The sequence below is a fragment of the Mustela lutreola genome, chromosome 13 (genome assembly GCF_030435805.1).
Source record: "Mustela lutreola isolate mMusLut2 chromosome 13, mMusLut2.pri, whole genome shotgun sequence".
In the NCBI taxonomy this organism is placed as follows: Eukaryota; Metazoa; Chordata; class Mammalia; order Carnivora; family Mustelidae; genus Mustela; species Mustela lutreola.
This window is the reverse complement of record NC_081302.1, coordinates 63,607,722-63,851,514: the sequence shown is the minus strand read 5'-3', so window position 1 is coordinate 63,851,514 and position 243,793 is coordinate 63,607,722. Positions and strand designations below refer to the sequence as shown.

Sequence of the window (243,793 nt, the reverse complement as noted above, 5' to 3'; positions counted from 1 at the left end):
CTGGAAAGGCCATTCTATCACACAAGACCAAGGGTAGCTGACAAACAAAGCAATTCACTCTGTAGACATTCTGAGGGAAAGAGTAGAAAAACTTCCCAGGTGGGTTCTGTGCAGGGGGAGGAAATGGACCTAAATGCTCTCCATGCCCGGTACTTGACTGTGGTTCCCACCTCTGTCTCCCTCACTGTTCCAGCCACTTGGGTCCTCTTTTTGATCTTCACAAACACAACACAGCTTTGCTCTAGGACTTTCAGCTTTGGCATGGCATCTCCTCTTTCCCGGACTATTCTCAAAGACTGTCCCATGGTTGCCTCCCTCACCTCTTTCTAACTTAGCTCATCAGCCATCTTCTCAGCTGCACCACAACTGGTGAAGCCAACCTTCCCACTCCGTCATGTAGCCCAGTTGCGTTGCCCTTGCTCGCACTCAACACCCTCTGAAGCAAGGTCCTTTCATCCCCTCAATACACTCAATGAGCACCTCCAGTAGGGGCTAATTCGCATGCCCTTGGGCTATAACAAGGTACAGTTAAGCTCCCTGCCTCTTGGAGCTTACAGATCTTGTCAAACCTTTGTTTACTTATTTAGTGTCAGCCTCCCTCACTAGAATATAAGCTGTCTGAGAGCAGGGACCTTGGTCATCCTTGTTCCCTTCTTTATTCTCAGTGTCTAAAACTGCCTAGCACTGAACATCATTCATGGTCAATTTTCATTAAATGAATAAAATGTTTATATTTTTATTAGGGTACATAGATAACATTTTAAATTCCATTCACTGTGATGAAGTCAATTCATTCAATTAGGATTTACTATAAAAATAAGGCAAACAAAAAAAAAACCTGAATTGCTAATTATTCCAATGATCTATAATAATAATAGTTACCACTGATTGACCACTTATCATGAGTCAGGGACTATAATAAGTTATTTATATATGTTACCTCATCTTACCTTCACCAAATTCCATGACACGGGTAGAATTATTCTTCCCTTTCTAAGATGAGGAATTTGGAGCTTAAAGAAGTTGTCCACCATCATAAAGCCATCAAATGGGAGAGCTGGTCTTCAAGGACAGGAAGTTGGGCTCCAGAGTCTGTGCTTTCAACCTCCCTTCCATGTTACCTATCCACCTGTCCACATTCATATCACAAAGTAAGTCTACTCATCAACTCCCTACCACCTTCTGAACAAACTCAACACTTTTAGCAGGGTCTGCGGGACCCGTGGAGGCCAGCCCTGCTCCTTGCTAACTTCTTCTCCTATTATCCTCACCTTTGATCCCGCACTGAACCACTGGGGCTTCTAGACCGTCAAGCTTCTTTCTCCTTTCTTCTCATGCAGTTTCACAGTTTGTTTCCTCCTTTCAAACTCCTACTCACAATTGCTTCTCATACTTCAAGACTCAGCCATTACCTCCTCCACGTGTGCTTCCTGGCTCCTTGGGCTTGGTCCTGTGCCCTTTCCCTGTTGCTCCCCAGCATCCCAGACATGCCTCTGCAATACTCAGTGAACTCCTTTCCTTGATGCAGTCCCTGCAATTTGGAAACAAGGCTTTGCATTTCATCTCCAAATCTCCAGTGTTTAGCGCAAAGCTTGGGATGGAGATGTCGACTACTGCTTTGAATGACGGATATTCATTTGGGGATTAGTTGAATGCCATGTTCTAGTATTTTGCACACAGAGTGTGAAGAATCCTATTATAAAGAGAAGGTTAGAATGTGGCACGTGGAAGTCTTCATTGGTGAGATCACCGAGGCACTGGGGATAGTGGGGATGGGGATAGTACACAGAGCATCAGTTGGTAGAACCATATCTTTCCCTCATTCTCATCCCCAGAAGACTTATTCTAACCACCCAGCTGGAAAAATAGGTGCTGGGCTTTCCCCCTCAAGCCATCTGACTCCAGACCTGCAATCCTCTCTAGGCTGTGTTGCCTCAAATATACGGGACCTTCCAAAGAATGGATGTATCCCTTTATTCATAGACCCTTTCAGTGATTGTATCTGTGTTTCTCCAAAATACTCAATTTTCTAAAAGCACTTTTTAAGTGTTAAGAAATAGCTAAGTGTCTTGTGATGGGTGCGCAGAAAGATCAAGGCATTTACCCAAGTTCTCGCACTACTACTAATAGAGCAATTTGCTTCTGGCCCATGTTCTCTTAACTGATAGACTATCTTGTCTTCAGAACAAATCAGTCACTCAATTACTCATTCTACAAATATTTATTGAGTACCACAGAACACCAGCTATTGTTCTAGATCAGCAATGTTTGATAAAACTTTTAGTGATGGGTGCCTGGGTAGTTAACTGCCACAGTCTGTTAACCATTGGACTCCTGATCTCAGCTCAGGTCTTGATCTCATGGTTGTGAATTCAAGGCCCGAGTTGGGCTCCATGGAGCCTACTTAAAACAAATGAACAGACAAAAAAATAAACAAAAACTTTCAGTGATACTGAAATTTTCCATACCTGTCCTGCCCCATATGGGAGCCACTAGCCATATGTGGGTATTAAGTATTTAAATGTGTCGAGGGCAACTGAAGCAATGAATTTACTTTATCTTCTTGTAAGTTCAAGTTAAGCAGCCATATGTAGTGATGGGCTACCCAAATGTATCATTCCAGAGGCCAGGGAAACAGTTAAAAGCAAAGATCCTCGATCTTGCCAGTTTACATTTTGCGATGAAGAATGAGGTGAGAGGAAAAGAGAAAGACAGTAAATAAGAGACATAATATTTAAGTGGATTATATGGCATGTGATATGTTGCAGAAAATTAAAAAGTACAGCACAGTCAACAGAGGCTAGTTTGCATTTTGAAATAGAGTGATCACACCAATCATAAAACTTCCTCATCCTTTGGTTAGGATAATTTGGTCCGATTCAATTCCTACTCCAATTTCTCTCCTTCTCTCTTCCCTTTCCTCTTGTGAGTTCAGCTCCTCCAAGATGGGGCAGGAAGGGGACAGGAAAGTCAGGCTTGCCTTTTGCATGGGCCTTGCTCTGGGTCCATCTGATGCTGGTGGTCTCTGCCCAGATGAGGCTCTTCAGAGACTATGCTGTGGGGTTCTCTAGGGCAGAGTGTGCAGGTTTGCCCTGGCTCCCTCCATGCTGGAGCACTCCTCTCAGACAAGGGCAGTGGCTTCTGCTGCGGTTAGCCTACTCCCAAACCCTCTTCAGGCAATAGATCATCTCCTTTGGCTCCTTGAGCAGCCCCCCGGCTCCTCCCTTCCTGTCACGTGGGGCCATGGGACCGGCTGAGAGCCCTGATGTCCTTCACCAGACCACTAGACCTTCAAACCAGTAGGGTAAGCCTTTCCACCTTCAGAAATCTCTGAGAAACAGGCATCAGTCCTTAGGTCCATGAGACCTTTGCACTCAGGCTGCCCCAATAAACACACCAAGCCCTCTCGAGACCCCCTTATCGTGCTTGACTCTGCTTGGATAGTTAACTGCACCATGGAGGACATGGACTTGGCAGCTCACAGTCTGCCGGCTAGGAAGAGAGCCAATCATATTCTTCTCAATGTAAAAAAAGTATATTTTTGAAGTGTAGTTGACATACAATGTTATATTATTTCTAGGCAAACAACATAGAGATTTGACAATGTTGTACATCACACAACACTCACGATGTTTAAGTGTGGTCACCATCTGTCACGATACGTTATCACCACCTTATTGACTATAGTTCTTGTGCTATACTTTTCATCTCCGTGATTTATTTATTTTATGAAACTGGAAGGTTTTTTTTTTTTTTAAAGATTTTTATTTATTTATTTGACAGTCAGAGATCAAAAGTAGGGAGAAAAGCAGGCAGAGAGAGAGAGGAACGCAGGCTCCCTGATGAGCAGACGGCTCAATTCAGGACTCTATCCCAGGACCCTGGGATCATGACCCGTGCTGAAGGCAGAGGCTTTAACCCACTGAGCCACCCAGGCGACCCCAAACTGGAAGTTTTTAACCTCTCAATCCCTTCACCTATTTCTCTCACCTCCCCCCACCCTCACCTCTTCAATTTTTTGGTGGCCTAAATGATTTTGTGAATGGGGGGGATAGGCATCTCAACAAGAGCCCTGCACTCTCTCTGACCCTCACAGTTCGCCTATGTCTAATGACAAACATATCCCTGCCACCTAGTCAGTTTCTCTCCCACTGCAGACTGTGACGGTGGAGCCTGGACGAGGAGGGCTGGGCTGATGGAGGAGAAGGCAGCAGGTTGTGCTGCCTCTGTTTAACCCTACAAGGAGGTGTGGTTATCCACTCCCGGCAGCTCTTTCTGGAATGTATGGGACTTACCGCCTCTTTCCTTTGAGTCTTAGCACCAGTTTAGGATGAGAGGAATCAACCTCCTCTTATGATTTCTGGTATTAAATCCTAATGGTAATTGTTAACAGCGGCATCTGGGTGACTCAGTTGATTAAGGGTCCAACCCTTGGTCTCAGCTCAGATCTTGATCTCAGGGTTGTGAGTTCAAGCCCTGTGTTGGCCTCCATGCTAGGTGTGGAGCCTACTTTATTTATTTTTTTTAAAGATTTTTATTTATTTATTTGACAGAAAGAGACACAGTGAGAGAGGGAACACAAGCAGGGAGTGCGGGAGAGAGAGAAGCAGGCTTCCAGGTGAGCAGAGAGCCCAGTGTGGGGCTCTATCCCAGGACCCTGGGATCAGGACCTGAGCCGAAGGCAGATGCTTAACAACTGAGCCACCCCGGCACCCCTGGAGCCTGCTTTTTAGAAAAGCTTAAAAAGATAAAAATAAGTGCAATTTTTAACCATATATTAAATGATCCATCTATGTAACATCCCTAAATATAAAAACTTCCTTTTTTGGTTGTCTTGTTTGGTTCACAAAAGAGATTCTTCCCAAGAGGATAGACTTCAAATCTTCCATTGACCACAGTGACCAAAATATATATGAGAAGAAGAAAGATGCAATAACTGTAGGGCTGAGGTAGTCTAGCATCATCGTTGCCAAGACAACTGTTTTGTAGTGACCAAAGGAGGAACTGTTCCTCATGATATTATGGAGAAGCTATACATTAAGTTCTGCCTCCTTCAAATGGCAACTGTTTAAGCTGAATTAAGTGCTTATTGACTCTGAAAATTTGAAGGGATATATCTGACTGGTGTCAGATGTGAACATAAGAGATGAAAAGAACCTAAACAAGAAAATTTATTCATATATTTCTTTTTTATTTAATTTTTATTTATTTATTTTTTAAAATTTTTTAAAAAATTTTATTTATTTCACAGAGAACACAAGTAGGCAGAGAGAGAGAGAAAGAAAGAGAGAGAGAGAGAGAGAGAGAGAGAGACAGGAGGAAACAGGTTCTCTGCTGAGCAGAGAGCCTGACGTGGGACTTGATCCCACGTAGTGGGATCATGACCTGAGCTGAGGCAGAGGCTTAACCACTGAGCCACCCAGGCGCCCCAATGATTCATTTTTTAAAAATATTTATTTATTTGAGAGAGAGAGTACACAAGCAGGGGGGAGGGGGGGAGGGAGAGGGAGAGGAAGACTCCATGCTGAGCAGGGAGCACGACATGGGGCTCAATCCCAGGACCCCACAATCATGACCTGAGCCAAAGGCAGATGATTTACCAATTGAACCATCCAATCACCCTCAATGATTCATTTTTTTAAAAGAGTTTATTTATTTATTTTAGAGAGAGTGTGCAACCATGACAGTGGTGGGCGGGGGCAGAGCGAGGGAAGAGAGTCTCAGGCAGACAGTTATGGGAGAGAAGACCACAGGTACCTACAAAGGCCATACTGATAAATTGTAAGACAATGGTGCAATCCAACAAATTTATTGCGATGACTCATTCTTTTTTAAGGTTTTATTTATTTATTTAAGAGAGAGAGAGAGAGCATGTGTGCACCATAGTGGTGCGGGATGGGGGTGGGTGGGTGAGGGGTAGTAGATGAGGGAAAGATCCTCAAGCAGAGTCCGTACTGAGCACAGAGCCTGAAGTAGGGCTCCACCTCATGATCCTGAGATCATGACCTGAGCTGAAATTAAGAGCTGGACACTTATCTGACTGAGCTGCCCAGGCGTCTCTCACAAGGATTCCTTTTGACAGCACCTAAAACCCACTGTGGGCAAAGCTGGGGCCAGAGGAGGAATAAGTCAGAGTTCTTGCGCCTCAGCAAGGGACACAGAGTAGATTCTACTATAGGGGCCCTGAGGGCTCAGCGGGTGGCTCCTCCCACCCATCTAGTGGAATTTTCCAGCACTCTCAGCTTTATACCCCCACCTCCACTGCACAGAGCCAGACTTCTATGGTTCCCCAAATGAGTTGTACCTTTGTACATGCAATCTTCTCTGTTAAAAAAAAAAAAAAAAAAAACAATTAGAATCATTTGCCAACACCCACCCCCACCCCCGCCCCAAGAAACCCTGATTTAATTACAGTTTCAATGTATCCCAGGAATACGATGTTTTAACAGTCAATATGAAATTTCCTGATCAGCCCTAGTGAGGTTATTTCCATGATAAATCCTGCCATTCTCTTTCCCCATAAAGAAGCTGACCTGGCCTGAAACAATCCTTTCTTTTCTTTGAAATAACTTCTAGCTCCATCTTCCTTCCTCTGAAAACCATCCATTTTGCACAGCTCCTTTCAGCTTCTCTCTGCTTGCTGGATGGTATGCTGCCCGATTCATGAATTACTTAATAAAACCAATTAGGTCTTCAAATTCACTTGGCCGAATTTTGTTTTGTAATACCCCTAATGGGAATTCTCAGCCTGTCTCCAGGGGACATGTGTCGTGTTTTCTGGCTGCTTGGCATTGTCTTACAGCCCTGCCTACATTTGGGGAGTTCTACCAAGGAAACTTGTCTTGTCTTTTAAGACAAGCCAGAAATCTCACGTTCGCAGCCCCCTTTGCAGATCAGGGTCCAGGCGCCTGACTCACGCTCCTTCCATCAGCTGCCTCTGTGTGATTTATTGATTTGGAAAGGAACGATACAAGGCAGTGGCCATGGTGTGGCAGTGACTTCTCTGGCCAGTCTGGTAACGAAGTTGCCCGGCTTGGAAGAGCAGCAGATAGGATGCAGAGGCCCTGGTACGAAAGCGACAGTAGTACAGACTAGAACATCTAGAAGCTCTGAAGGAGTTGCAGCATGGTTTCCATGGCTCAACAGTTCTAGTTTCCATGGCTCAAGCAGTGGGCTTGGAGACCCTTGCAAGAAGTTCTTTGGGGAGCTCCATCGGCTCATTCAGCAAACGCGGAAGTCACCCAGCATCCTTGTAATCTTTTGCTTTTGTGCTCCAGAGTTGGCTTCTGTTGATTGCAAGTAAGAGTTCTGAGTGGTACATCAACAGGCTTTCCTCCCTTAAGAAAGGGCCACTTGTCTTTCAAACCCCACCCCAGCATGGGGGTCCGCTGGGGACTTCCCCTACAACTCACTTTTCTGTCCCTTATTCGTTCCCTTCTCTGGGATGCCACACTCCCCGCCCCCCTCTGCAGCAAGCCCTCACCAAATTTTAATTATTTGTTTCTTCCTCCTTTACCTGGACTGAAGTTTCTCTGAGGCTAGCCATGGTGTCTTTCATTTCTGTATTTTCAGCACTCAGACTATATCCTTTCATTGACCCATCAGTGGTCAATGAAAGTTCCTTATTGATAGGAAGCAATAAACAGATGTGTTTGGGAGAACAACAGATCATGAAAGGGCTTTTGAGGCGCCTGTGTCTAATACAGGCCTTGGTAAATTGTAGGAGGATTTCGACAGGCACAAATGGTTGGGACTGTCCAGTTGCCGTCCATATTGACATGCAATCTCTTTTCCTGTGCTAGCGTGTGCTTTGAACAATCCGTCTACGATCATTAACTCTAGGAGTTGATGAAGTGCTTTCATTCCAACACGTAAGAATTTGTCCTGAATAGAACTTTCACTTGGGGACTTCAATCACTCCTCACTTGTAGCAAATTTCCCAATGACCCACGACTGTTAAGCGTGTTGGGCTTCTTGCTGTTTCAGTCGATGTTTGGAGGCCATGGCTCCTCTGCTCCTCGTTACCACATCCAGCAGCGGGAGTTTTCTGTTTTGATTCATCAGGCAGTTCTGTTCAGCAATGGCTTCTGAGCCTTTACTAGATATGTCCGCTGGTTGTGAGGGACTCATGGCCAAAGCAAGCAGTCTCAATATGGTACGGAAGTCTCTCGTAGGCTAGGAATTCTAGCACGGACTGCATGTCTGCTGTCCATGCAAGAAACATGGAAGGAGAGCCTGGAAGGCTTTCCATCTTCCGCGGGTTGGAAAGCTTGCTCAACTAACCAGCCGCCGCCCCCTCATGTGTCTGCGTGAGCCTGTGGGGTTGGACTGACCACAGCAGCTTGAGTTCCAGATGTCAGAGGAATAGCCCTTTCTTTTCACTTCTGGGATGAGCTCTCTGTGCTTATTTGTTGCTGAAATGCTCCAGCTTTAAAATGTAGACATTAAGGTGAAACCCTCTTTAGTTTTAAGCATATGCTGCCTGTGGCTAGAGCACAGGGATGGACTCACTGCAGAGCTCTCTGTGGGGGTGGGGCGCCCTGGGCTTCCCTTGTCTTCTGTAGGGTTCCCTTCTCAGCAGTCTGGATGAGCCCTGGTCTGGTTTTGACCGTGCTGGGCCTCAGAGGCAGGGAATTCATCATCACACGTTTCCTCTGTGTTCCCTCTATCTGTTTTGAAAGTGTAAAATAAAATCTGAATTAGACAGGTGGGGGCAGGCAGTGAGGACAGGGGTTCAGAGGTCAGCAAGAAGAGCCTTAGGTGGTTGGAGTTATTTGAGCTGTAAGCCTATGTGTTCCCAGTTCTAAGTGTCTACTTCATAGGATGTTGTGAGTACAAAATGGGAAAGTGCACAATGCTTGGTCATAAGCACTCCATAAGTGGAATTTGTCTAGTACCTATTTTAGACAGTAAGGGCTCCACTCAAATGCATCCCCTTCTCTGAAGACTCTCCTGACCACACAACTAGGATACATTTGCTCTCTGAGCTGCCATAGCATATTGCCTGTGTGTCTTTCATGAAGTTGTCTTGCAAATATGCTTTTTAAAAGTGATTATATCCTTAAGAAACTTACCCTATGCTTAATATGCTGTGGGGGACATTCCTGATTACCTAACAAAACCCTGCTTCCCCCTGAGTCCCCTCCAGGTCTGCCGTGGTGATGTCTCAGGAAAGGTAGGCATCTCCTACAGTCCCAAGGAGGTAAGTCATCATTGGTTAAAACCAGGTGTCAGCAAATCACAACCTGCTAGCCAGATCTGACCTGCCGTTTTTCTCTTTTCTTTTTTCTTTCCCTTTTCTTCCCTTCCCCTTCCTTCCTTCCTTTTCATTCTTTCAAAAGATTTTTTATTCATTTCTTTGAGAGAGAGACAAAGAAGCATGCACAAGTGGCAGGGAATGGCAGAGGGAGAGGGATCCCAGGACTCTGGGATCATGACCTGAGCTGAAGGCAGATGTTTACCCGGCTGAGCCACCCAAGCACCCCATGGCCTGCCATTTCTTTTTGTAGGGTCATGAGCCATATCAAAAAAAAAAAAAAAAAATTAAGTTGTAAAAGTCTGAAAAAATAAAAATCAAATAATATTTTGTAACGGGTAAGAATTACATGAAATTCAAATTTCAATGCTCATAGATAAAAGTTTTATTGGAACACAACCATACTTACCTCTTTACCATGTCTATGGCTGTTTTTATTTAGAACAGCAGAGCTGAGTAGGTGTGACAAAGATTGCATGCCCTGCAAAATATTTACTAAGATATTTACTAGCTGGTTGGTCCTTTTCAGAAGTTTGCTGACCCCTATCTAAACCAAATATGATAACTACATTCTTTTCCCAGTGTTTATGTTTGGGCAAGCCTAAGACTCAAGTTCTGGGCTAGTGGAATACAAGGAGAAGCGTGCCAGGGGACTTCTGGGAAATATTTTTTTGTGTGTGATAAAAAAGATATGGAGAATTCTTCCTTCCTGGCCTTAGATGTTACATGTGTGGATGTGATAGAGCTGTGGCAGCCACTTTGTGATCATGAGGGAAAAGTCAAGAGAATCATAGAGAAGTTGACCCAGATACTTTTGGGCTGTTGAATTAACCAACCCTGGAAATTCCTATTTCTAGATTTCTCTTTATATTCAAAATAAGTATATAAAGAGTTGTGCATCCTGTTATTTGCAGCCAAACAACCCTAAAGTATATGATTTAAGAAAATGATTTTAAAAATTATGTCATAGTATTTCCTTTTATTGATGATCCATTAAATTTTATCCATTTGCGGGCATTTCTCCTAAGTCTTTGCTACTATAAATGATGTCTTTAAAAATATATGTATATTACAAATTCAAATCTAAGGCTTATGAAATATACAGCTCAGCTCAATTTTTTTTTTCTTGCTCGTACCATTAAAAAGCAGTCAAAGAAAGGACAAAAGAAAATGACCCCCTTTATTTTTATTTTTTTTAAGGATTTTATTTATTTTATTGACAGAGAGAGAGACAGCTTGAGAGGTAATACAAGCAGGGGAAGGGGCAGAGGGAGAAGTAGGCCTCCTGCTAAGCAGGGAGCCTGATGTGGGGCTCAATCCCAGGACCCTGGGATCATGACCCTAGCCAAAGGCATATGCTTTTTTTTTTTTTTTTTTTTTTTTTAGATTTTTATTTATTTGACAGAGATCACAAGTAGGCAGAGAGGCAGGCATAGAGAGAGGGAGAAGCAGGCGCCCCGCTGAGCAGAGAGCCTGATGCAGGGCTCAATGCAAGGCTTGATCCCAGGACCCTGGGGCCATGACCTGAGCTGAAGGCAGAGGCTTAAACCCACTGAGCCACCCAGGTGCCCCCCAAAGGCAGATGCTTAACAACTAAGCCAACCAAGTGCCCCAAGCAACCCCCTTTAAAACATTGTCTTAACAACTCTTTAATGGGATACAAAAAGTCCCTTACCCACACTGGTGACAAAAATCGAAATCCATGCTTCTTTCAAATACAAACTCTACCTCATTCCAAAAAAGATTTGAGAGAATTTCCAATAAAGGTTACATCAACAGTCAACAATATTCCATGGGAGTTGTGTGATCAAAGCATTTTTTTCTTCTTTCTCATTAATTAAAAGTATTGAATCAGAGATGATTTAAGTTTTTGAATTATTTACAACTCCAATTAACACTTTGTTAAGACACATCCACATGGTATTAGGGCCAAAATGCTCCAAGTGATGAAATTATATCCCCATTTTTGTATCATTAACTAGTGCATTGTGAAATACTGTTGAAGCAGCAAAGGCTCACTTTTTCATGTTAGCAACTCTGTCCCCCACCCTTGACCTACATCACATCTGCCCCTTCATCACATAGTCGGCTGTACTAATGTCCCTGGATTGCGTAGTCCCAAGTGTAGCAAACAACTTCCTGGAGCACAGGAGTCAGTGCATTGACTCGCCTGCTGTTTGGAACCCAGATCTGAAATGCCATTGGGTTAACCTACCTATACTGACGGCAGTAATGCAGGACTCTGTAAAGTCCTGTTCTCGAGGCCATCAGATGCCTGGGGAATTACCCTTAGAACAAAGTTTGAGTGGACACCAAGAAGGTGATTTTGCAATTAGTTCTCTGAGCTTCTGTGAGATGTTAAGCTTTTCAACATCTTATATTTCTCTATTCCTAATGCAGCAAAAACAGAAAGAGCCACTCCTGTGAGGGAGTTTAAGCTGCCAAGGTGAATTTATAAAATGTGAAGGGAGGTCTATTTCAGGAGAAAGAACTGGTTCCTGCAACTCTCTTGCTTTTAAAAGGAAGCTTCTGGGAAGTTAGGGCCATGAACTTCAGACTTGAACAGAACTCTGCGGAGTTCCAGCTCTTTCATTAGTACTTATATAACTTTGGGCAAGTGACTTGGCCTCTGAGTCTCCCATCCTTCACCAACATCATTGGTGCCAGGCAGGGTGTGAAGCACCAGGATACAGCAAGCAAGACAACAGGACAGAGGCAAATGGATTAGGGTTTTTGCAAAAAAGGTAACTTTGCTAATTGGGGATTAAAAATATGCACAAATGTTTCCTGGTTATTTGTGAGTTTACACATAAACTGAGGCTAAGGTTGTTGAGGAAATGTGAGGGGAAAAAAGAAACGTAGCAGGAGTGGTGAGTCTGGAGCAGCTTTTGTGAGAGTAGGAGAGGGGACTCAAGGGAGACAACACAAAGAACAAGGTTGGCTGGCTGCCCTGTGAGGGCGCGACAGTGACCTGGAGTAGCGCCTACCCTCACGATGGTAGTGGATGGCGCCAGCTGGCTCCCAGAGCAGCAGTGGCCCGCGTGGTGCATTGCCCCAGCAGGATCACGGAGATCAGAGGCCGTGATGCAGTTGCGTGAAGGCTGGGGTTTGAAAAGGTTAAATGGTTCACTAAAGGTCACCCAGATTTTTACACAAGCATCCTGGCTCCAACTCCTGTTGCTCTTTCCAGTCTGTACCCACAGACTGGCTCTGTCCTTAATAAGGTTTCCTTTGAGTCTCAAGTTTCTAGCTTGCTAAAACCACTGACCAGGGGATACTGAAAGTCCTTGAGTCCTCTAGAATGTTGTAATAGTAGATTTTGCTCCTGAGTCTGCTTCCCACCAGTTAGGTCACAAGTGACCTTGGGCAAGTATTTCAAACTCCCTGGCTTGTTTCTGTAATTGAGTTTCAGAAATTTGACTTCTAAAGTGCTGATTTTGGGAACCTGGGTGGCTCAGTGGGTTAAGCTTCTGCCTTTGGCTCAGGTCATGGTCTCAGGGTCCTGGGATAGAGTCCCACATCCAGCTCTCCGCTCAGCAGGGAGCCTGTTCCCCCCACCCCCACCCCGCGCCTCTCTGCCTACTTGTGATCTCTCTCGCTGTGTCAAATAAATAAATAAAATCTTTAAAAAAAATAAAGTGCTGGTTTTGTGAAAAGTCAGTTTGTGCTGTTTTTCTGAGTGCCCCCATTTATCAGGAGCTCTGATGCCTTCATAGCGCCTCCTACCTCTGCAAAGTCTGTTCAGTTGTAACTTCAAGTTAAGCACTTGCACTAACACAAGTCAGGGGGGATATTTAAGTCTCCCCTACCCCCATCACTTAAGTGATATTGTCAGTCATCCAACACCGCAACCAAACAGGGCAAAAACAAATTGTAAATGGAAAAGATAGCACAGTTTAAGGAAGAAAATGAAGCATAGAAAATGAAAATAAATGCATGAAGACTGAGCCAAAGAAATCCGAAGGCCACGACTGATTTGTATGGAGCAGCTAGCTGTCAGTAACAGACTCAGAGCTTTCCAGTTGAGTGGAAAGCTCTCTGTCTTAGCGAACTGGAGAAAATTCCTTTACTGTCCCTATACAAGATTCTTTGAATAGTGCTTTTAAATAAAATGCCAGAGAGCCACAGAGGTAGCCTATAACTCATTAGGAACTGAAAGATCAGAGAAGCCCGATTTAGAGCCAGTTTTCATCGGTGGGTGGGACCTTCTCCAATGTCCTAGGCGAGGATGGATTTCCTTGAGGTAGGCAAAATAGGGAACGTTTGTTTTGTGGGTTTTTTTCCCTGGCAATAAGCGAATATATTTTTCATCACCACGCCTCCCGTACTTCTGTAGCCAAATATAAAATAGAGACCTTGAGTCCCAGCACGGTTCACCAGCCAAAGACTTCAGCAGGTCCTTCCAACACCCTCAACCCCCGCCCTGAGTTCCAGCTGGGGTCGAGCCTCTCCGGAGTCCTCCGGGAACCTGGACGAAGGGAAGCAACTCCGGGGGCCCGGGCTCCCCGTCCTCCAGGTCCTCCAGCTCCCGGGCGCGCGGGCCGGGGGTCCCGTGACCTGCGCGGGGCCGAGTGCGCCGCCTAAGCCGCGGACTTCCGCTTCCCCGCGCCGGCCCCGCGCTGCCAGCCCCCAGCCGCAGGGGAGCTCCGGGCCCCGGGGGCCGCCGCCCTTTGCGCTCCCCCGCGGGTGGGCGGGGCGGAGGGCCGGCCCGCGGCGGACGTGGGTGTTAAGCGGCTGCCCGGGCGGCGGAGGCAGAGCGGCGAGCCGGCGGCGGAGCCCGAGCAGCACGCGCGGCCAACTGTCCCGGCGGTGAGCGCAGCCCCACAACCGCCGCTCCGGGGGCGGCGGGAGGGAGCGGGGCGCGAGCGGGCCTATGCGGGGGGGCGGCGCGACCTTCCCGGGCAGCCGGCGGGCTTCTGGGGTCCGCGGCCCGCGCGCCGTCCCCGCTCCCAGGTCGTTACGGGCGCCGAGGGCCGGGGCTCGCAGGACACTACGGGGCTCCGCGGCCTCCTTTCCGTAGAGTCACCTGCCGGGAAGGGTGTCCTCTTTGCCCCGCGGAGAGTCATCAGGCCTCTGGGCACCGCGCCGCCTGTGCCTGGGCCCGAGTGGGGGCGGTTATGAATGGGAGACTCGTGCAGGTTGTTGGGCTGGAGTCCGAGGACGAGAAAGCGGGAAGCAGTCTCCCTCGCGGGTCCTGTGCCCCCGGGATCCGGAGCCTCGGAGCGCGATTGCCTGGCCGGCGTGTTAGCGGGCAGACGGGCCGGCATCGCAGCGCCTTGGGTCCGGCTCTAGTCTTGGGCGGGAGGGAAGCCGGGTCGGCTTGAGCTCCACCAACCCTACCTGGTGGAGCAGGCGGACTCAGAGCGTTCTCCCAGGCGAGAGACTCATTTCTCCTGGGAACTTCAGAAGGCTGTGCAGCTGGCGATGATGTTTGTCTCTCCTGGAGTCGGACCCACCTGTGCTTGCAGGAGAGGTAAAGGGGCGCTAAAAGGATTCAGCTTTTCAACTGGCTCAAGACTGAGTTTTAACTTCTGCTGACCAGTCTTGCCTCCCCAAGCCGAACGTATTTTTCCAGACTTCTTGAAGCCGCCTTCTTAAACCACACAATAATGTGAGTTAGTTGCTGACTTAATCTTGTTAGTTCCCATCACTGTTTATTTAGTATTTTAGTAATTCTCTTGAGTCCTTACTTGTGGGATTTAATGCGTTTAAGTTTAACTTACCGGAGGGGTTTAAATTCACAGCGATGACACATAGTGGGATCTGTGCCTTTCTTATAAACTAAGAAATATTGGCACCCCAAGAATTCAACCGACGGAGAAGCCACATGGGTTAGGCCCTGTGTGACTCTCCCCACTTGCCTCCATTTTTCCTTGAAAATGCAGGGTTCGGTGCTTGTTTTTTGCTTTTCTTTTTGGTCAGGTTGGAATACTCTGGAATTAAGTATTGCTCGATAGGCACAGACCCAAAAGGCAAGACTTGAGTCCTCTGACTACTTGTATGACCTTGGAAAAGCTCTTGCTTTGTGGCCTCAGTTTTCCATCTGGAAAAGGAAGAGATTGGATTAGGACCCTCATAGCATTCTCTAGGTACAGGATGGCCACAACCTCGTCAACTGTAGTTACTGATACTGCCTCTCCTGTCCTATCAATAACATAAAATGCATGTCTTGTCTGTTTCACTTAGTTGCTTTTTCAAGTCCAGTACTATGCTTTTGTGGTTGCTGGTTTTACAATTTTTTTTTTTTTTTTTTTTTTTTTTTTGCAAAGAAGCAAGATTCTTGGTGTCTGATCATTCACAGCAGGCGTCAAGTGGTTAAAAAAGACTTCTCAGTGGATAAAATGATTTTCCACTGACGTTTAGGTCCACGTTGGCACTCATTAATAACCCAGCTGGCCCACCACCCTCCCAAGAGGTGGCCTGGTGGGAGTACAGAGGTCTTTAGTGTGATAAATAAAAATTGTTCTTTGGTATTGACGGATAAGTCATTTACTTAAAAAACCACACAGAATAGGTTGCTGAATTGGTTATCTTGATATTATGTGTTAATGAGCCACCTTTCCTTTTTATAAAAATCTGTATTTTTAAAGTCCATTTCTCTGTGATAGTTGATTTTTGTCTTGACAGTTGAGGAGTAGACTCTAGTTTTCCCAAACTTTTTAAGCTCTAGCCCAAACATGCTGAAACTAGGAGAGAGGCCTGGTTATCTGAATATTTTACTGGTGCCCCAGTGATTCTTATCAAACAAATTTAGGACACAGTGTTGCTTCTCAAAATGTGATTGGTGGCCAGTCATTATCAGCCTCATCTGGGAGTTTGTAGTGACTGGCAAGGTTTCTGGTCCCACCTGAGGCCTAGCACATCAGAATCTGTATTTTAACAAGGTTCCCAGGTGTTCTGTGTACATGGTTATGGTTGAGAAGGTCTGAAGAGGCCTTTGATGACCATGACTAATGCTTGGTGCTGTACTCCGTAGTTCTAAGAACAGCTGTCCCTTGTGGCTATTTTGATTGCCTTTATATTATAATAATTCTATTATTCACCTTTGCTATGGGGGGACCTCCAGCTTAAGGGACCCGGGGGCTCATCCTGCTCGTGGATGATCAGGAATTGATACCCATGCATATGTCACTTAGCAGAACGCCTAAGCCATTACTTTCCAGACCTACTGATGTGTGACTACTGAGAGGGACTCAACTCAGGCTGCTGTCTGAATTTAGAACTGAGCTTAGTTTCCTGACAGTTCTACTTAGGCCTCTGAAAAACTAGTTTGTTATGGCTTGGGTGTCTGTGGTATTTGGCATTCACTTGTAAGATTTTCAGAAGGGTTGGTTGAAATGCTCCCTATGAGCATTTCATAGGGAGTGGCTATGAGCTAGAGTGGCTAGAGCTCTGATAACGCACGGAAGGGTTTTGACTTGCGAGTTTTTCATGGGGAGATGGTGGGCGAGTAGAAGGCAGGCCAATTGCTAAGCTGCACTGATACCCTCACTGCCTTTTTCTTTCTTCCTTCCTTCCTTTCTTTCTTTCTTTCTTTTCTTTTCTTTTCTTTTTTCTTTCTTTTTTTTTCTTTTTTCTTTTTTTGCAAAAGGGAGAACTGATCTCACAGCTCCCAAAGGTTGATGTCCCAGTAACCAGGCAGCAGTTCTAGAGAAAGGCTGCAGAGGCTTCACTGATGATGAGCTCTGGTCTCCTTTCAGGGATATGAGACACCCGTCATAAGCTCCGGAGAGTTGCCTTCCACAGAGACCAGCAGAGGAGTGGGCCAACATGAAGTCCAGTCCTGCCATCCAAGCTGCCATTGACCTCACAGCGGGGGCTGCAGGTAATTCCAGGGGAAACACCTCCTCTAGTCTTGGAGTACCTGCTACAAGTGGGATCCAATGAAGGCGTGGTGAAAATATTGCTTTCATCACTCCCAGAAGGAACATGCTTTCTCCTTGGAGGGAATCCATGTAATGGAGGGAATCCATCTAATTGAAGAGTAATATCGTCTTTTAAGAACGGCAGAAGGCAGAGCAGTTCCCTTACAATAAAACTCTGAGTGTGGGTGCAGGGTGGGAATGTCCTCAGTTCACAGCTGGAAAGCCTCACAGCTCAGAGTTGAAGTCCTTTGTCCATTGTCACACAGCTGGCATGTGCAGGGGACGTGGGATTTCACTCTAAGCCTGGCAGTCTTCAGAGCCCTTGTAGTCCAGAATCCTACTATGCCGTCTGTCCAGGGAAGTCCTACTTACTGTCCTTATTGCTGCCAAGGCAAGAAAGGAGGACACTCTTTGGAAATGTCTTTGGTAACTGAGACTGATTTTTGATGATTTCTAAAGCCCTAAAAGGAGAAGACAGGCCCTAGGATTTGCCAGGTTGAGTGGGCTGGGCAGGGGCTGAGCGCCAGGGCAGACTGAGGCCTCAAAAGGCACAGGTAAATACTCCTGGGCAGCGTTTGCAACCCACAGGCCAGTCTTTAGATATATCACCTTTACTCAACCTGAGGGCAGTAATTGGAAGTGTGTCCCTGGTGACTTGGTTCTCTAGGTTCCTGTGTTATTTTAGCGCCAGTGGAGTGCTGGGATGTTCCTATTTCCCAGATGAAAACCCTGGTTTACCCTTGCCCCTTACACTGATTCCCTCTTTTTTTTTAAAAGGTTTTATTTTTATTTATTTGACAGAGAGAAATCACAAGTAGATGGAGAGGCAGGTAGAGAAAGAGAGAGAGGGAAGCAGGCTCCCTGCTGAGCAGACAGCCCGATGCGGTACTCGATCCCAGGACCCTAATATCATGACCTGAGCCGAAGGCAGCGGCTTAACCTACTGAGCCACCCAGGCACCCTCACTGATTCCCTCTTTTAAGAAGAAAAAAATTTTTTTAAATTAACATATAATGCATTATCAGTGCCAGGGGTACAGGTCTGTGAACTGCCAGGTTCTTACACTGACTCTTATAAGGGCCTCAGCTCCTGGGAGTGGAGAGGCCAGAGGGGTGAGTCGCCTGTTGTCCTCTTATCCAGTGGTACCTCCCAGGTCAACAGATCAGGTGCAGCCAAGGGCCACCCTCGTCATCCCATCATTCCCTTAACTGAGAAAAAGAACTTAGAGTTCAGAGAATAAAGTATTTTCTCCTGAACCAAAGGTCAATGGAGGTAGGCTAATTGAGAAAGGCTATAGACAGTGCATTACAGACTGATAAGAATTACAGGCACCAGCTCCCAGTTTAGAGACCACAGGAGTGTCCTGGCCCAGGAGGAGGGGAAACTAAGGGTGGCCTAGGTGTCCATTGGCTTCTTGCCTGCTGAAGGCCTTGGGTCAGTCCCATACCAGCTGCAGCTGGTAACCCCTGGCCCAACCAGTGGCCCCATGCACCGCTCCCACCCCCATGCCAACCCCCAGGCCACATTGGGATGACCCTGACCATGGGAATGGTGGACCCATTTGCCTGCCTCTGGCACCCTCTTAACGGTCCTGCGAATGCTCTGGGCTCAGTTTTTGTCTTTACCGTAGGGTTGTATTTAACCACAGGAGAGATTCTCAGCTTTTGGAATTAAATGTCTGTCTGTCAGTCAGTCTGCCAAAGACGGAGAATCTGTTGTGATCGAATTTTCTTTTTCCTAGAAAGGCATTTCTGTGTGGACAGGTATTTGGGTGCGACTTATGTGCTTTACAGTAAATTATAAAGATACAGATAGCAGTTGTATTGTTGGGAGTCTGGTGTGTAAGGCATTGGGGCATGTTTTTTTAAAATATTACTATGTTTTGGGCCCATCTACATATGGCCTTTAATTCTCCTGATAACTATTTGGGATTTCTTCCTGCCCTGGTCTCAGGGGGTCACCCGTCACTGATGTAGCATGGCCCTGCAGCATCTGACTTTGGGGGACAACAGGCTCCTTGGCAGGGGTCCATGCCAGGTGGACCTGGCAGGTGCGGGGTGAGAGGTGAGGGACTCTGGCTGGCAGGGGAGGCTTGTGTTAGTGACCTGAGAACTTCTACTGGGACGCGCTTGGCATGCAAATGGGAAGCCATAGCCCAACTTTGGATGGTGGCAGTCCCCCAGTGTGGAGCTTAGAGGGCCTGCAGAGACCTTTTTGGCTCTGATGCTCACTGTATAGTGTAAAGGACACCCTGAGAGGCCGAGTGCGTTTGCCCATGATTGTGCCTCTAGATGGTGTCCAGACAGGGCTAGGACGTTGGTTCCTTGGTTCCTTGACTGGTGCTGTTGTTTTCTTTGTTTTAAAACTCCATAATGGTGGCTCCATACTCAGGGGTTAGAGCACTGGTCTCGTAAAACTCCATAATGGGCAACAGCCCTCCTGGGGGTGGAGGTTAATCTCAAGCCTCTGCTGCCAGCTGTCTGGTTGGGACATTGGGCCATCGTGGACTGAGGTGATCTGGGTGTAGAATACACATGTTCTTTTCCGTGTCCCTCCTTTTCTTTGAAATAGACCTCCCCCGTCCAGCAGGTTTTTGGTCCAGTTCATCTGCTGTAAAATGCTGGGAAGCTGGCACTGCCTGCCTGCTAGTGTAGGAGAAATTCCAGAAATTCTAAGCAGCTAGGATGGGGGAGGATTTGAGGAAGATAGGTCACTGTATAATGTTGAAATGAGACAGTGTGTAGCTCAAAAGTTAAATTCCTTCATGAGAAACCTTGGTCTCCCTTTAAAATACAATGGGATCTATCTATCTATCTATCTTTCTTTCTTTTTCTTTTTTTAAAGAAAAATACACTCGTTTTTTGACAACTATAACCCACTCCCTGCTTTGACTTGGTTGCTGTATGCCTTAACTAGCCTAGCTTCTCACTGTGACCTAGACCAGTGACGTTTATCCTCTCATGCCAAAATTCATGATTCTCTTGGCCCTTTGGATGTCTTCTTTGGAAAAGTGTCTATTCAGGTCATCTTCCCATTTTTAAATCAGAATGTTTAGGTATTTGTTGTTATTGTTGTTGTTTGGTGTTGACTTACAGAAGTTCCTTATATATTTTGAATATTAACCCCTGGTCAGATGCATCATCTGCAAATATCGTCTCCTGATGCATCATTTGGAAATATCCCCTCCCATTCAGTAGGTTGTCTTTTTGTTTTGTTCATGGTTTCATTCACTCTGCAGAAGCATTTTATTTTAGTGTAGTCCCAATAGTTTGCTTTTGTTTCCTTCACTTCAGGAGACCTATCTAGAAAAACGTTGCTAGGCCCGTGTCAGAAGTCTTACTGCCTATGTTTTCTTCAGTTTTATATTTGTTTTATGTTCAGTTTTATGCAGTTTTATGGTTTCAGATCTCACATTTAGGACTTCAATCCATTCTGAGTTTATTTTTGTGGATGGTGGAAAGAATTTCCTTCTTTTGCATGTAACTGTCCAGTTTTCACATTACCATTTATAGAAGAGACTGTCTTTTCCACCATTGCATATGGCTGCTGCTTCTGTTGTGGATTAATTGACCCTGTAACTGTGGGTTTATTTCTGTATTTTTTATTTATTTATTTTTAAAGCTTTTATTTATTTATTTGACAGAGATCAGAAATAGGCAGGCAGGCAGAGAGAGAGTGAAGCAGACTCCCTGCTGAGCAGAGAGCCCAATGTGGGGCTTGGTCCCAGGATCCTGGGATCATGACCTGAGCCAAAGGCAGAGGCTTAACCCACTGAGCAACCCAGGCACCCTTGAAACTTTTTTTTTTTTTTTAAGATTTTATTTATTTGACAGAGAGAGAGACCACAAGCAGGGGGCAGTGGCAGGCAGATGGAGACGGAGAGGCAGGCTCCCACAGAACAGAGGAAGCCTGATATGGGACTCTCTCCCAGGACCCCGGGACCATAATCTGAGTTGACGTCAATCACCCAACAAACTGAGACACTCAGGTGCTTAGTGTGAGTTTATTTCTGGGCCTCTATTCTGTTCTTTTGATCTATGTATCTTTCTGTGGCAGTACTGTACTGTTTTGATTACTACTGCTTTGTAGTGTGTGTGTGTGTGTGTGTGTGTGTGTGTGTTTTGGAAGGAAAAGGTTTAAAGATTCAAGATTCACATCAATATTAATGATAAAGTTACCTTTCTCTTGATAAGAGCTCAAATTTTGCCTTTCTCGTTTTAACATTTCTTGCCATATTTTTTCTGTGTTTTTCTGTTACTTTCACCCCATCTCCTCCTGTCTATTGATGGATTCCCTTTCTCTCCCCAGTAGTTTACACTCGATCTTTGGCAAAAGCCCAAGAGATGATCCCCAGCAGTTTAGAAACTATACTTCTACATAAGCTACGACGATTAAATTCATTTTAACACACTCTTTAACTTTACCAACATCTAGTTAGTATCCGTAACCTTCTTTTCCAATATTCCCCAAGAGCACTGTTAGCTGTTCATCTTCCTGAGTAGAAATGTGGCATTTTATTTTCCTGTTTTCCTTTTTTGATGTGGGAGAAAGATAATCTACATTGTGTGTATGTGTTTATAGTCACCCTAGATTGCTAAAGTATATCCTCCAGTGATTCTTTCAAAGAGGGTATGCAAGAAACAAACTGTCAATTCTTTCATATCAAAAAATGTCTTTGTTTTACCTTCAAAATAAAATGCCACTTTGGCTGGATGTAGGATTCTAGGTTTAAACTTTTTTCCCTGTAGAAAAATTATGTTACTTCCCCATTTACTTTTAGCATCCATAGTGTCCAATAAGTCTGCTGTCAGTCTGATTCTTGTTCCTTTGTAGGTTCACGCTCCTCTTTCTGGAAGACTTTATGATTTTTTTTAATCCTTCGAATTCCCAGATTTCTAGGAGTCTTTATTCATCAATCTTACTAAGCATTTGGTAAGCACTGATAGTCTCAAGACTTGAATTTTTCTTGGCACCTGGGTGGCTCAGTTGGTTAAGCAACTGCCTTTGGCTCAAGTCATGATCCTGGAGTCCTGGGATCCATTCCCACACCCAGCTCCCTGCTCAGAGCGTGGTCTGCTTCTCCCTCTGACCCTCCCCCCTCTCATGCATTCTCTCTCTCTCTCATAAATAAATAAAATCTTATAAAAAAAGACTTGAATATTTCTTTAGCTCTGGGAAGTTTTCTTCCATTCTTAATTATTTCCTCTACTCCATTCCCTTTATTATCTTTTCCGGGAATTCCTGTCAAATGATATTGGAGCTTCTGGATCTCTCCTCTATATCTGGATCTTTCTTCATTATCTCTTTGGCCATTTGCATTGTAACCTTAGAACATTCTTCAAGTCCATCTTCTAGATCATTCCTTGTCTCTTCAAGTATGTCTCTTCGGCTATTCAGAGCATCTATGGAGTTTTTTACTTCCAAGACATCTGGATGATAATTTTTAATATTTCTAATCTCCTCTTTTATCTCTTTGAACTTATTAATACACTTCTTCTAAAATTTTCTTCTCTTATATTATCTGTTTCTTTAGGTGTTGGCACCTTTGTTTGCAGAATTTTGTGTCTGTTTTCCTTCAAACTATGGTGATTCCTGATGGGAGTTAGGTGATTCCTGATGGGAGTACTCAAATTTGTACATAAATGCCTATTCTGCTTACCAGAACTTATCTCTAGTGACTTTGAGGGAGAGGCCAAACACAAGGTTTGACAGACTGTCCCAATTCCTTGATTTATGAGCATATCTGTTTCCTCTTTATTCTGGAGTTTTTGTTCCATTCAGGGTTTCACCAATTTTCATCTGAGTCCCAAGCCACATAATTTTTGTAATTTAAGTCCATTGGAGGCGTCTCTTTTCTCAGTCAGGAAGGCAAGTCTTTACATGTTCTACTTCAGAGTCCTCTCCTTTGTCCCCCGATAAACCTACTTCCATTTCCGACCCTGAACTTTCTTCCTCCTCTGGCTCAGAATCTTCTACTTCTTTAGTTACAATAATCTCCAAGGCATCTTTGGTCATTTCCTCAACTCCATGCTTCATATTTACCACAGTATGGCATTGGAAGATGGAATCCTTTCCTCACATTATTCCAAAGCCACCTCTTCTCCCTTCTTCCGTGCCTTCAAGCCTCCTTCCTCCCTCCTCTTCTAACTCTGAGCCGTCTTCCTGTCGAGGGTTTGTTTTTCCTTCCAACTGAAGATCCTTCCTCCCGAGTCTCTAAGTTCTTCACCTCCTCTGGCTCAGCAACCTTTACCTCTTTAACAAATACCTCAAGCCATCACCAGTTTCGTCCCCAGTTTCATGCTTTGAGTTTACTAGTTTTATCTACTTTTTCTTGAATTTGTATCTTTCTTCTTTCTTTTTTCATTTTGTGGGAGTGTATCTTTCAGTAATTCTTTCATAAATGATTTCTGGCTGGTAAATTTGATGCGGCTTTACATATCTGAAAAGGTCCTTCACCACCCTTAAGGCCTAAATGCTCATTTAACTGGATATAGAATTTAAATTCAAAATCACTTTCCCTTAGAATGTTGAAGACATTAACTCCATTGCTTACTAATATTCAGTGTTGCTGATGAAAAGTCTGCTGTCAATGCAAGTCTTGCTCCTTCATCTTCTCTGGAGTTTTGTAGAATATTTGCTTTATTCTTTAAACTGAGAGGGATTTTTTTCTCATCTTTGCTTTGACCAGTTCGTCCTCTGCAATGTCTCTCTTCTCTCCTGTTTCTTCTGTAGGATGCTCTGTCTCTGCGTCCATCAACTGTATTGCTTATGGCTTCTTCCCCACTTCCCATGAATTTGTGTTTTTGTGATCCATCATGGGGCAATTCCTTGCCTTGGTTTGTCTTATATGCTTTAGCTTCATCTAATTTGCTAGTTACTTCTTTTCTTCTTAAAATGAAATTTTCAATATCCTCAACTATTTTAGATTGTGCTGCTTCTGTTTTCTTAATCCTGTTTTTTATGTGACTATATCTTTTATTTGTTACTACTCCTTTTTGGTACGAGAATTCTTTGGATTTTTCATTCTAAAATTTCCTTCAGGTCCTATTTTAAAAAGGATTTTAAGTTATTTACTTGAAAAAGAGAGTGAGCACAAGTGTGAGTGCAAACAGTGGGGGGAGAGGCAAGAGGGGCAGAGAGACAGAGAGAGAAGCAGGCTCTCTGCTGAGCAGGGAGTCCGATGTGGGCTTGGATACCAGGACTCTGAGGTCATGACCTGAGCTGAAGGCAGATGCTTAACTGAGTCACCCAGGCCTCCCTCCTTCAGGTCATTTTTAAGAAATTGTCTTATCTTTTCAACCACTAAGTCCAGGTTTTCCATCAAGTCTTTAAACTTCCTCATGATCTACTGACCTGTCTCTGCATTTTCAGTCTAATACTTGCGCCATCTTCTGGTCATTTTCTGTCAACCGAATTCTTTCCCCATGGTGATATTTTCCTATTTCTTTGTGAAAGTCTAGTCCTTCCTTCCTTCCTTTCTTTCTCTCAAGATTTTACTTTTAAGTAATCTTTTTTCCCAATATAGGGCTCGAACTCACAACCCTGGGATCCAGAGCTGCATGCACTTCTGATAGCCAACCAGGCATGCCCAGTCTGGCAATTACTGACTGTACACAAGACATTGTTGATATGTTCAAAACAAGTATTTTATTTTTCTGAAGGGTAATATTTGTTTTTTCACGCCCACTAAACCCTCCCAAACTAAAAAATCTTAAAAAAATATATATGTATCTATATACATCTATATATACATATCAGCCAGTGAGGGTCTTCAACTACAAGGAATTTGTCTGCAGAGCAGTATTTGGTCTTCAGCACAGCTGTGTTTCAGTGCCTCAAAAAGGGATCCAGCCTGAGGACACATGCACCCACGCACGCATGTGCACGTGCGCACCAAAGACTTTGTAGTATATCTACAAATCTGGGATTGCAATACCTCTATCTTTGCTGTTCTTTCTCGAGATTGCTTTGGCTACTCAAGAACATTTGTGCTTCCATACAAATTTTAGGATTATTTGTCCTTTGAAAAATGCTGGTGGTATTTTGGTAGGGATTGCATTGAATGTATTGATTTGCTTTGGGAACATGGACATTTTAACAATGTTTGTTCTTCCAATTCATAATCATGGTACAATGTTCCATTTGTGCTGTCTTCAGTCTATTTCTCATTGCTGTATAAGATTGCAGAGAACAGGTTTTTTACCTCCTTGGTTAAGTTTATTCATAAGTCTTTTTTTTGTTGTTGTTGCAATTATAAGTGGGATTGTCTTCTTAATTTTGTTCTCTGCTACTTTGTAATTAGTGTAAAAGAAATGCAGCAGATTTTTGTATATTTTTGTATCCTACAAATTAACTTCATTTATCAGTATTTATTTATTTGACAGAGAGAGACGTGGCAAGAAAGGGAACACAGCAGGGGAATGGGAGGGGAGGAAGCAGGCTTCCCTGCAGAGCAGAGAGCTTGATATGGGTCTGGATCCCAGGACCCTGGGGTCATGACCTGAGCCGAAGGCAGATGCTTAATGACTGAGGCACCCAGGCACCCTCTTCATTTATCAGTTCTAATAGTTTTTGTTGTTGTTTGTGAAGTCTTCTTTTTGTGAAGTTCTTTTTTGTGAAGTTTTCTTTATTTAAAGTAGACTTCATGTCTACTGTGGTACACAATGAGGTGCTTGAATTCATGACCATGAGAGTTAAGACCTGAGCTGATATCAAGAGTTTGATGCTTAACCAGCTGAGCCACCCAAGTGCCCCTAAGGTTTTCTGTATGTACTATCATGTCCTGTGCAGATAGTGACAGCATAACTTCTTCCTTACCAATTTGAATGCCTTGTATTTCTCATGTGATTGCTGTGGCTAGGACTTCTAGTACCATGTTAAATAAGTGGTGAATATGGACATCTCTGTCTTGTCTCTAATCATAGAAGGAGAACTGTCAGCTTTTCTCCATTGAGTGCGATGTTAGCTGTGGGTTTATTATGCTGAGGTGTGTTCCCTCTAAACCTGCTCTGCTGAAATCTATCCATTTCATGGTGTACTTTGTCAAATGGTTCTCTGTATTTGAGATGTTTATGGCTTTTGTCCTATTGCTAATTGGTGCATTCCACTGATCAATTTCAGAATATTGAAACCACCCTTGCATCCCTGAAATAAAGCCTGCTTGATCTTGCTGAAGGATTTTTTTTTTCCTGTACTGTTGAATGCCATTCGCTGTTATTTTATTGAGGGGGATTTTTGCAACTGTGTTCATCAGAGATGTTAGCTTGTAATTTTTTTTTGTACTATCTTCGCTTTTGAGGTCAGAATAGTGCTGGCCTCCTAGAATGAATTTGCAAGTTTTCTATTTTTTTTTTGGAATGGTGTTTGAAGGATAGGTATTAATTTTCCTTTGTGTTTGATAGAATTCACCTGTGAATCCATCTAGTCCAATTTTGTTTGTTGGGAGGTTTTTGTTTTGTTTGTTTTCTGATTACTGATTCAGTGTCATTACTAGTAATTGGTCTGTTCAAATTTTTCCTTTTCCTTTTTTTTTTTCCTTTAGATTTTATCTATTTACTGAGCATAAGCAGGGGTGTCAGCAGACAGAGGGAGAGGGAGAAGCAGTCTCCCCACTGAGCAGGGAGCCCAATGAGGGGCTCGACCCAAGACCCTGGGATCATGACCTGAGCTATCCGGCTGCCTCTCTGTTAACATTTTCTACTTGTGATTTCCTCTGCTCCATTCCCTTTATTATCTTTTCCTGGAATTCCTGTCAAATGGATATTGGAGCTTCTGGATCTCTCCTCTATCTCTGGATCTTTCTTTATTATCTCTTTTGATGTGGGAGAAAGATAATCTACATTGTGTGTATGTGTTTATAGTCACCCTAGATTGCTAAGTTATATCCTCCAGCAGGAGAAGGATATACTTTGGACTTTTGTGATGTCTGTTTTCTGTTATTTTTAAAAATCTTTTATGGTTTTTTGTCTTTCGTATGTCTGTTCTGATCTTATATCCTTCTATTTTTGGACTTTGCTTGTTCTTCTACCTCTTTTCAGTATATGTAATTGAGATTTTTCTCATTTCTTAAGTTAGGCCTATATTGCTATAAATTTTCCTTCTAGAACTACTTTTGCTACATCTCCAATACTTTGGGCCATTGTGTTTTCATTTTCATTTGTCTCCATGCATTTTTTTCATTTCCCCTTTGATTTCTTGGTTTACCCATTCCGTGTTTAGTACCATCTTATTTAAATTCCATGTATTTATGTTCTTTATGGCTTTTTTTTTTTAATCTTGTGATTGATTTCTACTTTCATACTTTGTGGTAAAAAAAGAAGCTTGATATGATTTCAGTCTTCTTATATCAAATGAGATTTATTTTGTGGCCTAACATGTGATATATTCTGGAGAACGTTCCATGTGCATTTGACATGAATGTGTATTCTGTTTCTGGATGGAATGTTCTATATGTATCTGTTATGTTCATCTGGTCTAAAGTGTTGTTCAAAGCCACTGTTTTCCTTGTTAATTTTCTGTCTGGGTGACCTACTAATGTATACAGGGTATTAAAGTCCCCTACTGTAATTACTGTCAATTTATCCCTTTGTGTCTGTTAATCTATTTGTAACATCCTCTTGTTTTCTGGTTGGATTGATCCCTTTATCATTATGTAGTGCTCTTCTTTGTCTCCTGTTACAGTGTTCTACAGTCTGTGTTATGTAAGTATTGCCAGTGCAGCTTCTTTTTTTTTCCCTTTGCATGTTAAATGTTTTTCCAGCCCTTCATTTTCAGTGTATCTGAGTTTAGGTCTGAAGGGAGTCTCTTGTAGGCAGCATATAGATAGGTTTTGCTTTTTCTTTCTTTCTTTTTTCTTTCTTTTTTAACCCAGTCACTCTGACCTTTCTTTTTCCCTTTCCTTTCCTTCCTTCCCTCCTTTCTCTTTCTCTCTCTCTCTCTTTTTTCTTTCTCTTTCTTACTTTCTCTTTCTCTTCTTTCTATCTGTCTTGTAAATGCCATGTTCAATGTGGGGCTTGAACTCATGAGCCCTATATCAAGGGTTGCATTTTCTACTGACGGAGCCCCCCATCCCTTTATCTTTTGATTGGAGCATTTCATCCATCTTGGGCCTTTTACGATTGGAACATTTTGAAAATGATATGCCTCCCTGTGCAGTTAAACAGAACACTTATCAAGTGCCTCCTTTGAGTTTGAGGTCCTCCATTTTTGCATGGGTGGACAAGGTGGTCCTGGAGCTTCTGGAGAAGGGTCTGCTGCTTGCTCATCCCCATTTTCACCACCGACGCCATCCCTGCCAGCTTAGATTTCCTTACCACCTTGTTATTTGCTGACTCAACTATTTCAAGCATAGAAAACCCACAACACTGGCCCTGGTAAAGTATAGAGTGCACCATGGTCTGAACCCCTCTCCTGCAGGGCCTTTTGGGACACCAAGGAAAGAATGCAGAACTATTTCTATTTTTCAGTCAAGGAGAATGAGATGATCAGAGGTCTATGCTTTGAGCAAGTGGAGAAATCCTCCTCTAAGTTATTCATAGCTTCTGGGATACTTGGTGGGTATCTGAGGACCTGCTAGGGCTCAGTGGCTGGTGCAGGTGTTCCAAATCGTCATCACGCACTTAAGGGGGGCCTGGACAGTATCGTTTGTGGTAAATTACATGGGAGTCTGTTACCTCCATAGATGAGAGGAGGGAATTGTAGTTAGCGTTTGAGAGTGCACTAGCCTCCTACCTTCTCACTGTTGGAAATGTAACTGTTACAGATATGCAGCAAGTCTGTGTATTAGCAGCCTGTGATGTCGGAACTGTTGAAGAGGATTGAGTTAAACTATGGAAAGGTTCCAGTTAATATTGCAGCACTCTGAATGAAGTGGTTTATTCAGTTTATCTGCGTCTAGGTTACCTAAATTATGTACCCTCTTTAAGAATGCTGACATTCACCTCTTCTTTTGGAATAATTATTTTTATACAATTAGGGTCCTATTTTATTCCTAGAAGTACCTGAGAGAGAATAACTACAATTGTAGTAGCATCTTATTGAATAATGTTCTACTAATTCAGAACTGAAGATAATTTGGCAAGACAGAGTGGAAATGGATCATTACTCTCCTAGAAAAATGTAGGGATAGGATCCCAGATATACTTGCAATTGCTTAAAAGAAGAGCTCGCAGTTTTCAGACTCCTTGAACATGTTTATCTGCCAGTAATTCGTGGGAGTTATTCAAAACAGCCCCTCTCCTGTCTCTACTTTGCACAATTCAGTCAGAGTAATTATGTAATGTCAGTTATAAAATCGCATAAAATTACATGAAGTATTTATGTAAGCCTTCTCTTCAATTTTTTTAAAAAAGGTCTTGTGGTGGGGGAAGGTCTGTAGGCAGACCCCATGCGGAGCACTGAGCCCAACACTGGGCTTAGTCTTACAACCCGGAGATCAGGACCTGAGCCCAAATCAAGAGTCTGATACTTGACCAACTGAGCCATCCAGGGGCCCCAGCCTTCTTTTCAATTTTGATGACGCTTTAAAAACCTAATCCAGGGGCGCCTGAGTGGCTCAGTGGGTTAAGCCTCTGCCTTCAGCTCAGGTCATGGTCTCAGGGTCCTGGGATCGAGTCCCGCATCGGGCTCTCTGCTCTCTGCTCAGCGGGGAACCTGCTTCTCCCGGGGTGGGAAGAGAGGTTGGAGTGAACTGTGACAGAAGAAAGCCCTGGGGTAGGGTGCTTATCTCTCTCTAAATTTCTGTGGGTGTTTGCGGCTGCATTCCAAAACAAGACGGGTGCTGGAGGAGACTTTTGTCCTGGTTTTAGGGGGCACAGCCTGTGTACTGACCGGGCAGCCCTTTGACACCTTGAAAGTGAAGATGCAGACGTTCCCTGACCTGTACCGGGGCCTCACCGACTGCTGCCTGAAGACTTACTCCCAGGTGGGCTTCCGCGGCTTCTACAAGGGGACCAGCCCAGCGCTGATCGCCAACATCGCCGAGAACTCGGTCCTCTTCATGTGCTACGGCTTCTGCCAACAGGTGGTGCGGAAGGTGGTTGGATTGGAGAAGCAAGCCAGGCTGAGGTGAGTTGTGGGCACTAACACATTCTTCCTTTGTTTAGAAAGACAATGTTGTTGCCCAGTCAAAATTTTTATGATACCTTATGGGAAGAGTGTTTCTTTTTTTAAAATAACCACATTGTTTCTGATTGTGAAGTTGTCATGTAAAACTTGCAGAAGACTGGTCAGTAGTGCACCGTGAATAAGGAGGTGCCCTTACATTCTGCTGTTCTTCAGGAAGATGCTTTTCAGATGCCCTGGTGGTACTGCTTCTCTTGTGGGCACCAGGGCTGGACGGGAGCCACAGGTGCAACTTGTGAGCCGAGCTTTGGGTTCCCCTTCATCAGAGTGCAGAGGACTGGAAGAAGCTGCCTGAGCCAGACAGGCTGGAGAGCAACTTGGAATTTTAGGAGGAGCTGGAAGCATCTGTGAAGATGCGGATGGACTGACTCTTTGGCCAAGTCGGCCCAAACATCAGACTTCGGCTTATGCCGCGTCCTCCCTTGCATATTTATTTACACAGAGACCATAGAGGATTCAGGAACCACCAGGATGTATAGTCTTCCCTTTTTTGAACATTGATTTATTTTAAATCATTGAAACTTATATCAGGTTCATGGTTGGGCAGATAGCCGTATGGGTTGTTTCGGTAGGAACTGGAAACCCATTTGCAACTCCGGTCCCACCCGACTGTAGGCCCCTTCTGTACAGAAGTGTTCTCTGGAGACGCCTAGTGATCTCAAAGTTGTGCCCTTTTGTTCACAGGAGTTTTGTCTTCATGGATGGAACGTGTTTTCTAAAAGCTTGGGACTGGGTGGAATCACCCAGGGAGATAGCATCTATAGAGGGCTGCACATGGATTCCAGGACCTTCCAGCACAGCAGGGGTGATGAAGGGAGGAGGAAGTAAATAAATAAGCAGGAGAGAAACCAGGAGAGTGTGGGATCTCATGCTAGAGACTGACAGAAAGAACACTGTAGCGACTGTCACTCTTCCTGCTAGAGGGGGACACTTTCTGTGGGACAAGATGGGATGTTTAGGTCCCCTGCGACATTCCCAGAGGAGGATGCCTTATGGAGAGGATGGAGGTAGGAAGCAGCCACATGAGGTCCTGGAGGAAGTCCTACAGCCAAGAAGCCATTCTGTTTCATGTGGTCTCACCCCGTACCCTCCTCTCCGGTCCTGGTGAGGCAGGAGGGAGCTGCGTCTTCATCCTACACAACAGTGTTTGCTTATTACCTGGCAGGGAATGGCCACCTTAGAGTTGATGGAGCTGGGGTACCCACACCTGTCCTGTTTTGTTCATCCCTCCTCATGATGTGTGAGAGCAGCAGAGCTCTCCCTGCTGTTCTGTTTTAAACTGGGGACTCCAGACTTGCAGATACTGGCTTAGGATCCTATTACTTGAGCTCATAACTGAGCACAGGACCCAGAGCTTTGTCTTCCGAGTCCCCGTCCAGAACTCTTGCCGTAAGACCAGAGTCGGGACTCTAGACTGTGGTAGGGGTCAGGTCTAGAGGAAGGCGTGGTCAGTAGAGGCAATGAAAGGAAAGCACTGCTTGGAAAAGCCTGCCGTGAATTTCAGCAATGATACCGTAAATATTTGCATGTCCTTGGCTTGAATGCCACCCCGAGTAGAGTTCTCCTTTGACCTTTGTCCACATGGGGTCCTAACACAGCAGGAGGGTTCAGGTACATGTTTGTTGAATGGGAGATAAGCAGCCGATTCTTACCAAATTCCATCCTGTGCCTGCTGTGGTTTCAGTTCTGGGTCTAACGCCTCTCCTGCAGGTGCAGCCTGGGGCTCCGCGTGCCTCACTGGGCGCCCAGGTGTAGGGGAGAGGCCTCAAAGTCCACTGCAGGTGTGCTTTGGCCTTGCTGTTGCACTAGAACAGTGTGCTCATACTCAGGCCCCCGACTCTTAGGCTGAAGGGCTTCCACACTGATCGATGCCATCTTTGTTCCCGCAAACCTGGCCGTTCTGGCTGCTGGTCAGCAAATTGATGAAGGGTGCTCGAGGGAAATGAAGCCTGGATCTGCCTGCTGGCTGAAAGACTGCAGAAGCCACCTGAAGCTTTGGTCTTGACAGTCCACAGAGTACGTGTGAACCATGTTGGACAGTTTCCATTCGCTAGAAGCTGAGCACCAGCAGAGTTGCATGTCGCCTCATACCCGATTCTCTGAAATGAGAAGCAAGTCTGGAACACAAGCAGGGTCTCCATCCTGGAAGAAAGCCTCGCTCCCCACCAACTCTTCTGGAAGCAGACAGGCTTGGGCCCTGCCCTCCGTCTGCCCATGGCCCCGATGCCAGGTCACCCGGGAACAGAAAGTTGGGGCTGAGATTGGAGGCGGCCCTTGATTTTCTCTTCCTGTCTGACGTCCCTTTGTGTGACTGTTTAACGGAACCCCGGACAGTCGCATGTGCTCGGTCTGTTAGGCTTTTGCTCACGGTTTGGGGAAAGCTTGGGAGGGGATCTCCGTAGCCAGGAAGGGGTTCGCCTCGCGGGGGTGTGGCGTCCCGGTGGTTAGGTGATGCAGGCTGCCGGCTTGACAGGTGAGAGTCAGGGAGCCAGTCGTCCTGTGAGCAGCTCACTCTTCCTGCCCAGTCCCGGGTGCCAGCAGAGCTCTTGTGACCGAACACTCCCGGGCTGGAAGGGATCTTATTTTCTGAACCTTGGGAACGCTCAAGAGAATTCCTGACAGTTAATTTCTCAGACTTTTCCCCGTACTTTTGAACTCTGATGGGACCTCGCTTTCACAGCCCTGTGGTGACTGTGGCTGGTGGTACCAGACCCTCCTGTGGTGAAATGAATGCTTGTGTTCCGTGCATTTGCTTCTCCGTTTAGATTCCCGGTGTAGCCATTTTACCTCCAGCCCTGGAGCTTGCTGACCCCTCCTTCACCCCCTCCTCCCCCGTCCTCGCTCCTGCTGCCCTCTGGGGCTGAGGTCAGGGGGTCGTCAGCGGAACTGGGAAATCTTTTTTGCAATGAGCAGCTTTTTGGTTAAAGATTTATTCTGGGCTTTCATCTGCAACAGTAACGTTGTACATGGGGTTGTTCCAGGTTGGATTTGGGGCATGCAGGGATGGCCCCAGAACCTCGCTTTATGGAGCTTAGTGGCAGATACGCCGAAGTATCGTGATGGTGTGTCTTTGGGGTAGTGGGAGTTTGGGTAATTTTTTTACTCCCTCTTTTTTTTTGGGGGGGGGGGTTTGTTTGTTTTATATATCCCTGTGTCTTAGTTGTGGCTGCTGTAACAAAATACCGCCAACTGGATGGCTTAAACAAACATTTGTTTCTCAGAGTTTTGAAAACTGGAAAGCCCAAGATCATGGTGCTGGGTGATTGGGTGTCTGGTGAGGGCCTATTTCCTGGATTACAGAGGGACACCTTCTTGCTGTGTCCTCAAAGGGTGGATAGAGAGAGCGGTGGCCTCTTATAAGGACACTGATTGCATCATGGAGGGTTCTACCCTCACGACCTCACTAAACCTAAGCACCTCCCAGAGGCCACCTCCGAATACGTCACCTTGGGGGATTACGACTTCTGCATAGAGCCTTAGGGGTGGGGGATATATTCCGTGCGTGTCACCAGGACTAGGACTAATAAAAGGAGCTGGATCTTGCAGTCAGGCAGACCCAGGTCTGAATCCTAGCATTGCCACGTGGTAGTGGTGTGACTTCAGGTACATTAGGTATTGTATGCACAGTTTTTCCACATGAAATTTGGGGTGTCGGTATCGGTGTTGGCCTCCCAGGGCTGGGGTCCTTAGATGAATCCGCATGTGCGAGTTCCCAGTGGGCACTCGGCAAAGGGTTCCTCTCCTTTGATCCTTGCTCTCCCTTACAGCCGAATGCTTTGGGGAGTGCTGAATGAATGAATGACCGGACTCCCGTGCTGGTTTCCTTCCAGTGATCTGCAGAACGCAGCCGCGGGTTCCTTCGCCTCTGCCTTTGCGGCCCTGGTGCTCTGTCCCACTGAGCTCGTCAAGTGCCGGCTGCAGACCATGTATGAGATGGAGTCGTCAGGGAAGATCGCCAGAAGCCACAAGTAAGCGCTGTTCGGGCACAAACGCTGGGTCTCTCGTTGCCTTGGTGCATTGAGTATATGTCAGTTTTATATTCTACTAAAACTCAGTGGCAGAGAAAGAGATTTATCTACTCTAAAATACTGTGTTTTTAGAACTCTTTCCCCTACCAGTCAGAGGGGGACTTCCTAAATGAACTTTCAGAGGGCCGGACCCACTCCTGCTCCCACAACGGACCACTGTCTGCAGAAGTTTCTCACCTGGGACGTGGAGAGGCCGAGAGCTCCTCTCACTCTTGGCTCATTGAGTGCATGAGGCAACGTCCCCGGCTGTGTTGGAGGCACTCAGCAGACAGCTTTGAAACCGTGTCTGAGAGCTGAGCCTTCAGAAATGCCAACTTGGGTTCCAAGATGAATATTTGGTGCCCGTTCCCAGGTTTCACGTGAGCGGATCAGCCCAGATCCCAGGGTCACTCTCTTACCTACATCCCCCTTCTCGTGTACCCACAGAGAGCCTGGCTTCTGAACACTCCTCAGAGCTCTGGGGAGCTACTCTGCAGCCATCAGAATGCTCTCCCCTCAGTCCTGCAAACAGATTCTAGTTACATGAGTATGTGTCATACACAGTGTGACTTATTGTCTTTATTAATCTCAACATTTGCTTATTTATCTTGACATCTGGCTGACTAAAGCTCTTTGTCACTGTGGTTGACTCAGTGTGTAAATCTGACCGGAAAAATCAGAGTAATTGACCATTTACACAAGTAGTCTCCTCCCAGGGTGGGTGGGGTTTCTGATCGAGTTCTATATCCTGCACCCTGGGGATTCTTTATAACCAGTTTGAAGCTACTATTTCTAGCCTAGAGGTCCAAAAGCATAAGTCTTTGAAACTTTTTATTGAAATCTGGTGTAGACCCAGAAATCATAAGTGGGGGTTCTCATAGTCACTAAACAAACACTTTCAAAACCAATGCCCAGATTCAGAGGTAGAACAGGAACAGAACCCAGAAAGTTGCTCTCATGTCCCTTAGGAGTAGTTTAAGGTTTTTTTTTTTTCATTTAAATTTTTTTATTAAATTCAGTTTAGTTAACATATAATGTATTATTAGTTCCAGGGTAGGATTTAGTGATTCATCACTTAAATACAACACCCAGTGCTCGTGACATCAAGCATCCTCCTTAATGCCCGTCACCAATTACCCCACCCCCCAGCTCTCCTCCAGCAACCTTCAGTTGGTTTCCTAAGGGTTTTTTTTTTTTTTTTTAAGATTTTATTTATTTATTTGACAGACAGCATAAGTAGGCAGCAAGGCAGGCAGAGACAGAGAGGGGCTCAATCCCAGGACCCTGGGATCATGACCTGAGCCGAAGGCAGAGGCTTTAACCCACTGAGCCACCCAGGCACCCCTTCCTGAGGTAGTTTTAAGGAAAGTAATTGTTGGCTCCAAAAACTTAAGCGAATGGACACCTTGCACAAAGGTAAGTATCGGTTGACAATATTTTAGGTGTGGCTATATACTCCTGGCCTACACAGGGTATATGGTACCTTGGCGTTAAGACTTGGTTCAGAAAGCAGGCCAGTCACGTTGAGTTGGGTCACTGTGTTACATTCCCATTATAGAATGCGAGATGAGTTGTAGGAAGGACCTAGATAATGAGTGATGCCTGATGAAGCCTTCTGAAATGCTTTCGATCACCAGGGGGTTTGATTCTTCACTGGTCCAAGTGAGGTCACCTGCTGAGAGCACTGTGGAGAGCAAGGGGTTCCCTAAAACACACCAAAGATGTGGTTTCTGCTGCTGTTTTCCTGACAGATAAGGCCTGCCATGGTGCACACCGTCAGGAAGAGGGGTCTAGACAGAAAGGATCCTGCATTACTGCTGCTCCAGGGCTCTGATCAGCCTGAAAGAGAAGTTTATGCCTACTTACTTTCTAAGAACTAAATCCTCAGTGCTTCTTGCCCTGTAGAGTTTCTAAGAATTTCCGTTGTCTTGCCTCCAAGTAACATCTACTCCCTTACTCCTTCACTGCACTAACACAAAGCGAAAAGACCGTAAGCACTTGAACAGATTCCTTCTATACCCACCCGTTCGAAAGAAAGGTAGAGGAGGGTAGGCACAGAAGGAGGTAGAGGAGTGGGTGAATACGAGGGCATTTTATTCTTGCTGAGCTGTACAGCTCCTTATTGTAATTTCTCTTACTCATTGTTGGACAAAAGTGGGTATTGGCTCTTTTACATCTTGGATAATATCCAAAATGTATGAATGCAGTTGTTTTTTTTTTTTTTCAATGAACTAAAAAATGAATTTGTTTATTGAGGGCAAGAGGATGCAAGCAATATAAAAACCAGAACTTGTCTGGCTTTCCCTGACTTTTCTTTCTCCACCTGTCAAATGGGGGTTGGATTTTATTTGTACGTGTTCTGAGTGTCCCGATCTGCTCCTGGAATCCTTTATACAGGGGGAAGCTGTGGGGCAGATTCCTGAAGACCACCTCCCCCGACCACCCTTGGGGAGAACAGTCATCAGGCAGGAGTGTTGGCTCGGTAGCACCTACTTCTTTTCCCTTGTTTCTTGTGTACCATGAAATAGACCTTGCCTGCGATGGTGAGCCTTGCAACTAGCAAAAAGCAGCTCTAGGAACCTGCCCTGCCATGGTGGCACTGGTCCAGGTCCTTCATTGTTTTGTCCACAACAGAGGAGGTCTTTCTGATTTTCCAGAAGTCCAGTGTACTCCTTCTCCAGGAGTGTTCTCAGGGCTTCCTTTGCTGAGTGGCACACTTGGAAAATGTGAACATGGTTCCATTTGAGACGGGTTTCTGGCATGGTCTGCTGAAGTCTTGGCCGGAGGCACAGTGGCCACACACAGCTCTCTATGAATACACATTTAATGATATTTCCTAGCTCTTGGGTAGTTCAAGTGAGAACCACTGTCCTAAAATAAAAGGATCTGTGCTTCTCTGAGATTTCCTCCCTGCAGAAGCCTCATTTTCAGAATTTGGGTCCCTGGGTTTCTAGAATCAGCCATTCCCTGCCTGCTCAGGGTTGAGCCAGGCCTGCCACTGGATGGAAGTGCCAGCCTCATCCCCAGCCCCTCATTTCCCCGGCCCTAAGCACAGCTCCCTGTCTCCCTGCAGCACAGTCTGGTCCGTGGTGAAGAGCGTCCTCAGGAAGGACGGCCCCTTGGGCTTCTACCACGGCCTCTCCAGCACCTTACTCCGAGAGGTGCCCGGCTATTTCCTCTTCTTTGGCGGCTACGAGCTGAGCAGGTCGTTTTTTGCATCAGGGAGATCGAAGGATGAGCTAGGTAAGCATTTGGCTGGGCTGGGCCGGGCCGCGCCCCACAGTGGCCTGCTTGTTGCAGAGGCTGTGGGGGTCTGCTAGGCACGGAGGTTTCTGGAGGCTTGGAAAGGACCTTGGCACCTTCCTCTGGGTGCACTCCTGTCCTTGCCACGGGGGTGAAGTTGTGCATCCCAGACTTCTTTAATGGAGTAACATTTTAGGGGAGAATATAGAAATTACTTTCCTGTGGGAAATCACCTGTAAAGCATTTTGCAATAAGCATAAAACTTGGTAATAAATCTTGAGTGTGTTTCCAGAGGACTGAAAAGTGTCATTCTTTCTAGCTTGTCCTGTATACCTGCTTGTCGCAATCACATCAATGTTGGCTTGCAGGAATGATTACTTGTTTCTTCTCAAACACATCCCTTCAGTGTTTCAGGCTTATTCTGGGGTTAGGCATGCTCCGAGGCTTAACTATCGTGTTTAATAAGACAACTTTGGCTTTCATGGTAAAGGAAGAATCATGGCTGTGGGGCATTAACATAATGAAATACTGCAGACTGAGAGGGTTGGAAAAAACGTGACCTGTGTTTCAGTGGCCACTGTTCTCATTCCCATGGGGTGGGGGGTGGGTTACCCTGTTGCTGGGGGCCTGTTGGTTCTGTGTGGGCCAGTCCTTCGGAGGGCAGGCCAGGAGGGCCACAGTGCCACAGTGACCAGCACTGATATGGTCCTGTGATGAGGGGCAGACCCAGAGTGCCACATGGGACCTTGTGTCCTCTGAGCAGAGAGCCCAAAGGGGACTCGATCCCTGAGATCAGGACCTGAGCTGAAGGCAGATGCCTTACTGACTGAGCCACAGGTGCCCGAAGTATCAGCATTTTTATTTGCATCTACCTGCACCCACTACCACCTTGACCTCTGGAAATGCTGTCCTTGAGACAAAAATGCTGTTGGCTGCTTTCCTCCTCCAGGCCCTGTCCCTTTGATGTTAAGCGGTGGAGTTGGTGGGATCTGCCTCTGGCTTGCTGTATACCCAGTGGATTGTGTCAAATCCAGAATTCAAGTTCTTTCCATGTCTGGAAAACAGGCAGGATTTATCGGAACCTTTATAAGCATTGTGAAAAATGAAGGTGAGTCTGCTCATTGCAGAAATGGAGTGGGTATGTCTAGACCGGTCCTTTCGCTGTAACCCTCGGGGAGGTTGATCACGTGTGTGTGGTTGCTCTCTTCCCCTGCCCCCTGTCCTTCTTCTAGCGCCCCTGCCTTAGCTTGCTTCCATTCTCAAGAACGTTTGCTGTCCTTGTTCCTCGCTTCTGGGCCAGGATTCTTTGTTCTAAATAGCCCGGAGGGAACTTTAAAACTCCAGATTGTGCCTAAGGGGACAAATGCTTGGAAGTCAGCACCCCTTGTTCTATAGAGTATAGACAGTATCAGAAAAGGATCTCTAACAGAACCACTAAAGGATTTAAAAGAACGTGCTGCAAGTCCCTAATGCTCAGACTTCCTGATGGTGATTGTCTCTGAATTTTGAGAGTTAACGTAGGAGTATCAAGATTTTCTAGGAGATGTTTGTGTAACGCCCGGATCGTGCCTCTGGTGAGTAGAGACCTGTCCTTTCAGCATCTGCTCTACATCTTCCACCTCAGGATGTGAACTTCTCGGGCTTGATTTTGTGAGAGAGCAGTCACAGGGTGTGGAAACGGTTCAGTTCATACTCCAGAGTTGCATAAAGCCTCATAGTTGCGCAGAGCCCTACGCCTCCCTCATCCACTTGGATCTTCATAACAGTCTGGGCAGTGCCAGCTGTGGACACGGGACTGTGCTTTTGGCCCAGTGTCTTGCGGTTCTTGTCCTCCCAAGTGACTCTGTGAGGCTGCTGCCCTCCTGTGTTCTGGGGCTGCTTCTCTCTGCCCAGGTGAGGCCTCGCTCTGCCTGGTCCATATACCAGGAGCGAGTCCAGGACTCGTGTGTGGTACCTGAGCGTCGCCAAGATTTGCTGGAACACTGGATGCCTGGCCTCGTTGCCGTGAGCCTCCATCCTTCCCGTTCGTCCAGGGACACCTGGACAGAAGCCCTTCCGTCCCTTGTCGGCATTCAGTGAGTTGTCTGGATCTGTCGGTGTCCAGCCCTGGGCTCTGCGGCTTTACAGGGTCTCTCTGAGAAGGGGCGTCTCAGTCTTTGATCACTTCTTGTCTTCTAGGAATAACGGCCTTATATTCTGGACTGAAACCCACAATGATCCGAGCGTTCCCTGCCAATGGGGCGCTCTTTCTGGCCTACGAATACAGCAGGAAGCTGATGATGAGCCAGTTCGAAGCCTACTGAAGTGTCCTGGCAAAACGAGGTCCACGTCTAGGCACGTGACCACGACAGTTCATCTCAGGGTTTCAGGGAGTACAAGACCAATGGGGAATTATTTTGGTTTCATAGGCATTCTGTTTTGGTCTTCCCTTATACTCTAAATCTTAAACTTTGTGAAAAGGGACTCCATTTTATCCTATTAATTTCTGCCCATAATCGTACTGAAATTAAACTCAGTTGCTGCTCTTGTGCTTGGTGGGACATTTAGGGTGAGCCGCCGGCCCTGCACAGGATCTGAAAGGCTAAATATAGTTCTTTCGGGATTTTGCATGAACCTGTATGTGTCCGTGCAGCTTGGATGGTTACATGTTAGAAGGCGTCATTTGGTTCCATGTTTAATTCTCAGATCTCACCAGAAAAACTCTGAGGTAACCATGTTTCATGAAGATGACTATGAGTGATTCCTTACTCTAGATGTAGGCTTTTAGAACCTTAGTACATGCACTATCCTAAGTTCAGTTTTTCTGTGGTGCTTGACAACTGAACTATCTGTGTAGATTTTGTAGAGGAGAACATATCTGCAAACTGGTGTGGCTTCCATGTAAGAGTAAGCCTCTTGGATTTTCCCAAGATGTACTGTTAAAATAGTGCCATTCACTTCGTAGGTGGGATCATCTTGTGCCCCTGACACATTGTGAGGTGTGGTGAGAGCAGCACGCCCCTCACCTGAGCCAGCTCCCCTTCTCTCCCAAAGAACTCCCCCTCTGCTGGGCCTTAGGTTGAGGGAGGTGCTGAGGGGAGGGGGCCCTGCTGCTGTGCTTTGTGAAGGCCCATGACCGCCAGCAGGCCTGCTCTTCCGTCTCTGGGTCCTGGCCTGGGTAGAATTGCAGATTATTTCTTTGGACGTTCTTTCGCCTGCTGATGCACTTTGGCTCACTCACTCACTCACTGCCTCCACCGACCAGAAACCCTTCCCGGGAGCAGAGTGCCAAAGCCAAGAGAAGCCCTTGTTCCCTGTCTGGTGCCTGAAGGACAGTGCTCGCGGGCAAGGTCCTCTTTCAGATTGAACTGGACAGAACCGAGGCCTTGTCCTCCACAGTGAGTGATGTTGGGCTGACCCCTTTGTTTACATTTATCTCAGGATCGCTAACTGACATGTTTCTTATTGGGTTGGAGCCTTTTACATTTGGTACTGGCAGTCCGTGGATTTTCAGGATTGTATATAGGGGGTGACTTTACAAAGCAATGAAACAAGCCAAGTAATTTTATTTAGCTATGCCATACGAATGCACTAACCACCAGCACAAACTCCAGGTCACCTGGTGGAAGAGGGTCCCTTCTTGTCCCCACTTAGGCAAGCCTCATCATACCGTGCTGCTCCAAGACCAGCAAGGGCTCTCTCCGAAACCAGTGTTCTTAAGCAGGCTGACGCTGCTAACATCTGTCCCGTGTGTGTCTGTCCTTGTTGGCACAGTGTCCCCCTCGAGTGAAACCTCTGGTTTCCTGAAGCTTTTTGTTCTCTGCAGAGGCTCTGTGCTAACTCTAGCCCACGCGCCAGAAGCCAGAGGGTCGGGGCAGTGAGCAGCTGCTCTTTCTGTATACTGCAGCTGTGCAAGTTGGCCCAGCAGCAGCATTCTTCTTCTGCCTGGTTGTGTGGATGGGGTTGATGTAGCAGGAAACTGTTCTATTTTTTAAAAATAGCTATATTTCCTATTATGTTTTGGATAACTCTATTCCAGGGTAGTCCGATCTATTTGAAAAAAAAAACAAAAAAACAGTATCATTCTGATGTACCATGATGTAAGATTCTCGAGTTCTTCAAGGAAGTATTTATGTCAGGTTGTAAGGAGGCAAGCCTGTAAATTCTCTTTATGTGAGCAGAAGCACAAGAGTGTAGCAACTCAGTGGCCAGGAATTTGGATGCATCTTGGAGGGTTAGGGAAGAGGAAGCCTAACTGTAATCTTTCAAAACGCAAGTCTTGAGTATTGGGGTTTTCTTCCTTAGTGCCAGCTAAGTACCCCCAACCCCTGCCCCCTCTGCATAAGTCTGCCACCTGATCTGCCCCTCTGGCTTATAGCTGCATACATGTTCAAGGGAACAGTACAAACTGTTTAGCGGCAACATGTGTTTCTGTAACACGAATTACAGCAAGTAATGTAGTCAGAGCTTTTCCTAAAGAGCCTTTAGATGGGCTGTTGCACTGGTAGCTGAGACCCTTTGAGGGCTATTTGGAGGGAAACAGAGCACCTGCATCCAGGCATGTTCATAAATAAGGACATTTTATTTATATAATATATAAATATATAAACATATACATAATGACGTTAAGGTACTTAGAATAAAACAACATCCAGCAATGAAGAGAATAGGATTCCCTGTGGACACTGGACTAACCAGTGTTTATAGTGAAAAGATGACCTTCACAGAGTTCCCTACATTTAAATGAAGTTGGCTGGAAGCAGAGTCTGTGTCAGGGGCTGTACTTTAAAATCATCTAGATTTCTCTAGGCAGACATTTCCTTTGACTTTACGGTGATGTTACAAAGAGAAAGAATCTACTGTAACGTCTGCTTATGTTTACCCAGATTCTCTTGTCCTCCAAGGACTGCCTGTGTAATTGAACCTTGTGTCAGAAGCTCAGCGGGGACTGTTTATAGGAACGGTCCTATGGGCTCAAGCCTCGTACTGGTGCCAGTCGGAGGTTTGTTAAATAGCTTAGAAATGACCTCTTTAATCTGACATTACACATGTGAAAGCAGGGACTACTTACCCAAAAATACATAATAAACCTCACGCAAAATTGTGAGGAATCATTCTGATATGAAAGTTCTTTTAAACTCTTAACTTTGGCACACAGTCCCCAGGAACAGTAGTTCTCTCAACTCTGGCATACCTCCTTCAGGAAAGAAAAGGGACCACTAACCTTTTATAATGCATATACTTAAGGTGTCAAAAATGTGTATGTAAATGTACTGTAAGTATACATGCAAGGAAGGAGGGTTAGGAGACCTAAATGTGTGGCAGGGATTGTGGGGAAAACGATCCTTCTATCCCACGTCTTCAAAATATAGCTCCACTGCAAAGTCCTCACGGTAGATATGCCAGGTTTTTTTTTTATGTGGATTATCCAGTTGGTTCCGTGGAAGGTAAAGCCTAGGAAAGAAGAAACATGTTTCAAGCACAGAAGGCCAACCAGGGTTAGTCTTAGTCCCTCTCCTGTGCCTCAGTTGGCACATACAAGTGGAAGGGCTTGGTAACATCTGGGATGGCCAGTGTTGGGGCAGTCAGTAAGGCTGTTTGTAATTCCCCAAATGCTCCTTCTGCCTCAGCTGTCCACTCTACCATAGTGAGTCCTCCCTTAGCCAGTTCACAGAGAGGTCGCACCATCTCCACGCACCGCGGTATCCACAGCTTGCAGCAGCCCAGCGTCCCAAGGAACTCCCTCATGGAGACCGAAGCCTAAGTAAGTGGCGTGGCTCCGACAGAGCTGTGTTTGTATTGCTGACCCCCGATACCCTTTTCCCTGCAGAGTCTGCAAGAGAGCTCTTGTCCCCCACAAGCAAGACCCATAGTCCTCAGCGGCTATTTCTACTATTCCCACTAACTCAGTCCTCCTTCAAGTACTAGAGAACTAGAATTCTAGAGAACTTCCAGACTCAGGAACGAATTTCCAGAGAGGGAAGAAGTTTCCCTGGAATAATCTTCAGTTAATTTATAAAAAAAGATTTCCCAGTTTAGTCACTAGAAAGTCATTTCTAAAATAGAGACTATTGATTTTTTTTTTAAGCTGTCTTCACGGATGTTTACTGTGTCCTCTAACTTCTGCCCTAGATCCAGGTGTGTCAGTCACCTTTAAACTAGCTAAAGCCTTCCTCGAGGATGCTTTCCTTTCTGGCCTAGAATATGGTAGGTGGTCGGTCATCAGAAGATGAACACACATGCTGGACCTGCCCTAGTCGTGGTAATTGAGCAGACTCCTGCTACACTTGCAAGGGGAGGGATTTATCACCACACCTAGATCTGATTAGAATACGTCTCAGCTCCTCTGACACAGTCCTATGGCATGGACTTTGAGGTTAAGGCCACAGTGGTTCTCAACGCTAACCCTATATTTTACATAATGAAGAATGGGGGACTTGAGGATTTCTTGGTTTCTATAAATTGAGGGCAGGAGTACCATTCTGCCTTACACAGATCTTGGAGATTAAGCCATTTCTACTGGATTATATCAGAGCCATACCTTTTGTTTTGTAAAAATGATGTATGGAACCAGAAAAAAAATGGACACTGGTCGTAATACTTGGGTAGGTCCTAAAATTAAAGGAAAAAAAGTTAATTTTCATAGTAAAAATGATACTAAAAACTAATTCCAAAGGGATTAAAATTCCTCCTTTTCCCTCCTTTCTATATATGTTGAACAATTAGAGCCGTTAGACACACAGCACTTAACCTCTATAACCCTCCACTCATGACACAAAGGAGACTTTAAGAAATGGCTTTTTCTTGCCATTCCTATCAAAATTTAAGGAAATGTGTTTTTTTCTATATAAATTAGACAATAGTCCTCCAACCTAGTTTACATCGTGCTGACCAGAGACTGATGCCACTTTATGTCCAAAGACCTCATCCATTTCTACAAGCAGCAGCTGTACTGATAATTGACTGTCAGTATTAATGATAAGAATACCCACACATGAGAGAGTTTTCATCTCATGGCCCTTGAAAATCACAAAATTAAGCAACACTGCCCAGGCCAGTACTTCTTGTAGTGGAGCTCCTGCTTCGGACCACTGACTGAGCGAGTGTTCAGACCGGCTTCAGGGATCAAAGGGGAGCCATCTGATATGGGAACCACCAAGGTCACTTGCTTCCACACAAGTACCATTTCACTACTGAATAGATTTTCCCATAACGGGGAGCAAGCAGGGGATGGAGGAGGGCACAAACTTTAACTTGATCAACACTGTTAGTTGTTGGCAGTTCTGCTTGATGATTTCAATAGGAAAACAAAACCACTGAGGCTTAGAAATTCATGTAAAGAGTAACACTTGTACACTTTGTGACTTCTCAACAGAAGTTACACACTCATGTTCAGAGCAATGACAATGGCAAACATTCTCATTTTTCATAAGGTAAATGTTAGATTAAAAATCCTATTTAAGGGGCACCTGGGTGGCTCAGTGGGTTAAAGCCTCTGCCTTCAGCTCGGGTCATGATCTCAGGGTCCTGGGATGGAGCCCCATATCAGGCTCTCTGCTCAGCAGGGAGCCTGCTTCCCCCCCTCCCTCTCTGCCTACCTCTCTGCCCACTTGTGATCTCTGTCTGTCAAATAAAATTTAAAAAAATACTATTTAACATGAATTATGTATCGGTTCAAAGGAAAGTCAGATCTCCCTCATTTTAAAGTACTTTATAAACTATGGGGAACACTGTGTTTTAAAGATACAAAACAAAAGTGTGATCACCACTCTGCAATAAACATACCTTTGTTTTTTCCTTATTTGAAAATATATGCAAGTTGTATAGAACTTAGAAAAAATGAGCAAGGGGCGCCTGGGTGGCTCAGTTGGTTAAGCCTCTGCCTTCGGCTCAGGTCACGATCCCAGGGTCCTGGGATTGAGCCCCACATAGGGCTCTCTGCTCAGCGGGGTGCCTGCTTCCCCCACTCTCTGTCTACTTGTGATCTCTGTCAAATAAAATCTTTTTTTAAAAATGAGCAAAAATCTCTTATGTTCTTTTTAAAAATTTTGATATAGACCGGCCTTGTTTTTCTCCCCCTCTCTGGCGAAGGGTTGACATCTCCTATCCTGTTCCTTGCCAGGAATTGTAGTAAAGGAAAGCCTAAATCAGAATCACTCAAAAGGCCAGACAAGAATACTGGCATAGGTTGGTTCTGGATGACTCACGGAAGAAGAGAAAAACTGCACTTTGATGTCATCATACAGTGGTGGGCAGTTGGACAGATGGATTGTCACGCTGTCTGTTTCTGCATCATGAAGGATCTGTGAATGATCACACAGAACTCAGAACCATAACCCTAGCTAATGGGTGGATAAATGGTGAAGTCCAGTTGCTTATCGCAGCTTCCTGGATTTATCAAGTACACTTGGTCTCAGAGTGCAGCCATTACACATATAAATAAATGTGAATCATTATTTCTATTAAGTTGCAATGCTGTTTACATTTTTAAAAGGCCAACATGTTTGGAGGGTATGGTACTGCACTGCTGAAAAGTGAAATACTCCCTTTTCCATCAGAATTTAAATGTCACTGTTGAACGTGTGTCATTTGATTTGCAGGTGCCGGGACACACTAAGAAGATCAGTTTCAAACTTGGCATTCACATTCAAAAACATGTGATTGGTCATGTTTATTAAAGAGGCGCTCGCTGATGGTATCATAGGCCTTGTCCATAGCCAACTACTGGATGGAGTGACCAAAGATTGGTCACGTTTCTGGAATGAAGGACTTTGGGGCTATACTGAGTATTTCTTTGTTACTGATTGGCCCTTGCACAATAGTGGTACCCACACTAAGGAGAGTCTGTGCGAAATACCAAAGAAGGTGCAGACTCAGGGGATGCTTCAGGGAGCTACAGACATAAGAAACAATGGTAGAGTGGCATGAATTACATGTCAAGCTGGATAATGAAGACTGTGTGGTTGTGTGTTCTGGGGAGCTTAATGAGAAGCAGAGAGTAAGAAAGTTTCACAGAGGAGCAGAAAAAGAGTTCTGTGTGGTGGATTTGTACACACGAGGAGCTCTGAAAGAGAACGCTGTGCAGACTGGGTGGTGTGGGGGAGGGAGGGGAAAGACATGGAACACATGAAACAGAAATGAGAGTGTTGAGTCCCAAGGGCCAGAAGGCACCCCGTCTACTTGGAATGGAGTCTGTAGGTCAAGTTACTGAAGGAAATAAGCTCAGGTTTCAGGTAGGATAGGGAAATATTTTAAAGCTTCAAGAGCCAGGAAATAAGAAAAATTGTGGAAGCATGGGGGCGGGGCAATTCCTATGTGACAAAGTGGCCTGACAGTTATCACTTATAACAGTGATTATAGCTCACAAAGCAACTTCACATACATTATCTAACCTAATCCTCACAACCCGGGAGATGTGGTCTTTATTTTGCAGATATACTGAGCCAAAGATACTGACTGGCTTTGACTAGAGGCACAGAGTGCATTGTTCTTCTGCTCCACTTACTGCTTTTCAAGTAGGAGCAGAGAAAGACCTGCATATTGCCGGTCTCTCGACACTGTATAGCATGAAGAGAAGGGACAGGTAGGGAGACCACTGTAGAAATCCAGGCAAGAGCAAATGAGGTGCCGGACTGGGCGGTGACAATGGGAACAGAAAGGAATGTAGAGAGTGAGGAGAGATTCCCAAGGTAAAATCAATAGGAAGTGCTGACTGGATGTGGGGGCACGGCCAGGAGAGACTCCAGGATTCTACATCGTGAGGCCTCAGTGAGAGAATTCTGGTGTCACTTGCAGAAGCAGAGGGAAAGCTCATCTGACAAATCTGGATTGACATACACAGTTCCGTCGTTGGGGCAGAAGCTGTCTAGGTAGGTGTCCTGCACCTACCACGTGGGGGCTGCTCATAAGTCTGTGCGAGCGGATGGAAGAAAAAATAATAGTTTGCGGCAGGAGAATGGATGAGCAGAGCCAAGAGTAGAGTATGTGCAGAGATAAGAACAGAAGTCAAGGATCGGGTCTGGGTGTGCGCCTTCCGTGGGACAAAGGGCAAGGAGTGGTGGTGGGGAAGTAATAGGAGAAGAGACACAAACCTGGAGAGAGAATTTGGACGGTTTATATTTCTTAAGAGCTGGTAAATCTTCTTATTGCTTTAGGATAGTCCAAGGTAATTCAACATTTAAAAAAACAGACTACCAGGTCCCATCGCTTAGGGGAAAGAGGTATATATGTCCCCTTCCGGCCACTCTTGAGTTACTTCTCTCAGTGCAGTCCCATAGGATATCGGAGGCAGAGTCACTTGGGACACTAAACATGCTGGTTTGACATTGAGATTTGAAACAAACACCAGAATTTCCAGTTTGCATGCTATCTCTTACCTGACAGTTTTTGGAAGCAGAGCCGAAAAAGATGATCTGCCTCTGCATTACTATTTGTACTTTGAGATCAGTGCCATTGCCTTTTCCTACACCTGAAGGAAATAAAGTTAGGCTCATTAGAACAAAGAGCAAAATGTCTCATCGATTAACATTATGGATTAAAGAGAAAATTATGACAGCTAACAGTGTGTCAGTAGTGAATCATCTGGGTCTTGCTTGGATTCCGTCTTTAAAAGACAAATCTTTAAGCCCAACTTTGTCTCCTAAAGTTCAATTTATAAGGCTGGAGGTGTGTGTGTGGGGGAAGACATATACTTTAGCTTCTAAGACAGAACTTCATTTCTTCACCTTTCTAGAAAAAAATCAGGTAGGTAACTTGCCACCTTTCCTGCTAGTGTGTTGCTTGCTTCAGACATCCGACAATGGGTCTTAAACTGTCTAATTTCCTCTTACCCTCATCTGGAGTTAGATATTAGACTGCTGCATCCAAATATTCTGGTGGCACTCATGATACATCTATAGACAAATGGTTTCTTGCTCTCTATTCGATTCAGACGAACCCTTTTTTTAGGAGTTCTTAAAGGCTGGTTTCTCAAGCTTTCAATTAATTCTAACTGCTTTTCTTTTCATGAGGAATGTCACAAATATGCATAGAAGTAAAGGTTCAGAACTAAAAAAATATTCTAACAGAGTCATATGTTAATCATTCTTGATGTTCAGATTCTATTTGCATCGTAGGACCACATTATGAATTTGCATTAAGCATCATCATGTCTGAGCCTTACTTCCTCCACCCCATGCCATCCTATCCCATTGCAGTTGCAGAACTCCTTTGCAGAACTGATGTTGACCAGAGATTAGTGAAAATGTAGAACTAAATTAATACAAACCCTTACCACATGACAGGAAAGGGCACTGATTTACAAGCTTAATTCCCACACATTTAAACCTCTTAAAGCATATTTCTATAATATAAAAGGTAAAAAAGACATGAGGTGAAGAGTCTGGCTCACCTACTCCCACCTGTTTATTTGTCCAGCTCCAAATGGAGAATATTTTTGTGCACATATAATCAAAAAGGAATACTCTCCCTGAGTATTTTTATATATGTACATAGCACAAATATGAATACATATTATTCCCCACTTCTGTGTTACAGGAATTGTTGCATACCACAGCACTGTTCTGTGCCTTTCATTTTTTAAAAATGTTTTTAATTTTTTATTTTTTATAAACATATATTTTTATCCTCAGGGGTACAGGTCTGTGAATCACCAGGTTTACACACTTCACAGCACTCACCAAAGCACATACCCTCCCCAATGTCCATAATCCCACCCCCTTCTCCCAAACCCCTCCCCCCAGCAACCCTCAGTTTGTTTTGTGAGATTAAGAGTCACTTATGGTTTGTCTCCCTCCCAATCCCATCTTGTTTCATTTATTCTTGCATTTTTAAAATACATGTCAAAAATCTTATTTGACTCATCAATTAATCAAAAACCAGTAAAATGTTACAGCTGATGCAAAATTAACTACAAGCCACTGTGCAAAACAGTAGGGAGTTTCCTCACTAAATTAGAAAGAGAATTAGTGTATAGTCCAGTAATTTTGCTACTAGGTATTTACCTAAAGAATATTAAGCACCAATTTGAAGAGATATATACACCCTTATGTTTATTGCAGCATTATTTACAATAGCCAATACATGGAGGCAATCCAAGTGTGTACTGAGAGACGAATAGGTAAGGAAAATGTAGTGAAGATGTATTTATACAGGTATACACATACACAACGGAACATTGTTCAGCTGTCATTAAAAAAAAAAAATCTTGCCATTTGCAACAGTGTGGATGGACCTGTAGGGATGCTAAGTGAAACAGAGAAACAAATATATTTCAATCATGTGGGATTTAAAAATAAAAATGAAAGAAGAAAAGAAGACAAAAAATCAGACCCTTCAATACAGAGAACAAACTGATGGCTGCCATAAGGGAGGTGGGTAGGGGATGGGTGCAATAAAGAGGAATAAAGAGTACGCTTATCATTTTAAAAATTAACATATATGTATTATTTGTTTCAGGGGCACAGGTATGTGAATTATCAGTCTTACACGATTCACAGCACTCGCCATAGCACATACCCTCCTCAATGTCCATAAATGTTTTTTTAAAGATTTTATCTGTTGATTTGAGAGAGACAGAGAAAAAAAGCATGAGTAAGGGAGAGGCAGAGGAAGAAGGAGGCTCCCCGCTGAGCAGGGAACCTGACACAGGGCTCTATCCCAGGACTCTGGGATCAGGACCTGAGCCAAAGGCAGACACTTAACAGACTGAGTCACCCAGGTGACCCATGAGAGTTTACTTATCTTGATGATAATATACTTATCTTGGTGAACACTGAGTAATGTATAAAATTACTGAATCATTATATTGTACACCTGGAGCTAATATAAACGAACGTATGTTATACTTCAATTAAAAAAAATACTGCGCATCTATTGGGAAATAAAGATTGATGACATGAGTTTATAAACAGATATAAAATGGCTTAATCAGTCGCCTGGGTGGCTCAGTTGGTTAAGTGACTGCCTTTGGTTCAGGCCATGATCCCGGAGTCCAGGGACTGAGTACTGCTTTAGGCTCCCTGCTCAGCGGGGAGTCTGCTTCTCCCTCTGACCTTCCCCCCCTCATGCTCTCTCTCTCTCTCTCATTCTCTCTCTCCGAAATAAATACATAAAATCTTTAAAAATGGTTTAATAATCAGTTTCTTTCCACTAGATACAACTAACTTGTATTTTTTATGTACAAAAATTATTTACAGTATTATTACTTTTCTACAACTTATAGAGTTATAAAGAGCTTAAAGACCATGAGAGGTAGAGATAATCCCACAAGGGTGCACAAGTCAAAACACTGCTCACTGCAAATTCTTTCACCCTTTTTTCTGACAGTCTCCCTATCCCCATTCTGTTTTGATCTTAACAACCTCAAAGGAAGATTATTCTTACTCCAAAAGAAGGCTGGTGTCTCTAACACTGAGTCACAAAGAAATAGGAAATCTTAACAGACCAATTACTAGTAATGAAACTGAATCAGTCATCAAATAACTCCCGACAAACTAAAGCTCAGGACCAGATAGAATCACAGGTGAAGTCGGCTACACATTAAAGAAGAGTTAATACCTATTCTCCCGCAACTATCCCAAAAATTAGAAGGTGAAGGAAAACTTCCAAATATATTCTATAAGGTCAGCATTACCCATACCAAGACCAGACTAAAGTCACAATTAATGAAACAACAAACAAATAAATAAAACTACAGGCCAATATTCCCCCATGAACTTAGATAGATATAAAAATCCTCAACAAAATATTAGCAAAGTACATTCAACAATAAAAAGATCATTTGCCACGATCAGTGGGATTTATTTTGGGAATGCAAGCATGGTTCAATATTTTCAAATCAGCCAACATGGTACACCGCATTAGCAAGAGGAGGATAAAAATTATATGATGGTTGTTTTTTTTGTTGTTGCTGCTGGGAAGATGGCAGAGTAGGAGGATCCTGTGCTAACCTTGTCCCCTACACACACACCAAGATAACCGCCACATCAAGTGCAACAAACTCTGAAAAGGACCCAAAGACTGGCAGAACAGACTTTCCACAGTAGAGAGGAGGCCACATCGAAAAGGTAGGTGAGGTGAAGACACAGTTGAGAACCAACCCCCCTGTAAGACTGTCCATGAAGAGGAGGGACCCCCAAGCATGGAGAAGCAAGAGGCTCAGACCACAGAGCAGGCACAGGAGACCTGCACTGAGAAGACAAGTCCCTATAACATTTGGCTTTTGAAAACTAGTTGGGCTTAATAGGTTTTGAGGACCAGCAGGGCTCAACTCTGGGCACTTTATTTATTTACTTGAGTATAATTAACATAAGTGTTGTTTATTAGTTTTAGTTTCAAGGGTATTTATTAGTATTAGTTCCAGGTATACAGTATAAGGATTCAACAATTCTATACAATCAAGGTCAGTGTACTATTCATCATCTTTATCTATTTCACCAATCCCCTACCCTACTTAACTTCTGGCAACTCATTTCTTCTCTGTATTTAAGACTCTTGTTTGTCTTTTTCTTTGTTGTTTCTTAAATTACTTATGTGCATGGAATCATATGGTACTTGTCTTTCTATGATTGACTTATGCATTTAACAATATACCCACTAGATTCATTCATGTTGTTCAAAAAACAAGATTTCATTCCTTTTTTACGACTGAGTAATATTCCATTATACTTATGTGGATATGCACCTTCTCTTTATGCATTTATCCATCAGTGGACACTTGAGTTGCTTCCATATACTGGCTATTGTAAATAATGGTGCAATAAACATAGGGGATATATATAGCTTTTGAAATTAGTGTTTCCATATTCTTTGGGTAAATACCCAGTAATGGAATTACTGGGTCATATGGTAATTCTACTTTTTTTTTTTTTTTTTTTTTTTTTTACTTTTCTTTTTTTTTTTTTTTTTTTTTTAATTATTAATTTTTTTATTTTTTATAAACATATATTTTTTATATACATATATTTTTATCCCCAGGTCTGTGAATCACCAGGTTTACACACTTCACAGCACTCACCAAATCACATACCCTCCCCAATGTCCATAATCCCACCCCCTTCTCCCCAACCCCCTCCCCCCGGCAACCCTCAGTTTGTTTTGTGAGATTAAGAGTCACTTATGGTTTGTCTCCCTCCCAATCCCATCTTGTTTCATTTATTCTTCTACCCACTTAATTCTACTTTTATCTTCGTAAGGAAACTCCATAGTATTGCCCACAGTGCTTTCACCTCTATGTCTACTGCAGCATTACCTACAATAGCCAAGACGTGGAAGTACTCAAGTGTCCATCGATAGATGAATAAAGAGGTGGTGTGTACATAGAATGGAATATTATTCACCCTAAAAAAGAATGAGATTTTTGCCACTTGTGACAACATGGATGGACCTACAGGGTATTATGCTAAGTGAAATAAGCCAGACCAGAAAAGGACAAATACAAAAAGTCGTTTTCCTTATATGTGGAATCTAAAAAATAAAACAAACAAAAATGAACAAACAAAAAGTAGAACCTGATCTGTAAACACAGAGAACAAACTGATGATTGCCAGAGGGGAGGAAAGTGGGGAGAGGCACAAAACAGATGAAGGAGAGTGGGAGATATAGGCTTCCAGTCATAGAATGAGTACAGTAAGTCTTGGGGGATAAAAGGTACAGGAAACATAGTGAGTGACATAGTGAGTGTCACTCAAATAGTGTTGTATGGTAAGGGATGGTAGCTACACTTGTGAGCATAACATAATGTATATACTTGTCAAATCACTAGTTTATGTATCTAAAATGAATGTAACATTTTAAAAAAAGATTTTATTTATTTGACAGAGATCACAAGTAGGCAGAGAGGCAGGCAGAGAGAGAGGGGGAAGCAGGCTCCCTGCTAAACCAAAAGCCAGATGCTGGGCTCAATCCCAGGACACTGAGATCATGACCTGACCCGAAGACAGAGGCTTAACCAACTGAGCCACCCAGCCACCCCTAAAATGAATGCAACATTTTCTGTCAAGTATATTTCAATAGAGAAAATGTTTATAAAAGTAAGGGGGAGAAAACGTCTAGAAGTCCAAGAATCGTTACTATAAAAGAATGACAACAAAAGCGGAAGAAAGCCACTGCTGCTAGAGCTGATTTATGGAGAGAGAGGTGGGGAATAAAATTGGAGAAGTGGATGAGGGGGGCTGGACAGGTGTGATGAGACATGCCAGATACATTTTTGTTCAAGTCAACTTCACAGAGATCTACTGAGCTCCAACTGTGTGTCAGGATCTGGGGGATTCAAAGACGAATGAATAATGGTCTCTGTCCTCTTGCAATTTGCAACACAGTAAATCACCTGACAGAGACCAAGGAGATACAGTGTTATAAATATGACACCTCAGTATAAGGAAATGCATGATCACAGGTTGAGTTCTCCCGGAAGTGGACCCTAAACCAACACTCCGGGTACTAGTGATTTATGAAGGAAGTGCTCCTAGGAGGAATTTCTTCATAAGAGCCAATGAAGGGTGGGATTCAGCAGATTCAGCTTGATCTATGGGGAATTCTTTGGTGTAAATTATACTGCAGAGTTTGCCACACTTGGAAGCAAAGGAGTTGAGTTTTTGTACAGCTGCTAGTCATTACATATGGGCTGCCCAACAGGGTGGTGACACTCTCAGGGATTTGGGGCTCTAAATAAATGAGTTGGCTCCAGTAGTAATTCTCCAAGGATTATAGTAAAGGGGGTGGAGATTGGGTGGAGAATCACAGAGCTGGTTGAAGGGGTCCAGTGGGATCGTGATGGGGCACCAAGAGTGTCCAACCCCAAAGGCTAACAGAACTTCTTAGCCTAGAGGGTTCAGTTTTTCTTGGGCAAGCTAACAATGCGATAAGAGGATAATAAGTAAAATATATATATATAAAAAGAAAAATGCTGGTGTCATTAGCTTTGGCCTGATTATTTACATGGGTGCAGAAAGACTGGTAACTTACCATGTAGTCCTTCTGAAGTTGGCTCTGAAGTCTGGACACACAAATGTACTGAACAGCTGCTAAGATTACAACTTTGTCTGGAAGTCTCCATGAGACTTCCATCTCAACCTGGACTTTTAGAATCTATTTGTTAGCCTGAGACTAGCAAACCAAACCCATGAAACCCTCTCCCAGTTTTCCTCTGCAGTACTTATACATTTGGGTTAGCTCCTCTGTTCTGTATCTCTGCACCTTCCAGTTTTAACTAAACAATGTTTCTGCAGTTTATATGAAACATAAAATATTAGCAGAGAAGTCACAGTCTTAGGGTATAACATCAGACTGAGAAACATATGAAATTCCAGAACTTATTAAAAATATTTTTAAGCTTAGAATTTTGAGAAACAATTCCCATTCTCACTATTCATGTTAGGAAAATACATTAAAATTCCACTGGACCAAATGCCTATTTGTCTGTCTGGAATGGTTAATACTCATGGGGGTCTGTATAGATACCGTTGGTCCCATTGTTAACAAAGAAGAAACTGAAGCAGAGCATACACTCAACGCAATTCTGGCTCTCCTACCACTGAGTTGGTTTTATGGTTGCATTTATATTTCTCGGTGTGAGAAATTGCTCCAGTGGCTAACCATGTTGTTCTTCTTGGTCTAGAATAAAGTGGCCAACTCTTTTTGCAGGACCCCACTGAATGTGGGAAGGGAACAGAGCAAAACTGCTGTCCCCTACCTTCTGACACCTGTTGGACAAGCCTGGCTCTGCCTGAGGAGGTGTGGCAACACCTGGAATTCTGAGTGAGGTCAGCCATTAGGACCACGACAACTCTCTCCCTCCTAATTCACACACAGTGAAGGAAACGGTCATCATGGACTCTCTAGAGGACTTTGCAGTCTGCAAAGCCTTTTCACCAACAGTTGCTAATTTGTATACACAAGCAGCCTTTTGCCCGAATGGGCCGTGTTTCAAGGGTCTGCCTGCACAATGCTTGTTTGGAAACCTAGACAAAATTTCCCACAGAAACAATCCTCCTGGGTTGACATTGGTTTTCACAAGCCGGAAACCGATGCAATCCAACTGTGGTAATCCACTGAAATTCCTCACCACCACCTCTGTGTGTGTGGTGGGGAGGAAGGGATATAGAAACAATTTGAAAAAAAGCATTTTATACTTTAACTGTAATTTTTTTTACTATGCCCGATACACACACACACACACACACACACACACACACACACACACACACACACATATATTTAAATGATTCTTTTATTTCTAAATAATTAGGCGAAATGTTAAAAAAATATCTATATCTAGCTCTTATTTTTTGGAACTCCCCAGAAGGCTAAAAATACAAGCCTGTTGGGATGCATACCAGTGCTCCAGCACCATACTACTCATGAGGGACCCGGCATCTCCGCACGGGCCATGGTTTAACTTTGGGGAGCCAGAGCATCGCTCCCTACTGCACCTCAGGCAGTGAGAGTGAAGCCCCAGCCCACCCCCACTGAGGTGGCCCTGTTCTGCTGCCTCCCCTGTGAGCTGTGCAGGAAGCGGGGTGGTTGATGGAGAATTAAAGACTTGAGGATGGTTCTCCCCCTCCCCTTCTCCTTCATTTCTTAAGTCCCAGAGATGGAAGATCTAATTTTCCTGCCTCCCTGCATGATGATAGATCCCAGTCCCTCTCCTGACATTCTAGAAGCATGAGAACAGTCAGCTCTTTTAAAAATTGATCAGGATTTTTACTCCTGGTAATAAGTAATAGAAGCTAGGAGGCTGAAAGATGCCCCCCTCCCCCCACCACCCTGAGTCCAGGTTTCTCCCAACCCCCTTTCTGTGTTTACATAGATTCTAGTAAGGAAGACCTGGGTGGTGCTCCTTAGGAAGCTATCCTTGACCTTGACCCTCAGCTGGCAGGGTCCAGTCTGTGTGTGCCCCAACACTGTGGTCAGCTCTTTATATCCATGCGCACTCATTCCTCTCCTTCCTGAGGGCAGAGAAACACTGGCAGGGGGCTTGCCCAAAGCAGGCACTTGGTAGTTATTTCTAAAAGAAAATTTGTGGCAACAAATTTCATTTGTTGTTTGGGTATTGAAGACAACTTTATGTATTTAAGACATATCAAGACCTCTCGAGTTGCTGGGGATGAGGGGACTAACAGTGCAGGAGGGAGGGGAGAGGGAGAGACCAGGATGATGAGAGGGAAAAGAAGGTTTCTGAAAGGCTCATGTGAGCAAATGGTAAAGGGCTGCCAGATGAACCCTGAACTAGAGGTGGACATGAGGAAGAGGTGGTCTCCAGGGCTCATGAGCCCTTCCTCTCTTCTCCATCAGGGTCCAATTCTTAAAAGCTCACCCTGCGCTGAAGCCAAGGCAGCAGTGAGAATAGAAGACAAAAGGGGATGAAGCCCCCACAAACTGGTGAATAGAGGGCATCTAAGGACTTCTGGGCTCTTCCACCAGGAGGGGTTACATGTGAGAATGCATAAAAGGACAGCCATGGGTTGGGATTGTTGGTACACACATGGGAGCAACCATCCCACGCCTCAAGAGTCAGAACATTTCCCCACTGGACAACTCATCAATGACACATAAATCACTTACCATGAATTGAATGAATAACAATTTTTTCAATCTTGACTGTTTTTCTTGGAGGGAGAGTCATGTTGTAGATATTTTTCACATCTGCAAAATATCCAACGTATCTACTCTGCAAAACAACAGAAGACTCAATTTAAGTGGAGGCGAAAAGTCTATCCTCAGCATTCCTGATTTTGTTCTTGTTTTTATTTTTACATAGAATTTAGGGAGAATCATTAATTAAAGAAACATTTTTTGAATGCCATGATATGACTAGGCATGCTTATGTTTGCTGCCTCATGAGTGAATATCTCCCTTAGAAGAAAAATTCTGAACTTTGTGCTGTGGGGAAGGAACAAGAAGGGAGGCACATGTGGCTCCTATAGGCCACTTTCGACTGCAAGGACACCTAACCAGACCCAGGGAAAGCGCTACAACCTTTCAACAAGACGTAGTTAATACGACTGTGGAAAATCTCACTCTGGGTGTGAAGGCTTAACTGTGACTAAGTTCAAGGAAGGTCTGTGCTCTGGCAGAGAGTAGCCTCCTCATCACGAAAGGATTTGAGCTCCACACACTGCTAACGAAGATACATATGCTCTTGTCCCTGCGGCCAGCTTGAGTGTATTTTTTAAAGATTTACTTATATGAGAGAGTGTGTGTGCATTAGAGAGACCAAGAGCATGGAGAGGAGCAGAAGGAGAGGGAGAAGCAGACTCCCCAGTGAGCAGGGAGCCCCAGGGTCATGACCCAAGCTGAAGGCAAACACTCAACTGACTGAGCCACCCACATGCCCCAGAAATTGGATATTATTAAGGTATCATTAAGGTATATACTTTTAAAAGATTTTATTTATTCATTTGACAGACAGAGATCACAAGGAGGCAGAGAGGCAGGCAGAGAGAGAGAGAGGAAGCGAAGCAGGTTTCCTGCAGGTTTCCTGCAGAGGCCTTAACACACTGAGCCACCCAGGTGCCCCAAGGTATGATATTTTTGTTTTTACTTTTTAAAGATTTATTTATTTGTTTTAGAGGGGCAGAGGGGTGGAAGTAGAGGGAGAGAGAGAATCTCAAGCAGACTTCCCCATTGAATGTAGAGCCCATTGCAGGGCTTGATCTCATGACCCAAGATTATGACCTTGAACTGAAATTAAGAGTTAGATTCTTAACCCACTGAGACACCCAGGTGCCCCTTAATATATAATGTTTTTAGATATGATCAATGGTGTTATGGTATTTTTACCCTCGAGAGTCTATGTGAATGTCACACTAAAATACTTGTGAGATAAAATGACCTGATGACTGGGATTTCCTCCACAGCCATCTGGGTTCTGTGGAGAAGGGGTGTGTGTGTGTGTGCATGTGAGAAGAGTGGGGAGGGAATGAATGCAACGTGATAAAATGATGGTTGAAGTGGTGCGAGGACTATATGGGGATTTATTATAGGATTGTCTCAGCTTTTTATGTTTGAAATTATTCACCATAAAATATTTGTTAAAGGATAAAACGGTAACTGCATATATTTCACATGGATTTTCTGAGTATTAAATGAGATAATATATGTCAAAGTATAATAGTGTCTGGAATAGGTTTGGTAAGATGTTAATTTCCCCTTTTTCTTTCAAAATACGGGAGCCCCCTCTTGTCTCTTTCTTTGATTCTCTCTCTCTCTCTCTCTCTCACACACACACACACACACACACACACGAGATGTTCTGCAAGAGGTGAATGGCCCAAGTAGGGGTTTGTGAAAGACTCATTTCCTCTCAGAGAAATCAAAGACTAGTGGTTTTTTTATAATCTTCGAGTCTGGAATCTTAGAAATTAGACCTTTCTACTTTGGGAAGGAATCAACTCTTGAACTCCGTAAGCAGTGACCAATGTTAAATGGAGAGCAGGATTCCCCAGGCCAGGGTGTGTGTGTGGGGGGGGTGGTACTCATAGACATGGCTCTCTGGCCCTGGGAGGGATCCAGGCCTGTTACAGGCACCGGAGTGGAGCGGCCCGATCACGCGAGGAAAAGAGTGCACAGTGAAACCAAATAATGGGTGCTGAACTCCCCCAAAGGTCCCCCCTTTTAAGAATAACAACTTACCTGAGAAGGGGTTTCAACTCCCTGAAATTTACTACTGGTGCTTTTATCTGTTCGCCGTTCTCCAAAATAAAAAAGGCTCTCCTACGGAAAAGGGGGCAAGACAGTCATGGCTCATATGCCCTTTCTTTTCCTGTGGAAGGCATTCTTAAAGGTTCTAATGGCACATTATTTCCTTAAGTCTGAAGCCTTTAGGCAGAGTTTACTCAAACTAAATTTAACAACAACAAAAAGTCGTATCAAGGCTTTTTGCACAAACACGTACTCGCATACAACTGAAAACATAGTTTCACAAAACAATACTTACCTTTTGATATTTTCTATTCGAATCTAGTCCATTTTATTTTTAAAAACGCTAGTCACAACCCAACAAGTTGACTTTACAATTCACTGAAAGATTGGACCCACTTTGGAAAACACTGGGGAAGAGCCTCCATTTTCCTAACCTGTGTGTCTCAAATTAGGAATAAAGCAGATGGTGGCACCAGAGGGTGGGACACTGGAGACAACCCGAAGTTTCTCCTCTCAGACTGCTGGCCAAGTGGGGAGCAGAGCTGCTGGCCATGCCCATTCAGTGGGAACATCTCAGCACAATCATGGCAGTAATAAGACTGAGAACCCCACTTTAAGAACAGGAAATAGCTCACCCTGTCTCTGCAGAAATTTTCAGAGGGCCCAGCCTCCAATAGATCCCATAGATATTGACTATGAAAGGTTAATAACATCAAGGAGAGATTTTGTTCTGCGTTGGAAAATGTACCTTTCACCTACCTGGTGCTTCTAGGTATGTTGGACATCCTTTGGAGAACCTACCAAACCAATCTTGATATTATTCTTGTGAGGAAGGAGACCGTCCCCTAACTGGGGGCATAAGAATGGGGCTGGGAGCAACTGAGCTGTAGGAAGCATTATGACTGTGGAGTTGTTTTACACTTGGACAGCTTGACTTTACAACCCCCCCCCCTTTAATCCTGTCCCTAATAGACCCTACCTTTATTTAAAATGTTGGTATTATTGTAGACATCATGGATTTTTTTCATTAATCTTAATTTTAAACATACTGCATTCGATTATTTCTCTTAATTACTGAAAATGTTGGCATTCCCTTAAATTTTGTGCCTGACCTCACCCTAGCCCTGGCCCAGACTAAGAGGCACCTAAGAGGTCAGTTACTAACCAGTGAAAATTAAACTAGGAAATATGGTATATTAACTAACTAGAATGTAAAGAAAATTTTGGGAAAAAAAATAAACAAGGACAAATCAAAACGAGGCTTTCTAATAAGTGGATCTCTAATCACAACTTCATTAAGTACCACGACTCAAAGAACCATCTTAACATCCTACCAGTGAGGTTTCAGAACTATCAGATTCAATCAGCACAAGATCATCTGTGGTAACAGCTTTCCTACCTCTGCAGTTGTAAATATTCCACTGGCAATAAGGTAGGCACAAATCATCGTTCCAGTTCGTCCTGCAAAAGAAAAGAAGTTAGTCCATGAACAACCTGTTCATGGCAGTATTTGGTATAAAGATGCTGTCCGAAATATTCAAAGAGCTCATTTGGGATCGATTTTCTTTCCCTCTGAAAGGGCTTATTCAAAAGATTTCAATTCAGGAATAGCCAAAGCTGTTTCATTGCTCTGAGGTTGTATCTAGAATTCTGTCCTGTGTGCCCAAAGGCACGTGCGCACGTGTATGCTGTTCTCGAATCCCTGCTGCTGGGGACTGCAGTAACGGGCAGAGCCATTGAGGTCTCCTCTAGGACCCTAGAGCTAAAGAGCTACTTACCAGTTAAGAACTAATTACACACCCTGTTTTTCCAACTAACATAAATAAAAATACCTATAAAAGATAAAACATGATCAGAACCCAAAACATGACATAGCATTTATAACACCCATTTTTTCCTTCTATTTTTGAGTCTTTAAGTGTGTTATGAAACATACATGAAAGTAAACAGAAGAGTATAACAAACCCTATAATATCTGTTTCCCAGAGTATATTATATTGTTGTCCTCGTTTCACTCCTCTTCCTTCCTTCCATGTTTTTCTTCCTCTCTTCTTCCACAGAATTTCATTTTTTAAACTTTTTTAAGTATGATCCACACCCAGAACAGAGCCCAGTGGAGGGCTTGAACTCATGACCCTGAACCAACTGAGTGACCCAGGCACTCCCTATAGCATTTTAAAGCAAACCCTTGATTTCATGTTATTTCATCCTCAAAACTTTTGTTTTACTCTAAATTATATTTTTGCCCTGCTATACAAAATTTGATTTAAAAAATACAGTGTGTCTTTTATTTCTACACTTATCTGTAGCTTTTGTCTTAGCCAGTGTATGCTGAACTTACTTTGTGTAATTTCAAGCTTACCCTTTTAACTTTAGATATATATTACTTCCTATTCTTTTTTTTTTTTTTCAATGAACATCCAAACTTATTTTACAACCCATAGTTTGGAAAACATTCTAAGCCAAGCACTTCCAAAACAGACTTTTTACCACCTCATGCTGTGATATAAAGGCTTCTTACTAAAGGAATTCCTGACTATTACCAACCCTGCTCTTAGTGGTAAAGACTGTTAACATTTCAGTTCTGTCTGGAGGCCATCACTGGGTCTCTATAACTGGTATTTTCCCATCTGAAAAACACTTTTGCAGATTCCATGTTCTTGTGGCTGTGTACAGTCACAGACACAGTACATATCCTATCATGCAATCAAGTGAAGTCAAGGCAGGGAAGCATAAAAAGATACATACTTACCTTCAGTCATTGATCTTAATTTACAACATAAGCATTTGCAAAACAGTGTGGAGATTCCTTAAGAAATCAAAAATAGAGCTACCCTATGACCTGCAATTGCACTACGGGGTATTTACCCCAAAGATACAGATGGAGAGAAAAGAAGGGCCATCTGTACCCCAATGTTCATAGCAGCAATGGTCACAGTTGCCAAACTGTGGAGAGAACCAAGATGCCCTTCAATGGACTAATGGATAAAGAGGATATGGTTTATATATATAAAGGAATATTATGCCTCATCAGAAAGGATGAATACCCAACTTTTCTAGATGCTGAAAAAGCATTTGACAAAGTATAGCATCATTTCTTGAACAAAACTCTTCACAGTGTAGGCATAGAGGGTACATAACTCAATATCATCAAAGCCATCTATGAAAAACCCACCGCAAATATCATTCTCAATGGAGAAAAACTGAGAGCTTTTCTGCCAAGGTCAGGAACACGGAAGGGATGTCCATTATCACCACTGCTATTCAACATAGCACTAGAAGTCCTAGCCTTAGCAATGAGACAATAAAAAGAAATTAAAGGCATCCAAACTGGCAAAGAAGAAGTCAAACTGTCACTCTTTGCAGATAGTATGATACTTTATGTGGAAACCCCCAAAAGACTCTACTCCAAATCTGCTACTATTTGTACAGTAATTCAGCAAAATATCAGGACATAAAATCAATGTGTAGAAATCAGTTGCATTTCTATACACCAACAGCAAGACAGAAGAAAGAGAAATTAAGGGGTTAATCTTATTTACAACTGCACCCAAAACTGTAAGATACCTAGGAATAAACCCATCCGAAGAGGCAAAGAATCTATACTCAGAAAACTATGAAGTACTCATGAAAAAAATTGAGGAAGACACAAAGAAATGGAAAAATGTTCCATGCTCATGGATTGGAAGAACAAATATTGTGAAAATGTCTATGCTACCTAAAGCAATCTACACATATAATGCAATCCTGTCCATTTTTTTCAAAGAAATAGAACAAATAATCTTAAAATTTATATGTAACCAGAAAAGACCTCAAATAGCCAAAGGAATACTGAAAAAGAAAGCCAAAGTTGGTGGCATCACAATTCCGGACTTCAAGCTCTGTTACAAAGCTGACATCATCAAGACAGTACGGTACTAGCACAAAAACAGATACATAGGTCAATGGAATAGAACAGAGAGCCCAGAAATAGACCCTCAACTCTATGGTCAACTAATCTCCGACAAAGCAGGAAAGAATGTCCAATGGATAAAAGACAGCCTCTTCAACAAATGGTGCTGGGAAAATTGGACAGCCATATGCAGAAAAATGAAATTGGACCTCTTCCTTACACCATACACGAAAATAGACTCCAAATGGATGAAGGACCTCCATGTGAGAAAGGAATCCATCCAAATCCTTGAGGAGAACACAGGCAGCAACCTCTTTGACCTCAGCCGCAGCAACTTCTTCCTAGGAACATTGCCAAAGGCAAGGGAAGCAAAGGTTAAAATGAACTACTGGGATTTCATCAAGATCAAAAGCTTTTGCACAGCAAAGGAAACAGTTAACCAAACCAAAAGACAAGTGACAGAATGGGAGAAGATATTTGCAAATGACATATCAGATAAAGGGCTGGTATCCACAATCTATAAAGAGCTTAGCAAACCTAACACCCAAAGAACAAATACTCCAATCAAGAAATGGGCAGAGGACATGAACAGGCATTTCTGCAAAGATGACATCCAGATGGCCAACAGACACATGAAAAAATGCTCCACATCTCTCGGCATCAGGGAAATACAAATCAAACCCACAATGAGATACCACCTCACACCAGTCAGAATGGCTAAAATTAACAAGTCAGAAAATGACAGATGCTGGCGAGGATGTGGAGAAAGGGGAACCCTCCTACACTGCTGGTGGGAATGCAAGCTGGTGCAGCCACTCTGGAAAACAGTGTGGAGGTTCCTCAAAAAACTGAACATAGAGCTACCCTATGACCCAGCGATTGCACTGCTGGGTATGTATCCTAAAGATACATACGTGGTGCTCCGAAGGGGCACGTGCACCCGAATGTTTATGGCAGCAATGTCCATAATAGCCAAACTATGGAAAGAACCTAGATGTCTACCAACAGATGAATGGATAAAGAAGATGTGGTATATATATATACAATGGAATACTATGCAGCCATCAAAAGAAATGAAATCTTGCTATTTGTGATGACATGGATGGAGCTAGAGGGTATTATGCTTAGCGAAGTGAGTCAGTCGGAGAAAGACAACTCTCATATGATCTCCCTGATATGAGGAAGTGGAGATGCAACATGGGGAGTTTGGGGGGATAGGAAAAGAAAAAATGAAAGAATATGGGATCGGGAAGGAGACAAACCTTAAAAGACTCAATCTCAAAAAACAGACTGAGGGTTTCTGAGGGAAGTGGGAATGGGATAGGGTGGTGGGGTTATGGACATTGGGGAGGGTATGTGCTATGGTGAGTGCTGTGAAATGTGTAAACCTGGTGAGTCACAGACCTGTACCCCCAGGGATAAAAACACATTATATATTTCTTAAAATTTTTTTTAAATGTGCTCTGACAGTTTTAAAAATTAAACATTTTTACTTTCATACATATTTTTGCAAATCAAAAATGAAGAAACTCAAGTAGTCAATAAATAAGAAAAAATATGCTCAATCTTTCTTAGTTTTGTTATTCCTATTTTCTTCCCTTTAGTAGTCACCTTCCACCCCCCACTTCCTTTCCTTCTCTTCCTTTAGTTTTGAAGCAAACATCAAAAAATGTTCACTATTTTTTTAAAAAATGTATTCATTTATTTGAGAGATTTGAGAGAAAGAGAGAGAGCAGGGTGGGGAGCACAAGGGCAGGGGAAGAGAGAAACTTAAGCAGACTCTGTGCTGAGTGCAGAGCCTGGTGAAGGACTGGATCTCCCCACCCTGAGATCAGGACCTTAACTGAAACCAGGAGTCAGTGCTTAACCATTGCGCCACCTAGGCGACACCCCTTCCAAAATTTTAACAACTATTAATACTAATAACAGTATGTACCTTCTTCTTGTACTTTAATGTATTAATATTTATTTAGAAAAAGAAAAATTAAAAAATATTTTTACCTTTGCCTCCCTTACAGTGAATCACTACGATGTTTTTGTCATCTTGAGACATCCACTCATTCACTTCCTTGGCGAATGCCACCATCTCACTGATTTCAAATGTAAAATTTTTAGTTGAATTAAAATTCATCCAAAAAATCAAGTCCAATATATTTAGATTTCTTTTGACAGCCATCTTGGCATGAAATTTACCTTAGACTGGGGACATTGTGATCATCAATCTTGATTCGCTGGACCCTGTCATGGAAGTACTTAGGATTATAAGCTCTTTCACCTAAAATAAATAATACATAGGTCAGATACATATGCATAATAAACACAGTAAATGATCAAGTTATGAAGAAGTTCTACTTTTTATTATAAATGCCTTATCCACCTTAACTTTTGTTTAAAGGTTTTATTTATTTATTTGTCAGAGAGAGAGAGAGAGAGAGAGAGCAAGCGCACAAGCAGGGGGAGTAGCAGAGGGAGAGAGAGAAACAGGCTCCTCATTGAGCAGGGAGCCAGATTTGGGACTCGATCCCAGGACTCTGGGATCATGACCTGAGCAAAAGGCAGATGCTTAACCAACTGAGCCACCCAGGCGTCCCCCTTATCCAGCATTAAAAGGAGCTTTCTTACTGGCTCTTGTTGCTTTTAAGAATATTAAGGGTCTGAAAAACAGAGATAGCAGTGGTTTGTCCATCTTGAGTAACCCAACTTATTTGGACTTAACAGGCCTTACTTTTAATTTTATAGTAGGTTACTCATCATATTACCACATATTACCACAGAGCAGAAGTAAATGTGGCCAACCAGAATGCTTGCCTCCTGAAAATGTCTGTTTAATATACAGGAAGAGGAAAAAACAAGACAGAATACTAGGTGGGATATAATCTCTTTTCTACAGGTTTTGTTTTTGAGCATATTTTCCCTTGTTTATTGACTATTTGGATTTTTTTCATATTTGGGTTTTGCTCTCCTCACACCCCACTCCTAGTGAATTAGGAAATGTATTTTTTGAATTGTCTGTCTTCAAAACACAAGCCAGCAGGGAAAACAGAAGTATTTCCCTAAACCTAACACCACTAGAGCAGATTCTACCCAAAATGGCTCTGCCTCAACTTAAGCTTCCTGTCTCCCCGACAGGGCATTTATACTATTGAGATATTTTTTCCCCTACAAAACAGAACCAATGCGAGATGGAGATTTTTAAACTCACTTCCCATCACCCACCAAATACTTATGGTTAAATGAAATGTGAAGACTGAATCATCTTATATGTAGTGATCTGTTTCATATCAATAGTAGCAAAATATCTGGCCATGTACATACTGCATAGATTGTAGATTTGATAGTGTTCTCGATGTTTGGTATCTAAGAACCGCACAACTTCCTAGAAAAAATAGACACATATCATACATAAATCCATATGGCATCAATATAAGCTATTCCTTAGGAGCAAGCCAGAATGGTCATTACCTTTTATTTACTTGTCCTTCACTTAGCACCTTTTAGGGGAGATTTAGGGAATAGAGTACCTACATTCCAAGTCCTAGCTTATCCACTGATGGTTTTCAAATAGTCCACAATGTTGTGCATGACTACCTGAATAACATCTACTACAAATACACATTGCTTAAAGCTACCAGAGACATTTATCTAGCCTTACATAAGTAGGTGAAAATTATGATTTCGTAGTAATATATGATTCTTATCTAGATCTATTTTTGAATAGATAGGTTATTTTTTAAAATTTTTTAAAAAGATTGATTTATTTTAGAAAAAAGAGAGAGAGAACATGAGTAAGAGGAAGGGGGGGGGAGAGAGAATCTTTAGCAGACTCCCCACTTAGCATGGAGCCTGATGTGGGCCTCCATCTCACAACCCTGAGATCATGACCTGAGCCAGAACCAAGAATCACAGGCTAAACTAACTGAGCTACCCAGGTGCCCAAATAGATAGTTTTCTTAGATCATGATCTGGATATTACCATCAACCTATGCACTATTTAAATGAATAAATAATGCAAAAATGTGTGGTATGATTGTGTGTCTATACATGCATGATAAAAAAAAACACATTATATTAAATTTTAATTAAGTGGTGGCAATATGGAGACTTTGGATCACCTTTGCATACTTTCTAAAATGAATACATATGCGTGTATGTGCATATATATACACACACACACGCACACACACAAATATGCATATATGCATAACTTTTCAAATAAGAAATAGTGACCTAAAGTACAGTTACTATCATATACAAATACAGTATTTCTACCAAATTTATCCATTTGAAACACACACAGACCATGTGTCTCTGTACAACAAAATGACTGTAAAAAGGCTTAAAAATTGATGAGTATACTACCCTGACCAATGTTTACTAGCTTCATATTGAGAAAAAGAAAAAACATCAAAATGATCAAGTGGTTAAATTGTCAGTAGGAAATAGTAAATAAAAAAGATAAATACTCTGAGTCTGTAAAATGCTGGAATGGGGGAATAGACTCATATGCATCAAGATTTCATGAGATCCTTTACACTAAAATGAAATCCAGATGGAGTAAAGAATCAGAGATTTTTAAAAACCCACAAATATCTCTAGGAAGTTCAAGTGCATATTAATCAATTCTTTAGATCAAGAAAAACAAAATATTGAATCAATGGAATATCAACAGATTTAGGTTCGACTTTAAAAATTGGAGATTTCCATAAAAAAAATGCCACAGTGCAATAAACAAGATTCATTTTCAGTAAAATGGAGTGAATGGGAACTATGTCTAATATTAACTATAAACTAGTTATACTAGTATAAACTAGTAACCCAAAACAATTTAAATAATACTCCCTCAACTTATAGATAAATGGGCCTAGGACATAAATAAATTCATTAAAGAGAAAATTTAACTGCATAACAAACTATATAGATAAGTGTTCACCTCACCAACAGAGAAGTCTAAACAACAATAAAACAATGGAATACTATGCAGCCATCAAAAGAAATGAAATCTTGCCATTTGCAACAACATGGATGGAACTAGAGCGTATCATGCTTAGCGAAATAAGTCAAGCAGAGAAAGACAACTATCATATGATCTCCCTGATATGAGGAAGTGGTGATGCAACATGGAGGCTTAAGTGGGTAGAAGAAGAATAAATGAAACAAGATGGGATTGGGAGGGAGACAAACCATAAGTGACTCTTAATCTCACAAAACAAACTGAGGGTTGCCGGGGGGAGGGGGTTTGGGAGAAGGGGGTGGGATTATGGACATTGGGGAGGGTATGTGATTTGGTGAGTGCTGTGAAGTGTGTAAACCTGGTGATTCACAGACCTGTACCCCTGGGGATAAAAATATATGTTTATAAAAAATAAAAAATTAAAAAAAAAAACATAGCTATTAAAAAAAAAAAATCCCATTTTCACCCATGAAATTAGCCCTTTCCTTTTCAAATGAGAAAATCCAATGTTCGCAAAGATGGCGTGAAAATAAAGATTTTGATTTATTGCTAACATAATCCCTTGGATTTGGTAATATATATTGAGAATCCCCAAAATACTCATACTCCATTACCAGGGTATTTAATTCCTAGGAACATATGAGAAAAGGCTTTATGCCTTTAAACCTTTGTGCCTCTGATGCTGCATTATTAATGTTTTTTTAAAATTTCTTTTCAGTGTTCCAGAATTCATTGTTTATGCACCACACCCAGTGCTCCATGCACTACATGCCCTCCATAATACACACCACCAGTCGCATTATTAATGTTAATGACACCTAACTATCCAACATTCAAGCATGATTATAGCACTAATGAAATACCACACAAGCATTAGAATACCGTTTTGCCCTTCATTCTCTCAATAAGCAAACATTTCACAGTATTTAATTTCTGTGCAGTCTTCCTTAGTATACCACACTTATGGACATTCAGCATTTGCTTTTTTAATAAAAAAAAAAAAAGAAAATGAAAAACCTGGGGGGCGTCTGGGTGGCTCAGTGGGTTAAGCCTCTGCCTTCAGCTCAGGTCATGATTTCAGGGTCCTGGGATCGAGCCCCGCATCAGGCTCCCTGCTCAGCAGGGAACCTGCATCTCCCTCCCCCTCTGCCTGCCTTTCTGCCTACTTGTGATATCTCTCTCTCTGTCAAATACATAAATAAAAATCTTTAAAAAAATACTTGGATGGCTAAGTTTTAGGAATTTTTTAAAAATCACCTCATATTTCTCTATACGTTTTTAAAAAATGATCTCAAGTTCTGAATTTTCTCCAAGAGTCCATCCTTGACTCAATACAAAGATAACTTGCTGCTATGTTTTCTGATCTAAATACTATAGATTTAGTATAGTAAATCTTCTGATCTGAAGACTATAAATCTTCTTCTGATCTGAAGACTATAAATACCTCTTAAACTAACTAGCTCAACAGAGACAAAAAGCATCTAAAAGACAGTTCAACTCTGCCAAGAAATCACATTTTGGGGGACTAGATGTATAGTTTTTGTCCTCAACCAGAATAAAGAATATATAATTGTACCAAGGTCAAAAACTAAAAGATAACTAAGAAGATTTTTAGCAATGTAGGTAATGTAGATCTCCTTTTTCTCAATAGCCTTAAGTTTACAATTCCAGAAACTCTTGGGAAAGTGAAAAATGCTGTCTACTCTTTGAAACCCTTTTTGCAATAACCTCCAACTTTGTCCTAAATAGGCCAACCCTTTCTCTGTGTTCACAAAATATTAACTAACCAGAAGAGTTTACACTGGAAGCGGCTGTCTATCTTAGCACATTCCATGATCTGGAGATGAAAGTGCAACCTCTTTGCCTGCATGCCATGGCAGCACTGGCCACACTTGACACTTCCACCATAGTGCTTGCTTCCTTATTCCCACATATGTCCAATCTTGCTACTTCTCAGAAACACTTGACATTTATATTAGCAAATTTACTGCATATGAAATCTTACTGTTTGCTCTACATGTTACTGTCCATTGCTCTACATATTACTATCCATTGTTCAAAGTCTAATCCTGCACATTTATTCCCTCTTAAGAGTGAAGGGGAACTACATGACCATTTTGCATTCTCTCAGAAATTAATCATGCCAATATCTGAATTTCACACCCTCTAGTCCAACTTGTTAGTTTGTAGATGGCTTTCATCCTAAAAACAACAAAGACATGCTCTGTCCATTACACGTTGTTATCATTGAACGTGTAAGCACCAGCATAGCTCCACTGCCTCATTCTCAGTCAGCCCATGTACCTGAACTAATAGCTCAGACATAAGCCTACACTCAGCAAAAGAGGAAGGTAAATATTCATATGGACAGTAGATATGATTTGGGGGGTGGTTCATGATTCATGAGTTTTATGAAAACTGATGATTTATCACCTCTTCTATTATGTCTATTAAAAATGGTAAAAAGATCATGGTTTATTAGAACTTTGTCAATAACCCAAGGAGATAAGTGTTAAGAACTGAAAAAAAAAAAATCTCAATGGTCTAGAGAAAACTCTAGAAGCCAAGAGTAATGTCTTTGCTTTGACTTTACATACTTAATGAAGTTTGTGGCTTTTTAATACCCTAGCCAATATTAAGTGTTGCTAAATTTATATTTATCACCACTAAATCTACAAAGAAAAATGAATCCATTTAAACAAGTTGTAATTAACTCACAGCTCTCAGCCCAACCTACTGAAAAGTAATATTGGCAAAGGATGCTCTATCCCTAGAGATGGATTCTGGCAATTTGAAGATGGCTACCCTAAAGTGCCATAATCCATCCAATGGTTCTGGTCAAATTACTTCAAACTATTCCCATTATGGAATGAATAAAGAAATTTCCACATTAAATAGCAGTTTGGAAAATTTTTCAAAATTGGTCAAGGGAGTAGTAGAATCATGTCTTACAAATAACATAACCTAGATAAGATGTGGTTCACACTCTCCTTAAGACCTTTTTGAACATTTGTAAATTGATTTTGACTGCCCAAGTCCCAAGACTATGACTATGGACTAGTTATTGTTTTTAATTTTTTGCATGTATAGAAAAGCTTCCCTGCCTTAAGTGATTTCATGAAAGATTCAAATACTTAATCCTCCCCTATTGGACTATATCATATGAATTTAGTTGGTCAACGGAATGACATAAAGCAAGTAACTTCAAAAACCTTTATAAGATACCACTCTGGCTCTTGCCTTTTTGCTGTTACATAAGAACATACCCAGGCTAGCCTAATAAAGGATGAAAACATATGGAGCAGATAGGAGTTACCCCACATACCCCAGGTATATGGTGGGATGGCCATATGATCATTAGAGAGCAGTCAGGTAAGGTCATTATAGAGCAGCTGATAAGGAAAACTGAGATTCCATTCCACAGTGGTGATGTAGGAAGACCCTGACTTCACCTTCTCCATGGCCACACCAAATCTACAAATATTAACAGAATAGTTCCTCCTGAAGAACTGAAGGATGACTGAACAGCTTCTGCATAACATAAGATAAAGAAGCTACATAGAGAACTGCAAGAGAGAGGGAGGCAAAGCAATGAAGGGAAGCCCCACCTCTGACACTGTGAACCATAGAGGGGAGGGACAATACTGAGGGTTCAGTTAGAGATTCATCTGCCTTAGGGCAAGAAAATAAGCCATGGTTGAAAAGGGCAACTAGGATTTAAAAAAAAAAACTGTAGCCCTAGAACTCCACCAAATGCTAGGGAAGCTCCTAGAAATCTCTCGAGATTGGACAGGTTGTTGAGTGTCACAGTTCATGCTCCCCTTCTACCTAGATAGTGTAGATAGAAGCACGGTTTACACATCCAAGCTGGTATAGAGCCCCAGTGAGCCCTGGGCCCCTAGCCCAAATGAATCCCAGCCATTCTATCAAAATGGCCCTAGTATGACACACACTGGGACACTCCTGCTAGGCACCCACTACACCTCCAGCCATTGTATCAAAGTCATATGCATGCAAAGCACCCTGAAACATTGTAGGCCCCCACTGCATTGGCTTCAGATAGCTTGCTAGGGCACTTGCTGCAGAGAATGTGCTGGGACCACCTGGTTCACAGTTGCATTGGCTCCAGCTAACTTGCCAAGGAGCCCTTTGCAGTAAGCACCTTGAGACACCCTGGCCTACACCCACCTCAGCTTCAATAGTTCTGCCAGGGAGTAGTTGTGTGTGGAGAGCCTGAGGCACCATCACTGACACCTACTTCAACAGCTGTTCTGCTGAGGTGCCACTTGTGCAGGGTGCACCAGGACCTCCCTAAGCTTGTGCTCCACCTCAGCAGTATCTGCATGGAGAGCCATGGGACACATAGCTTTCACCCACTTCAACCAATTTGTAAGGGTCCTCTCAGTGTGTAGAGCCCTAGGACCCTCTGCTTATAGCCACTTCACCTTCAGCTGTGCTACCAGGGTGCTCTCTCTATGTAGACAGCTCCAGGAATGACCTGACTCAGACACACTTCAGTTATGGCCATCCCACCAGGGCAGCCTTCCCATGGAGCGCCCCAGTACCCACAGATCACACAAGCCACAATTCTAGCCAGCCCCTCAAAGTTACTAGGAACACAAGTGTACACAAGGGACAACTATACACACAACCATTCCTTCAAGTTTTGGGTAAGAAGCTTTTCTAATCATAGTAGCAAATACAGAAAATCAAGAAAAATTGGGAGGCAAAGGAATATGCTTCAAATAATAAAACAAAACAAAACAGAGCTAATCAATTTGCCTGGTAAAAAGTTTAAAGTTATGATCATAAAGGTGCTCACTGGTCTAGAGAAAAAAGTGAAATACTCAGGGATAACTTCCACAAAGAGATAGAAAACAAAAAGAACAAATCAGAGTTGAAGAATGTAATAACTGAAATGAAAAACTACTAGATGGCATCAACAATAAGTTAGCAAATGCAGAACACATAAGTGATCTAGAAGATAGCTGAATATCAAAAACAAAAAAAGAATTTTTAAAAATTAGCATAGGTTAAGGGATCTCTTGGACAACATCAAATAAGTAAGCATTTGCATTATTGGGGCCCCAGAAGGAGAAGAGAAAGGAGTAGAAAATATATTTGAAGAAATAATAGCTGAAAACGCCCCTAACCTGGGGAAGGAAGTAACATCCTGGTTCAGGACCCATAGAATTCCAAGCAAGATGAACCCAATGAGGGCCACACCATAGCACAGAATAATTAAAATGTCAAATGTTAATGATAAAGAGAATTTTAAAGGCAGTCAGAGCGAAGCAAAAAGTTACAAAAAGGGAAACCCCATAAGGCTATCAGGTGAATTTTCAGCAGGAACTTTGCAGCCCAGAGGAGATAGGCATGACATATTCAAAGTGCTGAAAGGAAAAAACCTGCAACCAAGTAAACTACCCAGCAAGGTTTTTATTTAGAATTGAGAGAGAGAGATGGAGTTCCCTAGACAAGCAAAAGCTAAAGGAGTTCATCACCACCCAACCAGGCTTAAAAGAAATGTTAAAGGAACCTTTTAAAGTGGAAGAGAAAAGGCCTTAATTAGAAGTAAGAAAATTATAAAAAGATGTAAAATATGACAACATAAACACAAAACCGGAGGAAGGATTTAAAAAGTTTTTTATAATGTGCTTGAACTTAAATGACCATCAACTTAATATAGAATGATGTATACATAGAATGTCGCATATAAACCTCATGGTAAACACCAACACAAAACTTATAAAAGATACACAAAAAAGAGAAGGAAAGTCAAGAATAACACTACAGAAATTTATAATCTTAAGTAAAGAGAACAAGAAGTAACAGAGAAGAACCACAAAAACAACCAGAAAATAATCAAAATGACAGTAAGTACACACTGAAAATAATTACTTAAATATAAGTGCTCTCAACACTCCAATCAAAAGGCATAGGGTGGCCCAGTGGACAAAAAACAAAACACAACTACACATTGCCTACAAGATACTCATTTCAGATATAAGGACACACTCAGGCTGAAAGTGAATGGATGGAAAAGATATTTCATGCGAAAGGGAGTGGAAAAAAACCCCAAGGTGACAATATTTATATCACAAAAAGCAGAACTTTAAGACTTACAAGAGAGTAAGTAGGGCACTGCATAATGATAAAGAATCAATTGAACAAGATGATACAACAATTATAAATATCTATGTACCCAACAATGGCACACCTAAATATTTAAAGTAAATATTAATACCCATAAAGGGAGAAAGAGTAATACAATAAGAGTAGGGGAATTTAACACACTTTTTTTTTTAGATTTATTTATTTATTTATTTGACAGACAGAGATCACAACTAGGCAGAGAGGCAGGCAGAGAGAGAGGAGGAAGCAGGCTCCCTGCTTAGCAGAGAGCCCGACGCGGGGCTGGATCCCAGGACCCTGGGACCATGACCCGAGTCGAAGGCAGAGGCTTTAACCCACTGAGCCACCCAGGCGCCCCAACACAGCACTTTTTAAATAGATATATCATACAGGCAGAATATCAATAAGGAAAGTGTGTCTTTGAACAATACAGTAGGTCAGATGGAACTAACAGATAAATATTCTGTTGTTTTGCCACACAAAAACAACAGAATACAAATTCTTTTTATATGCACACAGAATGTTTTCCAGGATATATCACATGGTAGGCCAAAGAACAAGTCTCAATACATTTAAAAAGATTGAATCATATCGTGTATATTTTCTAATCACAATGGGGTGAAATAGAAACCAATTACAGAAAAAAAATTGGAAAACCAAACAGGTGGAAATTAAACAACATGCTACCAAGCAACAAATGAGTCAACAAAGAAAATGAAGAGCAAATTAAAAAATATATGGAGACAAATGAAAATGAAAACACAATAGTCTAAATCTTTGAGACCCAGAGAAAACAGTCCTAAAAGGGATATTTATAGAGATACCAGCCAACCCAAAGATAGAAGAAAAACCTCCATCTAAAAACCTAAAAAAACTAGAAAAAAAAGTAAAGCCCAAAATTAGTAGATGGAAAGATTTAATAAAAATCGAGCATAAATGAATGAAATAGAGTCTTTAAGAATAGAAAAGACCAATGAGGGGCGCCTGGGTGGCTCAGTGGGTTAAGCCGCTGCCTTCGGCTCAGGTCATGATCTCGGGGTCCTGGGATCGAGTCCCGCGTCGGGCTCTCTGCTCCGTGGGGAGCCTGCTTCCCTCTCTCTCTCTCTCTCTCTCTCTCTGCCTGCCTCTCCATCTACTTGTGATTTCTCTCTGTCAAATAAATAAAATCTTTAAAAAAAAAAAAAGAAAAAAGAAAAGACCAATGAAATAAAGAACCAATTCTTTCAAGACATAAAAAATTCAATAAATCTTTAGCAGACTGATAAGGAGAAGAAAACAAAAGGAACTGAATGAAACCAGAGGCAGAAAAGTTAACAAAGAACACCATAGAGGTACGAAAGAGTATAAGAGTGTACCAGAAACAAATTATATGTCAAAAAATCAGATAACCTAGAAAAAAATAGATGAACTGCTTGAAACATACAGTCATCCTAAACTGAATCAGGAAGACATACAAATTTGAAAACCAAATTATTGCTGACAGAATTGAATTCCTAATCAAAAAACTCCCAACAAATTCCAGGATCAGACAGATCATAGGTGAATTTACCAAATATTTAAAAAAGAGTTAATACCTATTGTCTTCAATCTATTCCAAAACAATAGCAAAGAAAGTATAGCTTTGAAGTACAGCCTAATGAGGCCAGCATTACCCTGATACCAAAACAGACAAACACACTACAAAAAAACAAACAAAACTATAAAACATTATCACTTAAGAACACAGAAGCAAAAATTCTCAACAAAATATTAGCAAACCATATTTAACAATATATTAAAAGGAACATTCACCATGATCAAGTGGGATTTATTCCAGGTTCATAAGAAAGGCTCAATATTTGCAAATCAATCCCCCGAGTCAACAAAATGAAGTATAAAAACCATGCAATCATCTCAACAGATGCAGAAAAGCATGTGACAAAATTCAACATCCATTTATGATAAAACTCTCCAAAAAATGGGTTTAGAAATAACATACCTCAACACAGTGAAGGTCATATATGACAAACTCACAGCTGATGTCATACTCAATGGTGAAAAATTGAGAGTTTTCCCTCTAAGATCAGAAACAAGACAAGGATGCCCACTCTTAACCACTTTTATTCAGCATACCCCCGGAAGCTCTAACCACAGCAATCAGAAAAGAAAAAAAAAAAAAAAAAGCATCCAATTAGGTAAGGAAGAAGTTACTGTCACTATTTGCAGATAACATGATATTATACAGAGAAAACCCTAAAACCCTAATAAAAAACAATTAGAATACATGAATTCAGTAAAGTTTCAGGACACAAAATTAATGCACAGAAATTGGTTTTTTTGTACATTAATAATGAAGTAGCATAAAGAGAAAACAATTTGATTTACAATTGCACCAAAAAGAATAAAATAACCTAGAAATAAACTTAACAAAAGAGGTGGAAGATCTGTGCTCTGAAAACTATAAAATGCTGATGAAAGAATTTGAAGACAAACCAGATTATGAGATATATTATAAAGCTATAGTAATCAAAATGGTATGGTACTGGTACAAAAATGGACATACTGAACAGATTAGAGAGCCCAGAAATAAATCCACACTAATAGGGAAAATTAATCTAGGACAAAGGAGACAAGACTGTATGTACACTAGGGGAAAAGATAGTCTCTTCAATAAGTGGTGGTGAGAAAACTGGACAGCTAAAAGAATGCAAAAGAATGATCATTTTGTTCCTTTTTGCTACAAAAATAAATACACTGGATTAAAGACCTAAATGTGAGAGCTGAAACTATAAAACTTCTTGAAGAAAATATAGGCAGTAAACTGTTTGACATCAGCCATTGCAACATCTTTCTAGATATGTGTCCTCAGTCAACGGAAACAAAAGTAAATATAAACTATTAGGACTATTCCAGATAAGTTTTTGTATGGTGAAGGAAACCACCAACAAAACTAAAAATCCACCTTCCGAATGGAAGAAGATATTTGCAAATGATATATCTGATAAGGAGTTAATACTCAAAATATATAAAGGACGTATACAAGTCAACACCCCCCAAAATATGATTCCATTAAGAATGGGCAGAAAACCTGAATAGACTTTTTCCTCTGAATTGACATTTTTTTCAAAGAAGATATAGAGATGGCCAACACAGACATGAAAAGAGGAAAAGGAAATGCAAATCAAAATCACAATCAGCTATCACTTTATACCTGTCAGAATGGCTAAAATCAAAGATAAGAAATAAGTGTTGGTGAGGGTATGGAGAGAAAGAAACCCTGTGCACTGGTGGTAGGAATGCAAACTGGTACACCCACTGTGGAAAACAGTACAGAGGTTCTTGAAAAAAAAATAAAAATAGAATTACCATATGATCCAGTAATTTCACTATTGGGTTACCTAAAGAAAACAGAAATACTCATTCACAACGGTATCTGTACCTCTATGGTACACCATTACTGCATCAATATTTACAAAAGCCAAGATATGGAAACAACCCAAGTGTCCATCAAAATGGATGGCTAAAGAAGAGGTGGTATATATACACAAAGAACATTATTGAGCCATAAAAAAGATGAGATCCTGCCGTTTGCAACAACATGGATGAACCTAGATGTATCATTTTGAATTAGTGTCTTTTGTTTTCTTTGGGTAAATACCTGGGTCACAGAGTATGTCTATTTTTTGTTTTGGAGAAACTTCCACACTCTTTTCAACAGTGGTTGCAACCAGTTTGCATTCCCACCAGCAGTGCACAGGGTTCCTTTTTGCAACATCTTCACGAACACCTGTTGTTTCTTGTGTTGTTGATTTTAGCCATTCTGAGAGGTGTGAGGTATTATTGTGGTTTTGATTTGCATTTTCCTTGGTCATGGATGATGTTGAGTATCTTCTCATGTGTCTGCTGAATGTATGAATTTATGAAGTGTACTGGATATCTATATCTATATAGATATATATAGAAATGTAGATATATAGATATAGATTTATAGATATATAGATATTACAGCAGCCAATAAGAAAACAAAACTTTAAAATACCATTTAAAATAATATCAAAGACTCCTGGGGAAGATGGTAGAATAGGAGGACTTTCAGCTCATCGCCTCACACAGATAAAACTAAATAAATGCATCAGTGTAAATAACCCAAAAAATGACACGGAGACTGACAGAACAAACTCCACAGCTAAATGTAGAGAAGGGGCCACTGAAAGAGGGTAGTAAGGACAGAGACATGGTCTGGAGCTAAAGAGAACCATACAACTGTCTGCAAGAGGGAGGGGTGCTGCAGGCATGGTGAGAGGCGAAAAACAAACCTCCACATCAGGGACCCCATGTAGGGAAGATGAATCCCCATTACATTTGGCTTTGAAAACCAGAAGGGCCTAATTTTGTGAGTTCTTACAACCAGTGGGGCTTAAAACATGGAATTTCAAAAATCAGCAGGAGTAAGAAAAGTGGGAAGCACAAAAGCAGTTAAAGTAAGTATAACTATAAAAACAGTGAGCATACTTAGAAAGTAAAAGTAAAGTATGACACCACATACCTAAATTGTGGAGAGGAAAGGAGTAAAGAATGAATTCAAACGTAAGTGACCATTGACTCAATATGGTCTATTATATGCAGAAGATGTTACATCTTCTGCAGGAAAGAAAGAGAGAACTACCAAAACAACTATGAAACAAGTAACAATGACAAATACATATCCATCGATAATTGCTTTGAATGTAAATGGACTAAATGCTCCTATCAAAAGACATAAAGAGATGGAATGGGAAAAAATAACCAAGACCCAGCTATATGCTGCCTCATTGCAAACCTAAAGACACATGCACATTGAAAGTGAAGAGATGGAGAATGCATGCAAATGGATGTGAAAAGAAAGTCGGGATAGCAATACTTATGTCAATCAAAATAGAGTTTAAAACAGACTGTAACAAGAGACAAAGAGAACACTATATAATCATAAATCAAACAATACAACAGGAAGATATAACAATTGTAAATATTTATGTACCTAAATACATAAAGCATGTAATAACAAACATAAAAGAAGTAACTGAGAGTTATACAATAGTACTAGAGGACTTTAACACCTCACTTACATCAATAGACTGGTCATCCAAACAGAAAATCATCAAGGAAACAATGGCTTTGAATAACACATGGGACCGTATTGAATTAACAGATACATTCAGAACATTCCATCCTGAAGCAGCAGAATATACATTCTGGACACATGGAATGTTGTCCAGAACAGAGAACAAATTAGACCACAAAACACGTCTCAACAAATTCACGAAGATCCAAGTCATAGCAGGCATCTTTTCTGACTACAACTATGAAACTAAGAATCAACAACAAGAAGAAATCTGGAAAGATCACCAATACATGGAGATTAAATAACATGCTACTAAACAATGAACAGGTCAATCAAGAAATTAAAGAGGAAATCAAAAGATAAAAAGGAAAAGACAAAGGGACAAAAACAAAGACAAAAGACAAAGAGGAAATCAAGTGAAAATGAAACACAATGGTTCAAAATCTTTGGGGTGCACCAAAAGCTATTCTAAGAGGGAAGTTTAGAGCAATACAGGCCCACCTCAAGTAGAAGTCTCAGATACACAATCTAAACTTATATCTAAAGGAGCTAGAAAAAGAAGATCAAACAGATAAAGGAAATAAAGATCATATTCAATGTTGACTGGGAAAATTTAACTATGAATGAAGAGATGAAACTTCTGAGGAAAAATAATCAAATGGATGAACCTCATCTGTTTCAAGCTGAGAAAGATTTATTTCCTGAAGGCAGTGAAAATACAGGCCTTGGAAGCAGTAGTTCTAACTGCCAGGAGACAAAGAATGAGTAAGGTCCAATACCAGTAAAATGAGACAATCTCAGAATCATCTACAGAAAAAAATGATGATGTTACAGAAGTTCTAGATGGATTATTTACGTACAGTTCTACTTTTACACTGTATGAAATTTTAATGAAATAAAGTCGGCAAAATTAGTTTTACAAGATAAGCAGATTTTAAAATAAAGTACGTTATTGGATAAGTCCTAAGAGAGTTGTTCATGCAGAACTGTAAATTATGAACTGTTCTGGGTCTTGCTTAGTACTGATTTTTTTTTTTTTTTTGGAGGGGGCTGGGGCCACCGGTTAAATTTTGGTTTGTATATAGTTTTTTTTTAAATTTAGAATTAAATTTTTTATTTTATTTTTAGAAAAGCTTTTATCTGAGACAGGGAGAGAGTGCAAGAGTGTGCACATGCATGAGTGGTGGAAGGGGCAGAGGGAGATGGAAAGAACCCTCAAGCCAGCTCCTCCATGAGCCCAGAGTTTGACCCAGGGTTCAGTCCCAGGACCCTGAGATCATGACCTGGGCCAAAACCAAGAATAAGACACTTAACCAACTGAGTCACCCAGATACCCCTATAATTCAAATTTTTAAATGGAAGTAGCAATAACAATTTTTAAACCTTTGGAGAGTGTCACCTTTAGTTTATAGATATACACGAAAGCTTTTTGTCTTGTCTTTTTCTGACAGCTTTAGCAGTTTTCATATTTTGGTCAGTTTCAACATTTTACCATATGAACTATATGTCTTTGTGTTAGTTCCATACTACTTATAAATACATATTACCTATATTTATCTCTTACAGGAAAATATAAAATTTATCCCTTTAGAATAATATGTGTTTATATGTAATATAGTATATGCCATGTAATATATAATATACATAATATACCATTCAATATAATATGTTTTATGTAAAATATATAATATGTTATATGATTATATAAAAACTATTATATATAATATACAACTCAATGATATATTATAAATTATCTAGTTTATAAATTTATAGAATTTATCATATAATTACATAATGTATAAACTAAAAATATGTACTTATATAAAATATATACTGTGTATATTAAATTTGATTATAGGAACATGTTAATATATATATGTTTTATTTTTATATATAAATATAAAAATATAGTTAGATATAACTATATCTAAATATACATCTATTTTTCTAGGTTTTGTTTTCCTGCTTCTATAAAAGATTAATTTATATATGTCCATAAACGAAATTTATATTTATATAACTTATACTAAATGTATTGTATATAACTCCATATTTTATATATCCTATATTGTGTAGTTTAACATATATTACATATAAATACACGTATATTATCCTAAGGGGAAAATGTTATTTTTGTGTTTTTAGGAGATGAGTATATACATAAATATATATGCAATATGTATTTATAAATAGAATATACTACATATAATTTACATGTAATTGTAAATTACATATAAATTACATACTACATAATATAAGATACATATTTAAACACGTACTACTCTAAGAGGGAAATGTATTATCCTATTATAGTAATATCAAATTATATATTTATGACTATTATTTAATATATAATATATATTATTGTACACTGTATATTTATGTATAATATACATTTATATCATTATAAATTATAAAATTATGTATAATATACATTTATATCATTATATACATGTTATTCCATGGGGGAAAATGTTTTATTTTTCTGTTTGTCTAAGAGATGAATAAAATCGATACTTTTTTTTCAATTGATAATCACTGAGTTCATCTCTCTCAAGGCAGTTTCTTTCTGACTACATATATTCCTTGACTTGTGATGGGGTTAGTTCCCAATAAACCCTTTTTGATTGAAGATATTAAAAGTAAAAAATACATTTAATACATGAAACCTACCCAACATCATAACTTAGCCTAGCCTACCTTTTCTTTTTTATGTTATGTTAGTCACCATACAGTACATCATTATTTTTTGATGTAGTGTTCTGTGGTTCATTGTTTGTGTATAACGCAGTGCTCCGTGCAATACATTCCCTCCTTAATACCCATCACCAGTCTAAGCCATTCCCCCACCCGCCCTCCCCTCTGAAACCCTCAGTTTGTTTCCTGGAGTCTATAGCCTCTCATGGTTCATCTCCCCCTCTGATTTCCCCCACTTCATTTTTCCCTTCCTTCTCCTAATGTCCTCCACACTATTCCTTATGTTCCATATATAAGTGAAACCATATGATAATTGTCTTTCTCTGCTTGACTTATTTCACTTAGTGTAATCCCCTCCAGTTCCAACCATGTTGATGCAAATGATGGGTATTCATCCTTTTTGATGGCCGAGTAATTTTACATTGTATATTTGAGCCACATCTTCTTTATCCACTCATCTGTTGAAGGGCATCTCAGCTCCTTATAGGTTGGCTATTGTGGACATTGCTGCTATGAACACTGGGGTGCATGTACCCATTCTTTTCACTACATCAGTATTTTTGGAGTAAATGCCCAGTAGTACAACTGCTGGGTCATAGGGTAGCTCTATTTTTAATAAAGGAACCTCCATACTGTTTTCCAATGTGGCTGTACCAACTTACATTCCGACCAACAGTGTTAGAGGGTTCCCCTTTCTCTGTTGTTGTTTCCTGCCTTGTCAATTTTTGCCATTCTATCTGGTGTAAGGAGGTATCTCAATGTGGTTTTAAGTTGAATTTCCTTGATGGCTAATGATATTGAACTTTTTTTCATGTGTCTGTTAGACATTCGTATGTCTTCTATGGAGAAGCATCTGTTCATGTCTTCTGCCCATTTTTTGACTTAATTGGTTTTTTGGGGGTTGAGGTTAAGAAGTTCTTCATACATCTTGGATACCAGTCCTTTATCTATAATGTCATTTACAAATATCTTCTAACGTCAAACTCTCTCTCTTCATAGATGACATGATACTTTATGTAAAAACCCAGAAGTCTCTACTCCAAAATTACTAGAATTCATACAGAAATTCAGTAATATGGCAGGATACAAAATCAATGTGCAGAAATCCATTGCTTTCTTCTACACTAACAATGAAAATATAGAAAGGGAAATTAGAGAATCAATTCCATTTACTATAGCACCAACAACCATATGATACCTGCGAATAAACCTAACCAAAGAGGTAAAGGATCTGTACTCAAGGAACTACAGAACACTCATGAAAGAAATTGAAGAAGACACAAAAGATGGAAAAACATTCCATGCTCATGGATTTTAAGAATAAACATTGTTAAACTATCTAGGCTGCCCAGAACAATCTATACCTCCAATGCCAAAATGCCAAAGGTATTTTTCAAAGTACTGGGACAAACAATCCTAAAATTTGTATGGAATCAGAGAAGATCTCGAACCACCAAGGAAATGTTGAAAAAGAAAAATGAAGCTAGGGGCATCACATAGCCTGATTTCAAGCTTTATTACAAAGCTGTGATCACCAACACAGCATGGGACTGGCACAAAAACAGACACATAGAACAACGGAACAGAGTAGAGAGCCCAGATATGGACCCTCAAATCTATGGTCAACTAATCTTCAACAAAGCAGGAAAAAATATCCGTGGAAAAAAAGACAGTCTCTTCAATAAATGGTGCTGGGAAACTTGGACAGCTATGTACAGAAGAATGAAACTTAACCATTGTCTTATACCATACACAAAGATAAACTCTAAATGGATGAAAGACTTCAACATGGGCAGGGATCCATCAAAATCCTAGAGAAGAATACAGGCAGTGTAACCCTCTTCGACATCATCCATAGCAACTTCTTCCAAGACACATCTCCAAAGTCAAGGGAAACAAAAGCAAAAATGAACTTTTGGGACTTCATCAAGATAAAAGTCTCCTGCACAGCAAAGGAAACCGTCAACAAAACAAAGCAGCCTAGTCTACCTTAATTGTGCTCAAAAACACATTATCCTATAGTTGGACAAAATCATCTGATAGGAAGTCTATTTTGTAGTAAAGTGTTGAATGTCTCATGTAATATATTGAATACTGCACTGAGTAGAAAAAACAAACATGGCTATACAGACACACAATTGTTGTCAGGGTATCAACTGTACACGCTCATGATCACATAGCTGCTGGGAACTGCAGCTGATGAAAATAATTGCACAGCAGATCACTAGCCTGGGAAAAGATCAAACTTCAAACTTCAAAGTGTGAGGTCTACTGAATGCTTATCACTTTCACACTGTTGTAAAGTTGAGCATTTTTTATTTTTATTTTTCATTTAAATTCAAGTTAGTTAACATATAGTGTAGTACTGGTTTCAGGAGTAGAATTCAGTGATTCATCACTTTTATTTATTTATTTAATTATTTATTTATTTAAGATTTTATTTATTTGACAGGCGGAGATCACAAGTAGGCAAAGAAACAGGCAGAGAGGGAGGAGGAAGCAGGCTCCCTGCTGAGCAGAGAGCCTGATGCAGGGCTCGATCCCAGGACCCTGGGATCATGACCTGAGTTGAAGGCAGAGACTTTAACCCACTGAGCCACCCAGGCACTCCTATTACTTATATTTAACACCCCGTTCTTATCCCCACAAGCGCCTTTTTTAATGCCCATCACCCATTTAACCCATCCCCTACTCCACATCCCCTCCAGCAACCCTGAGTTTGTTCTTTGAACTACAGAGTCTCTCATAGTTTACCTCCCCATTTTTTAAAAGATTTTATTAATTTATTTGACAGAGCAAGATCACAAGTAGGCAGAGAGAGAGACGAGGAAACAGGCTCCCTGACAAGCAGAGAGTCCAACACAGGACTTGATCCCAGGACCCTGAGATCATGACCTGAGCTGAAAGCAGAGGCTTAACCCACTGAGCCACCCAGGCACCCCTGTTTTTTTTAATCTTATTTTTCCTCCATTTCCCCTATGTTCATGCTTTGTTTCTTAAATTCCACACAAAATTGAAATCATATATTTGTCTTTCTCTAACATTTCATTTAGCTTAATACACTCTGTTTCCATCCACATTGTTGTAAATGGCAAGATTTCATCATTTTTGATGGCTGAGTAATATTCCATTATATATCTATTGCACACATCTTCTTTATCCATCATCAGTCAATGGTCAACAGCCAAATCATGGAAAGAGCCCAACAGCCAAAACTTTTTGATTGGAGTCTGTCTGTAATTCAAGATCTGGTCCTTCTGAAATCTTGGAAACTAAGCTAAAGTTCCAGGTTAAGCACAGTCCAAGAGATCTGTTCAAACTAAAATTCTTCTATCTCCTTTTGTGGTGCTTGATAAAAAGACTTCATGATTTTTGAGAAAATATTTTTTGTCTTGGCAATTATTCAAACATTAGCTTATTATTTTATAGAATGAATACTTATTAAGCTGACATGAGACCATCTCAGAAGCACTAGGCAGGTTCACTGCACTGCTTGTTTTTCAGAATATTTGTGAATATTACACATTTTTTTCTAAAATATTCTAGAGTATGCAATGGTCAATAGAATGAAATATGCCATTGTACTGGAAGAATTAATGTATCACTTTAGTGATATACTTGAACTAGATGACTAAAGGTTTAGGGGTGCATAGAAACCACAATAATTTGTACAACATTTTGAAGTGCATTAAATATTTTTTAACATGATTCTTTAACAGCCAGTGTTCTTTTTTTATTTCAACACAAAGCATAATGACTACCCCAAATGCATGATTTTTAATTCACATATTTAAGTCATGTGACTTGTACAACTTCCCTATCAAAATTACTAGCCCCCAAATTTATACCTGTTTCTTCAGCTGTATCTTTTGATTTTTTAAAAATTTCTGTAAAGTAGATGTTATAGAATGTAACACCTTCACTGTCTTCATGAAGTGGTGTATAATTGTATGATCCCTGTATGTAAATAGAATGCTTGTTTGTAAACAGGGCTTTTTAAAAAATAATAATAAATATTTTATTTACCTATTTGAGAGAGACAGAGAGAGAGGGAGAGCATGTAAGCATGAGCAGGGGTATGGCCAGAGGGAGAAGAAGGCTCCCTACTGAACATGGAGCACAACACAGTGCTTGATCCCAGGACTCCAAGATCTTGACCTGAGCTGATAGCAGCTGCTTAACCAACAGAACCATCCAGGTACCCCTAAATACTAGGGCTTTTAATATAGAATTTTAGATAGCAGTAAATACTAAAGTTATCACAAGTAATAAATATGTAAATGTTGTAAGAACTATACAACAATATTGAAGGAATCTCAGATTTGGAGAATTAAAATGTCAGTCAAAAAAGATGTATTATATGATTCCACTTATGTGAAATTCAAGAAAAAGTAAAACTAATTTTCACTTTTTACTAATTTTAATTTTTACTTTTACTAATAATTACCTCCAGTGTGTTGGGATATTGACTAAGAAAGAGCAAGAAATGTTCTATATATTGATAGGGATGTTGGTTAAATGCATATATAACCTATATATAATTTCATCAAGAGCCACTTAAGATTAGAGCAATTTATAGTATTTGTTATGCCCCAACAAAAGCATAATAATATATGCATGTTTATGTGTAGACTTATATGCAGACATATACATAATTATATCATATTGATATAATAATATAAATTATACTAATATATAGCATATGCAAACTTCTTAAATGATGGTTTTTAACTGGAATTTCATATTAAACATCATTTTATGTTTGAATTAATAATTTATTAGTTATGGTAAAAGAAATTAGATTTAGCCAGCGGGACTCAGTTTAGATGATCTCAATTTTGTTGGCAACATCCAAAGTATCACAGTCAGGAGCCCATGAAATACATGCCTTCTTCTATCAGGCTTGATCAGGGTGTTGACCTTGGCCACATCAATGTCCTAGAGCTTCTTCACAGCCTGTTTGATCTCGTGCTTGTTGGCTTTGACTCCACAGTGAACACAAGTGTGTTATTGTTTTCTATTTTCTTCATGGCTGACTCCATAATCAGGGGAAATTGATGATGGCATAGTGGTCAAGTTGGTTTCTCCTTGGGGGGGTGTTCTTTTTTTTTTTAATTTTTTATTTTATATTTTTATCCCCAGGGGTACAAGTCTGTGAATCGTCAGGTTTACACACTTCACAGCTCTCACCATAACACATACCCTCCCCAATGTCCATAACCCCACCTTCTGGGGGTGTTCTTTTGAGGATATTTGGGCTGCCTTCAGATATACAACATCAGAATGTAGGTGATCTGCCGATTGTTTTTGATGACGGTGGATGACTTTCAAGAAAACAGCACTTTCTTGATCTTCTAAGACTTTGACTTGGCTTTGGGCTTAAAAGGGGCAGTGGCTTCCTTGTCTTTGTTGTCATCTTCATGGAAGGGTGATATAACTTAATCCACAGAATCTAAGGCAGTATGCTTCCACTATAACTTAAAACCTAAGAACATTTATTTTATTTAAAGAATTCTCATCCTTTTCTCTTATGATAAGACTATAAAAATGACCATAATTTATTGCAATTCCTGCCATCAAGAGATGCAGTCTGTTCTACTCCTTGAATCTGGATTGAATTGTAAATTTTCTTTGTACCACAGAATGACATAGAAGCCACATTATACTAGTTTGAACCTGGGCTGTCAAGGCCTCTGTATTCTTTTGCTTGCTGTTTGTGGGACCTTTGCCACTGCTACCACATGAACAAGCCTGAACTAGTCTGTTGGAGCATGAGACATCACATGGAGACATCCAACCATCCCATTTATTTATTTATTTATTGGTTTGTTTGTTTTTAAGATTTTACTTATTTATTTAAAGTACATGAGTGTGAGTGAGCAGGGAGAGGGGCAAAGGAAGAGGGAAAATAACCTCAAGCAGAATTTGTGCTGAGCGTGTGGAGCCCAACACTGGGCTCAATCTCATGACCCTAAGATCATGACTTGAACCAAAATCAAGAGTTGGATCCTTAAGTAACTGTGCCACCCAGGTACTTCTCCAACCACACCATTTTAGAATAGCCAATCCTCAGATGCCAAGTAGCTACCTGCAGATGTATGCATCAGCCTGGCTGTGATTAGTCAAATTTGTCCCTGATCAGCAGAACCACCCAGTCAAGCCCAACCTAAATTCAAAAGCCACATTATCATAAATGAAGTAAATGGTTGGTGTTATAAGTCCCTAATTTTTTGGGTGGTCCATTACACAGCAAAAACTAATTGTTCTCAGTCCATTATAATTCTTTACCGGAAAGAGTAAATTTTTGGAACACTGCCATCTCTGGGCCAATATTAAACTTATGACTCCACAGTCTATGTTTACTGAGAATTATGAGCACTTGTTAAATACACTTACCTCAATGGGATTCCTATAGAAAGACTCCTTTCCTGAAGATGGGAATGACATGCCAATGATACGCTCTGTAAGCCAAAATAGTCACTACTATGAATGTCATTATAAAGTGAAACAATATATGAGAACTTAACTTATATACAATTGGACTCCTTTTACATAAAAAAGAACTTTCTGGATTAAGAATGATGGAGAAAAAAGCTACTTCTCAGTATAATCAAGAAAACATATTAAATTATCTGCTATAATGACCGTTAAACTCACACAGTGTTCTTAAGACTCAACTGGTTCCCACCATATGGGACAGATTTGTGTTGACCAGTGGTGAGAATTTATTTCCTAAGTAGATAACAAAAAAAAAAAAAAAAAAAGAGAAATCTGGGTTCTAGCAATGGTGGGAACTCTCAGGGTGCCTTCCAGAGTTCCTGACTCAGAAAACTGAGATCTCTTATTCTCCACAGTTTCTGGAATGGAACAGGTCTTTCTGAAATCCTTGTACCCCAGAAAAACACTAGAACTCAAATTCCAAACCAAACAAAGGGAGCTAACTTGAAATCCATTCAATTTCCTGGAAGGTAACCAAGCAGCCCTGATTTGAGAGGACAATGCAGATTTTCCATTGTCAGGGATAAACTACAAATATGTTGTGCCACCATAGTGGCTCATGTCTTCATGAATAAAGAATGCTTTGAAAGAACATGGCTCAGACAAAGCAAGAACAAGATGAACATATTTACTCACACACCAGAAATATTTGATGTTAATACAAGTAAATCAACAGTTAAACTTTACAAACCGGTAATATAAGTGAGGTCTAGGTCAAATCCATCCTTCCTGTACCGCCGTTTGTTTCCTGAAACCTGAGAGTTGAAAACAAATCATTAACTTATTAGATGAAAAATCATCATAAAAATAAAGATTATTATATAGTTATCTAAAACTCTTGTCATTATTTCCTGAAGCAAACATATTCTGAATCATAAACATATTTTGCCTGCTTACCATCCTTCTGGCCAGCTGTTCAAGATGTCTCTTTTGATGAGCCAGATGAAAAAGTCTTACAAGAATGACAAGTCGTAGAGGTCGAAAGAAAATAGTCAATCTAACGGTAAAGAGATTCATTTTTGCTTTAGAAATAGGATTTTGTCAATATGGATCAAGCCTAGAGCTGTAGTTCTTAACCAGGGGTGATTTTGCACACACACCCCCCTAACCAAGTCTCCTAACCACCCCCCTATAGGATACTTGGCCATGTCTGGGGATATTTTTGGTTGTCACACTGTATGAGGGCATGCTACTTGTAGGTAGTGGGTAGAAGCCAGGAATGCTACTAAACACCAATGCACAGGACAGCCCTTATAACAAAAGAACTCTGGTCCAAAGTACCCATAGTGCAGAGGTTGAGAAACTCTGGGGGAGAAAAATAGTTATATGATAGACTTAGAATTTGCGGATTGAACTTTTGTGATTTAAGATGAGCATTTCCCCATCATTTTCACATCAAAACTTTCTTCTGTCAAAATGGTTCTTGTTCACCTGTGTATTTCCCATCAGTAATGAGGCTCACTACAGCTGCTAACCCATTATCAGGCAGGCAGCAGATCAAGATATTTCCCAAGTGTGCTAGCTGGTAGCTCTCCTACCACCAGAAAAAAACATGATGGCAGAGAACTGGATGGTTTGAATATGTGCTTCTTTAACTTGAGTGTGCATATGATTCAGTAGGTCTGGAGTAGGACCTGAGGTGGTTGGTTTTCCTCTTGCATTTATAGCAAGTTCTTTGGTGATACTGAGGTTGCCAGTCAGAGGACCATACTGGATCTAGTTATTTTAAAACAACTCCAAAAGCCTATGATAGACATCACATTTTATTGGGACATGAATTGAATCCTAAGCTGTTGGGCTACAGAAAGGATCAAGATGTTGGGACTAATGAGTGAGCCACCCTACATCTATATCTCAATATACATGTTCTTTTTCTTCATTTCTACTGTAGCAAGAGGAAAAGCAGGGGAGAGGGGGACATTTTCAGTCTCTCATACACATTTTAGTTCCCTGATACCTAAACAGTTCTAATGTTGCCTCGGCTTTCTTCATTTTAGCTTTACTGCAAAATTCCACTACCATGATTTTACCTATGTCACCTTGCTTTCTGTTCCATTTGTTCTTTCTGAGAGAAATCTTGGGAGTCACCCAAATTTTGGATATGTTCAAACTAGTGCTCTCTTGGTTACAGGAAAAACCCAGGGATTTCATGTGTAAGGAACTTGTAATTGAAGCTCAATGGGAATTCAGTGGGAATTTCTTTTTTAAATTTAAGTTCAACTAGCCAAGATATAATACATCATTAGTTTTTGATGCAATGTTCAAGGATTCATTAGTTGCCTAAAATACCCAGTGCTCATCACATCACATGCCCTCCTTAATGCCCATTGGGAGTATCACAATGCCTGGCTTCAAGCTGTATTACAAAGTTGTGATCATCAAGACAGCATGGTACTAACACAAAAATAGACACATAGATCAATGGAATAGAAAGCCCAAAAATGGACCCTTAAGGGCACCTGTGTGGCTCAGTGGGTTAAGCTGCTGCCTTTGGCTCAGGTCATGATCTCAGGGTCCTGGGACCAAGTCCCGCATCTGGCTCTCTGCTCAGCAGGGAGCCTGCTTCCCCCCCCCTCTCTCTGCCTGCCACTCTGTCTACTTGTGATCTTTGTCTGTCAAATAAATAAATAAAATCTTTTTTTTTAATGGACCCTTAACTCTAGGATCAACCAATTTTTGAAAAAGCAGGAAAGAATCTCCAATGGGAAAGAAACATCTTTTCAATAAATGGTACTAGGAAAGTTGGACAGCCACATGCAGAATGAAACTGAATCATTTCCTTACACCATACACAAAGATAAATTCAAAATGGATGAAAGACATAAATGTGAGATAGGAATCCATCAAAATCCTAGAGGAGAACAAAGGCAATAACCTCTTAAACCTCAGTGGGAATTTCAAAATGTAGAGAAGCTCAAGTGAGTACAAGAGGCAAAGTCCCAACTTTCTTCTTTGGAGGCTCCATGTTCTTTATTCAGCTAAAGGTACTTAATCTGCATACCCTTCACTCTTCCCTAAATACAACCATCTTTTAGTTTCTAAGTATGTGGAAATTTGTCTAAATATGCATTTTTGGTAGCTTGTTTCAGGATCAGCACATTCAGACTTCAAAAGATTATACAAAAGGAAAAATACAGAAAAAGACCCCCGCCCCCAAAAAAGAAAAGAAATTAAACTTTAAGAGAAATAAACATAAATATCTTACCTGGGGGTAGTTTGAAGAGACTTAAAGTCAAAAAACATATAAATAATATCAATCAATAGAGTCATTACAATAATGACAGCATCCAAAAAGTTAAGTGCATCAGAAAAATAGTATTTTATCCTGTAGTATAAAACAGAAAATATTAATGTGTGCTGTCCCAAAGAAATAAAGATATTTTAAAAACAAATTATTTGACTTATTCCATTAACAATTCTAGTTTAATGGATTCTTTAAAATGCATACTAGACTAAATTAAGGAGGAAAACATCCAAATTGTATCTTATTTTATAAATACAAGTGACAAAAGCATTAATATGGCAACTTAAGTATGGTAAGAGATAGAACCAAACCATTGAATAAGAGGCAAGCAATACCTTCACGCATTGGGTGAGAAAGGTGGGCTGTTTACTGAGCAACAGAAGCTAAATGTGTCACAGCCTTAGAGCAAGTGGGCTGTGAGGATTGTGCAGTCCAGTAATTTGGTTTGCAAACTCTGGCTTTGTGCCTACAGTAGAATCCCTGTAGGCTGGGATTTCCCCTGTAAAAGTTGAACTTCTAACCACTTTGCCTTTCTCCCCAACACTGGCTCCTTTAGCCAGGAGCACTGGTGCTCCAAGGAACTCTTCTTTGAATTCAGGGGTAGCTCCTCTAAGGCTCTGAATAACCTAGGGGTAAAAACTGTCCTTGATTCTGAAGTAGGAGGATAGAAGTTCAGCAGAAGAGGAGACAAGTAGCCTTCTGAAATGCTCTACATGAAATGAGACTGGGGAATTAGTCCCTGACTCTCACTGTTAACATCTTCCAGGGCTTGGCCCGCTTCGTTCACCTTTTCATAAATCCAGCAAGCAAAGAAAATCAGCTGCTGCCTGACCACCAAGCTTTACTGATGGGATGAGCATGCCACAGATCTCTTAATGTACTTCAACATAAATATTCTTTCAACCCGAGGTAGGTGATTGTTCATGACCTATTATCTAGTATTGATACACTGTCAGATTTTATTTAGATTCAACTCTTGTTGAGATTTATATTCATAGCTCACACACATTTTCCTCTTAATAATGTGCACACAGAGACACAATAGTTGCCTGGACCCACTTTGCAATCTCTTTAATCTTTACCTGTTGAAGGATCTACAACATATTGTTGGAAACTAGAGTGCCAGCTGCAACAATAATACTAAAGCCCAATCCAGGAGAAATTAGAATTTGGATTGTTTTCTTGTTGACCATTCCTCCAAGGGGAATAGTTTTTCTTTTCTTTTTACATTTCTTTTTCTTAGTTATTGATCTAGTGTTCCATGATTCATTATTTGCATATAACATCCAGTGTTCATTGCAATATATGCCCTCCTTAATACCCATCATCAGACTAAAACAACCCTAACCTCCTCCCTCTGAAACCCTCAGTTTGTTTCCCAGAGTCCATAGTCTTTCATTGCTCATCTCCTGCTCTGATTCCACCCCCTTCATTTTTCCTTCCTTCTCCTAATGTCCTCCATGCTATTCCTTATGTTCCACATATAAGGAAAACTATAACATAATTGTCTTTCTCTGCTCGACTTATTTCACTTAGCATAATCCGTTCCAGTTCCATCCATGTCAATCCATGTATACAATGGAATATTACTCGGCCATAAGAAAGGATTAATACCCATCATTTGCATTGAGGAGAAATACTTTGATAAAGAGGGACACATTTGTTGGGTTGCCTTGGTAATTATTTTGGGATGTTGCTCATAGCAGTACAAAATAGCTTCACATGCTTTTAAACAATTAATCAAACTTACCCTTCTACATATGCTCGAAGAAGAACATCCATCAAAAAAAATAAAGCAATAGCTAAAGAAATTGAATGATATTCCAAAGGAATATATGTTGTGCTATTAGCGACAATCAGGTCTGTAATGATGAGAGACAGATCCACAAAGACGAGCATAATTCCAAATATTCTACAACAGAGAAACAGAATAAAGATAAAGTGTTTTTTACTCTTAAACTTAGACTACATTTAGGCCAATGATATATACCAAAATGTCACTTGGGATTAAATTGTCCACTGGTACAGAATACTGTGTTGCCTTAGAATCTCAAAACAATTACTAAGTTTTTACCCAATGGAAGCAATTGTTAGAGATTTAAAATTCCCATACCAACATTTCATGTTATCATGCCCTTTTACAAAGGACACATCAGATTAATGCTTCAAGATAGCACAGGCAACCTGAATTAAAATTACATGTCTCAACGTGTAAAGTCAGCTTAAATGCGAAATTTTTTTAAGGGGCTTCTACCAATATCTCATAATAGATAGAATCTCATTTGTATTGCTAACTTTCACAAATTTAGCAATAAAAACCAAGTGAGAGCATGACTAACATGCCCTTAAAAGTCCACTTTGACTAGTAAGAGATTTTATCAGTGAGATTATATATTAATAGATGCTTCTAGCACAGTGCTGGGCACATGGGAAGGAATTCAGTTCCATAAATACATACATGATTGAACTCTAAAGTACTTCCTAAATCTTGCTTTCATATATTCTAAACACATTCTTCATAAGCTGATTACACTACTTGTATAATCTATGAAGATAAATGTATTAATCCTCAAAATACTTTTTTATAATTCCAATGCAAATTAAAATATTATAAATTTTTAATAATTTTTGTACTATATGGTGACTAACTGAACATAATAAAAATTAAAAATAAATTTTAATTTTAAATACATTTAAAAGAAAGCAAGTATTTTGCATGACTCTATATAGTGGCCGGAAATCTTAGAGTCACATAGAGAAGTCCAAGTAGAATGTTTCCAGAATTAGGAGTACTTCTAGACAAATAAAGTGTTTAATACAAACACTTGGATTTTAAAAAGCATCCTTCATTAATTTACTTTTACAGGTAGAAAAAATATACTAATATGTTATTATCAGGCTTAGATACCATTTCTTTGCAATTCTTAATGTTCAGCTTAAACTAAAATTTCAAGACAAATTACATTAAATGAGGCACAAGGACTTTTTAGCAACATATTGACAGTGAAAATGTGCCCCCCTGAGGTACTTTATTATTAAAAATATTTAATGCTAAGTCAAGCAGAGAGAGTCAATTATCCTATGGTTTCACTTATTTGCGGAGCATAACAAATAACATGGAGAACATGGGGAGATGGAGAGGAGAAGGGAGTTGAGGGAAATTGGAAGGGGTGGTGAACCATGAGAGACTATGGACTCTGAAAAAGCAACCTGAGGGTTTTGAAGGGGCAGGGGGTGGGAGGTTGGGGGAGCCTGGTGGCAGGTATTAAGGAGGGCACGTATTGCATGGAGCACTGGGTGTGATGCAAAACAGTGAATATTGTTATGTTGAAAAGAAATTAAAAAACAAATTTAACGATATGTGTAATTATCTCCTTTTCTAGGGTTTCACATACCTGAACGTGAGTGATGATACCAGTGAGTACAAAATTCTACTAATAATGCTGCTGCAAAAAGAAGTAGAAATTAAATTCCAGAGTTTCAAGTTTATCACAGATTTCTTCTAATACATAATATAAATTTAGCCAATAACAAAGGACAATATAGTTTGAAAGTTCTTCCAAAGTTTCACAACAATCTTTACCAAGATTTTCAATGTTCTGTTTCATGATTTTAAAACTTTCATATGTAGAATAAATGCAAATAAAACTCAAAACTATGTTTAGTAATATTTCCATTGCCTGTAAAGCCCCAGTCCCAAATTTATGGTATTATTAAATTTGGGTTCATTAACTAAAGCAAGATAACATGGAGACAGAAAGGCAGGGTAGAAGAGATCAATGTTCCAACTCTCCCATTAATGAACTGTGGGATCCTGTGCAAGTCATCAAACCTTGACCAAATCTGTTTCCATAGCAGTAAAACAAAGCCCTTCAGTAAATGATACTCTTGTCTTATAATATTCATCTCTTGAAAAAAAAGACACACAGGAACACAACACTTAATCATTAATGAGAAACACATTGGAGTGGCAAGTGCACTTTGGAGATACAGAATTTTAGTAAGATACATTTCTTTTTTCTTATTTTTTTAACAATTTTATTTTTTTTATTTACATGACAGAGAGAGGGAGATCACAAGTAGGCAGAGAGGCAGGCAGAGAGATGGGAAAGCAGTTTCCCTGCTGAGCAGAGAGCCTGATGCGGGGCTCTATCCCAGGACCCTGAGATCATGACCTGAGCTGAAGGCAGAGGCTTAACACACTGATCCACTCAGGTGCCCCTGTAAGATACATTTCAAAGGAGAAACACCCTAGAGACTGGGATCCTTCCATTAACAGGAGGAGGAGAAGTCTGTTTGATGGAGCCTCCAGCTATGCCTGGAGACAAGGTGAGCAAGTTATTGCCCGGATGAAGTCTACAACACAGGACCCAAATTTCACCCCAAGTAGTATTAATGTGAAAACAGTTCTTACAGCCTGCACCCAAGATTAGACTGGCCAATGGAGTGAACAGATGAATAGAACTGGGTCCTGCTAAAATTCAGTACTGATGAATGCTATTAGGCTAACCTGAGATATAAGAGCTCCCCACTGCCTGAAAATTCTCCCTCCCCCCACTGCGGTCACCACCTCTGCCCAGGCTTAGGAAACTGAAGCTAATGTGGACACAAAACTGATTGGTCAAAAGAGGGTAATTGCCCTGAGGCTGCCATTTTCTTAAAACACACCCTTCTGATCACACACTGAGTGGATCTCTGGGTAGTGAGGAAATGTAACAGTATTTCAGAATTTACTTGACAAAGTGACAATACAGAACCCATGCCTGACAGAATCACAAGGCATGAAAGGGAGGCTTTAATTTCCCTATTTTTTTCTGGGAAGATGATGGAGTAAGAGGATCCTAAGTTTCCCTTGGACATTCCAATATAGTAGCCGTGTGTGTAACTAACCCAGAAAATGACCTGAAGACTGACAGAAGAGACCTTCCACAGGTCATCATAGAGAGGAGGCCACACTGAAAAGTGGAGGTGGGGTGGAGATACAGTGGGAAACAAAACTTCTGCTAAGACTAACTGCAAATAAGAGGGACCCCACAAACATGGAAAAGAGAGAGAAGGAGACTCCAGAGAAGTTACCCCAGACTTGGGGGACATGCAATGAGAATACAAGCCCCATAACATTTGGCTTTGAAAGCCAGTAGGGTTTAACTTTGTGAGTTTGTGCAACCAGCAGGACTTAATTCGGGGTACTTTAAAAATCAGTCGGCTTAGTTCTAAGAGAGCCAGAGGGCAATAGGAAACTGAGTCCCTGCCCTTAAGGAGCAAGAAAAACAAGCAATCCCATTGAGATAAGCATAGAAGCAGCAGTTTGAAAAGTATCTGGGGTATAGTGAAGGAGATTTATTTATTAATCTCAGAGTATGTGCTGGAGAGCAGTGATCTTTAGAATTCCCCAAGAACAAAAGAGCTGGTGGGACCATTTGCCCCCTCCCTAGCCTAGATAGCCTGGCACTTATAGGAACCAGTGAAAATACTTTACAGCTACCCTGCCAACAGCATGTCCCCTACCCTTGTATTCTCCTGTGGATCTGCCACATCCAACATGCCCAACTTAGAGGGGCTGCCTTCAAAATGACACCTGCCCTAAGGATGGAAGGTAAAGGGAAGATAACTACACACACTAGTTCTACTGTAGGCCCAACAGCTGAACCTTATAATTGGCAGTGCAGGGTGCCCTGTCAATCAATGCGTGTGCCACCCAAACAGATAGATAAGGGCAGGCATCTGATCAGATTGCCAGACCCATCTGTCAACAAGAACCTGCCAGGGGGCAGCACAGGGAGATAAAACAACAGTTTGGGGTCACTGTAGTTCTGGTAGATGGGTTGGAGGCTGGTATCTCGTTAGTCTGCAGGTCTCACCTACCAACCAAAGCCTCTCAGCAGCACAGGGAGAGTGCCCTGAGTTCAGTGTGACTGTAGCCCCAGCAAATGAGTTAAGGGCAGGCATCTTGTCTGACTGCTGATACCACCCAACTGCAAGTCCACGGCAGTCCCAGACTGGCCCCTTGACAGCAGAGTGACCTAAGCCAGCCTACAACAGGCAAATTGTAGCCAACAGGCCATTGTAGCCAACTGGACTGAAGGAAAGTGAGGCTTAGCCTACAGCAGTAGAGTACATGGAATCCACATAGGAGAAACCCCTGAAGCACCTGTTTCTGGTAAACAGGCACCACAGAACCTCTTCTTCATAAGGTTCCTACTTTCAAAGTCAGGAGACATAACTGACTTTCCTAATACATAGAAACAAACACAGGAAGTTACTTAAAGTGAGGAAACAGAAAAATGTGTCCTAAATGAAAGGACAGGAAAAAACAAGAGCAAAAGAGCTAAAATGAGACAGAGATAAGCAATATGCTTGATTTAAAAGAAAAAAAAACTCAAATTAATGGTCATAAAGATAATTTCTGGACTTAAAAAAAGAGTGGGGGACCTCAGGGAGACCTTCAAAAAAGAGCTATAAAATATAAGAAAGAACCAAACAGAGGTAAAGAACTCAATAACCAAAATTAAAAATATGCTAGAGGGAATAAATAGAGCATAGGAGGCAGAAGAATCAATCAGCAAGATGGAACATAGAGTAACAGAAAGCAATCAAGCTAAACAACAACACAGAAGAATAAAAATATGAAGAGGATAGGAACTCAGCAAAATCATCAAACATAATAACTTAACATTCACATTATAGAAATCCCAAAAGGGGAACAGAAAGAAAAGGGGGCAAAATTTGAAGAAATTGCAGATGACAACTTCCCAAATTTGGGGATGGAAACAGACATCTAGATACAGGAGACACAGGGAGCCCCCAATAAAGTCAATACATAGAGGTCCACACCAAGATACATAACAATTAAAAAGGTAGAAGGTAGTGGTAAAGAGATTTTATCTTAAAGCAGCAAGTGAAAAATAAAGCAGTTACATAAAAGGGAAACCCCATAAGTCTATCAGCTGATTTTTCAGCTGAAACTCTGAGGCCAGAAGTGGCATAATATATTCAAAGTGCTGAGAAGAAAAAACCTGCCCTTAAGAGCACTCTACTCAGCAAGGCTCTCTTTCAGGATAGAAGGAGAAATGAATAGTTCTTCCAAAAAAAAAAAAAAAAGTGAAAGGAGTTCATTGCTACTATACCAGTCTTACAAGAAACATTAAAGGAAATTCTTTTTGTGGAAAGAAAAGGCCATTATCAAGAATTAGAAAATCATGAAAGGAAAATATTTCACATATAATTACAAACATAATAAGTAGTAAATTAGTTATAAAGCCAGTATAGAGGTAAAGCAAAATGCAATAAAATCAATTGCACCTATAAAAATCAGTCAAGGGATTCATAAAATAAAAGGATATAAAGTCTGACATCACATACATAACATGTGGTGGGAGGTGTAAAAATATAGTGCTTTTAGAAAGGGTTCAAATTTGGGCGCCTGGGTGGCTCAGTGGGTTAAGCCACTGCCTTCGGCTCAGGTCAAGATCTCAGGGTCCTGGGATCGAGTCCCGCATCGGGCTCTCTGCTCAGCAAGGAGCCTGCTTCCTCCTCTCTCTCTCTCTGCCTGCCTCTCTGCCTACTTGTGATCTCTCTCTGTCAAATGAATAAATAAAATCTTAAAAAAAAAAAAAAAGAAAGGGTTCAAATTTAAGCTACCATCAATTTAATATAGACTGCCATATGCAAAAGATGTTAGACATGAACCTAATGATAACCACAAATCAAAAACCTGTAATTATGCAAAAAAATAAAGAGAAAGGAATCCAAGCATATCACTTTATGAACCATTAAGCCACAACTGAAGAAAGCAAGAGAAGAACTACAAAAATAACTACAAAGCAAGTAACAAAGGGGCACCTGGGTGTTTCAGTCAATTAAGCATCTGCCTTCTGCTCGGGTCATGATCTCAGGGTCCTGAGATCAAGCCCCACATCTGGCTCTCTGCTCAGAGGGGAGTCTGCTTATCCCTCTCCCCTGGCACTGCTCATGCTCTCTCTCACTTCCTCTCTCTATCTCTCTCAAATAAATAAAATCTAAAAAGAATAAAAAGTAAAACAAGTAACAAAATGGCAGTAAGTACATGCCTATTTATAATTACTTAGAAGGCAAACGGACTACCTGCTCTAATAAAAACACACAGGGTGACTGAATGGATAAGCACAAGACCTATCTGTAAATGGTGCCTACAAGAGACTCATTTCAGATCTAAAGACATGTAGATTGAAAGTGAGAGGATGGAAAAACATTTACTATGCAAATGGAAGCAAAAGTCCAGGATAGCAATACTTAAATCAGAAAAACAGATTTTAAACAAAGACTGTAACAAGAGACAGAGACATAAACATAAAGGGAACAAACCAACAAGAAGGCATAATTGTATGCATCCAAATATAACCAATTAGGTGCTCAACCTAGGAGCACCTAAATCCATAAAGCAACTATTAACAGACATAAAGTAAGAAATTGAGAGTAATAACATAATAGTAGGAGACTTTAACATCCCACTTACATCAATGGATAGATCATCCAGACAGAAAATTAACAAGGTAACAGTAGTTTTAAATCACCCATTGGACTAGAGGGACCTAACACATAGATCCAGAACATTCCATCCTAGAACAGCAGCATACATATTATTTTTGGAACATTCGCCAGAATAGATCACATGTTAGGCCAGAAATCAAATCTCAAAGGATTCAAAAGGATTGAAATCATATCATGCATCTTTTCCAACCACATAGTACAAAACCAGAAATCAATCACAAGAAAAAAATTTCTTTTAATTTTTTAATTTAAAACCCCAATGTTTATAGCAGCAATGGCCATGGACGCCAAACTGTGGAAAGAACCAAGATGCCCCTCAATGGATGAATGGATAAGAAAGATGTGGTCCATAAACACTATGGAGTATTATGCCTCCATCAGAAAGGACGAATACCCAACTTTTTGTAGCAACATGGATGGGACTCGAAGAGATTATGCTGAGTGAAATAAGTCAAGCAGAGAGAGTCAATTATCATATGGTTTCACTTATTTGTGGAGCATAACAAATAGCATGGAGGACATGGGGAGTTAGAGAGAAGAAGGGAGTTGGGGGAAATTGGAAGGGGAGGTGAACCATGAGAGACTATGGACTCTAAAAAACAATCTGAGGGGTTTGAATTGGCGGGTGGGTGAGAGGTTGGGGTACCAGGTGGTGGGTATTATAGAGGGCACGGATTGCATGGAGCACTAGGTGTGGTGAAAAAATAATGAATACCGTTATGCCGAAAATAAATAAAAAATATGCTGAGTGAAATAAGTCAAGCAGAGAGAGTCAATTATCATATGGTTTCACTTATTTGTGGAGCATAACAAATATCATGGAGGACAAGGGGTGTTAGGAGAAGGGAGTTGGGGTAAATTGGAAGGGGAGGTGAATCACGAGAGACTATGGACTCTGAAAAACAATCTGAGGGGTTTGAAGTGGCGGGGGGGGTGGAGGTTAGGGTACCAGGTGGTGGGTATTATAGAGGGTATGGATTGCATGGAGCACTGGGTGTGGTAAAAAAATAATGAATACTGTTTTTCTGAAAATAAATAAATTGAAAAAATTTTTTAAAAAGTAAATTAAAAATTTAAAAAAATTTAATCAAATTTTAAAATTTAAAACTAAATAACTTGCTACTAAACAATGAATGAGTCAACCAAGAAATAAAAGAGGAATTAAAAAATACATGAAGACAAATGAAAATGAAACACAATGGTCCAAAATCTTTGGGATGCATCAAAAGCTGTTCTAATATGAAAGATTATATCAATACAGGCCTACCTCAATTAGCAAGAAATACCTCAGATAAACAACCTAACCTTACACCTAAAGGAGCTGGAAAAAGGACAAAACCAAAGGCAGCAGAAGGAAGGAAACAATAAAGGTTAGAGTAGAAATAAGTGAAATGGAGACTTAAAAACAATAGAACAGATTAATGAAACCAGGAGCTTGTTCTTTGAAAGGATCAAGAAGATTGATGAGCCTTTAGCCAAACTCAAAAAGAAAGAGCTAGAGTGAGAGTGAAAGAGGACATGGCAGTGAGTACACACAAATAAATACATTCAGAAATGAAGGAAGGGAGATACAACTCCACAAAATTACAAATGTTTATAAGAAAATCTCATGAAAAATGATATGTGAACAAATTGGACAACGTAGAAGAAATGGATAAATCCTAGAAATAGAACCTCTCAAAACTGAATCAGGAAGACATAGAAAATTTGAACAGGCCAATTACTAGCATGAAATTGATTAAGTCATTGAAAATACTCCTGATAAAACTCCAGGACCAGGTGGATTCACAGATGAATTCCATTAAACATTTAAAGAACAGTTAATAACTATTCTTCCCAAGTTATTCCAAAAATAGAAGAGGAAGAAAAGCTTCCAAATTCCTTCTATGAGGCCACCATTACCCTGATACCAAAACCAGATAGACACTACAAAAAAGAATTACTGGCCAATATCACTGAAGACCATAGATCCAAAATCCTCAATATGCTAACAGACCAAATCCAACAATAGATTAAAAAGAACTTGCCATCAAAACCAAGCAGGCTTTATTTCAAGGATTCAGGAGTGATTCAATATTTCAAGTCAATCAGTGTGATACAACACCAGGGAAAGGATGATACATATATGATCATTTCAATCAATGCAGAAAAGACACTGGACAAATATAGCATCCATTCATGATAAAAACTCAACAAAACAGGTTTAGATGAAATATCCATCCATATAATAAAGGCCATATATGCAAACCCACAACTAATACTATATTTAATGGTGAAAGACTGGGAGAATTCCCCCTGTCAGGAACAAGAAAAGGATGTCTATTCTCACCACTTTTATTCACCATAGTGCTCAAAGTCCTAGCCATAGCAATCAGACAAGAAAAAGAAATAAAAGCCATCTAAATTGGTAAGGAGAAAGTTAGTCTCTATATGCAGGTAATCCAATATTATATATAGAAAGCCTTAAAGACTATACCAAAAACTCCTAGAACTGATAAATGAAGTCATTAAAGCCCCAGAATACCAAATTAACATATAGAAATTTGTTGCATGTCTAAGCACTAATAAAGTAGCAGGAAAGTTAAGAAAACAATCCCATTTACAACTGCACCAAAAGGAGTAAAATACCTAGGAATAAGCTTAACCAAGGAGAAGGAAGAATATACTCTGAAAACTTTCAAACATTGATTAAAGTAGTTGAAGATGACACAAACAAAGGGAAAGATATTCCATGCTTGTGGTTTGGGAAAACAAATATTATTAAAATAGACATACTACCCAAAGCAATCTATACATTTAATGCAATCCCTATCAAAATATCAAAAGCATTTTTCATAGAATTAGAACAAAGCATCCTAAACTGTTGTATGGAACCACAAGAGAACTCAAATGACTTAAGCAATCTTGCAAAGGACAGCAAAGTGGAACATATTACAATCCCAGATTTCAAGATATACTACAAAGTTATAGTAATCACAACAGTATAGTACTGGCACAAAAACAGAGATATAGACAAAAGGAACATATTAGAGAGCCCAGAAATAAACCCAGGCTTTTGAGGTCAAATAATCTACAGCAAAGGAGACTAGAATATACAATGGGGAAAAAGATTGTCTCTTTAACAAATGATGTTGGGAAAACTGGACAGCTACATGAAAAGGAGGGAAACTGGGTCACTTTCTTACACCATACACACAAATAAACTTGCAGTAGATTAACGACGTAAATGTGAGACCTCAGCCATAAAAGCTATAGAAGAAAATATAGGCAGTAATTTCTTTGCCCTCAACCATAGCAACATTTTCCAGGATATATCTCCTAAGGTAAGGGAAACAAAAGCAAAATTAAATTATTGGGATGATAACAGAATAAAAAGCTTTTGCAAAATGAAGGAAGCAAACAAACAAAAAGACAATCTGCTAACTGGGAGAGGTTATTTGCAAATGACATATATGTTAAAGGATTATCCAAAATATGTAAAAACAAATACAACTCAACATTAAAAACCAAAAAAACATCCAATTTGAAAATGAGCAGATGAACAGACATTTCTCCAAAAAAGACCTACAGATGGCCAACAGACACAGGAAAATATCCTCAACATCAGACATTATTAGGGAAATGTAAATCAAAACTACAATGGGATATCTTCTCACATCTGTCAGAATTGCTAAAATCAACAACACAAGAAATGACAGTTGTTAGCGAGGGTGGGGAGAAAAAGGAACCCTGAACACGATCGGTGACAATACCAACTGGTACAGTCGCTGTGGAAAACAGATGGAAGTTCTTCAAAAAATTAAAAATAGAATTACCATATGAACCAGTAATTTCACAACTGGGTATTTGAAAAACATGAATTCCAATGATATATGCATTGCTATGTTCATTAAAGCATTATTCGCAGTAGCCAATTTATGAAAGCAGCCCAAGTGTTCATTGATAAATGGATGGCTAAAGAAGAGGTGGTATATATACATACAATGGAATATTATTCAGACATAAAAAATGAAATTTTGCCATTTGCAACAACATATACAGATCTAGAGAATATAATGTTGAGTAAAATAAGTCAGAGAAAGACAAATACTGTATGAGATCATTCATTTGTGGATGTTAAGAAGCAAAACAAACAGATAAGGAAATAAAAAGACAAAAATCAGACTCTTAGATATAGAGAACTAATTGACGGTTACCATAGGAGAAGTAGGTGGGCATAGGTAAAATAGGTGAAGAGGATTAAAGAGTACATTTAACATAATAAGCTCTGAGTAATGTATAAAATTGCTGAATCACTGTATTGTACACCTGAAACTATTAAACACTGCACGTTAATTATACTAGAATTTTTTTAAAAGAAGTTGTTCCTGTAGCAGTTATTGATAAGATACAAGGATATCCACATCTCACCACACCATAACAGCTGCAAACTTTCCTAGGTTCCTTAAGCTCTTGGTATCCATTTATCCTTTGCATGGCTCAAGAGCTTAAGCACCTTTATAGATTTGTAAGAACAGAAGCCCATTGGGATTGGTCTTCAAAGGAAAGAGAAGCATTTGAAGAAGCCAAGGTGGCTGTTACACAGATCCAAGACTTAAGCGTTCATGTACAGGGGCAGCCACTTGACTGGATGGAGTCAGTTACCTAGAAAGGTTTTGATGGAATTTATGGCAATGGCAAGGGTACAAATGCATACTGTAAGGCTTCTGGTCACTGTTATGGAAAGGAACTGAAGCATGATAATGCATTTTAGAACAACTGTGGGCTAATTACCATGCCTTACGGCAAGTAGAAGACATGGCTAACAGGATCCCAGTGACCATTTGCACTCAGCATCCTATAGCAGCATGGCTAAAGGATACATTCCAAGAGCCCAAGTCAGATATTGCCCAAATCCAGACTGCAGCTAAATGGCATGCCTACTTGCAACAACACAGTACCTTGACAAATAGCCCTCTTAGTGTGGAGCCACACTCCATTCTTGGCCTGTTGACTCATGTCACCTCTGAAGGAAAGCCATTAACTGAGGTTGCAAAGCCACCACAGTTGCCATTCTTTACAGTTACCAATCCCTGATCATGCCTGTAGAGTCAGCAAGGGTCAGCAAGGTGTGACCTCTGCACCTGGACAGCTACTGCCATCCAACCCTCAACTGAAACTATCTAATGGACTCTGGTGCCAAACATAGAAGTCAATGGGCTGAACTGCAAACAACATAAGCGCTTCATGAGCCCAATTCCATTGTTCTATGCACAGAATCTGGGAAATCTATAAGGGACCAACCATATGATTTCTTCAATGGAAGGCACAGGACTAGATGGTGACAGGGCACCCATGCTGGGGAATCAACATGTGGAACTCCAGTGCATACAAGGTATGAACACTACTGTTTACCATGTAGATGCACACACTGCACACACCCCACCTGGTAATCAACAGAATGATGAGTTGGGCCACATCTGCCTCCTAGAAGACTTGCCAAAAGAAGACAATGCCACCTAGCTATACAACATAGGAAATTGAGGACAACAGACCTTGTGGGCAGTTGTTAAGAACTGGGACTTACCACTGCATTACCAAGACACTGTAACCATCTACCGACAAAGCCCAACCTGTGCCCAGGAACAACCATGACCTTTGTCAAGAGACACATACAGGTAGTGGGGAAGAAAACAGAGCACTCCATTCAGAGATAGCAGATTGGTCCCCTGCCACTCTCTGATGGCTGACATTATGCTTTGACATGCATGACACTTACTCAGGACTCCTGCAAGCCAACCCCACCAAGTATGCCACACAGAAGGCCACCATCTGTGGCCTGGAACAGCTGTGTGTTACATACAGGGTGCCCACTGATACTGACAGCAACCAAGGCTCCCATTTCACAGGACATAAAGTGCAAAGGGGGCCAAAGCTCAAGATGTCCATTGGCATCTTCATCTACCATGTAATCCCAGTACAGCTCAGTTGGCCTTTTGGAAACACCACCTGTCAACAGTTATACAGACATTAAATAAATATATACATTCCAATAGTGCCTATACTCTACTTGCTCAAGGACCCCTGATGTCACCCTTAGAATACAAGTAGACAGCATGCAGGAAGATGCTCTTTGCTGCATGTAGGGACACAAGATAACCCTTTACTGCCCTTGCCACAAGATCTATCTATAGCAGAACATGTAACTATGTAGCGCTGGAAATGACAAACAAGTGTACAGTGTTTTGGGTTTTCAGTCCTGTAGGATAGGGATAGAATAAGACCCAACCATCCACCCCCCCATTTCTTCACCCCATTCCACTGAAAACAAAGCAGCACATGCACCCCAATAGGCCTCTCATGAAAAGGGATACTATCATAATGGCCCTACAGAGAATTATTATAACCCCACTATCCTTTCCAAGTTTGTCCTGCCATGTAGCAGAAAAGGAGCTAACAATTTGGTACAGTCAGTTTGGAGCTAGACTGAGGCCAGGGGTGGGGTTATCCAGGAACACCCACCCCTCCTGATTCTATAGGTCAGTTGTCACTAGCCTTTTCTGGTGCCTACTCAGCATCTTACTTTTTGCCCTTAGATTCTGCACAGGAAACCCATTTACCTAATGGACCCTGACCACAACTTCTTATAGAAAAAGACCAACTACTGGGTGTGTAGTGAACTCCCCCTATCAGCGACCATGGGCCTCCTTTGACAAATTTAAGCTGCCCTCCAAAGCACTTGGGAATGCTTTTATGCGTGGTATAACACTTTCTTTCCCCTACTTGGATGGACCCATATTCACTAGGTATCCAGGCTCCCTGCCCAGGAAGACACAAAGAGCAAAATTTTTCCCTTGATATGGGAACAGTTAAATAAGATTCTACGTATAGAATAGGTATGGGATGGCTTTTGGGATGATTAAATGGGATGATTAAATGGGTTTTTTGGGGTGATTAAATGCAACATTGGTTCAAATCATGGGAATGGCCCCATTTGCATAGAGAGGCACAACAGGACCACAGATGCTACAGGTCATAATGTAGGATGGATCCACATACAACAATGCAGTTACACTTTACTCATCATTGCTGGTACCTGACTATGGAAACAAGCATCCATTCCTGTTGGTGCCTTCCCCTCTCCGGGGATGGCTTTGGGCATGTGGTACTCATGGCAGGCCCTACTTACCCTATAACTAGACTAAGTGCTGAATCTGGGGTGCCCCTACCTGCCAGGCCACATACTCACCCACTTATAGGAGAAGCCTACCAACTGGGAGGTGGTCAGGGCCTGACATAGAACCAACAGAACATCTTGGTGGTTCCAACCCCTGTCCATTCTCTCCCCTTCTGTGGCTGACCACTGACGTAGAATGCAGGTATAAGCTTTAGCCAAACACATGACTACCACCTTTAATTCCACCCATAAGGCAGACACCCTCCTCACTGGAGAGTTTCCAAATGAGACAAGCAGTTCTGCAAAATAGAATCGCCCCTGGCATGTGCTGTCATCAAGATGGACTGCTGTATGCATGTACCAGTCACTTCAAGAAACTTTAATTATGGGTCTCATTTTGGACTTAGTCAAGGGAATATGGGAAACCTGAGGTTTATTTAGGTACTCACTAGACTTAACTTTAAAGAGGCAGGTTTTGATAGTTTCAGGAGAGGAGGAATGGGGATAGATTAGGAGTAAAATGCAAGTTCTATAGAGAGAATAGAGGAAAGTGACACCAGAGTTGGGGCCTGAGCACAAGGTGACTTCTACTGTCTGCAACCAAGGGGTGGGTGGCCCAGGGAATGGGGTGAGGCCTCAGAAGCCATTTTGACCCCTTTCAATTGCTTGTTTGCCTCAATTAATTTAGAGATATTATACACAAGTAATGAATCATTGAACACTACAACAAAAACTTATGATGTACTATATGTTGGCTAAGTGAATATAATGAAATTTTTTGAAAAATAAAGAAATAGTATTTCACAAAGAGGCAAAACAGAATCCTGAAAACATCTGAAAGCCTCAAGGTACCATTTAAAGGAGGTATCTCATTCAGTTTTTTGTTTGTTTGTTTGTTTGTTTTGGAGCCATGACTTTCTAACTTAATTTTGAGTAAAACAAGTTTGGGGATATTAAAATTTCTTATAAGGCCACTTAAGTTATAAATTATTTTTGGTCAGGTCAGTACACTTAGTGATAAATTACATGTGAAGGGACCATAGTTTGAAAATATAAAACCAACAGAGTGCCCATAGTGGTGAAGGAGGAAAAGAGGAGGCAGCCCTCAGAGCGTTTTGATGACCGGCATCCCATTTCTTAAAGGTTTTTCTTTAGAGCAAAGAGATAAACTCTTAAACAGCAGTGTCAGTAGGAGCAGCGTGGTTCTAGAAGGAATCTGGCCAAAAGCCAGCAAAGTTCCAGTAGTAAAATGTGGTTCCGAAAAGGAGTCAGACCAAAGGATAGCACAGTTCAGTAGGAGCAATCTGATCCCAAACAGGAGTCAGACTAAAGGCTTGTGTAATTCCAACAGGCACAGTTCCTCATGGAATGGTCCAGTCCCCAAAGGGGGTCAGACCAAAGGCCAACACAGTTCAAATGCACAGTTCCAACAGGGAGAGTCTGGTTCTGAAAAAGAGTTGGACCAAAGGCCAAATGAGTACTTTCAAATAAAAAAACACAAATACAAAACACAAGACCTTGAAACAGATCCTGAATAAAGTCTGAAGAGCTTGAACACAAAGTGTAAAGCTCAAAATCCAGGAGAAAACTTACCCTCAAACCCCAGGGTGGGCAAAAAAGCAGTGACCACAATTGGCTCTGTGGGTACCAGCACCTCTTTGCTCACCAGCCTCAGAGCTGTTGGGGGTCTTCTCTGAATCCCATTTCTGATCACCAAGTAATGTTAACCTTAAAAATAGAACTGCCATCAGGGAAATACAAATCAAAACCACAATGAGATACCACCTCACACCAGTCACAATGGCTAAAATTAACAACTCAGGAAACAACAGATGTTAGCAAAGATGTGGAGAAAGGGAAACCCTCTTATGCTGGTGGTGGGAATGGAAACTGGTGCAGCCACTCTGGAAAAGAGTATGGATGTTCCCCCAAAAGTTAAAAATACAACTACCCTACGACCCAATAATTGCACTATTAGGTATCTAACCAAAAGATGCAAATACAGTGATTCAAAGAAGCACATGCACCCCAATGATTATAGCAGCAATGTCCACAATAGCTAAACTATGGAAAGGGTCCACATATCCATCAACAGATGAATGGATAATGAAGATGTGGTGTATATATACAATGGAATAATATTCAGCCATCAAAAAGAATGAAATATTGCTATTGCAATGACGTGGATGGAACTAGAGGGTATTATGCTAGGCAAAATAAGTCAGAGAAAGGCAAATATAGGAGTTCACTCATATGTGGAATTTAAGAAACAAAACAGATGAACATAGGGGAAGGGATGGAAAAATCAGATGAAAACAGAGGGGGTGACAAACCATAAGAAACTCACAACTCTAGGAAACAAACTCAGGGTTACTGGAGGGTTGGTGCGGGGCAATGGGGTAAGTGGGTGATGGTCATGAAGGAGGGCCCTTGATGGAATGAGCACTTGATGTTATACGCAACTAATGAATCACTGAACTCTACCTCTGAAACTAATAATACAGTGTATGTTAATTAAATTGAATTCAAATGTAAAAATATTTTAAAAAATAAAAATAATAAAACTGCCAGTTATTTTACCAGCAAAAATGAGTTTATTCAGGAATTGGCTCTGTGGGTACTGGCACCTGTTTGTTTGCTCACCAGCCTCAGAGCTGTTGGGGGTCTTATCTGGATCCCATTTTTTTTTTTTGGATCCCATTTTTGATCACTAAGTAAAAATAAACTTAAATTTAAAAATATTTTAAAAGAAAATATATAAAATTACCAGTTATTTTACCAGCAAAAATGGATTCATTTGGGAAGAGCAGAGAATTGCAATCCAGGACAAGCAAGCTATGGCAAAACCACAAAGGAGAGAAACACTCTTTTATAGAGGAAAGGGGGAAGTTGGAAGGGGTTGTTATAAACTAAAAGTAAACAATAAACTGGTCGGTTGTAAACAGTAAAAGTAAGAGAGTAAATTGGGAGGCTTAAGTATAGTGGTTCTTCATTGGTTGAGTTGTGACAATTTCTCTTGGCTGGGCTGTGTTAGTATTGATTTGCAGTCTCTTTCTGTTGGATGTGCAACTGACTGCAAGTGTTAGGGTATGAGAGCTCCCCTTGCCAAACTTCACAAGTCTGTTTTAGTGAGATTTCCTTTATTAATTTTCACAATGTAAAAAATGTTATTTTTTTAAGGCAGCTGCCTTCTGCTCGGGTCATGGTCCCAATGTCCTGGGATCGAGTCCCACATTGGGCTCCTTGCTCGGAGGGAAGCCTGCTTCTCCCTCTGCCTCTGCCTGCCATTCTGTCTGCCTGTGCTCACTCTCTCCTCCTCTCTCTCTCTCTGATAAATAAATAAAATCTTTAAAAAAAAAAAAACTTTCAGTGAACTGCAGAATTGCAAATAGAAGAAACTTCCTTAACATGACAAGCACCATTTACAAAAAGCCATAGACATTGCTACAGTTAATGGCAATCTTGATGGTGAAAGACTGACTTTTTTCTCCAGTGATTAGGAATTTAGGCTGTCAGTTCACACTTTCTTCTATTCAAAGTTGTATTGGAGGCCCTAGACAGTGCAATAAGGCAAGGAAAGGAAGTAACAGAAATAAAGATTAGAAAGAAAGAAATAACACTCCCCCTATTTGCCGATGATATGCTTGTTCTACCAAGAATATCCCAAGGAATCTGCATAAAAGTTAATGGAACTAAAATGTAAATTTAAAAAAGTTACCAAGTAAAGGCCAATATATAAAATTCAATTATATTTCTATAGATGAGCAATAAAATATTGAAAAATAGAAATGTAAGCAACTGTACCATTTATATTAGCACCAAAGCCCATGAAATACTTTAGTATAAATTAACAAAATATATGCAAGATGTGCATGCTGAAAATTATAAAACATGATGAAAGAAAAGAAAACATGGTCCAAATAAGAAATGTATCATGTTCATAGATTAGAAATTTCAATATTGATGTTAATTTTCCACATACCAATTTATACATTCAACAAAATCTTTTTAAAAATCACAGCATTATTTTTTATAGATATTGACAACCTGATTCTAAAATTTGAATGGAAAGGCAGAGTAATGCCACTACGTGATTTGAGCATTTACTCTAAAGTTAAATAGGACAATGTGGTATTAAGGAAAGAACAGACACACAGAAGAGTAGAACAAAAGAGAGATCAGAAATAGACCCCCATAGATATATATGGGCAACTGATTTCAACAAAAATGCAAAGGCAATTCTATGGACAAAAGAGAATCTTACAAGAAACCATAGTGGAGTTACTGGACATACATTTTCATAAAGAATGCTCTTCAACCTGTATCACACAACGTACACAAAAATTAACTCAAAATGGATCCATATAGCTAAATGTAAAACCTGAAACTGTGAAACTTCTAGAAGAAATGAGAAAATATTTGTCACCTTGGATTATGAAAAGATTTCTTAGATTGAACACCAAAGCCCTACCATGAGAAAAAATTAGATTTCCTCAAAATTTAAAATTTCCACTGTGCAAAAGACACTATTAAAAAAATGAAAAGACAAACTACAGATTGGGAGAAAATACTTGTAAAAGATTCATCTGATAAAAAAACTTGTATAGGAAGATGTGGTCCATATACACTATGGAATATTATGCCTCCATCAGAAAGGATGAATACCCAACTTTTGTAGCAACACGGACAGGACTGGAAGAGATTATGCTGAGTGAAATAAGTCAAGCAGAGAGAGTCAATTATCATATGGTTTCACTTATTTGTGGAGCATAACAAATATCATGGAGGACAAGGGGTGTTAGAGAGGAGAAGGGAGTTGGGGTAAATTGGAAGGGGAGGTGAATCATGAGAGACTATGGACTCTGAAAAACAATCTGAGGGGTTTGAAGTTGCGGGGGTTGGGAGGTTGGGGTACCAGGTGGTGGGTATTATAGAGGGCATGGATTGCATGGAGCACTGGGTGTGGTGAAAAAAATAATGAATACTGTTTTTCTGAAAATAAATAAATTGAAAAAATTTTAAAAAACCTTGTATTCAGCATATATCAAGATCTCTCAAAACTCAACAATAAGGGAAAATATTTAAAAACAGGCAAGATGAGACTGATGGGGCACAATCAGGGTGGTATTACTTAAAAATAAAATCTAAAAAAGAAAAAGCATTTAAAATTTTAAAAATTTACTCCAAATTCTGGAAAATATTAACAATATAACAACTTACAGAATAATAGCTATAGGAGACCAGAGGGAAAATTGATTAAAACTACCCAACTTTTGTTGGGTCCCACTTGCTCATAGAAAAAATCCACAAAATATATTCTGGGTACCAAAATATATCCAGAAGAAAAATGAGGAAGGAACACAAGTAAGGAATAAGTAGCATTCTGAAACCCTCTGTTAAGAAAACTTTACTCTAAAATTATTATCTATTAAAAATATTTTCACATTTTTAAACTAGAAGAACACTTATTTGTGAAACTTTAGAAATATTTTTTCCAAGCATGGTACTCATCTGCAAATTCAATTTGAGTCATTATTATATACATCCCCTCTCAAACATTTTGATACCTTTTCAGATTTTCTCTTTGCCTCTGTACAAGATCTACCTTTACAAAAATAAGAGATCCACTGATGGCTCCCTTCCTCAAAACTTCAAACTGACTTACTCATTTGAATTGAGAAAGACACTGTCTTCAGTATCTTCATCATGGAACCTGGAGAGTCGTTCCATTATACTATCACCGCCAACAAATGCAAAAACATGTCATTAGAGATTTGCTACATGTAACAGCAATGTGATAATTTATTTAAACAAAAACAATTCCTTGAATTTAAAGGATATGGTAAACAGGACTTAGCTCACTGGACGACCTAAATATTTAGAAAAAACTTTAGACTTGTTGTCCAGAAAACTCTGTATTCTCATGGGTATTTCCAAGATCAAATTTTGTGAATCTCTCTAGCGTTCTCTCCCCCACCTCCCTCCTTCTATTCTCCCTCCTCCCACCCTTCTCCCTTCTCTATTTTTCCTCCCCGCCCCCACACCCTCAGTCTATCTCCTATCTCGGTCTTCTGCCTGTCTTCCTCTGTGTCCCTCTTTCTTCGGCTCTCTATGTAGAGAGATCAATGTATATATAGCACTGACCCAAATAAATGATATCAGTAGTCTTTCATGCACCATCATTGAAAGTTGAAATATATTAAAGTGTAGTCAAATACTTCTGGTGTCACTTTATTCAGGTCAGTATGAAGAATTAAAACTGTACATGGAACCAAGTGACTTCAGAGACTTACTTTTTTTTAGGTTGAAATTAGATACATTTGCTCTACAATATATAAACTGACTGAACTCTTAAAAATATGTCAATTAGTTATTTAGAACCTCAGTCCCTCTACCACCTTCTACTCTTCAAATATCATGGATATCTTTTCCCTGGATAGGATTTAAATAACTTTTGGAGACAAGGACTTCATAACTAATTAGATCTCAAAAACTTTAGTATCCCCCTTCCTCTCCCTTTACATATTTATATTTCACCTTTCGTTGGTGGCTACTTTTTTCAACACACTAAAATCAGAGCTATGGGATTAAAAATACACATAGGAAGACTCCATGTCTTTCTACAGTGATTTTTAAACACAAATTAGTTACAATTACTCTACAATTTATAATGTAGTTGACCCCAAAAAATTACATCTTCATCAGCTCACTGAAGCCTAGTATTATATAATTTTTCCTTGGAAATGAACGTTGTTTGTAATGAAAACCTTAGTTCTGTGGAAAAAATTAATAAATCAGGTTTATGTACACTTCTTTTAATTACCAATACCATTTTGTGATTAAATTTGCTTCAAATTCAGCTGAGTTTGCAGATACTCACCTTGCTTGCCCTTGTAATTTTCTGCCTTCTCAAGTCCCTAAACCACCTATTAACCCATCCTAGAAGCCTTTCCTGCACCTCAAAAAGGGTCAGGTAACTGCCAACCTGCCTTCAGTGTGATGGTAAGTTTAGGGCACCAGACTCACATGTTGACAGCACTCTGGGAGGTCAGAGATACATCTAGCATCTGCTAGCTCCATTTTTTTTTTTTTTTCTGCTGAGGGGTCCTATGCTCCCTATCCACCACTAAGTCCTCCTTGCTCCAAATTCAATTCTGTCTTCTCTTGGCCCACATACTTAGGGAGTACATTGAATCTCATACTTGGGCAATCTGGTACTTTCCTAAGTGTTTTGGATGCTACTAAAGGTAACAGACTATTTCCTTTTATGATCTGTTCTTTTTCCCCCAGAAAAGATGCAAAAGAGAAAGAAAGTTACATACTGAAAGTTGCAAAGACTTTAGATAAAGTACCAAAGAAACTCATTGCCATGAATACTTTCCTTAATTCCACAAATCTCAGTATCTCCCTTCCTCTATCTCCATATGTTTATATCTCACCTTTCATCAAAGGGGCAACACAAATTAGCTTTTTCACCTGAATCTGGTCATTGCTAAAGAATTAAAAATGCATATTTTAAGACTTTTCATGCCTCTCTAGACTTGTTTATAGATGAAAATTATCTATACTATGCTACAATTTGCAGTCTAGTTGACCTAAAAGTTAACCTAACTGGTCATTTGAAACTTGGCATTTAATATCTCCCTACAAATAAGGCTTTCTATGCTTATAATTAGAATCCTAGTCCTGTGGGAAAAACCTTAATGAATCAAATTTGTGTACATTTCTTTACTCCTGAACCTTCTCCCTGCTCCAAAATAGCTTTTTCTGCTCTCTTGTTCCATTATAGTAGAGCCTTACACATGGAGCATTAGGATAGTTTCCTAGGAGTTTTGGTGGCCACTAACTGAGGGGGAGAAAAAGACAAGGAATAAGATGCATCCCTCTTATGGCCTGTTCCTCTTTTACTAAATTCCACTCAAACTGGATAGAAAGTTACAAATGGTGTCCAAGACTCTAAAGTTCATGGATCCTCCTGCAAATCAATCTCCCAAATCTCAATCTTTCTCCCCTGCCCCATACTTGTATTTACATGTGGATAGTTTTGTTCATATCTCACATTTCCTTGGAGATTCCATCAGAAGTTCCCGATGTAAATTCACTCATGGTAGTAGTACTAAGGGATGAAAAAGGGACACAGTCAGACTACATGATTTTCTAAATTAAATATTTTGGTTCAAATTTTAACATTACTCTCTAACTTGCAAAATAATTGACTCTTTACAAATTTACACATCAATCAGTTATATGAAACTTGATATGTTATTTCCCCCAGAAATGAGACTTTATATGTTCATAATGAATACATCATACTTGTCAAAAAAAAAAAAAAACCAACTAATGGCTAAAAGCTTAAATATAGTTCTTTACTACTGGATCTGACCTAGTGTACAACATCCTCTCATGGTGGGACTTATTCATTTACCTCAGTGTAGATATACATTTCTATTGATTAACCTAAATACCTGTAGGCCCTCTAGTCCATCTGTGCTGTTTAGGAACTATGAATGTCTTTCCTAACCTTCAGATGGTATCTTAGACACCACAGGTCTTAGTCAATGATTCTATCCAATGTAATGATAGGTCCAGCCTTGGGGAACCAGTTGCACATGCTGGCAAACACAAACAGATCTGGTCTATTAGTTCAAATCTTTTCTGCTAAAGAATTCTCTTCATCCTGCCAACTCAAACCATTTACTGCTTATACTTTAATATTACCCTCCTTCCCAAAAAGATATCTTTCTTCCCTAAGCCACTCCAGTACAGCAAGAGAAACAGTCAATTTTAGTTCCCTATCAGTTTCGCTGTTAGTATTAAGGGTGAAACATAGAAGAAAGTAAATGATTGTATGACCTGTTCATCCTTTTTTACAGATCCCTTCAAAATAAAAGGAATATTATATATAGTGGCTTACCATAAGAAGATGATACAAAGAGTATCACAGGATCTCTGTATTCCTATGTGTGAGCCTGAGACCAAACATCCCAAATCTCAGTGTGTGTGTGTGTGTGTGTGTCTGTGTGTGTGTGCAGGTGCGTGTGTGTGTATTTCTGTGTGTAGAGATACATATTTATGTATGTATTCAAAATAGCTCACATCACTTCAGAGAGTCCTTCGGTAGACGGGGCTGTCCATTCACTCTGGCCAGGACTAAAGAATTAAAAACAGACACGGTAAGACATCACATGACTTCTAGACTTACTTTCTTAGTTGAACTTATAAACTACTGACACTTAGAAAGTTCACGTGCAAATCAATTATTTGAAACTTAATATCTCATTTGCCCTAGAAATGAAGATTTACATGTTTGTAATAAGTATTATGGACCTGCTAGGTCCATAAAATACAGATGACACAAGGATCAAGTACAGATCTTAACTACTGAGTCTAGGCAGTGTGGAACAACCTATTATGGTGGAACTGATCTCAAATTCACCCTCAATTTGCAGGTATACCTCCTTCTTTCCCATCTAATTTCCTGCTTCTCCAGTCCCTCCTTCACCGCCTTTCACCTCTCAAGCTTGCCTTCCCTGCCCTCAGATGGTGTCAAGAAACTGGCAGGTCTGGAACAGGGGCTCCCTCCACGTGACTGTGGCTTTGGGACAGTGGCTTCACATGGTGGCAAAGCTCTGGAGGGTGAAGGATCCAGGTTTCATTAGCTCCTTTCTTTCTCCTGAGGGCTCCTCTGCCCCCTGCCTACTGCTACCTCCTCCTGTCTTTAATAGCATTCTGTCCCTTCTTCACCCAATCAAGTAAGTCTCATACACAGGCATTCTGGAAATCTCTGAAAGGTTTTACTTGGTAGTCACCAGGCAGAAGAAGGATCCTCCTAGGACCTGTTCTTCTTTAACGCAACTGGAGCCAAAAAGGATACTACATTGAATGTAGTATTCATTGGTGCTACATTGAAAAGATTCAGAAAGAGTCAAAGACACTGTATTGTTGCAGATGTTCTTAAGAATAACCATGAGAGACTGTAGACTCTGAGAAACAAACTGAGGGTTTTGGAGGGGAGCGGGATGGGGGGCTAGGTGAGACTGGTGCTGGGTATTAGGAGAGCACGTAATGCAAGGAACACTGGGTGTGGTGCATAAACAATGAATCTTGGAACACTGAAAAGAAACAAGATGAAATGGGGAAAAAAAGAATATATTAGAAAAATTCATCTATTTCTTTTTTAATTTACATTCAATTTAATTAACATATACTGTATTTTTAGTTTCAGAGGAAGAATTCAGTGATTCATCAGTTGCATACAACACCCAGTCCTCATTACTTTGAGTGCCTTTCTTAATGCCCATCACCCAGTTACCCCATCCCCAACCGACCTCCCCTTCAGCTAACCAGTTTGTTCCCTATAGTTGAGAGTCGCCTATGGTTTGTCTCACTGTTTTCCTCTTTTCCTTCCCTTCCCCCATGCTCATCTGTTTTGTTTCTTCAATTGGACATGAGTGAAATTGGATGGTATTTGTCCTTCTCTGACTGACTTATTTCACTGGGTAAAATATCCGTTAAGTTCCATCCACATCATGGCAAATGGCAGAATTTCATTCTTTTTGATGGTTGAGTATATATACGCCACATCTTCTTTACTCACTCATCTGTTCATAGACGTCTTGGGTCTTTCCATAGTTTGGCTATTGTGGACACATTGCTGCTAGGAACATAAGGGTGCATGTATCTCTTCATATCACTATGTTTGTATTCTTTGAATGAATATCTACTAGTGCAATTACTGGGTTATAGGGTAGCTCTATGCTTTTTAACTTTCTGAGGAACCTCCGTACTCTTTTCCAGAGGGGCTGGCCGGTTTGCATTATTCCACCAAGAGCATTCGAGGGTTCCCCTTTCTCTACCACCTCACCAACATCTGTTGTTCCCAGAGTTGTTAAATTGTAGCCCTTGCCACTGGTATGAAATGGTCTCTCCTTGTGGTTTTGATTTGCATTTCTCTGAGGCTGAGTGATGTGCAACATTTTTTCCATGTGTCTATTGGCCATCCGTATGTCTTCTCTGTAGAAATGTCTGTTCAGGGCTTCTGCCCATTTCTTGACATCATGTTTTGGGTTTGGGGGTGTTAAGTTGGTTAGTTCTTCATAGATTTTGGATACTAGCCCTTTATCTGATAAGGTATTTGCAAGTATCTTCTCCCATTCTGTAGGTTGTCCTTTAGCTTTTTTGATGGTTTCCTTTGTTGTACAAAAACCTTTTATCTTGGTGAAGCCCCAACAGTTCTTTTTTGCCTTTGTTTCCAGGTTTTTGGGGATGTGTCTAGCAAGAAGTTGCTGTGGCCAAGGTCAAAGAGGTTGCTGCCTCTCTTCTCCTCTAGGATTTTGATGAATTCCTATTGCTTGTGTATGTGTCTTTGTGAGTCTGTGTTGATACAAGTATATAAGTACATATGTGCATATATGTCCATATAAATATATATTTATCTTTATTCACTTATAGCTCACAATTTGCTGGTGATTTCCTCATCCATGTCCAGTTTCAATTCAGTCACGGAAGTGCTAAAGGAATAAAGAGGCACATAGTCAGACACCACATGTCATGCTAGACTGACTTTTTCCCACATTTAAATAGCTGCAGCTGCTCTCTAAGTATGAACTGGTCAATCTTTAAAAATTCATGCATATATCATCTAATTTAACCTGGTAGGTCACTTTTTATTGGAAATGAGGCTTTATTTAAGAGGCTAAGGACTATGTTAAGCCTACAGATAAACAATGTATCAATCTGTAAGAAGTTCTATACTGTCACCCTAATCCCAGTGTGTAACAGCCTTTTCTGGTAGAATTTATTTCAAATTCAGCTGCAGTTGAGAGGTACAGATCTCTTTGACCCCAACTCGTTCATGACTCTCAATTCCCTTCATTGCCTGCTTACTCTTCATGCTTCCTGGTTGCCTTTCTTACCCCTCAGGCAGGGTCAGTGGCTAAAGACCCGAGGCAGAGGTTCCTTCCAGTTTGGTGGTAGGTTTAGAGCATCAGCCTCACTTGGGGGGCCAAGCTCTGGAGGGTGAGGGATAAATCCAGGATCCATTAGCTGCATCCTTTCTGCTGACTCCTCCTTCCTCCAAATAAATTTTCCTCCTCCCTTTCCTACTCTAGTATACTCTTATCCACAATCATCAAGGGTGGACAAATATGAACAAACCCAGGAATCAAAAAGACTCTCTGTAGAGCCTGTTCAAACTTTTTCCACCTACCTTCAAAAGACAAAGAATATTACATAGAGTGCCTTTCCATGAGAAGACATTACAAAGAGTATCACAGGATCTCTGTATTCCTATGTGTGATCCGAGAGCAAACATCCAGAATTTCAGTGTGTGTGTGTGTGTGTATTTGTGTGTGTAGAGATACTTATTTATGTATGTATTCATCATAGCTCACATCACTTCGGAGAGTTCTTCGGTAGATGGGGCTGTCTGTTCACTCTGGCCAGGGCTAAAGGATTAAAAACAGACTCGGTAAGACATCACATGACTTCCAGACTTACTTTCTTAGTTGAACTTATAAACTCACTGACACTTAGAAAGTTCACGTGCAAATCAATTATTTGAAATCTAATATCTCGTTTGCCCTAGAAATGAAGACTTACGTGTTTGTAATAAGTATTATGGACCTAGCAAAAACACAGATGACTCCAGGATCAAGTACAGATCTTAACTACTGAGCCTGGCCAGTGTGGAACAGCCTATTATGGTGGAACTGATCTCAAATTCACCCTCAATTTGCAGGTATACCTCCTTCTTTCCCATCTAATTTCCTGCTTCTCCAGTCCCTCCTTCACCACCTTTCACCTCTCAAGCTTGCCTTCCCTGCCCTCAGATGGTGTCAAGAAACTGGCAGGTCTGGAAGAGGGGCTCCCTCCACGTGACTGTGGCTTTGGGACAGTGGCTTCACATGGTGGCAAAGCTCTGGAGGGTGAAGGATCCAGGTTTCATTAGCTCCTTTCTTTCTCCTGAGGGCTCCTCTGCCCCCTGCCTACTGCTACCTCCTCCTGTCTTTATTAGCATTCTGTCCCTTCTTCACCCAATCAACTAAGTCTCATACACAGGCATTCTGGAAATCTCTGAATGGTTTTGATTGGTAGTCACCAGGGGGAAGAAGGATCCTCCTAGGACATGTTCTTCTTTAATGCAACTGGAGCCAAAAAGCACAAACAGTTGCCTCTTGGTGCTACATTGAAAAGATTCAAAAAAGTCAAACACACTGTATTGTTGCAGATGTTCTTAAGAATAACCGTGAGATTTTTAATGACTGTTTCAATCTCCTTACTGGTTATGGGTCTGTTCAGGCTTTCTATTTCTTCCTGGTTCAGTTGTGGTAGTTTATATGTTTCTAGGAATGCATCCATTTCTTCCAGATTGTTAAATTTGTTGGCGTAGAGTTGCTCATAGTATGTTCTTTTAATAGTTTGTATTTCTTTGATGTTAGTTGTGATCTCTCCTCTTTCATTCATGATTTTAATTATTTGGGTCCTTTCTCTTTTCTTTTTGATAAGTCGGGCCAGGGGTTTATCAATTTTATTAATTCTTTCAAAGAACCAGCTCCTAGTTTCGATGATTTGTTCTATTGTTTTTTTGGTTTCTATTTCATTGATTTCTGCTCTGATCGTTATGATTTCTCTTCTCCTCCTGGGCTTAGGGTTTCTTTCTTGTTCTTTCTCCAGCTCCTTTAGGTGTAGGGTTAGGTTGTGTACCTGAGACTTTTCTTGTTTCTTGAGAAAGGCTTGTACCACTATATATTTTCCTCTCAGGGCTGCCTTTTTTGTTTCACACAGATGTTGAACCGTTGTATTTTCATTATCATTCGTTTCCATGATTTTTTTAAATTCTTCTTTAATTTCCCGGTTGACCCATTCATTCTTTAGAAGGATGCTGTTTAGTCTCCATGTATTTGGGTTCTTTCCAAACTTCCTTTTGTGGTTGAGTTCTAGCTTTAGAGCATTGTGGTCTGAAAATATGCAGGGAATGATCCCAAATTTTTGGTACCAGTTGAGTCCTGATTTAGGACCGAGGATGTGATCTATTCTGGAGAATGTCCCATGTGCACTAGAGAAGAATGTGTATTCTGTTGCTTTGGGATGAAATGTTCTGAATATATCTCTGATGTCCAGGGCCAGACGGCTTCCCGGGGGAATTCTACCAAACATTTAAAGAAGAACTAATTCCTATTCTCCTGAAACCGTTCCAAAAAATAGAAATGGAAGGAAAACTTCCAAACTCATTTTATGAGGCCAGCATCACCTTGATCCCAAAACCAGACAAGGATCCCATCAAAAAAGAGAGCTATAGACCAATATCCTTGATGAACACAGATGCAAAAATTCTCACCAAAATACTAGCCAATAGGATTCAAAAGTACATTAAAAGGATTATTCACCACGACCAAGTGGGATTTATTCCAGGGCTGCAAGGTTGGTTCAACATCTGCAAATCAGTCAATGTGATACAACACATCAATAAAAGAAATAAGAAGAACCATATGATACTCTCAATAGATGCTGAAAAAGCATTTGGCAAAGTACAGCATCCCTTCCTGATCAAAACTCTTCAAAGTGTAGGGATAGAGGGCACATACCTCAATATCATCAAAGCCATCTATGAAAAACCCACTGCAAATATCATTCTCAATGGAGAAAAACTGAAAGCTTTTCTGCTAAGGTCAGGAACATGGCAGGGATGTCCATTATCACCACTGCTATTCAACATATTACTAAAGGTCCTAGCCTCAGCCATCGACAACAAAAGGAAATTAAAGGCATCCAAATCGGCAAAGAAGAAGTCAAATTACCACTCTTCGCAGATGATATGATACTATATGTGGAAAACCCAAAAGACTCCACTCCAAAACTGCTAGAACTTGTAAAGGAATTCAGTAAAGTGTCAGGCTATAAAATCAATGCACAGAAATCAGTTGCATTTCTCTACACCAACAACAAGACAGAAGAAAGAGAAATTAAGGAGTCAATGCCATTTACAATTGCACCCAAAACCATAAGATACCTAGGAATAAACCTAACCAAAGAGGCACAGAATCTAAACTCAAAAAACTATAAAATACTCATGAAAGAAATTGAGGAAGACACAGAGAAATGGAAAAATGTTCCATGCTCCTGAATTGGAAGAATAAATATTGTGAAAATGTCTATGCTACCTAAAGCAATCTACACATTTAATGCCATTCCTATCAAAGTACCATCCATCTTTTTCAAAGAAATGGAACAAATAATTCTAAAATACATATGGACCCAGAAAAGACCTCTAATAGCCAAAGGGATATTGAAAAAGAAAGCCAAAGTTGGTGGCATCACAATTCCGGACTTCAAGCTCTATTACAAAGCTGTCATCATCAAGACAGCATGGTACTGGCACAAAAACAGACACACAGATCAATGGAACAGAATAGAGAGCCCAGAAATAGACCCTCAACTCTATGGTCAACTAATCTTCGACAAAGCAGGAAAGAATGTCCAATGGAAAAAAGACAGCCTCTTCAATAAATGGTGCTGGGAAAATTGGACAGCCACATGCAGAAAAATGAAATTGGACCATTTCCTTACACCACACATGAAAATAGACTCAAAATGGATGAAGGACTTCAATGTGTGAAAGGAATCCATCAAAATCCTTGAGGAGAACACAGGCAACAACCTCTTTGACCTCAGCCGCAGCAACATCTTCCTAGGAACATCGCCAAACGCAAGGGGAGCAAGGGCAAAAGTGAACTATTGGGATTTCATCAAGATCAAAAGCTTTTGCACAGCAAAGGAAACAGTTAACAAAATCAAAAGACAACTGACAGAATGGGACAAGATATTTGCAAATGACATATCAGATAAAGGACTAGTGTCCAAAATCTATAAAGAACTTAGCAAACTCAACATCCAAAGAACAAATAATCCAATCAAGAAATGGGCAGAGGACATGAACAGACATTTCTGCAAAGAAGACATCCAGATGGCCAACAGAAACATGAAAAAGTGCTCCATATCACTCGGCATCAGGGAAATACAAATCAAAACCACAATGAGAGATCACCTCACACCAGTCAGAATGGCTCAAATCAAATCAACAAGTCAGGAAATGACAGATGCTGGCGAGGATGCGGAGAAAGGGGAACCCTCCTACCCTGTTGGTGGGAATGCAAGCTGGTGCAGTCACTCTGGAAAACAGCATGGAGGTTCCTCAAAATGTTGAAAATAGAACTGCCCTATGACCCAGCAATTGCACTATTGGGTATTTACCCTAAAGATACAAACATAGTGATCCAAAGGGGCACGTGCACCCGAATGTTTATAGCAGCAATGTCCACAGTAGCCAAACTATGGAAAGAACCTAGATGTCCATCAACAGATGAATGGATCAAGAAGATGTGGTATATATACACAATGGAATACTAGGCAGCCATCAAAAGAAATTATATCTTGCCATTTGCAACAACATGGATGGAACTAGAGTGTATCATGCTTAGCGAAATAAGTCAAGCAGAGAAAGACAACTATCATATGATCTCCCTGATATGAGGAAGTGGTGATGCAACATGGGGGCTTAAGTGGGTAGGAGAAGAATCAATGAAAGAAGATGGGATTGGGAGGGAGACAAACCAAAAGTGACTCTTAATCTCACAAAACAAACTGAGGGTTGCTGGGGGGAAGGGGTTTGGGAGAAGGGGGTGGGATTATGGACATTGAGGAGGGTATGTGCTTTGGTGAGTGCTGTGAAGTGTGTAAACCTGGTGATTCACAGACCTGTACCCCTGGAGATAAAAATATGTTTATAAAAAATAAAAAATTAAAAAAAAAAAAAAGAATAACCATGAGAGACTGTAGACTTTGAGAAACAAACTGAGGGTTTTAGAGGGGAGCAGGGTGGGGGGCTAGGTGAGCCAGGTGGTGGGTATTATGAGGGCATATATTGCAATGAACACTGGGTGTGTTGCATAAACAAGGAATCTTGGAACACTGAAAAGGAACAAGATGAAATGGGGAAAAAAAGAAGATATTAAGAAACTTCATCTATTTCTTTTTTTATTTACATTCTATTTATTTAACATATACTGTATTTTTAGTTTCAGAGGAAGAATTCAGTGATACATCAGTTGCATACAACACCCAGTTCTCATTACCTTGAGTGCCTTTCTTAATGCCCATTACCCAGTTACCCCATCCCCCACCAACCTCCCCCTTCAGCAACCCAGTTTGTTCCCCTAGTTGAGAGTCTCCTATGGTTTGTCTCACTGTTTTCCTCTTTTCCTTCCCTTCCCCCATGCTCATCTGTTTTTTTTTTTTTTTTTTTTTTTGGTGCAAAATGGTGGTTTATTAAAGCACGGGGACAGGACCCGTGGGCAGGAAGAGCTGCTGCCCCGGGTTGTGAGGGATGGCAGGTTATGTACCCTGCTGTTGGGGGAAGGTGAGGGGAAGGGAGGTTGCAGCGGAGTTTTCATATGCTAAAGAGGGCCTACAAGGTGCCAGGATGTTCCAGGCCTGCCGGAGGCCTTGCCCTTGCTGCTGGATCAGTGTTGTCTTTTGACCAGCCATTAACATTAAGATCTTTGGGAGACTTTTTGGTGGGGTGTCACAATCCTGCTATCAATCGTCTTTGTTAGTGAGATTTAGGACATTTGTAAGCCAAGGGAGACTCCTGTCTAGCAGGATTGTGAGCTCTGCAAGTTTTATGCTGGGAACAAAAGAATCATAGGTAGGATACTTGGACAAATAACACACAGTATCGAGGATGGCTATCATTAGAAATGTGTTCCCAAATAATAGTACTCCAGGCTACTGAATGTTTTGCCTACTGACTGGGTAAGGCGACCTGGCATTAGATGGCCAGCTCCAAACGGAACCCACTGGATATGTGGAACCAACCTGTGGCCCTGGCTTCCTCCAGGGTGGATAGGTCGCTGTACTTTAGGATTTTCCTGGATTCATGGGTGCATTACTAAAACCATTACAACTCCAGCTAATCCCCCAACTTGAAACAAAGATGGACACAATCTGTTTTTAAATGGTATGATCACTTAGCATCCATTTCTGTTCCATCTGCGGGACTAGAGGAGGTCATGTGGCATGTAGAAGCCCTTAATAAATATACTACAAAGGCACTCAATGATCCACTAAATGGCATCTCCCTGCTTAATACTGAAGTGTCACAAATACGCCAGGCAGTCCTACAGAATAGGATGGCCTTAGATGTCCTGACAGCAGCACAGGGTGGCACATGTGCAATTATCAAGACAGAATGTTGTGTGTACATTCCAGACTATCACAAAAATGTCACAGGACTAATAAAAGATATGAATACCCAGATTAAGGCCCTACAAGATCCTTCTCTCTCTCTCAGTGAATGGTTAAGTTCCTGGTTTGAAGGAGGGCTTTGGCCGAATCTCCTTTTCGGGCTTCTTATTCTTATCGCCTTATTAACCTTAATATGTTGCTTTGTTCCATGTTTCTCTACTTGGTGCCGAGACTCCATTGCTACAATGACTACACCACGGCAGACGATCCTTGTCGCACGCGAGGACGCCTCCTCACTGTCAGCGCTGGATTCAGCTGCCTCCACCTTTCGTAACTCCCTTATACGTTCCTACCCTGACAAATATTGACCCGAGCAGGTAGGGACAGCTCTACGCCCCTATTCAGCACGAAGAAGTTACAGAAGATGAGACCTTCCACCTTCAACCACCTTAAAGATTTAAGGGTCAAAATTGTTCAGGGGGGAATGATGAGGGAGCAGGAGGCTGGCTGAGGACAAAGCAAGAGCTGGCGCCTTGCAGCCCCCTCTTCACCCTTTCCCCTCCATAAGTGTAGCATCCCTCAGGCAGCCCTGACTGCCATGAACAATATGCTCATCTGTTTTGTTTCTTCAATTCCACATTAGTGAAATTTGTCACAAATGGTATTTGTCCTTCTCTGACTGACTTATTTCACTGGGTAAAATATCCGTTAAGTTCCATCCACATCATTGCAAATGGCAGAATTTCATTCCTTTTGATGGTTGAGTATACATACGCCACATCTTCTTTACTCACTCATCTATTCATAGACGTCTCGCGTCTTTCCATAGTTTGGCTATTGACACATCGCTGCTGGGAACATTAGGGTGCCTGTATCCCTTCAAATCACTATGTTTCTATTCTTTGAATGAATATCTACTAGTGCAATTGCTGGGTTATAGGGTAGCTCTATGCTTTTTAACTTTCTGAGGATCCTCCCTACTCTTTTCCAGAGCGGCTGACCGGTTTGCATTATTCGACCAACAGCATTCGAGGGTTCCCCTTTCTCTACCACCTCACCAACATCTGTTGTTCCCTGATTTGTTAAATGGTAGCCCTTGCCACTGGTATGAAATGGTCTGTCCTTGTGGTTTTGATTTGCATTTCTCTGAGGCTGAGTGATGTGCAGCATTTTTTCCATGTGTCTATTGGCCATCCATATGTCTTCTCTGGAGAAATGTCTATTCATGGCTTCTGCCCATTTCTTGACAACATGTTGTGGGTTTTGGGGTGTTAAGTTTAAGTTCTTAATAGATTTTGGATACTAGCCCTTTATCTGATAAGGTATTTGCAAGTATCTTCTCCCTTTCTGTAGGTTGCCATTTAGCTTTGTTGATGGATTCCTCTGTTGTACAAAAGCCTTTTCTCTTGGTGAAGCCCCAACAGTTCATTTTTTTCCTATGTTTCCCTGTCTTTTGGGGATTTGTCTAGCAAGAAGTTGCTGTGGCCAAGGCCAAAGAGGTTGCTGCCTCTCTTGTCCTCTAGGATTTTGATGAATTCCTATTGCTTGTGTATGTGTCTTTGTGATTCTGTGTTGATACAAGTATATAAGTACATATGTGCATATATGTCCATATAAATATATATTTATCTTTATTCACTTATAGCTCACAATTTGCTGGTGATTTCCTCATCCATGTCCAGTTTCAATTCAGTCACAGAAGTGCTAAAGAATTAAAGAGGCACATAGTCAGACACACATGTCATGCCCTACTGACTTTTTCCCCCCCATTTAAATAGCTGCAACTGCTCTCAACGTATGAACTAGTCAATCTTTAAAAATTCATGCATATATCATCTAATTTAACCTGGTAGGTCACTTTTTATTAGAAATGAGGCTTTATTTAAGAGGCTAAGGACTATGTTAGGCCTACAGATAAACAATGTATCAATCTGTAAGAAGTTCTATACTGTCACCCTAATCCCAGTGTGTAACAGCCTTTTCTGGTAGAATTTATTTCAAATTCAGCTGCAGTTGAGAGGTACAGATCCCTTTGACCCCAACTCGTTTCATGACCCTCAATTCCCTTCATCACCTGCTTACTCTTCATGCTCCCTGGTTGCCTTTCCTACCCCTCAGGCAGGGTCAGTGGCTAAAGACCCGAGGCAGAGGTTCCTTCCAGTAGGGTGGTAGGTTTAGAGCACCAGCCTCACATGGGGGCAGAGCTCTGGAGGGTGAGGGGCAGATCCAGGATCCATTAGCTGCATCCTTTCTGCTGACTCCTCCTTCCTCCAAGTAAATTTTCCTCCTCCCTTGCGACTCTAGTAGACTCTCATCCACAATCGTCAAGGGTGGACAAATATGAACAAACCCAGGAATCAAAAAGACTCTCCCTAGAGCCTGCTCAAACTTTTTCCACCTACCTTCAAAAGACAAAAATATTACATAGAGTGCCTTACCATGAGAAGACATTACAAAGAGTATCACAGGATCTCTGTATTCCTATGTGTGATCCTGAGAGCAAACATCCCAAATCTCAGTGTGTGTATGTTGTGTGTGTGTGTGCGTGTTTGTGTGTGTAGAGATACTTATTTATGTATGTATTCATCATAGCTCACATCACTTTGCAGAGTCCTTCGGTAGATGGGGCTGTCCGTTCACTCTGGCCAGGGCTAAAGGATTAAAAACAGACTCGGTAAGACATCACATGACTTCCAGACTTACTTTCTTAGTTGAACTTATAAACTCACTGACACTTAGAAAGTTCACGTGCAAATCAATTATTTGAAATCTAATATCTCGTTTGCCCTAGAAATGAAGACTTACGTGTTTGTAATAAGTATTATGGACCTAGCAAAAACACAGATGACTCCAGGATCAAGTACAGATCTTAACTACTGAGCCTGGCCAGTGTGGAACAGCCTATTATGGTGGAACTGATCTCAAATTCACCCTCAATTTGCAGGTATACCTCCTTCTTTCCCATCTAATTTCCTGCTTCTCCAGTCCCTCCTTCACCACCTTTCACCTCTCAAGCTTGCCTTCCCTGCCCTCAGATGGTGTCAAGAAACTGGCAGGTCTGGAAGAGGGGCTCCCTCCACGTGACTGTGGCTTTGGGACAGTGGCTTCACATGGTGGCAAAGCTCTGGAGGGTGAAGGATCCAGGTTTCATTAGCTCCTTTCTTTCTCCTGAGGGCTCCTCTGCCCCCTGCCTACTGCTACCTCCTCCTGTCTTTATTAGCATTCTGTCCCTTCTTCACCCAATCAACTAAGTCTCATACACAGGCATTCTGGAAATCTCTGAATGGTTTTGATTGGTAGTCACCAGGGGGAAGAAGGATCCTCCTAGGACATGTTCTTCTTTAATGCAACTGGAGCCAAAAAGCACAAACAGTTGCCTCTTGGTGCTACATTGAAAAGATTCAAAAAAGTCAAACACACTGTATTGTTGCAGATGTTCTTAAGAATAACCGTGAGATTTTTAATGACTGTTTCAATCTCCTTACTGGTTATGGGTCTGTTCAGGCTTTCTATTTCTTCCTGGTTCAGTTGTGGTAGTTTATATGTTTCTAGGAATGCATCCATTTCTTCCAGATTGTTAAATTTGTTGGCGTAGAGTTGCTCATAGTATGTTCTTTTAATAGTTTGTATTTCTTTGATGTTAGTTGTGATCTCTCCTCTTTCATTCATGATTTTAATTATTTGGGTCCTTTCTCTTTTCTTTTTGATAAGTCGGGCCAGGGGTTTATCAATTTTATTAATTCTTTCAAAGAACCAGCTCCTAGTTTCGATGATTTGTTCTATTGTTTTTTTGGTTTCTATTTCATTGATTTCTGCTCTGATCGTTATGATTTCTCTTCTCCTCCTGGGCTTAGGGTTTCTTTCTTGTTCTTTCTCCAGCTCCTTTAGGTGTAGGGTTAGGTTGTGTACCTGAGACTTTTCTTGTTTCTTGAGAAAGGCTTGTACCACTATATATTTTCCTCTCAGGGCTGCCTTTTTTGTTTCACACAGATGTTGAACCGTTGTATTTTCATTATCATTCGTTTCCATGATTTTTTTAAATTCTTCTTTAATTTCCCGGTTGACCCATTCATTCTTTAGAAGGATGCTGTTTAGTCTCCATGTATTTGGGTTCTTTCCAAACTTCCTTTTGTGGTTGAGTTCTAGCTTTAGAGCATTGTGGTCTGAAAATATGCAGGGAATGATCCCAAATTTTTGGTACCAGTTGAGTCCTGATTTAGGACCGAGGATGTGATCTATTCTGGAGAATGTCCCATGTGCACTAGAGAAGAATGTGTATTCTGTTGCTTTGGGATGAAATGTTCTGAATATATCTCTGATGTCCAGGGCCAGACGGCTTCCCGGGGGAATTCTACCAAACATTTAAAGAAGAACTAATTCCTATTCTCCTGAAACCGTTCCAAAAAATAGAAATGGAAGGAAAACTTCCAAACTCATTTTATGAGGCCAGCACCACCTTGATCCCAAAACCAGACAAGGATCCCATCAAAAAAGAGAGCTATAGACCAATATCCTTGATGAACACAGATGCAAAAATTCTCACCAAAATACTAGCCAATAGGATTCAAAAGTACATTAAAAGGATTATTCACCACGACCAAGTGGGATTTATTCCAGGGCTGCAAGGTTGGTTCAACATCTGCAAATCAGTCAATGTGATACAACACATCAATAAAAGAAATAAGAAGAACCATATGATACTCTCAATAGATGCTGAAAAAGCATTTGGCAAAGTACAGCATCCCTTCCTGATCAAAACTCTTCAAAGTGTAGGGATAGAGGGCACATACCTCAATATCATCAAAGCCATCTATGAAAAACCCACTGCAAATATCATTCTCAATGGAGAAAAACTGAAAGCTTTTCTGCTAAGGTCAGGAACATGGCAGGGATGTCCATTATCACCACTGCTATTCAACATATTACTAAAGGTCCTAGCCTCAGCCATCGACAACAAAAGGAAATTAAAGGCATCCAAATCGGCAAAGAAGAAGTCAAATTACCACTCTTCGCAGATGATATGATACTATATGTGGAAAACCCAAAAGACTCCACTCCAAAACTGCTAGAACTTGTAAAGGAATTCAGTAAAGTGTCAGGCTATAAAATCAATGCACAGAAATCAGTTGCATTTCTCTACACCAACAACAAGACAGAAGAAAGAGAAATTAAGGAGTCAATGCCATTTACAATTGCACCCAAAACCATAAGATACCTAGGAATAAACCTAACCAAAGAGGCACAGAATCTAAACTCAAAAAACTATAAAATACTCATGAAAGAAATTGAGGAAGACACAGAGAAATGGAAAAATGTTCCATGCTCCTGAATTGGAAGAATAAATATTGTGAAAATGTCTATGCTACCTAAAGCAATCTACACATTTAATGCCATTCCTATCAAAGTACCATCCATCTTTTTCAAAGAAATGGAACAAATAATTCTAAAATACATATGGACCCAGAAAAGACCTCTAATAGCCAAAGGGATATTGAAAAAGAAAGCCAAAGTTGGTGGCATCACAATTCCGGACTTCAAGCTCTATTACAAAGCTGTCATCATCAAGACAGCATGGTACTGGCACAAAAACAGACACACAGATCAATGGAACAGAATAGAGAGCCCAGAAATAGACCCTCAACTCTATGGTCAACTAATCTTCGACAAAGCAGGAAAGAATGTCCAATGGAAAAAAGACAGCCTCTTCAATAAATGGTGCTGGGAAAATTGGACAGCCACATGCAGAAAAATGAAATTGGACCATTTCCTTACACCACACATGAAAATAGACTCAAAATGGATGAAGGACTTCAATGTGTGAAAGGAATCCATCAAAATCCTTGAGGAGAACACAGGCAACAACCTCTTTGACCTCAGCCGCAGCAACATCTTCCTAGGAACATCGCCAAACGCAAGGGGAGCAAGGGCAAAAGTGAACTATTGGGATTTCATCAAGATCAAAAGCTTTTGCACAGCAAAGGAAACAGTTAACAAAATCAAAAGACAACTGACAGAATGGGACAAGATATTTGCAAATGACATATCAGATAAAGGACTAGTGTCCAAAATCTATAAAGAACTTAGCAAACTCAACATCCAAAGAACAAATAATCCAATCAAGAAATGGGCAGAGGACATGAACAGACATTTCTGCAAAGAAGACATCCAGATGGCCAACAGAAACATGAAAAAGTGCTCCATATCACTCGGCATCAGGGAAATACAAATCAAAACCACAATGAGAGATCACCTCACACCAGTCAGAATGGCTCAAATCAAATCAACAAGTCAGGAAATGACAGATGCTGGCGAGGATGCGGAGAAAGGGGAACCCTCCTACCCTGTTGGTGGGAATGCAAGCTGGTGCAGTCACTCTGGAAAACAGCATGGAGGTTCCTCAAAATGTTGAAAATAGAACTGCCCTATGACCCAGCAATTGCACTATTGGGTATTTACCCTAAAGATACAAACATAGTGATCCAAAGGGGCACGTGCACCCGAATGTTTATAGCAGCAATGTCCACAGTAGCCAAACTATGGAAAGAACCTAGATGTCCATCAACAGATGAATGGATCAAGAAGATGTGGTATATATACACAATGGAATACTAGGCAGCCATCAAAAGAAATTATATCTTGCCATTTGCAACAACATGGATGGAACTAGAGTGTATCATGCTTAGCGAAATAAGTCAAGCAGAGAAAGACAACTATCATATGATCTCCCTGATATGAGGAAGTGGTGATGCAACATGGGGGCTTAAGTGGGTAGGAGAAGAATCAATGAAAGAAGATGGGATTGGGAGGGAGACAAACCAAAAGTGACTCTTAATCTCACAAAACAAACTGAGGGTTGCTGGGGGGAAGGGGTTTGGGAGAAGGGGGTGGGATTATGGACATTGAGGAGGGTATGTGCTTTGGTGAGTGCTGTGAAGTGTGTAAACCTGGTGATTCACAGACCTGTACCCCTGGAGATAAAAATATGTTTATAAAAAATAAAAAATTAAAAAAAAAAAAAAGAATAACCATGAGAGACTGTAGACTTTGAGAAACAAACTGAGGGTTTTAGAGGGGAGCAGGGTGGGGGGCTAGGTGAGCCAGGTGGTGGGTATTATGAGGGCATATATTGCAATGAACACTGGGTGTGTTGCATAAACAAGGAATCTTGGAACACTGAAAAGGAACAAGATGAAATGGGGAAAAAAAGAAGATATTAAGAAACTTCATCTATTTCTTTTTTTATTTACATTCTATTTATTTAACATATACTGTATTTTTAGTTTCAGAGGAAGAATTCAGTGATACATCAGTTGCATACAACACCCAGTTCTCATTACCTTGAGTGCCTTTCTTAATGCCCATTACCCAGTTACCCCATCCCCCACCAACCTCCCCCTTCAGCAACCCAGTTTGTTCCCCTAGTTGAGAGTCTCCTATGGTTTGTCTCACTGTTTTCCTCTTTTCCTTCCCTTCCCCCATGCTCATCTGTTTTTTTTTTTTTTTTTTTTTTTGGTGCAAAATGGTGGTTTATTAAAGCACGGGGACAGGACCCGTGGGCAGGAAGAGCTGCTGCCCCGGGTTGTGAGGGATGGCAGGTTATGTACCCTGCTGTTGGGGGAAGGTGAGGGGAAGGGAGGTTGCAGCGGAGTTTTCATATGCTAAAGAGGGCCTACAAGGTGCCAGGATGTTCCAGGCCTGCCGGAGGCCTTGCCCTTGCTGCTGGATCAGTGTTGTCTTTTGACCAGCCATTAACATTAAGATCTTTGGGAGACTTTTTGGTGGGGTGTCACAATCCTGCTATCAATCGTCTTTGTTAGTGAGATTTAGGACATTTGTAAGCCAAGGGAGACTCCTGTCTAGCAGGATTGTGAGCTCTGCAAGTTTTATGCTGGGAACAAAAGAATCATAGGTAGGATACTTGGACAAATAACACACAGTATCGAGGATGGCTATCATTAGAAATGTGTTCCCAAATAATAGTACTCCAGGCTACTGAATGTTTTGCCTACTGACTGGGTAAGGCGACCTGGCATTAGATGGCCAGCTCCAAACGGAACCCACTGGATATGTGGAACCAACCTGTGGCCCTGGCTTCCTCCAGGGTGGATAGGTCGCTGTACTTTAGGATTTTCCTGGATTCATGGGTGCATTACTAAAACCATTACAACTCCAGCTAATCCCCCAACTTGAAACAAAGATGGACACAATCTGTTTTTAAATGGTATGATCACTTAGCATCCATTTCTGTTCCATCTGCGGGACTAGAGGAGGTCATGTGGCATGTAGAAGCCCTTAATAAATATACTACAAAGGCACTCAATGATCCACTAAATGGCATCTCCCTGCTTAATACTGAAGTGTCACAAATACGCCAGGCAGTCCTACAGAATAGGATGGCCTTAGATGTCCTGACAGCAGCACAGGGTGGCACATGTGCAATTATCAAGACAGAATGTTGTGTGTACATTCCAGACTATCACAAAAATGTCACAGGACTAATAAAAGATATGAATACCCAGATTAAGGCCCTACAAGATCCTTCTCTCTCTCTCAGTGAATGGTTAAGTTCCTGGTTTGAAGGAGGGCTTTGGCCGAATCTCCTTTTCGGGCTTCTTATTCTTATCGCCTTATTAACCTTAATATGTTGCTTTGTTCCATGTTTCTCTACTTGGTGCCGAGACTCCATTGCTACAATGACTACACCACGGCAGACGATCCTTGTCGCACGCGAGGACGCCTCCTCACTGTCAGCGCTGGATTCAGCTGCCTCCACCTTTCGTAACTCCCTTATACGTTCCTACCCTGACAAATATTGACCCGAGCAGGTAGGGACAGCTCTACGCCCCTATTCAGCACGAAGAAGTTACAGAAGATGAGACCTTCCACCTTCAACCACCTTAAAGATTTAAGGGTCAAAATTGTTCAGGGGGGAATGATGAGGGAGCAGGAGGCTGGCTGAGGACAAAGCAAGAGCTGGCGCCTTGCAGCCCCCTCTTCACCCTTTCCCCTCCATAAGTGTAGCATCCCTCAGGCAGCCCTGACTGCCATGAACAATATGCTCATCTGTTTTGTTTCTTCAATTCCACATTAGTGAAATTTGTCACAAATGGTATTTGTCCTTCTCTGACTGACTTATTTCACTGGGTAAAATATCCGTTAAGTTCCATCCACATCATTGCAAATGGCAGAATTTCATTCCTTTTGATGGTTGAGTATACATACGCCACATCTTCTTTACTCACTCATCTATTCATAGACGTCTCGCGTCTTTCCATAGTTTGGCTATTGACACATCGCTGCTGGGAACATTAGGGTGCCTGTATCCCTTCAAATCACTATGTTTCTATTCTTTGAATGAATATCTACTAGTGCAATTGCTGGGTTATAGGGTAGCTCTATGCTTTTTAACTTTCTGAGGATCCTCCCTACTCTTTTCCAGAGCGGCTGACCGGTTTGCATTATTCGACCAACAGCATTCGAGGGTTCCCCTTTCTCTACCACCTCACCAACATCTGTTGTTCCCTGATTTGTTAAATGGTAGCCCTTGCCACTGGTATGAAATGGTCTGTCCTTGTGGTTTTGATTTGCATTTCTCTGAGGCTGAGTGATGTGCAGCATTTTTTCCATGTGTCTATTGGCCATCCATATGTCTTCTCTGGAGAAATGTCTATTCATGGCTTCTGCCCATTTCTTGACAACATGTTGTGGGTTTTGGGGTGTTAAGTTTAAGTTCTTAATAGATTTTGGATACTAGCCCTTTATCTGATAAGGTATTTGCAAGTATCTTCTCCCTTTCTGTAGGTTGCCATTTAGCTTTGTTGATGGATTCCTCTGTTGTACAAAAGCCTTTTCTCTTGGTGAAGCCCCAACAGTTCATTTTTTTCCTATGTTTCCCTGTCTTTTGGGGATTTGTCTAGCAAGAAGTTGCTGTGGCCAAGGCCAAAGAGGTTGCTGCCTCTCTTGTCCTCTAGGATTTTGATGAATTCCTATTGCTTGTGTATGTGTCTTTGTGATTCTGTGTTGATACAAGTATATAAGTACATATGTGCATATATGTCCATATAAATATATATTTATCTTTATTCACTTATAGCTCACAATTTGCTGGTGATTTCCTCATCCATGTCCAGTTTCAATTCAGTCACAGAAGTGCTAAAGAATTAAAGAGGCACATAGTCAGACACACATGTCATGCCCTACTGACTTTTTCCCCCCCATTTAAATAGCTGCAACTGCTCTCAACGTATGAACTAGTCAATCTTTAAAAATTCATGCATATATCATCTAATTTAACCTGGTAGGTCACTTTTTATTAGAAATGAGGCTTTATTTAAGAGGCTAAGGACTATGTTAGGCCTACAGATAAACAATGTATCAATCTGTAAGAAGTTCTATACTGTCACCCTAATCCCAGTGTGTAACAGCCTTTTCTGGTAGAATTTATTTCAAATTCAGCTGCAGTTGAGAGGTACAGATCCCTTTGACCCCAACTCGTTTCATGACCCTCAATTCCCTTCATCACCTGCTTACTCTTCATGCTCCCTGGTTGCCTTTCCTACCCCTCAGGCAGGGTCAGTGGCTAAAGACCCGAGGCAGAGGTTCCTTCCAGTAGGGTGGTAGGTTTAGAGCACCAGCCTCACATGGGGGCAGAGCTCTGGAGGGTGAGGGGCAGATCCAGGATCCATTAGCTGCATCCTTTCTGCTGACTCCTCCTTCCTCCAAGTAAATTTTCCTCCTCCCTTGCGACTCTAGTAGACTCTCATCCACAATCGTCAAGGGTGGACAAATATGAACAAACCCAGGAATCAAAAAGACTCTCCCTAGAGCCTGCTCAAACTTTTTCCACCTACCTTCAAAAGACAAAAATATTACATAGAGTGCCTTACCATGAGAAGACATTACAAAGAGTATCACAGGATCTCTGTATTCCTATGTGTGATCCTGAGAGCAAACATCCCAAATCTCAGTGTGTGTATGTTGTGTGTGTGTGTGCGTGTTTGTGTGTGTAGAGATACTTATTTATGTATGTATTCATCATAGCTCACATCACTTTGCAGAGTCCTTCGGTAGATGGGGCTGTCCGTTCACTCTGGCCAGGGCTAAAGGATTAAAAACAGACTCGGTAAGACATCACATGACTTCCAGACTTACTTTCTTAGTTGAACTTATAAACTCACTGACACTTAGAAAGTTCACGTGCAAATCAATTATTTGAAATCTAATATCTCGTTTGCCCTAGAAATGAAGACTTACGTGTTTGTAATAAGTATTATGGACCTAGCAAAAACACAGATGACTCCAGGATCAAGTACAGATCTTAACTACTGAGCCTGGCCAGTGTGGAACAGCCTATTATGGTGGAACTGATCTCAAATTCACCCTCAATTTGCAGGTATACCTCCTTCTTTCCCATCTAATTTCCTGCTTCTCCAGTCCCTCCTTCACCACCTTTCACCTCTCAAGCTTGCCTTCCCTGCCCTCAGATGGTGTCAAGAAACTGGCAGGTCTGGAAGAGGGGCTCCCTCCACGTGACTGTGGCTTTGGGACAGTGGCTTCACATGGTGGCAAAGCTCTGGAGGGTGAAGGATCCAGGTTTCATTAGCTCCTTTCTTTCTCCTGAGGGCTCCTCTGCCCCCTGCCTACTGCTACCTCCTCCTGTCTTTATTAGCATTCTGTCCCTTCTTCACCCAATCAACTAAGTCTCATACACAGGCATTCTGGAAATCTCTGAATGGTTTTGATTGGTAGTCACCAGGGGGAAGAAGGATCCTCCTAGGACATGTTCTTCTTTAATGCAACTGGAGCCAAAAAGCACAAACAGTTGCCTCTTGGTGCTACATTGAAAAGATTCAAAAAAGTCAAACACACTGTATTGTTGCAGATGTTCTTAAGAATAACCGTGAGATTTTTAATGACTGTTTCAATCTCCTTACTGGTTATGGGTCTGTTCAGGCTTTCTATTTCTTCCTGGTTCAGTTGTGGTAGTTTATATGTTTCTAGGAATGCATCCATTTCTTCCAGATTGTTAAATTTGTTGGCGTAGAGTTGCTCATAGTATGTTCTTTTAATAGTTTGTATTTCTTTGATGTTAGTTGTGATCTCTCCTCTTTCATTCATGATTTTAATTATTTGGGTCCTTTCTCTTTTCTTTTTGATAAGTCGGGCCAGGGGTTTATCAATTTTATTAATTCTTTCAAAGAACCAGCTCCTAGTTTCGATGATTTGTTCTATTGTTTTTTTGGTTTCTATTTCATTGATTTCTGCTCTGATCGTTATGATTTCTCTTCTCCTCCTGGGCTTAGGGTTTCTTTCTTGTTCTTTCTCCAGCTCCTTTAGGTGTAGGGTTAGGTTGTGTACCTGAGACTTTTCTTGTTTCTTGAGAAAGGCTTGTACCACTATATATTTTCCTCTCAGGGCTGCCTTTTTTGTTTCACACAGATGTTGAACCGTTGTATTTTCATTATCATTCGTTTCCATGATTTTTTTAAATTCTTCTTTAATTTCCCGGTTGACCCATTCATTCTTTAGAAGGATGCTGTTTAGTCTCCATGTATTTGGGTTCTTTCCAAACTTCCTTTTGTGGTTGAGTTCTAGCTTTAGAGCATTGTGGTCTGAAAATATGCAGGGAATGATCCCAAATTTTTGGTACCAGTTGAGTCCTGATTTAGGACCGAGGATGTGATCTATTCTGGAGAATGTCCCATGTGCACTAGAGAAGAATGTGTATTCTGTTGCTTTGGGATGAAATGTTCTGAATATATCTCTGATGTCCAGGGCCAGACGGCTTCCCGGGGGAATTCTACCAAACATTTAAAGAAGAACTAATTCCTATTCTCCTGAAACCGTTCCAAAAAATAGAAATGGAAGGAAAACTTCCAAACTCATTTTATGAGGCCAGCATCACCTTGATCCCAAAACCAGACAAGGATCCCATCAAAAAAGAGAGCTATAGACCAATATCCTTGATGAACACAGATGCAAAAATTCTCACCAAAATACTAGCCAATAGGATTCAAAAGTACATTAAAAGGATTATTCACCACGACCAAGTGGGATTTATTCCAGGGCTGCAAGGTTGGTTCAACATCTGCAAATCAGTCAATGTGATACAACACATCAATAAAAGAAATAAGAAGAACCATATGATACTCTCAATAGATGCTGAAAAAGCATTTGGCAAAGTACAGCATCCCTTCCTGATCAAAACTCTTCAAAGTGTAGGGATAGAGGGCACATACCTCAATATCATCAAAGCCATCTATGAAAAACCCACTGCAAATATCATTCTCAATGGAGAAAAACTGAAAGCTTTTCTGCTAAGGTCAGGAACATGGCAGGGATGTCCATTATCACCACTGCTATTCAACATATTACTAAAGGTCCTAGCCTCAGCCATCGACAACAAAAGGAAATTAAAGGCATCCAAATCGGCAAAGAAGAAGTCAAATTACCACTCTTCGCAGATGATATGATACTATATGTGGAAAACCCAAAAGACTCCACTCCAAAACTGCTAGAACTTGTAAAGGAATTCAGTAAAGTGTCAGGCTATAAAATCAATGCACAGAAATCAGTTGCATTTCTCTACACCAACAACAAGACAGAAGAAAGAGAAATTAAGGAGTCAATGCCATTTACAATTGCACCCAAAACCATAAGATACCTAGGAATAAACCTAACCAAAGAGGCACAGAATCTAAACTCAAAAAACTATAAAATACTCATGAAAGAAATTGAGGAAGACACAGAGAAATGGAAAAATGTTCCATGCTCCTGAATTGGAAGAATAAATATTGTGAAAATGTCTATGCTACCTAAAGCAATCTACACATTTAATGCCATTCCTATCAAAGTACCATCCATCTTTTTCAAAGAAATGGAACAAATAATTCTAAAATACATATGGACCCAGAAAAGACCTCTAATAGCCAAAGGGATATTGAAAAAGAAAGCCAAAGTTGGTGGCATCACAATTCCGGACTTCAAGCTCTATTACAAAGCTGTCATCATCAAGACAGCATGGTACTGGCACAAAAACAGACACACAGATCAATGGAACAGAATAGAGAGCCCAGAAATAGACCCTCAACTCTATGGTCAACTAATCTTCGACAAAGCAGGAAAGAATGTCCAATGGAAAAAAGACAGCCTCTTCAATAAATGGTGCTGGGAAAATTGGACAGCCACATGCAGAAAAATGAAATTGGACCATTTCCTTACACCACACATGAAAATAGACTCAAAATGGATGAAGGACTTCAATGTGTGAAAGGAATCCATCAAAATCCTTGAGGAGAACACAGGCAACAACCTCTTTGACCTCAGCCGCAGCAACATCTTCCTAGGAACATCGCCAAACGCAAGGGGAGCAAGGGCAAAAGTGAACTATTGGGATTTCATCAAGATCAAAAGCTTTTGCACAGCAAAGGAAACAGTTAACAAAATCAAAAGACAACTGACAGAATGGGACAAGATATTTGCAAATGACATATCAGATAAAGGACTAGTGTCCAAAATCTATAAAGAACTTAGCAAACTCAACATCCAAAGAACAAATAATCCAATCAAGAAATGGGCAGAGGACATGAACAGACATTTCTGCAAAGAAGACATCCAGATGGCCAACAGAAACATGAAAAAGTGCTCCATATCACTCGGCATCAGGGAAATACAAATCAAAACCACAATGAGAGATCACCTCACACCAGTCAGAATGGCTCAAATCAAATCAACAAGTCAGGAAATGACAGATGCTGGCGAGGATGCGGAGAAAGGGGAACCCTCCTACCCTGTTGGTGGGAATGCAAGCTGGTGCAGTCACTCTGGAAAACAGCATGGAGGTTCCTCAAAATGTTGAAAATAGAACTGCCCTATGACCCAGCAATTGCACTATTGGGTATTTACCCTAAAGATACAAACATAGTGATCCAAAGGGGCACGTGCACCCGAATGTTTATAGCAGCAATGTCCACAGTAGCCAAACTATGGAAAGAACCTAGATGTCCATCAACAGATGAATGGATCAAGAAGATGTGGTATATATACACAATGGAATACTAGGCAGCCATCAAAAGAAATTATATCTTGCCATTTGCAACAACATGGATGGAACTAGAGTGTATCATGCTTAGCGAAATAAGTCAAGCAGAGAAAGACAACTATCATATGATCTCCCTGATATGAGGAAGTGGTGATGCAACATGGGGGCTTAAGTGGGTAGGAGAAGAATCAATGAAAGAAGATGGGATTGGGAGGGAGACAAACCAAAAGTGACTCTTAATCTCACAAAACAAACTGAGGGTTGCTGGGGGGAAGGGGTTTGGGAGAAGGGGGTGGGATTATGGACATTGAGGAGGGTATGTGCTTTGGTGAGTGCTGTGAAGTGTGTAAACCTGGTGATTCACAGACCTGTACCCCTGGAGATAAAAATATGTTTATAAAAAATAAAAAATTAAAAAAAAAAAAAGAATAACCATGAGAGACTGTAGACTTTGAGAAACAAACTGAGGGTTTTAGAGGGGAGCAGGGTGGGGGGCTAGGTGAGCCAGGTGGTGGGTATTATGAGGGCATATATTGCAATGAACACTGGGTGTGTTGCATAAACAAGGAATCTTGGAACACTGAAAAGGAACAAGATGAAATGGGGAAAAAAAGAAGATATTAAGAAACTTCATCTATTTCTTTTTTTATTTACATTCTATTTATTTAACATATACTGTATTTTTAGTTTCAGAGGAAGAATTCAGTGATACATCAGTTGCATACAACACCCAGTTCTCATTACCTTGAGTGCCTTTCTTAATGCCCATTACCCAGTTACCCCATCCCCCACCAACCTCCCCCTTCAGCAACCCAGTTTGTTCCCCTAGTTGAGAGTCTCCTATGGTTTGTCTCACTGTTTTCCTCTTTTCCTTCCCTTCCCCCATGCTCATCTGTTTTTTTTTTTTTTTTTTTTTTTGGTGCAAAATGGTGGTTTATTAAAGCACGGGGACAGGACCCGTGGGCAGGAAGAGCTGCTGCCCCGGGTTGTGAGGGATGGCAGGTTATGTACCCTGCTGTTGGGGGAAGGTGAGGGGAAGGGAGGTTGCAGCGGAGTTTTCATATGCTAAAGAGGGCCTACAAGGTGCCAGGATGTTCCAGGCCTGCCGGAGGCCTTGCCCTTGCTGCTGGATCAGTGTTGTCTTTTGACCAGCCATTAACATTAAGATCTTTGGGAGACTTTTTGGTGGGGTGTCACAATCCTGCTATCAATCGTCTTTGTTAGTGAGATTTAGGACATTTGTAAGCCAAGGGAGACTCCTGTCTAGCAGGATTGTGAGCTCTGCAAGTTTTATGCTGGGAACAAAAGAATCATAGGTAGGATACTTGGACAAATAACACACAGTATCGAGGATGGCTATCATTAGAAATGTGTTCCCAAATAATAGTACTCCAGGCTACTGAATGTTTTGCCTACTGACTGGGTAAGGCGACCTGGCATTAGATGGCCAGCTCCAAACGGAACCCACTGGATATGTGGAACCAACCTGTGGCCCTGGCTTCCTCCAGGGTGGATAGGTCGCTGTACTTTAGGATTTTCCTGGATTCATGGGTGCATTACTAAAACCATTACAACTCCAGCTAATCCCCCAACTTGAAACAAAGATGGACACAATCTGTTTTTAAATGGTATGATCACTTAGCATCCATTTCTGTTCCATCTGCGGGACTAGAGGAGGTCATGTGGCATGTAGAAGCCCTTAATAAATATACTACAAAGGCACTCAATGATCCACTAAATGGCATCTCCCTGCTTAATACTGAAGTGTCACAAATACGCCAGGCAGTCCTACAGAATAGGATGGCCTTAGATGTCCTGACAGCAGCACAGGGTGGCACATGTGCAATTATCAAGACAGAATGTTGTGTGTACATTCCAGACTATCACAAAAATGTCACAGGACTAATAAAAGATATGAATACCCAGATTAAGGCCCTACAAGATCCTTCTCTCTCTCTCAGTGAATGGTTAAGTTCCTGGTTTGAAGGAGGGCTTTGGCCGAATCTCCTTTTCGGGCTTCTTATTCTTATCGCCTTATTAACCTTAATATGTTGCTTTGTTCCATGTTTCTCTACTTGGTGCCGAGACTCCATTGCTACAATGACTACACCACGGCAGACGATCCTTGTCGCACGCGAGGACGCCTCCTCACTGTCAGCGCTGGATTCAGCTGCCTCCACCTTTCGTAACTCCCTTATACGTTCCTACCCTGACAAATATTGACCCGAGCAGGTAGGGACAGCTCTACGCCCCTATTCAGCACGAAGAAGTTACAGAAGATGAGACCTTCCACCTTCAACCACCTTAAAGATTTAAGGGTCAAAATTGTTCAGGGGGGAATGATGAGGGAGCAGGAGGCTGGCTGAGGACAAAGCAAGAGCTGGCGCCTTGCAGCCCCCTCTTCACCCTTTCCCCTCCATAAGTGTAGCATCCCTCAGGCAGCCCTGACTGCCATGAACAATATGCTCATCTGTTTTGTTTCTTCAATTCCACATTAGTGAAATTTGTCACAAATGGTATTTGTCCTTCTCTGACTGACTTATTTCACTGGGTAAAATATCCGTTAAGTTCCATCCACATCATTGCAAATGGCAGAATTTCATTCCTTTTGATGGTTGAGTATACATACGCCACATCTTCTTTACTCACTCATCTATTCATAGACGTCTCGCGTCTTTCCATAGTTTGGCTATTGACACATCGCTGCTGGGAACATTAGGGTGCCTGTATCCCTTCAAATCACTATGTTTCTATTCTTTGAATGAATATCTACTAGTGCAATTGCTGGGTTATAGGGTAGCTCTATGCTTTTTAACTTTCTGAGGATCCTCCCTACTCTTTTCCAGAGCGGCTGACCGGTTTGCATTATTCGACCAACAGCATTCGAGGGTTCCCCTTTCTCTACCACCTCACCAACATCTGTTGTTCCCTGATTTGTTAAATGGTAGCCCTTGCCACTGGTATGAAATGGTCTGTCCTTGTGGTTTTGATTTGCATTTCTCTGAGGCTGAGTGATGTGCAGCATTTTTTCCATGTGTCTATTGGCCATCCATATGTCTTCTCTGGAGAAATGTCTATTCATGGCTTCTGCCCATTTCTTGACAACATGTTGTGGGTTTTGGGGTGTTAAGTTTAAGTTCTTAATAGATTTTGGATACTAGCCCTTTATCTGATAAGGTATTTGCAAGTATCTTCTCCCTTTCTGTAGGTTGCCATTTAGCTTTGTTGATGGATTCCTCTGTTGTACAAAAGCCTTTTCTCTTGGTGAAGCCCCAACAGTTCATTTTTTTCCTATGTTTCCCTGTCTTTTGGGGATTTGTCTAGCAAGAAGTTGCTGTGGCCAAGGCCAAAGAGGTTGCTGCCTCTCTTGTCCTCTAGGATTTTGATGAATTCCTATTGCTTGTGTATGTGTCTTTGTGATTCTGTGTTGATACAAGTATATAAGTACATATGTGCATATATGTCCATATAAATATATATTTATCTTTATTCACTTATAGCTCACAATTTGCTGGTGATTTCCTCATCCATGTCCAGTTTCAATTCAGTCACAGAAGTGCTAAAGAATTAAAGAGGCACATAGTCAGACACACATGTCATGCCCTACTGACTTTTTCCCCCCCATTTAAATAGCTGCAACTGCTCTCAACGTATGAACTAGTCAATCTTTAAAAATTCATGCATATATCATCTAATTTAACCTGGTAGGTCACTTTTTATTAGAAATGAGGCTTTATTTAAGAGGCTAAGGACTATGTTAGGCCTACAGATAAACAATGTATCAATCTGTAAGAAGTTCTATACTGTCACCCTAATCCCAGTGTGTAACAGCCTTTTCTGGTAGAATTTATTTCAAATTCAGCTGCAGTTGAGAGGTACAGATCCCTTTGACCCCAACTCGTTTCATGACCCTCAATTCCCTTCATCACCTGCTTACTCTTCATGCTCCCTGGTTGCCTTTCCTACCCCTCAGGCAGGGTCAGTGGCTAAAGACCCGAGGCAGAGGTTCCTTCCAGTAGGGTGGTAGGTTTAGAGCACCAGCCTCACATGGGGGCAGAGCTCTGGAGGGTGAGGGGCAGATCCAGGATCCATTAGCTGCATCCTTTCTGCTGACTCCTCCTTCCTCCAAGTAAATTTTCCTCCTCCCTTGCGACTCTAGTAGACTCTCATCCACAATCGTCAAGGGTGGACAAATATGAACAAACCCAGGAATCAAAAAGACTCTCCCTAGAGCCTGCTCAAACTTTTTCCACCTACCTTCAAAAGACAAAAATATTACATAGAGTGCCTTACCATGGGAAGACATTACAAAGAGTATCACAGGATCTCTGTATTCCTATGTGTGATCCGAGAGCAAACATCCAGAATTTCAGTGTGTGTGTGTGTGTGTATTTGTGTGTGTAGAGATACTTATTTATGTATGTATTCATCATAGCTCACATCACTTCGGAGAGTTCTTCGGTAGATGGGGCTGTCTGTTCACTCTGGCCAGGGCTAAAGGATTAAAAACAGACTCGGTAAGACATCACATGACTTCCAGACTTACTTTCTTAGTTGAACTTATAAACTCACTGACACTTAGAAAGTTCACGTGCAAATCAATTATTTGAAATCTAATATCTCGTTTGCCCTAGAAATGAAGACTTACGTGTTTGTAATAAGTATTATGGACCTAGCAAAAACACAGATGACTCCAGGATCAAGTACAGATCTTAACTACTGAGCCTGGCCAGTGTGGAACAGCCTATTATGGTGGAACTGATCTCAAATTCACCCTCAATTTGCAGGTATACCTCCTTCTTTCCCATCTAATTTCCTGCTTCTCCAGTCCCTCCTTCACCACCTTTCACCTCTCAAGCTTGCCTTCCCTGCCCTCAGATGGTGTCAAGAAACTGGCAGGTCTGGAAGAGGGGCTCCCTCCACGTGACTGTGGCTTTGGGACAGTGGCTTCACATGGTGGCAAAGCTCTGGAGGGTGAAGGATCCAGGTTTCATTAGCTCCTTTCTTTCTCCTGAGGGCTCCTCTGCCCCCTGCCTACTGCTACCTCCTCCTGTCTTTATTAGCATTCTGTCCCTTCTTCACCCAATCAACTAAGTCTCATACACAGGCATTCTGGAAATCTCTGAATGGTTTTGATTGGTAGTCACCAGGGGGAAGAAGGATCCTCCTAGGACATGTTCTTCTTTAATGCAACTGGAGCCAAAAAGCACAAACAGTTGCCTCTTGGTGCTACATTGAAAAGATTCAAAAAAGTCAAACACACTGTATTGTTGCAGATGTTCTTAAGAATAACCGTGAGATTTTTAATGACTGTTTCAATCTCCTTACTGGTTATGGGTCTGTTCAGGCTTTCTATTTCTTCCTGGTTCAGTTGTGGTAGTTTATATGTTTCTAGGAATGCATCCATTTCTTCCAGATTGTTAAATTTGTTGGCGTAGAGTTGCTCATAGTATGTTCTTTTAATAGTTTGTATTTCTTTGATGTTAGTTGTGATCTCTCCTCTTTCATTCATGATTTTAATTATTTGGGTCCTTTCTCTTTTCTTTTTGATAAGTCGGGCCAGGGGTTTATCAATTTTATTAATTCTTTCAAAGAACCAGCTCCTAGTTTCGATGATTTGTTCTATTGTTTTTTTGGTTTCTATTTCATTGATTTCTGCTCTGATCGTTATGATTTCTCTTCTCCTCCTGGGCTTAGGGTTTCTTTCTTGTTCTTTCTCCAGCTCCTTTAGGTGTAGGGTTAGGTTGTGTACCTGAGACTTTTCTTGTTTCTTGAGAAAGGCTTGTACCACTATATATTTTCCTCTCAGGGCTGCCTTTTTTGTTTCACACAGATGTTGAACCGTTGTATTTTCATTATCATTCGTTTCCATGATTTTTTTAAATTCTTCTTTAATTTCCCGGTTGACCCATTCATTCTTTAGAAGGATGCTGTTTAGTCTCCATGTATTTGGGTTCTTTCCAAACTTCCTTTTGTGGTTGAGTTCTAGCTTTAGAGCATTGTGGTCTGAAAATATGCAGGGAATGATCCCAAATTTTTGGTACCAGTTGAGTCCTGATTTAGGACCGAGGATGTGATCTATTCTGGAGAATGTCCCATGTGCACTAGAGAAGAATGTGTATTCTGTTGCTTTGGGATGAAATGTTCTGAATATATCTCTGATGTCCAGGGCCAGACGGCTTCCCGGGGGAATTCTACCAAACATTTAAAGAAGAACTAATTCCTATTCTCCTGAAACCGTTCCAAAAAATAGAAATGGAAGGAAAACTTCCAAACTCATTTTATGAGGCCAGCATCACCTTGATCCCAAAACCAGACAAGGATCCCATCAAAAAAGAGAGCTATAGACCAATATCCTTGATGAACACAGATGCAAAAATTCTCACCAAAATACTAGCCAATAGGATTCAAAAGTACATTAAAAGGATTATTCACCACGACCAAGTGGGATTTATTCCAGGGCTGCAAGGTTGGTTCAACATCTGCAAATCAGTCAATGTGATACAACACATCAATAAAAGAAATAAGAAGAACCATATGATACTCTCAATAGATGCTGAAAAAGCATTTGGCAAAGTACAGCATCCCTTCCTGATCAAAACTCTTCAAAGTGTAGGGATAGAGGGCACATACCTCAATATCATCAAAGCCATCTATGAAAAACCCACTGCAAATATCATTCTCAATGGAGAAAAACTGAAAGCTTTTCTGCTAAGGTCAGGAACATGGCAGGGATGTCCATTATCACCACTGCTATTCAACATATTACTAAAGGTCCTAGCCTCAGCCATCGACAACAAAAGGAAATTAAAGGCATCCAAATCGGCAAAGAAGAAGTCAAATTACCACTCTTCGCAGATGATATGATACTATATGTGGAAAACCCAAAAGACTCCACTCCAAAACTGCTAGAACTTGTAAAGGAATTCAGTAAAGTGTCAGGCTATAAAATCAATGCACAGAAATCAGTTGCATTTCTCTACACCAACAACAAGACAGAAGAAAGAGAAATTAAGGAGTCAATGCCATTTACAATTGCACCCAAAACCATAAGATACCTAGGAATAAACCTAACCAAAGAGGCACAGAATCTAAACTCAAAAAACTATAAAATACTCATGAAAGAAATTGAGGAAGACACAGAGAAATGGAAAAATGTTCCATGCTCCTGAATTGGAAGAATAAATATTGTGAAAATGTCTATGCTACCTAAAGCAATCTACACATTTAATGCCATTCCTATCAAAGTACCATCCATCTTTTTCAAAGAAATGGAACAAATAATTCTAAAATACATATGGACCCAGAAAAGACCTCTAATAGCCAAAGGGATATTGAAAAAGAAAGCCAAAGTTGGTGGCATCACAATTCCGGACTTCAAGCTCTATTACAAAGCTGTCATCATCAAGACAGCATGGTACTGGCACAAAAACAGACACACAGATCAATGGAACAGAATAGAGAGCCCAGAAATAGACCCTCAACTCTATGGTCAACTAATCTTCGACAAAGCAGGAAAGAATGTCCAATGGAAAAAAGACAGCCTCTTCAATAAATGGTGCTGGGAAAATTGGACAGCCACATGCAGAAAAATGAAATTGGACCATTTCCTTACACCACACATGAAAATAGACTCAAAATGGATGAAGGACTTCAATGTGTGAAAGGAATCCATCAAAATCCTTGAGGAGAACACAGGCAACAACCTCTTTGACCTCAGCCGCAGCAACATCTTCCTAGGAACATCGCCAAACGCAAGGGGAGCAAGGGCAAAAGTGAACTATTGGGATTTCATCAAGATCAAAAGCTTTTGCACAGCAAAGGAAACAGTTAACAAAATCAAAAGACAACTGACAGAATGGGACAAGATATTTGCAAATGACATATCAGATAAAGGACTAGTGTCCAAAATCTATAAAGAACTTAGCAAACTCAACATCCAAAGAACAAATAATCCAATCAAGAAATGGGCAGAGGACATGAACAGACATTTCTGCAAAGAAGACATCCAGATGGCCAACAGAAACATGAAAAAGTGCTCCATATCACTCGGCATCAGGGAAATACAAATCAAAACCACAATGAGAGATCACCTCACACCAGTCAGAATGGCTCAAATCAAATCAACAAGTCAGGAAATGACAGATGCTGGCGAGGATGCGGAGAAAGGGGAACCCTCCTACCCTGTTGGTGGGAATGCAAGCTGGTGCAGTCACTCTGGAAAACAGCATGGAGGTTCCTCAAAATGTTGAAAATAGAACTGCCCTATGACCCAGCAATTGCACTATTGGGTATTTACCCTAAAGATACAAACATAGTGATCCAAAGGGGCACGTGCACCCGAATGTTTATAGCAGCAATGTCCACAGTAGCCAAACTATGGAAAGAACCTAGATGTCCATCAACAGATGAATGGATCAAGAAGATGTGGTATATATACACAATGGAATACTAGGCAGCCATCAAAAGAAATTATATCTTGCCATTTGCAACAACATGGATGGAACTAGAGTGTATCATGCTTAGCGAAATAAGTCAAGCAGAGAAAGACAACTATCATATGATCTCCCTGATATGAGGAAGTGGTGATGCAACATGGGGGCTTAAGTGGGTAGGAGAAGAATCAATGAAAGAAGATGGGATTGGGAGGGAGACAAACCAAAAGTGACTCTTAATCTCACAAAACAAACTGAGGGTTGCTGGGGGGAAGGGGTTTGGGAGAAGGGGGTGGGATTATGGACATTGAGGAGGGTATGTGCTTTGGTGAGTGCTGTGAAGTGTGTAAACCTGGTGATTCACAGACCTGTACCCCTGGAGATAAAAATATGTTTATAAAAAATAAAAAATTAAAAAAAAAAAAAAGAATAACCATGAGAGACTGTAGACTTTGAGAAACAAACTGAGGGTTTTAGAGGGGAGCAGGGTGGGGGGCTAGGTGAGCCAGGTGGTGGGTATTATGAGGGCATATATTGCAATGAACACTGGGTGTGTTGCATAAACAAGGAATCTTGGAACACTGAAAAGGAACAAGATGAAATGGGGAAAAAAAGAAGATATTAAGAAACTTCATCTATTTCTTTTTTTATTTACATTCTATTTATTTAACATATACTGTATTTTTAGTTTCAGAGGAAGAATTCAGTGATACATCAGTTGCATACAACACCCAGTTCTCATTACCTTGAGTGCCTTTCTTAATGCCCATTACCCAGTTACCCCATCCCCCACCAACCTCCCCCTTCAGCAACCCAGTTTGTTCCCCTAGTTGAGAGTCTCCTATGGTTTGTCTCACTGTTTTCCTCTTTTCCTTCCCTTCCCCCATGCTCATCTGTTTTTTTTTTTTTTTTTTTTTTTGGTGCAAAATGGTGGTTTATTAAAGCACGGGGACAGGACCCGTGGGCAGGAAGAGCTGCTGCCCCGGGTTGTGAGGGATGGCAGGTTATGTACCCTGCTGTTGGGGGAAGGTGAGGGGAAGGGAGGTTGCAGCGGAGTTTTCATATGCTAAAGAGGGCCTACAAGGTGCCAGGATGTTCCAGGCCTGCCGGAGGCCTTGCCCTTGCTGCTGGATCAGTGTTGTCTTTTGACCAGCCATTAACATTAAGATCTTTGGGAGACTTTTTGGTGGGGTGTCACAATCCTGCTATCAATCGTCTTTGTTAGTGAGATTTAGGACATTTGTAAGCCAAGGGAGACTCCTGTCTAGCAGGATTGTGAGCTCTGCAAGTTTTATGCTGGGAACAAAAGAATCATAGGTAGGATACTTGGACAAATAACACACAGTATCGAGGATGGCTATCATTAGAAATGTGTTCCCAAATAATAGTACTCCAGGCTACTGAATGTTTTGCCTACTGACTGGGTAAGGCGACCTGGCATTAGATGGCCAGCTCCAAACGGAACCCACTGGATATGTGGAACCAACCTGTGGCCCTGGCTTCCTCCAGGGTGGATAGGTCGCTGTACTTTAGGATTTTCCTGGATTCATGGGTGCATTACTAAAACCATTACAACTCCAGCTAATCCCCCAACTTGAAACAAAGATGGACACAATCTGTTTTTAAATGGTATGATCACTTAGCATCCATTTCTGTTCCATCTGCGGGACTAGAGGAGGTCATGTGGCATGTAGAAGCCCTTAATAAATATACTACAAAGGCACTCAATGATCCACTAAATGGCATCTCCCTGCTTAATACTGAAGTGTCACAAATACGCCAGGCAGTCCTACAGAATAGGATGGCCTTAGATGTCCTGACAGCAGCACAGGGTGGCACATGTGCAATTATCAAGACAGAATGTTGTGTGTACATTCCAGACTATCACAAAAATGTCACAGGACTAATAAAAGATATGAATACCCAGATTAAGGCCCTACAAGATCCTTCTCTCTCTCTCAGTGAATGGTTAAGTTCCTGGTTTGAAGGAGGGCTTTGGCCGAATCTCCTTTTCGGGCTTCTTATTCTTATCGCCTTATTAACCTTAATATGTTGCTTTGTTCCATGTTTCTCTACTTGGTGCCGAGACTCCATTGCTACAATGACTACACCACGGCAGACGATCCTTGTCGCACGCGAGGACGCCTCCTCACTGTCAGCGCTGGATTCAGCTGCCTCCACCTTTCGTAACTCCCTTATACGTTCCTACCCTGACAAATATTGACCCGAGCAGGTAGGGACAGCTCTACGCCCCTATTCAGCACGAAGAAGTTACAGAAGATGAGACCTTCCACCTTCAACCACCTTAAAGATTTAAGGGTCAAAATTGTTCAGGGGGGAATGATGAGGGAGCAGGAGGCTGGCTGAGGACAAAGCAAGAGCTGGCGCCTTGCAGCCCCCTCTTCACCCTTTCCCCTCCATAAGTGTAGCATCCCTCAGGCAGCCCTGACTGCCATGAACAATATGCTCATCTGTTTTGTTTCTTCAATTCCACATTAGTGAAATTTGTCACAAATGGTATTTGTCCTTCTCTGACTGACTTATTTCACTGGGTAAAATATCCGTTAAGTTCCATCCACATCATTGCAAATGGCAGAATTTCATTCCTTTTGATGGTTGAGTATACATACGCCACATCTTCTTTACTCACTCATCTATTCATAGACGTCTCGCGTCTTTCCATAGTTTGGCTATTGACACATCGCTGCTGGGAACATTAGGGTGCCTGTATCCCTTCAAATCACTATGTTTCTATTCTTTGAATGAATATCTACTAGTGCAATTGCTGGGTTATAGGGTAGCTCTATGCTTTTTAACTTTCTGAGGATCCTCCCTACTCTTTTCCAGAGCGGCTGACCGGTTTGCATTATTCGACCAACAGCATTCGAGGGTTCCCCTTTCTCTACCACCTCACCAACATCTGTTGTTCCCTGATTTGTTAAATGGTAGCCCTTGCCACTGGTATGAAATGGTCTGTCCTTGTGGTTTTGATTTGCATTTCTCTGAGGCTGAGTGATGTGCAGCATTTTTTCCATGTGTCTATTGGCCATCCATATGTCTTCTCTGGAGAAATGTCTATTCATGGCTTCTGCCCATTTCTTGACAACATGTTGTGGGTTTTGGGGTGTTAAGTTTAAGTTCTTAATAGATTTTGGATACTAGCCCTTTATCTGATAAGGTATTTGCAAGTATCTTCTCCCTTTCTGTAGGTTGCCATTTAGCTTTGTTGATGGATTCCTCTGTTGTACAAAAGCCTTTTCTCTTGGTGAAGCCCCAACAGTTCATTTTTTTCCTATGTTTCCCTGTCTTTTGGGGATTTGTCTAGCAAGAAGTTGCTGTGGCCAAGGCCAAAGAGGTTGCTGCCTCTCTTGTCCTCTAGGATTTTGATGAATTCCTATTGCTTGTGTATGTGTCTTTGTGATTCTGTGTTGATACAAGTATATAAGTACATATGTGCATATATGTCCATATAAATATATATTTATCTTTATTCACTTATAGCTCACAATTTGCTGGTGATTTCCTCATCCATGTCCAGTTTCAATTCAGTCACAGAAGTGCTAAAGAATTAAAGAGGCACATAGTCAGACACACATGTCATGCCCTACTGACTTTTTCCCCCCCATTTAAATAGCTGCAACTGCTCTCAACGTATGAACTAGTCAATCTTTAAAAATTCATGCATATATCATCTAATTTAACCTGGTAGGTCACTTTTTATTAGAAATGAGGCTTTATTTAAGAGGCTAAGGACTATGTTAGGCCTACAGATAAACAATGTATCAATCTGTAAGAAGTTCTATACTGTCACCCTAATCCCAGTGTGTAACAGCCTTTTCTGGTAGAATTTATTTCAAATTCAGCTGCAGTTGAGAGGTACAGATCCCTTTGACCCCAACTCGTTTCATGACCCTCAATTCCCTTCATCACCTGCTTACTCTTCATGCTCCCTGGTTGCCTTTCCTACCCCTCAGGCAGGGTCAGTGGCTAAAGACCCGAGGCAGAGGTTCCTTCCAGTAGGGTGGTAGGTTTAGAGCACCAGCCTCACATGGGGGCAGAGCTCTGGAGGGTGAGGGGCAGATCCAGGATCCATTAGCTGCATCCTTTCTGCTGACTCCTCCTTCCTCCAAGTAAATTTTCCTCCTCCCTTGCGACTCTAGTAGACTCTCATCCACAATCGTCAAGGGTGGACAAATATGAACAAACCCAGGAATCAAAAAGACTCTCCCTAGAGCCTGCTCAAACTTTTTCCACCTACCTTCAAAAGACAAAAATATTACATAGAGTGCCTTACCATGAGAAGACATTACAAAGAGTATCACAGGATCTCTGTATTCCTATGTGTGATCCTGAGAGCAAACATCCCAAATCTCAGTGTGTGTATGTTGTGTGTGTGTGTGCGTGTTTGTGTGTGTAGAGATACTTATTTATGTATGTATTCATCATAGCTCACATCACTTTGCAGAGTCCTTCGGTAGATGGGGCTGTCCGTTCACTCTGGCCAGGGCTAAAGGATTAAAAACAGACTCGGTAAGACATCACATGACTTCCAGACTTACTTTCTTAGTTGAACTTATAAACTCACTGACACTTAGAAAGTTCACGTGCAAATCAATTATTTGAAATCTAATATCTCGTTTGCCCTAGAAATGAAGACTTACGTGTTTGTAATAAGTATTATGGACCTAGCAAAAACACAGATGACTCCAGGATCAAGTACAGATCTTAACTACTGAGCCTGGCCAGTGTGGAACAGCCTATTATGGTGGAACTGATCTCAAATTCACCCTCAATTTGCAGGTATACCTCCTTCTTTCCCATCTAATTTCCTGCTTCTCCAGTCCCTCCTTCACCGCCTTTCACCTCTCAAGCTTGCCTTCCCTGCCCTCAGATGGTGTCAAGAAACTGGCAGGTCTGGAAGAGGGGCTCCCTCCACGTGACTGTGGCTTTGGGACAGTGGCTTCACATGGTGGCAAAGCTCTGGAGGGTGAAGGATCCAGGTTTCATTAGCTCCTTTCTTTCTGCTGAGGGCTCCTCTGCCCCCTGCCTACTGCTACCTCCTCCTGTCTTTAATAGCATTCTGTCCCTTCTTCACCCAATCAACTAAGTCTCATACACAGGCATTCTGGAAATCTATGAAAGGTTTTGCTTGCTAGTCCCCAGGGGGAAGAGGGATCCTCCTAGGACCTGTTCTTCTTTAATGCAACTGGAGCTAAAAAGGATAAACAGTTGCCTATAGGTGCTACATTGGAAAGATCAGAAAGAGTCAAAGACACGGTATTGTTGCAGATGTTCTTAAGAATAACCATGAGAGACTGTGGACTCTGAGAAACAAACTGAGGGTTTTGGAGAGAAGAGGGGTGGGGTGTTAGGTGAGCCAGGTGGTGGGTATTAGGAGGGCACGTAATGCAAGGAACACTGGGTGTGGTGCAAAAACAATGAATCTTGGAACACTGAAAAGAAACAAGATGAAATGGGGAAAAAAAGAATATATCAGGAAACTTCATCTATTTCTTTTTTTATTTACATTCAATTTAATTAACATATACAGTATTTTAAGTTTCAGCGGAAGAATTCAGTGATTCATCAGTTGCATACAACACCCAGTCCTCATTACTTTGAGTGCCTTTCTTAATGCCCATCACCCAGTTACCCCATCCCCAACGCGCCTCCCCCTTCAGCAACACAGTTTGTTCCCTATAGTTGAGAGTCGCCTATGGTTTGTCTCACTGTTTTCCTCTTTTCCTTCCCTTCCCCCATGCTCATCTGTTTTGTTTCTTCAATTGGACATGAGTGAAATTGGATGGTATTTGTCCTTCTCTGACTGACTTATTTCACTGGGTAAAATATCCCTTAAGTTCCATTACGTCATTGCAAATGGCAGGATTTCACTTCTTTTGATGGTTGAGTATATATACACCACAACTCTTTACTCACTCATTTGTTCATAGACGTCTCAGGTCTTTCCATAGTTTGGCTATTGTGGACACATTGCTGCTAGGAACATTAGGGTGCATGTATCCCTTCAAATCTCTATGTTTGTATTATTTGAATGAATATCTACTAGTGCAATTGCTGGGTTATAGGGTAGCTCTATGCTTTTTAACTTTCTGAGGATCCTCACTACTCTTTTCCAGAGCAGCTGAACGGTTTGCATTATTCCACCAACAGCATTCGAGGGTTCCCCTTTCCCTAACACCTCACCAACATCTGTTGTTCCCTGATTTGTTAAATTGTAGCCCTTGCCACTGGTATGAAATGGTCTCTCCTTGTGGTTTTGATTTGCATTTCTCTGAGGCTGAGTGATGTGCAGCATTTTTTCCATGTGTCTATTGGCCATCCGTATGTCTTCTCTGGAGAAATGTCTATTCATGGCTTCTGCCCATTTCTTGACATCATGTTTTGGGTTTTGGGGTGATAAGTTTGGTAAGTTCTTCATAGATTTTGGATACTAGCCCTTTATCTGATAAGGTATTTGCAAGTATCTTCTCCAATTCTGTAGGTTGCCCTTTAGCTTTTTTGATGGTATCCTTTGTTGTACAAAAGCCTTTTATCTTGGTGAAGCCCCAACAGTTCATTTTTGCCTTTGTTTCCCTGGCCTTTGGGGATTTGTCTAGCAAGAAGTTGCTGTGGCCAAGGCCAAAGAGGTTGCTGCCTCTCTTGTCCTCTAGGATTTTGATGAATTCCTATTGCTTGTGTATGTGTCTTTGTGATTCTGTGTTGATACAAGTATATAAGTACATATGTGCATATATGTCCATATAAATATATATTTATCTTTATTCACTTATAGCTCACAATTTGCTGGTGATTTCCTCATCCATGTCCAGTTTCAATTCAGTCACGGAAGTGCTAAAGAATTAAAGAGGCACATAGTCAGACACACATGTCATGCCCTACTGACTTTTTCCCCCCATTTAAATAGCTGCAACTGCTCTCAACGTATGAACTAGTCAATCTTTAAAAATTCATGCATATATCATCTAATTTAACCTGGTAGGTCACTTTTTATTAGAAATGAGGCTTTATTTAAGAGGCTAAGGACTATGTTAGGCCTACAGATAAACAATGTATCAATCTGTAAGAAGTTCTATACTGTCACCCTAATCCCAGTGTGTAACAGCCTTTTCTGGTAGAATTTATTTCAAATTCAGCTGCAGTTGAGAGGTACAGATCCCTTTGACCCCAACTCGTTTCATGACCCTCAATTCCCTTCATCACCTGCTTACTCTTCATGCTCCCTGGTTGCCTTTCCTACCCCTCAGGCAGGGTCAGTGGCTAAAGACCCGAGGCAGAGGTTCCTTCCAGTAGGGTGGTAGGTTTAGAGCACCAGCCTCACATGGGGGCAGAGCTCTGGAGGGTGAGGGGCAGATCCAGGATCCATTAGCTGCATCCTTTCTGCTGACTCCTCCTTCCTCCAAGTAAATTTTCCTCCTCCCTTGCGACTCTAGTAGACTCTCATCCACAATCGTCAAGGGTGGACAAATATGAACAAACCCAGGAATCAAAAAGACTCTCCCTAGAGCCTGCTCAAACTTTTTCCACCTACCTTCAAAAGACAAAGAATATTACATAGAGTGCCTTACCATGAGAAGACATTACAAAGAGTATCACAGGATCTCTGTATTCCTATGTGTGATCCTGAGAGCAAACATCCCAAATCTCAGTGTGTGCGTGTTGTGTGTGTGTGTGCGTGTTTGTGTGTGTAGAGATACTTATTTATGTATGTATTCATCATAGCTCACATCACTTCGCAGAGTTCTTTGGTAGACGGGGCTGTCCGTTCACTCTGGCCAGGGCTAAAGGATTAAAAACAGACTCGGTAAGACATCACATGACTTCCAGACTTACTTTCTTAGTTGAACTTATAAACTCACTGACACTTAGAAAGTTCATATGCAAATCAATTATTTGAAACCTAATATCTCATTTGCCCTAGAAATGAAGATTTACATGTTTGTAATAAGTATTATGGACCTAGCAGAAACACAGATGACTCCAGGATCAAGTACAGATCTTAACTACTGAACCTGGCCAGTGTGGAACAGCCTATTATGGTGGAACTGATCTCAAATTCACCCTCAATTTGCAGGTATACCTCCTTCTTTCCCATCTAATTTCCTGCTTCTCCAGTCCCTCCTTCACCACCTTTCACCTCTCAAGCTTGCCTTCCCTGCCCTCAGATGGTGTCAAGAAACTGGCAGGTCTGGAAGAGGGGCTCCCTCCACGTGACTGTGGCTTTGGGACAGTGGCTTCACATGGTGGCAAAGCTCTGGAGGGTGAAGGATCCAGGTTTCATTAGCTCCTTTCTTTCTGCTGAGGGCTCCTCTGCCCCCTGCCTACTGCTACCTCCTCCTGTCTTTAATAGCATTCTGTCCCTTCTTCACCCAATCAACTAAGTCTCATACACAGGCATTCTGGAAATCTCTGAAAGGTTTTGGTTGGTAGTCACTAGGCGGAAGAAGGATACTCCTAGGACCTCTTCTTCTTTACCGCAACTGGAGCCAGAAAGGATAAACAGTTGTTTATAGGTGCTACATTGAAAAGATTCAGAAAGAGTCAAAGAAATTGTATTGTCATGGGTGTTCATTTAAGGTTGACATTTACTTCCCTTTCTCTCAGTGCATTTATGTTTGTGTGTGTCTGTTTTAATATATAAATATTTTCATATGAGTGCATAGGGATATATATTTATCTTTATTTATTTATAGCTCAAAGTTTACTGGTGACTTCATAGCCATCTGATTTCACTTCTGTCAGGGCATTTCTAAAGAATAAAGAGGCACATAGTCAGACACCACATGTAATTCTAGACTGACTTTTTTTCTATATGAATAGCTACAACTGCTGTATACATATGATCTGGTCCACCTTTAAAAATTCATGTATATAGGGCGCCTGGGTGGCTCAATGGGTTAAGTTGCTGCCTTCGGCGCAGGTCATGATCTCAGGGTCTGGGATCAAGTCCCACATCGGGCTCTCTGCTCAGTGGGGAGCCTGCTTCCCTCTCTCTCTCTCTCTTTCTCTCTGCCTGACTCTCTGTCTACTTGTGATTTCTGTCAAATAAATAAATAAAATCTTTAAAAAATTCATGAATATAGCACCTAAATGAACCAGGTAGGTCACTTTTTATTAGACATGGGGCTTTTTTAAAAGATGGTATTGATAGAGCTACGCTATCATCCTGCAAATTGCACTACTGTGTATCTACCCCAAGGGTACACATGTAATGAAAAGAAGAGCCATAAGTACCCCAATGTTCATAGCAACCATGGCCACAATTGCCAAACTGTGGAAAGAGCCAAGACACCCTTCAACAGATGAATCAATAAAGAATATATGATCCATATATAGAATGGAGTATTATTCCTCCATCAGAAAGGATGAATACCCAACCTTTGTATCAACATGGATGGGACTGGAGGAGAATATATTGAGTGAAATAAGTCAAGCAGAGAGAGTCAATTATCATATGTTTTCACTTAGTTGTGGAACGTAAGGAATAACATGGAGGACATTAGGAGAAGGAAAGGAAAAGTGAATTGGGGGAAATAGGAGGGGGAGACAAAGCATGTGCACTGTGTACTCTGAGAAACAGAAGGTTTTAGAGGGTAGAGGAGTGAAGGGCTAGGTGATCCTGGTGGTGGACATTAAGGAGATCATGTATTGCATGGAGCACTGGGTGTGGTGTATAAACAATGAATCTTGGAACACAAAAAAATAAAATAAAAAGATGCTAATGACTTTGTTAGGCCTACAAATAAATAATCCATCAATCCATAAAAAGTTCTATACAATCCATAAGAAGTTCTATACTATAATGTGTAACAGCCTTTTTTGTAGAAATTATTTCAAATTCAATTTCATTTTGGAGGCACCCATCCCTCTTATTTATTTAAATTCCTAGTTCTCATGGCTTTCTGTCTTCCTACTCTCATTAAGGGTTTGGTTGCTACTAAGGGAGACAAATGTACTCAAGCAAAGAAGCATCCCTCTTATGGCTTCCACTCTTATGCAACTAAATCTTAAAAAGAAGAAGAAGAAGATAGAAAGTTACCTACATACACTACAGTAAGAACCTAGAAGCAGTATTAAAGATACTCTATTGCCATGGATGCCCAAGAGTGACTATTACAAATCTCAGTCTCTCTCTTTACTGTTCCATGAGTGTATGTGTTGAGATTATACATATCATTTTAAATTTATGCATGCATAGCTCACATTCCAGTGGTGAAATCCTCATAGTTTTCCGATGTCCGTTCACTCTGGACAGGGCTAAAGAATTAGAAAGGCACATAGACACCACATGTAATGTCAGACTGACTTTTTTTCCATTTAAATACCTACAATTGCTCTATACTTATGAACAGTCAATCTTTAAAAATTATTTACTTATCACCTAAATGAACCAAGTAGTTCATTCTTTATTAGAAATGAGGCTTTATATAAAAGATGCCAATGACTTAGGCTTATTAATAATGTATCAATTTATAAGAAGTTCTATACTGTCACCCTATTCCCAGTGTGTAATAGCCTTTTCTGGTAGAATCTATTTCAAATTCAGTTTCAGTTTGGAGGCACCCATCCCTCTTATCCATTTAAATTCCTGGTTCTCAGGGCTTTCTCTCTTCTTACTTTCATCTGAGGGTTTGGCTGCTATTAAAGGAGACAAACCTACTTAGGGGAAAAGCATTTGTCTTATGAATTCTTTTATTCAACTAAATCTAAAAAAAAAAAAGAAAGCTACATATATACACTACAGAGAAGACTCAGAAGCAGTTTTGAAGACTCTCTACTGCCACAGATACTCCTGAGAGTGACTTTTACAAATCTCAGTCTCTCTCTTTATTCTTTCATGCATGTATATGTTGAGATTATATATATCATTTTAAATTTATATATGAATATCTCACATTTCACTGGTGGATTCCTCATAGGTTTCCAAAGTCCACTCACTCTGGGCAGGGCTAAAGAATCAAAAAGGTACATTGTCAGACATCAGGTAATTCTAGATATACTTTTTCCATTCAAATAGTTACAACAGTCTAGGATATGAACCAGCTGATTTTTGGAAATCCAAGTGCAAATCAGTAACCTGGAACTTGGTGTGTCAGTTTATTATTATCAATTAGGTTTATATGTGTTGGAGGAGATTTGGATAAAGGGGAACCCTCTTCCACTGTTGGTGGGAATGCAAGTTGGTGCAGCCACTTTGGAGAACAGTGTGGAGATTCCTTAAGAAATTAAAAATAGAGCTCCCTATGTCAATTGCACTTGCAAATGCAATTGCACTCCTGGGTATTTCCCCCAAAGATACAGATGTAGTGAAAAGAAGGACCATCTGTATCCCAATGTTTATAGCAGCAGTGGCCACGGTCGTCAGGCTGTGGAAAGAACCAAGATACCCTTCAATGGACGAATGGGTAAGGAAGATGTGGTCCATATACACTAAGGAGTATTATGCCTCCATCAGAAAGGATAAATATCCAACATTTGTAGCAACATGGACAGGACTGGAAGAGATTCTGCTGAGTGAAATAAGTCAAGCAGAGAGAGTCAATCATCATATGGTTTCACTTATTGGTGGAGCATAAACAAATAGCATGGAGGACAAGGGGAGATGGAAAGGAAAGGGAGTTGAGGGAAATTGGAAGAGGATAGGAACCATGAGAGACTATGGACTCTGAAAAAGAATCTGAGGGTTCTGAATGGGCAGGGGGTGGGAGGTTGGGGGAACCAGGTGGTGGTATTAGAGAGGGCACGTATTGCATGGAGCACTGGGTGTGGTGCAAAAACAATGAATACTGTTACACCGAAAAGAAAAAAAAATTTAAAAAGGAAGAAAAAAAAAAGAAAACATTCCCATTTGCAATAGCACCAAAAAAGTAATTAGAAATACTTAACTAAGGTGACAGAAGACCTATATTCTGGAAACTATAAGACACTGGTAAAAGAAATGGAAGATTACACAAATGGAAAAATATTCCATGCTCAGGAGTTGGGAGAATACTGTTAAAATAATACCCAAAGCAACCTACAGACTCAATGCAATTCCTATGAAATTACCAGTGTTTTTAATCAGTGTTTTTAATAGAACTAGAACAAAGAATCCTAAAATTCATGTGGACCACAAAATACCCACATATAGCCAAAGCAACCTTGAAAAAGAATAAAACTGGAGGTATCACAATCCTGGATTTGGAGATAAACCACAAAGCTATAGTAATCAAGAGAGTACAGTACTGGCATAAAAACAGACACATAGATCATAGGGGCCAGATATAAGCTCATGATTATATAGTCAAATTAATCTTCAACAAGGAGGCAAGAATATGGAAGGGGAAAAGAATAGTCTCGTCAAGAAATGGTGTTTGGAAAACTTAGCTGCAAAAGAATGAAACGGGATCGATTTCTTACTCCATACACAAAAATAAACTCAAAATGCATAAAGGACCTAAATGTGAGATCTAAAATCATAAAAAGGGTACAGGCACTAATTTCTGACATTAGCTATAGCAAAATCTTTCTAGATATGTTCTCTTGAGGCCAGGGAAACAAAAGCAAAAATAAATTGTTGGGTCTACATCAAAATAAAAAGTTTCTGCACAGCAAAGGAAACAACCAAAACTAAAAGACAACCACTGAATGGGAGAAAATATTTGCAAGTGACATATCCAATAAAGCATTAGTATCCAAAATGTATAAAGAACTTCTACAACCCAACACCAAAAATCAAATAATCCAATTTTAAAATGGGCAGAAGTCATGACCAGACATTTCTCCAAAGAAGATATCTAGAGGGCCAACAGGCATATGAAAAGACGCTCAACATCACTCATCATCAAGGAAATGCAAATCAAAACTACAATGAGGTATCACCTGACACTTCTCAGAATGGCTAAAACTGAACTGCCCATTGATAGATGAATGGATAAAGAAGATGTGGTATGCATGCATATATGTAAACACATATATACACACACTCACAAATGAATATTAGTCATAGAAAATAGTGAAATTTTGCCATTTGCAACATGGATGGATCTAGAAAGTATAACGTTAAGTGAAATAAGTCAGAGAAAGAAAAATACCATATAATTTCACTCATATGTAGAACTGAAAAAAAACAAAACAAAGAGTAAAGAAACAAAAAACCCAGACTTTTTATTTTTTAAATTTCATTATGTTATGTAAGTCACCATACAGTTCACCATTGGTTTTTGATGTAGTGTTCCATGATTCATTGTTTGTGTATAATATCCAGTGCTCCATGCAATACATGACCTCCTTAATACAACCCAAACTTTTTAAAAAATTCTATTTAAATTCAGTTGACAGTAGGTAGAGTTCAGTGGCTAATCAGTTGCATGTAACACTCGGTGCTCTTTATATCACGTGCCCTTTTTAATGCCCATCACTCAGTTATCCCATCCCCTCACCCACATCCCCTCCAGCAGCCCTCAGTTTGTTCCCTATAGTTAAGAGTTTCTTATGGTCTGTCTCCCTCTCTGATTTCATCTTATTTTTCCCTCCCTTCACCTATGATCTGTTTTGTTTCTTAAATTCCACATATGCATGAAATCACCATTGTCTTTCTCTGATTGACTTACTTTGCTCATCATAATACCCTCTAGTCCCATCAATGTCATTGCAAATGGTAAGATTTCATTTGTTGATGGCTGAGTAATATTCCACTGTATATATCTACTACATCTTCTTTATCCATTCCTTTGTAGATGGACATGAAAACAGTACTCAACATCACTGGGCATCAGGGAAATAAAAATCATAACCACAATGAGATACCACCTCACACCAGTCAGAATGGCTAAAATTAACAAGTCAGAAAACAACAAACATTGGCAAGGATGTGGAGAAATGCATCCATTTCTTTCATCAGTGCTTTATAGTTTTTCCACAAGGATGTAGAGACATTCTCACTGTTGGTGAGAATGCAAGCTTGTACAGCCACTCTGGAAGATAGTATGGAGGTTCCTCAAAAAGTCAGAAAAACAAGACTCTTAACTAGGTTACCCAGCATAGGGGGGTTGGGTGAAACAGATGAAAGAGGACTAAGAGCACACATATGGTGACAAGCACTGAGCAATGTATAAAATTGTTGAATCCCCATTGTACACCTGAAACTAATATAATACTGTCTGTTACTTATACTGGAATTAAAATTTTTTTTAAGGAATAAGATATCATATGGTGGTGACTGGTATCTTAGAATTGTGAAAATAGTAAGCATCAAGGTTTAAGTAATTTAAGTTCTTTTTTTTTCTTTTTTGTTTTTTATTTTTCTCTTTTTATGTAATTTAAGTTCTATACCTGTCCCTAATCCCAAATTATATAAGCTTTTTGTGGTGGCATTTATTTCATTTCAACTTCAGTTTATAGTGTACACATCCCTCTTACTCCATTTAAATTCCTGATTTGCAAGTCCTTCCATCACCTTCTTACTTTGACCCATCATGGTCATCTTTCCTGCCTCTTAGAGAGGGTCAAGCAATGCAGGTCTAAGGCAGTGGCTCTATCCACCATGATAGTGGATTTGAGCTTCAGGCCTATCTCACATAAGCTCTGGAGGCTATGGGGTAGACCTAGTGTCTGTTAGTTCCATTATTCCCTACTAAGGCCTCTTCTGTTCCCAGTCTACTGCCATTATTCTTCTGGCTCTAAATAGGACTCTCTCCTCACTTGTCAAATATTATAAGTTGAATATTGTCCCACCTAAAATGGATATGTTGTAATCTTATCCCTTGTAACTCAGCATGTGACCTTATTGGAAATAGGGTTGCTGTAGGTGTAATTAAGACACAGTCATACTGGTTTAGGGTGGGCTCCTAATCCAGTACGATTGGTGTCCTAAGACAAAGGAAAAATGTAGACACAAACACACATACTTCACCTATGTAGAGATTAAGGTAGAGATTGGAGCAATGATTCTACATACCGTGGAACAGCAAAGATTGACAGCAATCACCAGAAGCTAGGAGAGGGGCATGGAATAGATTCTTGCTCATAGCCCTCAGAAGAAAACAACCCTACTGACACCCTGATATCAACTTCTAGCCTCTAAGACTGAGACAATGAATTTCTGTTGTTTTAAATGATTCAGTTTTGTGATATTTTGTTACAGCAGCCCTAGAAAACTAATACAGCCCATTCTAGTAGAATCTCATACAACAATCTGATAGTTTTCTAAGAGTTTTGGCTGCTGGTAACTCAGATAGGAAGACCTGAGTTTCTATCAGATCTAACTAGATCTACCTGATCTAGTTTCTACCAAACTAGATAAAAAATATGTTACATAAAGAAGTGGAGACTTCCAACATTTTAGAGTGTCCAAGAAACTCTGTGTTGAATATCTCTGGTTTATCTTTACATATGTTTATTTCACCTTTTATTGGTGACCTCCTTATCAGTTGCTGAGGTCAATTCATTCCAATCAGAACTAAAGGATAAAATGTATCTGATCAAACATCTTACATACTTTTTTCATTCAAATAAGCTTCACTTTATCTACAAATCATAATGTGGTTGAACACTAAAAAAATCTCATGTAATTTGGCTATTTGGAAAGAAGTATTTCATTTTCCCCTAGAAATGCAGCTTTATATGGTAGAAAAAAAATTCTGTAGAGAACCCTTAATGGATCAAGAGTGATTTTAAAACTTTTCTTGACTACTGAGCCTAACTCCAATATGCATCTGCTTTTGCACTTCCATCTATTTCAAATTCAGCTATAGTTTGTAGGTACCTAAATATGTGTGTGTGTGTGTGTGTGTGTGTGTGTGTGTGTGTGTGTGAGACCAAGGGTTGGTTTTTTGAAAAGATCAACAAAACTGACAAGCCTTAGTCAGATTCATTAAGGAAAAAAAGACCTAAGTAAATAAAATCAAACAGATGAAGAAAACAGACACCACTTAAAAATTAAGAATTATAAGAAAATACTATGAGAGGGGTGCCTGGGTGGCTCAGTGGGTCAAGCCTCTGCCTTCGGCTCAGGTCATGATCTCAGAGTCCTGGGATTGAGCCCCACATTGGGATCTCTGCTCATCTGAGAGCCTGCTTCCCCCACCCCCCTCTGCCAGCTTCTCTGCCTACTTGTGATCTCTGTCTGTCAAATAAATAAATAAAATCTTAAAAAAGAAAAAGGAAATACTATGAGAAATATATGCCAACAAATTAGGTGACCCAGAAGAAATGGATAAATTTCTAGAAACATACAATTTTCCAAAACTGAATTGGAAAGAAATAGAAATCTGAATAGGCAATTACTAGGAATGAAATTGAATTTATAATCAAAAAATTCCTCCCAAATGTAAATGCAGACCATCATGGATTTGCTGGTGTAGTCTACCAAACATTTAAAGGAGAATGAATACCTATTCTCACCTCATTCCAAAAATAAAGGAGGAGGGAAAACTACCAAATTCATAATATGAGGTGAGCATTACCCTGATACCAAAAGCAAAGACACCACAAACAAAGAAAACTATAGGTCAATGTCACTGATGAACACAGATGCAAAAATTCTAAACAAAATATTAGAAAAATCACATTCAACAATATATTAAAAGGATCATTCACCATATTCAAGTGAAATTTATACCAGGGATTCAGTGATGATTTAATATTCACAAATCAACGTGATATACCAAGTCAATAAAATGGAGGATAAAAATTATATGATCATCTCATTAGACGCAGAAAAAGCATTTGACAAAATTCAACATCCATTCATGATAAAAACTCTCAACAAAGTTGGTTTAGGGGGAATATACCTTTATACAATAAAGGCCATATATGAAAAACCCACAACTGACATTATAGTTAATGATGAAAAACAAAGCATTTCCTCTGAGATCAGGAACAAGTCAAGCATGTCCACTCTCACCACTTTTATTCAACATAGTAGTGGAAGTCCTAGCCACAGCAATCAGATGAAAGAAAGAAAACATGAGAAAGAAAACAAAGAAATGAGTCATCTATATTGGCAAGGAAGAATTTAAACTCACTATTTCCTATTATTATTCATAGAACCCCTACAGACTCCACACACACACACACATACAAAACAAAAACAAAACAACAACAACAAAAAACTATTAGAATAAATGAAGGGCACCTGGGTGGCTCAGTGGGTTAAGCCACTGCCTTTGGCTCAGGACATGATCTCAGGGTCCTAGGATCGAGTCCTTCATCGGGCTCTCTGCTTGTCCGCCCCCGCCTGCCTCTCTGCCTACTTGTGATCTCTCTCTCTGTCAAATAAATAAATAAAATCTTTAAAAAAAATAAAAGAATAAATGAAGTCAGCAAAAATGCAGGATACAATACCCAGAAATCAGTAGATTTTCTACAGACTAATAAAGGAGTAGCAGAAAAAGAAATTTAGAAAAGAGTCCCATTTACAATTGCACCAAAATAAAAATACCTAGTAACAAACTTAACCAAGGAGATGAAAGACCTGTACTCTGAAACTATACAACATTGATAAGAGAAACTGAAGACAACATAAACAAATACAAAGGTATTCTGTACTCATGGATTAGATGAATTAATCTTGTTAAAATGTCTATACTACCCAAAGCAATTAATAGATTCAATGCAATTCCTGTTCAAAATACAAACTGTATTTTTCCAGAACTAGAACAATCCTAAAATTTGTATGGAACCACAAAAGACACTGAACAGTCAGAGCAATCTTCTTTTTTTTTTTTTTTTTAAGATTTTATTTGTTTATTTGACAGACAGAGATCACAAGTAGGCAGAGCAGCAGGCAGAGAGAGAGGGATAAGCAGGCTCCCCGCTGAGCAGAGAGCCCAGTGAGAGGCTCAATCCCATGACCCTGGGATCATGACCTGAGCCGAAAGCAGAGGCTTTAACCCACTGAGCCACCCAGGTGCCCGAAGCCAGAGCAATCTTGAGAAAGAGCAACAAAACTGCATGTATAATAATCCAAGGTTTCAAGATATACTATAAAGCTGTAGTAATCAAGACAGTATTGTGCTAGCACAAAACAGACACATAAATCAATGTAACAGAATAGAGAGCCCAGAAATAAACATGCACTTATAGAGTCAAATTAAACTATAACTAAGGAACCAAGAATATACAATGAGAAAAAGCCAGTCTCTTCAACTGGTGCTGGGGAAACTGGACAGCAACATGCAAAATAGGACCAATGAAACTAGACCACTTTCCTACAGTTCACAAAAATAAACTCACAAGTGTGGGATTAGCACTGGGTGTTATAAGCAACTAATGAATCATTAAACATTACACCAAAAACTAATGATGAATATGTTGGCTAATTGATTTTAAATTTAAAAAAGCAAATACTATGTTGAATTAATTAAGTAAGTAAGTAAGTAATTAATTTGAGACCGGAAACTACAAAAATCATAGAAGAAAATAAAGACAATAATTTCTGTTGACACTGGCCATAGCAACATTTTTCTAAATATCCGTCCTGAGGCAAGAGAAACAAAAGCAAAAATAAACTATTAAAAATAAATAATCTAATTAAAAATGGGCAAAAATCCTGACTAGACATCTTTCTGAAGAAGAAAAATGGGCAACAAACACTTGAAAAGATGTTCAACATCACTTATCATCAGGAAAATGCAAATCAAAACTACAATGAGATACTACTACCTCACACCTGTCAAAATGAATGGCTAAAATCAAGAAACAAGAAATGTTGGCAAGAATGTGGAGAAAAATGTAATCCTCATGCACTATTGATGGGAATATAAACTGGAACAGCCACTGTGGAAAACAGTATGGAGGTTCCTCAAAAAATTAAAAATAGTGGGGTTCCTGGGTGGCTCAGTGGGTTAAAGCCTCTGCCTTCAGCTCAGATCATGATCCCAGGACCCTCGGATCAAGCCCCTCATCAGGCTCTCTGCTCAGCAGGGATCCTGCTTCCCTTCCCCTCTCTCTCTGCCTGCCTCTCTGCCTACTTGTGATCTCTGTCAAATAAATGAATAATTTTTTTAAAAAAATCCACTTTCTTTAAAAAATATTAAAAATAGAACTGCCATATGATCCAGTAATTCCAACACTGGGTATTTACCAAAAGAATATGAAAACACTAATTCAATAAGATATGCAACCCCTATGCTTTTTGCAGCATTATTTACAATAACCAAAGTATGGAAACAACCCGAGTGTCCATCCATAGATGAATGGATAAAGAAGAGAGAGGATATACCCAACCGAAAATGGAATATTATTCAGTTATAGAAAAGAATGAAATCTTGCCATTTGCAACAACATGGATGGATCTAGAGGGCATAATGCTAGGTGAAGTCAGTCAGAGAAAGATAAAGGTACTATGATTTCACTTACATGTGGAATTTAAGATGCAAAACAAACAAACAAAGTAAAAAAGAGACAAAGCAAAAAAGAGATCCTTTAATAGAGAATAAACTGAAGTTACCTGGGGGCAGGTGAGAGGGATCAGATGAAATAGGGGAAGATGATTAAAGAATACATTTATCATGATGAACACTGAGTAATGTATAGAATTGCTGAATCACTATAATGTACACATGAAACTATTAACATTATTTGCTAATTATACTGGAATTTTAAAAAATTTTAAGAGAAAATTACAGGTAATTTGAAGAAGTATTTGTAGTTATTAATTGGCCCTATATCTTCCACATAATCTTTGTCTAGACAGCAAATGAATTCCACCAGTGACCAGCTGGTTTCTTCTTCAGCACTGCTCATTCTCCAACACTGACATTAAATAGCTGAATAACTGGCCAGGAGAGAAGCAGAAAAATCCCATGACTATTTCTTTTCAGATATCTGTGATTTTTTTTTATTTTTTATAAACATATATTTTTATCCCCAGGGGTACAGGTCTGTGAATCACCAGGTTTACACACTTCACAGCACTCACCAAAGCACATACCCTCCCCAATGTCCATAATCCCACCCCCTTCTCCCAAACCCCCTCCCCCCAGCAACCCTCAGTTTGTTTTGTGAGATTAAGAGTCACTTATGTGATTTTTAAAATGTATTCTTTCCTTGGCTTGAGTAAAAATGCCTTCAGCTCAGAGCAATAGCAAGTACCCTTAGTCAGGTTACTTAGATACAAGTCAAATGAACTCCAATGAGTAAAAATTTAATCAGCAAAACGTGTTCACATTCTGTTAGTCACTACTCAGACAAAACCAACAAAATGGGGAATCAGAATACATCCAGCAAAAAAATGAGAAAGGAACACAATTGAAGATTAAGGAGTATTCTACATTTCTCTATTTTAAAAGACTGATAAAATTACTCTCTAAGATCTAGTCACATTTTCAACCTACATCATTTAAGTGTGATAAACAGAAAAATTTTTCTTTAAAATATGGTACTTTTCTAAAAATTAAAAAAGATTATATACCCTCCCTGTCCACACTGACATCTTTCCATAGCTTTCCATTTTATTCCTGCTTCAGAATAAACTTTCCCTCCGCCAAAATAAGAGATCCATCTATAGCTTCCTCCCCCCAGACTGCAACACGATTTACTCACATGAATTAGGAAAAAATCAAGGTTTTCATAACTATCACTGTGGCTAAAGAGTTGGTCTAGCTTATTATAAACACCAACAAATGGAAAAACTTATCAGAGATTTCCTACATGGACCTGTGATGTGACCAATTTATTTGATCAACAAGAATTTATGAAATCTCAAAGTTACAGTAAACATGATTTGCTAGCTAAACATGAATTGTTAGCTCACAGAAAATCCTAACTTTTTAGAATAAAATTTAGATACTTGTCCAGAAGATTCTATACTGTCATGGATACTCTGGACTGAATTTCTCTACCCCCTTCAATACACCTTATCCTGCATTGGTGACTTCATTAGAGATTCCAGATATGAATTCATTTAGATTATTTCTAAAGAATTAAAAACATCTATGATCAGACCCCAATGACTTCAAAGCCAAACTTTTTTTAAACTTTATTTTTTCAGTGTTCCAAGATTCATTGTTTATGCACCACACCCAGTGCTCCATGCAATATGTGCCCTCCTTAATACCCACCACCAGGCTCACCTAGCCCTCCCCTCCCCTCCCCTCCAAAACCCTCAGTTTGTTTCTCAGAGTCCACAGTCTCTCATGCTTCGTGTCCCCCTCTGATTTCCCCCAATTCACTTTTCCTTTCCTTCTCCTAATGTCCTCCATGTTATTCCTTATGTTCTACAAGTGAAACCATAGGATAATTGACCCTCTCTGCTTGACTTATTTCACTCAGCATAATCTCTTCCAGTCCCATGCATGTTGATACAAACACCCCAATATTCATAGCAGCAAGGGCCACAACCACCAAACTGTGGAAAGAGCCAAGATGCCCTTCAACGGACTTAATGGATAAAGAAGACGTGGTCCATATGTACAATGGAGTATTAGGTCTCCATCAGAAAGGATGAATACCCAACTTTTGTATCAAAGCCAAACTTTTCTGACTTAGTTAGAAGTTGTCTTCAGGGGTGCCCGGGTGGCTCAGTGGGTTAAAGCCTCTGCCTTCAGCTAGGGTCATGATCCCAAAGTCCTGGGATCGAGCCCCACATCCAGCTCTCTGCTCAGTGGGGAGCCTGCTTCCTCCTCTCTCTCTGCCTGCCTCTCTGCCTACTTGTGATCTCTGTCTGTCAAATAAATAAATAAAAATCTTTAAAAAAAAAAAAAAAGAAGAAGAAGAAGAAGTTTTCTTCAATTTGTAAACTGGTTGAATTCTAAAAACAAAACAAAACAACAACAAAAAAAAACCTTTGTAAATTAGCTATTTGGAAACCAATATTTCAATTTTCCTTAGAAATGCGGTTTGATGTTCATTATCACTAGCCATTAGGGAGATTCAAGTTAAAACCACATTGAGATACCACCTTTTACCAGTTAGAATGGCCAAAATTAGCAAGACAGGAAACAACATGTGTTGGAGAGGATGTGGAGAAAGGGGAACCCTCTTACACTATTGGTGGGAATGCAAGTTGGTGCAGCCACTTTGGAAAACAGTCTGGAGATTCCTCAAGAAAATAAAAATAGAGCTTCCCTATGACCCTGCAATTGCACTACTGGGTATTTACCCCAAAGATACAGATGTAGGGAAAAGAAGGGCCATCTGTACCCCAATGTTTATAGCAGTAGTGGCCCCGGTCGCCAAACTGTGGAAAGAACCAAGACACCCTTCAATGGACGAATGCATAAGGAAGATGTGGTCCATATACACTATGGAGTATTATGCCTCCATCAGAAAGGATGAATACCCAACTTTTATAGCAACCTGGATGGGACTGAAAGAGATTATGCTGAGTGAAATAAGTCAAGCAGAGAGAGTCAATAATCATATGGTTTCACTTATTGGTGGAGCATCGCAAATAACTGGAGGACATGGGGAGATGGAGAGGAGAAGGGAGTTGAGGGAAATTGGAAGGGGAGGTGAACCATGAGAGACTATGGACTCTGAAAAACAACCTGAGGGTTTTGAAGGGGCAGGGGGTGGGAGGTTAGGTGAGCCCGGTGGTGGGTATTAAGGAGGGCACGGATTGCATGGAGCACTGGGTGTGGTGCAAAAACAATGAATACTGTTACGCTGAAAAGAAATTTTTTAAAAAATGAACATCAGACCTTTAAAAAAAAAAGAAATGGGGTTTTATATAATTTTATTAAAAATTTCAGTTCTGTCGGAAAAGCCTAACATATCAAGATAAGTGCAATACTTTACTGCTAAACTCAACTTTCCTAAGGAACTGCACTGACTTGAATTTACTTCAAAATACAATCTTGGCTTGTAGGTAAACAGCCTTTCGGGTTATTTCCTGATTATCAAGTTCCTTCACTATATCCTTATTCTTCATGTGTCATGTAAGTATTTTCTGTTCCTCAGTTTGGTTCAGAAAACTGCACACTTGAGGCAGGGTCTTCCTCCAATATGATGGTGGGCTTACGTTTGGGACACCAGTTTTATTTTATTTATTCTAGGATTATTTATTTATTTATTTATTTATTTCACAGAGAAACACACAGAGAGAGGGAACACAAGCAGGGAGAGGTAGGAGAGGGAGAAGAAGGCTTTCTGCCGAGCAGGGAACCTGATATGGGCCTCGATCCCAGGACCCTGGGGTCATGACTTAAGCCAAAGGCAGATGCTTAATGACTGAGCCTCCCAGGCACCCAAGACACCAGTTTTAGATGGTTGCAAATCTCTGGGGACTAAAGGGGACAGATCAAGGTCTATTACCTCCATTCTTTTTTCTTTTATTTTTTAAGATTTTATTTATTTATTTCTCAGAGAGAGCATAAGCGGGACAATGTGGAGTAAGGGGGAGAGGCAGAGGAGCAGAGGAGGCAATACTTAACTGATTAAGCCACCCAGGGTCCCAGCTCCATTCTTTTCTGTGGAGAGATCCACTGCACCCTGTCCACTGCCACCTCTTCTTGCTCAAATAACAGGATCCTCTCTTCACCTGGCCCACTTTAGCAGTATCTCACCACAGACATTATGAGAGTTTCCTAAGAGCTTTGATTACTCAGGGTCCCAAACAAACTTTAAGTAGAAAGTCTTGCTCTTATGACTTTTTTTTTCTACTTAGACCCCAAAAGAAAGACAGTTACCTATAGAAGCTTACAATCTTTTATGGAAACCTCTTACTGCTACCAATGCTCTCTATTACCTTTTGGTACTCAGATCAGTCAAGTCAACTTACCTCTTGGCATCGCTGCCATCAGAGGATGCTAAGAAAGAATCCACAACTCTGTTAAAAAGTAAAAAAACATATAAAAATTAAAATCAGACATTTTGGAAAGCAATCAGGTTCCTTTTCCTGACAGAATTTTAGGACATGACAAATAAAATCCCGGGGAAACATGACAGAAACAACAGGAAGTTTCAGGGTACAGCAATGGAACCTCTGAGACAGACTCTCAGCTCTTTGTTTGTTCACTGGGAAGAGAAGGAATTAAGGGAGGTGTAGTTTTTGTGATTATATCACCTTTCTACTCCATTTTGTCAACCATTCATACATTCTGGAATCAAGTTGAGATATATGAATGATCTGACCATGGGCACAGGGAGGTGGATCCAGGTAACAGGTAGCAAAGGACACAGAAATAAAGGAACTGCCAAAACAATTAATATTCCAGTGCCAAGGGCTAGTCTCTGGCCATCATTTGGTATAGAAGAAATAAACAAGAATGTTTAAAGGATTTTTCAGAAGTGGAAACAGAACAAGTGTTCAGAATGATTTTTCTCTCAGATCATCACAAAGAGGTATCTGGATAAGTTATCCAAAGTCAAGACTTCCTGCCACCAAAGCACTGGGTTGGATAACGTAATCTCTCTACAGTTTAACTTCGTCACCTGTAAAATAAGACACACTGAAAACGCACTTTGCATGTGTCTACTTCATAAACTCATGCTGAAGTTCATCATCTCACAAACATTACAAGTTTTTAGGCCGCCTGCCCTCCTCACCAAATGTTGTATCAAAAATACCAATGTGACAAATATGAAAAAAAAAAAAATCAGTGACAAAAAAAAAAAAAAATAAAAAAAAAATAAATAAATAAATCAGTGACAACAACACAAACAGATAATATTTAAGTTTCAAAAACACTTCAAGATTTCCAAAGTACTACATTCCCATAATTTCCTGGGAAATTTTGGATTCCTATCCATAGGATACTCTTCCTCCAAAACTACAGAAATTAAACTAAAGTATAGATTTAAAAAACTAACAATACCACAAACCCTATGAGTCTCAAGGAGATACAGCTGTCCCTTAACCAGCAGACAGGAAAAGACTGCTATGGGCAGTCTTGAGCGGCTGAGTGGAAGGGAAAATTTTAAGCTCTGTTCTTGCCTTTCCCCAGAGATAGTCACTACCATTCTTAGTAGCAACTACCCAGAAGTAATTGGAATAAAATTTGGGTAACTTTAGGTTAGTTAATAAAAGCAGGGAAAGGCTGAAGAGCAATCCTTGGGTTTTTACCTCTCTCCTACCTCCAAGGCCAAGGTGAACAACCTAGAACATTACCTTCTCCAATGCTGCCTTTGTCCAGGACCTTAAAAGTGATGTATCCTGGCTACAGAAATTACCTGGGTCACAGTGTTTCGCTGTTCTGCAGACTCTCTGTCCCCCGGCTATCGCCCTCATGTTAAATATACTGAGAAAGATAAACCTTAGGTCCCAGCTTTGAACAAGGATGACTTGTATTACCTCATCCAACAGAGGATACTTCTGAAAGTGGAACAGACATGCTATTAATAATTATGCTTTAAGAACAGCTACAGACTGAAATTGTCCCAAGCCAATCATTAGCCCTTCCCTAATACAAGTTACCAGACAAGGGGTCAATGGCCACAAGGAATGTAAGATCACAAAACAAAATTAGATACCTAAGGAGTATAATCACTGAAAACAAAATACAACAAACTGAACAACACATACCATCTGAAACAGAACCATTGGACCATACAGACCAACATTTTGAGTATGCATTAAAATACCGTTAAAGGGCGCCTGGGTGGCTCAGTGGGTTAAGCCTCTGCCTTCAGCTCAGGTCAGGATCCCAGGGTCCTGGGATCGAGCCCCACACATCGGGCTCTCTGCTTGGCAGGGAGCCTGCTTCCCCCTCTCTCTCTGCCTGTCTCTCTGCCCACTTGTGATCTCTCTCTGTCAAATAAATAAATAAAATCTTTTAAAAAAATGAAAAGAAATACCCTTTTAAAGGTACAAGGGAAGAGGATAGTAAGTGAAATGAGAATAAGAAATCTTAAGGAAAAACCTAAGCAAAATAAGTCAGTCAGAGAAAGACAAATACCATATGATTTCACTCACATGTGGAATTTAAGAAACAAAGTAGGGGGAAGGGAAGGAAAAATAAGATGAAAATTGAGAGGGAAGCAAACCTTAAGAGATGCTGAGCTCGAATAAATCAACTGAGGGTTTGGGGAAGGGAGGCGGGTGGAGGGAAGGGAGAATCGCAGGATGGGCATCAAGGAAGGCACTTGATGCGATGAGCACTGGGTGTTAAAACTGATAAATCATGAAATTCTACTTCTGAAACTAAAAATAAACAAAAGCAAAAACAAAAGACTGAGACCAGGAAAGGTCTAGTAAAACACCTGCAGGCATACAGCGAATGACATTTTTTTACTGTAAGGCCAGGATTCTACCCTCTGCTTATACGCTCATTAAAAGGAACTTCTACACACACACACACACACACACACACACACACACAAGAGGGTATCTTAAACTTAAAAGTCCAATTGTTGAAATAAAGAATCATTTCATGGGATACATAGTAGTTTGGATACATATGAAAAGCAAATTAATCTGGAGTTGGAAGACAAGGTTGAGACACTCTCCAAGAAAATAGTAGGAAAAAAATAGAACATACAAAAGAAAAGCCAGTTGATACAAAGGATAAAAACAGATCAACACTTGGATTATAGGTACCTAAGAAAAAAAATTGAAAAATAAATTTCTTAAAATTAAAGAATGAATATCACAAAAGTGATATTTCATCTCATGAACATTTAAGTGGTATTTATTAAGTGCCAGGCATTGTCCTGATGTTTCACAGATATTTCAATTGGTCCTCATTACAACTCTTGCAAAGGTAACTATTACTATTTGTTTTAACCAATTCACAGATCCTGAGTAGTCATAGGTCTCTAACATCTATCATGCTGATTTGCAAGCCACTCCTCACTAATAAAAATCTGTGACCTTCCCTGGGGTAATTAACAGTGTTTCACATATTGATTGAGACAGGACAACTAAAGCCCTTGTAGTGGCCATCTCAAAATGGTCACCTCCCCAGAAAGGACAGAGCAGCCCTAATAGGGCATCCAGGTGTCTCAGAGGAGAAGCTAAAAGTGGCTGTGACTCAGCAAAGAAAACCGTCAACAAAACTAAAAGCAACCTCCAGAATGGGAGAAGATATTTGCAAATGTCTTATCAGTTAAGGGCTAGTATCCAAAATCTACAAAGAACTTATCAACCTCAACACCAAAAAAACAAAAACAAAAAACAAAAAATCTGGTCAAGGAATGGGCAGAAGACATGAACAGACATTTCTCCAAAGAAGACATACAAATGGAGAACAGACACATGAAAAAATGCAGAACGCCGCCCAGCATCAGGAAAATGCAAATCAAACCAGAATGAGATACCACCTTACACCAGTCAGACTGGCTAAAATTAGCAACTCTGGAAAGAATAGAAGTTGGCGAAGATGCGGAGAAAAGGGAACCCTCTTATACTGGTGGTGGAAATGCAAACTGGTGCAGGCACTCTGGAAAACAGTATGGAGGATCCTCAAAATGTTTAAAATAGAACTACCCTATGACCCAGCCATTGCACTAGTAGGTATTTACCCAAAGGATACAAACATAATGACTGGAAGGAGTATGTGCACCCCAGTGTTTATAGCACCTAAGTCCACAGTAGCCCAACTATGGAAAGATCCCAGATGTCCAACAACAAATGGATAAAGAAGAGGTGGTGTATATGTATACAATGGAATATTACTCAGCCACTAAAAAGAATGGAATCTTGCTGTTTGCAATGACATGGATGGAACTGGAGGGTATTATGCTAAGTAAAATAAGTCTACCCCCCCCCAAAAAAAACAATTATCATATGATTTCACTCCTATGTGGAAATTAAGAAACAAAACAGATGAACATAGGGGAAGGGAAGGAAAAAATTAGATGAAATCAGAGAGGGATACCAATCATAAGAGACTCTTAACTCTAGGAAACAAACTGAGGGTTGCTGGATGGGAGGTAGGTCAAGGGATAAGGTAGACGGGGGGATGGGGTAGCTGGGAGATGGGCATTAATGACGGAAGTCGATGGAATGAACACTAGATGTTATTTTGAAACTGATGAATCACTAAATTCTACCTCTGAAACCAATACTATACTGTATGTTAATTAAATTGAATTTAAATTTTAGAGAAAGTGACTGTGGCTACCACATACATATTATCACTGGCATCCTGCCTACGCTGTAGTATTTTAAATCAATTATAAGCATAAAACAAGATCTTTAAATTGTTTGAGTTTGCCAAATTTCATTTATATGCAGTTTACATTAATCATGAAAGAAAGTATACATGTATTCCCTATTCTATTAACCAAGGCTGAGAATTATCCTTAACATTTAGTAAATTTAAGGCTTATCACTTACTTATTTTTTGGATTCTTCAATGAGATATGTAAATGGTTGTTCTTTAATCTCTTCATGTCTGGGATTAATCTTCCTAATTCCAATTAGGGGTTAAACTACAAACACTCTAAAAAAAAAAAGGAAAGGCACATATTAAATTCAGTATTTTTAAAACACATATTTGCCCAATTAGAAAGTCATACACAGAACTTATTAGAAATGGACCAGCATTTCTAAAGTCTTGAATCCACAAACTTATAAAATCTACAATCCTGTACAATTTTATCAATCCATGAAATGTGCATTTTGTATTTTCCCCTCAGTATTTTATTCTGGGTTGAGAAATAGAAGAAAAGTTTTTTGAATGTACAGTAAATTTAATTCAAAGACAGGACACTTTAAAGATTGTTCTCTTGCTACATAGGACGCAGTAAGGGAAACAAACTCATTTCAAACCAATTTTATATTATCATAGGGGTTTATGATCTTTCCATCCTAAAATATTCTGTAGCATAAATCAAAGAGTGGGAAAGCAAAGATGCATCCTTCAACATTGCACAGAACAATCTGTGTCATGCAAGGAAACTAGAAGTGACTGGAGAATAAGATATTGCCAAGTTATCGTGGCAATCCAAGTTATCAAGGAGGCAGCCTGAAATGTGCCACAAGGCCTAAATTCTGGACAAGGAGAAAAAAATGAAAACGAATGAAAAATATTTTCATAAATAGGTCAATTTGGGCATAAATGTTGATGATGAGTTTAGGTTTGAGGGCCAACCACCTGTAATTCCATACCTGCAAGAGATAGCACCTCATGGGCAGTGGGAGTAGGAATCCCAAAGCTCTGAGGTTGCTCCATTCTGTTCCAGAGGTGGCCAGGAAGGGGTGGACCAAGGCAGAGCCGCATATTTAAGGATACTCCTACCCTGCAAAGCTCGGATCTGCTTACCCGCGGGCAGGGCTGCTTTCCAGGGGCCGCCACTCAAAGGGTGGTAGACACAGAAAGACTAGGATCTTGTCACTTGACAACAAATTTTCCTAAATGGGAGCAAACATTACTAGAGATACTAATAGCAGGGGTCTTTCTTCCTGCCTTCCAGGATGATGCCTTTAACTTCTTTTCCTTTTTTATTTCCCCAAACCAAGCCCATTAAGTCAAATCTTGTCCCAATTCCTGGCCAGCAATGAGGTTACTGCTATTTGGTCCTATATTGACCTAGTGCACCCCATAACCCCATCCATACACCCTCACCCCACAGTCCCTCCACCTCTGGTTCCCTGAGGGTGAGAAGGTTCTGGGAGGTCCCCAGGAAAAAACAAACATTTATTAATGCTCCTCACTGTTAGGATTCGTGATCAAAGGAACGAGACTGACACAAAGCGAAAACCAAAGCTTTATTTCGCGCCAAGCATCGAAAATCAAACTGACTGGTCAGTCGGGGCCGTCCCTTAGGAAGAGGCAACCACAACGAGGATGCCACTCCCGACGACAGAGAGACGAGGACAACAAGGACGATAACGCCGCTCGAGTGAGGCCGCTCCCAATGACGACAACGAGGACGACAACCCGGATGACACAGACTCTGCTCCCCATGATGCCACTCTGACAAGGCTGCTCCCCAGAGGTGGCCACCGCTCCAGACGAGGCCGCTGCCCAGACGAGGCCGCTGCCCAGACGAGCCCGCTCTGGATGAGGCCGCTCCACGACCAGGCCGCTCCTAGGAACGACGCTCCGGGAGGCCCATCCCGGCAGGGCCGTGGCTGGGGGTGGCAAGGCCGCTCCGGTCGGTGAGGCTGCTGGCGGCTAGCCGGTTCGCTGAGGCGCCGCAGCCGACAGCCGCCAATCCGGGCTGCGAGGCCCCTCCTGGCGGGGCCTTGGTTCCGAGCAGCAAGGCCCCTCGAGGCGGGGCCGAGGCTGGAGAGGCAGGGCTGGGGAGGCGGGGCCGCGGCTCGGGTCGGCGAGGCGGCTCGGGTCGGCGAGGCGGCTCGGGTCGGCGAGGCGGCTCGGGTCGGCGAGGCGGCTCGGGTCGGCGAGGCGGCTCGGGTCGGCGAGGCGGCTCGGGTCGGCGAGGCGGCTCGGGTCGGCGAGGGCGAGGCCGAGGCAGCTCGCCGAGGTCGCTCGGGTCGGCGAGGCCGAGGCAGCTCGCCGAGGTCGCTCGGGTCGGCGAGGCCGAGGCAGCTCGACGAGGTCGCTCGGGTCGGCGAGGCCGCGGCCGCTCGCCTAGGCCGCTCGGGTCGGCGAGGCCGCGGCCGCTCGCCTAGGCCGCTCGGGTCGGCGAGGCCGCGGCCGCTCGCCTAGGCCGCTCGGGTCGGCGAGGCCGCGGCCGCTCGCCTAGGCCGCTCGGGTCGGCGAGGCCGCGGCCGCTCGCCTAGGCCGCTCGGGTCGGCGAGGCCGCGGCCGCTCGCCTAGGCCGCTCGGGTCGGCGAGGCCGCGGCCGCTCGCCTAGGCCGCTCGGGTCGGCGAGGCCGCGGCCGCTCGCCTAGGCCGCTCGGGTCGGCGAGGCCGCGGCCGCTCGCCTAGGCCGCTCGGGACGACGAGGGCCCTGGCTGCGGGGCTGAGGTTCCGGGCGGCTGCTGGGAAGGCCGGGGCTGCGGCTAGGGATGGCGAGGCCACTCCAGACAGCGAGGCTGCTGGAGGCTAGGCCGTTCGCCGCGATGCTGCACCGACGGCCGCAGCTCGGGACGGCGAGGCCCCTTGCAGCGGGGCCGCGGCTTGGTGGTGGCAAGGCCGTTCGCCGCGGCGCTGCTTCCCACAGCCGCGGCTCTGAGCGGCGAAACCGTGCAGGGCGGTAGGGGCGGCGCGGTTCCCATCAACTATCACTACCGGAGCTATCCTGACGGCTCTCCCATCTACCCGCTCTAGGGGCTCTCCCTAACAGCTATTCTAACTCCTCCTAGTACTCCTACTATGCCACCGCCCAGCCTCACAGACTAACCTTTATAGTAGCGAGGTGGCCAATGGGATTTCAACCCACCGCAGTAAATATATGCATGCCCCACTGATTGGATGTCTCCATCCACCCTGGCCCGCCCCTATATCTGGGGTTTACAAGTAAGTTCCTATGGCTAACCAGGCCCTTACACCCCAGCTGAGCACAAGGCAAAACTTCCTGTCTGTGGCCACAAAGACCCCCTTCCTGCACCCTCCCCCATCCTCCAGCCCTCCCTCTAGAACAGTATATTCTTTTTACTCTCAGTGAGGATGAAGGACAACGTTAGTCAACATAGAAAGTAGAGTATAGAATACCCTTGTCTGGAGAGCCCTCCACCCCAGCTCTTTACCTGCTGCTTGGAACAAGCCAGTAGCAGAATAAGAGTTCCGTGTCCATGGCAACCCCAAACAACACATTCCGGATAGTTCTGAGATAGAAGTAGAGTGGGGAATACAATGGACTTCGTTCCACACTGATTCCAGTTGGTCCTGAGTTTGTAGTAGTAGAGTGGGGTATACCGTGAAGTTGGTTCCAGGCTATAGGGTCTTAAAAATAGAATCAGTTCTCCTTAAAGATGGGAAATGGGGGAATACCAAGATCAAAGATCTGAGGATAATAATCTGACAGAAGATTGTCTCATACCTTTTATTTTGCAAGAAAGAGAATGAATCAGAGGGCTGAATGTTTTCTGGATAACCCTAAATTTGACTAAAATAGGCAAGGTTGATACAGGACTCGGCAAAAATTATTTATGCAAGCATCATTTCATGGGATTGAGAGGAAGCAATCAAATATTAATTTTAGGGACACCTGGGTGGCTCAGCGGGTTAAAGCCTCTGCCTTCAGCTCAGGTCATGATCCCAAGGTCCTGGGATGGAGCCCCGCATCGGGCTCCCTGCTCCGCAGGGAGCCTGCTTCCTCCTCTCTCTCTGCCTGCCTCTCTGCCTACTTGTGATCTCTGTCTGTCAAATAAATAAATAAATCTTTAAAAAAATATATTAATTTTAAATCTAAAATATTCCCATTTTCCTGGTAGAGCAAACCTGAGGTGGATACAAGTGCCAAAGAAAGGAAAACAAGTATGGGAAAAAAATTTAAAAAATACAGATGAAACATCAGAAATTTCTGTATGAAAATTATAAGAATTACCACAAGAAGGAATAAAAAACACCTGTTTGACATACCGTGTTGGTACATGTTCTGATGCCTAATAAATGGTCACAGCTGAAGTTACAGAAAAGAAATTAAGGTCATACTTATTAAAAATTTCTGCAAGTTCTTGGCAAGACACAAAAATGAATAAAACATGGTCACTGACTTCACTATCATGTTGATGATCCCAAGACTAGATCATTTTGAAATATGCCCAGAGCATTCTGTTCTCTGTGAGAAAGAACTGCTCTAAACAGAAATTATTTTACCAGAGCCTTGTGTTCCCTAAGGGAAAGGCAAGAAGACGACCTTAGCCCTTCTAGACTTCCTGTGTCCCATAAGAGGATCATAAAAAGACTAAGAAACTCTTTCGAAGGTCCCAATATTTGTTTCTTCTCAGGTCCTAATATTTTATTGAAAACTGGACTTTTAAAATAATGGCAAATCACTGATTTTTCCCTTTCCCAGGGTTCATTGTTGTTCGTTTCGTGACTTTTCTGAATTCTGACTAGAAACTTCTAATTCAAAATTCTGTAAAGTCTCTATTCTTTATAAAGTGTGGCCACTGAAGTCAGCTTGATTAGCATAATGGTCAGCTAATAAATGTACGGATTCCCTCAGATGCCTGGGAAGCACTAAGTCTCTCCATAGACACAAAAAGTTTCATGTACTGTTTGAACATGCTTTCCACACAGCCAGGCAGGTTACAGATCCACCATAACCTACACCTGTGCAGGGCACAAGAACCTTGGCCAGGGATAAGAAAGACCTGAAAAGACCTAAAGGTTTCAAGTAGGCAAAGTCCTGGACTCGTGTACAGCCTTAGAGGTGCAGGTGGCCTTCTAGAGTCCCAGGAATATGCTGCAGCTTTTCAAACTCTCTACGGATATCTCATTACACAACTTTTTCTCTTGCCTCAACTATTATCTATACCTTAGGCAATCATGATGTTCAACAGTGGTCTCTGATTCACTGATTTCAACAAACGTCCCCAGAGCAAAGGCTGGGTAAGCTCCAAGTCAGGCCACATAAAGACAATCTTGTGAGTGGGCTCTTGCAGGGACCCACTAGATAAGTCAAATAATGACATTTCTCTGGGAACAGACCTTTGAATAGCTCTAACCCTCTTCTGTCCCTTCCAACGGCACCCAGAAGACTGGTTTTCACCATGATTGAAAGACGCTGGTCTTCAAGGCTACCATGGAGCTGGGGAGAGTGTAATTCGAATGGCTCAAGATAGAACACCACAAAGTTCTCTGTTCTCATCAAAATCCAGAGTATATTCTTCAATAAATGCTCCCCAGATTGCTGCAAACCTTTGGTTAATTTCCAGAGTTCTGGAAAAGAGGATTCTGACCATTTTCACCAACATTCTTGCTATTTCTATAAAGGAAAGAATTTTTAGAGATCCCTGCTTTGCCATTTTCACTGGCATTACTTCTAAAAATACCTCTTTAAAAAAGATTTTATTTCTTTATTTGACAGAGAGAGAGGGAGAGATCATAAGTTGGCAGAGAGGCAAGCAGAGAGAGAAAAGGAAGCAACTCCCTGCTGATGCTGAGCAGAGCGCTGGATGCGGGAGCTGGATTCCAGGACCCCGGGACCATGACCTGAGCCAAGGCAGAGGCTTAACCCACTGATCCACCCAGGCACCCCCTAAAAATACTTTTAAATACATTGCTAAATTTAAAAAAGAAGGGAAGTATGAAATTATCACAGGCACATAAACCCACACATACATACATGCATACATACATACACATACACACGCTGGTACTGAAACTAAAGTGGTAAATGACTCAGAAGCTTGGAATGCTTTGGCAGTATGTCAAGCCAAAAAATCCAGAGTTTTGTTAGTTAACATTGTGGCTGCCTGAAGTGCTAAACAGGAAGTGGGGCAAACAATAGGCTAATCAAAATGCTAGTAAGGGAAGAAGGAGGGAAGAAGGGAGGGAGGGAGGGAGGAAAGTTGTGCAATGAGATGTCAAGAAAGGACTTTGAAAAGTTCTAACATATTCCTGGGAATCTAGAGTTTTGTTGGTTACCCATGTAATAGGATTGGAAATTGACAAAATGGTGAGCTAAATCTAAGACCTACATGTAAATCCAGGCACCCAGACTGGTTATATGTTTAATTGGAATTAAAAAAAAAAAAACTTGAAAAAAACCTATATGCTAACAGAATGACCAACAAGCAAATCAGTGTCTCTGTTGGCATTGGGTTTAAAAATATTAATAATTTTAATAGTCTCACTAATGTTTTGTAATCAGCTTTATGCTCTTTCTGGGATTTGAATTGATGCTATGCTCACAGTTCAAGAAACCTCAGTCCAATCAATTAAACTGAAGTGGTTCCTGATTGGTAGTGACCCTAGCACCCAGCAGAAACCAAAGAAAATCATCTCAATTTAGATCCCTCAGGATTCCCAAAACTAAGGATCATCCAAATATGAGCTCTTAACACCATCCAACAAACACATGATGAATCATACCCTCATGAACAGAAATCAACAAAAATTATTTTTAAAAAAACATGGAAAGACTACAGAAATTAAAGTAAGAAACTTTATTTTCAGGAAATACATTTAAATTATGGCATACACAACTATGAATCATTGAACATTATATCAAAAACTAATGATGTACTAGATGTTGGCTAACTGAATTTAAGTACAAAAAAATAAATAAAAGTATGTTTGAAGTGAATAATAGAGATAAACACTGCCTGGAACAGAAAGAAAGGACATTGGCTTGCTTTGGAACATCGATTTTTTGAAGGGGATGATTCTAGAGCTTGGACTTGAAGGACAGTAAATAAAAAGGCAGGAAGAAAAATGTGGTGAGGAAATTCCAGACAGAAAAATCATAAAAAAACAATTACACAGAAGCCCTGAACAGCATGGGGAATTTGGGGGAAACTAAACAGTATCTATTACTCCCATAAATAACATGCAGAGCAGGGAGTAGCAGAAGTTGCAAATATAGCCCTGTACAACATATTAAGTAGTACAGACTTTATATGCCAGCAAATTGGACAATCTGGAAGAACTGGATAAATTCCTAGACACATACAATCTTCCAAAACTGAATCAGGGAGTAATTGGTCTGTTCAGATTTTGTATTTCTAGCAATGAAATTGAATCAGTAATCCAAAAATTTCCAAACAAAAGTCCTGGACCAAATGAATTCATAGGTGAATTCTACTAAACATTTTTCAAAGAGTTAATACCTATCCTCTTCAATATATTTTTAAAAAATAGAGGAAGAAAAATCTCCAAATATAGTCTACAAGGCCAGAATTACCCTTATAGCAAAACCAGACAAAGACACTACAAAAAAAGAAAACTGCCAACCAATACCTCTGATCAACAGAGATACAAAAATTCTCACAAAATATTAGCAAACTGCATTCAGCAATACATTAAAAAGATCATTCACCACCATCAAGTGGGATTTATTCTGGAAACAATAAGGATGGTTGAATATTCACAGATCAATATGATACACATCAAAAAAGGGTAAAAAATCACGTCATCTCAGTAGGATTTTGTCAAATGCTTTCTCTGTACCAACTTCTGTCCATGATAAAAACTCGACAAAGTGTTTTTATTTTATTTTAATTTTTTAATTTTTTAAAGATTTTATTTATTTGTCAGAGAGAGAGAGGGAGCAAGAGCGAGCACAGGCAGACAGAATGGCAGGCAGAAACAGAGGGAGAAGCAGGCTCCCTGCCGAGCAAGGAGCCCGATGTGGGACTCGATCCCAGGACGCTGGGATAATGACCTGAGCCGAAGGCAGCTGCTTAACCAACTGAGCTACCCAGGTGTCCCTACAAAGTGTTTTTAGAGGAAGCACACATCAGTATTATAAAAGCCACATACAAAAACGCACAACTAACATGATACTCAATGGCAAGTTTTCCCTCTAAGATCAGCAACAAGAAATGGATGTCCATTCTTACCCCTTTCATTCCACATAGTACTGAAGTCCTAGCCACAGCAATCAGACAAGAAATACAAGCCATCCAGATAGGTAAGGAAAAAGTCAAATGACATAATTTTTTTGCAAATGACATAATACCATACATAGAAAATCCTAGACCCCACCAAAAAACTATTCAAATAAATGAATTTAGTAAAGTATCAGGATACAAAAGAAATGTACAGAAATCAGTTGTGCTCCTATATACTAGTAATGATGTACCAGAGAAAATGAACAATTCCATTTAGAATTGTACCAAAAAGAATAAAATAGCTAGGAATAAACTTAAGCAAGGGAATGGAAGACCTGTACTCTGAAAACTATGAAACACTGATAAAAAACACTGAAGATGACACAAATGGAAAGATATTCCATGCTCATTGATTAAAAAAAAAAAAACTCACAAGATTAATTTCTCCAAAGATTTTTTTAGAGTAATCTCTACACCAATGTAGGGTTCAAACTCACAATGCCAGGATCAAGAGTCACATGCTCTATAAGCTGAGCCAGCCAGAGACCCCAGAAAAATTTAATCTTGTTATAATGTCCACACTACCCAAAGCACTCTACAGATTCAATGCAATCCCTCTTAAAATGCCACCTGCATTTTTCACAGATCTAGAACAAAGAATCTTAAAATTTTTATAGAACCCAAAAGACTGAATACCAAAGGAATTTTGAGAAAGAAGAACAAAGCTGGAGTTATCACAATCCCAGATTTGGGGATATATTATAAAGCTGTAATAATTAAAACATTATGGTACTGGCACAAAAATAGACACATAGATCAATGAAACAGAATAGGGAACCCAGAAATAAACCCACCCTTATATGGTCAACTAATCTAGGGACAAAGGAAGCAAAAATATACAATGGGGAAGAGATAGTCTCTTCTATCTTTGGTGTTAAGTCTCTTTCTATCTCTAGTGTTAAGAAAACTGGACACACACATGCAAAAGAATGAAACTGCACCACCTTATTATTCCCATATATAAAATAATCTCAAAGTGGACTAAAGACCCAAATGTGAGACATGAAACCATAAAACTAGAGGAGAGCACAGGCAGCAATTTCTTTGACATCAGCTATAACAACATTTTTCTCAGGCTAGGGAAACAACAGCAAAACTAAACTCTTGGGACCACACCAAAATAAAAAGCACAGCAAAAAAAAAAAAAAAATCAACAAATTGAAAATTGAAAAGGCAACTTCCTGAATGGGAGAAGATACTTGTGAATGATATATTTAATAGGAGTTAATAACAAAAATGCATATAAAACTTCTACAACTCAACACCAAAAAAAAAAAATCCAATTTTAAAAATGGGCAGAAGACTTGAATAAACATTTTCCCAATAAGACATATATACACATGGCCAACAGACATATGAAAACATGTTCAACATCACTCATCATCAAGGAAATGAAAATCAAAACCACAATCAGATATCACCTTACACTTGTCAAAATGACTAAAATCAAAAACACAAGAAACCAACGTTGGTGAAGATGTGGAGAAAAAGGAACTCTAATGCACAGTGGAAATGGAAATCAGTGCATCCACTCTGGAAAACTGTATAGGGGTTCCTCAAAAAACAGAAAATGCAAATATCATATGATCCAGTAATTCCACTACTGGATATTTACCCAATGGGGAAAAAAAAAAACCCCACAAATTCAAAAAGATACTGCACCTCTGTGTTTACTGCAACATTATTAACATTATCACAGCCAAAATATGGAAGCAATCCAGTTGTCTATCAGTAGACAAATGCTTAGCCATAAAAGGATGAAATCTTGTCATCTGCAACAACATGGACCCAGAGAGTATATTATGCTAAGTGAAACAAGTCAGACACAAATAGACAAATGCCATATGATTTCACTAATATGTGGAATCTAAGAAACAAAACAAATAAGTAAACAAAAAGCAGAATCAGATCCCAAAATACAGAGCACAAATTGATGTTTACCAGAGCAGAGGGGAGAGGGGGGATGAGAAAATTGACTGAAGGGGAGTGGGAGATACAGGCTTCTAGCTATGGAATGAATAAGTCATGAGGATTAAAGGTACCACATAGGGAATCTAGTCAATGGTAATGTAATAATGTTGTATGGGGACAGATGGTAACTACACTTGGGAGAATAGCATAAGGTATAGACTTATCCAATCACTATATTGTATAACTGAAACTAATGTAACATTGTATGTCAACTATACTTCAATTAAAAAAAGTAGTACATTCTCTGACATAGGCCATAGCAACTTCTTTCTAGATAGGTCTCCTGAGGCAAGGGAAACAAAAGCAAAAATTAATGAACTACATCAAAATAGAAAGCTTCTGCACAAAAAAGGAAACAATCAGCAAAACTAAAGGGCAACCTACAGAATGGGAGAAGATATATACAAAGGACATATGTGATAAAAGATTAGTATCCAAAAGATATAAAGAACTGATTCAACTCAACACCCCCCAAAATGAATAATACAATTAAAAAGTAGGCAGGGACCCCTGAGTGGCTCCGTCATTAAGCATCTGCCTTTGGCTCAGGTCATGATTCCAGGATCCTGGGATCAAACCCCACCTTAGGCTCCCTGCTCTGCAGGAAGCCTTCTTCTCCCTCTTCCACTCCCCCTGCTTGTGTTTCCTCTCTCACTGTGTCTCTCTCTTTCCAAAGACAACCTACAGATAGCCAACAGACACATGAAAAGATGCTCAACATCAGTTATCAGGAAAATACAAATCAAGGCTACAATATCGCCTCATACCTATCACAATGGCTAAAATCAACAACACAAGAAGCAACAGGTGTTGGCAAGGATATGGAAAAAGGGCAAACCTCTTACATTGTTGGTGGGAATGCAAACTGGTACAACTACTCTGGAAAGCAGTATACAGTTTCCTCAAAAAATTAAAAATAGAACTACCATATCATCCAGCAACTGCACTACTAAACATTTACTCAAGGAATATAACAATACCAATTCAAAAAGATACATGCACCTTCGTGTTTATAGGTTTATAAGCAGCATTATCTACTATAGCCAAATTGTGGAAACAGCTGAAGTGTTCATCAATTGAGGTATGGATGAAGATGTGGTTTTATATATATCTGTATGTATTATAGACACATAAATATGTATAGCTATGTGTGTGTGTGTGTGTGTATTTACATATATGGAGAGAGAGAGAGAGATGTCCATAATGGAATATTACTTGGCCATAAAAAGTAAGGCATTTGCAATGACATGAATGGAGCTACAGAGTATTATGCTAAGTGAAATAAGTCAGTCAGAGAAAGACAAATGCCACAGGATTTCACTTATATCTGGAATTTAAGAAACAAGGCAAATGAACAAAAGGGAAAAGGAGACAAAGGGAAGCAAAGAGAACAAATATGGCTACCAGAGGGAAAGTGGGGGGATGGGTGAAATAGGCGATTAAGGAGTGCACTTGTTGTGATGAGGACTGGGTATTGTACGGAAGTATTGAATTACTATATTGTACACCTGGAACTAATATCGCATGGTATGTTAACTAATGACTGAATTAAAAACTTAGAAGAGTATAGACTTTAGTAAGCAATACAAATCAGCTGAAGGATTTTAAGCAGGGGCATCTCATGATCATTTTGTTTTAGGTGGGCCGTCTAGCAATAGTGAGGGAAAGAATTTAAGAGGGACAACTGAAGGATTAGAGAGCCAACAGTAGGCTACTACACAGCTTAGGTAAGAGACACTACGGGGCGCCTGGGTGGCTCAGTGGGTTAAAGCCTCTGCCTTCAGCTTAGGTCATGATCCCAGGGTCCTTAGATGGAGCCCTTCATTGGGTTCTCTGCTCAGCAGGGAGCCTGCTTCCCTCCCCCCACCGCCAGCCCAGCCCACCCCATCCCACCGCCCTGCCTGCCTCTCTGCCTACTTGTAATCTCTGTCAAATAAATAAATAAACTGAGTATAAATAAATAAATAAATAAACCTGGGTAGTAAGAATTGAGAGGAGACACAGACTTGAGAAACAGACCAAAATGTGTAAAACCTGTGAACGTGGAACTTGCTACGTGGAAGATGGAGAGGGAAATGGCTCCCTTGTTTCTTTCCTATGTGGTCCTTCTTGCTACTGGAAATAAGGAGGAAGAATAGGTTGGTGGCAATGAAAGATAACGGGTTCCATTTTAAAGATTTTAGGTTTAGGGTCCTTATGGAAAACCAAAGCTAGGAATGTTTAACAAGCAATTAAGGCGTGAGGCTCAGCAGTCAGCCCTGACAACTAACCACCCAAGTGGATAACTTGCCTAAGGAGATTGTAGGAGGGTGGGAAAAAGCAGCAGCCTTGGGTGGCACCTCGGGTTTTCCTGAAATTCAGGAAAAGCTTGGTGCTTTTTGAAATAATACAGTTTTTAAGCAGAAACAACTATGCAGAAAAATGTAAAGCAATTCCCATAATATCAAAATATTGAAAAGTACATTAATGTCAAAGAAAAATAGAATGATTAATAGGTTATATCCCCCTCAGAGACTATCAGTTCTTTTAAGTAATGTGTAAGAGGAGTTTACATAAACATAACATTTATGATTAAATGTTAAGGTTTTTATTTTAACCTTTACTTTAAATGGTATGTATTGTGTAAATAATGTAACGATATGTATAGGAAAACTAGAAAGACACAAATATATTGAAGTAATTTTACAAAAAAGTAATTTTTTCAAATTTTTCAAAGTTCTCCTTATAATATTTGTATAATGGGAAAAAACTGTTAAAAACACATTTTTCGGGCGCCTGGGTGGCTCAGTGGGTTAAGCCACTGCCTTCGGCTCAGGTCATGATCTCAGGGTCCTGGGATCGAGTCCCGTGTCGGGCTCTCTGCTCAGCAGGGAGTCTGCTTCCTCCTCTCTCACTGCCTGCCTCTCTGCTTACTTGTGATATCTCTCTGTCAAATAAATAAATAAAATCTTTAAAAAAAAAAAAAACATTTTTCCTCAATGAGGTAACACCTCACACAGCAGGATGGCTATAAAAAAGACAAACAGATGATATCAAATGTTGACAAGGATAGGAGAAACTGGAACCCTCATGCATTCTTAGTGGAGATGTAAAATGGTGTAGCCACTTTGGAAAACAGTTTGGCAGTTCCTACAAAGGTGAAACAGGGAACTACCACATGACCCAGCAATTTCTAGGTATATACCTAAAAAAGTTAAAAGACAGACCACACAGACTTGTATATGAATGTTGATAGCAAAATCATAATAGCCAAAAAGTAGAAACAACCCAAATGTTGGACAACTGATGAATGATTATTTAAAATGTGGGATATCCATACATGGTCAAATTATTCAGCAACAATTGGGGTGCCTGGGTGGCTCAATGGGTTAAAGCCTCTGCCTTCGGCTCAGGTCATGATCCCAGGGTCCTCGGATCAAGCCCCCCATGGGGCTCTCTGCTGGCTGGGGAGCCTGTTTTCCTTCCTCTCGCTCTGCCTGCCTCTCTGCCTATTTGTGATCTCTCTCTGTCAAATAAATAAAATCTTTTTAAAAAATTATTCAGCAATAAAAGAGAATGAACGGCTAACATGTGCTACAAGTTGGATGAACTTTGAAGACGACACACTACCTGAAGGAAACCAGGTATAAAAGACCACAGGTTATAGGACTCCATTTATATGAAATGCCCAGAATAGGCATCCCTTAGAGATGGAAAGTAGATTAGAGGTTGCCCAGGTCTCGGGTGGAGGGTGGGGAGAAGAAAAAGGGGTATGAGGTTTCTTTTTGGAGTCAAGAAATCCTAAAATTAGATTGTGATGATAACCGTGCAACTCTGTAAATACACTAAAATCCATTGAACTGCATACTTTAAAAGGGGGAGTCATAAGGTATAGGAGCTATCTCAGTACAAGCTTTTTATTTTATTTTTTGAGTTTTATTTAAATTCAGTTTACCAGAGTCTATTAGTTTCAGGCATGGAGTTTAGTGACTCAACATCCACACAGAACACTCTGCTCATTCCATCAAGTGCCTTCCTTCAAGCCCATCGCTCAGTGACCCCATCCCCTCAGCCACCTCCCGTCCAGCAACCGTCACTTAATTTCGTAGCGTTAAGAGTCTCCCATGGCTGGTCAATAAAAACTTTTTAAAAATCCCTCATTTCCATCCACCTCAGGCGAGGCAAACACGGACACACATCCTCCACCACACCTCGTCTGATGCATGGTAGGTCCGCCGGTAAGTGTAGAATCTCCCAAATGAAAGATGAAGGCAGGGGCCTCCGCAGGCACCAGGGAGATGCAGCATGGGAGATCAGCGTACCACACCTGCTTGATCACAGTAACAGACGGATGAAATCTGGGCCTTAGAGTCCCGGCTCACCCAAGCCCCAACAACCAGTACCCCGTGGGGGGAGGGGGGGTCAACACAGCGGTCAATATTACTCCTACCTTATTTCACTGTGTCCCTGGCGTTCCAGCGCCGAGGGCATCCACACCCGGGGGGGCCCGTCCCTGGAGAGGCTTCGGAGCACCATCTGAGGCCCAGAATTGCAAGAGCTCGTTAAAGTCCCCAGAGGGTGCAGGCTGAAAGGACCCTCAGGCATCCGGAAAGCCTGCCTCACCCTCCTCTGGAAGGTTCAGTGCGCAACTCTGGTCTCGCGCAAGCAAAGGTGGTAGAATTCGGCACCCTCAGGTCAAGTCTATGAACACCCCCACCGCGAAGCTGGAGGTGGGCCCGCGTGAGACAGGGCTCCTGACGCTGGCCCCGCCCCAAAGCGTGTTGGGCGAGGCCTCCTTGCAGAGAGCGCTCAGGTGGCTTATTAACTCTCCCAAATAATCGGTAAGGGCCAGTCACGTGTGCAGCTCCAGAGTCTGGGGCAGGGCCATGAGTACGCAAGATAGGGAACGAAGCCGAAAGTCACAACGCAGCGTGACAGCGAAAGGAAGGGACAAGGGCTGTCTCCCAGAGGGACAACTCTTTCACAATAAATGGAAGGAAAGGGGAAAGTAGGGGTGGAACGTGAAGTTCACCCAAGGTTTGTGGATGGAAAGCTCCCATCCTTTGGCTTATGGTTCTTCTGTGTAATGGGGGCTCCAGACCATCTACTAGGGGAATGAAAACTGAGGGAAAGTGCAGAATATTTGGCAATGGCCTTGAGTAGGAAGGTGGGGGGGTTGACTAAGGAGATGATGTGAGCTCCAGAGGCGGGAAGCTTTGTGGTGGGTTCACCCGGGCTAAGTACAGCGCCCTGCTTTGCCTGCCTTCTCTCACTTTTCCCCTCCCCAACTGGTGTTTTGATCCTTGTTCCAGGGCCCATTCTTTTTTTATTATTATTTTTAAAGATTTTATTTATTTATTTATTTGAAAGACAGCGATCACAAGTAGGCAGAGAAGTGGGCACAGAGAAAGGGGGAAGCAGGCTCCCTGCTGAGCAGAAAGCCCGATGTGGGGCTGGATCCCAGGACCCTGAGACAAGGACCTGAGCCAAGGCAGAGGCTTAACCAGCTGAGCCACCCAGGTGCCCCAGGGCCCATTCTTTTTCATTCTGGCCACTGGGGAGGGATGATTAGGGGGCAAATGTGTCTTAAAGCCTCCTAAAGAGAGAAGGTAATAATGAAAAAAGGCTGAGAAACATTGGTTTAGATATATGACTTATCTCAAATTTATTTTTGTATATAGTGTAAGGTATGTTTCCGATTTCATTTTTTGCCTTTTGCATATGTTTATCTATTTTATTTTTCTTTTTGTTTTTTTTTTTTGTTTTTTGTTTTGTTTTGTTTTGTTTATCCACTTTTAGAAGCACCATTTGTTGAAAGGACCTTTTTCCCCATTGAATTACCTTAGTACCATTGTCAAAAAAATCTACTATATATGGGTCTCTTTCTGAACTCTATTCTGTACCATTGCCATTTTTGTCTGTTTTTATGCCTAAACCAGTGTCTTGATTATCTCTAGAGGAAGTCTTAAATAGTATAATCCTCTAGCTCTTTTCTTTTCTGAGACTGACTTGGCTATTCTTAGTGCTTTGCAGTTCCATACTAATGCTAGAACCAGCTGGTTGTTTTCTACAGAAAGGACCCCTTGTATTTTTATTGGGACTGTGGTCAATCCAGAGATCAACTGGAGACCAATGAACTTGAACCTTACACTCCATCAACATGACATAACTCTCTACTTCTATAGATTTGTGTCTTTTGTAGATGGGTTTATGTATTTGATGATTTGCAAGTCATAATTTTTATTTCATTTCTCAATACTTTCTTTTTTTTTTTTTTTTAAGTAATCTCTACACTCACCATGGGGCTTGAACCCATAACCTCAAGATCAAGAGTCACATGCTTCATCGACTGAATAAGCCAAGCATCCCTCAATAGATTCTCGCTAGCATATAGAAACACAGCTGTTTTTCTTTTATAATTTAATGAGTCAGGCAGTTATCCATCTAACTGCAAACATTAGATTCATGACAATAATAATATTATTTGTGTTACTATTAATATAAAACAAATCCAAAATACTAATGAATAGCAATATTCACATTGGATTTGAGACATTCATTCTTTATATAAAATATTTCTGGGGGAACAATTGCCAATTCATACCAAAGTGATAAGGATATAGAAAATACTATAGAACATTGGGTTTCTATAAAATACAGCAAAGTATTCTATAATACAGCAAAGTATTAAAATACTTTGAAAAAGTATTTTAAAAAATACTTTTACAAATAAAAAAAGTATTTTAAAAACTTTTTACAGTATTTTTACAGTATTTAAAAATACTGTAAAAAGTATTTTAAAAATACTTTTATAAATAAAAGTAAAAATACAGCAAAGTATTTCTATAAAATACAGCAAGAAAATACAGTATTTTCTATAAAATACAGCAAAGATGATTTTAAACTTTAAGTTTTTTGAATCCCCAAATGAAAATATTGTAATTCATTTATCTATTTTTTTATGCTACCAGACTTTCTCTACTCTGTCATATTCAATGTTCTTTTATCAACATAATATACCTTATTATATTTATGCATATGATCTATCCATTTCAATGTTTAAGTCCTAATATTGCTTAAAATTAAACATTTAAAACGAATATTTTTATTGGAGCACATCATATGATAATAGGATGTTATTAAATATTGCCTTTATGAAAAACCAATAAGTATCACACTTAAATAAGAGTACAGAAGTAGAATGAGTGTATATAGGGTTTCCACGGCAACTGCACTCATTCTTTATCTTATTTTTTCTTTCTTCCTTCTCCTTTTTTTTAAAGATTATTAATTAATTTATTTATTTGAGAGAGAGAGACAGTGAGAGGGAGCATGAGTGAGGAGAAGGTCAGAGAGAGAAGCAGACTCCCCGTGGAGCTGGGAGCCTGATGCAGGACTTGATCCCATTCCTGGGATCATGACCTGAGCTGAAGGCAGTCGTCCAACCAACTGAGCCACTCAGGCGTCCCTCCTTCTCCCTTTTTAATGCATATCTTTATATACTGGTGCTTTATTTCTGTAGGAGAGTCTCAAAAGTAGGATTTCTAGATCAATGAATGTATTCATCTAGGTTAGGATTATATTCATCTAAGTTAGGAAGTATAGCAACAAAATAAACATCCATAAACCCAAGACTTCACATAGAATGAAAGCACTTCTCATCCCAGGGAAACTACTAGAGGTACCTTCCTGATCCATCCATCCTGCGTTTCCACAGAGGTGACTACCCATCTCACCATTATATTCATAAACCCCTTGCTTTTCTTCACAGTCTAGATAGATAGGTGACAGAGATTTACCTACACAATATATTATTTTGTTATGTTCCTTTTAGCTTTACAGGAATGGATACCATTACAAAATAATATTTATCTTGAAGCATATCTTGATTACTAAAAAACACACAATAAATGTTAGTTAAATTAGGGGCACCAAGGTGGCTTGGTCAGTTTAGCATCTGCCTTTGGCTCAGGTCACGATCCTGGGGTCGGGAATCAAGCCCTGTGTCCAGCTCTCTGCTCAGCAGGGAACCTGCTTCTCTTCCTCTGCCTGCCATTCCTCCTGCTTGTGTGCGCGCTCTCTCTCTCTCTCTCTGTCAAATAAAAAAATAAATCTTTAAAAGTGTATTAGTTCAATTAACTCATGCCAGCCTTGTTTGCATAATTTACAAAAATGTTATTCTGTGAAATATCTAAATAACATTCCATGTTAATAAATATCAATGGCTCTTTGAGTTAAAAATGGTGGAAGACAAGTTAATTGTAAATGTTATCCTTATATCTACATTATTTTGCAGTGGCATTGACCCTGTTCTGATATTTATAAATAGGTCATTTGGGCAAGAAGGACTTGCTGAACTCTGGAAAGTACAAAGAAGTCACAATGGGAGGTTTTTGAACCCAGAGAATGAAGGATAATTTTCCATAAATGATTTTTCACAATTGTGGTTCTTATATTCTTAGACATTTTAATTGCTGTACTACCAATTGGCTTCACTAGATGGAGACATGAGGCATCATAATTACAAATGTGCAGGTTGGTGCAGCCTCTTTGGAGAACAGTGTGGAGATTCCTCAAGAAATTAAAAATAGAACATCCCTATGACCCTGCAATTGCACTCCTGGGTATTTACCCCAAATGTGTAAAAAAGAAAAAATAATCCTTGGTATCGAGAAACTATTTGCAGAAGAGAAATTATCACTTATAAGATGTTACCTTAAAGATATTGATCTTCCATATAATGAATTATCAGCCTCAGGGAGAAACATTTGCTGGGATTTATTAGTTAATTATTATTAACTAATAAACATTAATCAGTGAACTGAGTAGACTCCTTTATTTATTCACCCATTCATTTGCTCATCTTTTTCATTTGTTGACCAAGCATTTACCAAGAATCTAGTGTGCCCAATACTGCTAGGTATTGAGATTATCCAAAGAAAGAAGACATAAGCCCAGTCCTTGTGGAGCTCACAACCTCAGTCAAGTAGGGCAGATAAGTATATAAACTACCAATTAGAATGCATCTGGGGCCAAACTATTGAATGGGTTACCACAAGCTTCAGTGGTGGCATCAAGAAACAAATTGCTCATATTGTGTCAGAAGAGATGCCTGGGATATGTTTAAAGTGATGAATAATTCAGAGACAATCAAAGATGAAGAAGATTAATAGTCCAGACAACACTTCGCAAAGGCCTGCATCAAGTGGGTGCCTGTGGGGATAGAGAGGAGGAGAAAATATACGTAAGATGTGGAGAAGGCAGAAGAGGTTGGACCTCACAGCTAGATAATTGCAAGGATCTTGCAGGGTGGGGAGAAGAAGCTTCCTAGATAGTTTAAGACAAGTGTTGGGGAGGTCAGGATAAAAATTCAGGATGACTGTGAGAAACGGAAAATAATTTTAATAAAGCACCTTTACTTATATCTTAAATTGTAAACTGCCTCCCCACCCTTTCCCTCTCCTTGAGATCTCACTGCGTTCTGTTTGCTCTGGCATGTGAACCTAGTCTTCCTGCCAAGTGAGTCATTCTCAGTTAGATTTGTACTGACATGTATTAAATTTCCTGTAAAAGTAAGAAAGCAGTATGTCACATCTCTCTCTCTCTCACACACACACGCACATATCACATGCACACACCATACACATTCAAGCACACACACAGATGAATACAAAGAAAACATATTCTGTCATTTGTAGACAATTAAAAAAACAAAATATATGAAGTGAATATTCATATAGCAGAAAAGCAATTACACTCATAACAAACCCCAAGAAACTGATTGTTATTACCGTTAAGTGTCCTTCAATCCTGGGATAGAATGTAAGTCTTACTGCAGATATTTAAATCACAAGACATACTCACCTATTTGAAATCATTTCCTAAGTTATTTTCTCGGTTCTTTTTTTTTTTTTTTTTTTTAACCAGTCTCCATGCCCAGCATGAATCCCAATGTAGGGCTTGAACTCACGACTCTGAGATCAAAACTCGAGCTGAGACCAAGAGTTGGATGTATAACGGACTGAGTCACCCAGTCGCCCCTCAGTTCTATTATTTCATGCAAAAGATTAGAAATCTGGAATTTTATAGTTTTTGTTTTCAGTCTTTTAATTTCCACTGTAAATTTAGCTCTGGTTTCATTTAACATCCATACGTTTCATCATATCCATTCCTAACACAGAGTATAATCATCCGCACCCAGTGAGCATGTGACTCTGAGAAGCCGACTTGCCATGACCCCATAAATCAGCTGACAACTGCCGGAGGCACCTTGAGAGGGAGAAGAAGGGAAGAGGGCCAAAGTCCCGAAGAGCTCTTAACCTAAGGGCACAGTAGATCAAAGGCCAGAGAAAAAAAGAAACCTCAAAGATTCTGACTCGCTAATGAAATTTTTGTGATTTTTAATTTTCATGGTGGTAAACAGAAAGAATTTAGACGTGTATAGTGATTTCCATCAGGGTTTCTCCGAGCCTCTCTATCCATACGTTCATCTATAGCCTCATAGCCTCTGTCTATAGCTATAGCCTTAAATACACTCAAAATCACTCCTGTATCTTCTCGTCTTCCTGCCACCTCATCCCAGCAGCGTGAGTAAAGTAAACAAAGAAGGACTGGGAGGCACCACAGCAAACGCAGGATGACTAGAACCAGCTCGGTAGGGACAAACTTCATCTACTTTACAGTATATTTCTGGGAACATTTATAAAGGGTTCAAGTCATGTTGTTTAAGATGTAACATAAGAGGGGCACCTGGGTGGCTCAGTTGGTTAAGCAGCTGCCTTCAGCTCGGGTCATGATCCCAGCGTCCTGGGATCGAGTCCCACATCAGGCTCCTTGCTCGGCAGGGAGCCTGCTTCTCCCTCTGTCTCTGCCTACCACTCTGTCTGCCTGTGCTCACTCTCTCTCCCTCGCTCTCTCTCTGACAAATAAAAATAAAACCTTAAAAAAAAAAAGATGTAACATAAGAGGTTTATATCAAAAGGTCTTGGTTCGTAAGTGTCCTTGGAGGAGTGGCTTATTCTAGGACTAGGGTAGTAAAAATCTAATTAAGCCTGGAAAACTTTGTGTCCAACATAAGGAAAGACTGAACACAACAACCCCATGATGATAAGGCATCATGAAGTCAACCATGGATACAGGAGTCAACCTAAAGGAGTTTCCAATGGCCAAAGGTAGAAATTTTGGGCAACAAAATAATGACATTATTGGGTTATAACCTACAAAATAAAATACCCACAAGTCCATACATATCAATATAAATACATTACAAAATCACTGTTAGGTGAACATCACAATAATATTTGTTACAAGGTGAGATCTATCCACTGATAGACTCTAAAATCTGTGAGTCAAAGTTTGAGGAAAAGCGAGATGTCAGCATAGTCTCAATGTATCTCCCTAAGGTTATTTATCATTTATAAAGGGAAAAATAATAATTTGACAGCAGAGAAAACTGACAGTGGAGACACCATCTCAATCAAGTGACAAAGGTTAACATCTCCAATAAAAAAAAAATAACGACATTGTGTGCCTTCTGGAAAGATGCACTGAAAAGGACACCACTTCACCTCTGTGGTATTGTCACCAAAAACATATAACCTCAGTCTAATTGTGGGAAAACATCAGACAAAATCCAGTTGAGGGGCATTCTACAAAATACTTGACCAGTATTCTCTAAAAGGATCAAGGTCTTGGAAGACAAAGTCTGAGAAACTCTCCCAGGTGGGAAGAAAGTAAAGAGCCATAATAACCAAATGCAGTGTGACATTCAGGACTTGATTCCAAAGTGACAGAGAAAAAGACACTAGCAGAAGACATACAGATGGCTAACTGACACATGAAAAGATGCTCAACGTCTCTCAGCATCAGGAAAATACAAATCAAAACCACGATGATATATCACCTCACACTGGTTACAATTGCTAAAATTAACAACTCAGGAAACAACAGATGTTGGCAAGGATGCAGAGAAAGAGGAACCCTCTTCCACTGGTGGTGGGAATGCAACCTGGTGCAGCCACTCTGGAAAACAGTATGGAGATTACCCAAGATATTGAAAATATAACTATCCTAAGAACAAGCAATTGCACTATTATATTTTTTCCAAAGAATACAAACAAAGTGATCTGAAGGGGCACATGCACGCCAATGTTTATAGCAGCTATGTCCACAATAGCCAAACTATGGAAAAAGCCTAGATGTCTATCAACAGATGAATGGATAAGGAATATGTGAGATATATATATATATATATTGATTTTTAGCCACCATAAAGAATGAAATCTTGCCATTTGCAACAACATGGATGGAACTAGAGGTATTATGCTAAGCGAAAAAAGTCAGAGAGAGATAAATGTCATATGATTTCACTCTTATGTGGCATATAAGAAACAAAACAGATGGATATAAGGAAAGGAAGGGAAAAATACAATAAGGTAAAAGCATAGAGCAAGGCAAACCATAAGAGACTCTTAACTCTAAAAAACAAACTGAGGGTTGTTGGAAGAGAAGTGGGTGGGGGGTGGGGTAATTGATGATGGGCATTAAGGAGTTCACTTGATGGAATGAGCACTGGGTGGTCTGTGCAACTGATGAGTCACTAAATTCTACCCCTGAAACTAATATTACATTAGATTTTAACTAAGTAGAATTTGAATAAGATATTTTTTTTAAAAAGACACTAGTGAGAAAACAGATGAAATCCAAATAAGGTTTGTAGTTTAATTAATCATACTATAACAATACTAATTTTCTGGTTTCAATAATTGAACTACGGTTGTATAATTGTTAACATTAAGGGAAGCTGGAGGAAGGGTATACTTGAACTTTATGTACTATTTTTAAAACTTTTCTATAAATCTGAAGTTATTTAAAATTAGAAGTTTTATTTTTTTAGAAGTTTAGTCCAAAGTCCCCTCTAACCTGTGTTACTTCTATGACTTTCCTGGGCCTCATTTTCCTTACTAAATAGGAAATAAAGATGGATAATCCCTAAGCCCATTCTAAAGAACTATAGAGTTGCTTTCTTATGCTTCTTACGCACAAGGTTGCCTTCCTTTCCTTCTGCAGACCAAGTGACCGTTGACCAGCAGTTGTTGAAAGGAAGAATCTTGAAAACAATCATGAAATGGTAATTGCAGTTCATCTATCTCTGTGTTCAAGTTTCTAGTTTAAGAGAGAATAACACAACACCTGAGAATTGTTCTTAGCTTGTTAGGACCCAGAAACTGCTTTAATAGATATGCCAAGAGGAAACTTACTGGCCTGAAAGAATTGCTAAGAAGGATTTCAGTCTAGAAGAAAACACAAACTACAAAACATAAAACATAAAGAGGTTTTTCATTTTGTTTTGTTTTGATTTTCGGTTAAAGGGTAGCAGAACTATGAGCAGCCATTTTTTCCCCAAGTTTCCTTAATGTCACCATTATCTTTTGAGAATTAAAAATACATCTGGAAAAAAAAAAAATGCCTGTACTCGTAATGGATAAGCCTATTGTTGAAACTCACCACCTCTCTAATCCTAGCATCTAGGGAGAATGTCCCAGGAATGCTTTGGCAGTTAAAAAATAAATCAGCTTGGCAGAGCTCATTTCCCTTGACACCCTCCCACACACCCACAGACACATTTCTCTTGACCACTACGGACATTCCATGCTCTCTTTTTCCAACAGTATCCGCCTCCCCGTTCTCATTCTCCTGTGGGCCCTGCAACCCTGCAGATACAGGGCATCTAATTCAAGCAAGAGTCTGAGCTCAGGGATACAATGCCTCAGATTAGAAGAGACCCGCTTTTCATGACGATTTCCAAGTTCAGCTAGGTTTTCTTTAGTTGCTAACAGAAATTTTCAACCTCTGTATTTACCCACCTTTTTCTTTCATTTCGAAGTTCCACTCATCAAGGTTCTACTTCAATGCAACAAACAAGTGTTTTTGTTTGTTTATTCCTTTTAAAGATTTTAATTTTAAGTAATCTCTACACCTGATGTGGGTCTCAAACTTACCCAACTCTCAAACCCGAGACCAAGAGTGATATGTGACATTGACTGAGCCAGCCAGGTGCTCCAAACAAGTGGGGTTTTTTGTTTGTTTGTTTGTTTTGTTTTGTTTTGTTTTAATACTTTGCCCCATGTGGTACATTTTCTAAGTGTTAAAAGAAGTTGAGTTTGTGTTTTAAAGTTTCTTTAAAAATTTTCCCATCAAATCTCTGTGGAATAGAAATCATGCAGAAAACTCACCAGAAGCCCATTTAGAATGATTCACTTTCAGAAAAACTAGCAAGACCTTTCCATGGGCCTTACCTATGGAGCTCTCACAACCATTTGCCCCAAGGAAAGCACATGCTTTCAGAATTACTCAGCATTGCTACAGCACTAATGAAATTACATGTTGGTAGTAATGGTGTTAAGTCAGTACTTGTTGGGATTACATGACCCCTTTTCAGTTGCCTAGAGCTCCACTCACTCCAGTAATAGTAGCCCTCCACTCAAAGGTGGCTCCTTTGTCACAGTCCTGGTTCTATGGTGGGGGGTGGGGGGTGAGGGACTTTAAACCCTGACTAGATTAATACACGTATCTGAAGGATTTATCCCTCCGAGCCCCAAAATAAAAACATTATTTAAACTGTTATCTATAGAATGTTTATATATTTAGGGCACCTGGGAGGCTCAGTCAGTTAAGTGTATGACTTTGGCTCTGGTCAGGATCTCAGGGTCCCGGGATTGAGTCCCAAGTCAGGCTCCAAACTCAGCGGGGAGTCTGGTTCTGGTTTTCTCTCTGCCCCTCCCCCTGCTTGTGCTCTCAGATTGTCTCTTTCTAAAAGAAAGAAAAAAAGAAATCTTTTAAATTTTTTAAAAATAAAAATATTATATCTTAATGACACCTTAATAATATCCAATTTCTGGGACACCTGGGTGGCTCAGTCGGTTAAGTGTCTGCCTTCAGCTCGGGTCATGATCCTGGGGTCCTGGGATCGAGTCCCCCGTCAGAATCTTTGCTCATCAGAGTGCTTCTCCCTAGCCCTCTGTTCCTCTCCCTGCTCTTGCTCTCTCTAATGCACACTCTCTCTCAAATAAGTAAATAAAAATCTTTTATAAAAATGCAAATAATATCCCATTTCCATTATTACCTTAAATGTTTCTAAAATTGAGTTTGCTTCAATCAGGATCCAAACAAGGGTCACACATTTCATCTGGTGGCTAGTTCTCTTCAGTCTCTTTGAGTTGGTAGGTTTCCCACCTCTCTATTTTACTCCTTGTTTATTGCAGAAAGCAGGGTATTTATACTACAGAGTTTACAACATTCTAGACCTTGTTGAAAAGCCATGTGAGGGGCATTAAATTCAGCATCTCATTTAATAGTCTCAAAACTCTGAGTGAGCACCATATGGTTCCCATTTTACAGACTGGGAAACTGAGGTTCAGGAAATCTAACTTGTTGAACCAAGAACTCAGATACAGCTCTGTCCGACTCTGAAACCCATTATTTCCCATCCTGTGCCCAGCTTCTCTACATTGCCTTTTCCGTATTGTTCCTCAAGCAGCAGTAAGAGCTTCTTAGGAACCCTTAAGTACATGTAGATGTGGACGTGGCTGTGAGGGAGATTTTGGAGTTAAGCTCTGGGAGCCAGAGAGCTACTTCTGCCTTTGTTAGCAATACATTGTAACTGCGGATGCTAGACATTTAGTTTGGGGCAAAAGGGTACAGCCTTATCCACTGCTACTTTTCTGCCACCTTCAAGCAAAAAAGGAAGGAAAAAAAAAGTCAGAGGCCATAAGCTGAAAGTCATAAATGAATTTACTGAAGCCTGGCTGTACTCTGGGAAATCCTGTCCTTTCTACGCTCGAGACCCATACTGGTTTCTGACTGCCAGTAGCAACAAATGTAAATGTTTAACCTCTCATATAAATAAATAAAATCTTTTTTTTTTTTAAAGAATGTTCAAATAGCATGGAGGACATGGGGAGAAAGAGAGCAGAAGGGAGTTGGGGGAATTTGGAAGGGGAGGTGAACCATGAGAGACTATGGACTCTGATAAACAATCTGAGGGTTTTGAAGGGGTGGGGGGTGGGAGGTCGTGGTACCAGGTTTGTGGGTATTATAGAGGGCACGGATTGCATGGAGCACTGGGTGTGGTGCAAAAATAATGAATACTGTTATGCTGAAAATAAAAAATAAATTAAAAAAATTTAAAGGTATGAACAACATCAACAAAAAAGAATGTTCCTGTATTTACCCACCTTTGCATTTAAAATCAAGTATGTGGCATATAATTTAATACTTCTGGCTGAACCCTATCGTAAAATGTGATGCCCTACGGCTGGGGGAATGTATAATATCGTCTGATTTCATTTCCTAGGTTATACTTTCTTTTTCTCCTTTACTGTCAAGGCGAAAGCCTACCCACTGTTACCAACGTGCCAGCCTCTGTACTTCTCAGCTACTTCTAATGTGATGTTGGCTGAGGCATGAACTTTCTGGGATCTTAACATGGCATGTAAAATAAGAGTCCATAGAACCAGAAGGAGACATGATCTCTTACTTTATTAACATACATGAGCTTCGACTATGATTCAGAAGAAGTGAAGGAAGCTAGAAAGAAAATAAAATGACACATTGGACTTGTGAAAAATATCATCTTTGAGCCACCAAGCTACAGGAAAAAAAAAAAAAAGACTATAACATTCTTGGAACTCCTGTGTGGTGCAGTTGGTTAAGCACCTGACTCCATTTCAGCCCAGGTCATGGTTTCACGATCATGAGATCAAGCCCTGTGTAGGGCTCTGAGCTCAGCACAGAGTCTGCTTTAAGATTCTGTCCCCCTCTTCCTCTCCCTCTGTGCCTCTCCTACTCTCTCTCTTTCTCAAATAAATAAATCTTTTTAAAAATAGCATTCTTTCATTGAGGTATATTTCATATATAATAAAATGCTTAGATCTTCAGTGTATTGTTTAGCAAGTGTTGACACATGTATATATACCCATGTGATCCCATTCCTCAGAGCAAGATGTAGAGCATTTTTATCACTTCCTTGTGCCTGTTTGAGCCTTTGTCTCTCTTCCTGTCACCACACACACATACACAGAAGCAGCAGTTGTTCTGATTTCTATTGCTATAGATTCCTTTGCCTGCCCTTGAAATTCACATGAATGGAGTCATACAATATATCCTCTTGTCTATCTGCCGTCTTTAGTTCACTATAATGTTTTGCATGTATTTGTGGTTCATTCATTCAACCACTACTATTCATTGAGTAGTAGTCTGTTGCCCAAATATAGCACAATTTGTTTATCCATTCTTCTGTTGATGGAATTTGGAATTCTAGTTTGGAGCTCTAATAAATGAAGACATGAATATTTAAGTATAAGTGTTTTTGAGGACATATGCTTTTATTTATCTTGAATACAAGCCTTATTTAAGCCGAGTGGAATTTTTAAAATTGTTCCCCTCTTTCCACTTATTTTTGTAATGACATATATACATATTCATTCTTTACATGTTATTGCTTGTTATAAAAGCTTGGCTTTTTAGTTTTAGAATTAACCTATAGACAAAGCAAGTGAATGTAACTGTAGTTCTAGAAAAAAGAGTGGAGAAATGAGCATGGTAGGTCAAAGAAACACACGTGCTCCAAGGAGGAAAATATTTGATGTACTTGAGGATCTGACTGAAAGACATATGGCTGGAGCATAATGTTTGAAGGAAATAGCAGTCAGAGAAGAAGCTAGGGAGGATGGCTGGGGTCAGGTCATGCAGAGTTTAATAGGTTATCTGAAGCATGTTAGATTTTTACCTTAAGTGCATCCAACTGATGATTTTAGGAAGCCAAGTAATATGGTCCTTTGTTCTCCATGGAGGAGATGAAAGTATAGAGGGAGGAAAAGACAGAGTTCCAGCACCAAAGTTCAGAGGAGATGGGCACGGCCTTAGGCTATAGATGGAGAAATGTGGGCATTTGTGAGACATATTTTGGAAGTAGAATTTGAGCTCATTGCACCCACCAAATTAATTCCCATGTGATAAATGGAGTAAAACTTAAATTTCCAAACACCATTTTTAAGAACTTAAATTTATCCTTTTTTTTTTTTTGTGCGGGCTGATTTTCTGTGAATCATTAAAAGGTATTGCCAGGACAGATAAAAGAAATGAGACTATGGAGAAAGGGTAAATAAAAAGCCTTCTCTCCACGTTATTAAACTTTTCCCAACTTTTTGATAGTTACGTATTTTTCAAAGTGGGTCAGCTCTTCACTTGCATCAGAAGCACTTGGGGCTGGTTGTTTTAAGTGTGTATTCCTAGGTTCTAACCTAGACCTATTGAATCTCAGTCTCAAGGAGGCTAAGGATGGGGATTTGCATTTTAAACAAATTCCCCAGAACATTATGAAGTATTGCTCTATGCCTCTCCAAAGCAATAACAACCATCATTCCGTACGAGCCCCAATCCCTTTGGGTGAGTTGGATACACGAGGTCTTGATGAATCCAAACTATTACAAGGTAATATTAGAGAAGAACATCTCAGTTAATTGAAAGGAAATATTGAGAAGTAAACCTTCAGAGTCACTTTTCCCAGCATAGACTATCTAAAAATGTGACTTTAAAAAAAAAATCTAAATATGCTATGGCAAAAGGCATACTTTTTAAAGATTTGCTTATTTATTTTGGAAAGAGAGAGAGTGAAGGAGTGGTAAGGACAGATGGAGTGGGAGGGACAGATAGGGAGAGAGACTCCCAAGCAGATTCCACATTGAGCATGGAGACCCATGGGGGACTCAACATGGGTTGGATCTCACAACCATGAGATCATACCTGAGCTGACCAAAAGTCAGACACTTAACCACCTGTGCGAACCAGGTGCCCCTGCAAAAGGCATATTTGTAAAAGCTACATTGGGATAAAACTAAGTAAGAAAGCTACATTGGGATAAAACTAGTAAGGAGACCAGAAAGGACTAGAAAACAAATCCAAAGGAAAAGCTAATGTTTGTGCTGGTCTTGGTGGCTGGAAAATCCCAGGGAACCAGGAGACAAAGCCTAAGAACTGAGCAGGTGGAAGTATAACTGTACCTTCACATAAAGTTAGGCCAAAGAGGACATCTCAGTGAATGAACCTCATCATCCACCATACTACTGTTAGTGTGATTCTGTCAGGAGAGAATATTGTGAATAAATTTGCTGTAAGCCTCCTTGGACACCACTCCAGAAATCAGGGAGGCGGGTATAACACAGTGGCGAAGAGTGTGAACCAGGAGTATGATCTTGACTCTATCATTTTCTCAACATGACCTTGGAGGGACTCTTCAACCTCCTTCAGTCTCAGTTTCCTTGTCTGGAGATACATAGCTCACAAAATTGGTATGAAGATTAAATTACAGAATATACGCCAAGTGCCTTCACCAGTACATCACACATTGCAAACTCTCAACAAATACTAGCTGGGATTACGTGCACTGGTGCCCTCACAGCAAATTCAAAGCAGGCCAGTCTCTTTGGACTTAACCATTTATGTCCAAATCACACCCATTTAGCTCAAGTATTTGGAAATACAAACAGCGGCCCCTGTTTCTGGTATAAACATTGGCAAGTTCTTTCTTTAACATCCTAGAACATCGGAAGTATAAATAGTATGTGGCCTTGCAATGACTTCTCCATAGATGTCTAATTCCATAATTAATTAATCCATTAATTTCAAGGCCTGGTTTATTCCAACTGGATCTAGTCCTTCCCTCTTGGCCTCCGCTTTCATCTCAAGACATTGGCCCATCACTGACAGCTCTGGAGATACTGCTTGGTGTGGCTTCTAGCCCATCCAAAATGCAATCATTCCCCAGTACTGCTATTGCTATTTCTTACCAAATTGACTTCTTTCATACTTTCCGACATTCTGTATGACTTCTATATAAAGTCAACAAACATCTATCGATTTTTTATAGTCACCACACCCTCTCAAACTCTAGAAAACAAATTCCCTAAAAGCAAAGTTTGTATTTTAAAATTGTTTTTAAATGGAAAACAATCCTCTTCTTTCACTTGAGCTGTATCTTATTGGTTCATTAATCTTAAACCAAGTAGGGACGCCTGGGTGGCTCAGTTGGTTGGATGACTGCCTTCGGCTCAGGTCATGATCCTTGAGTCCCAGGATCGAGTCCCGCATCGGACTCCCAGCTCCATGGGGAGTCTGCTTCTCTCTCTGACCTTCTCCTCATTCATGCTCTCTCTCACTGTCTCTCTCTCAAGTAAATAAATAAAATCTTTAAAAAAAAAAATCTTAAACCAAGTAATAGGACTTTGGGTAGGTTAAGCTTAGCACTAGAAGTGCATCCTTAATTATATGTATCTAGTAATTACTTACCAATGTCATAGCCTGGAAAGGAAGATTCAACAATGAAAAGTGGTTTTAGGGATCTAGGACATCCTTTTTTTCTTCAAAATTTCCTTTAGTCTTAACCTAGAATTTAAATATATGGCAATTGGGGTGCCTGGGTGGCTCAGTGGGTTAAAGCCTCTGTCTTTGGCTCAGTTCATGATCCCAGGGTCTTGGGATTGAGCCCCGCGTTGGGCTCTCTGCTCCACAGGGAGCCTGCTTCCTCCCCTCTCTCTCTCTCTGCCTGCCTCTCTGCCTACTTGTGATCTCTCTTTCTCTGTCAAATAAATAAAATCTTAAATATATATATATATATATACGTACATACATGTACGTATGTACATGTATGTACATGTACATGTACATGTACAATAATTCCTTAATGATTTCCTCTTTCAACTCATGAAACTTCAAAGAATCATTATTTATGAATATCACCTCATTAATCCTTGGAATCAACTGGGTTTTAAAAAGTTAGGTCAAGAAAACATCCTTGTCTTGATGAAATCCCAATAGTTCATTTTTGCCCTTGCTTCCCTTGCCTTTGGCATTGTTCCTAGAAAGATGTTGCTGCGGCTGAGGTCGAAGAGGTTGCTGCCTGTGTTCTCCTCAAGGATTTGGATGGATTCCTTTCGCACATTGAGGTCCTTCATCCATTTTGAGTCTATTTTTGTGTGTGGTGTAAGGAAATGGTCCAATTTCATTTTTATGCATGTGGCTGTCCAATATTCCCAACACCATTTATTGAAGAGGCTGTTTTTTTTCCATTGGACATTCTTTCCTGCTTTGTCGAAGATTAGTTGACCATAGAGTTGAGGGTCTATTTCTGGGCTCTCTATTCTGTTCCATTGATCTGTGTGTCTGTTTTTGTGCCAGTACCATGCTGTCTTGATGATGACAGCTTTGTAATAGAGTTTGAAGTCCGGAATTGTGATGCCACCAACTTTGGCTTTCTTTTTCAATATCCATTTGGTTATTCGAGGTCTTTTCTGGTTCCATATAAATTTTAGAATTATTTGTTCCATTTCTTTGAAAAAGATGGATGGTACTTTGATAGGAATTGCATTAAATGTGTAGATTGCTTTAGGTAGCATAGACATTTTCACAATATTTATTCTTCCAATCCAGGAGCATGGAACATTTTTCCACTTCTTTGTGTCTTCCTCAATTTCTTTCACGAGTACTTTATAGTTTTCTGAGTATAGATTCTGTGCCTCTTTGGTCAGGTTTATTCCTAGGTATCTTATGGTTTTGGGTGCAATTGTAAATGGGATTGACTCCTTAATTTCTCTTTCTTCTGTCTTGCTGTTGGTGTAGAGAAATGCAACTGATTTCTGTGCTTTGATTTTTTTTAAAGATTTTATTTATTTATCAGAGAGAGGGGGGGGGAGAGCGAGCACAGGCAGATAGAATGGCGGGCAGAGGCAGAGGGAGAAGCAGGCTCCCCGCCAAGCAAGGAGCCCAATGTGGGACTCGATCCCAGGACGCTGGGATCATGACCTGAGCCGAAGGCAGCTGCCTAACCAACTGAGCCACCCAGGTGTCCCTGTGCTTTGATTTTATATCCTGACACTTTTGCACAGCAAAGGAAACAGTTAACAAAATCAAAAGACAACAGACAGAATGGGAGAAGATATTTGCAAATGACATATCAGATAAAGGACTAGTGTCCAAAATCTATAAAGAACTTAGCAAACTCAACACCCAAAGAACAAATAATCCAATCAAGAAATGGGCAGAGGACATGAACAGACATTTCTGCAAAGAAGACATCCAGATGGCCAACAGACACATGAAAAAGTGCTCCATATCACTCGGCATCAGGGAAATACAAATCAAAACCACAATGAGATATCACCTCACACCAGTCAGAATGGCTAAAATCAACAAGTCAGGAAATGACAGATGCTGGCGAGGATGCGGAGAAAGGGGAACCCTCCTACACTGTTGGTGGGAATGCAAGCTGGTGCAGCCACTCTGGAAAACAGCATGGAGGTTCGTCAAAATGTTGAAAATAGAACTGCCCTATGACCCAGCAATTGCACTACTGAGTATTTACCCTAAAGATACAAACGTAGTGATCCAAAGGGGCACGTGCACCCAAATGTTTATAGCAGCAATGTCCACAATAGCCAAACTATGGAAAGAACCTGGATGTCCATCAACAGATGAATGGATCAAGAAGATGTGGTATATATACACAATGGAATACTATGCAGCCATCAAAAGAAATGAAATCTTGCCATTTGCGACAACATGGATGGAACTAGAGCGTATCATGCTTAGCGAAATAAGTCAAGCAGAGAAAGACAACTATCATATGATCTCCCTGATATGAGGAAGTGGTGATGCAACATAGGGGCTTAAGTGGGTAGGAGAAGAATCAATGAAAGAAGATGGGATTGGGAGGGAGACAAACCAAAAGTGACTCTTAATCTCACAAAACAAACTGAGGGTTGCTGGGGGAGGGGGTTTGGGAGAAGGGAGCGGGATTATGGACATTGAGGAGGGTATGTGCTTTGGTGAGTGCTGTGAAGTGTGTAAACCTGGCGATTCACAGACCTGTACCCCTGGGGATAAAAATATATGTTTATAAAAAATTAATAATTAGAAAAAAAGAAAACATCCTTGTCATAATGTTACTTTTTACAACCATGAGCAAGGAACCCATAGTAAATTCTTACAATCTCCCATATTTTGGCAAGAATTTTTCCCATAAAATCCCAGATTTGAAATGTAAATCTTTTTTCTGACATGCAAAAACCAAAAGTTTAATGTAATGAATAAAGGGGACAAGTTACTGATGGAGAACACAACACAAAAGCAACAGAAGAATTGTCTTTTAATAATAAATGGCTCAAAACAGCCAAAGTCCAACCTACATAAAACATTCCTCTGCCTTAATCTGCTTTAACAAGAAGTTCCAGTTGGAAAACATTTTCTGTGGGGATCATGCTAGAAGGACAGGAACATCTGGACTCTTCAATAGTAGAGTACAAACAGATGGTGACTTCTCAGAAGAACTGTGACCCTTCGACTACCGAGAACTAGTCATCCTATGTTTTTTCCCTTGTTTTCCTAAGATAAAGAAAAATATAATTAGGAAAACAAGAAAACTTTCAGTGTCCCTATTGGCTTCAAAAATATTTTACTTTTCTAGAACTCTAAAGAAATTGTGCATTTGTATTATAGGGTGCCATAGCAATAAAGAATTGAATGTCAGTCAAAATAGCATTAAAGATCATATTCGTAAGGTCCCTGAGTGGCTCAGTCAGTTGAGTGTCTGGCTCTTGATTTCAGCTCAGGCGATAATCTTGGGATCGTGAGATCGAGCCCTGTATCAGGCTCTACGCTAAGCGGGGAATCTGCTTCTCTCCCCACCCTACCCCCTCAAATAAATAAATAAATCTTAAAATCCTAAAAAAAAAAAACCACATTCTTAGCTTTATGCCATGAATATTTCATTGGACTTTGAATGCCAGCTAGTGCTTTATTGGCTATCTCTCACCACCCTCACCCCACCTTAAAGAAAAGGCAAATAGCTACAACATAGTTTATTGGGTACATATGAACTTTGGAGCCTGACTGCCTGGATTTGAATCCTGATTTAGCCACTCACCAGCTATGCCCTTGGGCAACCGTTATTCAACTTCTTTGTATCTCACTCTCTTCATCTGTAAACTGAGAATAGTATGTCTAGCGTTGGCGTCAGAATGAAATGAATGAATTCAATACATGTAAGCACCTAAACAATGCCAGCACATAGTAGGCACTCAATAAATGTTAGCTATCTTTATTTTATTAAGATCTTGCTGTAGATCTTTCTGGAGACTGATGATTTCTAGATGATGAAGTCACTATCTTTCTTGTTGGTGTCCAGTGTGATAGGAAATCATGTGTAGCCTTGGGGCCTAGTAGAAAGGACTGGCCAAAAGTGATGCTTCTTCAGTGGGAGCAATGGCTGTGTAACCTTGAGCAGGTCCTTACTCTGGAAGCCTCCCACAGCCATGCAAAAATCAGAGAGTTGCCTTATACCTATGCGCCTCGGCTAATCCACAGAGCTCACACAGTAAGCAGTTCTTGACTGGAAAGAGGTGTATCTGTAAGATCCTCTGGGAAATTACTCATAGCTAGCCCTTCTTTTCTAAGTTTCCACAAGTTAGAGCCCTCAACGAAGCTCTTCAGATAAACTAGATAAAGAAATAATACCCACAGTTTCTGAAAGCATGCTTAAACCAATTTTGAATTCACATCTAGGTCACTTGGGTGCCTGAAGGATGTCTTCCTCTGAGTTCTGCTTCTAAGCTCCAGGTTCCTGCCTTCAGTGTTTTCAGGGAATATGTAAATGAGTGAAGCAAGGTAATAGGGAGTGTTGGGAACTGAAAAACTGGATTGTAGAAGCTCCATCAAAAGAACTCTAATTTAAACTTTTTGTCTACATTTTATCTGTAGGCCAAAGTCAATCCTCAGGCAACCAGACCTCAGCTTTTGTTTTCATTTTTTAATTAGTATACCCAGCTGGAAGAGGTGTACATTAACCAGTACTTCACCTTTTAGCTTTACACAATTTTTTGCTATACAACTCTTACTATATTCTGTATGTAGTATCCGGAGTTATCAGTGCCCAGAGTTAAGCCCCAATTGTTGTAAAAACTCAAGAAGCCCCACTGGTTTTCAAAGCCAAATATTATAGAGATTCATCTTTCCAGGGCCAGTCCCCCTGTGTCTGAGTATCTAGTATGCTGTTTGCTCCTCTCCTTTCTCTGTGCTTATGGGGTCTTTCCTGTTTGTGGTTGTTCTTATCAGGAGATTTTGTCCCGACCACATCTCCACCCCACCTACACTTTTCAGTGTGGCCTCCTCTCCATGATGAACGATGGAAAGTCGGCTCCACCAGTTTTGGGGCGTTTTCAGACTTAGTTGCTCTGATGTGACTATTATCTCATTGTGTCCTTGGGATAAGGTAAGCTCAGGATCCTCCTGTTAGGTAGAAGCTAGACCTGGGCAGCGGAAAGAATGCCCGAAGGCAGAGTCCCAAATACTTGAAGGGAAATGCTAGGGACAGGAGCTGGAGACAAGAACAGTGATAAATAAGCTATACATTAGATGGCAGAGGACATCCTTGTGGCTTCCAAGATCTTGGCGCTGACAGATCAAGAGCCTCAGGTATGGAGCATGCACTCTCCTCTTCCGCCTCTGCCCCAGCGTAACCCATAGACTCATTAAAATACATTTGTGTTATAAGTACAGCCCCACCCTACAGAGAAAGCCTGCTATGACAGTTCTGATCCAAACATTTTGGGGTCAAAAACTCCCCTTCCAGGCCATCTGTACCCCAATGTTCATAGCAGCAATGGCCATGGTTTCCAAACTGTGGAAAGAACCAAGAGGCCCTTCAACGGACAAATGGATAAGGAAGATGTGGTCCATATACACTATGGAGTATTATGCCTCCATCAGAAAGGATGAATACCCAACTTTTGTAGCAACATGGATGAGACTGGAAGAGATTATGCTGAGTGAAATAAGTCAAGCAGAGAGAGTCAATAATCATATGATTCCACTTATTTGTGGAGCATAAGAAATAACACGGAGGACATGGGGAGATGGAGAGGAGAAGGGAGTTGGGGGAAATTGGAAGGGGAGGTGAACCATGAGAGACTATGGACTCTGAAAAACAACCTGAGGGTTTTGAAGGGGCGGGGGGTGGAAAGGTGGGTGAGCCTGGTGGTGGTTATTATGGAGGGCACGTATGGCATGGAGCACTGGGTGTGGTGCATAAACAATGAATTCTGGTACACTAAAAAGAAATTTTAAAAAAATTAAAAAAAAAAAACATTTAGGTAGGATCTGTGGACACAGGGAATTGGAAAAACAACAGTTTTTGCTGATTTACAGAGAACTTGACTGATTATAGATATGTCCATTGCACTGATCATTTTTGTAGTTCTTTCAGCTTTTTATCATGATGTTATTTCTACGATATTTTTCTGAAAAATTAATTAGTTTTCCTGTGCATACTTTCTCATTTTTTCTTTAAGAGACCTGGAAATATTTTAATTAAAACATTTTTGGAAAGCCCAGTATTTCATCTGAAACTATGAATAAAAAATCCATCTACCATGAAAAAAAAAAAGCTCCCCTTCCAACCTATGGGAGGAGTCCCCCAGATGACTGGAAGCACCTTTAGAGACTACCCCACTGTATGGTCACAGCTCCGCCCAGCCCAAAGAGACACAACAAATATCCAATCCCCAAACAACCTAGAGCCTGTTCCAAACCTGGGAGGAACCTGCCCATCCTCCCACCTTGAGAGTATCCTTTTGCCTTAATAAACTGTTTCGTGCCTGCTACTTTCCTTCTGGCTGTCTTTATGGGAGCATGGATCCCCATGTAGATCTTTCCACAGGGAATCCAAGGACTGAGACCTTCATTCACGCAAAATGCAGGCTCTCCCACCAGTAACACTCCTACTCCACCATCTTCCCAGAAATCCCCAAGATATTTATTCAAGATTGGCCTTCCTCCTCCTGCACTAACAACAATGCCAACACCACACATATCTTGTAGCTGTCTCAAGTGAGACAGTATTCAGGGATATGCTCCTAACTGCTCCTAAGAGCTAATTAAAACTCTGCCCAGTGGCATAACTGGAGTCACTCAACATTCATTTAACCGGTACTTACGGAGTACCTACTCTAAGCATAACCAAACATCACAAAGGCAGCCAGGCAGATTTTTCTATTTTTCAGCCCCTATTTTACTAAAATGATTGGGATTTAGCAAATCATGCTATCACTTTCCTTTCTTATTTCTTTAGATAAACGGCTGCCTTCCTATTTACCAGAAGCAAAACATTTTTTCCTCTTTACTTATAAGTAAGATAAGAGCAAATCTGTTTGTAATCTTGCCATTTCTGATCCTGCTCTGAAGTTGTTCTGAATTCTGTTCAAGTTGCCTCAGCCAACATACATGAAGCCCCAGATACTCTGTCCAACCATACGCAGAGGATTATAAGGCCTTTCTTCCTTATGGGGTTTGCAATCTAAAATGACCACCTGTTACTCTGATAGACATAAAATGAAGACACAGAACTGTAACTGTAACACAAAAGCATGAAATACACAGAGCTGAGTTTGGAATGGTAAAGCTGGGTTGTTATAGCAGAGCTGTGGCTGTTATTTTCGTTACACTTACATCTCTTGTTTGAATTCAAGTCATTCCTCTCCTCCTTTCATAGCTGAGGAAACTGAAGCCTGACCCTTTAGCTACTCTGCAAAGTCCCCCCGGAGCCAAGACAGAACTCCGGCTCCTGGCCCATAGGTTGTTCTCTGCAGTGCACACAGATGGCTTCCTTCTTTCTTCATTTAGTAACAAGCACCCAACTCTGGACCATCCAGAGACTGTTTCGAGAACATGCAAATTTAAGAATATCATGCTAAATGTGAGATGATGATGAGTATTCTTTTTGTTCAATTTAATAAATTTGAGCGAAATCTGTGAGCCAACCACTAATCTGAGCTCTTGGGTAATACTGGATTTTCTTGAGGAAGACAAACAGGTGAGAAACAAATCCCACTATTATCAGAGCTCTGGGGCAGGGGGTGGGGGTGGGGAGGGGGGTTAGTGGCACAGGGGAAGTTCCTGGGAATCTCTGCCAAGGAGTATCAGGGAGGACCTAAGTAGGAGTTTACCAGATGGACAAAGTACGGAAAGTCATCTATGCATCAAGAATAGCATTGCAAAGTCTAGGAAATGAGAGTTGTGGCTTCTTTAAGAAACTGCACACAACGTAGAGCATATTTGGGTGAATGTAGGAAATCTGTGCCAAGTCTTGAAGGGTCTTCCAGACCATGCTAAGAAGCTTGGGTGATTTCTTCAGACAGAAGTCACTAGAGACGACTCCCTAAGGGGAGTGTCATGGTCAGATTTGCATTTTAAAAAGAACGTTCTGGCTGCCATGTGTCACATGAATTAGAGGAGGGCAAGACAGAGGTAGGAGACATTTATGAAATTAATGAAATGGTACAAATATTTTTATAACTTAAAAGAAATCATAAGGCAGTGCAATAGAGCTCGAACAAGCAGGGACAACATGGATATAGTTTTTGATGACCTTCTGGATGCAAGAACCTGGAGAAGGAAAGAAGTTCAGTCATTCCTACATTTCTGACCTGAAAGGAGGAGTAGGTTGGGTGGTAGAGCAGTTTGGGGAGAAAAATGGATGTGTTGGCACCCAGATGGGATGACCATTCTGGAGGTAGGAGTACAGCCAAGAACTGGAAACACACGTTTGAGAATTTCCATCTTCTGGGTGGTGGTTGAAGCCCTGAGAGTGGGAAAAGCTCTCTGGAAAAGTGTGGAGAGTGAAAAGAGTAAAGTAGCAAGGGCAATACCAGGAGGACCAATATTTAAGAGTATGAAGAAGAAAAGAAGCTGATGAAAGGAAATAAGAAGTGGTCTGAAAATAGGAGGCCACCCAGGAGTACATGTGATCATGGAACACAAGGAAACAAGTGTCAAATGTCACAAAGGACCAAGTGGGACACCACCTGAAAAGGAGAGAATGAGTTTAGAGCAAGAAAGTCACGTATTTGTTCAAATTGGTGAATATGCAGTAAGCACCTATTAGATACACATGCTATTCAAGGCACTGATGTGAACAAACAGAAAATAAAAATCTCTGCATTTAGTCTTGTTTCTAGTGAGGGACACAGACAATGCAAGAATAAGTATGTGAAATTTTAATAGTTTGTACAAGTACTATGCAGAAAAGTAAAACAGGTAAGGGGGTTCCAGGGTTGGATCTGGGAGAGGTGTGGGAGAGGTCTGGAGAGAGAGTGGTTAAAATGGTTTGGGGAACAAATGCAAAGGCCTTGTCAGCAGAGTGATTTTTTTGCAATTGGTTTCACTCTCATGAAGGAAAACACCGACCAGCAACAAATTTAAGAGTGAACAGGAAGGAAAGAAAGAAAGAGTTGATGATAGAGTAGGAAATTGAATGAATAGGTCTTTCAAGAAGTCTGCTGCTACAGGGTAGAGGTGAGCTGCTAAGCACATTTAGAAGGGACAGGAGAAACATAGACAAAGAAGGGTCTGGAAATGGAGAGTTTTATAGGTTGGAGGTGAGGAAGGGGGGCTGCAAAGTTGCACAACTCCTGGGGACACCGTTCACTTTGTGGGACTGTCTGTGGGACTATCACTCCCTTGTGTTGTGAAACGGGGTGTTCCACCTCACCTCCTCCATTAACTCTAATTTTTCTCTGAATTAGGGTCTAAGAACACCTGTTTTCAAAAGAGAGAGCACTGGGGAATCCTGGAAGGTTGCAACTGGTTGGGACATAGATTGTAAAGAAACAAAAACGCAAAATATGTCAAAAAGAGCTGATGTCCATAGAAATGAAATTTGAATCTAGGGACCAAAAATGGTGGCCAAGTGGCATTGAGAGCTTGGAGGACAGTTGGGTCACTGGATCCTTCCCTCATATCATCTCACTTGATGTTACCAACAGTCTGGCAAGAAGAGATTATTCTTGCTTTATGGATGAGAAAACTTAAGCCCACAGCCCTGAGGTAGCACACACAAGTTCACACAGCTGGGAGGTGACAGTGCCAAGATTCCAGAGACACTCAGCTTTCCCCTGCAACATACTGCTGGAGATACAAAGAGGAAAGGGATGCGATCCCTGCTCTCAGCTCTCACACTCTATTGGGAATAAAAACATTTAATAACCATAAAACAATGAGAAGAATGCAAAACTGGTTTATGAGGCCCGTGCTGTGGGAATACAGGCTTGTAAATTCTCCCAGGCAGCTGTATGTTTGTGGTTAGCCAGGAGGAGACTAGGAATGACAAAGGCAAAATATTAATAAATTCTTGTGATGATACAATGACTATCCTTCAATGCCACTTTATGTTAAAATGTGTGTCCAATATTTATTATTTAGAATTGCAGTTTCTCTTCTTTTTTAAAGATTTACTTATTTATTTGAGAGGGAGTTCCATAGGGAGAGGGAGAGAGAAACCGCAGTAGACTCCCCGCTGAGTGCAGATGCTGGGCTCAATCTCACAACCCTGAGATCATGACCTGATCAGCAATCAAGTGTTGGATGCTTAACCGACTGAGCCACCTAGGGCCCTAGAATCAACAATCTTTTTTTTTTTTTTTAAGTTTTTATTTATTTATTTGAGAGAAAAAGATAACGAGAGAGCATGAGAGGGAGGAGAGGGAGAAGCAGGCTCCCCACTGAGCAGGGAGCCTGACATGGGGCTCAATCCCAGGACTCTGAGATCATGACCTGAGCCGAAGGCAGACACTTAATCGACTGAGCCACCAAGGCACCCAGAATCAGCAATTTCTTAAGATTTATATGTGGTTAGTTACTATGATCCTTACATGTAGATGTTTAAAACAGACAGTTTAAGACTCATACCTTGAAAATGAAGTGCTTCAGTATGTCAAAACTTTCACATTCTGGCTAAAGAATGATGGAGATAAGAATATACATGCACAGATATACATATAGATCTTATTTTTGCATAAAGAAACAAAGAAAGGACAAACAGAAACCTCTCAGGTAGGCGTATGAGGAATGGGTTAAAAGGAATACGGATAGAAGTGAGACTTTCCTGAGTATATATTTTTCTAGTTTTTTTTTGTGATCCATATAAATGTTTTATAGATTTAAAAAAGAAACAGGGGTGCCTGGGTGGCTCAGTGGGTTAAAGCCTCTGCCTTCAGCTCAGGTCATGATCCCAGGGTTCTGGGATCGAGCCCTGCATCGGGCTCTCTGCTCAGTGGGGAGCCTGCTTTCTCCTCTGTCTCTGCCTGCCTCTCTGCCCACTTGTGATCTGTCTGTCAAATAAATAAATTTTAAAAAAATGAAACAAGAGAATCAAAAAATTAAAAACAGACTGAAACAGGGCCACCTGGGTGGTTCAGACATTTAAGCTTCTGCCTTCAGCTCAGCTCATGATCCCAGGGTCCTGGGATCCAGCCCGCATTGAGCAGGGAGTCTGCTTCTCCTTCTGTCCTTCCCCTTGCTCATTCTCTCCCTCTCTCTCATTCTCATTTCCTCTCAAATAAATAAAAATAACTTTTGAAAATTTTTTAAAAAACAGACTGAAAGAAATCAACCAAACTATATGTCAAATTGGGAAGATAACCACATAGGGATAAGAATTTCGAATGAATTTTTTAAACACAATACTCTATTTATCTACCTAACTGCAATGTATTCCAAGGGCAAAAGGAATTTTGAAGAGACCATAAACTTCATCTATGTACTTTTATTTTGAGTTGCAATTATAAACTTTTCAAGATGATTTTGTGTATATTAAGTGTATAAAGCAAACAAATATTTTGATATTCTTAGGAACCAAGGGGTTTGGTTTAAGAAAAATGGTCTACAAATATCATATTATAGGAGTTTAAAATGTAATAATGTTAAAAATTGATCTTTTCATCAAAGGACACAATCAACAGGTCAAAAGATAACTTACAGAATGGAAGTAAATATTTATAAATTATATATCTGATAAGGGATTAATATCCAGAATATAGGAAGAACTCCTACAACTCAACAACAATAAAGCAAAAATAACCTTATTTAAAAATGGGCAAAGTTCTTGAATAGACATTTTTCTAAAAAGTATATATGAATGGCCAATAAGCATATTGAAAAGATGTTCAATATCACTGATCATTAGGGAAATGCAAGTCCAAAACTACATTGAAGTATCACCTCACACCCACTAGGATAGGTACTGTTAAGAAAAAAAGAAGAAAGAAAGAAAATAAGAAATGTTGGTGAAGATGTAAAGAAATTGGAACTCCTGCATGCGCTGCTGGTAGACAAACTAAATAGTGTAGCCAGCATGAAAAACAGCATGGTAATTCTCACAAAAATTAAACATAGAATTATCATATAATTCTGCGATTCCACTTCTGGGTATATGCTGAAAGGAATCAAAAGCAGGTTTTTGAAAAGATATTTCCACACCTATGTTCACAGCAGTATTATTCAAAATAGTCAAGCAATTTAAATGTCCATCAACAGAAGAATGGATCAACAAAATGTGGTATATACATATAATGGAATATAATCCAACCTTAAAAAGAAGTTTTGACACATGCTGCAACATGGATGAAACTTGAAGACATTATTTAAGTAAAATAAGCCAGTTAAAAACAAATACTGTATGGTTCCACTTCTCTGAGGCACAAGAGTAGGTAAATTCATAAGGCAGAATATAGAATGGTAGTTGTCAGGGCCTAGGAGGGGGGAAAGAGAGGAACAAGGAGTTGTTTACAGGTATAGAGTTTCAGTTTTACGAGAGGAAAAAATCTGGAGATTGATTGCACCATAATGTGAATATATTTAACACTAGTGAACTGCACAGTTAAAAATGGTTAAGATGGTGAATTTTATGTTATAGCTGTTTTACCGTAGTTTTTAAAAATCTGAATCAAGACAGCATTATGACCTCATGATTTTTAAAAATGTATTTCTCAGTGCTGTCCCTTGAAAGGGTCAGAAGCAAGGGGCTCCCAGACCTTGTTTTGTTAAATACTATTTCCCACCAAAGGGAACCAGAAATTTTTAAAGAAATGGCAATTTCAGCCCTGGGCAGAGAAACACAAGTTAAACCCAGACAATCTTAATGTGCCAAAAAGCAAGGATGTTCTAAACTAGAAAGACTAACAAGGATGTGCCAAAAGGACACAGGATCCAGTATGAACAGGCTCCCACTGCACAGATCAAACAATTTGGACATCAAACAATAACTGATTATAAACTATTTTTTTAAACTTTATGAGTTCATAGATACAAAAAATTATTATGCTAATGACTTACTTTAAAATTTGATAATTAAAAGGGGGAAATTAGGTATTTATCCTACTTTTTGTAAAGAACTCTAGTTCATTCTCAGTGGATGACGGGAAACTCTACTAAAAACACAATTAAAAATGTGGAAAAAGTAATAGAAACAGAAATTCACTATTTTGCCACCTCCAACAAATTGGTTGATTTGGACAGATTATGAAAGGAATCTAAAACCACTAGGTAAAATGATTTGGGGGAACAAGATGTCGACACAGTGTCAGGGCATCACCCACACGTTACTTACTAATTGCAAAGGGAAACATCAAGAACTGTGAAGTTTCTGAGAAAACCCTACTTACAAACAAATTAGGATTTTATATATATATATATATATATATTTTTTTTTTTTTTTGAGAGAGAGAGAGAGAGAAAAATGTATGCAAGTGGTGGAAAGAGGCAGATGGAGAGGGAGAGAATCTTAAGTAGGCTCCACACTGAGGGATCAAGACTCTGAGATCATGACCTGAGCGGAAATCAAGAGTCAGAATCTTAATTGACTGAGCTACCCAGGCGCCCCAAGGCAATGTCATTTTTTAAAAAAGAGTATGTGCGGGGCGCCCGGTGTCTCAGTGGTTAAGCCTCTGTCTTCGGCTCAGGTCATGATCTCGGGGTCCTGGAATCGAGTCCCGCATGGGGCTCCCTGCTCGGTGGGGAGCCTTCTTCCCCCTCTTTCTGCCTGTCTCTCGGCCTACTTGTGAGCACGGTCTGTCAAATAAATAAATAAAATCTTTTAAATAATTTTTTAAAAAAATTAAAAAGATTATGTGGAGGGATAATCTAGTAAAAAGAAGACATAATCAAATGAGACATATGAATCTTGACTGGATTGTGAATCAGAAATAGACATTTTAGGAACAAGTGGAGAAATCTGAATATGGACTGGATACTAGATAATTTTAGGGAATAATATGGGCTTTTTAAAAGAAAGTCATTTTTGGAAGATACACTTTGAAGGGGCATGCGACATAGTTTCAAATCGGCAACACATACACACACACACACACACACACACACACGCACACAAGATTGAACTATAGGAAATTGTTTCTATTCAACCATTTTGTATTACAGTTTCATATGGTTCAACCTAACAGATAAATAAAACATGCATGTGGCAAATGTTAACAGTTTTGAAGTCCAGTGGTGGATAGATGACCTCTACTGTACACTCTTTCCATTCTTCCCATTTGAACACTTCATTTATAAAATCTTGGGGGGGGGGGAACCAACCAAATAAGAAAAAAGATCACAGTTTGAATGAAAAGTCATGGAGGAAGTGAATTCTGCCTTTGCCACTTAGTAGCCATATGCCAGTAATGATGCTGAGAGAAGGTTCTTGGGAAGGGAAGGGAAGGGGCACGGGGAGAGGCTCTAGTCTATCCATATGCTCCATGGAGCCCGCACCCACACCACGCCAGTAAGCACAGTCCTTAGAGCAGTCTGCTTTCCCATAAGCCTCCTAAACAGTAGACTTTGACTCTTAAAGCCCACCAGCGAGAAGATCAGTGACCTGGGCAGCGTACTTCACTTCCCCAAGGACTTAAAACTGAGTAGATCTGAAGAATGAAGAGGAAGGAAAAGTTTAGGATGACTTCCAGATTTCTGGCCAGAGTGACACTACAGGAAGAAGAGGTGTAGGCATCCCTGGGGTTTGGGAAGAATTGCAGCCCAAGGGACTCCTAGAGGCAAAAGGGACTCTTCTCTTCAGAAGTGGTATGAGGACTCAGAGTAACCTCATTTTAACAAAATGGGATTTGTTTTGACCCTGAGCTGATGAAGAGGAATGGGACAATTCTATCTACTTTTCAAGGCTTCTATGTTGAGCTTATATGATGAGCATTTCTGCACTGTAAAGCTCAGAAACACCAAACACTGATACAAGGTTTTGTATATTTTGAACTATATTTTTAATTGAGTAATTATAGGATTATTAACTAAGTATCAAATTTTAAGTGCATGCATTTTAACATATAAAATACACATGTTAATCAATTAAGAAAAATTAGGAATGATGCTGCTTGATGGGTTTTGGCAGCCATCGAGGAGCAACTGACAACAGCAGTAATTCCACCATCTGGGTCACCGGCAGTGCAGGCAGGGGGTGGCATCCGGAGCCGGGGCGGGCTGTGAGAGACAAGTCCCACAGCTGGGGCCAGCAGACACAGTAGACAAGGACAGGACAGCTGGAGGTAGAAACCATCCAGGTTCTCCCAGGAAGGGAGAAAAAAACCAAACACACCCACAACCCAGGGTGGGGAGGGCAGAGGTCCAGCACCAACACCAGGAGCTACTTCTGCTAATCACAGCCACAAGGTGGCTGCTGAATTAAATTTCCGGCCATCAGCCATAGGTTACCCCTGACTCTCACACAACCCTGTAAGGTAGGTTGTTATACTGCGTTGTTTTTTTGTTAGAGTTAAAGTGGGGAGGGGACAATGGTACAGGAGTAATTACAGCAAGAAGTTCCTTGATTTCACTTCCAGCCTCAGTCCTATGTCGTAAGTACAACCACTTTTACATTCCTGGCTTTTCATTCCCGTGCTGATGCTCCCAACCATGCAGATAGGACTGAGCCACTGACACCATTTACTGACTCCTGCCATGACAGATAAACACAGAGCACTGAACATCCCCACCCACATACCCAGCACACACACACACACCACACACCACTATTTTTAGTTCTATTGTTTACATTTGCAACTTTAATTTCCTTAAATTTTGCTTTCTCTTCTTTTAAATTGAGACAGCCTCTCTTGTGCTGTAGAGGAGGGTTTTTGTGAGAGGATAGTATTTGTAGGGCCTCCTACTCACTCTTTCTTTCTTTCTTTCTTTCTTTTTTTTAAGATTTTTTTTTTTAGGATTTTATTTATTTGTCAGAGAGAGAGAGAGCGAGAGAGCGAGAGGGAGCACAGGCAGACAGGGTGGCAGGCAGTCAGAGGGAGAAGCAGGCTCCCTCCAGAGCAAAGAGCCTGATGTGGGACTGGATCCCAGGGCACTGGGATCATGACCTGAGCCAGAGGCAGCTGCTTAACCAACTGAGCCACCCAGGCGTCCCTCTTTCTTTCTTTTTAACTTATTTATTTAAGTAATCTCTCCAGCCAACATGGAGCTTGAACTCACAACTCCGAGAACAACAAAAGTCACATGTTCTTCCAATTGAGTCAGCCAGGCACACACTCCCTCCACTTCTCCCTCGAACCCTTATATTAAGCTGGGCTCTGACTTAGATTTCCATGACGGAGTATTTACATTCCATTCTGTAACCATATTGTCATCTATAGTTTGTCCTTAGGGTAAATTCAGAGTCACTTAGACGGTAAGCAGTAAGTGGCATTAACACTTCTCTTCACCACAGAGACGTGTGTGATTCCTTGTCTGTACTCAGTGTCACAGCCCTGTACTGCTCAATTGCTCAAAACCATGGTTAGTTTTCTTTTTCTTTCCCTAGTGTTTTCTTTTCAAGGAAAATCTTTGCCATCTTGCCCATTCTATTCCTTGGAATCCTCCAACTCTATGTTCTATGAAATTCCTTCCTTTCCTACAGTCCTACTCTTGTTCAAATACAAAACATCACACAGCCGATACCCTTGTTTACATCTGTGATTTCCGGGTTCCATGTCTTCCTCCTGTTACTTGGCTCTTTCATTGGACTACGGGTTCAAATAACTTCTCAAGAAAGGTAGATGGTCAGTAAGCTTTCCAAGTCTTTTCATGTCTAACAAAGTCTTCGTTATTTTATCCTCACAACGAATCTGACTGGGTATAGGTTTCTCAAGTCAAATATAATTTTTCTCCTGGATGTTGATGCTGTTACACAACTGTTTCCAGTGGAGCTACTGGAAAATGTCATGCCAGTAGGATTCCTGTTTCCGTGCTCTTCCTCCACCCAGGGAGAACTCTTAGGATCCTCTCTGTATAACTTGTTCTAAAACTTCCAAACAATGTGTGGTCTTTTCCACTCCTCCTGATCAAAACGCAGGAGGCCCTTTTTAATTAAAAGCTCGTATCTTTAGTTGTAGAAATTTTCATTGTATTATTTCTTTTTTTAAAAGAGTTTGTTAATTTATTTGCCAGAGAGAAAGAGAGAGAGAGCGCGCACAAGTAGGGGTAGCACCTGCCAGAGGGAGAAGCAGACTCCCCACTGAGCAGGGAACCTGATGAGGGACTCAATCCCAGAACTCTGGGATCATGACTCGAGCCAAAGGTGGATGCTTAACCACTGGAGCCACCTAGGTGCCCCTCATTGTTTGGTATATTTCTCCCTTAGTTTCTCTGTTCTTCCTGTAATTACTACTACTCTTTTATTGGATCCCCTTTTGGATCAATCTTCTGTGTGTTTATACTCTCATATTTTATATTTTCTTGCTCCAGATTTTGGAAGATTTCCTCTAATTTATCTTACCATCTTCCTTAAATATTTAATTTCCAAGGGTTCTGTCCCATTTTTTTTTTAAGATTTTCTCTTTTTTAAGTTATCTCTACACCCCGTCGGGGGCTTGAGCTCACAACCCCGAGATCAAGAGTCACATGCTCTAATGACTGAGCCAGCCAGGCACTCCATCTGTCCCATTTTCTGATTCTTTCTTTTTATGGCATCACGCTTTTGTTTTTGCTTCATAGAGAGAATGTCATTTCCCATCTCTTTAGTGACAAATAATTAATTGCAGGGGGGGGTGTTATTTGACTCTTCTTATCTTCCCTGAATTGCATGTTTCCTTTGGGATTGGTTTTTGTCTCTTTATCTTTTTTTCAACATACCATAGACTTTTCTCAACTGTTGGTGATTCTTAGTTGTCAGGTTGTTCTTAGGGATGAGATAGGAGCAAGGCTGACCAGGGGATCTAAGCCCATGTGTGGAACCTGCTGAGTGGCAGGCTTCAATCTGGGGTGACTAGTAAGAGGCTTGATTTGGTTTCAAGGTAATGCTGGTCTCATAAAATTAGTATAGAAACATTCTCTCCTCTTCAATGTTTTGGAAAATTTTGAGGATAGCTATTAAGTCTTTTTTGAATATTTGGTAGTATTCATCAGTGAAGCTATCCAGTCTTGAGCTTTTGTGTGTTGGGAGGTTTCTGATTACTGATTCACTCTTCTTACTAGTAATTAGTCTATTCAGATTTTCTATTTCTTTACAATTAGATCTTGAAAGACTCTTTGTTTCTAGGAATTTATTCATTTCTTCTAAGTTGTCCAGTTTGTTGGCATATAATTGTAGTCTCTCATTACCTTTTGTATATCTGGTATCAATTGTAACTCCTCTTTCATTTCTGATTTATTTGAGCCTTCTATCTTTGTTTCTTGTTGAATCTAGCTGAAAGTTTGTCAATTTTGTTTCTCCTTTTTAAAGAACGAGGTCTTAGTTTTATTAATCTTTTCTATTATTTTTTTAGTCTCTATTTCATTGATTTTTTGCTCTGATATTTATTATTTCCTTCTGGTAACTTTGGGGTTTGTTCTCTTTTTTTTTCTCTAGTTCCTTTAGGTGTGAAGATAAATTATTTATTTGACATTTTTTTTCTTGTGTCTTGAGTTAGGCCTATATCACTATGAACTTCCCTCCCTTCCCCAAAAGAACTGCTTTTTCTGCAAAGATTTTGGGGGGCTTTGTTTCCATTTTCTCTTGCCTTTTGTACTTTTTGATCCCTCCTTTGATTACTTTATTGATACATTGGTTGTTCATTAGTGTGGTGTTTAATCTTCACATCTCTGTAATTTTTCCGGTTTTCTTCTTGTAATTAATATCATTTCATATCATTATGGTCATAAAACATGTCTGATATAATTTCAGTCTTCATATGTTTATTGAGATTTGTTGTAGGCAAGTCTTATCTAAGATATCCTGGAGAATATGCCATGTGATGGTACTCTTGAGATGAATGTGTATTCTGATGCTTTTTGATGAAATATTCTATCTATTTCTATTAAGTCAATCTGGTCTAATGAGTCATTTAAGGTTGAGGTTTCCTTATTGATTTCCTGTCTGAATGATGTGTGTATTGTTGTAAGTGGGATTTTAGAGTCCCTTACAATTATTGTATTACTGTCAATTTCTCTTTTTAGGTCTGTTGATACTTGATACTTGTTTATTTAGGTGTTCCTGTGTTGGGTGAGTAAATATTTATAAATATTATATCCTCTTATTGGATTGAAACCTCTAGCTATGTAATGTCTTTCTTTGTCTTTTATCACAGTCTTCATTTTAAATTTTATTTTGTCTGATATTAGTATAGCTATTTCAGCTTTCTTTTAATTTCCATTTGCATGAAAAATTTTTTTGCCTCTTTACACTTTTAGTCTGTGTATGTTCTGAGATCTGAAATGGGTCTCTTCCAGGAAACATGTAGTTGAGTCTTCTTTTGTTTACCCATTTAGCCATTCCAGTCTTTTGATTGGAGAATTTAGTCCATGTATTTAAAGCGATTATTAATAGGTGTGTACTTGTTGCCATTGCTAATTTTTTTCTAGCTGTTTTGTCATTCCTCTCTGTTCCTTTCTTTTACTCTCTTCCTTTGTGAGATGGTGAATTTCTGTAGTGTTATGTTTTGATTCATTTCTCATTACCTTCTCAGTGTATGCAGTAGGTTTTTGTTTTATGGTTACCATTAGGATCACATATAACAGTCTCTGTATATATCCGTCTGTTTCAAGCTGGTAGTAAATTAAATTTGAACACATTCTGAAAACTCTATATTTTCACTCCCCCATTTTATGTTTTTGATGTCATATTTTACATCTTTTTATTTTGCGTATCCCTTAACTAATTATTGTAGTTATAGTTAATTTTACTGCTTTTGTCTTTTAATTTTTATATTAGCTTTAAAAAGTAGTTAATCCATTAAACTCACTATAGTTTTGCCTTTACTAGTGAGATTTTTACTTGCATATATTTTCTTGTTACTAGATAATACAGTTTCTTTTCTGCTAAAGAAGACCCTTTAACATTTTTTGTAAGACTAGTCTAGTGGTGAGGAATTTTTGCTTTCACTTGTCTAGAAAACTCTTTATTTCATATTCAATTCTGAACAATAATCTTGTCTGGTAAAGTATTCTTGGTTGTAATTTTTTTTCTTCCTTTAAGCATATTGACTGTTTTGTGCCACTCCATTCTGGCCCGAAAAGCTTCTGATGAAACATCACCTGGTTATCTTAAAGGGGTTCTCTTATACACAATAAGTTGTCATTCTCTTAATATTTAAAAAATTACTTAACTTCTGACATTTTAATTATAATATGCTGCCTTGGTGAGGATCTCTTTGGGTTCACCTTGCTTGGAAATTTGTACATCCTTGTCCAGGGTCTGGAGGGTCATGGAGGGTCTGTTTCCTTCCACAAGTTGGGAAATGTTTCAGCCATTATTTCTTTAAGTAAGTTTCTGCTCCTTTGTCCCATTCTTCCCTCTCTGAGATCCATATTGTATAGGTTATTCTGCTTAATGTTGTTCCACAGTTCCTTTAAGTGATATTCTCCTTTTAAATTCTTTGTTGTTGTTGTTCTGTTTGGGTGAGTTCTATTGTCATGTCTTCTAGTCACCGAAATGTTCTACTTCCTTAGTCTGCTGTTGCACCCCTCTAGGGCATTTTTCAGTTCAGTTATTGTACTCTTTGGCTCTATGAATTGTCTGGTGTCTTCCTTTAAAAAAATCAAATATAATTAACTTACAGTGTTATATTACTTTCAGGTGTACAATGTGATGATTCAACAGCTTTGTACATTTGCTCAATGCTCTTCAGGATAAGTGTACTCTTAATCCCCTTTATTATTTCACCAATTTCCTCACCCACGTCTTTGGCAACCACCAGTTTGTTCTCTCTGTTTAAGAGTCTGATTTTTTTGTTGTTATTTATTTATCTCTTTCTCTTTATTTATTCATTTGTTTTTTTCTTAAATTCCACATGTGAATGAAATTATATGGTATTTGTCTTTCTCTGACTAACCCATTTCACTTAGCATTATATTCTCAATTCATCCATATTGTTGCAAATGGCAAGATTTCATTTTTAATGGCTGAATAATATTCCAGTGTGAGTGTGAGTGTGTGTGTGTGTGTGTGTGTGTGTGTGATTTATTCTTTATCCATTCATCTACTGATGGATAATTGGATTGCTTTAATATCTTGGATATTATAAATAATGCTACAATAAACGTTGGATGTGTATATCTTTTCAAATTAGTGTTTGTGTTTTCTTTGGGTAAACACCCCAAAATGGAATAACCTGATCATATGTTAATTCTTCTTTTAATTTTTTGAAGGATCAGACTGTTTCCCACAATGGCTTCACTAATTTGCATTATGACCAGCAGAGCCTGAGGGTTTCTTTTTCTCCACATCCACTAACACTTATTTCTTGTCTACTTGACTTTAGACATTCTGATAGATGTAAAGTGATATCCCATTGTGGTTTCCATTTGCATTTCCCTCATGATTAGTGATGAAGAGCATCTGTTGACAATCTATATGTCTCTTTGGAAAAATGTCTACTCAAGTCCTTTGCCCATTTTTAATTGGATTATTGTGGGGGTAGTGTTTATTTGTATAAGTTCTTTATACATTTTGGATATTAACCCTTTATCAGATATCATTTGCAAATATCTTTTCCTATTCAGTAGGTTGCCTTTTTGTTCTGTTGATGGTTTCCTTCACTGGGAAAAATCTTTATTTTTGTATACTCCTAATGATTTAATGTTGTTTTTGTTTCCCTTGCCAGAAGAGATGTATCTAGTAAAATGTTTCTCCAGCCAATGTCAAAGAAATTACCTTCGATGCTGTCTTCTAGGAATTTTATGGTTTTATGTCTCACATTAGGTCTTTAGTCCATTGTAATTTTATTTGTGTATAAGATGTAAGAAAGTGGTCCACTTCTATTCTTTTATGTAGCTGTCCAGTTTTTCCATCAGCATTTGTTGAAAAGACTCTTTTTCCCATTGGATATTCATGCCTCCTTTATTATAGATTAAGTGACCGTACAAGTGTAAGTTTATTTTTTAATTCTTTACTTTTTTCCATTGATCTATATATCCATTTTCATGCCTTTACCATACTTCTTTCATTACTACAGCTTTGTAGTATATCTTGAAATCTTGGATTGTGATAACTCCAGCTTGATTCTTCTTTCTCAAGATTGCTTTGGCTATTCGGAGTCTTTTATGGTTCCATGCAAATTTTAGGATTATTTGCTCCAGTTAAGTGAAAAACACTTGGTATTTTGATAGAAATTGCATTGAATCTGTTGATGGCTTTGGGTAGTGTGGATATTTTTACAAGATTAATTCTTTTAATTCATGAATATAACATTGTTTTATCTTTCCATTTGTGTCTTTAATTTCTCTTAAAGTTTTCAAAGAACAGGTATTTCACCTCTTTGGATATGTTTAGGCCTATGTGTATTTTTCATTTTTGGTGGAATTGTAAACTGGAGTGTTTTCTTAATTTCTCTTTCTGCTACCTCATTATTAGTGCATAGAAGTGAAATAGATTTCTATATATTAATTGTATATCCTGCAATGTTACTGAATTCATTTATCAGTTCTAGTAATTATTTGGTGAGGTCATAGGTGTTTTGTATATATAGTATTGTGGCACATGCCAATAGTGAAATTTTACTTCAGCCTTGACAATTTGGTTGTTTTGTATTTCTTTTTCTTGTCTGATCACTGCGACTAGGACTTCCAATACTATTATGAAGAAATGTGGTCAGAGTGAACAACCTTATTTTTTTCCTGATCTTAGAGTAAAAACTCTTAGTTTTTCACTATTGGGTATGATGTTAGTTGTGAATTTTTTATATATGGCCTTTATTATGTTGAGGTATGTTCCTTCTAAACCGTTTTTGAGAGTTTTTATTATGAATGGATGTTGTACTTTGTCTAATGCTTTTTTTTTTTTTTTTGCATCTATTGAGATGATCATGAGAATGTCCTTTCTTTTATTAAGGTGATGCATCACACTAATGGATTTCTGAATATTTAAGTATCCTTGCTTCCTTGCAATAAATCCTACTTGATTATTAGGAGTGATTTTTTTAATGTATTATTGGGTTTGATTTACTAATATTTTGCTGAGGATTTTTGCATCTGAGATTATCAGAGCTATTGGCCTATAGTTCTCTCTCTCTCCTTTTTTTTCTTTTTTTTTGTAATGTCTTTTATCTAATTTTGGTATCAGGGTAATAGTGGACTTAGGAAATGAATTTGGAGCTTCCTTCCTCTATTTTTTGGAATAGATTGAGAAGAACAGAAATTAACTTTTCTTTAAATGTTTGGTAGTATTCACCTGTTCATCCATCTGCTCCTAGCCTTCTGTATACTGGGAGTTTTTTGATAACTGATTGAACTTTTTTGCTAGTAATCAATCTGTTCAAATTTCCTAGTTTTCCCTTATTTGGTTTTGGAAGATTATATGTTCCTAGGAATATATCTTTTTCTCTAGGTTGTCTAATGTGTTGATGCATAGTTTTTAATAATATTCTTCTACAATCTTTTGTATTTCTGTGGGGTCTATTATTTCTCCTGTTCATTTCTGATTTTATTTATTTGATTTCTTGTTCTTCTTTTTTCATGTGTCTGGCTAAAGGTTTATCAATTTTGTTGATCTTTTCAGAGAACCAGCTGCTGGTTTCATTGATCTGTTCTATTTGGTTGTTTTGGTTTTTTTGGGGGGGTCTCTATTTCATTTATTTCTGTTCTCATCTTTATTATTTCCTTCATTCTGCTGGCTTTGGCCTTTGTTCTTCTTTTCTAGCTCCTTTAGGTATAAGGTTTAGTTGTTTATTTGCAAGTTTTCTTGCATCTTGAGGTAGACCTATATTGCTAAGAACTTTCCTCTTAGAACAGTTTTTGTTGCATCCCCAAAATTTTAGACCACTGTGTTTAAATTTTCTCTTGTCTCCATTTTTGAAATTACCTCTCTTACTTCTTGGCTGACTCATTCATTTTCTAGTAGCATGTTATTTAGCTTCCATGTATTTGTGTTCTTTCCAGATCCTGTCTTGTGATTGGTAACTAGCTTCATACTATTGTGGTCAAAAAAGATAGAAGATATGATAATCTTTTTAAATTTTATTGGGTCTTGTTTTGTGGCCTAAAACATGAACTATTTGGAGAATATTCCATGTGCACTTGAGAATAATGTGTATTCTGCTGTTTTTCAATGGAATGTTCTGAATATATCTGTTAGACCCATCTGGTCCAATGTGTTATTCAAAGCTACTCTTTTGTTGCTGATCCTGTCCAGATGATCTATTTATTGATGTAAGTGGCATGCTAAAAAGTTTCCTACTATTATTGCATTACTATTCATTTTTTCCCTTATGTCTGTTAATGTTTGCTTTTCTAAAAAATTTTATATTTTTTTCATTTTTTTATTAACATATAATGTATTATTAGCCCCAGAGATACAGGTCTAATAGTTGCTTTATGTATTTAGGTGTTCCCAGGTTGGGTTCATAAATATTTACCATTGTTTCATCTTCTTGTTGGTTTGTTCTCTTTATCATTATGTAGTGTCCATTGTCTTTTGTTACAGTCTTTTTTTGTAAGTCTATTTCCTCCATTATAAGTATTGTTACCCCTGCTTTCTTTTCACTTTCATTTGCATGGTAAATGTTTTTCTATCCTCTCACTTGCAATGTGTATTTAGGTCTGCAGTGAGTCTCCTGCAGACAGCATATGGATGGGTCTTGCTTTCTTATCCATTCAATCATTTTATATTTTTTGAATTGAGCATTTAGTCCATTTATATCCAAAGTAATTATTGATAGGTAGGTAATTACTGACATTTTGTTATTTGTTTCATGGGTTTTTTTATAGTTCTTTTCTGTTCCTTTTTTCTCTTTCTCTCTTCCCTTGTGGTGATGGCTTATTTAGTGATATTCTTGGATTCTTTTTATTTTCTGCATATATATTATAGGTTTATTTTTATTTTATAGAGGGAGGAGGGGGTGAAGGGGCAGAGGGAGAAAGAGAGAGAATCTTTTTTTTTTTTTAAAGATTTTATTTGTTGATTTGACAGACAGAGATCACAAGCAGACAGAGAAGCAGGCAGAGAGAGAGAGAGGGAAGCAGGCTCCCTGCTGAGCAGAGAGCCCGATGCAGGACTCCATCCCAGGACCCTGAGATCATGACCTGAGCCGAAGGCAGCGGTTTAACCCACTGAGCCACCCAGGCACCCAAGAGAGAGAATCTTAAGCAGGCTCCACATCAGCTTAAGCCTGGTGTGGGGCTCAATTTCACAACCCTGAGAATATGATCTAAGCTGAAATCAAGAGTTAGATGCTTAAACGACTGAGCCACCCAGGTGCCCTTATTTAGGTTATTGATTTGTGGTTACCATTAGGTTCAGTTGTAATATTTTATGCATATAGCAATCTATATTAAGTTGATGGTCACTGAAGTTTGATCTCTTTCTAGAAAAACTAATCATTTTCTCAATCCTCACCAACATTTTATGTACATGATGTCATACTCTATATCCTTTTATTTTGTGAGTTCCTTGACTGATTTTTATAGCTATAATTGATTTTACTGCTTTTGTGCTTTAACCTTTGTACTGACTTGTAAGTGTTAATCTACTTTTTATTTACTTTATTATGTTTATGTTTGCCTGTGAAATTTTTTCCTTTCATAATTTTCTTACTCTTGATAATTGCCTTCACTTTTCCTCAAAGAATTCCCTTTAATGTTGCTTGTGAGTCTGGCTCATTGGTGATGAACACCTCTTACTTTTGTTTGTCTGGGAAACTCAAGATGTCTCCTTCTATTCTGAATGATAGCCTTTGTGGGTATAATATTCTGACTGCAGGTTTATCATTTCAGTGCTTTGAATATATCATGCTACTCTCTTCTGGCCTAAAGAGTTTCTGAGGAAAAATCAGCTAATAGGCTTGTGGGGTTTCCCTTATATGTAACTATTTTCTTTTTTCTTGCTGCTTTTAAAATTTTGTCTTTAAGACTACTTTTTGTAATTTTAATTGCTATGTCTTGGTATGAACCTCCTTGGGTTGATTTTTTGGGGGAATCTTTTTTTCTCCAGGATTTGGATGTCTGTTTCCTTCCCCAGATTTGGGGAGTTTTCAGCTATTATTTTTTCAAGTAAATTTTTTGCCCCCTTTTCTCTCGCTTGTCCTTCTGATAGCCCTATAATACAAATATTATGCTTGATGATGTCACTGAATTCCCTTAACCTATTCTCTTTTTTTATTCTTTTTACCTCTTGCTATTCAGTTTGATTGTTTTCCATTACTCTGTTCCAGCCCACTGCTCCATTCTTCTGCCTCCTCTAACCTGCTAATGAGTCCCTCTAGTGTATTTTTTCAATTTCAGTTATTCAGTTCTTCATCTCTATTTGATTCTTTTTAATATTTTCTATCATTTTTTAACATCTCCCTGAGGTCCTCCACTCTCTTTTTCCAAATCCAGTAAGTATATTTATGACCATTACTTTATATTCTGTATCAGGCATATCACTTATCTTTCATTTAGCTCTTTTGTTGTGGTTTTGTCCTATGCTTTCACTTGGGACATTTTATTCTGTCTCATTTTTCTAACTTTCTGTGTTTGTGTCTATGTATTAGAAAAGCCAGTTATGTCTCCTTATTTGGAATGTAGTATCCTTATGAAAAAGAGGACCTGTGGTGCCCTGTATTGCAATGCCCCTGCTCACCAGAGCCAGGGAATCCTGGTGTTTCCTGTATGGGTTGTGTGCACCTAATTGTTGTGGCTGAATCTAGTTTGCTTTCAGTCTAGTCATCTACAGTGACCCATTTTGCCTGTTGGTTGGACCCTATGCTGTTAGGGAGGCAGTTTGGGGTTGCCGTGGGTTTGTAGTTGGGCAGTGTCAGTAGTCAGACAGGATGACTGCCCTCAGCACATTTGCTGTCACTGCTGTCACACCAAGCCACAGAGCACTCTCCCCTCCTCATCTTTGAATGGCTTTCCTTGTTGGATAGGGCCTGCTCTCAAGCCAGATGCCTGCCCCCCGTCTGTCTGTTGGGGCTGCAGTAGCATCAACCTGTAGGATTTTCTCCCTGCCTAATCCTCTGAGAGGATTTTATTGGTGGATGGAGCCAATAGACAGACCAGATGTCTGTCCCCACTCTGCCAGGGCTGCAGAGGCCCAAACTGCAGGACTTCTGTGTACTGCTGGGGCTGCAGACACGCAGATCAGCAGGACACTCTGCACTGCCAGGTATAAGGTCTGACTGCTGGGACTGTGAGTGCACTCCCCAGGGAAGGAGTGGCACTTTGGAGTGCCACCAATTCCTCCCATAGCTGTTTGCAGGATAAGATGAGGCAGAAGGACTTTGGTGGGACTTTTGCTGAGTGCAGCACGTTGGCTTCAGGAGATCTTCAGGAGAATGTGGGCATGGGAAATGTGGTGTTCGCAGAGTAGGCTGAATGCTCATACTGGTGTCTGCAGGTATCCAGGTATCTATGCTGGGGTGCAGGGGAAAGAAACATTTGTCTACTAGACATTTGTTCTGGGAGAAGTTGCTTAAAGATCCCTGCTTCCCAGCACACATTCTGAGATGAGTAAAAAAATATCCTCAGATATACCCTAGATACTTTCAAACTCCTGCTTCTATGCTTATCTCAGTGAGATTGTTATTCTGGCACTTAAAGGACAGGGACTCAGTTTCTTGGTGCCCTCTCGCTCTCAAAGAGCTAAGCCTACTGATTTTTAAACTTTTTTTTTTTTTGCCTCCTAATTTTTAAAGAACCGGGCGTTAAACCCTGCTGGTATAAAAGGTCATGTAATTAAGCCCCACTGGTTTTCAAAGCCAAATATTATGGGGCTTCATCTTCCCAGTGCAGGTCCACCTTGTCTAGGTTGCCTGTTGTGGGATCTGCTCCTCTCCCTTCTTGCTGCTTGTTGTGTCCCTCCCATTTGTGGTCTTGCCGGGAGTTTTGTTCCCAACCACATCTCTGCCTCTCCCACTCTTTTCAGTGAGGTCTCCCCTCTACCATTAACCCTGGAAAGTCTATTCTACCAGTCTTTGGGGTTATTTTCTAGGTTAGTTGCACTGGGATGACTGTTATCTAGGTGTTTCTGTGGGATGAGGTGAACTCAGGACCCTTCTACTCTACCACCTTCCCTGAAGTCTGTTTGGTATTTTCATGAACACCGTGTTCATCCATGTTTATCCCATTTTCAGATAGTATCTTTATGACTCTTACTTTGAAATCTTTATCAGGCGATTACTTATATCCATTTCATTAAGTTCTTTCCTGAGGTTTTTTCTTGTTCTTTCATTTGGAACACTTTACTCTGTAGGATATTATTTCTAATGAAGCTTATCACTTACCCACCAAGGAGAATGCTGGAGCATCTAACTTTTCTTGTTCTCAGAGACAAATTAGAATAACTGAATTGTAGTGATTGCCTCTTGATGAGAGCCACAGAAAACTGCTAGGTAGATGGTGAACAGGTTGTACACTGATATTAATTCACTGTTATACTAATTTAGATGCATGATATACTGGGGAAGAACATGATTTAATAGAAAATCTTTCCATTCGTAGCATTTTTCTCTAATTTTCACCTTCCTTGCAGCTGTTTTGGTCTTAGTCTGACACTGTAGGGAAATTCACTGTGAAGTGTGGAACAAGTGAGCATGTATCCTCTGTCCTCAAAAGTTGGCATGCAAGCTTGTGAACTTGGAAAGAGAACAAAGCTTTCTAATATGGTAAACCAAGAAAGTGTAGATTAAGAAGTCTGGTTTCCTCTTCTTCGCATCAGCACATAACAGCTGTCAGATACCACTGAATAATCTACTCCTCCTGTTCCTGAAAGGTAGATAGTTATAATTAAGGCATTTCCCAAAGGAAGTATGTTTTAATTTTGAACAATGGCACAAATGAAGTGGTAATACAACAATGTAAGAGAAACTTTAATAGGTATAGTATTTGCATTTATGATTCTTTTTTGTCCCGCTTAATTCCACTCTCTCCAGTGGTCCCTGAAACCTCACTAGCAGGCTCACATCCTGATAAACTCTAAAAGGAAGAAGAAAAACAATGTAAAAGGCAAGGTGGGTGTGGCAGCTAGAGAGGTCATGGTGAACAAAGAAGGAAAGGGCAGCTACCCAGCACAGGCAGATAAGGCATTAGGTTCAAGAGCTGAAAGGAAGTATACCAGACTGAAGAGTGCTCACAGGGTACCTGACACCAGACTGCAAGGAAAGAGCCCAGGCTTTAGGTCCTTGTTTAGCCCTCACTTCCAAATAAAGCAAGTTGCAAGACCAGTCCTAACATCCAGCAGCAGAAAGCTTCCTTCCTTCAGGAAAATCCAGTAAAGGCATCCTTCTGTGACTTCTTGCTAAAAGGGCCAGCTTTCTCCTGAAGCCCCTGCTGTTAGAGAAGACTTGTAAAGGCTGCGATGGCATTGTACAGAGGAAGAGGTCATGAGAATAAAAATGTGAGTCCATGTTCATCCAGATATCCTGCAGGAGTTAATTCCCCTCCCTGAGTGTTAAATTCTTCACCTGGAAAATGTGGTAGGCACAAAGGAAAGCAAAAGATTTGTTTCTAAAGGAATTATTTTCTCTGTTCCTTCTTTATTTCATTCTTCCAATTTAAAAACTTAGCTCTAAAATCACAATCTGGTCTACCTGCTTTCCATACTGTCTGAGTAACATGATAAAGTCATCTTTAGAAACATAAACACACTGGTTTCAATATGACACCCTCTAGGGTCTTGGCTGCCAGTCTGATCCAGGAATGCATAGTCAGCATCCTAATACCAGGCAGTGTCTTTGCCAGCATCCACTGTCCGTGTTCTATTTGATTCTCTCAGGAGATAATACTTTCCTTTCTAAAATGTACACTTTTTGCACCAAACAATTCTGAGTATATGGCTAGGTCTTCAGATGACTCACTACCTGAACAATCAGCTTCTTATTATTTCTCCAAAACTGAATTAACTCACATAATTTTGTGTCAAGGCATCAGAACTCTTTGTTGCATAAAAAAATTAGAAGGTATCACCCAACTCTGGCATAAAAGTTCTCCAGGAATATAATCAGCCTTTCAGCTAAACATGAAAGCCATTCAGTACTGCCCATGTAGGAGTTAAATTCTTAAGTATTTATGACTTAGTAAATTATAATCCAGAGCTCTGTTGGCAAGTTAACTTTGTTCCAGCCCTTACTGTTGTGGAGACTCCCAAATTTACTTCATGTTGGACACTGCCAAGAAAGTGTTCAAAGCACTTCATGCTTAAAGTCACCTTTGCCCTCTTTCATACCCACATGAGAGACCGAGCCCTATTTCACTCTTCTTTAAATTTTACTATTGTACTTATTAGTAATAAACCAAGGGAACTGGGATAACAAAGGGAAAAGTTCAGGCTAAGTAACTTCTTTATGAATTAAAACACATATGCACACTTGAGTACCCCCCCCCCCCCATGTACAAATAGCTACATAATATAGTCCATAGAACACTGTGAGCCACTGATACCAGGAGCCAGGCAAAGGACCCCAGTTGTGTGAAGTCTCAGGCTGATCTGGGTCTAGATGACCAGCTTCTCCACGCTGAGTGTACTTGTGGTTTCATCCTCTTCATTTGACCCAAAATAGCCCGGGAGGTCCAGCATCCTCTGCTCTGCCTCGGTAAGGCCGAATGACGTATTGTCATAGAAGGCAAACTCAGGCTGGGCTGGGAAGCTCTGACACTTGTCTTTCCTACACTGAGAAGGGCTCAGAGGGCTCACCCTCTGGTTGCTCTCTTTGGGGGCCGTGGGGCAAGGCTGCTTCCTCGAGACACTCCTGTGACTGGGGGACGGGCCCCTCCGGGCTCTGTGCGGCTCCGTTCTCTCACCGCTGGCCGTCAATCCTGCCTGGCAATCCCCCAGGTCTGGTTTCCTCGCGGGCTGCCCCAGGCTGTAGGATTTAGGGGGAGGACTTAATGGACTTCTGGTTGCACCTGCCCCGTGGAAATGGTCCGGTTTCTCAGGGGACGGGGCAGCTCCTCGACTCTGAGGCCGAGATCGCTCCTCCGCCTGGTCCCAGGTCCGCGTCCTGGAACCGTAGGCCGGGGCCTGCCGGGGGGTCAGGGTGGACATGCTCCGCTCCCGGAACGGCCGGGCCTGCCTGGCTTCGTGGAAGCTCGCGGTCCTCCTGAAGTGGGAGCCCCTGGGGTGGCTCCTCTCGGGCAGCGCCCCTCTGCCGCCCGCGTGCCTCAGGGCCGACTTGCGGATCACGGTCTGGCTGGGGCTGACCGCGCAGCTGGCGGCACAGACCGGGAGGTCCAGCCTGGAGGGAGGCCTGGCCGCCGCCTGCTGCTCCACAAACGGGGATTTGAGCCGGAACTTGTTGGCCGCGGCCTCCTCGGGGCCCTCCAGGTCCAAAGGGGGGCCGGTGGCCGCGTCGATGGCCGTGTCGGTCAGGGGACTCTGAGACACGTGGTACACCTTGGTGGTTTCCGTCAGGCCCTTCTTCTTCATCTCCTTGAGCTGCTGCTGGGCGAGGCGGTAGCTGAACAGCGGCGGGATGATCTTCTGCGCGTTGGACTGCACGCTCTCACTGCCCGAGGCGTCGTCCTCCGCGGACAGCGGCCCGCCGCGCCTGTAGGTCAGGGGGATGCCCGCGTCCCCCGGGCCCCCCGCCGGCCCGTCGCCCCCGTCCGAGAAGCTCCCGCGCTGCTCGCTCAGCTCGCAGATGTTCTCCTCGTCCGAGTTCTTCCGGAAGCTGGGGGAGTGGATGGAGCTGTGGCGAGCCGGGGTGCTGCATTTGGGGGCGCGGCCGAACTTCCGCCACAGCGTGATGAGCACCGTGGCGACAATGATGAACAAGCACAGGGAAATGCCCGTGACCGTCACGACGTTGTTGGACTTCCCGGGGCCCTGGGGCTGAAGAGGAGACACGCTGGATGGCTGGAGAGCTACGAGGAAAGAAAGAACAGATGGGTATTCTCTAGTAGGGCTCCACTGCGTGGTTTATGGCTGGGAGAGGCTGGCTCTGATGCTCTGGCAGTTCTAGAAAGAATAAACAGGGACTGGGATTTCTGGCCTTATGCACGTGTCCCTGCTGGCAGCTTAAAGCAGACCAGAACACAGGACCCACAGAGAGGAGGTGAGCAGTTAAACCACGATCGGGGACGGGGTGGGGGGACCCCTGGGCTCGCCAGCTCCTGCTGACAACGTGTCCCAAATGTTCCACCAAAGCAGCAGCATAAGGAAAGTTTCCTGGTAAAATCAAGGTTTTCGCCTAAGATAAGGTAAACCTGGATAGCTTTAGTTCAATGTACTTTGAGATGCACAGCGGGAAATTCTACCAAGTATAAAACTTGACATGCAAAGTAATTCAGATAGGTTGTACCTAAATTTTATATCTTGGGAAATTAATAGGTGAAAATCAGTCTTTAGGTAATGTAATGCAACTCACATTTAATAACCAGGAACTGTATTTCCTGAGGGTTGAAGCGTCTGTTTCCCAGTCTGTTTCCAGCTGTCCAGTCCCCTTGCTTCCTTCTATGGGACCGTTGATTTGTTTTTTTTCTTCCCTGCTTTCTCCAACTGGCTTGTCCAGGGTCATCAAAATGTCTCATTAAGCCACAAGATGCCACCCGGGATCCAGCCTGTCCTGCCACTGAAACACCTGGGAACCTGAGACCAGCTGATGCTACCACCCTCTCCTCTTTCCTCCTTGTCACTGTCCACCTTGCGAGCCCTTCCAGTCACCTGCCTGCACAGTTTTACCAGCACCAGTTCTCTGTGTCATGTCCATGACCATGACCTCCCATTGCCTACCCTCTTGGGTGGAAGCTGTGACACATACTTTGTTTCTAAGCAAACAGGACCGGCAGCAGGGACAGTTCCTCACTCTCCCCAGTCCTGATTGCCATTTTCAACTAACTCTTTCACCTCCATATAAAAACTCTTTTAATTAATCACTCTTAATTTTAATTAATTCTTTAAAAATCTATCTACCTGTCTATATATACTGACTGCATCTCCATGACTTACTTATTTTGTAACTCTAAGTTTGTCCTTCCTAATCTCCTTTATTTTGCCCATCCAACACACCGACTTCGTTCAGGCAACCACCAGTTTATTCTCTGTGTTTAAGAGTCTGTTTCTTATTTGTTTTGCTCTGTTTTTAGATTTCACAAATCAATGAAATTATATGGTATTTGTCTTTCTCTTTCTGACTTACTTCACTTCGCATAATACCCTCTAGGTCCATCTATGTTGTTGCATATGACAAGGTCTCATCCTTTCTATGGCTGGGCAATATTCCATTGTCTGTTTACACCATCTCTTCTTTATCCATTCAGCTATTTATGGGCACTTGGGTTGCTTCCATATCTTGGCTATTGTACATGATGCTGCAATAAGCATAGGGGTGCATATATCTTTTAGGATTAGTGTTTTCATTTTGGAGGTAAACACCCAGTTGCAGATTACTAGATCATATGGTATTTCCATTTTTAACTTTCTGAAGAACTTCCATACTATTTTCTGCAGCGTTTGCACCAATTTACATTCCCACCAACAGTGCACAAGGGTTCTCCTTTCTCTACATCCTCACCAACACTTATAATTTCCTGCCTTTTTCATACTAGCCATTCTGACTACTGTGAGGTTGATATCTCATCGCCATTTTTATTTGCACTTCCCTGATGGTTAGTGATGCTGAACACCTTTGCATCGGCCTGTTGGCCATCCCTATGTCTTCTCTGGAAAACCGTCTATTCATATCCTCCACCCATTTTTAATTGGATTGCTTGTGTGGTGTTAAGTTGGAAAAGCTCTTTATATTTTTTGGATATTAACCCCTTACTGGACATATCATTTGCAAGTATCTTCTTCCAATCAGTAGGTTGCCCTTTTGTGTTGTTTGCGGTTTCCTCTGCTATGCAAAAACTTTTTATTTGGGTGCAGTCCCAATTGTTTATTTTTACATTTGTTTCCCTTGCCTGAGGAAAAATATGTCCATAAATATGTCACTAAGGGTAATATCCAAGGTGTCTTCTACTCTTTTGAAACCCGTGCCATTTACTCAAACCATCCACCTACTCCCCTCTCAATACTGTCATCTCCCAACCTCATGGCAGCCATCAGTCTCTAGCACCCGGGTCTCAGTCTTCCTCATCATCCCCTAGCCAGGCCTACCTGTCCATCCAACATATCATACCTTCCCATTGTCTGCAACTGCTCCTCTTCCAAAATCTTAAACTTCATAGCTCACTTTTGAGCAGTACCCTCCTCTCTCACTTACTCATCCTTCCTACACTCACCCCACACTCACGATCCATCACGCAAACCATTCTCCTACCAATAAGCTCAACCGTCTGACCTCTAGTACTGAGACATACCCCTTTCCCTGCTCTACACCAAAAGTCCATCCCTAGATTGACAAGACATGTGAATTATTAGCTGCTGCACCCAGGCCCTGAGACCTGGTGGAGAAAATAATACACCCATGCAGGCCAGGACCTCTATATACTGACAGCCCCCAAACCTGACCACCTGCAAATCTTTAAATGGGTTCCTAAGCAACTCGCTTCCATCCCCTACACATTTCACCACTTTCCCCAAGCACTCTACCTACCCTCTTCCTCAGAATTCCACTGGATCACAAAAAAAAAAAAAAAAAAAAACCCAGAAGCTATCAGGCAAGTATACCCCTCTCCCAGCTCCTTCTGCTGTCTTCTCCCCAATAAACTTAGGATCAGCCACACTTCTATTCACTTCTTTCCCTATGGAATTAGTGGGAGAAGTATCTTCCTACAAAGGCAAGTCTACCAAGTGCTCTCTAGGTCACCCTTCTCCAGGGGATCAATGCTCTGTACCAATGATCTCCAGCTTCTCCTCTATGCAGCTCCAGAGAAACATGTTCAAGCTCTTCTTACTTTAAAAAGAACTTTCTAGAACTCTCATATCTTGTTCCTGGTCTTCCTAGCCAAGCTTACAGAAAAAGGAGTCTGCATTTGCTGACTTACTGCTTCCACATCACCTCTGATTCCTGCAACCTGCCTCCAGGATTCCAGTGAAATGGCTTCTGCCAATGTCAGTAATCACCTAATAGCTAAATTCAAAGAAGTTTTGTCTGGACATTCCTTGACCTCTGCAGTATAGGCTACTGCCCAACACTTTCTCTGACCTTTTCTCTTCTTGGTTTCAATGATAGTACTCCTTCAGAGAGAAGAACAGGAATTTTGGAGGAAGGAGATCTAGATCTCAACCTGGGTCCATTAGCTCTGCTCTCTCCACTGATGTCCTACCAACACCTTCACCTCTACATGCCCAAGACTCATCAATTTTCCCCCAGAATCTGTGCCTCATCCAATATATCCAATCTCAAGGAAATGGCACAAGTGTCCATGCAGTTGCCAGTACTAGAATCCTGGTTTTCACCTGTAATTCTTCCCTCTTCATCACTCAACATATCCAGAGTCTGTGAGTCCTTGTCTCCTCTGCATCCCTACGGCCATTCATTTTTCACCTGGGTTGCTGAAAGACTTAATGGCCTTGCTGCTGCCACTCCTAGCCCTTCCGATGTATTCTCCACACTACCCCTGAGAGACATCCCTCTGAAATACAGGCCAAACCTTCAAGGCCCCTCAGGATCTGACTCCTGCCACCTGCAGGAGTTCATTTCTTACCACTACCTCCTGGCACACTATGCTCTAGACACATTAATTTCAGTTCTCTGGGTCTCTTAATGTGCCATCTTCTTCTGTGCCTTTATCCATGGCTCCCTTTGCTGAAGTTCCCTTTCTCACTTAGCTCACCTAGGTGGCACCTATTCTGCTTTCACACTTAAGCTCAAATATCACCACCTCCAAGAAAGGATGTGTTCGCAGCATGAATTTTCACCCCTGCAAGTTTCCCGAGCAAGCTGTGGATACCTTTCTCACTGCAGGCTCTACATTGTACTGTATATTATGCCTTTTTACATGCCTGCTGAGCAACTATGTCATAAGCACCTTCCAGACAGGAACATGTCTTATCTAGATATTCCTAGCCCCAGTCACAATAACTTATACACAGTTGGTATCCGATAAATGTTAGGTTAACTCATTGAAAAAGGGAATGGCCGCACTGGGGATAAAAATATATGTTATAAAAAATAAAAAATTAAATTAAAAATTGTATGAAAAAGGGAATGGCAAAATGGTCAATATCCCACCGGATGGAATGTGGGTGTAATGGCGATGGATTGTCCCACTCCTGTTTGAATAAGGTGGTCAAACTAACATAAAACTCGATGCAGACATTCTTTCAAAGACAAACAAAACTCCCAACTTGCAACTAAGTGAACACCATTGGATGGTGAAAGATTTGT

At 40.6% G+C, this 243,793-nt stretch overlaps 3 protein-coding genes across 9 annotated transcripts in view; 1 reads left to right on the top strand and 2 right to left on the bottom strand.

Annotated features, from left to right (window-relative positions):
* Positions 1 to 13,405: 13,405 nt before the first annotated feature.
* On the top strand, positions 13,406 to 40,106 carry LOC131814145 (mitochondrial ornithine transporter 1). Of its 6 annotated transcripts, none has more exons than XM_059144875.1 (7): positions 13,406 to 13,499; positions 16,957 to 17,081; positions 29,928 to 30,186; positions 34,074 to 34,211; positions 37,324 to 37,493; positions 38,443 to 38,601; positions 39,672 to 40,106. In XM_059144875.1, exons 2-7 carry the CDS (start codon positions 17,027 to 17,029, stop codon positions 39,794 to 39,796), a joined length of 906 nt encoding a protein of 301 aa, XP_059000858.1. In that variant the 5' UTR covers positions 13,406 to 13,499; positions 16,957 to 17,026; the 3' UTR covers positions 39,797 to 40,106. The 6 variants fall into 6 exon arrangements, with proteins under 6 accessions (XP_059000858.1, XP_059000856.1, XP_059000860.1 ...); XM_059144873.1 differs by lacking the exon at positions 13,406 to 13,499 and adding an exon at positions 13,791 to 14,065; XM_059144876.1 differs by lacking the exon at positions 13,406 to 13,499 and adding an exon at positions 14,624 to 14,729.
* Positions 40,107 to 42,697: 2,591 nt separating this feature from the next.
* On the bottom strand, positions 42,698 to 155,860 carry LOC131814151 (phosphatidylinositol 3,4,5-trisphosphate 3-phosphatase TPTE2-like). Its single transcript, XM_059144888.1, has 30 exons — positions 155,813 to 155,860; positions 153,468 to 153,521; positions 152,521 to 152,574; positions 145,020 to 145,073; positions 144,085 to 144,138; positions 136,585 to 136,638; positions 135,638 to 135,691; positions 128,137 to 128,190; positions 127,190 to 127,243; positions 119,689 to 119,742; positions 118,753 to 118,806; positions 116,393 to 116,446; positions 115,356 to 115,412; positions 112,962 to 113,030; positions 95,007 to 95,057; positions 93,362 to 93,523; positions 91,573 to 91,692; positions 89,265 to 89,364; positions 89,059 to 89,122; positions 88,266 to 88,330; positions 66,322 to 66,382; positions 65,200 to 65,281; positions 65,008 to 65,096; positions 60,514 to 60,575; positions 59,106 to 59,186; positions 57,036 to 57,141; positions 47,849 to 47,940; positions 45,680 to 45,775; positions 44,014 to 44,084; positions 42,698 to 42,926 (listed from the first exon to the last, which is right to left on the bottom strand). The coding sequence occupies exons 1-30, from the start codon at positions 155,836 to 155,838 to the stop codon at positions 42,821 to 42,823; spliced, it is 2,154 nt and encodes a 717-aa protein (XP_059000871.1). The 5' UTR covers positions 155,839 to 155,860; the 3' UTR covers positions 42,698 to 42,820.
* Positions 155,861 to 236,317: 80,457 nt separating this feature from the next.
* The window catches only part of THSD1 (thrombospondin type 1 domain containing 1), a 29,454-nt gene continuing 21,978 nt past the window's right edge, over positions 236,318 to 243,793 (bottom strand). For both annotated transcript variants that reach the window (XM_059143720.1, XM_059143722.1), the window contains one exon: positions 236,318 to 239,384. In XM_059143720.1, coding sequence (XP_058999703.1) covers positions 238,015 to 239,384 — 1,370 coding nt within the window. In that variant the 3' untranslated portion in view covers positions 236,318 to 238,014. The remainder of the gene's footprint in view (positions 239,385 to 243,793) is intronic.

Bases quoted from the DNA above. Each gene is read 5' to 3' on its own strand.
- LOC131814145 (XM_059144875.1), top strand. From the start codon at position 17,027: ATGAAGTCCAGTCCTGCCATCCAAGCTGCCATTGACCTCACAGCGGGG. The intron at 34,212-37,323 runs GTAAGCGCTGTT...GTCTCCCTGCAG, and splicing joins AAGATCGCCAGAAGCCACAA to CACAGTCTGGTCCGTGGTGA. The intron at 37,494-38,442 runs GTAAGCATTTGG...TTCCTCCTCCAG, and splicing joins GAGATCGAAGGATGAGCTAG to GCCCTGTCCCTTTGATGTTA.
- LOC131814151 (XM_059144888.1), bottom strand. From the start codon at position 155,838: ATGGATGAGGAAATCACCAGCAAATT. The intron at 91,693-93,361 runs GTAAGTTTGATT...TTTATACTACAG, and splicing joins CTTCGAGCATATGTAGAAGG to GATAAAATACTATTTTTCTG. The intron at 65,282-66,321 runs GTATGTACATGG...TATTTATTTTAG, and splicing joins TCAAATCTACAATCTATGCA to GTGAAAGAGCTTATAATCCT.